Raw genomic sequence first — 279,667 nt, 5'->3', positions numbered from 1 at the left:
TTGCAGCACAAAAACTGCTTGCAGTAGCACTGCTACTAAATTCATTTGAAAATTCCACATACAGCTATCAGCTGTTCCTTCATCTTGGCTGAGCTTTCAACGTTGATACGGAAAAGGTGAGGAAGCTACATGACCTGCGGTGCGCTTGTGGCATTCTGAAAAGTTGTGGTGTGTGTGTGTGACAGACAGCCTCCGCGCCGCGCATGAGAGTTCACGCAGATCTCACGGACAAACGTCTTTATATGATCACACATTAGAAATGTTTGGTGAGATAAGATGTGCACGATAACATTATTAAGCAAAAATACATAGTACATTATTTTTTTCCTCCAGTACCGAAAGCAGAACCGATACCGTCAGATCTGATACTACGGTCTTTCATAATTTAGCCCCGGGGCCATTTTAATACCGGGTTTCGGTACCCATCCCTAGTCACAATTACGTTACAGATATCTTGAATTACAATTCCAACTATCCAAAATGTAATTACGACTAGTCAGAAAGACGTTGGTGATATCTACTTAACTTTTAAATGTTAAAATGGCTTGCGATATAAATGAAGACATGGACTCGTGCTGTTGTCTCTGCGTCAGTCTGTTTTGGCTGTGACGCACAGCACACATCGCATCAGCCACAACCTGCAACCTTAGATCTCCCCCTAGTGGACACTCCAAAAGTTCACTTAAATCATATATTGATTTTAATCTTCTCTTTTTTTTACAATCGAATCACATTGATTTCATCATTTATATGATCATTTTGATCTCTACTCTTTTTAACCTCTACACTTCTAGTTGCCATCTTTCACAGTCAGTGTCTGTTGAATTTCTAGAGTTTATTGGCTTGAAATGCCGCCTTGTTAGTGGTAAATTACAGTAGACTGACTGTGACATTACTGTTAAAATATTTTCTTTTTTCAGTTCTTTATCTTTTTCAGTCCTTGCATGGGCCCATGGAAAGAAGTATGAACATGAAGCCAATTTGTCTGGTCACAAACTTCTAAGTTTATCATTACGTCCATACATGATATAGTTGCATTGCAAGGGTTGGTGTAGTTGTTTATCCAGTGACAATTGTACACTAAATGATATAGGGATGTCTAGCAAACAAATGGTTTTCCTTCCTGCTACCTCTAGAGCCCATATGATGTACAGTAGATTACATCTGTATGTTATATAAAATGGAAGTATGGCCAGGAAGTTCTGGACATATTAGGAGCACACTTGACCAAGGATACCTTTTCTCAACTGAACAATACAGTTTGGTCAGTCTAAACTCAATAACCCTCAGGCTTATAGCCCTCTTCCTCCTCTGAACGTCATAACTCCTGAAGACATGTACATGTGTGCACATGTGTGTAGACACTGTGAGAGAGAGAGGTTAGACTACTGAGAGTAGAGAGAGAGAGAGAGAGAGAGAGAGAGAGAACACAGAAGGGAGGAGGGAGCGAGACAGAAGAATAGGAGTGCGAAGGGATTACAGAGAGGCACACTTACAGAAACATAAGGCAGAGAGCATGCGATAATCTAACAATTACTCTGATCTATCTGAACTCTAAAGAAGAAGAAAAAACAAGTCTGCAGGGTAAAAGTTGGTGTCTGACATAATATATAAACATTTTACTTCCTTTATTTACCATATGTATTATACAATTTATATAATTTATAACAAAAATAATGAGTTTTGAACATTAATCATATGAAACTATTCTAGTAGACGTCCTAAGAAAAATTATGGACCTGTACATGAACATAATATGGGAACTTTTATGTCAGTCATGTTAAATAAGACATCTGCAGAAATATTTAGAACTATAAGGTTTATTAAAAGTTATTTTATTCAGCATTCAAGCTAGTCAACTCTAAAATGAAGAATGACTGAATTAAAACAGACAAAGGAAAAACTAGTAGTCTGCTTAAAGACAATTTATTGGGGATTCTTGAAGGATTTTGTGATCAGAAAGCACAAAGTGACACACTGGTTTACATATAATTCATTCATTTTGTATTACTGAGCTTGCCTAACATTTCTCTCCATCTGAGAGTAAAGTGCAGGGATTCACAAGTGCTTGGATTTCTGCTACTTCATGATGACTATAGACGTCATTAATCAAGGTTCTGCGTATTTCATTGTTGTTGTATATTCTAGTGAGCTGGCCGGTGTACGGGACTTCAGCTGTGAAGGTATTGCTTTTAATGTCGATGCTGCACATTTGGTTGGCAGGAACCTGCACCTCCATACTCACTGAATGCAGACTTTTCTCAACTGTGGATGTAGTCTTAGAACTGAGGCGGCTAAAGTCATATTTCAAGCCAAGCTTTCCTCCTATACTTGCTAAAAATGGAACCTTACCCTTGAATGTGGTGTCTCCTGTTCCTCCAACTGTATGTGTGTGGGTCTTTAGGAAAGAAACTGTTTTATCGATGCCTTGGTCCAGCTTCACCTGATGTTTGGCTGGTTCACAGTTCCTGTTGTAAGCTGTGAAATGTTTCAGTACTTCTGTGTTTTCTGAGGTCACCTGTGCTGCAATATTATACTCAGTAATGGTTAAAAGGTGCCCTTTAATATCATGATTTAGGGTGAGAACCTCATTTTCTGTGGTGCCAAGCACCATTAGACTGTTCTCAGTCATATAGCCTAACCCCAAATCATCTCTAGCAATAAAGTAACCATTACAAGTCTCCACTGCCAAAGGTGGAATCTCTCCATATGAAGATTTCTTCCACTGAAGTAATTCAAAGTTATCCTTATTCACTAGAAATGAAACTTTTGCATTCGGGACAGCACTTCCTAATTTGAATTCCTCATGAGATGTAATATCCCAACATGTTTTTTTAGCACTGTCATAGAAGCAAGGTTTACAGTCTTGAAACTTGGCAACATGAAAAGTTTGCTTTGATTTCTTGTCAAAGACAGTGACCGCATCCTTAGGCACATCTTTAGGTAGATTCATTTCTGTCCATTCCAAGAAGCTCTGGAACTCAGTTGCACTCTGTTGCTTGTCTGTTGGATTGCGAGGAAGTAGATGATGAACACGAGAGGACTTTATTTAGGGTTATCTAATTATTTTGCCAATCAATCATCACTGCATAGACACTGTGAGATCAAATATACTGTAGTTATTAACAAGTCCAGTATGGGGTGTTAAATGACTGATCTAGGGGACTGAATTAATTATGTAACTTGACTAAAGTTTTACTACTCTTTGCCATGAAATACTTTGGTATCACATAATTGATTGGTTTGACAATGTGTTTTCAGTCAGGTGGGGAAGCAGAGGTGAGCCAGTGAGCAGGACGAGAAACTCTGCACAGAAAGTATTGTAAAAAATTATTTAGTGTTCCAGATGCCAAAACATTTGACTTTATTGGTCAAAACAATGAGGCCGAGATGCTTGCAGAACATTTAACAGTCTAAACTGAATCCATACAGTTCATTACCAATGAACTTTCTAAGGTGTGTGCATCTGGCTTCTCTTGTTTTATTTACAATATCTATACACCATATACTTCATGACTGTTATTTTACTTTAAAGAGTAAAGATAAAGAATATACTTTTTTCTTGAGCTAAAATACAAGCTGAAAAAATATACAGTCAAACAAAACATCAATCAGATACCATATGTACATTTTTTATATTTTTTACTAGCGAGTTATGTGAGTGAGGATAGCAAAATAAAGTAAACTATAACATATTATACTCAAAAAATGTCAAACAGTGGACTACCAGTAAAATTGATAGTAATTTGGTATGAAAAATTATTCAGACACTTTGACCTGACTATGTTTTGTTTAAGTGTTTTTCTTTAATTGCTAATGCGACCTTTTTTTACAGACTGAACAAAACGAAGCATTGCTTGATAATTGGTAGACATAAATTGTTGTTTTCTAATTGTGTACCTAAATATGAATGATGACAGCTATTCAGTCGAATTCATCATTACATACCTTTGTATCAAAGTTATCAAGATTAATTTATTTAGTTTTACTCTGACTTATTTTCATATTTTATAACCATTTCTAAGCTATAGTGAATAAACTGTGAAGATGTTAATAATGATGAAGGTGTCTGAATACATTTTGGTTTGAATGTATGTAGCTTTGTACAGACATAGGCAAAGTATGAACGTAGTTTGCAATAGATGCTGGCATATGTTCAGTAATTAATTAAACAGCGAGATTGCATAAACATTTAGTGTCTTAGTCCTTTTCACAGTGCTTACACAACAAATACACTATATATCTTATAAAAAGTGTACAATAAAAGCAAACAAACCAGCTCGTTCAGTCATAGAAGAGTCTTCTGCTGGAATGGCTTGGCTGGAATCTGTTCCAGCTGTCTGTAGACTGATCTGCAGCACAGCAAAGACCATCACCACACCGAGATCCATCATCCCCTGCTGCCACGGTATCTACAGCTATAAAATACCACATATTTCATAAATAATGAAAGCACCTAACCTGATGTATAGACAACCTGTGATTAGCCACATTTTACAAGAACAATTGTAGAATATATGCATACAACACAGAACTGTGACAGCAAACCTATATATTAATTATGCAAGTAGATTAGTAGACCAGTAGACCAGTGACTAATTGTTTTCTCATCACTTACAGTTGGCTTTGTCATAAAAAAAGAACTTATTTGTATTCCAGTCAACTTTAGACAAATGTAAAAACTTTTATTTGGTAACACTATATTACTAATAGCTAAAGATGTGAAACCTTGTGGCGTGTCTTACCTGTGAATGGTGACCTGCTATGAGTTTGTGTTGTTGCTGAGACTGAGATTCTTTACGAGTAACCGTCCCTGGCATCAGTCCGGCAGCCTTCCACTCAAATATATGCTTTCATTTATGCAAATGAAGTTTTGCATATCAGCATACGCGGTTACGTTAATTCTTGAAATGATCTGATTACAATTCTGATGGGTCTCAACTAACATGCAAGTAAAACCATAAATTAGACTTAGCTTCTTTTGTTCAGACATGGTGCAATGGTTGACTTTAGCTCAGAATGTCCTCTGTTTGTACAAATTATATCTATAAACATTTTTGGCAACTGGCTTTATACATCATCTGTTAATTCTTTATACTTACCTTGGGTCAGGTGGTGTGCTTTATCTCATGCTGGTTTCAATTCCACTTTGCATGTAAGTAAATCGTATGATCCCCATCCTTGTCCACACTGTTATTCAAAAGTGGACAACTGAAGAAGCTGTGTATTTAAACTTTTAAAGTAAAGTTTTATATATTATGTTCTATCAAAACCCAGTTCAGACCAAACAAATTTTGTTCATCCTGTTCTTATTATATATATATATGTGTGTGTGTGTGTGTGTGTGTGTGTGTGTATATATATATATGTGTGTGTGTGTGTGTGTGTGTGTGTGTATATATATATATATATATATATATATATATATATATATATATATATATATATATATTAGGGCCGGGACTTTAACGCGTTAATTGAGATTAATTAATTACACAAAAAATAACGCGTTAACTAAGATTAATTAATTACAGGAAAAAAATCCCCGCAAAGTTTTTAATAACTTATTTTTGCACCGTGGAAAGTTTCTCACTAGATGAGTTTCGGCGGACCAATTATACTGGAGCTCCAACTAGCGTTCGCATATCACCCATAGACACTAAAAAAAATGAACACAGCTACCCCATTGCAACTCAATTGAGACAAGTGAAGCCCAGTTTTAGCGTTTTTTAGCACTTCCGTTTCTGACGCGCAGACTCAAACTAAGCTTGACGACGTCAGCAACCTGTCTGACAGATTTAAATGTTCTAGTAGCTGTGCGTGCAAACTGCCATCGTTAATCTTGCAGAGACGGCGAGCTTGAGCGGGGAGTTCTTTGTCGTGAGTGAGCAGGAGTAAGTATTCTGATTAATTATTTTGTATAGTATTTTAAAATGTAACGCCAGTACGCCATATTAAGTTAATTGCCTGTCTGTACGGTAATGCGACAGAGAGCCTATTTTTTACAAAAACTGTTTATACGGGGCCATAATGTAACATAGAAGGTAATGGAGCCCTTTATACATTGTCGTGTATCTTTAGAAATAAATATTGGACAAACAGAGTCTTTAAACGCCTCAGATGTAAAGTTATTCGCTGTCAAAGTGACGCCAAAATGAATGGGAGTCAATGGGAATGCTAACGCAAGTGAAGTTCTGCTAAAAGATGGCAGCCCCCGCCCGACTTCAACTTCCGGTAGAGTTCTTTGCCCCTTGATATCACCGCAGAACATCGAGTCTCAAGTATCACCTACGCTAAACATATAGCAGCTAGCGTGGACTTTACACTTTATGTTGAACTATGTATTATTTTGTTGGTGCAACTGTTTATGTTGAACTCTTTATTGTTTTGGCCAAGGTTATTGAGAGTTGGACTTAGTATGTTATGGCCTCTGAAGCAACAGAGAGATGTTTTCTAATAGTCAGTGTTTCCAATGTTCTGAATGTAATTGACAGTATTGTGTTTTACTTAAAAAAAACACTTTACAGAAGGTTCCAGCACCTATAAGCTTCCTGAATTTCTGAAATGTAATATTTCTAAATTGTTTCTAAATATGCTATTGATACACTTCATGGCAAAAATTGCACTGGTCTGCTAGACTTGGTTGAACAAAAATAAACAATATTTTGTTGCTTAAGCTTATGTATTCAGTCATTATTCAATGGTATACTATAAATCCATGTGAAAAAAATTACTTCTCACTGTTCTCAGGTCAAATATTTATATGCGATTAAAATGCGATTAATTTCAATTAATTAATTACAAAGCCTCTAATTAATTAGATTATTTTTTTTAATCGAGTCCCGGCCCTAATATATATATATATATATATATATATATATATATATATATATATATATATATATTAGAGGTGGGCATATATAAAAAAATATCACTTTGATCTTGAAATTAATCTAGATTAAAATGGCACATTCGAATTCTGCCGAAGGCATTCAGAATATGTGTGTTACCCAAATAAAATTGACAAACAGTAAGTCTTTGAGAAGGGGTTTATCAAGCTAGGTGGTGCATTAGAAAAGGGGTTCATCTCCTGTTTGCAAAATGCATCACAAACTGGTTGAAAAAGCTGTAAACTAATTCCACATTACACAAGGTGCAAACAACCTTACGCCTGTTTCACACATAATCCGTCTGCAGTGCATATGCGTTGCATATTTTTTACTAACCCATGTTAACGGATTCTAGTTGCGTTCCAGGAGCGTGGCGTCTGCAGCAGTGCAGCGATCGTTTACGCACCGAGTAGCGAACTGAAAACGCGTCCTGTGTGAAAGCACATCGAGTCCGTGCTGCACCACATATGTAACGCACACGGACTGCATACGCACTGCAGACGGAGTATGTGTGAAACAGGCATGAGCAGGGCCGTAGCTGGGGTCAGCGGGGACCCGGTGAAGGTTTTACCAGTGGGCCCTGTTTGAAATTGTTTAATTTGTATGTTTGTTTATTTTTATTTATTTGTGCTATTTACACAATGTTTAAGTTTTTTTTCAAGTTTGTAGGTGTCAAGGTACAGAAACCAAATAATTAAATGTAAAATAGCACTGGATAGTCTTCAGTGTAAAAATGAAATATACAATCAAACCAAAATTTATTCAGACACCTTCAACATTTCTCACATTATTACAGTTTTGCTATATATATCAAAAATTATATCTGGTGTCTGAATAATTTTTGGTTTGACTGTTAAAACTACAAAGTAATTTTCATTTTAATTTTTTTTGGATTAACATTACAGCAGCCAGTAGATAAATTAGACGCGGTCACTTTAAGAGACTATGAACACATCCAATTTAATACACATCCCATTTTTTTTCCTCAACTGTTTACTTTCACTTAAGAAATAACGAGTTTTTTCGAGCATAATTTCCAAGGTGGATATTTTGACATATTTCGTATGTATTTGTCAGCACTAGAGCAAAAATAAGCAAATTCGATGTTCAAGTGTTGATCAAAACACTTGAAAACGCTTATTTTTAGCGCCTCGAGACGCCTTTCTCTGCGTGAGCCCTGAACACCAGAACACTGCGAGTACTGAATCGGGCTCTTTCACATCTTGTTGTTTGTTTCAAACTGCGATTTGTATTTGTTCGTTCAGGTGCAGGAGGGACTTCGAGGAGAACTTCGCAGAAGAGAGCGCGGTTCAGTGTCGCTGTCCGTGATATGCGGCTCTCGATCTCTCTCGTGACAGCGCGCGAGTAACCTGCTACTCTGTTCAGCTTTTCCGCGTCTTGTGTTTGGATGCTTTAATGTTTAAATCGACACGTGGTAAGGCGTAAAAACATGTGAAAAAGATAAGCTTTCGTGACGAAGCGCAGCAGTGGCCCGTTAACTGTCCTGAGCATCTTTTTAGGCTGGCCTCAGCCAGTCGGTTATATAAAATATCAAGGTGAAAGTCTTCATAGCTTGCTTAGTATAGACCCAGCTTTGAGAATAGATTAACGGCGATATTTTTTTTTATCGCCCGACAAGAGTCTCGCGTTAAAGCAGCACGTTAACGCCAATAACGGCCCACCACTAATATAATATATACATATATATATATATATATATATATATATATATATATATATATATATATATATATATAATTCTGTGTCAATGAACATTTATTGGAATAATAAATGTATTACTTTATAAAGTAAAAAAAAGTTTTATTTTAGTTTCCAGAATGTTCTGCTAAAAGATAATATAAGATAATATATCCTCTAAAAACATAAAACATTCATTTAGATCTTTTAAATGTAAAAAAAATTACGAAAACTTTATTTTTTGGTAAACAAAGGGGATTTACTATTAAAAATAAAACATGGAAGAAGTGTTAAGCACGAGATGCTTTAAAGCGCGTAAAAGAAGTTTCCTCTATAAACAAAGCAGCGCTGAGCTCACAAACGCTGCTTTATCAGGCATATAACATGCAAGTCTTCCTTCAGAAATACAGTGATATAAAAATACCTGTGCCACGTTTTGATATTTAAACATATAAATTTAAGGAATTATTATTATTATTAAATGTGCAATACATGCTCATGTTTATTGAGCAAAGCCTTTTGGAGAATCGTTTAGTTTTAAAATTGTGGCGAGTCTCCAAAAATGAATAAATATATGGGAAACACATCCCACAACACAACCACCTGAGCCCAACTTCAGTCTACTCATCACCTTAACTTTAACTGCGCTTGTAGATGGCACCGCAGCCAGACCGATATACACAACACAGACCGGAAGTTAACTCAGGGCCAGGCGCGTGCGCCCGATAAAACCGTCTGTAAGATGACATTTCAGCACTTGACAAACGGAGAGTGACTCTTAGGTAGTACTTGAAGCACAGCTACGTTTGATTGCTTTACGTGCAAAGTTGGGAAACGCACATCAAACAATAGCGAACGATCGTAAAATTACTCATAGAAAACGTTCTTAAGCGCTAAGATCAATCGTTATTGGGAAACCCCAGCCCAGAACTTTACACACAGGCAAACACGGCAGATGTAATGCAGGAAAGCGCGTTCCTATAGTCTAGTAAAGTAGTGTAGTTACCAATATTATTAGTGTTATGCGTTATTTTACTTCGTTACCCAAAAAAATAATAGTTACTATAATCTGTTACTTTGTAACTCATTACCCCCAACACTGTCTATATTTTTATACTGATTTTATGGTATGTGTTTAGTTTAGCGCAGTAATTATGAGCCAGTGGAACGGAATTTCGTTCATATGTGCACTCTATTTGTACAGTTGAATGAAAATAAAAGCTACTTACTTACTTTTACTTACTTACTCACTAATTTTTCAGCATCTCTCTGCCAGATACTTTCAATCTTGTAAAGAATAGGACCTCATGAAAGAAGAGCTTTAGGTTTTGAATAGCTGTGAGTGTGTATAAAATATAATATTATGGCAAAGGTGAAGATGTTTGCTTTTCAGATGTGTTTGTGATATTTTGAATGCAGTGCTTCATTTTTCAAATGATTAGAGGCATTTCGCATTTTGTGTGGGCATTTCATGTAATTGAGTGTAAAGTTTGGAAATGTAAGTAGTTCAAAAACTGTAATTAATTATTTTGTTAGTTTTAGTGCATTTTGAATGTAAACTGTAAACTGAATACTAAACTGAAATGAACTGCTTTGTCAAGTTGAAAAATGGTTAGGATAACTGAGAAGAGTTTTGAAAAAGCAACTGTAGTATTGAGATATTTGTCCCAGCTATAGCAAAAAAAAACAACCAAAAAACAACAACAACAAAAGGGTAATATAATGACTTGTGTTTGATGATATTTGTTTTTGTATTTCATTTATTTAGTAATGTGCATTTCTTAACCTGATAAATTAAAATGATTCATGTTAAAATTACACAGAGCAATAACATACTTTTACATCAATGCAAATGCATATACAATATTTGTAACTTAAGTAATAGTAAAATTAAGAGACAGTTTTTACACAGATCCCCATTCACTCCGACTGCGTCACCTGAATCACACCCAGAGACTGAGCCAATGCAGCTAGGGAGAATACACCTCTACTCTGCTGAACGCCAACGCTGCATTCGAGAGAGGTTGTGCCTGTACTGCGGGGGCATGGGACACTTCCCTTCACATGCCCGGTAAAAGAGAGAGCTCGCCAGTAGTTAGGGGAATATTTGCGAGCACTTCTCCACTATCCCAATCCTTCAATTCCCGCTCCATGATTTCAGCCGTACTCCGCTGGGGCTCCACTTCTGTTGCCTGCTCTGCTCTCATTGACTCTGGGGCTAAGGGGAATTTTGTTGATGAGAAATAGGCTATTGAACACGGTTTGCCTCTTGTCTTGTCATACCAGTTGTCTTATCTCTGCTGTCCCCTCTGTTTATTCTTTGTCTGTTTTTCAGGAGGAGTTGATTGGCACCACTCTTCCCCATGGGCGTATGTATTCGTTATCCACACTGGAACGTGAGGCGCTCGAGAAATACCTTGATACTTCGCTCATGGCCGGTTCCCTCCTCCTCCCCTGCTGGTGCAGGATTTTTCTTTGTGAAGAAGAAAGACGGCTCTTTGCGCCCTTGTATCTATTATCGTGGGCTGAATGACATCACCATTAGGAACTGGTACCCTTTACCACTGATGTCATCGGTCTTCGAGATCCTGCAGGGGGCAAAGATTTTCACGAAGTTAGATCTCCGCAACGCGTACGATTTACTGCGCATCAAGGAGGGGGATGAGTGGAAGAGGGCATTTAATACTCCCTTGGGGCACTTTGAGTATCGGGTTCTACCGTTTGGGCTGGTAAACGCCCCAGCCGTTTTTCAAGCGCTCGTAAATGATGTATTAAGAGACATGCTCAACATTTTTGTCTTTGTGTACCTGGATGATATCCTTATTTTCTCTCCATCTCTCCATGTACACACCCAACATGTGCGTCGCATATTACAGCGCTTATTAGAGAATCGCCTCTACATGCGCGTTTCATGTCCAGTCAGCTACTTTCCTTGGTTTGTTCGTGTCTGCGGAGGGCATAAGCATGGACCCCTCCAAGGTTCATGCGGTCACTGGCCTGTTCCCAATTCCCGCTCGGCTCTTCAACGTTTTTTGGGGTTTGCAAACTTTTATCACCGGTTTATTAGAAATTTGAGTCAGGTTGCTGCCCCTTTGACTGCGCTCACGTCCGTAAAGTCTCGTTTTACCTGGTCCGAGGCTGCTCAATGTGCTTTTGAGGGTCTTAAGTGATTGTTCACTTCCACTCACATTTTGATTTCGCCTGATCCTAAAAATCAGTTTATCGTCGAGGTGGATGCTTCTGATGTCGGGGTGGGAGCGGTGCTCTCACAACGCTCCGCCCTTGATCAGAAGGTGCACCCATGCGCATTTTACTCGCATCGACTTTCACCTGCCGAGCGTAACTATGATGTGGGTAACCGGAAACTTCTAGCCATTTGACTGGCCCTGGAGGAGTGGCACCATTGGTTAGAGGGGGCTTCCAGCCCGTTTATTGTATGGACCGATCATTGTAATCTAGAGTATATCTGCTCTGCCAAGAGGCTTAACTCCAGGCAAGCTCGCTGGGCTCTTTTTTTCGGGCGTTTCAAATTCACTATATCTTATTGTCCCTGTTCAAAGAACATTAAGCCTGATGCTCTTTCTCGCCAGTTCTCCTCCTCCGAGGGTCGGTCCGCCACTGAGATCGTCCTGCCAGTGGGATGTGTGGTTGGGTCCATCACCTGGGGGTGGAACAGCTGGTGCAAAAAGCTCTTCCTCACACTGTCGTTCCCCGTGGGTGCCCTGAGGGGAAGCTATTTGTCACAAAGTCTGCTCGTCCGGCTGTTCTGCGTAGGGCCATTCATCTAAATTGACCGCTCATCCGGGGGTGCTTCGTACGTTGGCAGCTATCCGCCAGCGATTCTGGTGGCCTGCCATGGAATGTGAGGTACACCGATTTGTTGTATCATGTTCTGTCTGTGCCCAGCAGAAGTCCAGTAATTTGCCTCCCGATGGTCTGCTTCGCCCTCTCTCTATTTCCTCAAGGCCTTGGTCCCATATTGCCCTGGACATCGTCACGGGGCTTCCCCTCTCCAGCAGCAATACGGTGATCCTCACGGTTGTTGATCGGTTTTCTAAGGCGATTCACTTCGTTCCACTCCCTAAGCTTCCATCGGCTAAAGAAACTGCACGGGCGGTTGTGGACCACGTTTTTAGAATTCACTGGCTCCCTTGTGATGTTGTTTCAGACAGGGGACCCCAGTTTGTCTCTAACTTTTGGAGAGAATTCTGCAGACAGATTGGTGCTACTGCCAGTCTGTCTACAGGGTTTCACCCACAGAGCAATGGGCAGGCTGAGCGTGCTTATCAGGACATCGGTCAGATGCTCCATTGTTTTGCGGCTTGTAACCCCGCCTCCTGAACAATTGACATGGGCCGAGTACGCTTATAATTCTCTGCCATCGTCGTCCACTGGCCTGTCCCCATTTTTTTGTTGTCTGGGTTACCAGCCACCTCTGTTTCCCTCTTAGGAACCAGAGGTTGCCATCCCCTCGGTCCAGGCATTTATACAGCGCTGTCGTCGCACTTGGAGGAGGGTGAGGTCAGCTCTGTGCCGGGCCAGGGAACACACTTGTCGTGTCGCCTACCGTCGTCAGTCCAAAGCTCCCAGGTATGTCTGTGGCCAAAGAGTTTGGCTTTCCACATTTAATCTACTCCTCCAAGCACCCGCTCGTAAACTGGCTCCCCGTTTCATTGGATCTTATGTCATCACTAAGGTTATCAGTCCGTTGGCTGTATGGCTCAGGCTACCTCATTCTCTCAAACGTGTCCATCCCGTTTTCCATGTCTCGTGCATTAAACCTGCACTCCATCTGTTCTTTCTCCTTCCCCTACCGCCCCCCTAGGCCTTGCTGCTAACCCCCCTTTCTTTAAGGTTAAGAGACTGCTGGACATGCGACCCAAGGGACTAGGTTATCAGTATCTTGTCGATTGGGAGGGATACGGCCCAGAGGAGAGAAGCTGGGTCCCGGGAAGGGATGTGCTGGACCGCTCGCTGATCGAGGATTTCCGCCAGGGGGTGCCCGTTAGGGAGGGGGTACTGTCAGGAGTCCAGTTTCTCTCACTCCCTCTCTCTCTCTCTCTCTCTCTCTCTCTCAAACACACACACAGCTGAACTCATTCTCAATCAGCGCTCAATCTTTTTGCTCTCTTCACACCTGTTTCCCTTTTGCCCTGATTTTCTGGCTATTTAAATCTCATGTGCTTTTCCCCTCTTGTTGGTTTATTGTTTGTTCACTCATGTCCATCACTGATGTATTAGTTAAACTGCTACTAATCCTTGTCCTATTAGTACGTGTATCAGATGACTTACTGCTCCGGTTTTCCTGTGCCAAGTCGGGTTCTCTGTGCTGCGGTTACTGCCTGGTGGAGTCTGCGCTTGTCTATACCTGCGTGTATTACCTGATCGCTCTCCTGTGTCGTGCATCCTGCTGGTTTCTGTCTGGATAGCGTTTTTCCTGCTCTGTGATCTCCAAGACGTCCTGTGATCTACAGACAACCTATGTTGCATTTACTCTTTGTGTTCAATAAACTGTTAACCAGTTTTCGCTTTTGGGTCTTTTTCGAACTGTGACACACAAGCTTTGGAATAACAATCAGTCTGCGGTGCTGTGGTTACTGGGACAATCCTTCACAAGAATGTGCTCCAGAGCATTCACACTGGATCTCTCTGAAGCCCAGACACACTGCACGATTCTCGGCTTTACCAGATGAAAGACTGGCATCCTGAAACTATCGTGGCAATTTCTTATTTCATGATGCGGATCTTTCGTCTGGGACAGCCGAAAATCGTGTAGTGTGTCTTGGACTTTTTTTCACACAAACACACACACAGAGAGAGAGAGAGAAATAGAGAAATTGACAGTGCGTGTGTATCTAACTAAATACCTAGACTTGACATTAACGTTTTAGCTCACCAGCCACTCGAGCTAGTGGTTTTCCAAATTTACTAGCCACTCAGAATTATCACTGGCCACAATTTTGTTGTTGGGAACATTTTAAATGCATGCAAAAACTTATTTACAAAAAATGTATTTAAAATTGATTTCCAGGTAATTTTTGGACTATGTGAAGGGCATTTTTTCCCTAACTGCATTAAATGCGCGCATAATCTTTCATATCAAATTCTTACATTTTATTAATGATTTCACTTAAAGACAACGAGGGCTGTTACCAATTAAATTAAATCAGTATCAACAAAACCAATGTTTCCACTGCAGCAGAAACAGAAGTGACTGTGGCATTCAGATGCATTGACCCAGACAGTTCAATGGAGCTGAACTATAGCACAAATGTTTTTTGACTACAAAATTATGACAGCATAAATAATGTTGTCAGCCTGCTGTTTTAAAAAAATGATAAAAATTAACCATGGTTTTATTGTAGTAAAACTGTAGTAACCATGTTTTTTGGCATATTGATTACCATTTGTATAACCACAGTCTTACTACAAATACCATGGTTAACAAGCTGCATGAGACTCAACTGGTGTGATTTTGTTACTATTGATTATGCATTATCAATTGCTGTTTACACCGATGTAATAAAAAAAGAAATATTCTCGCCGAAATGTTGGCGCTTCCCTAATTAGATGTTTTAATCTGATTAGTTTTCTGGTCGGATAAATAAAATTCAATTACATAAAAATTTTCCATCCATCCATTTAGATTACATAGTTTTAACATAAAACCACTTAATGTGACTCATATGCATCAGTCATATGTGAATGAAACAGGTAAGTTTTATGTAATAGTTCACTGCGAAGTCCACACTACAGAGTGTTGAAGGAGCATTGAAGCAGTGCTGGAGTTAAGAAGATAATTATGTTAGGATTGACTATTAGTGATGAACAGCTGCTGTTAACAAGAAGAATCACTGAAGAAAAGAGAAACACAACAACTACAACTGACCTTAGCCACAGACAAAGATGAAATCATCTGAAATAAAAGACATTAAATCTCTCAAGATCTGTTTAAACAACTAATAAAACAACTTTACCAGCTTCTCAGTATTAGCCAGGCTGACTTTATTTCTCTCAGACGTCTAGAGAAACTCTTTATGAGAATTAACATAGGTTTAGATGTATTGTTTCATTTTAAATCACCGTCAATGTGATAAGTGTTTGTTTTTGTTGGGCTTTTGACCATTGATGTTTTGGTGATATGTTACGCTTGTTGTTGTAACTGTGTTCATAAAAAAACACTTTTAGCTTGACCAATAATTTAATTCATGAAAGATGACAGCTGCTCTCTTTAGGTCAATGACAGCGTAAAAGTAAATGATCAAATCACACTGGTGTGATCATTGTATAAATTGATAAACAGGTTTTTTAGGTACCGGTGGTACTGAGTACTGACTCGGTCAACCTGGTTCTTGATGCACTATCCGAAAGGTGCACAGATGCGCTCTCTTCATAAAATAACTGAGAGATGTAGACATCAAAAGGAGGAAACACATCAAACTAATAAAACACTTTAGAGGCAGACACCCAGATCAAATGAAAGAGTTAAGCAGTTACGTTTTTTATTGTGTTTCATATATTGATTTATTTTGTGGCAGCTGGATATAAAAACTGACTGCCAAAAATAGATTTTCCAAAAGGCTTTGACTTCATTGAATAAACATGTTTTTATATTACTGTGTATCTGAAGGAAACTGACTCTCTTCGAAAATTATGTCAATTTAATTTCATCTTGCCTGTAATACCTGAGCACCCTCTGTAATCAAAGGCTCAACGTTTATTTGATTACAGCCAGTACCTAGAAAACCTCTCTTTCCCGCTCTACAAGTGCCTGTTGCTGGCAGAGAATGACTTTGCATATGCCGAGATAAACAGAGTCTGTTGGAAACATCGCTTCTGTAATGAATATTATTCATTATTTTAATTTGAATGTCAGATTGAAATGAACACTGTTATTAGAATAGTTAATTGTTAATTGTTAGCATAAGTGCAGCTAACGCTAATATAATGAACATTATAATTAAGTTTCTTTATTAACTATTTAATGGTCCTATAACTTTTATTAGGGTAAAAAATGATGCTATCAACTATTTTTACACACAAAAAGCATTTAAAATGAATTGTGAATCTAAAATATGCGTTTTAGAGAATGTAAATGGTTAACATTGTGTCATGACTCAAATCAGTCAGAAAAGCAGTTATGGGCTTTTTTTTTCCTTCTTAATCTTAAGATAACGAAGTTGTTAATCTTATATATTCACATATATATGTTTGTGTGTGTGTGTGTGTGTGTGTGTGTGTGTGTAGTTTTTATTATTTTATATTATTTTATCTATATTATAAAAAAAACTGAAACAAAATATGAATCTTCAGAAATCGATTATAATAACACAATGATATTAAAATAGCAATGGTTAACACTTTTTTTTAATTAAAAAAAGAGACATCATAATAGAAAATTTCATTCTTTAGAGTTAAATGGTTTTCAGGGCTTTTAGTTGCACACCATGCATATAAATTATATATTATCAAATGTATATATATATCATATTATTAAGAATATTCTAACTACAAGCAACAGCACAAATAAATACAATAGAGTAAAGATACAAATAAAATAAACTGACTTTCAGGTTTTTTTTTTAGGTAGGTATTGCATTAGCTTTTAGGTACAGAAATTAAAGTAATCAAATGTAAAAAAACAGCATTGCATTTTGGACTATAAATTAAAGATGATTCTTAATTAAAGTAAAAAAAGCTTTTTAATCAACAGCAGTGAGTGATTTCTTTGTTGTTGCTGTTCGTTTAATATAAAGACTGTCACTTTAAGAGAATGCACTGATAGAGGTTTTTTTCATTGGTGTTGTTGAAATGTCTGGGAATCCAGAACCCATCAACAGAAACATATATTAGCTGAACCCTGTTTGTTTTACGTGTTATTTATAAATAAACCAATGTGTGGGAAACCCTGATGTTATTAATGGGGTTTCATGCCAAAACAATTATACATTTTGTTTTCATGACCATTTTGATGACCCAATAAAATTAAACGTTCTTTTACATAACAAAAACTCTACAAAGTCCCACCTTGCACATGATCAAGTACAAAGCTCCACTATGTTTGCTGTTACATCTAATATAGTTTTTAACTGCACCACCGGTCAATATCACTCTCTTTATTAAACTCTATTGCACTGTTGACTCAAATTTATTTATACACAATACACATTCTATTAAAGCATCTTTCCAGAAAATCACGGTTTAAATATTTCAAATATCTTAATATCTTCATGCCTTTTAGTCACATTTGGTCTACTAGAGCTAAGCGATGCAATTTGCGATGATACAAGCAATTAAGCTTGAGATTTGTTGTTGTCTAGTATATATGGCTTTACGGGAGTATGTTATGTTGATTAAGTTAAACATAGTTCTGTCAGGTCCATTATGTCAAGAAAACACAGACAATAATAAAAATAATTTAAGAAATTTTATTGAATAGATTGCAAACAAGTTGATGTTCCTGAATTGAAATTTGGCGGTGTGGCTCTGTTCAGGGAGTCCTCTGACCTGTCATGAGCAGCATGAAAGAGCAGAGAGTCAGAGGACAGCAGCAGCAGCATTAGGGAACGCACACACAGTTTAGGACTGTGGGAGCTAAAATATCCCCCTTGTGAACAGAGCAGGCAACATGACATAAAGCAAATGCCACGTTATTCATAAGGAGGAGCTGGGGAGGTGGCGGGCAGCATAAGCGAGCAGCAGCCTGTATGAGCAAACTGTATGTGCTTAAAATAAGGCACCTTGTTTGAGCTTTGGCCATTGAACATCCAGATGAAAGATCTATGTAGTATTCGGATCACCTAGAAGGAATAGTTCACCCATCCAGGTGACAGGTAGCAATAAGAGGCTGGAAAAGTTAAATGTAGATATAAGGTACAGCTGGAGGACCAATTATCAACTTATTAGGTCAACTGGCAACATGATTGGGTATAAAAAGAGATTCTCACAGTGGCAGTGTCTCTCAGAAGTCAAGATGGGCAGAGGATTATCAATTCCTCCAATGCTGCGGCGAAAAAAAGGGGAACAATATCAGAAAGGAGTTTCTCAGAGAAAAATTTAAAAGAGTTTGAAGTTATCGTCATCTACAGTGCATAATATCATTTGTGCAAATTATTTATTTATATATATATATATATATATATATATATATATATATATATATATATATATATATATATATATATATATATATATATATATATATATATATATATATATATATATATCCAAGATTAGTATGAGTTTGTTTCTGCTTTTAGATTTGGATAAATGTAGCATTGCATCACTGGATGCTCTGCAGTGAATGGGTGCCATCAGAATGAGAATCCAGACAGCTCAATCAATCACCTTTATTTATACAGTGCTTTAAACAAAATACATTGCGTCAAAGCAACTGAACAACATTCATTAGGAAAACAGTGTGTCAATAATGCAAAATGATAGTTAAAGTCAGTTCATCATTGAATTCAGTGATGTCATCTCTGTTCAGTTAAATAGTGTCTGTGCATTTATTTGCAATCAAGTCAACGATATCACTGTAGATGAAGTGACCCCAACTAAGCAAGCCAGAGGCGACAGCGGCAAGGAACCGAAACTCCATCGGTGACAGAATGGAGAAAAAAACCTTGGGAGAAACCAGGCTCAGTTGGGGGGCCAGTTCTCCTCTGACCAGACGAAACCAGTAGTTCAATTCCAGGCTGCAGCAAAGTCAGATTGTGCAGAAGTATCATCTGTTTCCTGTGGTCTTGTCCTGGTGGTCCTCTGAGACAAGGTCTTTACAGGGGATCTGTATCTGGGGCTCTAGTTGTCCTGGTCTCCGCTGTCTTTCAGGGATGTAGAGGTCCTTTCTAGGTGCTGATCCACCATCTGGTCTGGATACGTACTGAATCCAGGTGACTGCAGTGACCCTATGATCTGGATACAGACTAGTAGTTTAGATTTCCTAGATTTAATGTATAGCAGAGGCCTTTATCCTACCATTACTAGGCCTAGCCGAATAACCTCCAGTTGTGCCACATTAATTGATAAATTTTTTGTAAATATATTGGAAAAAACAGTCAAAAGTGGTCTTTTGATATATGACACAACTGATCATTTGCCGATATTTCTAACTCACTTCTGTGAAGTTAAAATAAATAAAGAAAAGTTTAGTAAAGTTATTAGGTTGAGAACTGAGGAAAGATTAAACAGATTTAGGGATGATCTTATGAAAGAACACTGGGACAATGTTTATAGTACAAATAATGTAAATAAGGCTTATGAATTCTTTCTTGAAAAGTATCTATGGTTATATAATAAAAATTGCCCAATAGAAATATTGAATGATGAAGCAAGAAATAATAATAAGCTTTGGTTAACGAAGGGTATATTGAAATCTTGTAAAAAGAAGAATAAGCTTTATCGGGATTTTGTAAAATATCGGACCGTAAACGCAGAAAAAAAATATAAAGCTTATACAAATAAGCTGACTTCTATAATGAGATGTGCAAAAAAAGATTATTATACAAATTTGTTGATGGAAAACAAAAGCAATATCAAAAGAATGTGGAAAGTCTTAAGGGAGGTTATGGGCAGTAAAATGAATTATAGTCAGCCATTATACTTTATGAATGAACAGAACGTTGAGATAAGTGGTGAAAAAATGGCTGATGAATTTAATTCATTTTTTGTCAATGTTGGTTCAAATCTTGCCAAAACTATACCATCACATGATGAAAATAAAAGCTGGACAGGTGAAAGCAGAGTCATGCAGTCCCTTTTTTTAAATGAAGTTAGTGAGAGTGAAATTATTTCCACTGTCTCTAAATTAAAAAGCAAATTTTCATGCGATAGTGATGGCTTAGATATGTATATTGTTAAAGAAACTATACGTTGTATTATTAGACCATTAAACTATATAATTAATTTGTCTTTTGATACAGGTTTCTTCCCAGATAAAATGAAGGTGGCTAAAATTATTCCCCTTTTTAAATCTGGTGATAGACAGTCTCACAAATTATAGGCCTATATCTTTGCTTTCTCAATTTTCAAAAATTCTGGAGAAGCTTTTTGTTAAAAAATTTGATTGTTTTCTTGAAAAACATTCTTTGATACATGATAATCAGTTTGGGTTTCGAAGTACCCGCTCAACAGCTATGGCTTTGATGAAAATCACAGAAGACATTACTACTGAATTGGAGAATAAAAATCACACAGTTGGAGTTTTTATTGACCTTAAAAAGGCCTTTGACACTCTTGATCATGCTATATTGATATCTAAATTACAGACATATGGAATTAGAGGTGTAGTATTAAATTGGATTATTAGTTACTTAGAAAATAGACAACAATATGTAGAGTATATAGGCCATGAATCTAAGTTGGTAACAATACAGTGTGGAGTCCCTCAAGGCTCTGTGCTGGGGCCTAAATTATTTATTTTATATATTAATGACCTCTGTGACTATTCAAAGATTTTGCGTTTTGTTCTTTTTGCGGACGATACAAATTTTTTTGTATCGGGGAAAAATTTAAACATATTAATGAAAACTATTGAACAAGAATTGGTCCTACTTCAGAAATGGTTTAATAAAAATAAACTGTCGTTGAACTTAAGTAAAACAAAATTTATGTTGTTTACAAATCAAAAATGTCCTGATAATGTTAGTTTGACTTTAAATGGAATAATTATTGAGAGAGTGTCAGAATTTAGTTTTTTAGGAGTACTCATTGATGAAAAATTTAAATGGAAGTCACACATAGCTTATGTAAGAAATAAAATTTCTAAAAACATTGCCGTTTTGAGCAAAGTAAAGTTTATGTTAAATTATAAGGCAATGAGAATCTTATATTGTTCCTTTATTTTGCCATATTTGATGTATTGTTTGGAGGTATGGGGAAACTCTTATTTTACTAATTTAATGCCTTTATTTATTTTGCAAAAAAGGGTTATAAGAATAATTAATGGAGTTGCTCCAAGAGAACATACTACAGGACTGTTTCTGAGGTCAGGACTACTCAAATTGAAGGATTTGGTTTCTTTACAAACTTTATTAGTTGTTCATAAAGCGAAACACTGCCTGTTACCACATGGATTGCAAACCCTTTTTACTGTAAATATTGAGACAAGCAGAATAAATAATGATTTTAAACAACCTTTTGCTGGAAATACCCTCAAACAAATGTGTGTTTCAGTTTCTGGTGTGAAAAAATGGAATTTTCTAGAAAATGATTTAAAATGTTGTTCAAATATTCTTCAATTTAAATATAAGTATAAACAGAAGATATTTAATTTGTACGGAGATGAATGTGAAAATCATTAAAACTATAACAACAATGATGGTTTCGTCATTGTTTTTGTTGCTGGTCATTATTGCATCGTTGTTGTTTTTTTGTTTGTTTGTTTTTTTGTTTTTTTTGTTTTTTTATATATGTCATGTCAGTGAGGCCATCTAATTTGTAATTTGTAATTTTCTTAATATAAGAATGGGGTAGGAGTTTATAAGATTTTTTTTCTTCATCTTACTCCTGTTCTTCTTGTCATGGAATGTATTTTTGTGTGTTTGTTGGTTTGTTGTGTTGGTATTTTGTGTTGCATTACCATGAAAAGAGAATAAATAAATGAAATGAAATAGCTAAAGAGAAAGTGCATTCAATAAACAATCAAATTACTGTGGCATGTATACTGTTGAACTTCAAACATTTTGCACCACATTAAGAAATCTGAAATGCATAAACATTAACAGGAATGCTGTTTCATAGACATCTAATTATGCATTGAATACACTTTTGCCATTATCGGAACTTTCTTGTCTCCCTCCACTCCCTCCACTAACGAACTGGCAGTTTTATTAATCTGCCACTAGAGGTCATTTTAGAACCAGGAACAGAGTCAGGTGGAATTTGCTCTGCATTCATGACAGGCGCAGAATTTGTCCTTTTCCAATACCCGATCAAAGCTGATATGGCGTGGACGCAAAGTCTTCTCAAGGACAGGCAACTGCCAACTGAGGGTCAGGTTGACGTAAGATATGTTTCGCTGTCTTGACAGCACGCTCAACAGTCCCATTTGACTGTGGGAAGTGTGGGCTGCTAGTAACATGTTGGATGCCCCAGCTCTTACAAAAGTCTGCAAAGTCCATACTGTTGAACTGGGTACCATTATCTGAGTGTAACTCATGCGGAATCCCCCACCTAATGAACATCCCTTTCAACATAGTGATCACACTGCGGCTGCTGCTGCGTTTTACACAATTGACCACGACATTCTTTTGCATAGACTTGAACACTTTGTTGGCATTAATGGAAGTGCATTAGCATGGTTTAAATCATACTTATATGACCGCCATCAGTTCGTAGCAGTGAATGAAGATGTATCATATCGATCACAAGTGCAGTATGGAGTACCTCAAGGCTCAGTACTAGGGCCTCTACTTTCATGCTTTATATGTTAACCTTGGGAGATATCATCAGGAAACATGGTGTTAGCTTTCACTGTTATGCTGATGATACTCAGCTCTATATTTCTTCACAGCCCGGTGAAACACACCAATTTGAAAAACTAATATAAATATATAAAATATATAAAAAACTGGATGATGAGTAATTTCTTACTGCTAAATTCAGAAAAAAACAGAGGTGTTAATTATAGGACCTAAAAACTCTGCTTGTAATGACCTAGAACACTGTCTAAGACTTGATGACTGCTCTGTCAATTCCTGTTCATCAGTTAGGAACCTAGGTGTGCTATTTGATCGCAATCTTTACTTAGAAAGCCACGTTTCTAGCATTTGTAAAACTGCGTTTTTCCATCTCAAAAATATATCTAAATTACGGCCTATGCTCTCAATGTCAAAGGCAGAAATGTTAATCCATGCATTTATGACCTCAAGGTTAGATTATTGTCATGCTTTATTGTGTGGTTGTTCTGCTCGCTTGGTAAACAAACTGCAGCTAGTCCAAAATGCAGCAGCAAGAGTTCTTACTAGAACCAGGAAGTATGACCATATTAGCCCGGTCCTGTCAACACTGCACTGGCTCCCTATCAAACATCGTATAGATTTTAAAATATTGCTTACTACTTATAAAGCCCTGAATGGTTTAGCACCTCAGTATTTGAATGAGCTCCTTTTACATTATACTCCTCTACGTCCGCTATGTTCTCAAAACTCAGGCAATCTGATAATACCTAGAATATCAAAATCAACTGCGGGCGGCAGATCCTTTTCCTATTTGGCACCTAACTCTGGAATAACCTACCTAACATTGTTCGGGAGGCAGACACACTCTTGCAGTTTAAATCTAGATTAAAGACCAATCTCTTTAACCTGGCTTACACATAACATACTAATATGCTTTCAATATCCAAATACGTTAAAGGAGTTTTAGGCTGCATTAATTAGGTAAACCGGAACCGGAAACACTTCCCATAACACCCTATTTACTTGCTACATCATTAGAAGAATGGCATCTACGCTAATATTTGTCTGTTTCTCTCTTGTTCCGAGGTCACCGTAGCCACCAGATCCAGTCTGTATCCAGATCAGAGGGTCACTGCAGTCACCCGGATCCAGTACGTATCCAAACCAGATTGTGGATCAGCACCTAGAAAGGACCTCTACATCCCTGAAAGACAGTGGAGACCAGGAAAACTAGAGCCCCAGATACAGATCCCCTGTAAAGACCTTGTCTCAGAGGACCACCAGGACAAGACAACAGGAAACAGATGATTCTTCTGCACAATCTGACTTTGCTGCAGCCTGGAATTGAACTACTGGTTTCATCTTGTCAGAGGAGAACTGGCCCCCCAACTGAGCCTGGTTTCTCCCAAGGTTTTTTTCTCCATTCTGTCACCGATGGAGTTTCGGTTCCTTGCCGCTGTCGCCTTTGGCTTGCTTAGTTGGGGTCACTTAATTTACAGCGATATCGTTGACTTGATTGCAAATAAATGCACAGACACTATTTAACTGAACAGAGATGACATCACTGAATTCAATGATGAACTGCCTTTAACTATCATTTTACATTATTAACACACTGTTTTCCTAATGAATGTTGTTCAGTTGCTTTGACACAATGTATTTAGTTTAAAGCGCTATATAAATAAAGGTGACTTGCTAGTAAGGCTTAAATGTGCAAGTTCAATGTCTCTAGAATAGTAATCCACGACCACTAAATAGTTCTTTCCACTATATTCACACAGATCTCCTCCTATGGTGTGCCAAGGACATCGAGGAAGTGGAGTGTTAATGAGGGGCTCTGTCCTCTGAGTAGGTCTGTGCTCGTGACAGAAGGCACATTGAGATATTGTCGTCTGAAGATCTTTTCCGATGCCAGGCCACCAGACTGACATTTTGGCCCTTTCTCAGCATTTATTTAGTCCTAGGTGACCCTCATGAAATCGAACAAGAATCTCTTGCCGTTGTGCAGTAGGAATCACAATCCTGTCACCATGTAAAAGAAGACCCTCGGCCCTGGACAATGATGCCCGTTCTGCATGGTAAGCCTTAAGCTCCGACGGCACATGGTGTGGCCAGCCTTCATTGACAAAACGCATTACTTCCCTCATAGTAGGGTCCGTGGATGTGGCCTCACGAATGGCGCCCAGCTTTGTCTCTGATATTGGCTTAGTTTGAATCACAGCCTCCACATAAGCATGCACATCTCCTTCAGTATGTTCCAGTAAAGGGGTTGCGCGACAGCGCATTGGCCACAACTGGTGATTTGTCTGGGGCATGTACTGCTTTAACGTTGAAACGCATCAGGCGCATCAACAGACGTTGACAGCGCAGAGATGTTTTGTCCAGATCATAAGTGTTAATCAGGGGGACCAATGGCTTATGGTCCGTTTGCAACTCAGCAAGACCCAGCAAATAACACGCAAGCCGCTCACATGCCCAGACGTAAGCGGGGCATTCTTTTTGATTTGAGAGTATTTTAACTCAGCACTTGACAGGGTTCTGGAGCAGAAAGCCACCGAAAGTAGTTTGTCATCATGGATTTGCAGCAGAGTGGTGCCCAGTCCGAAACTGCTGGCATCTGCGGACACAGTACTGTAGGTTTTGTGATGTCATAGAAAGCTAAAACCGGAGCTGAAGACAGTATTGTCTTTATGTTGTTAAAGGCCTGCTGTTGTTGTGTGTCCCACAGCCATGCAGAATCTTTCTTTAACAGTTCATTGAGTGGGTGCAGCACAGTCGACAAGTCTGGAAGAAACTTTCCAAGGTAAGTGAAAGTGACATTCAGCCAAGTATGGTGACCCATACCCAGAATTCGTGCTCCGCATTTAACCCATCCGAAATGCACACACACACACTGTGAGCACACACCCGGAGCAGTGGGCAGCCATTTATGCTGCGGCGCCCGGGGAGCAGTTGGGGGTTCGATGCCTTGCTCAAGGGCAACTAAGTCGTGGTATTGCAGGTGGAGAGAGAGCTGTTCATGCACTACCCCCACCCACAATTCCGTCCAGCCCGTGACTAGATCTCACAACCCTTCGATTGGGAGTCCAACCCTCTAACCATTAGGCCACGACTTCCCTGACCATACCTAATACCCGTCTCAGTTGAGTGAGGTCTTTGGGGTATGGCAGGTCTGTAATTGCTTTTACCTTGTCTGGATCAGGTTTTACTCCATCGCCACTAATGATGTGTCCAAAGAAAACGAGTTCTTTCTTACTAAAATGACATTTGTCTTTGTTGAGCTTTAATCCAGACTCCTGGATTGTCTGTAAGACTGCCTCTAGATTCTTATCATGTGTCTCTTGGTCTCTGCCTTACACCAGAACATCGTCCATGACTACTACACAGCCCTCATGTCCCTCCAGTAGCTTGGTCATTTCCCTCTGGAAAATTTCTGGAGCAGATGTAATTCCAAAGGGAAGTCTCTGTAAACAAAATCTGCCTCTTGGAGTGATAAATGTTGTGAGTATTGAACTACTGTAATCCAACGGGATTTGCCAAAATCCTGAGGAAGCATCCATCATTGAGAAAACTTTAGCTCCTGTCAGTTTTACGGCAACATCCTCCAAAGTGGGCAGTATGATTTTTTTCCTCTTCACGGCTTTGTTGAGGAGCTTCAAGTCTACACATATTCTGACTTTCCCATTTTTCTTAACTACTGGGACTAGAGATGCACCGAAATGAAAATTCTTGGCCGAAACCGAAAACGGAAAAAGATAAAACCAAGGCCGAAAACCGAAACACTGAAAGACATTATGCCAATTATTAATACCATTGCATTTATTGCTATGACCATGTACTAACTTTACTAAAATTAAGACATTGCAATTGCAAACATTAATATTAAAGTTTCGAAGATAATTACAATTACATAACTTATAAAAAAAAAACATAAAAATACATAATTACAAATTATGCAAATATTGATTAAGCACATTGCAACAATGCACAGTATAAAATTCTAACTAAAAATGTATCCCACTCATGTGTATATTAAATAATAATGTACAGGCCTACTGGCCTGCAGAAAGGTTTTAAATGAACTGTTTTTCTCTGTAGGACTAGAAAGTGCATTACTTCTCCAGTAGGCAAGACTGTTGTCACTTCTGGGGATGGGGACTTTAGACAGATAACCATCTAGCTGTTTAGCAGTTGAGCTTGTCATCTGCCTGACATTTGAGAAATATTTGAGAGAGTGTATTTAAATAGGGCCAGGGCATAAATAAACATTTTTTTATCAAATTAAGGCAGAAATCTAGCAGAAAATCTAGCAGAAATATGGCTACAATCTGATATTATGTATGTATATATGTTTGTGTGTGTGTTCATATATATATATATATATATATATATATATATATATATATATATATGTCACATATAAAGTAGCCTAAGAACAAAATAGCCAACGTATTATTATTATTTGAAGGCACTTTCTTGCAGAATTTCACTGAACATATCAGACAACGATGGTGCATGCCACTCATCTGGTGCAGAGACCAGTCTTTTTTTCTGTGCTCTGATCTGTCTCCTGCGCTTGGCACTTCTCCGTCTCCATGCGGGTTCTCCGCATCCAGCGCGGCCTGGATCATTTCTCATGCACGCTGCCTTATTTCCGTTAAGTAATGGTCTTTATAACGCGGATCAAGCACATTCGCGATGAAGTGCAGAGGATCCAAAAATATCTCAGCTAACAGACTCTATAAGACTGTACTTTTCTTTGTTTTCACTTCGTGGTCCGTCTTAATCTTTTTGTTAGGAGACGCTTAAGTGCTACGAATAAATGAATAATAATAGAGAGAATTTTCTCTATTAAGACCCACTGGTGTGAAGTGAATGTCGCGGGGAGCTCGTGGTCTGCGCTATGCAGGTGCATGTGAAGGTCGCGGTTTCTGTTTGCGTCATCACAACATTTCGGCCGTGTTGTTTCGGTGATAAAAGTCTATCAGCCGAAAACCGAAAAGGCCATTTTCGGCCGAAAATTTTTGGTGGCCGAATATTCGGTGCATCCCTAACTGGGACCATTGGGGCACACCAATATAGGCTGAGTGACTTCTCGTATTATCCTCATAGACTGCATCCTCTGTAGCTCTTCATCTACTTTTTGCATTAAGGGAAAGGGCACCCTCCTTGGTGTAGCTAAGCTTTAGGGTTGTACATCTGGCTTAAGTTAAATTTTTATTGGTTTACAGTTCAGACAGCCAATTTCTCCAAAGAGTTTGGCATGAATGTGATCTTTTCTGGCTACTAATCTCATAGCACAGCCACCAGGACTGTTAAGCTGTATTTCCATTTTTCCACAGGGGGCGCTGTTGGAGCCCTTGGTACGTATCCCTAGACATAATTGTGATGTCAGCCCCCGTGTTTATTTTGAAAGATACCGTTTTACCACACACTGGAAGACTTACCAGCCAATCAGACTCTGAATCAATTTTCTCAATGCTGCCAAGAAAATATGCCTCACTGTCATCCTCTTCTTTATATTGCAAATGTACAGCTTTCACAGCCTTGCTTTGACAGGCAGCAGCAAAGTGTCCGAGTTTCCTGCATTTACGGCATTGTTTATTATAAGCGGGGCACCCGAGTGGCCTATGACATCTATTGCAACATGAACACATTTTCTCTTCTGTCTGCTTATCACTTTGCTGTCCTCTATTGTTTGTTCTCTTACCAGCATTATAGTGTTTAACTCCTCTGGGCCGCTGCTGTAACGCAGCCATTTCCGCAGACATCACTACAGCCGAGTTTTGTGTTTTTACAAGTTCTGCCTGGTGGGCCATGTGCACTGCTCTCTCCGGTGTCAATTCGCTTTCCATCTGAAGCCTTTGTGACACTCCCTATAACCAGTCTGTCTCGAATGTGTTTGTGGCGGAGTGACTGTGACGGGGCGGAACCAAAAATGAGGAAGATTAGTTCCGCCATATATCGCAAAGACCGCCACTTCCGGGAACGCCGGCGAACCCAAATCGGCGTGTTATTGGGAACGGGTGTCTTGTTGAGCGTGGCGATCACTGATTGGGCAATTCGGTGAAGAGGAGACACATAAATAGGGCATTAGAAACACAGGAAGTGGTTGGTGATTCCCAGTAGTTATTGTGGGTGCAACGGAGCGGAGGAGAGAGTTGGAGAGAGAGTGTATGGTGTACTGTGGAGCTTGGGCAAAGAGAAATACACACACAGGGCTGAGTATACTAATATCTTTATTGGAGCATTGTGTTCAGATGCATTGTGTGATGTAAAGTTAACACACATTGAAGATCTGCTAGGATTGCAGGAAGGAGACCGTGCTGCCAGTTGTGTCGGATGTCGGTTATCTGGAAGAGAAGTGGAAAGATCCAGTGTTAATGAAGGTGTGAGTACACTGAAATATTCATCGAGTCAACAGTTATTTTGCAAGTGTGGAATATCCATATACCTCTTGTGAGTTGGGACAAGTGTGATTGGCCCCACCGTAATAGGATTGGTGGGTGAGCCGGAACCAGCGAAAAAGGAGTCTGGTGCCTTGTCGTGGCTGTGACGTGTCCTCTGGCCGTCTGCTGCATCGGTGCCCCCAACGTCCAGGAACTAATCCCCGGTCCTATGTGGTTTTGACAATTCACTGTGAGTGTGTGGAGTGCAGTGGGTGAGTCCTTTTCTTTGCTGTGTGTACACTTGAAGTCTGCAGTGTCGTGCTGTGTCATTTTGTCAGTAATCACCCTCTAGGCTGGGAGAGAAAACCATGTGGAGAAGAACGTGCACCGGTGTTGTGAGATGACCGTATTTTATATACATGCCCGCTCGTGGCTTTGGACCCCTACTCCGCCGAGTGGTGACGTGTCAACAATAGCAAGTAAGGAACAGTGTGCATATTGTGGGGGACGACGACTGAGAGAAGTGTTGGATGCTATATGAACATCCAGCTGTGTAGCCCTTGTGTATGAATACTTGTTTGTGGAGTGCTTTCAGAGGTTCGCCCCTGTCTAGATCTTTGGTCCGTTGTCTGGAAGAGAGGAGAGGGAAGCGTTCGAGTCATTCCTGAGGTACATACCCGGTGGCACAAACCTACCTGAAGTCACCCAGTGTGGTGGTACCAGCTGAGGCCGTGGAAGGCCCAACGTGCAGCAACTTCAATCTGTACTTCTATCCACTCTTGGTCAATTTCGAGAGGTGGTGTGTCTTTCTCCATATATTCACTGAAGCTAAGTAAATTTGTGAAGGAACTCTGTCTGTCTGTTACCAGTCCTACAGGTCTGAGATTGTGGCTCTGAGTCGTCATTGGAGTGTTTCCACGGTTGGAGGTGACCATGTTGAGTGTTGGTCTGGGAAGTCTGCCCCGGTGAAGAAGACTACAGTTGTCGTGACACATACACCTTCTCTAGACTCCCGAGCTGAAAAGGGCTAAAGCCTGACGTCCACCTCTTCGAGGGTCTGTGAGTTGTATCCATTCAGTATTGTCATTGTATACCCACCTGCATGCCCAGAGCAAAGCTCCAGTTGCCCCTGTATGCCCATCTGTACGCCTAAAGCTAAGAGCCAGCGTATTGCCCTTTTATACTTACCTGTATGCCCGAAGTCCAACTCCAGTTGCTCTTTGTATGCCCTTCTGTACGCCCACAGCTAAGAGCCAGCATATTGCCCTTGTATACTCATCTGTACTAGTGATGGCCGATTCGTGAACGAATCGTTCAATTTAACCGGTTCTTCTTAGTGAACCGGTTGAACCAGTTCACCAAATCGAACTGAATCGTTTGAAACGGTTCACGTCTCCAATAAGCATAAATCCACAAATTACTTAAGCTGTTAACTTTTTTAACGTGACTGACACTCCCTCTGAGTTTAAACAAACCAATATCCCGGGGTAATCCATTTACTCAAACAGTACACTGAATGAAATGCTGTGAAGACCGAACTGAAGATGAACACCGAGCCGAGCCAGATAATGAACAAACACGCCCACTGCTGGAGCAGTTCTCGTTCTCGAGTCAAGAACCGGTTTTCGGATCACCAGTACACTCAACCGAGAATCGTTTCTGTCGGACGCATCCGATTTGAGAACCGATGAGCTGATTCTCGTTCTCGAGTCAAGAACCGGTTGCTTCGGTTTTCGGATCACCAGTACACTCAACCGAGAATCGTTTCTGTCGGACGCGTCCGAATTGAGAACCGATGAACTGATGATATTGCGCATGCGTGTAATTTTGTAAGTATTTTGTTAAACATCGGAAAGTGTGATAAAATAACTATATTTTATTTTGATTTTTTTTATTATTATTTTTTTAGATTAATGTTTCCAATCTGTATATTGTATATAATGTATAGGCCAAATGGGTTTTCAGGGAAGTTGGACAATAATTAAGACTCTAAAGACTCTTATGTTTAATAGGAATAAGGGATGATTTATGAGATATCTGTACTGTATTTATAGTTAATGATGACATTCACAAATAGAGTTTGTAGTAAACAGAACATGAACACGAGTAGAGCAGCTGATGACACTGAACTGCAGCACGTGCCGGTTAGAGCGATTCTCGTTCTCGAGTCAAGAACCGGTTGCATCGGTTTTCGGATCATCAGTACACTCAACCGAGAATCGTTTCTGTCGGACGCGTCCGAATTGAGATCCGATGAACTGATGATACTGCGCATGCGCGATTCAGCGTGAAGCCAACTGACTCACAGCATGTCTGAACCGAAGGGATTCTTTTGGTGACTGATTCTGATTCTGTACTAGTAATGTTATGAGCGCGGGTATTTCGAGGGCTTGGATGAAGGGCAATCTGGCGAAACGTAAGTTCATTTAATAACAAATACATCGCAATGGATTATGTTTAGTAAGTGGATCATGGTTTCTGCGCTGATGACACCTAATTTATTTACTTTATATCTTGAAGACTGAAATCCTCATATGCACATTATTGCTGTTACTGTATTTAGGTGTTGTTGCAAAACTCAAATGTAAACTTTTCATGATTATGAGGTTTTAACTGACTAAAGTTATGATTACTGACTTTATATATTTGAATGTTTGATAGACGTGACGCCATTACGTCATCGCCAATGACGTCATTACGTCGAGCGTGAAAGAACCGATGAACCGTTTTTTTCAACCGGTTTATTGAATCGAACCGTCCGAAAGAACCGGTTCGCGGAAAAGAATCGAACTTCCCATCACTAATCTGTACGCCCAAAGCTAAGAGCCAGCGTATTGTATACTTGTATGCCCAGAGTCAAGCTCTAGTTGCCCTTGTATACTCACCTGTACATCCCAAGTAAAGACCCAGTTGTCCTTCTGCATACTTACCTGTATGCCCTGAGTGAAATACCAGTGCATCGCCCTTGCATACTCACCTGCAAACTCCATCCGTAGGGTTTACCTGGACGAAAATCGAAGTTAAGGATTGTGTATCTTTCTTGCATACTTACCTATACACCGAAGGTCAAGACCCCAATATATTCACCTGCAGACTTACCTGTGGACCTTTTAGGCGTTTCCAACTGCGGTCCCAGAATCTCGTGGCGTACGGCGTCAGGTACGCACCCCACCCAATTCATCAGAATTACTTACCTTCTTTACTCTGCGTGCAGGGACTGGAAGGGCCCCACCGACGGTTCTCCTGCAGGAGAAACACAAAGGCATTACTGAGAAATCCCTGTTGAGTCCCGTGAAGGAAAGGACACAAATTACCTACAGGCTTACCTGAGAGTCCCCGTGACAGAGTCAGAAGCGACTCGGACCTATACTCTCTGGGCCCGAGAGTGGATTTTAGATTCCCTTTTCCCTTCCCTTCACACCTTTTAAATAATTCAAATACAGTTTGTTTTAATTATACTCCCTCTCTCTCGTGTGTCTGGTCATTGGGGTGTTCTTGGGACCTCCTCGAGGTGGAAACTAGGGAGGGGCGAGACTCACGACATCTGTGGTCCGCTCCGACCTGTGACATGTTCGTCTTTCTGTGCTCCAAACTTGCAATGGTCCACCAGCTCATATAATCCTCTCACAAAAGCTTCCACTGATTCACCCGTCTTTTGCATACAGTGATGAAAGCAAGCACATTCATGTATAACATTCCTGGCAGGTATGAAATGGTCGTTAAACTTTTCCACTACCTTCTTATAGTCGCTGGAATGGGAAGCCTCTGTGAACCGAAACGAGGTGAATATTGTCTCCGCCTCCATCCGCATAGCGTAAAGCAGTGAGTTAACTTGCACATCACCTTCCTCTTTGTCCGACTTAGTAGCGATCTGAAATCGTGCGAAGCATTGGATACACAGAGGCCATGCGGAGGGCTTGCTGAAGTCAAACGACTCCGGAGCTTGAAACATTGACATCGTCGTTTATTTAGTGAAGCGGGTACGATGCACTTCTGACACCATGTCACATACACACTCACACAGTGTATGGCTCTTTTCTCTTAAGGTTTATTATGAGCAACAGTTAACACATCCGACACATGTGGAAGTCAGTAAACATCTGCGACACACTCTCCACTCCAGTTGCCTCTTGCATTACGTCATACACCCAAATGTCTTATGGGTAATGTAGTACATCCCAACACAGTCCTTAAACCAGGTACTTGAAGCTTTGGCACTATGTGCAGGTGCCAAGTCCTGTTGGAAAATGAAATCTGCATCTCCATAAAGTTGGTCAGCAGCAGGAAGCATGAAGTGCTCTAAAACTTCCTGGTATACAGCTGTGTTGACCTTGTACCTCAGAAAACACAGTGGACCAACACCAGCAGATGACATGGCACCCCAAACCATCACTGACTGTGGAAACTTAACACTGGACCTCAAGCAACGTGGATTGTGTGCCTCTCCTCTCTTCCTCCAGACTCTGGGACCCTGATTTCCAAAGGAAATGCAAAATGTACTTTCATCAGAGAGCATAACTTTGGACCACTCAGCTCCAGTCCTTTTTGAAGCGAGACGCTTCCTCTCCAAGGTGCGGTTATCCCTATTGCTTGTACACTTGTTTTCTACCACATCTTTTCCTTTCCAGACGTTCATGCATCTCCTTTAAAGTTATTTTAAGTTTCTTGGCAGCCAACAACATGTTTTCATCTGGTGTCCTGTTCTTTGGAATGTGTTTGCTGCACCCTTCTGACACTTGTTTACGATGCCATTATTGCAAATACCTATGTACTTGTGTAATTTCTCAATTTCCAAAAAGAGTACCATGTCTTGTAAAAGAGAGTGCATATTCAGGCAATCAGGTATTGTTAGATTTGTATTTTTCTGTTATTTTTTATTTCCTACACAGTTTGTGTTGGTTTCAATAATTCAATAGAAAAATATCTGATTTGAATCTATGTAGCACATGATTATGCTGAAGGAACTCCTCACACTTGCGTTCTACATCTCATCTCAAAAAACCTTTCTGGACTGGAACCAATTTATTATAAATGCACTTTAGAGGTAAAGCTTAAACTATCATTTAAGCACCATAACAATGTATTTTGACCCATCCAAAGTGCACACACACAGAGCAGTGAACACACACACACACACACTGTGAACACACACCCGGAGCAGTGGGCAGCCATTTATGGTGTGGCGCCCGGGGAGCAGTTGGGGGTTCGATGCCTTGCTCAAGGGCACCTAAGTCGTGGTATTGAAGGTGGAGAGAGGACTGTACATGCACTCCCCCCACCCACAATTCCTGCCGGTCCAAGACTCGAACTCACAACCCTTCGATTGCGAGTCTGCCTCTCTAACCATTAGGCCACGACTTCCCCCATGGAATGGTGTGTATATTTATATATATAGAGTACAGACCAAAAGTTTGGACACACCTTCTCATTCAAAGAGTTTTCTTTATTTTCATGACTATGAAAATTGTAGACAATGACTATGAAAATTGTACACTGAAGGCATCAAAACTATGAATTAACACATGTGGAATTATATATGGAATTATATACATAACAAAAAAGTGTGAAACAACTGAAAATATGTCATATTCTAGGTTCTTCAAAGTAGCCACCTTTTGCTTTGATTACTGCTTTGCACACTCTTGGCATTCTCTTGATGAGCTTCAAGAGGTAGTCACCTGAAATGGTCTTCCAACAGTCTTGAAGGAGTTCCCCGAGAGATGCTTAGCACTTGTTGGCCCTTTTGTCTTCAGTCTGCGGTCCAGCTCACCCCTAAACCATCTCGATTTGGTTCAGGTCCGGTGACTGTGGAGGCCAGGTCATCTGGCGCAGCACCCCATCACTCTCCTTCTTGCTCAAATAGCTCTTGATGCCTTCAGTGTGACTCTACAATTTTCATAGTCATGAAAATAAAGAAAACTCTTTGAATGAGAAGGTGTCTCCAAACTTTTGGTCTGTACTGTATATATAGTTCTAAATGTTGCATAAAGTGAGCTATTAAGGGTGTCACATTCTTAGCCAAAATTTTATCATATCGTTCCATCAGTGCCATAAACAAATCTTTACATACTAAAATAATAATAATAACACGCACTGACAAATCAGTTATTAGCACAACAACATTCCATTTGAATAAATGTCAATTTTCAATTCATAGTAACTTACTGGATTTACATTTGTTGTGTGTCCTGCATTTTTAAAATAATATGCGTGTATAATTACACAAACGCCAGACACTGAATTATGTAGTCTGTGCTTAAGACCTTTTATTTATTACCACCCCATCCTTTCTCCCATTCAAGGCAAATTTACACTCAAAAAGAAGCTACAGATGCTTTTCCTGGGAATAAGACCACCAGCTTAATCAGGAAAAGGCTTTCCTTATTACATTAGGAGATGCACAGGATATTAGAGAAATCAGAAAAATAAAATACTAAAACAATGACTCCAGAAGACTGTTCTTGAGGAAAAACAGAAGGCTTTGGTAGTGACAGCAAAATCTCTTCAGAACAAGGAGAGAAACCAAAAGTGTAGTGCTCATCTGTAGTGATATGTAATGTAGTGTTTTTACATCATATCCTGTTGAACAGAACAGGATCCAGCCCATGGTTTCTTTCCTAAACCTTTGGGGCTAAAAAAAAGGGAGTATAGTACTAGGCTAATTTCCACTGCATAACTTATATATACAATATCTGTGTAGAAATAAAAATACACAGCACAAACATTTACAAGTTTTTTTTTTTTTTCTTGGGAATTCAGCTAAATTGACCAGCGTACACCATAATCTCCCTCATAGTTTTGGTGAAAGAAAGGGAAAACTCGAAATCCCTGTGCAGTCTAGTGCCCTGTGCCGCTCAGAATGAGAAACAAATCAACACAATCATAAATAAAGAAATAAATTCAGCAAGAAAATATTCAACTTGTTTTAGCTACCATTAAAAAAGTCTTTAAATAAATTAAAGAGGAGTAAAAATACAGAGCTCCACTGCATCATTAGATTCTCGGTTGTTTAAAAGGCACCAGACAAGTGCATCCTGAACGAAACAATAAATACAGCACAAAGTGTCCAGGCAGACTCCACCAGTCACCACCAAAGAAAGAGAGAGAACAAACACACACTCGCATCCTACACAGGTCCGTCTCCTGAAAATATGTACCGATGTTATCCATAAATCAAAAGAAAGAAATCATATTTTACATAAAAATCAAGCCCATTTAAGAGCATTTAAAATTGTTGCCATGTTCATGAGAATGAAAGAAGTTTACGTTGTGTTCAAATGTTTTACTTCTGAAGTAGTCATTTTAATTGTTTTAAATGGCCATTTGACTTACTGTAATCATTTTAATTACATTAAAATATGACTATGATGCATCAGCATAAAGATGAAAAAAATACTCCCATGATGAATAATAATGATCTATTATTATTAAAATCTATTTGTTTGCATTACAGTTATGAGAAATGGAGGTTTGAAATGAACTTATGATGACAATCACAATGCTCCTACATTACAGGCTCACGCAAAATATCATTTCTGGTTGGTTTCTTTTGATTTCTGTGTTAGTTCCCCCCCACACACATTCACACTAAACATAGACTAAATCCCGCCCCTGTTCTGGTCCAAACCCCTTCGTTGGGTTGACTGGATGGTCGTCCTCCCCGTCTGAATCCTCACACTCGATGGGCTTGGGACAGCTGTACGGGTGGCCGTTGTCGTCGAAGAAGCGGCGGAAGGTGAACTCGTAGAAGGCGTGCTCGGGGTGCTTGCCGTTCTTGAACCAGCGGTTGAGTGTGTCGTTGCGGTTGCTGTCAGCATCGTCGCTCCAGAGCTTGTCGGGGTCGACGGGGTCAAAGTTGGAGGTGTCAGTGCAGTGTGTGATTTTGGGGATGTAAGGCGCATGGTGTTGCTGCCGCAGGTCTGTGGAGAAGTCGATGTGTTTGAAGAAGGGATGGGCTTTAATCTCATCGGCTCCGTTTTTTCCAAGCCGGTCTTCAGGGCCACGGCAGAGCTTCAGGATCAGGTCGGTGGCCTCCGGACTCAGCTTGGCCTGCGGGGGGATTTGTAGGGCCGTCTGCCAGTTGATCACCTGAGACGGACACACAAACACACAGAGCTGAAAACTGCACTGACTGACGGCATCTGTTGATTTACTTGGCCAAGTGTCCACTCGGCTCATTATAATGATGCACAAAGTGGTGGCCAAAATGGTAAGAACACTTGGCATATTTGAGGTTTCAGATGTTTTTGATGAATTGACCATTACAATACCCATAAAACGAACTATCGGCGACGGAAGGAAAATGATGGACTGGGCCCCTCAAAGTCCATCATTAGTCGCATCAGTCCAAAAATACGTCATGATGAGGAAAAAAAACATAAGTCGCACTGGACTATAAGTCGCATTTATTTAGAACCAAGAGTTCACATTACCGTCTCCAGCCACGAGAGGGCGCTCTATGTCTTCAGTGTAGACTACAGGAGAACTGAGCAGCATAGAGCGCCCTCTCATGACTGGAGACGGTAATGATTTCTCTTGGTTCATGTCAAATTAATGTTGATAAATAAGTCGCACCTGACTATAAGTCGCAGGACCAGCCAAACTATGAAAAAAAGTGTGACTTATAGTCCGGAATATACGGTAGAATATAAAATATTTTGTGGAAGTGTGTTTCTTATATGCCATGGACATATGACTCCTTGAGTTTTTGATATTCTTCATGTTCTGTGTGTTGGTCAGATCACACTGACAGAAATTAATCTTTTCTAATAAGTTTCATTTTTCATTTTAAACTTATTTAAAAAGTTTATTGATTTTAAGTTTATGAGCATTCTTACCTTTATAAAGCCATTTATATTTGGTGTCAAAATCTTAAATGTAGTCAGTGAATTAGAATAATAAGACATTTGGCCTGTTACCAAGCTAATTACATCAGTATCAACAAAATTGAAAATCTGAAAGTTCAAATTTAAAATTGAAATGAAAACTTCCGGTAGGTCGGAGCACGTCACTTTTAATGAGTGAGTCATTGCGACTGAACAGAATAAATTAAAAGGTTGATTCAGGGATGAAATGCCCTCATGCTGCTCAGAGACGTAAAACAGTGCAGGGCTGTGCATGGAATTGAAAAAGAAATTTTCCAAGACAACACAAAAACAGGCAGTATGGTGTCTAAAATGCAAATCTATTAAGTAACCTGGTTTGTTGAACTGAAAAAATCTATATCACATTTGCAATCATGGTAATGGTTGGAGAAAAATGGCTCGGAGAAACCAGCTGCATGAAAATTATGAAATAAAATTATGTTTTTGAGGCAAAAAAAAGGCCAATAATAATTTTGGCCACCACTACATGTGTTACAAGATGAGACCAAACACATATCCACATATAAAGGCCAGCATATATTCTCACCTTCATCTGGGTCTCAAGAGGAGCTGTTGCCAGAAAAGGAGGCTGACCGACTACCATCTCATAGAGGATAACACCCACACTCCACCAATCACAGAGCTGGGTGTAACCTTGAATTAATAAAACAAGTAAATGAATAAAACACTCAGAAAAACAGTATGTTTGTGCCACTATTATAAATCAACACAAAAATTGACATTATTCCATTTTAAATATATAAGTGCAAATAAACCAGTTACTGTAATCTACACATATTCCATCACACAAATAACAGCATTGATGCAAAAAAAGGCGAGACCATAATGAATACTGAAAATTTTAAAGAATGGACAGACAGGAGTATAACTGTGCCTTCATTCTTCCTGCTCAAGTGTAGTAAACTGAGGAGATCATTTGGTAGTTTGATATTGTCTTTTGTTTCCTAGCAAGAGATGAACAGCCTTAAAATGTTGAAATGTTTTGATTATTTGATTTGTTTCAATGTATGCAAAAAAAAAAAAAAGATGCAATGAGCATGAATGATGTCTCAGTCACAAACATCTTCTGAAGACTGAAAGTCATGGAGGTTTTGAATGAAGTGGGTGAGTATATTTATGTGTGAACTATTTCTTACATGAAAGATGCATTTCTTTGTCAAGCAATCTTTGTAAGTATATGAAAAGTGCTTGATAAATGAAGTTTATTATGGTTTGCGATTAGGTGCTAACACACTGACGTACCTGTGCGCAGCAGAACCTCAGGGGCAATGTAATTGGGAGTGCCCACCAATGAGTGTGCCAAGCAGCGATGATGTTGTCTAGCGGCTCTGCGCTCCAGTGGTTTCAGACGTTCTCCACAGCGACAGTTAGCACTGTCTTCCCACTCCTTACTGAAGTCCATACTGTCCTGACGCACATGATCGCCTGACAAGACACCGATAGAAAAAGTTGAACACCTTACCCTAGCAGAACCAAAGTCCTCTATCAGTTCTCCAATGTGTTTCATTCAACAGTACATACAGGATCTATTAATATTAACAAAGTTACATTGATGTGATGGTGAAAAGTGACTTAAGTTTGAAGACAACTCCTCACCAAAACTCACTGTTGAGAAGGCTTTTTCACCAAGACATGGAAGTTCGAGTATCTACACATATCCAAGTTTTGACAGTTATACATTTTTTTGCTACGGTTCGTTTAATAATTAATATAATTTGCAGGCAGGGCTTATATGCTTCGAGAACGGACACAGCATTAGTGATACAAAAAACACAGGTCTGTTAAGATCAATATTTTTAATACAAGCAAATATTATTAGGCTCGGCTACTGTACATTTTTTTTAATGACTGCCACATTTAATGCCAACCCACCGAACGCATATTTAAATAATCAAATATTCTGGTCCAGCCCTAGTAGAAAGTTGCTCACGGAGACCAAGACAGCAGAAAGTGCATCCTATTTGTTTAGTTTATTTTATAAAAGCACAATGTTTTGTTCTTATTGTCAGTGTACACAAAAGTAGGCCCTTTTCAGAGTCTATTCATTTAATCTCATCGGTATCAGAGTATTTAAGGTTTCTCTGTGATTTAGAAAAAACTGAAAGTGAATGCTCAGAGTTAAAGACGCTGCATTCAGTTTTTAGACTGTAAATTCTGATTTTAAATGCAATATTGATTTTAGAATTGTTTAAATTATTTACAGTATTTAACGCAAGTACTTCATAAGTAACTAATTACATTTTCAGTACTTTACTTTTTCAGTGGAGAAGTAATTACAGTAACACGTTACACCCAACACTGATTACCGCTAATGTAATAAACAAACGATATGCTCTATGTATTAACATACTGCATTAACTATTGGCAATAAAAAGGTAGCTATTTGTCTATAATAGCACAAAATGATGTTAATTTAGCATAAATATATTTAGGTGTTTGAGTTGTATGCTAGGCTCACCGCTTTGGTAGTATTTGGAATCATGAGTCCATCGGAAACCAGTGCACAGGCCAAAGTCTGTCAGTTTAATGTGTCCATCACGATCAATTAAGATGTTGTCAGGTTTGATGTCTCGATGGATGAAACCCATTTTGTGGACACTTTCCACAGCACAGGTGAGCTCTGCGATGTAAAACTGAGCCAAGTCCTCTTGGAAAATGCCCATTCTGATCAAAAGACTCATCATGTCCCCACCAGGGATGTAGTCCATCACAAAATACAAGTTATCTTTATCCTGAAACGAGTAGTACAACCGGACGACCCACTCATTATCAGCTTCAGCGAGGATATCCCTCTCAGCTTTCACATGAGCCACCTGGTTCCTCAAGAGGACATCTTTCTTACGGAGGGTCTTCATGGCATACAGTGCTCCCGTGTCCACTTTCCGAGCCAAACACACTTCTCCAAATGCCCCGATTCCCAAAGTCTTGATCTTCTCGAACATGGATTTGTCCATTTTGGCACGCTTGAGGCGGATGTAGTTGGATTCTTTCTGGCTCAGCATCATGCGCATCTGCTCCTGAGCGTCATTTGAAAGTCCCACCTGGACACACAACACATTGTTGAGAGACCAGTCCTAACAGAACAGATACTTACACATAGGTCTAAATACAACACACAAAGAAAGATTAAATTAACTTCTGAAATTATTTGAGAAAACATACAAGCCATTCAATCATGTAATATTTACAACTTTGGCAGGCAGCAGCTTCCAGCACTGAAAAAAAATGCATGCAATGCACAGGGTTTCCTACAGTGATCAAAACTACCTCAGTACTCTTTTTTTTTTTTTTTTTTTTATTTATAATACTTTGCCACTGATCGTGCTTGCACAACTAGGAAATGCAAATGTACTTGAAAAGTCAATCAGAATTTGCAATGTTGCTAGAATTTCAACTGTAATATGTTTCCCACATGCTTCAGCATGACTGATACTCAGTGTCACTTGCTGGCCGTCTGGATTTATTTTCATGCACATTTTAACACAAGTATGCATCTTACAGGTGCATCTCAAAAAATTAGAATATCATGGAAACTTATATTCTAGATTGATTGCACAATCTGAAATATTTCAAGATTTTTTTTCTCTCTAATGCTTACGACTTACAGCTTAGGAAAATTAAGAAAAAAAAATCAGTACCTCAAAAAATTTTAATATTATATTTTGAGCTTAATTTAATTGATTAGTAATTTTTTGTATAAATACTGGGTACCTCATGGGCTAGTTTAAAACATGCAACCACAATTATGGGAAAGACTACTGACTTGACAGTTGTCCAGAAGACGATCATTAACACCCTCCACAAGAAGGGTAAGCCACAGAAGGCTTTGATGAAAGGGCTGGCTGTTCACAGAGTGCTGTATCAAAATATATTCATAGAAAGTTGACGAAGGAAAAAGTGTGGTAGGAAAAGGACAGGTGCACAAGCAACAGGGATGACCACAGCCTTGGGAATATTGTCAGGAAAAACAGATTCAAAAAACTTGGGAGAGCTTCACAAGGAGTGGACTGAAGCTGGAGTCAGCGAATCAAGAGTCACCACACTCAGACGTCTTCAGGAAAAGAGCTACATTGGTCACATTCATAGAACCAAGCGACTCCTGAACCAGAAACAACAGAAGAAGCATTTCACCTGTGGTAAGGAGAAAAGGAACTGGACTATTGCTCAGTGGTCTACAGTCCTCTTTTCAGATGAAAGTAAATTTAGCATTTTATTTGGAAATCAAGGTCTGGAGGAAGACTGGAGAGGCACAGAAATCCAAAGTCCAGTGTGAAGTTTCTGAAGTCAGAGATGATTTGGGGTGCTGTGAAGTCTGCTGGTGTTCAATGTGGGTCTATTGTGTTTTATCAAGTCAAAAGTCAATGCAGTCATCTACCAGGAGATTTTGGAGCACTTCATGCTTCCATCTGCTGACAAGCTTTATGGAGATGCTGATTTCATTGTGCAGAAGGACTTTAGTACCTGCCCACACTGCCAAAATCACTTCCAAGTGGTTTGCTGATCATTTTATTTCTGTGCTTGATTGGCCAGACATGCCTGACCTGAACCTCACAGAGAATTTATGAGGTATTGTGAAGAGGAAGATCTATGAGGTATTGTGAAGAGCTGAAGGCCACTATTAAAGCAACCTGGTCTTCAATAACGCCTCAGCAGTGCCACAGGCTGATTGCCTCCATGTCACGCCGCATTGAAGCAGTTATTCGTGCAAAGGAGCCCCAACCAAGTATTGAATGTATAATTAAACTTGCTTTGGAGATCTTGAACATTTCTGTTTTGTAAAGCTTTTTTTATTGATCTTTGTGAAAATATTCAAATTTTTTGAGATACTAAATTTTTTATTTTCCTAATCTTTGAGTCATAACCATCAGGATTAAAACAAAAAAACTCTTGAAATATTTCAGATTGTGTGCAATGAATCTAAAATAAGAACATTTGAATTTTGAATTAAATTACAAAAAAATAAAGAACTTTTCCATGATATTCAAATTTTTTCAGATGCACCCGTTTATTCTCTTATCACCTCCTAACACCTACTATACGTTTCTGTTTGAAATATTTTGTCTAAACTAATATTACTTTATCTACCAGTAAATGTTTAGTAACTGCATTCATACACATTACTACCCAACAGACAACAATCAGTGCAGAAAATGTGAAAAGAGAGGACAAACCCCACATGGGCATAGATGAGAACTTACAGAGCTGCAGGAAACCCTTGAGATCTTAGCTTTGTCCTTAAACCCAGTGAGCTGCCTCGCCGTTCATTGTCTAGATAGATAGCTTTTCTAATCATCACTGAACTGATTTTCATAACAGCCACTGCAATGCATGCATGACACCATGAAATGCTGTCTTGGTAGGCAGCTCACTAGGCTATAGAACAGAGCTCTTAAGAATATGAAGAACATATACATGCTGTCCAACTGACAGGGTCTTACGTTACCACACTTGAGTGAAGATTACTCCAGAAGAAACCTTTAAATGTGAAATATGAAAGCCAGTTGATCACACATAGAAAAGAAACTAGGCTTGCGGAGGAGATCCACAGACTGAAAGATATAGAAGACAGACAGACAAAGAAAGGAAGCATAAAAGGGAGGAAGAAAAAAATTGAAGAAAGTCAATAGAAAAGTTAAGTCAATATGAAATTAAAGGGTTAGTTCACCCAAAAAATGAAAAACCTGTCATTAATTACTCACCCTCAAATCATTCCAAACTCATAAGACCTTCGTTCCTCTTCAGAACACAAAATTGAGATATTAATGAAATCTGAGAGCTCTCCAATTCTGCATAGACAGCACCACAACTGTTGAATTAAGTCACTATTTTTGTTTTCTTAGCACACAAAAAGTATTCTTGTAGAATTGCAAAACTGAAATTGAGCCACTGATGTCACAAAGACCATTTGACCAATGTCCTCACTTCCTTTCTGGACCCGGGAACATTGCAGTTGCACTGCTGTCTATGCAGGATCAGAGAGCTCTCAGATTTCTTAATATCTAATTTGTGTTCAAAAGGTGAACAAAGGTCTTACAGGTTTTGAAAGCCATGAAGTTGAGTAATTAATTACAGGATTTTCATTTTTGCATGAACTAACCCTTTAACAGCAGAGCAGAGAAGCAAAGAACATTGTGAGAGGATGTGTCAGTGAAGAAATGCATGCTAACCCTTTGCATCTCGCTCTCCAGCTGCTTCTTCCTTCGGATCCTCTGCTGGTGGTTCTTCAGGATGTTCTCCACATGCTGCTCCATGAAGAACTTGAAAGCCTGCGGGGAGTACATAGGAACTCTGCTTTCACCCTTGCGCTCCTCGTCACGTTTACAACGCCGCACCGGCACAGGAGATGTGGTGATCTGTTTCTTCTCGCGCTCCTCAGAGACCTCAGCGCGCTCGCTGGAGCAGGTGCTGTCAGTGTCATTGTCGTTGTCCACCCCATCCTCCTCTTTGTTGCTGGGTTTTGGGCCGGGGTTGGGGTCGTACCCCGGTGGAGGCTGCTTCGGTAGCAGGTGTTTAGGGTAAGGCGGAGGAGGGCCTTGGTAGCTCGGGACTTCGGGGGCAGCCGTGGAAGCAGACGGATCTTGATAAGCAGAGGGCGGAGGATGTTGCATCCATGGTGGGTGTGTAGGGGCCACGGCCGTGTGCAGCTCTGGCTTCTGCACTCGCATACTCTTCACCGGCTGCAAAATGGGGGCCTGAGTAATGGTGGTGACGGTTGTGCCGGAGGGTTGAGAGCTGGGTACAGACGGGCACTGACGTCCATTGGTCTGGGCATTGGTGAAGGAGTCGGAGCGCCCAGGAACGTTGTGGGGCCGTGACAAAGGAACGTCCTGATTGGTGCTGTGACCAGGTGAAGCCTGAGGCTGCTGCACAGAAGGTCTGACCTGGGGAAGTACACCAAGGTTGTACATATCAAGGTTGAGGCTATTACGGTTGGGCACCAGCATGCTTGGGGGAAGGTTGGCTCCGTTCGAGGGTGAAGCAAGAGCACTGGATTGCATCTGCTGGGCCGTGGGACTCTGTCTGTTAGTCTGGTGCGTGGGATACGGAGGTGGTGGTGCGCTTTGTATGTTGCCATTCTGGGGCCAGGATGGAGGGAAGGTGAACTTGTTGCCCCCATTGATGATGGGTTGCCGACCCACAGGCACTGGGCTGATCCCTCGCTGCGCCTGGGACGGAGGGTTTATATAGCCATCGGGTCGGGGCCCCTGAGGCACAGGAGAGAGCCGAGGCACCATGTAATCCAAGTTTGCAGAATACCGCTTGGTTGAGGGATTGGAGTCCCATGAGGAGGGAGGAGGAGTGATGCTACGCACCTGCCGTGGGAGGGGAGGATTCACTCGTTGACCGCTGGCCGCAGCGGCAAGATTTTGAGGAAAGGTAGCAGGCCGTGAGAGGTCACTTTGAGGACCAGGGCTACTGGGACGGTAAATCATACCATCAGTCATTAGAGCACCATGCCGCTGTGGGGCCAGAGACTCCTTTGAACCCTTCCAGCTTTGGCGCCGCAACACTTTCGGTAGAATTTGGGACGGACCTAGAGAAGGAAACATCCTTATATCAACAACAGGGACCTGAGAAGATTTTACAAGTCATCTTAATCCTGTTCCTTTAATCCTTTACAGGGAACCCTGCCAGCTGGTACATTATTATAATATTAAAGGTTAAAATTAAGAAGTCCAAACTATTCAATTTGATTGACATTTCTTTTTAGATAACATTTATGTTCAATGGTATTATGTTATTATAATTTAAAAGTTGGTTGTCAGAAAATTTTCTTCATGACATTTATTAAACATACTTTAAAACATCAGAAACAGATTAAGTAAAAATGTTATGAATATGTAATACAGGGCATATATTTAGCCAAATTCTTTTCTCTAGAGCAAATTTCCCCCTAGCGAAATAACAAGCTATTAACACTGAATGGCTTTGAGAGGTAAATACAATGCCAATAACATTTGTTTTACTGACATTTCCCCAAGGTTAAAATACTGATGGAGTTATTACAAGATGTTTGTAAGCTGCATTCTATCTTCTAACATACCTTGTTCATTTTTGGCAATAACTAGCAGTAAAGAGGAAAATATTTTTTTCACATTCAAGCACATTTCTTTGTGTCACATAATTACTACTCATCGTACCGTTCTTTTCATGAAATATCTGCTTAAGGTAATGTTCAGAAAAGCATTTATGTTTATGTACATTTCTGTATACCTGGAATACCTAGATACCTATAGATAACCTAAATAAGTTAAAGTGACAGCACACTGACTGCTTCATTCTACAACGCCATGCACTCAACGTTTCATTACCAGTGGGATAACACATTTGTGATCAGACTGCCAAATGTTTTACAGGGTATATACAGGAATCATGGAGTTAAATGAATACCTTTAAATTAATTAAATTAATTCAATAATACCTTTTAAGACCTTTTTTAAGACTCTTCCCATACATTTTAAGACCTCATCACCACTCCATCAGTGACACTTTAACTTACATTTACTATACATTTATTGTAATATAGCACAACTAAACAGACTTACTTTGTGATAACTCCTTATCAATACAACATAATTCAGAGGGAATGACAAGCACAAGATAATTAATTGAGTGACTAACCGATGCAACCCAAGAAATAAGAATTTGACAAATAAACAAAACAACTGGCAAAACTTACTGATGAAAGAAAATAAAGCTCTCTGTGCTAACGGGGCAGTATGGTCACAGTATATTTAAAAGATAACTGTCTGCAAACCATGGCTCTTTTGTGAAACACTTCTCATGACCACCATCTGACTGATTAGGACTGCTTGATTTGATGCAGACTTGAGACCGAGTGTCAGTAATACTGCACCTGATCCTGTCTGAATGATCAGGGAAGGTCAAATAATAATCACAGCCTTCACATCATTTAAATTGTGCATCAAAAAGCCCATAAAACAGCCCAAAGTAACACAATTACCATGTCCCAATTAAATAAAAAAAAAGTCCCTAAAATACATTTTACATTCACAGTAGATATTCATGTGATGCAGATTTTTAAAATGGCATTTAAGACTTTTTAATTCTTATTAAGGGGCCTTATTTTCTCTAACTTGATTTATAAAACTTGTAATACTTCTCAAGTAAAATATCTACATGTTATGTTGCTATCGAAAGGAATGAATACATCAGATTTTGTATCTGGCTCTTGTAGTACACCTACCTGCTTGTTTTATGGCTGTGTTGACGGGCCGAGCTGCGGTGGCTGTTATCTGCTCCCTCGCAGGCTCCTGGAAGTTCATCCTGCTGATGTACTCGATGGCTGCCTCCACGCTATGACTGTTCGTCTGCTTCAGAGCGCGAACCACCATCTCCTGTACAAACACACACATTCATATTCATTTACTGCTACTGAGAATCAATAGACTATGATGGCACTCATTAGCTGGCATTTAAATGCAAAACATGCAGAGCTGCTGATCAAGATAGTCATAAGCTCCCGGAAATTTCCTTTGCTTTGGTGTGACACTGTTATACTATTTCATAGCTCCCAGTAAAACTTGTCAATGGCATTCTCTGGTGTCATATTTGTGCATTATGCACACTGTATAACTGACGGCTGTCCTAGTAAAGTGATTCCCTACTGTACACAGCTGTGCTAGATTCATGTCCACTCATATACGGTGTGCCACAAAAGGTATACAATCTGCAAATCAATATTGTATGTCCTTCCACTTTTAGTTATTTGGCAAACAACTACGTACAAATCGGGATCCTGATCACCATGTCTCTGACTATACATTATCCTTTACAAAAGTATTCTCATATAATCAAATGAAATTAACCTGTAAGGTTACAATGATGGTTTGCTTGTTTTTCTGCTTGTACAACCGAAGCAAGGGACCAAAATTTGTTTTGACAACCCTTGCGCATCAAACACCACATCAAAAAAAATGAAATATGTACATCACACCCAGTATTTAATGAGCATTTCAGTATGACATGCTGAGCTCCTTTCTTCAACCAGAGCTGGTCTAGCAACATACCATTTCTGTCATTCCTCAAATAAGTGAAATTATACAGTGACAGTAGAGGACATTCCTGGCAGAAGTGATTGTTACGACACATTTGGTGGGAAGAGCACACAAACTTCTCTCCGTACCGAACTCCACAAGGTCCATTACCTCATCGAAGCCGGCGTCCAGCAGCTCTTGCAGCATGTGTCTGTTGATATCTGCGTAGTTTCCGCTGGAGGGCGTTTCATTAGCGAATGGCAGGAGTGACCTGCGGATCTCCTGCAGAGCTCGGTGATGGTGGGGGTTCCTGGGGTTGTTGCTGCGCCCCTGTTGTCTGGCATCGTCCTGCGGCCCCTTCCCGGCACTCACCTCGGTTTTGGGAGCATCTGACGACCGGGAGAGGTTCCTCAAGCTCTCTCGAATCTCCTGCAGCATCTGTTGACTATTATCACTCGTAGGGAACGTCTTGGGTCGCATCTGTCTGTATCCCTCGGATTTCTCACCCCTCTTCATGTAAAATCATATGTTAAGGGCCAAGGTGGTGATGAAGAAACTTCTGGGAGGATGAGAGAAATGGTCTGGATCTCAATGTTTCACCTGCACATTAAAGAGTGCATCAGTAAACATGCGTAAGGGTTATACAGAAGCACTGTTATAAACATTAATATAACTTCCACTGCTTAACTAAAGCTTGTAATAACTACTCAATTAATAATAATAAAGCCTTTTTGGAAACGTGTTTCTACATTAGTTTTTAGTAATGTCGGTAGTGCAAAACTATATTAAAAAATACTTTTGTGGTGGGCCTCGATTTGTTTTCATGTCTAAAGCTGCCTACACCACTAACATTTAAGACTCGATAAAAAGCTGATTAATACCAGTGATTGTTAAGATCATAATAAGCTACCTTTGTGATAAATACGTTAGATTTATGTTATTCTCTAATGTTATGTTAAGTTCTGCCTAACTAGACAGCATCACAGGGCACGTTAAGAGACCCCTCAGGTGGCCAGAAGTGCTGTCTAGGTAGGCATCTCTACAGGGTTTGAAACACGGTCGTAGTGTACGATTAACACACGCACTGCTAACTCAGTTAACGTTAGACCTGAAACTGCTGAAATGTGCACACATAAAACCCTTAAAAACTTTAAACATTATTCCAACCGCACAATAAACATTTTAAAGCGGGTGAATACTTTTTGAATCGGTACAACAGGTGACCGAGGCCTAAAGTTGTGGCGATAGCATAGTGCTATCATACACCATTTAAAAACGAATTAACTTACCATTTAATGTTGGCGAGGCATCGTGTTTGGACATGTATGAAACTGTGAGTTTTCAAAAGGCGAATATCCCCTCTGCTCTGTCTGACAGAGACGTGTATTTGTTGATGGACCGTCTGCTTCTCTTTGGTATTTACTGTCGTCTCGAGCTTTACTACGGCTTGTCATGCGCGTCACAAAAGCCCGGATGTTGCGGAAGCCCCTCCCCCGGAGGATCCCCTCTCCAGAGAAGAGGCTGTTCTGTTCTGTATGGAAACAGTTCGTTGTATAATATTATACGTGTTAGATTTGCATAAAATAGTCATTTTAGATTAAGCTATATCTGGAGTTTACTACGAAAAATATATATTTTAGATAGTGGTGTCAAACGAATAATCGCATTCAAAATAAAAGTTTTTATTTACATAATATATCTGCGTGTAGTGTACTGTGTATATTTATTATGTATAAATAACTACACAGACACACATATTTGAAAATATGTACATGCATATATTTATATTCATATAATTAATATTATATATATATAAATAGATTTAATATATAAACGTAACATATTTGTACTTAAATATATACATGCATGGTTGTGTATTTATGTATATTTTATACATTTACACAGTAAACACACATAAGCTTTGCCACTAGCCAATTTAAACATTCAAAAACGTTTAAAGCATTCAAACACGAGACTCGGAACGAGCTCTCCTTCAGGAACCTCTCCTCTAAGCTCCTCCTGCACCTGAACGAACAAATACACATCAGAATCACAATAAAGGATGTGAAAGAGCCTGATTCAGCATCGCGGTGAGAGAGGCGGATCGAAACACTTGAACAATGAATTTGCCTGTTTTTGCTCTTGTACGACAAATACATAAAAAGATATGTCAAAATACCCGTCTTGGAAAGTATGTTAGAAAAAACTATAGGTTATGAAATTGTATTATAGTGTATTATATTGGATGCGCTCTTCGTCTCTTAAAGGGACCGTGCCTAATTTAGCTACTAACTGCAGTAATGTTAACCCAATGAAAGAAAAATGTAAAAATTAAATGAAAGAAGAAGAAAAAAATCACTCACTGCTCTTGACTGAATTACTTTGTAGTTTTAACAAAAAATAATGCATAGTCAAACCAACAATTAATCAGACACCAGATATCTTTTTCTTTTCTTTTCTTTTACTAGAACGTGCAGGACACTATAATAAATTTATGTAAGCGAGTGTAGCAAAATAAAGTGAACCGTGGCATATCATACCCCAAAAAATGTCATACAGTGGATTACTAGTAAAATTGATTAAAAAAAAAAACAAGACACTTTGACCTCACCATGTTTTGCTTACGTGTTTTCTTTTTTTTTTCGTAAATGCTAATGCAACCTTTTCACAGCGCAGACTGAACAAAATTAATCATTGCTTGATAATAGGTCAACAAATTATTGACAGTTGTATGAAGTTTTGTTTGATTGTAATCCATTTCATATTTTTCTATCGAAGTTATCTGATATTAGGATGATATTAAGATTAATTTGTTCTGAAAGTCTAACTCTTAGTTCTTGTAAAATTTTATTAAAATGTTCTACCCTAGAGCAAATGTGATAACGTGAGAAATGTTGAAGGTGTCTGAATACATTTTTGTTTGCGTGTATATTTAATTTTTACAGCGAAGACTATGTAGTGCTATTTTAAATGTAATTATTCGGTTTCTGTACCTGGACACTTACAAACTTAAAAAAAAAAAAAAAAAAACGTAAACACTGTGTAAATAGCACAAATAAATGAACAGAACGGACATACAAATTAAACACTTTCAAACAGGGCCCACTGGTACAACCTGCACCGGGGCACCGCAGACCCCAGCTAAGGCCCTTCACTTAAGTTCAAAAGGTTACAAGATGTCAGTACTTTTCTTGATTCAGGTCAAGACTATGAGGACTGTAAAGCACCTAAAATTTCCTTTTTTTTTTTTTTAGGTACTTAAATATGTATTCACAACATTGTAAAGCAGCACTATTTTTTCATCAATCATATTGTGGTAATTTTTTAGTTTCTAATACAACAGCTTTGGGACTGACTGTACTATTGCTATCAGAACAAATGGGAACAGAAAAATAAATAAATTCTAAGATGTAACAAGTAGTGTAACCATTTCAATTACTCCGCACAAAATCAGACTTTAGCACCTCTTTTTTACTTTGAGATCATTCTGAGGTTAAATACTGATTAAAAAACAAAGCAAGACGATACTGTTTTTGAAATTGAATCTTGCATAGTTATGACAGGAAACACTGAATCTAACAATAAAATAGTGATGTAACGATTCACTCGACTCAAGATTCGATTTGATTTTTTAAAACAAAATTAAATTGAAGAAATGCAGTGAATGAGAAGGTAGGTGTCGTTTTATTAGGCTACTGCTTCACGTTTATTTCTGAAACTGAAATATAACAAAACTAAACTGAAATGTAAAAACTAACAAGTTACATAAATAAAAGAAATCTCTTCATATAAAAGCTAAAGAAGGAAGTGGTTTGTACTGAAACTGTATATATTTGCTTAGCGGTTTTGGAAAATGACTAAGTTCCACTTTGTCGTCTTTTTTTTTTTTTTTTTAAGATGTACATGTGGAAAGTGCAGTTTGATGCCAACATGCCATGTTGTTTACTTGATGTGCTTACACGCCGACAGCTAAGTTAACAACACAGAGATATTTGAAGCAGTTTTACTCACCGCCTGCGGTTCCAACACACGATCTTGACCCTGCGGAAGCAGTGGACTGAGTCTGGAGTAGAAACATCCAGAGCCAACGTGCACAGGCGTGTGGACTGCACTGGACTGTTGCTCAGTGGTCCAAAGTACTTTTTTCGGATGAAAGCAAATTTTTAATGTCATGCGGAAATCAAGGTGCCAGAGTCTGGAGGAAGACTAGGGAGAAGGAAATGCCAAAATAATGCCTGAAGTCCAGTGTCAAGTACCCACAGTCAGTGATGGTCTGGGGTGCCATGTCAGCTTCTGGTGTTGGTCCACTGTGTTTTATCAAGGGCAGGGTCAATGCAGCTAGCTATCAGGAGATTTTGGAGCACTTCATGCGTCCATCTGCTGAAAAGCTTTATGGAGATGAAGATTTTGTCCTGGGCATCCTGGGCCTCCATAACACCTCAGCAGTGCCACAGGCTGATTGCCTCCATGCCACGCCGCATTGAAGCAGTCATTTCTGCAAAAGGATTCCCCACCAAGTATTGAGTGCATAACTGAACATAATTATTTGAAGGTTGACTTTTTTTGTATTAAAAACACTTTTCTTTTATTGGTCGGATGAAATATGCTAATTTTTTGAGATAGGAATTTTGGGTTTTCGTGAGCTGTATGCCAAAATCATCAGTATTAAAACAATAAAAGACCTGAAATATTTCAGTTGGTGTACAATGAATCTAAAATATATGAAAGTTTAATTTTTATCATTACATTTTGGAAAATAATGAACTTTTATCACAATATGCTAATTTTGAGAAGGACCTGTAAATGTGAAATATATCAGTCTGTGTGTAATGAATTAACATAATATAAAAGTTTCACATTTTGAATGGAATTAGTGAAATAAATAAACTTTTTGATGATATTCTAATTATATGACCAGCACCTGTAGATCTGCTCCTGATCTCCCCAAAACAAACCAGAGATGTTTTCTTCACACGTTCTTCACTTTATGACTGTGATGTAGTGTTGTGATAAGATTGCCATGCTGCTGTGTTCACATTTAATTGTACAGCATTTTCCACAATGTATATCGTTTTAAAACAGCCTTACAGAACAATGAGTAAAATTAAGCGAGTACAAGAGTCAAGTGTGTTTGAGTGTGGTAGGTTAATCAGAAGATTGTGAACAGTGTCAATGGTCCATTTGAAAGGTAATGCGTTTATAAATCTGCAATCACCCATAAATACATTTTCAAAATTAGAAAACTAATTTAAAAACTAATGTCCTCTGAAGTCGTGGCATAGTGGTCATAACCCTAGGGTTGTGGGTTTGAGCCTTGGGTCAGCAATACCACGACTGAGGTGCCCTTGAGCAAGGCACTGAACCCCCAATTGCTCCCCGGGAGCCACAGCATAAATGATGAACACTGCTCCGGGTGTGTGCTCACAGTGTGTGTGTGTGTGTTCACTGCTCTGTGTGTGTGCACTTCGGATGGGTTAAATGCAGAAAACAAATCTGAGTATGGGTCACCATACTTGGCTGAATGTCACATCACTTTTTAAGTCAGCTTTGCACGGTGCCCATTAAAATGTTTTTTTTTTTTTTTTTTTTAAAGTGAATTGTAGTAGACCTATACATTTAATAATAAAAGTACCATAATAATAATAGTAATGTAATGATTTTATTCATTAATTGGACATGCCAAATACTCTCGATATTATTATTTTATATATCTTTGGCTTCCGTCCAGTGTCATCGTCTGCGCAGTATTAGCACGTAAGCTTTGACTTCACATCGCATGCGATCTGTTCGTACAGTGTGAGCTGGGACTTTGATGAAATCGCACAGTGTCCGGTCTAATACGTCACGCTTTCTTCCTCTTGGCGGCGCACAGTACAGCGACTCTGCATAAAATCTAGAAATTTGCCTGAGAATGTGCACAGATATGATCCTATGAGAGAACGCGAGCCTCGCACCGGAGGAGCTGACCAGCGCGTCGCAGTAGTAGCACAGACTGTGGTGCAGGACATGTCTGGTGACGTCACCGCGCTGGACGTGCTGACGCTCGTCGGAAGAGCGGTGTGCACAGGCGCGGCGCTGACAGCCGCACTCTACCTGATCCGCAGAGTCTGTCTAATAATGGCCTGGAAATCCGGAGGAGCGAGCCACGCGGAGCTCGTCAACAACCTCCGCAGTGAGTTTGAGCCGTTCTGCACGTTTGAAAGAGCAGAGTCAGTCACGCGCACTGTAGAGCTTAGTGACCGGGGTTTGTTTACGTTGCTGTAGTGAAGGTAAGCGCGCGTCTGTGAATTAGCATCGCGTTACAGCCGAGGGAAAGTGCGCTGATGAGTCTGGGATAACATGACTCCATCTCAGCTGTTTCTGTTTCAGACGAGCACATGGTGGCTGCTGTTTAAAACTTACAGTGCGCTTCATTTCTGTTAGCTAGCTGCTAGCAGTCTATGTGATCGTCTCTCTCAAAACACCTGCTAATAATCTGCTCTGTTTAAACGATCGCTGTAACATATAATTTATATAAAATATTTATCATTTCGGTTCACATGTTGTGTTGCTTAGACTGAACAAACATGGTTTTGTTTACTTCCATGACACAGCACCTGTGTTAGCATTCCTTACTGTATCTAACGTTAGTCGTTCCTGCAGGTGTCAATATCTGTATACAAAAAATAATTAAGTGCATTTTCCCTAAACGCCAAATTGTTTTTAATCAGTAAAAGTGTGTAGTTGTTTAATGGTCGTATGTGCTGTTTTATGTGGAGTTGTTCAGTGGGCGTGGCACACCACATGCTGCTGATGTCATCGCGTGATGACGCCATCATGGACTTCATGCATCTGCAGTTTAGTATTTTAAATCTTGATATTATTAAAGCAATGCATGTCTAATATATATATATTCTATTATTTATCATTTTATTTAACATATTTTTGGTTTACCTGCATTAAACTGGCCAGAGAGACTAATAATACCCTTCTGGCATGTGACCCATCCTCCTGAACTCCTGGCTTTATTCTGGGGTCAAGTGGTCAGTGTGCTATATTTAGTGCTGCTCACTAAGACGAGTATAACTGTTACTGTTCCTGCTACTTAGGGTTAGAGATTTGGACAAACTGCTAGCTTAAACTTGTAACTTGTCCTACCAATGGAGTTCAGTGGTTTCTCTGTGGACATGTTTGACTCTTGGTCATACCCCACAGTTTTTATGCTTAGTCACTTTGGGCTACAGAAGAAACGAGTACTTGTCTACTTGCAGAGTACTTGTCTACTCTAGGAGACTCTAGCACTCATAGATACTGACTAATGACTAATGACTCTCTTTTAGATGGATTACTAACCAACATCCATGAGTGTTTAGTAACATGAGAGAGGTCTGTCATTGCCAGTATTGATTTACATCACTTACATGCCTGCTGGAAATCCAGGTCAGAGGTTAGGATGGAGATGCTGTGCCTGTATATAAGGATTCACTCCCATTTAACTTGCCAAATAATTAGCTAGACACAACTACATCATCTCTACGAAAGTTGGTTAAATTTTGAAAAGGTTTACTAGATATATGGGTTACATCAAGTCTGTCTGAAAGTGTAAATGTGTGGTATTTACTATGATTAAATATGCACAGACTGCTATTAATAGTGTGTAAGTCTTGAATCCCAGGATTGCTGACGTGCTTTTGCTACTCCAGTATTTCTGGTAGCATCCCATAAGCACACAGAAAGATGTACTGTAAGTGTTTAGACACAGATCTATAAATTAATGCTGTCAATCAATAAAAGAATAAATGAGTTAATCACACATTTTTCCTGAAATGAATTGTGATTCCACCTAACCTTGAAGCTTTTAAATATACATTTATATTGCAATAATTTCACAAGCAATTTTCAAATGAATGTAGAAATATATAGAAATATATAAAAAGGCAAAAACCTTTTCATGGTACTGTATATATATATATATATATATATTATGTATCTGAACAAATTAGTATTTCTTTAAATCAATGTAATTATGTTATAGTAAAAATTTCCTAAAGGTAAAAATGTTACCTCAGCTTCTGCAGGAGCTCTTTTAAATTACTGTAAGATTACAATTAACAACAGTGCCTCAAACTACTTCAATCTGTGTGCATTTAATTTATTTAATATTTAATACATGCCAAAACAGCATTTATTGTCAGAATTTCCTGAAAAATTGAACAATTTGTTTGATACAAATGCATATAGAACTGAAAGACTTGTGCCAGGAATTACATTACATATATAATATATTGTATATTACAATAGTATTAAGCCATCAGTTTGAATGTGTTTGTGTGTTTTGTCCAGAAAATGGGATTATTAAATCAGACCGTGTGTATGAAGTTATGTTGGCCACAGATCGTGTCCACTTTTCCAGATGTAACCCATACATGGACTCTCCACAGTCTATAGGTAAGCTCCAGTCCAGGGTTATTCATTTGTTGGCACAATGATGGTGTCTAATGTGGCCAAAGCTTAGTGACACGCAATTCCTGGTTTCTGTTGTTCCTGCTCTGCACGGCTACACCAGTATTGTGTTTTCTCTTTGGGAGCTTTGGGATAAACGTCTTTTTTTGTAATTTTGTGCAGGTTATCAAGCAACAATCAGTGCACCGCATATGGTAAGTTAAAATGGCTTTAGCAGGATTCGGGGTAGCAGTTACTGGCCTGTTTGAGGTAGGCGCTGATGACCGCTCATCTGTGTGCTGTAGCACGCGTATGCTCTAGAGCTCCTCCATGATCAGCTGTATGAAGGAGCGAAGGCTCTGGATGTGGGATCAGGCTCCGGGATCCTGTCCGTCTGCTTCGCCAGAATGGTGAGTCTCTTCACTGCCAGTCACAAACATGGGATTGCTTAGGATTTTCACAGTTCTGTTGGATTAAATGTAGAGCAATGGCACGCAGTTTATGACATATGAACTACTCTTAAAAGGCTTGTACCTCGCTGTCTGTCCCCTTGTCCATATTTAGTGGTATAGAATTAGCCCAATCCTCTTAGTAGCCGCTAGAACAGGTCTGTTTACATGTGGAAGCTGATGACTCTTCTCTTCTTTGGTTTGTTCTGCATGTGCATCCAACCAATCACAGACTACAGCACCTCTCAGTTTTTATATGAAAAATATGAGTAGTTCCTTTGAAGTTTCTGAAATGTAGTTCTTGTAGGGGGAACAAAATGCAAGTAAAAAAGTATTTTGTTATTTCATATGGATGTTAAATTAAGTTATTAAGAATTATGTTGGGAAGAGAGTTCACCCAAAAACTAAATTCTCTCATTAATTGCTCACCATCGTGTCGGTCCAAACCTGTAAGACCTTCATTCATCTTCAGAACACAAATTAAGATACTTTTGATGAAGTCTGAGAGCTCTCTGACCCAAGGATCTGAACACGATCAAGGTCCAGAAACGTAGTTAGGACATCGTTAAAATAATCCATGGGACATCAGGGGTTCATCAAAGCATCAAAAATAACAACTTTATTCAACAATTCGTCTCCTCCACGCCACCCTGGTGCCATTTAGGAGAGTATCACATAATGTGTAAATAACGTATGTATACAGACATGTTGTTTACGTTTTGATCTGAACGTAAACCTCATATCCGAAGATGAACAAAGGTCTTACTGGTTTGGAGCGACACGAGGGTGAGTAATTAATGACAGAATTTCATTTTTGGGTGATCTATCCCTTTAATTCAGACTAACATTGAATGAAAAATCATTAATTTAGTCTACTTCTGCCAGTTTGGTCCTCCATAGTAGTTTGATGAGTGTGTGCATTACAGTGGATGTGTTGTGGTGTTTTACAGGTTGGGCCGAAGGGGAAGGTGATTGGCATTGATCATATAAAGGAGCTTGTGGAGGCATCTATAGCTAATGTAAAGAAAGACGACCCTAGTTTGATCTCTTCAGGGAGAATCAAACTCATTGGTTGGTCTGCTTGCCTATCTTTGGTCTCTACAGTTGTGTTTTACATTTTGTGTTTTATAATGTACCCATCTTTTAGGTGTGGGCAAAATTTTGGCTGATTTTGATTGGCCAACGGTCAATGCTATTTATATGTATTATTAGGGATGCAACAATACGGTTAGTTCACGGTTCAATACATACTTTGGTTCTTAAACATGGTTTTGGGTTCGGTTTGGTTCTGATAGCTTGGCACATCAGAGTGTTTTTTGCAACAAATTAACAACAAAAAAACACTCCTGTACAATGGAAAAAGCATGTTTTTTATATGTCTGTTTATTATTTCTTTTGACAGAGGAATTATTTTTCCAATTCTTTCCCAAAATTAGGGTTGGTTATCAATTGGGTTTTTTATGATACCGGTGTCATATCGATACTTTTAAAATGGTACCAGTGCCTAAACGGTGCCTGAATCAATACTTAATAAATAAAAAATACTCAATAAAAAAAGCCACAAAAAACTATGGACAACATTAAAGAACATTAAAAATATTTATAATAAATTCATAGCTTTCACATGCTTTTTGGGTGCTCTCATTTCCCAAGTTGTGCTTCCATTACTCTGTCTAATAAATGTATTTCATGTATTTCATTGTTTAATAGAAAACCACACGTAATGTTTCTATTGTCACTCACTCTGATATTTAGTTAAAATGAGCGCTGTCGGTCACTGTCTTTAATCAGTTTTGTGAATGATGGAGGAAACAGCTGTGCTGTGATGAGCGTTGAACAGCAAAAACAGTAGATGAGAAACCGACTGCTCCCTCGTGACCTTTTGTAAACTGTATTTATGACAAACAACTGCACACATACAGATATTTTAACAATCTATCGATAAACACATACCTTGTGTCCTCGGTTTGTGTTTGAGACCGCTCGCGCTGCTCCACCGCGGTCTGCGGATTGAGCTGAAAGATGAGGGGGAGACATGTCTGCTGCCGTTTTCACATGAAATTTAAGGGGACTACAGCCCCACTTAAAAAGCCTAGTGACGCCCATGCTTCTTGTGTCCTTTTTGGAGAACCAGGACAAATATTCCATTCGATAGCTCAAGCATTTAAGAGGCACCGAAATCTGCGTTCGGTTCAGTTCATATCGGTTCCATAGGTACCGGTTTCGGTACCCTACCCAAAATAGGATGGAATGTCCATTATTGAGTGCTATAAGCACATGAAATGTGTGTTTCATTCATTCTGGACACCAGAGGGCGCCCTCGTGCAGAAAATCCACATATCCATCACAGAATTAATAGAAGTAACTGATGATGTTCCAGGAAATCCCTAACATGGATAAAGGCTTGGCTGTAGCTGTAACTGAATAAAAAGAAGAAATAACATTAAACATTTTGAATAATGAAATTTAAGGGCAATAAACACTAAACAAGTAATAATGTTCTCTTTTGCTGGTTTAGGAAGTAATTTACCAGTTCTCATTGCATGTTATTGCAAGGGAAGATGCTCGCCATGTGTTGATAGCCAATTCTGAGAGAAATGAAACACACTGATATTATTTAAATGCAAAATCGAAACAAAAAAAAAATTGTTTATGTCGTACAGAAGGGTTAGATATTATATCTAGTATTGTGAAATCCATAGTATTCATACATATTTAAAAATGACTCGCATATTTTAGCACATGTAAATTCATTCCTCAGACAGTTTTAAATTATGACATTATTATGACAAATGTACATTCATAGACAGGCCATAGGAAATCAGCAGAAGAGTGTGTTACTGTGTAATGTTGTCTGTATGTGTGCAGTTGGAGATGGAAGAATGGGCTTTACAGAAGAAGCACCTTATGATGCCATTCATGTCGGAGCCGCAGCTCCCACAGTGCCACAAGCAGTATGTTTTCTTCCAATCACAAATACACTTCCATTCCTAGCCATATTTGTACCTTAAGCGTTATCTTTGAAGGAATAATTCACCCACAAAGTAGAACTTTGTCATCATTTACTCCCCATGTATCTGGATCTTCACATGTACGTGTGTTTGTTTGTGTGGTAGTTGCTGGACCAGCTGAAGCCAGGGGGGCGTCTGATTCTGCCGGTCGGGCCAGCAGGAGGGAACCAGATGCTGGAGCAGTATGACAAATTGGAGGATGGCAGTACCAAAATGAAGCCACTGATGGGCGTGATTTACGTGCCTTTAACAGACAAAGACAAGCAGTGGTCAAGGTGGAAGTGACTTCCTGTCCTCTGTCCCTTCTCTCTTCTAGGGCACAGGTGAAACGGTGTGGTCCGGAGCAGACAGAGGCTGCATTTGCCGCTTGTCATCTTTTTTGCTGCTCCATACCATGATTGAACAGCTGCACTGTTTTTTTATTTATTTTTTTAACCGTAACCCACCAGCCTGATTTGACCAAACAAAAAAAAAAACAACAACATATAATGTTTTAAATGTGTGGTTTGCCATTAACTGCTGGAATGGGCTTGGTTTATTTTTTAGTTAAGTTTTTTTCTAAAAAGCTTTCTGAATGATGAGACATGAAAGCATGAAGACATCAAAACCTATTTAGACTTGGCACTAAGTCTTGGTTCACACTGGCAGCCCAAATTGGTTTATTAAGGCAGATCAGAGTCAATTCCAGAACTTTTTTATTCATGGCATTGCTTAAAACTCAACAAGAGAAGCTTAGAAAGTCTCTGTTCCTGAAAATACATTCTAATTAAATTGATTACAATTTGTGTTACTTTAATTAGCGAGAGCAGTAATTTCCCCCAGCACAATTGCACAGCTAACTTCCCCTTCAGATTTCCACCCTGTTAGACAGCTGCCATTGTGGCGTGTATGTAATGTCATATACAGCGAGCGTGGAGCATTAGTGTGTAGATGTGAGTGTGTAAAAGAATGTGTGCTTTGTTGCATTAAACGCATCCGAACCGACAGTTTCTACTGTCTGTTTTTGTGGAAGAAAGTATCTTGGCTTTGTGCTGATGCCTACATTGTGACTGTAGCAGCCAATGTAAAATACATCAGACATCGAGTCCACTGTCTGAATCTGGATTCATCAAGTGCAGACCAGTGCAATTTGACAAACAAATTGCATGCAGTTTGATCAGCCTTTATTGCACATTAAAGGGTTAGTTTAACACAAAATTAGCCCATGTTTTACTCCCTCGAGGCATCCTAGGTGTATATGACTTTCTAGGTGTATCTTCTTTCAGACAAATCCAGTCAGAGTTACCATATTTTTCAGACTATAAGTCACACCAGAGTATAAGTCACATCAGTCCAAAAATACGTCATGACGAGGAAAAAAACATGTATAAGTCGCACTGGACTATAAGTCACATTTATTTAGAACCAAGAACCAAGAGTTCACATTACCGTCTCCAGCCACGAGAGGGCGCTCTATGTCTTCAGTGTAGACTACAGGAGAACTGAGCAGCATAGAGCGCCCTCTCGCGGCTGGAGACGGTAATGTTTTCTCTTGGTTAATTTCTCTCGGTTCATGTCAAATTAATTTTGATAAATAAGTCGCACCTGACTATAAGTTGCAGGACCAGCCAAACTATGAAAAAAAGTGTGACTTATAGTCCGGAAAATAAGGTATATTAAAAATTATCCTTGCTCTTCCAAGTCAAAAGAAGTCAAATAAAGCACATCCATCCATATTAAAACATGCCTCACATGGCTCCGTGGGTGAATAAATACCTCCTGTATCAAATTGATGCATTTATGTAAGAAAAATATCAATATTTAAAATGTTATGAACCATTATCGCGTTCCTCATTCATCACTAATCACCAGCACGTGCGCTACGTCTACATCATCCGCCTAGAATAGCTTCCACCTACGACAGTGAGAGAATAGTGTTCATAACGATTATTGATATCTTTCTACAAGAGGCCTTTATTCACCCCTGGAGCCATGTAAGCCATGTTTTATCATGGATGGATGTGCTTTATTTGACGTCTCTTGGACTGTTGAACAGAAAAAAACCATCAACTGCCATTGTACAGCTTGGAAGAGCAAGGACAATTTTAATGTAAATCTGACTGGATTCGCCTGAAAGAACCAAGTCATTTACACCTAGGATCCCCCGAGGGTGAGTAAAACATGGGCTAATTTTCATTTATGGGTGAACTAACCCTTTAATACCTTCAAGGTTGCTGAAACAATTTTTTGCATGTGTGTTTTTTACACTATGCACGTCAGTCGTGATGATAGCATCTTGTTGTGTATCTTTGATATTTACAGTAACTTCTTTTCTCTTTTTTTTGTTGTAGGGATGAACTTTGAAAGGATGATCTTTGAAAGGATGATCTGGCAATACTCATCGCACCACACACACACACACACACTGGACTTCACTGAGGAGAGCTTGTATTAATGCTCTATTTCCATACCTGTGACAGTCTGATGGTTGTGAAAGACTGATGTATTGATCAGATTCTTTTATTTAAAAAGGAAAAAAAGTGGAATAGGGCTTTGTGCTGAGATTTTCATGCCTGCAGTTTGAGAGTTGTGTGAAAGCAGTTTCGTTTTTTTTGGACGCAGGTGCATATTTCTTGTGATGACTTCAGTATTACAGTCAATTGAATTGTTCATGCATCTCAGCATAATGTATTATAAACAGAACACGGGGGCCGGCCTATGTGCTGAATCCAGCCTGTGATTAAAACTGTTCACTGCTGCATTATGTGTAGGGATGTCTTTGCTCTACAAATCCAGGTTAATAGTAATGGCTTGTGCTTTCAGCTGAAGCATGTGATGCTCAGGCAAAATAAACCACTTAACATTTGATAATTTCAGCAGAGGATTCTAGAGTGAGCCATGTGTTACAATGATTTGACCATGGTTATGGGTTGCAAACTATGGGTCATTATAGCAAACTGAACCCCTAAAAGTAAGCAGAACTTTTATAACTGGATGCTTACCAAACAAATAAATAACATGTATTATTGAAAAGTGAAGACAAGTAAGAAAGTGCAGAATTATATAAGAAATTGTTTATCTGGGCCAATGGTCATAATTAGAAAAATCTGTACAAACCACAGAATGCTGCCATTCAGCAAACACAATCAGGTATTTCACATAACCGTGGCTAATGATTGCTTTTGGAGCAGCAGTAATGGGAATATGATAAAAGACTCTAATGCTAAAATAATAACTACCTTTATTAATAAAAAAAATAATGAGTATACCAATGTTACAATAAAACATTTCTCCAGGCAAGTAATATAGTCCATTAGCTATAACTTTAGGCTGTTTACAGTTACCAACCAATTCAGCCATGGTATAATAGACTGATGGCCACAGGTGTGTGTGTGTTTAGAGGTTTTACAATGGGTATTTTACAAGGCGTATTCAATCAGACTCTACAGTCTGAACTAGAGTTGATACACTATATTGGCAAAAGTATTGGCACCCCCTTCTAATAAACGGGTTTGACTGCTTTAGTGATCTCCATGAGTACAGATCTTAATAAATAAACATCATTATATATGCACTATAAAATTAGAAGCACGCAGCTCCCTAGAATATAATGATATGCTTAAACATTAAGATCTGTACTCATGGATAGTCAAACCTGTTTATTAGAAGGGGTGTCCCAACACTTTTGCCAATATAATGTGTCGTATAAATAGAAATTTTAGAAATCAACTCCAGAATACTAAAATAATTTTGTCATCATGTTGTTCCAACCTCATATTATTTTCTTTGTTTTGTGAAAACAAAGAATCATGCAGCTGCTTTTCTGCATGATGAAATGTGATGTTTGATATCGTCAACTTTTAAAAAGCTAGTGTCCAATAGTCGCCTTTAGATTTGATGTTGTGGAGCCCCAACAATACTGGTTCTTGTGTTCTCGGCATGTGTGATACACATGAGGTTTGAGAGCTGCTGTATGGTGGAAGGGATTTGACAGAATGCACGAGATGCATGGATGGACTACTTTTATGGTATGTTTGTTGACAGCAAAAATCATCATCCGCTTTCTTGATTTGTAAAACAGAATCTTGAACATTTCGTGTATTTCACAGGAAAAAGAAAATCATACAGGGTTGGAATGATATGAGCAGAGTTGGGTCACAAGTGTAGCAATATTACTGCTCACTTTGTAATGTGTTTCACATCACTGCACTGCTCACAGCAGGTTTGTCTATAACATCTAACACGCAGCTAGTAAAGTTCCTCTCGGATCAACCCTTCAAACACAGCTAAACCCTCAGTGGTCATTTTCAAAGCCAAACCTCTGCATGTTTGTGTGTAACCTGCACACACAAACCTGGCTTTTGGCAAATAAACTCACTGCTAAGCAATGATCTGTTCATTCACTGGTCTCTTCTTTCACACAGTCTGAACTATAGAAAAGCTGTATTTTGATAACAAAATCAACTAAATTGCTTCTCTGTCAATCTCCTAGGTAGAAGCTTGTCTGATCACATGCCAATAAATGTTTATCCTCAAAAACCTTGAGCGATAAAAGAGAAATATGCCTATTACTAGTTTCTGAGTAATTCTGGTGATGCACTTTCATTTCTGAATTTGTCCCAATAAAATCTGGGGGAAACCTAACTTTCACTAAAACTTAATTAGGCCATTGTAATGCACTATTGTCTGCCTAGATGTGTTTATTGTCTATTCGTAATCCAGTAAACCCTAAAATGGATTAAAATCTAATAATATTTTACTTTTTTTTATTATTATTATTTTGTTTATTTATGCAAAGTAACATTTTGTTACATTTATGGCATAGAACTGTACACAGAAGACCATTTATGTAGCATTACAAATTTTGAAGTCAATCTCTCAAATCTTCTAGCACCAGCAATAGCTCAAACTTTCACTTGTCAAATGCACAAAATGGATTAAATATTGTGTTAGATGAGTCGTTGGATCTTCACAGAATTTAGCTACCTCGTATGTTAAGCTGATTTGTGTTACACCATAAAAGAAATCTGAAAGAAATGTTGCTTTTCAAACATATTTGTGTGTGCAGTATGCATATGACATTAATAAAACACTCTGGATACTCATATAGCTAGTCTACATTTAATGGGGTTTTTAAATGTATTTCTCCAAGATTATTAAATTTTATATTTTACAATCATAAATGTTATAAGTTTTCAAAACATGTTTGCACAATTACACTGATTATACAGACTAGTATTTCATATCACAGTAAGCCATTAAACCACATTGGAAACATTGCCCTAACCAGATATTCTAGGATATAAGGCCATTGTCGGGGCCAATAAAAAATAAAATAAAATAAAGCCAAAATTGTAATCTAGACCTTTTAAGATGGCACCAATGATTACATGAACTAAAGCTGTATTCCCTGGACTGAGATTATTAATGAACTCCTACATATGATCATATAAAGATGCAGAAACAAAATAGTTTAAATGTTTATCCTATTAAGGCTGAGCACTTCTTTTTCTTTCAGAAATTCTCCCAAAATAAACAGAAAAATACTCTCATTAAAGGTCAAATTCCCAGGTCAAAAATATCAGGCATGCTTGTGAAATATATCATGCTTCATTAAAAAAAATAAAGCTAAATTCAAATTCAGTCACTTCAGAAACAAGTATACTCTTCAGTATGCGTTAAGCCAGTATTTAGACATATTATCAAATAATACAACTGCATCTTTATACCACAGGAACCTTTGCTGCAGTCACACACATCTGCATAATTACTACCAAAATAACTGTAACAGATGCAATTTTCTCAGAAACAGTGTCCATAAAGGTTAGAAATGTTATTTTCCGGATAGCATGAATTGAGATTCACTTAATTTGGCATCCTATATAGTGAAAGAGTTGAGAGAAAGTTTTGTCGTTTTGCACTTAAGAGGATATTAAGGGCATGAACTTACCATTAATCAATAGATCAGTAGTAGTCAACCCTGCTTTTGGAGAACTACAATACCTTCCTGCAGAGTTAAGTTTCAACCCTGCACCAACACCCGGTCTGTAGTTCTCCAGTAACTCTGAGCACACCTGGGTCCAGGTCTGTTTGATTAGCACTGGAGGATGGCAGCTCTATAGGGTACCAGCCATTTTTAAGTTCTTAAGGTGGAACATAAAGTCCACTTGGGGCGCATTAATTACTACCGGTAATTAGTTTGTAACTTTGGACTTGTTTTTGAGGCAGAATGTAGCTAATAGGTTGTAAGCTCTCTGTAAAGTAAATGTAGTCGCTGGATGTTTACCATCTATCCAACAGTAGCCTTCACATTTATGAATAGACTTGTGTTGCTGTGAATTAGCTTGTTAGGGTTGATCCTTTTACTTGAACTTATTTAACTTCATGTAACTAATGTTAAAAAGGACACGTGGAAATATGATACTAGATCATGAAAAAAAACTCAAACATAACAGGTGTTTTTATATGTAAATAACATTTATAAAAATAAATCAGCTTTATTTATTACGATTGATTCCATTTGGATTCCAACATGAGGGATTCCCACTGAGGTGCACTGTTTAGATCTGGGTTCATGTTGAAGAGCTTCAAACTTATTTATGCACATAATGTGCTCTCTTTGTAAATGCCAACATTATATGTATTAAGCATGGTCTGCTGGGTAAAACATTTAACATTAAATGAATGCAATTCAATTAATCAGCCGTTTTATTCAATGCATTATTCTTTGTTGGAGGAAATCTTGATTTTATATTTAAATGGTGTCATATTTATGTCATAAGTAGGCTGGTGCACCTGGCCCCAGGAGCAGGGTTGACTAGCTGTGCATTAGATGGTTTTGTCAGCTGTACACACACAGTCACACAGATGGTGCAGCAGACTGGACGCTTGATGGCTGTTCTGCTACAGATACATGCCATTGATGAGGTAATCAGACTCTTCTGTGGTGAGAGGCAATGCTTTCTTCAGTCTGCGACGCACAAGACAGAGCCTGCAGCCCACCATCAGTAAGAGCAGAGCGCTGATGATCAGACCCAACGCCAGGGGTAAGATCGCACCTTCACACATACACAGAGAGACACTTGAAGAATCAGAGAAAACTGACACAGACACAAAAGTACAAATGACATTTATTTAGTGCTGTATGTGACTCAGATGATAAAACAGACCTGATTCAGGGGGTGGGTGTCCTTCCAGCACACGATGTGTTTTAGACGATGGCAGTGAATTTCGAGACTCTGTTAGAGGATCGTGCAGTTTTTCCTTATGGACAAAAGCAATGGGAGCTGCACAAAAACAAACAAACAAAAAAAGGATATTTTTAATATTACATGCTGCAGGCATTACATTGAATCATTTAACACAAGGGCATTAAAGAGTCTAAAGGCCCCTTCACTGCAAGCACAAGAATAGCAGTGTCCACAGCAGAACTGTAATGTAACAGAGGAACAATACTGTGTTTTAATCTGTTGAACGACAGCCAATCAGAATCAGTTCTGCTCTAAACAGCTCAAGCACTAATGCTGCCTTCACATGCTGTAAATACAAGAATTACTGTCAATACAAGCTTCCTAATCAGAAATCAGACATCAACGGCCTCTCAAGACATATTCACCACTCAGAAACTCTAACTATTAATTAATTCGTTTTTAATTACTAATTATAATTTTGATACCAGAATTTCCGAGCCCTGAATCAGCCTCAGGCTGAAGGAAAATTTGAAGGTCAGCAGAAAAGACACTGGTTAATAAAATGGGAATAAATCCATGAAGGACATTTGTGTTGTTCAGCATTTTAGTATTACAGGTTTGCGTCATATTCTAAGTTGCATTTCGTGTTTTTTATTAATTTTGAGGAATTCTGATTCTGAATGTTTATTTAAAAAATGTTTTTTAAGTGGGATGAATTAATGCATATTTACATTTATTTTAGAACTACAGTGACATCGTACTCTCAGTTTCTCTCAACATGAGGACAGGAGGGCTGCCAATCAAGAAATGGAAAACTGGCATTACTTATTTGAAAAAAAAAAATAACTTGGATATTTTCTTGTAAATTAAAAAGTAATGCGTTACTTTACTTGTTACTTGAAAAAAAATCTGATTATGTAACTTGTAATACGTTAACCCCAAAACTGGCTGTTATTGTGTTTCTTTATTCGTTTTTTTTTTATCACAACTACAGTACATGACTTTGTCTTGCTGCTAAAGTAGTGTATTTATAGGCTATATATGAACAATCATTTGAAGCAAATTGTGTGTTTTATTAACAGTGAAATATGCATACATTTGACCAAAATACCAGAATTGTCAGAAAGCTGATTATCTATATGCTGTGATTTTTTTGTATATGATTGTCAAACAATGGGATGCTACATTAATTTTTTTCTGACAACAAAGCACTTGAATGCAACAAGCTCATAATCATGACTGCATTAGTGAGAAATTGGACGTTTCTGGTAGCATGTGAAGGCAGTATTAACATGCAGAGAGGATGCTTATACACACACACACAAACACACACACATAGATCAGGGGTGTCCAAACCTGTTCCTGGAGGAGCACTGTCCTGCAGAGTTTAGCTCCAACCCTAATGAGACGCACCTGAACCAGCTAATCAAGGAAACTTCCAGGAAAGTGTGCTGGAGCTAAACGAGAGCAGGGTTGGACACCCCTGGCATAAAGAAAACAGAATATTCTATTCTTAACTCTAAACTGATATTGTTGTACATACGTGTGTATGTTTTCACACTGGGTAACGGAGTTGCAGTGGCCTGATGTTTTGTTACTGCTGAAAGATGGCAACAGAACAACTGTCAGCATCAGAGAATTCAACTGAATAATTCATACATTCAAAAATCAGCTAAACCAATCAAGTCTCACATGGTTTCTGAATGCACTCATTTATGCAATCAGACTTCTGGAGGAAGTTGTTGTGGTTTCCTTTGCAGCCACCGTACTGGAAGTGCTGGCACTCTCCTGTTTTAGATTCGTAATACCAGCGTGGGAAAACACCTTTACACGGGCCGACCGCAGGGGGCGCTGCACAGGGATCTGCCACAAAGAGACGGAGACATTTGCTCTCACAGTATCAGATGTCTAGACACAGAGAGGCTTTGTTCATAAAAGCTGCCCGAAGAGAAAGGAAGCAGTGGAGGAATTTTGTGAACCCATGATTAAAGCAACATCTGCAGTTTTTAGTAGTCAGTGTGCTTTCTCTTCAATAGTGTCTGTATTAACATTCTTCAAAACATTTAAAGGAACAACATGAGATTGAGGAAATAAGGACACAATTAATTTTACATTTGATGAGCCATTGCTTGAATCGTATGTCGTACCTGGTGAACTGAAGTCATAATGTAGATGTTGTTCAGATTTAGGGCTCTCTTCGAGCTGTATTTCTGCGGGCGTCTGGGCTTCTGCTTCAGTTTGTGTATCTGGTCCATGTTTAGAGGCAGGGTTGTTCTTATGAGCACTATCAACTATAAAACAGACCCAACCATTTTCATTTATCTGTAAATAATTAAGATTCTCAAAAGATGGTAGAAGAGTGGCTTGGTGATGTAGGCTTACAATTTTGGCAGAAATCTTCATCTGATCGGTCGGGGCAGTGTTGCTTTCCATCGCAGGCATAACCGATGTCTATACAGCATCCATCATCACACATGAACTGATACCGAGAGCAGTGACCTGTACACACTTCAGAGGAACAACACACACATCTGTGTCACATCCAAATACCAATTAAACAGTCAGGGAGTAATCTGCACCAAACAGACTCAACTCAAGACACTTGACAGAAAACAAAGTACAGCAGTAAAGAACAGTGTTTTAGACACTGAATTATGAATAAACTACAACAGTTTTACATATAATCATATATGGACATATACATGCAGAAAGTGGGTCAAGGATGATGAATACTTGACCTGTCAGTTAGTGTGGTCACCTGAGAAGTTTCTCATCAGAGAGATCAATATAACAGCGAAACCTTCCTAAAGTTAAAAGAAATGTTTCTTTCCAACCGCTATCAGACTGCTCAATAAACATCACTGAAATAAACATCTTATGCCTCATATTTACAAGAATATCACTGTTATCTGTTACTATATTGCATCATTTTCTCTGCATACACTGCTCATTTGAACATAAAGAGATTCCAGACTGTATTCAGTATCCACACGGCCAGAGGTTTGCCATTTTGTGTGCTCTCCTTTACACACATCCTAAAAAGTCCTTCTTTCATTTTTGTATCATTTCATCAAAAAATGAAAGACTTGTGGTTTGTGTCATCATTTTCTCTTCTGCATATTGCATTTTTGAATATAAATATTCTTCTTAGCCCTTCACCAGATAAATAATCACTCAACGTCATCATTATCAAATACATTTACGGTCGTGAAATCAACTGATTATTTTCAACCATATATTGTAATACAGTCAGACTTTTATTTTATTTGTTATTTTTAAATGTTAGTCCATATATCCATGTATACAGAGATTGTGCCAGATCTCTCTTTGAATGCTGTTTAATTTGAGGTTATTAATAAAACTTCTTAGGACCCCTGTGTTCTGCTCTGTTCAGTTTAGCTTCTAAATGAACATCTCTAGAAAAACAACCAATCCATGTCCAGTCAGCATGATCCTAAACCAGCCTAAATATCCCTGACACAAGTCGTCTCTCAGACAACCAACCAGCTAGATGATATTGAAAATGTAGGTTTTCATATTCCTAACATGCAAGCTCTCTCTCTCTCTCTCTCTCTCTCTCTCTCACACACACACACACACAAAAATATACTAATCATCCATGTTTACATGTGACTGTTTAAAAAAAAAGACAAGGAAGGTTTAGAGACAAGTCATTTCTGACCTTCTGCGTTTGGAGCAGGGGCGAGCACACTGACAGACACATTGTCAGATCTCTTCTGTCCCGCCGTGTCGGTGACGGTCAGCTCAAAGGTGTAAATGCCTTCTCTAAGAGCACTGAGTTTCAGCAGGCCCGGGTGAGTCACCTGCACACATCACACAGCACCAACCATCAACACCAGTGAACTTCACATGTTACTTAGTAATGTCTCTCTGACCCAAGTCTCTGTAATTACTGGTCTTCTCAAAGCTACTCAAATATACAGTACATTTTAAATGCAAAATGATAATAGCTCATTCGCCTTTTCTGATAAGGTTTTCCTGCCATCATTTTAACTGAACAGTAACATGAGTTTCTTATCTATCTTGTCAAACTTGAGTAACATATATCATAGAAGACGGATCACAGATATTATTTATTACAATGAAGAAATCTGGTAAAGCATGCTACATATTTTGGTCATGATATTAATCAAGCCTATATTTTGCAGTCTCTGCAGAAGTGCACTGCAATGTAACTGACACAAACATAAAATGAATAAACCGCACAGCCTAATTGGATAGCTTGCGATGGCCGTCAGGTCAGCACAAATGCTTGCAATAGACAGCTGTGTTTTATTTAATGAAAGTGTTTAAGTTTTGCCACATGATGCTGTGATTGCTTAAAAGGTGATCAAAAAGCAAGCCCTTTTCAGCAATAAAGAGACTGACCAGATGCCATGATCGAAATTAAACACCAAATACAGGTGCATCTCAGTGAATCAGAATGTTGTGGAAAAGTTCATTTCAGTTATTCAACTCAAATTGTGAAACTTGTGTATTAAATAAATTCAGTGCACACAGACTGAAGTAGTCTTTTGTTCTTTTAATTGTGATGATTTTGACACATTTAACAAAAACCCACCAATTTACTTTTATTTATTTGATACACAAGTTTCACAATTTGAGTTGAATTACTGAAATATATGAACTTTTCCACAACATTCTAATTTATTGAGATGCACCTGTATTAAAAATCCCAACAGTACAGCAATCCTTGTTCAAACACTCGCCAGTCTTCTATTGGTTGAGCCAATGTGGCTTCCTCCATCTGTTCAGGTTGCTCAAACAAAGCAATGCCACAGTGTTAAACTTTGAGAGATGACTGACTATGGATGGTTTACCTTCATTTTAACGGCGGGATCTCCTTTCACAAGAGCCCACTCGTAATGAATGATGTCATGATCATCGGTGCTGTCTCTGCCGTCTAGCACGGCCCAGTCTGTCGGCAGCTGAACCACCAAGTCCTGTCCCGCATCACTGCGAGGCGGCTCATCCAGAGCTGTCAAACCCAAACACGCAGGTCAAGGTCAGCAGTTTTTGGTGACAACACAAACTTTTTGGAGTTTCTTGAACTCCAGTATAACTTAAACGTAGAAAAAAAAAATAATAGTTATAATTCTAATAATAAATAAAACGAAATATGTCATCTTGTATTCACCCTAAAGGTGTTCCAAACCAGTATGAGTTTATTTCTTCTGTTGATCACAAAATAATATGTATTAAAGAATGTTGTTTTACCAATCAGCTGCTAGTACGAAGGGGAAACAAACAACTATGCAAGTCAAAGGCTACCAGCAACTGTTTCATTCAGAAAATGATGACGCATTTGAGATTTTCAGGTGAGCTTTCACTTTTAAAGTCAAGGACTTCATGAAATCAAAAATACTATCTGCTAGATTCAAAGTCATCTAAATTCACCAACTCTGCTGTTACACTTCCAAATAATGGCAATTAAGGTGATATGTTAATATTTTTATCTACTGTTTGTAGATTAAGTTATAAATCATTAACAAGTGATTAGATGATGATGAACGAATAATTTACTATATGTTCACAAATGATAATTAAGTAATATGCTAACGATTAACAAATCTGTCATAACAAATCACTTATAAATGACTTACAACTGAACATTATTATAAAGTTTATAGACCAGCCCACTTTTGTTCATGACTGACTATATTTAAATTATGTAATTAAAACCTCATTATATAAGTCAATACATGTTCCCTGTTCTCCACAGCCTCATAATAATTCGTTGTATTTTTATAGAGCTTTCGTTATGATGTAGAAATGGAAAATATGGGACAAAAATCTTTTTTAAGGAATTAAGGGACTGAATAAGGGACACTCAAAATATTTATTCTGTACCATAATGCATGTCTCCCTGCAGTTAAAATGTCCCCAGAAAAAAAAAAAGTCACATTTGTTTTGCTTAACCTATTATGCACAATTATTCTAAACAATATAAATCATACCATTAGGCAACAGAATTGTGACTGCAATTTGTACTTCAGTAATGAGTTTTTATATTATTATTATTATTATTCTCTCTCTCACTCTCTCTCTCTCTCTATAACACAACATTAAATTACAATAGTGGAAGACGTCTTTCCTCAGCTAGATTGAATGTTGGGCTCATGATCAATAGGTTGTTTGCATTCGATACCAAACAACAACAAAACAACATTATCCGTCTCTACTGTGAAAGCCCGTGATTAATCGGATAAACCCACCCTCATCGATCCCATATGAGGGTCTCCCGGCTGAAGTGCTGGGGCTGTCAGTGGCAGCGGGGTCAAGGCCGGGCTCATGGGGTCTAGAGCTGCTGTTGTCCACCCGACTGTAGGTGCTGAATCCCGGCTGGAAGGAAAACGAGCACACATCCCTGCCCCTGTACGTGCAGTTGAAGAGATAACAGCGCAAACTGTCATCGGGCGCCTTGAGGTCCTCCTGGATGATGGCGGATGTGCAGTGCGGGTGAGAGCAGCAGGCGTGCGCGCAGTCCCTCCAGCTGAACACCCTCTGCGGCGCGGACAAGAACGCGGCGCCCTGCTCGATGGACGCGCTGGCGCGGATGATGCGCTCCTCCGCCGCCTTGAAGCCACTGATACAGCGGTCTCCATCCTCTTCATCCACCCTCGAGTCCGACTCATCCTGCTGTAGCTGCTTACGGAACTCCTCCAGCAGTTCCTCCACGCCAGATATTTTGGATTTGAGGTCTGATGTTGAAGAGGAGCGCGTCATGCCCGTCGTCGTCAAACAGAGAAGAAGAGAACAGATGAGCGCTCGCTGGATGTGATGCGACATGATGACGCTGTAAACACTCATTCGTCAAGATGGAAACAGTGGCTCTCTATTTCTCACATCACATTCGAGATTCAAGGTATTAGTTTACGATAAGAATAATCAACGTTTTGCGCATTTTGGAAGAACAGCACAAAGCACCTGCACCTGTCGTTTTCACGGCCAACTGAAGTGAAAGGAGCGCAGCGGTTAATGCAGCGTTATGCTGCGAAGCCTGTTAGTCCCTGTAGGAGGCTCTCTGTGGCTCAAAACAAACACCACTGATCTTACATAATCATATAGCTTCTCGAGTATTATGAAATATACAGTGAAATATAGCCCCAAGCAGATTATTGGGGTCCAAGCATCAGTGGCTCAGGTGACAGTCAAATATGAGTCTAAAAATGTCTCTATGTTTTTATAGAAGTATGTATTTGGATAAAAATGACAAATAAAAGACAAATAAAACTATCTCTTTGTTTTAATTGGACAACAATACAACAATAAAACATACAATAAATAAATGTTTTTAATATTTTTGATATTTTTTAATGTTTCCAATCATTAATTTAACTAAAATTATTTTGGAGATCACAGATTTGTTTGCAAACTGATATATATTGAAGTCAATGTAACTGTACGCCCGGTTGATTAGACTTGTAGCTGAAGTCTGCAGGGCTGGATGGAGCAGGAATATTTTGTGATGGAGAAACAGATTTTTGGGTGCAGGGCTGTGTTCAACATCCCTAATGATGCAGATTGTAATTTAAGAGATTTACTGTGAATTTCAACATTAGTTCTACTGTCTTTTTATAATTCCTATTGACAAAAATGTATCAAATTTGTCATGCTTCCCCAGAACGTCACTGTGTTTCAAGATTTGCATTCACAAAATATAGGCCAATTATGAGCCACAACCAAAGATGTAGCATGTATCCCCAATAGGTAATAAATAATGAGTCATAAGTAATTAAAAGTAGTGTTACTTGTAATAAGCCTATACGTATTGCTGCGAACACCATGATCTATTTCAGTGGTGACACCCATTTTTTTATTCGGAAAGTCTTTTTGCCTAAAGTTTGTGTAATTAAAAACATTTATTAATTTATTTAATCAGTACCACCAAATGAGAGAAAGCTAAACAGGAACACACTATGCATTATGTACAGCAGTTTCTGAATTTTCCATACATCTTCTATACCACTTGACTAGGATTGTGTGGATGCTGGAGCTCAGCATCTTATGCTAAAGGGAAGTGTCCAGTCTTTGCAAAGAAGGACCCAAAAGGATAAGAATGCTTAACTCTAGTTTACTGAAACACAATAAACACAGTATGCACCAGTTCTGGACTAGGACGAGAGAGAGGATAATGGTCAAACAGGCAAAGGTCAGAGTCTGGGGCAGTCCACCTGCTAACAAATCTGATTCGAAGGACAGGAATCAGGGTCTTCTGATAATCAGGGTGTTTTTGTTCCCCTGTTTTGGTACTGTGTTAAACATTTATTTTTAAATGCATTTTGTTCCCCATTGTTTCCAGGTTTGCTTTCCTATTTCCCTGGCTGTATCCTATGGGAGGATTTTCCCGGACTATTTTCAAATGGAATTGCAAATTGTATTTTCATTTGCATTTGCAATTCCATTTGAAAATATTCTGGAAATTCTTGCCATAGTATTCGAAATTGCCCCCATACCCTCAAATAGGGCACTATTTGAATAAATTGCCCCGTCTCGCCAGAAGATGGAGCCCACAGCTGGATCATCCATCTATTCAGTTTACAAAGCACTTATCCACAGTGTAATACTGTGCAAAACAAAACAGGTACAAATAGTGTATACAGTATATACCCCTGTGTTTCATTTGTATATTGTTTGGTGTAGATCACGGGTCACCAAACTTGGACCTGTGATCCGGACTTAATCTGCCATGATGACATTATAATGTGACCTAAGACATAAGCTCAACAACTTAAAATAGTGGATCTCAATTCCAGCCATTGCGCCCCTCAGCTCTGCATATTTTGCATGTCTCTCTCTGTTAACGCACCTGATTCAGATAATCAGCTCATTAGAAATGAGCTCTGTGCATGATCTGTGTTCCCATTGAGATGGTCCCTGCACAGTGTTCATTGCTCCCTACTCTCTGAGCAGGGAAATCTGTTGAAGTTTACTTCACTTCTGAACATTCATTCACAGATTTGCAGCGTCATATACCTCTTTAAATAAATGCAATTTAAATTCATATCTCGCACAATTCAATGCATTTTGAATGGAACATATATGTTCGCTTTGAACTGGAATCATGGTGTAATATCCTGTGATTTCCATTTCGCAGGGAACTTATTTTCAAATAGAACAATTATCATTGATCTCACGGGCTGATGATATGATGATCTGAAAAATGGCCATATCACCCAAAACCATTATGCACAGCATTGACTATGGCTCAGTGGAGAGACTGGCTTAAAATTGAGGTCAGTATTTGTTACCAATTGTCCACTTTTAACATGAAGGAGGGTGGTACACTGCAGAAGACCACTCTATTCTCGGTCATTACAGGTATGTGCATGTGTTTGCATGTAAACATTGCTCAGAGAGCTTATGTCTGTCGTAAAGGTGATATATAATATCATTATTTTAATGAATTAATGTCTTTTCTTTATGACATCAGTCTGTGTTAATTTAAACATATTTTCCAAATCAGTATATACTGAGACTATATATATCAGCTCTATATTACCGAGCCATATCATCAAAGAAAAATAGAAAGACACTCCGTCACAATTAATGTAATTAAAGTAAAGCATGATGTCCAAAAAGCCTTTTATCGTGCTTATTTTTTCTTCCCAACGGCAACTGAATCAGACTTGAGTAATGCCATCGGGGAGCATTTTAAACAAGCAGGAAGAGCATGGGGGGGGGGGGGGGGGGTTATATAAATAAATATAACAGTCAATCACTTCACTCTTGATAGTTTGTCTCGTGATCTGTATTGGATTTAATATTTTTCCATGTCATAAGTTGTCCGAAAATTGGTTCTCCTTTGTTACGATTTTTTTTTAAATTACAAGTTAAAATCTTACTCATCAAATTAACTTTTTTTTTATATATGGTCAATCTGACTCTGACAGGGCAACAAACTGTGTGTCTCATCTGTCCCTGTAACATCCAGTTACCTCTGTGATATTTCTGCTCAATACTACAGTTACTTTGAGCTAGTTGCTGATATATTAACTCACTTTTTACCAAACACAAATGTTCCTCAATTTATCAGTAGTCCTAATGGACAAATTGAATATATAAATTATGTTTAGTTACTTCATGTAGATTTATGTACATTACTTACATTAATCTAAAGCAGTGTTGCTACAACAGAGAATTCTACATTATAGCACACATACATCACACACTCAGATGTCTGTTCACGTTATAATATGCTCATCTGCAAATATTATTTTAAAAAAAAATCCTTTCACATATTAAATAGAAATGTAATCATCTTTAAGATGTACAAGGTTTATGTAAATGCACATTGGAGACGTACTTGTGCTTAGTGGAGTTCCGCTGTATACTGTACATAATAAAATGTGTTTTTACAGGAAAAAAATCACAAATATACTGTAACTTTACTGTCTAGCGTCTTACACCTTAAGCAAATCAACAGTTTACTATACAGTAGCTCAACAAATATGATTTTAACACAAGGAACCGCGTTTTTGGTTTGTAATACTAAAATTTGCGGATACCCTTGTCGCTGTTCTCCATCACATCCACAGGTGAGGTATCCTCTCCCATGGGCTTCCTGAACCCCAAGGATATCTTGGCTACACTTTTAGGAATACTATGGTTTTGGACATATTAATCTGTTCACGTACTGTTGTCTCCTACTATATAGCAGGTAAGTAGGCATATTAGAATGCAAATTAAGTATACGTATGTCCTAATCTCACAAGATTTAGTGCAATTTTCTCCTACTCTGTAATGAATACTGAGGATTCAAATATACTTACTCACTTGCCTTCAGAATTTTGCCTACTATATAGTAGGGAAGTATGCCATTTTGATTGCGCCTTCTGAGCAAACCCTGTTCAAATCCAGGTAATGGCAGCCTTTTGTGTTGAGAAACAGGGACGCCAGGCTCCTTTTAGTCACCTCATCCTCAACTCAATTTCGTGTCTCAATCTTGGTGGCATCCTTGCTTCCCTGCCTGCAGCCAAGAGAGCTATCTGGTTGCCACTAAACATAGTTGTGGCTGAGAGGTTATGGTGATGGATTTCAAATCCATTAGGGTATCCCCGTGCAGGTTCAAACCCTGCTGACTACAGTTCCCTCACTGCCCTTTTGTGCTGATAACTGTGCCTTCCATGGCTTTTGCTCTCTCTGTCATCATTTCTTGTAAGATTTTGCATGGCACTGTGTGGAGATACTGCGGTTATATAAAATGTGTAAAAAAATTAATTGGGGTCTCCCCGCACAGGTTTTGGTCCTGCTGACTATGTTCTTCACCTGAATCTCCCCAACAAGCATTTATGCGCCTCCTCTGCAACGGATAAATATGCAGCTAGATTCCTTGCATCTGAGGCCCAGTGGCACACTGTGATCTTACAGTGTTTAGTACTCTGCGTTGTGGCTTCAGCAAGCCCTGTTCAAATTGGGGTAATGACAGCCTTTTGTGTCGAGAAACTGGGACGCCAGGCTCCTTTTAGCCACTTCATCCTTCAGCTGGATTTTGTGACTCAATCTTTGGTGGCATCTTTGCTTCCCTGCCTCCAGCCAAGAGGGCTGTTTGACTTCCTCTAAGCGTAGTCGTGGCTGAGAAGTTAAGGTGATGGACTTGAAATCCATTGGGGTCTCCCTGTGCAGGTTCAAACCCTGCAGACTACAATTCCCTCACTGCCCTTTTGTGCTGATAACTATGCCTTCCAAGGGTTTTCTTCTCTCTGCAGTATTTTCTTGTAAGATACTGCATGGCACTGTGTGGAGATACTGCAGTTATATAAAGTCTGAAAAAATTCATTGGGGTCTTCCCGCACAGGTTTCTGTCCTGCTGACTATGTTCTTCACCTGCATCTCCCCAACAAGCATTTATGCGCCTCCTCTGCAACAGACAAATATGACACTGGACCATTTTGCAGCAGTGGCACGCTGTGATATTAAAGGGGTTATTACTCTGTGTTGTGGCTGCAGCAACCACTTTTCAAATCGGGGTCATTACATCCTTTTGTGTCGAGAATCGGAGACGCCAGGCTTCTTTTAGCCACCTCATCCTGCAGCTTGCTTTTGTTTCTGAATCTTGGTGGCATTCTTGCTTCCCTGCCTGCAGTCAAGAGAGCTGTCTGGCTCCTGTTATACGTAGTCGTGGCCGAGAGGTTAAGGCGATGTACTCGAAATCCTTTGGGGTTTCCCTGTGCAGGTTCTAACCCTGCCGACTATGGTTCCTAAACTGCACTTTTGTGCTGATAACTGTGCTTTCCAAAGCTTTTGCTCTCTCTGTTGTCATTTCTTGAAAGATTCTGCATGGCACTGTTTGGAGATACTGCGGTTATATAAAATGTGTAAAAAAATTAATTGGGTTCTTCCCGCACAGGTTTTGGTCCTGCTGACTATGTTCTTCACCTGCATCTCCCCAACAAGCATTTATGCACCTCCTCTGCAACAGACAAATATGACACTGGACCGTTTTGCAGCAGTAGCCCAGTGGCATGCTGTGATCTTAAAGGGGTTATTACTCTGTGTTGTGGCTGCAGCAACCACTTTTCAAATCGGGGTCATTACATCCTTTTGTGTTGAGAATCGGAGACGCCAGGCTTCTTTTAGCTACCTCGTCTTTCAGCTTGATTTTGTTTCTGAATCTTGGTGGAATCCCTGCTTCGCTGCCTGCAGTCAAGAGAGCTGTCTAGCCGCCATTAAATGTAGTCGTGGCAAGAGGTTAAGGAGATGGACTCGAAATCCATTGGGGTCTCCCCGCGCAGGTTCAAACCCTGCCGACTACGGTTCCTACACTGCCCTTTTGTGCTGATAACTGTGCCTTCCAAGGCTTTTGCTCTCTCTGCCCTCATTTCTTGTAAGATACTGCATGGCACTGTGTGGAGATACTGCGGTTATACAAAGTGTGAAAAAATTCATTGGGGTCTTCCCGCACAGGTTTCTGTCCTGCTGACTATGTTCTTCACCTGCATCTCCCCAACAAGCATTTATGCGCCTCCTCTGCAACAGACAAATATGACACTGGACCATTTTGCAGCAGTGACCCAGTGGCACGCTGTGATCTTAAAGGGTTTATTACTCTGTGTTGTGGCTGCAGCAACCACTTTTCAAATCGGGGTCATTACATCCTTTTGTGTCGAGAATCGGAGACGCCAGGCTTCTTTTAGCCACCTCATCCTGCAGCTTGCTTTTGTTTCTGAATCTTGGTGGCATCGTTGCTTCCCTGCCTGCAGTCAAGAGAGCTGTCTGGCTCCCGTTATACGTAGTCGTGGCCGAGAGATTAAGGTGATTTACTCGAAATCCATTGGGGTCTCCCCGTGCAGGTGCTAACCCTGCCGACTACGGTTCCTAAACTGCACTTTTGTGCTGATAACTGTGCTTTCCAAAGCTTTTGCTCTCTCTTTTGTCATTTCTTGAAAGATTCTGCATGGCACTGTTTGGAGATACTGCGGTTATATAAAATGTGTAAAAAAATTAATTGGGTTCTTCCCGCACAGGTTTTGGTCCTGCTGACTATGTTCTTCACCTGCATCTCCCCAACAAGCATTTATGCACCTCCTTTGCAACAGACAAATATGACACTGGACCGTTTTGCAGCAGTGGCCCAGTGGCACGCTGTGATCTTAAAGGGGTTATTACTCTGTGTTGTGGCTGCAGCAACCACTTTTCAAATCGGGGTCATTACATCCTTTTGTGTTGAGAATCGGAGACGCCAGGCTTCTTTTAGCCACCTCATCCTGCAGCTTGATTTTGTTTCTGAATCTTGGTGGAATCCCTGCTTCCCTGCCTGCAGTCAAGAGAGCTGTTTGGCTCCCGATATACGTAGTCGTGGCCGAGAGGTTAAGGCAATGGACTTGAAATCCATTGGGGTCTCCCCGCGCAGGTTCAAACCCTGCCGAATACGGTTCCTACACTGCCTTTTTGTGCTGATAACTGTGCCTTCCAAGGCTTTTGCTCTCTCTGCCCTCATTTCTTGTAAGATACTACATGGCACTGTGTTGAGATACTGCGGTTATATAAAGTATGAAAAAATTCATTGGGGTCTTCCCGCACAGGTTTCTGTCCTGCTGACTATGTTCTTCACCTGCATCTCCCCAACAAGCATTTATGCGCCTCCTCTGCAACAGACAAATATGACACTGGACCGTTTTGCAGCAGTGGCACGCTGTGATCTTAAAGGGTTTATTACTCTGTGTTGTGGCTGAAGCAACCACTTTTCAAATCGGGGTCATTACATCCTTTTGTGTCGAGAATCGAAGATGCCAGGCTTCTTTTAGCCACCTCGTCCTTCAGCTTGATTTTGTTTCTGAATCTTGGTGGAATCCCTGCTTCCCTCCCTGCAGTCAAGAGAGCTGTCTAGCCGCCATTAACTGTAGTCGTGGCAAGAGGTTAAGGAGATGGACTCGAAATCGATTGGGGTCTCCCCGCGTGGGTTCAAACCCTGCCGACTACGGTTCCTACACTGCCCTTTTGTGCTGATAACTGTGCCTTCCAAGGCTTTTGCTCTCTCTGCCCTCATTTCTTGTAAGATACTGCATGGCACTGTCTGGAGATACTGCGGTTATATAAAGTGTGAAAAAATTCATTGGGGTCTTCCCGCACAGGTTTCTGTCCTGCTGACTATGTTCTTCACCTGCATCTCCCCAACAAGCATTTATGCTCCTCCTCTGCAACAGACAAATATGACACTGGACCGTTTTGCAACAGTTGCCCAGTGGCACGCTGTGATCTTAAAGGGTTTATTACTCTGTGTTGTGGCTGCAGCAACCACGTTTCAAATCGGGGTCATTACATCCTTTTGTGTCGAGAATCGGAGACACCAGGCTTCTTTTAGCAACCTCATCCTGCAGCTTGCTTTTGTTTCTGAATCTTGGTGGCAACCTTGCTTCCCTGCCTGCAGTCAAGAGAGCTGTCTGGATGCCACTAACTGTAGTTGTGGCCGAGAGGTTAAGGCGATGGATTTGAAATCCATTTGGGTCTCCCCGTGCAGGTTCAAACCCTGCTGACTACAGTTCCCAAATTGAACTTTTGTGCTGATAACTGTGCTTTCCAAAGCTTTTGCTCTCTCTGTTGTCATTTCTTGAAAGATTCTGCATGGCACTGTGTGGAGATACTGCGTTTATATAAAATGTATAAAAAAAATTATTGGGGTCTCCTCGCACAGGTTTGAGTCCTGCTGACTATGTTCTTCACCTGCACGTCCCCAACAAGCATTTTTGCGCCTCCTCTGCAATGGATAAATATGCAGCTAGACTCCTTGCATCTGAGGCCCAGTGGCACACTGTGATCTTACAGTGTTTAGTACTCTGCGTTGTGGCTTCAGCAAGCCCTGTTCAAATTGGGGTAATGACAGCCTTTTGTGTCGAGAAACTGGGACGCCAGGCTCCTTTTAGCCACTTCATCCTTCAGCTGGATTTTGTGACTCAATCTTTGGTGGCATCTTTGCTTCCCTGCCTCCAGCCAAGAGGGCTGTTTGACTTCCTCTAAGCGTAGTCGTGGCTGAGAAGTTAAGGTGATGGACTTGAAATCCATTGGGGTCTCCCTGTGCAGGTTCAAACCCTGCAGACTACAATTCCCTCACTGCCCTTTTGTGCTGATAACTATGCCTTCCAAGGGTTTTCTTTCTCTCTGCAGTATTTTCTTGTAAGATACTGCATTGCACTGTGTGGAGACACTGCGGTTATATAAAATGTGTAAAAAAATTTATTGGGGTCTGCCCGCACAGGTTTCTGTCCTGCTGACTATGTTCTTCACCTGCATCTCCACAACAAGCATTTATGCTTCTCCTCTGCAACAGACAAATATGACACTGGACCGTCTTGCAGCAGTGGCACGCTGTGATCTTAAAGGGGTTATTACTCTGTGTTGTGGCTGCAGCAACTACTTTTCAAATCGGGGTTATTACATCCTTTTGTGTCGAGAATCGGAGACGGCAGGCTTCTTTTTGCAACCTCATCCTGCAGCTTGCTTTTGTTTCTGAATCTTGGTGGCCTTCTTGCTTCCCTGCCTGCAGTCAAGAGAGCTGTTAGGCTTGCACTAAAGTTAGTCGTGGCAGAGAGGTTAAGGCGATGTACTCGAAATCCATTGGAGTCTCCCTGCGCAGGTTCAAACCCTGCCGATTACGGTTCCTACACTGCCCTTTTGTGCTGATAACTGTGCCTTCCAAGGCTTTTGCTCTCTCTGCCCTCATTTCATGTAACAAACTGCATGGCACTGTGTGGAGATACTGCGGTTATATAAAGTGTGAAAAAATTCATTGGGGTCTTCCCGCACAGGTTTCTGTCCTGCTGACTATGTTCTTCACCTGCATCTCCCCAACAAACATTTATGCGCCTCCTCTGCAACAGACAAATATGACACTGGACCATTTTGCTGCAGTGGAACGCTGTGATCTTAAAGGGTTTATTACTCTGTGTTGTGGCTGCAGCAAGTACTTTTCAAATCGGGGTCATTACATCCTTTTGTGTCGAGAATCGAAGATGCCAGGCCTCTTTTAGCCACCTCGTCCTTCAGCTTGATTTTGTTTCCGAATCTTGGTGGAATCCCTGCTTCCCTGCCTGCAGTCAAGAGAGCTGTCTAGCCATCATTAAATGTAGTCGTGGCCGAGAGGTGAAGGTGATGTACTCGAAATACATTGGGGTCTCCCCGTGCAGGTTCTAACCCTGCCGACTACGTTTCCTAAACTGCACTTTTGTGCTGATAACTGTGCTTTCCAAGGCTTTTGCTCTCTCTGCCCTCATTTCTTGTAAGATACTGCATGGCACTGTGTGGAGATACTGCGGTTATATAAAGTGTGAAAAAATTCATTGGGGTCTTCCCGCACAGGTTTCTGTCCTGCTGACTATGTTCTTCACCTGCATCTCCCCAACAAGCATTTATGCTCCTCCTCTGCAACAGACAAATATGACACTGGACCATTTTGCAGCAGTGGCACACTGTGATCTTAAAGGGGTTATTACGCTGTGTTGCGGCTGCAGCAACCACTTTTCAAATCGGGGTCATTACATCCTTTTGTGTCGAGAATCGGAGACACCAGGCTTCTTTTAGCCACCTCATCCTGCAGCTTGCTTTTGTTTCTGAATCTTGGTGGCAACCTTGCTTCCCTGCCTGCAGTCAAGAGAGCTGTCTGGATGCCACTAAATGTAGTTGTGGCCGAGAGGTTAAGGCGATGGATTTGAAATCCATTAGGGTCTCCCCGTGCAGGTTCAAACCCTGCCGACTACAGTTCCCAAATTGAACTTTTGTGCTGATAACTGTGCTTTCCAAAGCTTTTGCTCTCTCTGTTGTCATTTCTTGAAAGATTCTGCATGGCACTGTGTGGAGATACTGCGTTTATATAAAATGTATAAAAAAAATTATTGGGGTCTCCTCACACAGGTTTGAGTCCTGCTGACTATGTTTTTCACCTGCACGTCCCCAACAAGCATTTTTGCGCCTCCTCTGCAATGGATAAATATGCAGCTAGACTCCTTGCATCTGAGGCCCAGTGGCACACTGTGATCTTACAGTGTTTAGTACTCTGCGTTGTGGCTTCAGCAAGCCCTGTTCAAATTGGGGTAATGACAGCCTTTTGTGTCGAGAAACTGGGACGCCAGGCTCCTTTTAGCCACTTCATCCTTCAGCTGGATTTTGTGACTCAATCTTTGGTGGCATCTTTGCTTCCCTGCCTCCAGCCAAGAGGGCTGTTTGACTTCCTCTAAGCGTAGTCGTGGCTGAGAAGTTAAGGTGATGGACTTGAAATCCATTGGGGTCTCCCTGTGCAGGTTCAAACCCTGCAGACTACAATTCCCTCACTTGCCTTTTGTGCTGATAACTATGCCTTCCAAGGGTTTTCTTCGCTCTGCAGTATTTTCTTGTAAGATACTGCATGGCACTGTGTGGAGACACTGCGGTTATATAAAATGTGTAAAAAAAATTATTGGGGTCTCCCCGCACAGGTTTCTGTCCTGCTGACTATGTTCTTCACCTGCATCTCCACAACAAGCATTTATGCTTCTCCTCTGCAACAAACAAATATGACACTGGAACTTTTTGCAGCAGTGCCCCAGTGGCACGCTGTGATCTTAAATGGGTTATTACTCTGTGTTGTGGCTGCAGCAACCACTTTTCAAATCGGGGTTATTACATCCTTTTGTGTCGAGAATCGGAGACGACAGGCTTCTTTTTGCAACCTCATCCTGCAGCTTGCTTTTGTTTCTGAATCTTGGTGGCCTTCTTGCTTACCTGCCTGCAGTCAAGAGAGCTGTTAGGCTTGCACTAAAATTAGTCGTGGCCGAGAGGTTAAGGCGATGTACTCGAAATCCATTGGAGTCTCCCCGCGCAGGTTCAAACCCTGCTGATTACGGTTCCTACACTGCCCTTTTGTGCTGATAACTGTGCCTTCCAAGGCTTTTGCTCTCTCTGCCCTCATTTCATGTAACATACTGCATGGCACTGTGTGGAGATACTGCGGTTATATAAAGTGTGAAAAAATTCATTGGGGACTTCCCGCACAGGTTTCTGTCCTGCTGACTATGTTCTTCACCTGCATCTCCCCAACAAACATTTATGCGCCTCCTCTGCAACAGACAAATATGACACTGGACCGTTTTGCTGCAGTGGCACGCTGTGATCTTAAAGGGTTTATTACTCTGTGTTGTGGCTGCAGCAAGCACTTTTTAAATCGGGGTCATTACATCCTTTTGTGTCGAGAATCGAAGATGCCAGGCCTCTTTTAGCCACCTCGTCCTTCAGCTTGATTTTGTTTCCGAATCTTGGTGGAATCCCTGCTTCCCTGCCTGCAGTCAAGAGAGCTGTCTAGCCGTCATTAAATGTAGTCGTGTCCGAGAGGTTAAGGCGATGTACTCGAAATCCATTGGGGTCTCCCCGTGCAGGTTCTAACCCTGCCGACTATGTTTCCTAAACTGCACTTTTGTGCTGATAACTGCCTTCCAAGGCTTTTGCTCTCTCTGCCCTCATTTCTTGTAAAATACTGCATGGCACTGTGTGGAGATACTGCGGTTATATAAAGTGTGAAAAAATTCATTGGGGTCTTCCCGCACAGGTTTCTGTCCTGCTGACTATGTTCTTCACCTGCATCTCCCCAACAAGCATTTATGCTCCTCCTCTGCAACAGACAAATATGACACTGGACCGTTTTGCAGCAGTGGCACACTGTGATCTTAAAGGGGTTATTACTCTGTGTTGTGGCTGCAGCAACCACTTTTCAAATCGGGGTCATTACATCCTTTTGTGTCGAGAATCGGAGACGCCAGGCTTCCTTTAGCCACCTCATCCTGCAGCTTGCTTTTGTTTCTGAATCTTGGTGGCATCCTTGCTTCCCTGCCTGCAGTCAAGAGAGCTGTCTGGCTTACGTTATATGTAGTCATGGCCGAGAGGTTAAGGTGATGTACTCGAAATCCATTGGGGTCTCCCCGTGCAGGTTCTAACCCTGCCAACTAAGGTTCCTAAACTGCACTTTTGTGCTGATAACTGTGCTTTCCAAAGCTTTTGCTCTCTCTGTTGTCATTTCTTGAAAGATTCTGCATGGCACTGTTTGGAGATACTGCGGTTATATAAAATGTGTAAAAAAATTAATTGGGTTCTTCCCGCACAGGTTTTGGTCCTGCTGACTATGTCCTTCACCTGCATCTCCCCAACAAGCATTTATGCACCTCCTCTGCAACAGACAAATATGACACTGGACCGTTTTGCAGCAGTGGCACGCTGTGATCTTAAAGGGGTTATTACGCTGTGTTGCGGCAGCAGCAACCACTTTTCAAATCGGGGTCATTACATCCTTTTGTGTCGAGAATCGGAGATGCCAGGCTTCTTTTAGCCACCTCATCCTGCAGCTTGCTTTTGTTTCTGAATCTTGGTGGCATCCTTGCTTCCCTGCCTGCAGTCAAGAGAGCTGTCTGGCTCCCGTTATACGTAGTCGTGGCCGAGAGGTTAAGGCGATGGACTCGAAATCCATTGGGGTCTCCCCGCGCAGGTTCAAACCCTGCCGACTACGGTTCCTACACTGCCCTTTTGTGCTGATAACTGTGCCTTCCAAGGCTTTTGCTCTCTCGGCCCTCATTTCTTGTAAGATACTACATGGCACTGTGTGGAGATACTGCGGTTATATAAAGTGTGAAAAAATTCATTGGGGTCTTCCCGCACAGGTTTCTGTCCTGCTGACTATGTTCTTCACCTGCATCTCCCCAACAAGCATTTATGCTCCTCCTCTGCAACAGACAAATATGACACTGGACCGTTTTGCAGCAGTGGCACACTGTGATCTTAAAGGGGTTATTACTCTGTGTTGTGGCTGCAGCAACCACTTTTCAAATCGGGGTCATTACATCCTTTTGTGTCGAGAATCGGAGACGCCAGGCTTCCTTTAGCCACCTCATCCTGCAGCTTGCTTTTGTTTCTGAATCTTGGTGGCATCCTTGCTTCCCTGCCTGCAGTCAAGAGAGCTGTCTGGCTTATGTTATATGTAGTCATGGCCGAGAGGTTAAGGTGATGTACTCGAAATCCATTGGGGTCTCCCCGTGCAGGTTCTAACCCTGCCAACTAAGGTTCCAAAACTGCACTTTTGTGCTGATAACTGTGCTTTCCAAAGCTTTTGCTCTCTCTGTTGTCATTTCTTGAAAGATTCTGCATGGCACTGTTTGGAGATACTGCGGTTATATAAAATGTGTAAAAAAATTAATTGGGTTCTTCCCGCACAGGTTTTGGTCCTGCTGACTATGTTCTTCACCTGCATCTCCCCAACAAGCATTTATGCGCCTCCTCTGCAACAGACAAATATGACACTGGACCGTTTTGCAGCAGTGGCACGCTGTGATCTTAAAGGGGTTATTACGCTGTGTTGCGGCAGCAGCAACCACTTTTCAAATCGGGGTCATTACATCCTTTTGTGTCGAGAATCGGAGACGCCAGGCTTCTTTTAGCCACCTCATCCTGCAGCTTGCTTTTGTTTCTGAATCTTGGTGGCATCCTTGCTTCCCTGCCTGCAGTCAAGAGAGCTGTCTGGCTCCCGTTATACGTAGTCGTGGCCGAGAGGTTAAGGCGATGGACTCGAAATCCATTGGGGTCTCCCCGCGCAGGTTCAAACCCTGCCGACTACGGTTCCTACACTGCCCTTTTGTGCTGATAACTGTGCCTTCCAAGGCTTTTGCTCTCTCGGCCCTCATTTCTTGTAAGATACTACATGGCACTGTGTTGAGATACTGCGGTTATATAAAGTATGAAAAAATTCCTTGGGGTCTTCCCGCACAGGTTTCTGTCCTGCTGACTATGTTCTTCACCTGCATCTCCCCAACAAGCATTTATGCGCCTCCTCTGCAACAGACAAATATGATACTGGACCGTCTTGCAGCAGTGGCACGCTGTGATCTTAAAGGGTTTATTACTCTGTGTTGTGGCTGCAGCAACTTCTTTTCAAATCGGGGTCATTACATCCTTTTGTGTCGAGAATCGGAGACGCCAGGCTTCTTTTAGCCACCTCATCCTGCAGCTTGCTTTTGTTTCTGAATCTTGGTGGCATCCTTGCTTCCCTGCCTGCAGTCAAGAGAGCTGTCTGGCTCTCGTTATACGTAGTCGTGGCCGAGAGGTTAAGGCGATGGACTTGAAATCCATTGGGGTCTCCCCGCGCAGGTTCAAACCCTGCTGACTACGGTTCCTACACTGCCCTTTTGTGCTGATAACTGTGCCTTCCAAGGCTTTTGCTCTCTCTGCCCTCATTTCTTGTAAGATACTACATGGCACTGTGTTGAGATACTGCGGTTATATAAAGTATAAAAAAATCATTGGGGTCTTCCCGCACAGGTTTCTGTCCTGCTGACTATGTTCTTCACCTGCATCTCCCCAACAAGCATTTATGCGCCTCCTCTGCAACAGACAAATATAACACTGGACCGTCTTGCAGCAGTGGCACGCTGTGATCTTAAAGGGTTTATTACTCTGTGTTGTGGCTGCAGCAACCACTTTTCAAATCGGGGTCATTACATCCTTTTGTGTCAAGAATCGGAGACGCCAGGCTTCTTTTAGCCACCTCATCCTGCAGCTTGCTTTTGTTTCTGAATCTTGGTGGCATCCTTGCTTCCCTGCCTGCAGTCAAGAGAGCTGTCTGGCTCTCGTTATACGTAGTCGTGGCCGAGAGGTTAAGGCGATGGACTCGAAATCCATTGGGGTCTCCCCGCGCAGGTTCAAACCCTGCCGACTACGGTTCCTACACTGTCCTTTTGTGCTGATAACTGTGCCTTCCAAGGCTTTTGCTCTCTCTGCCCTCATTTCTTGTAAGATACTACATGGCACTGTGTTGAGATACTGCGGTTATATAAAGTATGAAAAAAATCATTGGGGTCTTCCCGCACAGGTTTCTGTCCTGCTGACTATGTTCTTCACCTGCATCTCCCCAACAAGCATTTATGCGCCTCCTCTGCAACAGACAAATATGACACTGGACCGTTTTGCAGCAGTGGCACACTGTGATCTTAAAGGGGTTATTACTCTGTGTTGTGGCTGCAGCAACCACTTTTCAAATCGGGGTCATTACATCCTTTTGTGTCGAGAATCGGAGACGCCAGGCTTCTTTTAGCCACCTCATCCTGCAGCTTGCTTTTGTTTCTGAATCTTGGTGGCATCCTTGCTTCCCTGCCTGCAGTCAAGAGAGCTGTCTGGCTTACGTTATACGTAGTCGTGGCCGAGAGGTTAAGGCGATGGACTCGAAATCCATTGGGGTCTCCCCGCGCAGGTTCAAACCCTGCCGACTACGGTTCCTACATTCCCCTTTTGTGCTGATAACTGTGCCTTCCAAGGCTTTTGATCTCTCTGCCCTCATTTCTTGTAAGATACTGCATGGCACTGTTTGTAGATACTGCGGTTATATAAAATTTGAAAAAATTCATTGGGGTCTTCCCGTACAGGTTTCTGTCCTGCTATGTTCTTCACCTGCATCTCCCCAACAAGCATTTATGCGCCTCCTCTGCAACAGACAAATATGACACTGGACCGTTTTGCAGCAGTGGCACGCTGTGATCTTAAAGGGTTTATTACTCTGTGTTGTGGCTGCAGCAACCACTTTTCAAATCGGGGTCATTACATCCTTTTGTGTTGAGAATCGGAAACGCCAGGCTTCTTTTAGTCACCTCGTCCTTCAGCTTGATTTTGTTTCTTAATCTTGGTGGAATCCCTGCTTCCGTGCCTGCAGTCAAGAGAGCTGTCTGGCCGCCATTAAATGTAGTCGTGGCCGAGAGGTTAAGGCGATGGACTCGAAATCCTGAATCGAAATTTCTGAATCTTGGTGGCATCCTTGCTTCCCTGCCTGCAGTCAAGAGTGCTGTCTGGCTCCCGTTGTACGTAATCGTGGCCGAGAGGTTAAGGCGATGTACTTAAAAATCCATTGGGGTCCCCCTGTGCAGGTTCTAACCCTGCCGACTACGGTTCCTAAACTGCAGTTTTGTGCTGATAACTGTGCTTTCCAAAGCTTTTGCTCTCTCTGTTGTCATTTCTTGAAAGATTCTGCATGGCACTGTGTGGAGATACTGCGGTTATATAAAATGTGTGAAAAAACTTAATTGGGTTCTTCCCGCACAGGTTTGGTCCTGCTGACTATGTTCTTCTCCTGCATCTCCCCAACAAGCATTTATGCACCTCCTCTGCAACAGACAAATATGACACTGGACAGTTTTGCAGCAGTGGCCCAGTGGCACGCTGTGATCTTAAAGGGGTTATTACTCTGTGTTGTGGCTGCAGCAACCACTTTTCAAATCGGGGTCATTACATCCTTTTGTGTCGAGAATCGGAGACGCCAGGCTTCTTTTAGCCACCTCATCCTGCAGCTTGCTTTTGTTTCTGAATCTTGGTGGCATCGTTGCTTCCCTGCCTGCAGTCAAGAGAGCTGTCTGGCTCCCGTTATACGTAGTCGTGGCCGAGAGATTAAGGTGATTTACTCGAAATCCATTGGGGTCTCCCCGTGCAGGTGCTAACCCTGCCGACTACGGTTCCTAAACTGCACTTTTGTGCTGATAACTGTGCTTTCCAAAGCTTTTGCTCTCTCTTTTGTCATTTCTTGAAAGATTCTGCATGGCACTGTTTGGAGATACTGCGGTTATATAAAATGTGTAAAAAAATTAATTGGGTTCTTCCCGCACAGGTTTTGGTCCTGCTGACTATGTTCTTCACCTGCATCTCCCCAACAAGCATTTATGCACCTCCTTTGCAACAGACAAATATGACACTGGACCGTTTTGCAGCAGTGGCCCAGTGGCACGCTGTGATCTTAAAGGGGTTATTACTCTGTGTTGTGGCTGCAGCAACCACTTTTCAAATCGGGGTCATTACATCCTTTTGTGTCGAGAATCGGAGACGCCAGGCTTCTTTTAGCCACCTCATCCTGCAGCTTGATTTTGTTTCTGAATCTTGGTGGAATCCCTGCTTCCCTGCCTGCAGTCAAGAGAGCTGTTTGGCTCCCGATATACGTAGTCGTGGCCGAGAGGTTAAGGCGATGGACTTGAAATCCATTGGGGTCTCCCCGCGCAGGTTCAAACCCTGCCGAATACGGTTCCTACACTGCCCTTTTGTGCTGATAACTGTGCCTTCCAAGGCTTTTGCTCTCTCTGCCCTCATTTCTTGTAAGATACTACATGGCACTGTGTTGAGATACTGCGGTTATATAAAGTATGAAAAAATTCATTGGGGTCTTCCCGCACAGGTTTCTGTCCTGCTGACTATGTTCTTCACCTGCATCTCCCCAACAAGCATTTATGCGCCTCCTCTGCAACAGACAAATATGACACTGGACCGTTTTGCAGCAGTGGCACGCTGTGATCTTAAAGGGTTTATTACTCTGTGTTGTGGCTGAAGCAACCACTTTTCAAATCGGGGTCATTACATCCTTTTGTGTCGAGAATCGAAGATGCCAGGCTTCTTTTAGCCACCTCGTCCTTCAGCTTGATTTTGTTTCTGAATCTTGGTGGAATCCCTGCTTCCCTCCCTGCAGTCAAGAGAGCTGTCTAGCCGCCATTAACTGTAGTCGTGGCAAGAGGTTAAGGAGATGGACTCGAAATCGATTGGGGTCTCCCCGCGTGGGTTCAAACCCTGCCGACTACGGTTCCTACACTGCCCTTTTGTGCTGATAACTGTGCCTTCCAAGGCTTTTGCTCTCTCTGCCCTCATTTCTTGTAAGATACTGCATGGCACTGTCTGGAGATACTGCGGTTATATAAAGTGTGAAAAAATTCATTGGGGTCTTCCCGCACAGGTTTCTGTCCTGCTGACTATGTTCTTCACCTGCATCTCCCCAACAAGCATTTATGCTCCTCCTCTGCAACAGACAAATATGACACTGGACCGTTTTGCAACAGTTGCCCAGTGGCACGCTGTGATCTTAAAGGGTTTATTACTCTGTGTTGTGGCTGCAGCAACCACGTTTCAAATCGGGGTCATTACATCCTTTTGTGTCGAGAATCGGAGACACCAGGCTTCTTTTAGCAACCTCATCCTGCAGCTTGCTTTTGTTTCTGAATCTTGGTGGCAACCTTGCTTCCCTGCCTGCAGTCAAGAGAGCTGTCTGGATGCCACTAACTGTAGTTGTGGCTGAGAGGTTAAGGCGATGGATTTGAAATCCATTTGGGTCTCCCCGTGCAGGTTCAAACCCTGCTGACTACAGTTCCCAAATTGAACTTTTGTGCTGATAACTGTGCTTTCCAAAGCTTTTGCTCTCTCTGTTGTCATTTCTTGAAAGATTCTGCATGGCACTGTGTGGAGATACTGCGTTTATATAAAATGTATAAAAAAAATTATTGGGGTCTCCTCGCACAGGTTTGAGTCCTGCTGACTATGTTCTTCACCTGCACGTCCCCAACAAGCATTTTTGCGCCTCCTCTGCAATGGATAAATATGCAGCTAGACTCCTTGCATCTGAGGCCCAGTGGCACACTGTGATCTTACAGTGTTTAGTACTCTGCGTTGTGGCTTCAGCAAGCCCTGTTCAAATTGGGGTAATGACAGCCTTTTGTGTCGAGAAACTGGGACGCCAGGCTCCTTTTAGCCACTTCATCCTTCAGCTGGATTTTGTGACTCAATCTTTGGTGGCATCTTTGCTTCCCTGCCTCCAGCCAAGAGGGCTGTTTGACTTCCTCTAAGCGTAGTCGTGGCTGAGAAGTTAAGGTGATGGACTTGAAATCCATTGGGGTCTCCCTGTGCAGGTTCAAACCCTGCAGACTACAATTCCCTCACTGCCCTTTTGTGCTGATAACTATGCCTTCCAAGGGTTTTCTTTCTCTCTGCAGTATTTTCTTGTAAGATACTGCATTGCACTGTGTGGAGACACTGCGGTTATATAAAATGTGTAAAAAAATTTATTGGGGTCTGCCCGCACAGGTTTCTGTCCTGCTGACTATGTTCTTCACCTGCATCTCCACAACAAGCATTTATGCTTCTCCTCTGCAACAGACAAATATGACACTGGACCGTCTTGCAGCAGTGGCACGCTGTGATCTTAAAGGGGTTATTAATCTGTGTTGTGGCTGCAGCAACTACTTTTCAAATCAGGGTTATTACATCCTTTTGTGTCGAGAATCGGAGACGGCAGGCTTCTTTTTGCAACCTCATCCTGCAGCTTGCTTTTGTTTCTGAATCTTGGTGGCCTTCTTGCTTCCCTGCCTGCAGTCAAGAGAGCTGTTAGGCTTGCACTAAAGTTAGTCGTGGCAGAGAGGTTAAGGCGATGTACTCGAAATCCATTGGAGTCTCCCTGCGTAGGTTCAAACCCTGCCGATTACGGTTCCTACACTGCCCTTTTGTGCTGATAACTGTGCCTTCCAAGGCTTTTGCTCTCTCTGCCCTCATTTCATGTAACAAACTGCATGGCACTGTGTGGAGATACTGCGGTTATATAAAGTGTGAAAAAATTCATTGGGGTCTTCCCGCACAGGTTTCTGTCCTGCTGACTATGTTCTTCACCTGCATCTCCCCAACAAACATTTATGCGCCTCCTCTGCAACAGACAAATATGACACTGGACCATTTTGCTGCAGTGGAACGCTGTGATCTTAAAGGGTTTATTACTCTGTGTTGTGGCTGCAGCAAGTACTTTTCAAATCGGGGTCATTACATCCTTTTGTGTCGAGAATCGAAGATGCCAGGCCTCTTTTAGCCACCTCGTCCTTCAGCTTGATTTTGTTTCCGAATCTTGGTGGAATCCCTGCTTCCCTGCCTGCAGTCAAGAGAGCTGTCTAGCCATCATTAAATGTAGTCGTGGCCGAGAGGTGAAGGTGATGTACTCGAAATACATTGGGGTCTCCCCGTGCAGGTTCTAACCCTGCCGACTACGTTTCCTAAACTGCACTTTTGTGCTGATAACTGTGCTTTCCAAGGCTTTTGCTCTCTCTGCCCTCATTTCTTGTAAGATACTGCATGGCACTGTGTGGAGATACTGCGGTTATATAAAGTGTGAAAAAATTCATTGGGGTCTTCCCGCACAGGTTTCTGTCCTGCTGACTATGTTCTTCACCTGCATCTCCCCAACAAGCATTTATGCTCCTCCTCTGCAACAGACAAATATGACACTGGACCATTTTGCAGCAGTGGCACACTGTGATCTTAAAGGGGTTATTACGCTGTGTTGCGGCTGCAGCAACCACTTTTCAAATCGGGGTCATTACATCCTTTTGTGTCGAGAATCGGAGACACCAGGCTTCTTTTAGCCACCTCATCCTGCAGCTTGCTTTTGTTTCTGAATCTTGGTGGCAACCTTGCTTCCCTGCCTGCAGTCAAGAGAGCTGTCTGGATGCCACTAAATGTAGTTGTGGCCGAGATGTTAAGGCGATGGATTTGAAATCCATTAGGGTCTCCCCGTGCAGGTTCAAACCCTGCCGACTACAGTTCCCAAATTGAACTTTTGTGCTGATAACTGTGCTTTCCAAAGCTTTTGCTCTCTCTGTTGTCATTTCTTGAAAGATTCTGCATGGCACTGTGTGGAGATACTGCGTTTATATAAAATGTATAAAAAAAATTATTGGGGTCTCCTCGCACAGGTTTGAGTCCTGCTGACTATGTTTTTCACCTGCACGTCCCCAACAAGCATTTTTGCGCCTCCTCTGCAATGGATAAATATGCAGCTAGACTCCTTGCATCTGAGGCCCAGTGGCACACTGTGATCTTACAGTGTTTAGTACTCTGCGTTGTGGCTTCAGCAAGCCCTGTTCAAATTGGGGTAATGACAGCCTTTTGTGTCGAGAAACTGGGACGCCAGGCTCCTTTTAGCCACTTCATCCTTCAGCTGGATTTTGTGACTCAATCTTTGGTGGCATCTTTGCTTCCCTGCCTCCAGCCAAGAGGGCTGTTTGACTTCCTCTAAGCGTAGTCGTGGCTGAGAAGTTAAGGTGATGGACTTGAAATCCATTGGGGTCTCCCTGTGCAGGTTCAAACCCTGCAGACTACAATTCCCTCACTTGCCTTTTGTGCTGATAACTATGCCTTCCAAGGGTTTTCTTCGCTCTGCAGTATTTTCTTGTAAGATACTGCATGGCACTGTGTGGAGACACTGCGGTTATATAAAATGTGTAAAAAAAATTATTGGGGTCTCCCCGCACAGGTTTCTGTCCTGCTGACTATGTTCTTCACCTGCATCTCCACAACAAGCATTTATGCTTCTCCTCTGCAACAAACAAATATGACACTGGAACTTTTTGCAGCAGTGCCCCAGTGGCACGCTGTGATCTTAAATGGGTTATTACTCTGTGTTGTGGCTGCAGCAACCACTTTTCAAATCGGGGTTATTACATCCTTTTGTGTCGAGAATCGGAGACGACAGGCTTCTTTTTGCAACCTCATCCTGCAGCTTGCTTTTGTTTCTGAATCTTGGTGGCCTTCTTGCTTACCTGCCTGCAGTCAAGAGAGCTGTTAGGCTTGCACTAAAATTAGTCGTGGCCGAGAGGTTAAGGCGATGTACTCGAAATCCATTGGAGTCTCCCCGCGCAGGTTCAAACCCTGCTGATTACGGTTCCTACACTGCCCTTTTGTGCTGATAACTGTGCCTTCCAAGGCTTTTGCTCTCTCTGCCCTCATTTCATGTAACATACTGCATGGCACTGTGTGGAGATACTGCGGTTATATAAAGTGTGAAAAAATTCATTGGGGACTTCCCGCACAGGTTTCTGTCCTGCTGACTATGTTCTTCACCTGCATCTCCCCAACAAACATTTATGCGCCTCCTCTGCAACAGACAAATATGACACTGGACCGTTTTGCTGCAGTGGCACGCTGTGATCTTAAAGGGTTTATTACTCTGTGTTGTGGCTGCAGCAAGCACTTTTTAAATCGGGGTCATTACATCCTTTTGTGTCGAGAATCGAAGATGCCAGGCCTCTTTTAGCCACCTCGTCCTTCAGCTTGATTTTGTTTCCGAATCTTGGTGGAATCCCTGCTTCCCTGCCTGCAGTCAAGAGAGCTGTCTAGCCGTCATTAAATGTAGTCGTGTCCGAGAGGTTAAGGCGATGTACTCGAAATCCATTGGGGTCTCCCCGTGCAGGTTCTAACCCTGCCGACTATGTTTCCTAAACTGCACTTTTGTGCTGATAACTGCCTTCCAAGGCTTTTGCTCTCTCTGCCCTCATTTCTTGTAAAATACTGCATGGCACTGTGTGGAGATACTGCGGTTATATAAAGTGTGAAAAAATTCATTGGGGTCTTCCCGCACAGGTTTCTGTCCTGCTGACTATGTTCTTCACCTGCATCTCCCCAACAAGCATTTATGCTCCTCCTCTGCAACAGACAAATATGACACTGGACCGTTTTGCAGCAGTGGCACACTGTGATCTTAAAGGGGTTATTACTCTGTGTTGTGGCTGCAGCAACCACTTTTCAAATCGGGGTCATTACATCCTTTTGTGTCGAGAATCGGAGACGCCAGGCTTCCTTTAGCCACCTCATCCTGCAGCTTGCTTTTGTTTCTGAATCTTGGTGGCATCCTTGCTTCCCTGCCTGCAGTCAAGAGAGCTGTCTGGCTTACGTTATATGTAGTCATGGCCGAGAGGTTAAGGTGATGTACTCGAAATCCATTGGGGTCTCCCCGTGCAGGTTCTAACCCTGCCAACTAAGGTTCCTAAACTGCACTTTTGTGCTGATAACTGTGCTTTCCAAAGCTTTTGCTCTCTCTGTTGTCATTTCTTGAAAGATTCTGCATGGCACTGTTTGGAGATACTGCGGTTATATAAAATGTGTAAAAAAATTAATTGGGTTCTTCCCGCACAGGTTTTGGTCCTGCTGACTATGTCCTTCACCTGCATCTCCCCAACAAGCATTTATGCACCTCCTCTGCAACAGACAAATATGACACTGGAACGTTTTGCAGCAGTGGCACGCTGTGATCTTAAAGGGGTTATTACGCTGTGTTGCGGCAGCAGCAACCACTTTTCAAATCGGGGTCATTACATCCTTTTGTGTCGAGAATCGGAGACGCCAGGCTTCTTTTAGCCACCTCATCCTGCAGCTTGCTTTTGTTTCTGAATCTTGGTGGCATCCTTGCTTCCCTGCCTGCAGTCAAGAGAGCTGTCTGGCTCCCGTTATACGTAGTCGTGGCCGAGAGGTTAAGGCGATGGACTCGAAATCCATTGGGGTCTCCCCGCGCAGGTTCAAACCCTGCCGACTACGGTTCCTACACTGCCCTTTTGTGCTGATAACTGTGCCTTCCAAGGCTTTTGCTCTCTCGGCCCTCATTTCTTGTAAGATACTACATGGCACTGTGTTGAGATACTGCGGTTATATAAAGTGTGAAAAAATTCATTGGGGTCTTCCCGCACAGGTTTCTGTCCTGCTGACTATGTTCTTCACCTGCATCTCCCCAACAAGCATTTATGCTCCTCCTCTGCAACAGACAAATATGACACTGGACCGTTTTGCAGCAGTGGCACACTGTGATCTTAAAGGGGTTATTACTCTGTGTTGTGGCTGCAGCAACCACTTTTCAAATCGGGGTCATTACATCCTTTTGTGTCGAGAATCGGAGACGCCAGGCTTCCTTTATCCACCTCATCCTGCAGCTTGCTTTTGTTTCTGAATCTTGGTGGCATCCTTGCTTCCCTGCCTGCAGTCAAGAGAGCTGTCTGGCTTACGTTATATGTAGTCATGGCCGAGAGGTTAAGGTGATGTACTCGAAATTCATTGGGGTCTCCCCGTGCAGGTTCTAACCCTGCCAACTAAGGTTCCAAAACTGCACTTTTGTGCTGATAACTGTGCTTTCCAAAGCTTTTGCTCTCTCTGTTGTCATTTCTTGAAAGATTCTGCATGGCACTGTTTGGAGATACTGCGGTTATATAAAATGTGTAAAAAAATTAATTGGGTTCTTCCCGCACAGGTTTTGGTCCTGCTGACTATGTTCTTCACCTGCATCTCCCCAACAAGCATTTATGCGCCTCCTCTGCAACAGACAAATATGACACTGGACCGTTTTGCAGCAGTGGCACGCTGTGATCTTAAAGGGGTTATTACGCTGTGTTGCGGCAGCAGCAACCACTTTTCAAATCGGGGTCATTACATCCTTTTGTGTCGAGAATCGGAGACGCCAGGCTTCTTTTAGCCACCTCATCCTGCAGCTTGCTTTTGTTTCTGAATCTTGGTGGCATCCTTGCTTCCCTGCCTGCAGTCAAGAGAGCTGTCTGGCTCTCGTTATACGTAGTCGTGGCCGAGAGGTTAAGGCGATGGACTCGAAATCCATTGGGGTCTCCCCGCGCAGGTTCAAACCCTGCCGACTACGGTTCCTACACTGCCCTTTTGTGCTGATAACTGTGCCTTCCAAGGCTTTTGCTCTCTCGGCCCTCATTTCTTGTAAGATACTACATGGCACTGTGTTGAGATACTGCGGTTATATAAAGTATGAAAAAATTCCTTGGGGTCTTCCCGCACAGGTTTCTGTCCTGCTGACTATGTTCTTCACCTGCATCTCCCCAACAAGCATTTATGCGCCTCCTCTGCAACAGACAAATATGATACTGGACCGTCTTGCAGCAGTGGCACGCTGTGATCTTAAAGGGTTTATTACTCTGTGTTGTGGCTGCAGCAACTTCTTTTCAAATCGGGGTCATTACATCCTTTTGTGTCGAGAATCGGAGACGCCAGGCTTCTTTTAGCCACCTCATCCTGCAGCTTGCTTTTGTTTCTGAATCTTGGTGGCATCCTTGCTTCCCTGCCTGCAGTCAAGAGAGCTGTCTGGCTCTCGTTATACGTAGTCGTGGCCGAGAGGTTAAGGCGATGGACTTGAAATCCATTGGGGTCTCCCCGCGCAGGTTCAAACCCTGCTGACTACGGTTCCTACACTGCCCTTTTGTGCTGATAACTGTGCCTTCCAAGGCTTTTGCTCTCTCTGCCCTCATTTCTTGTAAGATACTACATGGCACTGTGTTGAGATACTGCGGTTATATAAAGTATAAAAAAATTCATTGGGGTCTTCCCGCACAGGTTTCTGTCCTGCTGACTATGTTCTTCACCTGCATCTCCCCAACAAGCATTTATGCGCCTCCTCTGCAACAGACAAATATGACACTGGACCGTCTTGCAGCAGTGGCACGCTGTGATCTTAAAGGGTTTATTACTCTGTGTTGTGGCTGCAGCAACCACTTTTCAAATCGGGGTCATTACATCCTTTTGTGTCAAGAATCGGAGACGCCAGGCTTCTTTTAGCCACCTCATCCTGCAGCTTGCTTTTGTTTCTGAATCTTGGTGGCATCCTTGCTTCCCTGCCTGCAGTCAAGAGAGCTGTCTGGCTCTCGTTATACGTAGTCGTGGCCGAGAGGTTAAGGCGATGGACTCGAAATCCATTGGGGTCTCCCCGCGCAGGTTCAAACCCTGCCGACTACGGTTCCTACACTGTCCTTTTGTGCTGATAACTGTGCCTTCCAAGGCTTTTGCTCTCTCTGCCCTCATTTCTTGTAAGATACTACATGGCACTGTGTTGAGATACTGCGGTTATATAAAGTATGAAAAAAATCATTGGGGTCTTCCCGCACAGGTTTCTGTCCTGCTGACTATGTTCTTCACCTGCATCTCCCCAACAAGCATTTATGCGCCTCCTCTGCAACAGACAAATATGACACTGGACCGTTTTGCAGCAGTGGCACACTGTGATCTTAAAGGGGTTATTACTCTGTGTTGTGGCTGCAGCAACCACTTTTCAAATCGGGGTCATTACATCCTTTTGTGTCGAGAATCGGAGACGCCAGGCTTCTTTTAGCCACCTCATCCTGCAGCTTGCTTTTGTTTCTGAATCTTGGTGGCATCCTTGCTTCCCTGCCTGCAGTCAAGAGAGCTGTCTGGCTTATGTTATACGTAGTCATGGCCGAGAGGTTAAGGTAATGTACTCGAAATCCATTGGAGTCTCCCCGCGCAGGTTCAAACCCTGCCGACTACGGTTCCTACATTCCCCTTTTGTGCTGATAACTGTGCCTTCCAAGGCTTTTGATCTCTCTGCCCTCATTTCTTGTAAGATACTGCATGGCACTGTTTGTAGATACTGCGGTTATATAAAATTTGAAAAAATTCATTGGGGTCTTCCCGTACAGGTTTCTGTCCTGCTATGTTCTTCACCTGCATCTCCACAACAAGCATTTATGCGCCTCCTCTGCAACAGACAAATATGACACTGGACCGTTTTGCAGCAGTGGCACGCTGTGATCTTAAAGGGTTTATTACTCTGTGTTGTGGCTGCAGCAACCACTTTTCAAATCGGGGTCATTACATCCTTTTGTGTTGAGAATCGGAAACGCCAGGCTTCTTTTAGTCACCTCGTCCTTCAGCTTGATTTTGTTTCTTAATCTTGGTGGAATCCCTGCTTCCGTGCCTGCAGTCAAGAGAGCTGTCTGGCCGCCATTAAATGTAGTCGTGGCCGAGAGGTTAAGGCGATGGACTCGAAATCCTGAATCGAAATTTCTGAATCTTGGTGGCATCCTTGCTTCCCTGCCTGCAGTCAAGAGTGCTGTCTGGCTCCCGTTGTACGTAATCGTGGCCGAGAGGTTAAGGCGATGTACTTAAAAATCCATTGGGGTCCCCCTGTGCAGGTTCTAACCCTGCCGACTACGGTTCCTAAACTGCAGTTTTGTGCTGATAACTGTGCTTTCCAAAGCTTTTGCTCTCTCTGTTGTCATTTCTTGAAAGATTCTGCATGGCACTGTGTGGAGATACTGCGGTTATATAAAATGTGTGAAAAAACTTAATTGGGTTCTTCCCGCACAGGTTTGGTCCTGCTGACTATGTTCTTCTCCTGCATCTCCCCAACAAGCATTTATGCACCTCCTCTGCAACAGACAAATATGACACTGGACAGTTTTGCAGCAGTGGCCCAGTGGCACGCTGTGATCTTAAAGGGGTTATTACTCTGTGTTGTGGCTGCAGCAACCACTTTTCAAATCGGGGTCATTACATCTTTTTGTGTCGAGAATCGGAGACGCCAGGCTTCTTTTAGCTACCTCGTCCTTCAGCTTGATTTTGTTTCCGAATCTTGGTGTAATCCCTGCTTCCCTGCGTGCAGTCAAGAGAGCTGTCTAGCCGTCATCAAATGTAGTCGTGGCCGAGAGGTTAAGGCAATGGACTCGAAATCCATTGTGGTCTCCCGGCACAGGTTCAAACCCTGCCGACTACAGTTCCTACAATGCCCTTTTGTGCTGATAACTGTGCCTTCCAAGGCTTTTGCTCTCTCTGCCCTCATTTCTTGTAAGATACTGCATGGCACTATGTGGAGATACTGCGGTTATATAAAGTGTGAAAAAATTCATTGGGGTCTTCCCGCACAGGTTTCTGTTCTGCTGACTATGTTCTTCACCTGCATCTCCCCAACAAGCATTTATGCGCCTCCTCTGCAACAGACAAATATGACACTGGACCGTTTTGCAGCAGTGGCACACTGTGATCTTAAAGGGGTTATTACTCTGTGTTGTGGCTGCAGCAACCACTTTTCAAATCGGGGTCATTGTTACGCCTGCCGGTTTGCCCCTGCTGGCTCTGCTACACAGTGCAGATGTTAATTGGGCAACAGGTGTATTAAATCCTCACTAATTCACCAGAGTATAAAGACCGGTGACTTGTAATGCGAGTAGGCTAGCTTCGCCCTCACTTCTCCCAACTTTGTCATTTGTACATTTTTATATTCTCATTGATCATCCCCTTCGCTATATTTGTTTATTTAATAACCACACGCGTGTGTCCTATTTTTCCCCTAGACGTCAGTTTCTTTTGTTGTTTATTTGGTTTGATAATAAATTGCTTTATTGTTAAAGAATTTGTTGTCTGCCTCTTTTATGTTGCGGTCTACGAGCCAGCCGTAACATAAAAATGGGGCCTCGTTCGAGATTTTTTTTGAGCTTTTTCTGAGGGAGTATTTTTATTGTCTCTTCAGGATTTCTGAAAGAGTCCGTTTTCACTCTGGTTAGTTAGAGTGTTTCAGCTGGGCTGTGTGTGAGCGGTCCTTCCATCGGAACACTGTTTGTTGTTTTGTTGATTTTGTTTTGTATTTTATTTGTAGTTTTCTGAAGGAAATCCTGGGTGGGGGTACGCTTCTCGCGCAGCTAAACTCATTTGTAGTATGGTTGTTACGAGGTTCAGCGTTTCAAGTTGCCTCGAGCCCGGCAGTCCTTTGAAGACTAGCTAGGATATAGTTTCAACAGGCAGGTATATCGGAGATGTAAAGCTGATTGAAATCCTGGTGAGTACTTTATATTTCTCCCTGATTTGTTTAATCTTATTACAAAGAGCATGTTTTCGCGTGTGGTTTAAGTTGCCCATTTATATAGGAATTAGATGATTGTGTAGACCGGTTAAAATATAAAATTTAATTAGTTTACACGACAATCTTCTGTTGGGGACAATAGAGCTGATCGATGAAGCAGATACATTTGAAACAGCTGTTGTAACCTAATGAGTATGACCGATTGTCTACTGAAGTAAATTAGCACTGCATCGAGTGGTTATACAGAGCTTATATTCCTATTAAAATTGTGCATTTATCATCCTCCTTATAACACTGAAATTGTTGCAGTGACTGTGTGATTAATTTGAAGAATAAAAACAGGATTTATGTCTTGGGCTTATTAATTCACTTGATCGTTATGAGGGTTCTTGTGTTATAGTGGATTGAGCTAGGTAATTGAATAATTATTTGTTTAGGCTGTTTTCTGACATTGGTTTTGGAAGTGTGTTATCAGAATTATTTGGTTTTATTGTGGTCAACTTATTAACTAATCTTCATTTTGTATTAAACTAGTTCAAGATGACTTCCATTCAGGGATTGAATGTAGAACTTTCTGAGAAGTTTCTAGATAGGTGCACCAAAGAACAACTTCTAGAAATCGCAGAGAGTCAAGCGATCATTTTGACTAGCAATGATAAGAAGCGCAAGGAGGATTTGTTAAAGGCTGTTAAAAGCCAGTTGATAGCCAAAGGAATTCTGGTAGCAGGAGATGAAGCTAGTTTTGGTGGGGTTGTGCATCCACTTGAGAGAGATTTAATGTCTATAGAGAAACAAACACAGTTTGAAACTGAGAGAATATCGTTTGAAGGTACTAAAACATTAGAAGATAGGGAATGGGAAAAACGTCTTCAGTTAAAAAAATTAGAGCTTGAACAGGAGCGTGAGCGTACACAATTTGAGTTGAAAAAGTTAGAGTATGCACGTGAAAGTGAACGTGAATATCGGCAGCATGAGATGAGGAAGCTTGAACTTGAACTGGAAGTAAAAAAAGCTGAAGCTTCAAAATCCGTTCAGGTTGTGCATTCTTCTTTTGACGTTGGTCGAAACATTAAGATGGTTCCTCCATTTTGTGAACGTGATGTGGACAAGTATTTTGCTCATTTTGAAAGGGTTGCTTCTTCTCTAAAGTGGCCAGAAGAGGACTGGACTCTGCTTCTGCAGTGCGTTTTGACAGGGAAGGCTCAGGAGGTGTTTTCTAGAGGAGAGTGTAGATTTTAAACGGGTCAAAATAGCCATTTTGAGAGCCTATGAGTTAGTACCGGAGGCTTATCGCCAACGATTTCGTGGTTATAAAAAACCTGAAAGACAAACCTATGTTGAATTTGCTTGGGAAAAAGAGATTACGTTTACAAGGTGGTGTCAGTCTCAGAAAGTAGAAACCTTTAACCAGTTAAGGGAGTTAATTCTTGTAGAATAATTTAAAAACTGTGTACCAGGGTCTGTGTCTACTTATTTGAATGAGCAGAAGGCTCACACATTAGCTGATGCAGCGGTGTTGGCTGATGAATTTGTTCTGACTCACAGAGTTTCTTTTTCTGATAGAGGTTTAGGTGATCCGAGTAGAAGGTTATCTCGAAATCGGTGGACGCCTCCAGTGAGTACATCAAATATGGTGTCAGGTGTGCTCCCTGTGGCAAGTCCGAATTTATCAGAGAAGAAAGGTAAAGTGATCTGCTTTTATTGTCACAAGGTAGGACATAAAATCTCTGAATGTAATGCTTTAAAGAAGTCTGCTAAGCCAGTTGGACTGGTTGGATTTGAACCGCTGGAGGTTCATGATCACCAACAGAATTTTGAGATTAGGAACGGGCTCTCTCATCAGGTAGATGTTGGAGATAATTATACGGAGTATGCTCCATTTATTACTAACGGTAGTGTGTCTTTGCTAGGACAGGAAGGAAAAGTTTCTCTGAAGATTCTGAGAGACACTGGAGCTTCTCAATCATTTCTGCTAGAGGGAGTTCTTCCACTTTCCGCTCAGACTGCGACCGGGAAGGATGTGTTAATTAGGGGGATAGAAATGACTTTCTTAAAAGTTCCCTTACACAAGGTACATCTTACCTCTGATCTTGTGACTGGTGATGTAATTGTTGGAGTACGGTCTTCCCTTCCTGTGCAAGGGGTTTCTTTTATCCTGGGGAATGATCTTGCTCGAGGAAATGTCTGGGGCACATCAAAATCTGTACCATCTGCTGTTGTTGTTTCCACACCCATGTCTGCAGACGTTCCTGATGAATGTGGGAAGAGATTTCCCCATGTGTTTCCTTCCTGTGCTGTCACCCGAGCCAGAGGAAAACAACTTAAAGCTGACCGACCTTGTGAAGGTGAACTTGATCTACATCCTGACAGTGAGGTAACCGTGGAGAAGTCGTTACTTGTTCATTCTGAGGATGCTGTAGATAGAGGTAGTTTTGTTCCATCAAATCCGATTGATGGAGGGACAGTTAAAGAACCACTTGGTATGACTTTGGAAGATACCACTGTAACAAGGTTCAACACAGTCTCAATAGGAAGGAAGAAGGCAGGGGTCGGCTTGTTGCTGGGACACTCGTTTATTCAGTAATACAAAATAAGAAAAACACGATGCCCTCTGGGCGTAGACAGCAAACGATTGCTTAAACACGGTCAATAACTTCAATAACTTTAAAGCACTGTTGTAGCTTCCCTAGTGCAGAACGAGGTCCCAGCGTGTCTCTCTCTCCTTCTCTCTGCGGTGACTCGGCTTATACACTCGGGAGAAAGAAGTATCAGCGGATCTTTTATCCTCTATTTTTTATGTCTCTAGAGAGATCCTGATCCAAGAACAGTTAGCTGATATAACACTTAAACCTTTGTTCTCAATGGTTCGTATTGAGGAAGATATTGAGACTCAGTTACCTTCTTGCTACTTCCTAAAAGATGGGATGTTGCTGAGACGTTGGGTCAGTGAATCTGAACCCATTACTAAGGTTTATGTTCAGGTGGTAGTTCCTCTTAAATTCAGACAGTCTGTGGTCGGGTTAGCTCATGATGGAGTGGCTGGACATATGGGGGTGAGGAAAACGTATGATCGATTGCAACGCAGGTTCTTTTGGCCTGGCTTAAAGAGAGACGTGGCAAAATATATTAGAACTTGTCATGTGTGCCAACTCACTGGTAAGCCAAACCGAAAATCCCAGTGGCTCTTCTCCAACCGATTCCAGCTATATCAAAACCATTTGAGTATTTGCAAATTGATTGCGTGGGTCCTTTACCTAGATCAAAATCTGGTAATTTATATCTACTCACAGTTATGTGTCTATCTACCAGGTATCCAGCTGTATATCCCGTTAGGTCCATCAATACAAAATCCATTCTCAAAGCTTTAACTGCCTTTATGTCAACATTTGGCATTCCTAGAGTCATCCAGTCTGACCAGGGCTCTAATTTTATGAGCCGTCAGTTTGCGAAGGCTTTGCGACAACTGAAAATCAGTCATAATATTTCCAGTGCATACCATCCTCAGAGTCAAGGGGCCCTCGAGAGATTTCATCAGACCCTGAAGTCCTTGTTACGGTCATACTGTGTGGAGCTTGGGTCTGATTGGGAGGAGGGGCTGCCTTGGTTGCTTATGGGAGTTAGAGAGGTTACTCAAGAGAGCATTGGATTTAGTCCAAATGACTTGGTATTTGGTCATGAAGTTCGTGGTCCTACTGCAGTTTTAGCTGACAACTGGATTCCTTCTGAACCCTCCCAAAATGTGTTGGATTTTGTGAGTGGTTTTCGATATCGGCTGTATGAGGCTCGAGCAATTGCTCAGAGAAAACTGGGGAAGTCACAGTGCAAGATGAAGAGGTTGTTTAACAAACGAGCAGTGGATCGGGAATTTAAGGTTGGAGACCAAGTGTTAGCTTTGTTGCCACTTGTAAGTAACCCTTTTCAAGCCCGTTTTGCAGGTCCTTATCTGGTCCTCAAATGCCTTTCTGGACAGAATTATCTTTTGAAAACCCCAGAACGACGCAAAGGAGTACAGGTTTGCCACATTAACCTTTTAAAACCTTATTTTTCTCCTGCATCTTCTGTGGGCTTAGTAACAACTGTGCCAGATGATTCTTCACATTCGAGTGAGGAGGGGATTTCCTCTTCAGAGAGTTCCTCCTTGAATTGTATGGGGGATGATTGTGTTCACGGTCCTTCTCGAGGGGTTATTGAAGGACGATTGAATAATTCTGAAATGTATCCAAAATTGGTTAATCATTTACCGCATCTATCTCAGTCTGAGAAAACTGACATTCTTAGGTTGGTGGAGTCTTTTCCTCACTTGTTTTCTGATGTGCCTAGTTGCACTACCGTTATTGAACACGATATTGATGTGGGGTCCGCTCTACCAGTTAAACAGCATGCGTATAGGGTAAACCCTATGAAACGGGACTTGTTGAAAAAAGAGGTGACTTACTTGTTAGACAACAACTTAGCTGAGCCCAGCTTTAGTGCCTGGAGTTCACCTTGTCTCCTTGTAAATAAGCCCGATGGATCTTACAGATTTTGCACCGACTATCGCAAGCTTAATTCCATCACTAAGCCTGATTGCTATCCTTTACCCCGCATAGATGATTGTGTGGATAGGGTGGGGTCTGCGAAATTTGTGAGTAAATTTGATCTCCTAAAAGGGTACTGGCAGGTTCCATTGACTGCCAGAGCAAGGGAACTGTCTGCTTTTGTGACACCTGATGACTTTCTCCAATATCGTGTTGTGCCGTTTGGGGTACGAAATGCTCCAGCTACTTTCCAACGCCTTATAAACAAGGTGTTGTCTGGATTGTCTAACTGTGAGGCTTATTTGGATGACGTGGTTTTGTACAGTTCATCTTGGTCAGATCACCTAGCCCAAATAAGGGTTCGTTTGACTGCGGCCTCTCTAACTTTAAATTTGTCAAAATGTGAGTTTGGGAAAGCTACAGTTACCTATTTGGGTAAAATAGTAGGAAATGGACATGTCCGCCCCATTGAAGCTAAGATTGAGTCAATTTGTGCTTTTCCAGTGCCAACAAATCGCAAGGAATTGCGTAGGTTTCTGGGAATGACCGGGTATTATCGTGGGTTTTGCCCTAACTTTGCATCCCTTGTAGCACCCTTGACTGACCTTGTAAGTACTAAGGTATCTTTTAACTGGACCAATGTTTCCCAACAGGCATTTGATGGAGCCAAAGCACTGTTGGCTAGTGCTCCTGTGCTTGTTGCACCAGATTTTTCTCAACTGTTTTGTTTAGCTGTCGATGCTAGCGACACTGGAGCCGGAGCTGTCCTCCTACAGAAACGTCCGGATGGAGTAGAACATCCAGTTTGTTATTACTCAAAAAAATTCAATGTCCATCAGCGTGTTTATTCTGTTGTCGAGAAGGAGGCGCTTGCTCTTGTTTTAGCTATCCAGCATTTCGAAGTCTATCTGGGATCATCTGCAAGTCCAATTGTGGTTTATACTGACCATAATCCTTTGGTGTTTTTACATCGGATGAAGGATCGTAATCAGAGGATAATGCGGTGGAGTCTCTTCTTACAGCCCTTCTCTCTTGACATTAAACACATTCGGGGCAGTGAAAATGTCATTGCTGATGCCCTATCCCGAGCGTGAGCTTGTAAATATGTCTTGCTTTTTTTCCTTCTCTTCTTTTTCTATCCTGTCTCCTAGGGCCCAGGAAGCAGGAATCAGGACCAAGTAGAGTGGGATTAAAGGCGAAACTCCAATTTTCTTTTTTTTTTTTTTGCATTCCTTAGAGGAATACTTTTGTGGGGGAGGTGTTACGCCTGCCGGTTTGCCCCTGCTGGCTCTGCTACACAGTGCAGATGTTAATTGGGCAACAGGTGTATTAAATCCTCACTAATTCACCAGAGTATGAAGACCGGTGACTTGTAATGCGAGTAGGCTAGCTTCGCCCTCACTTCTCCCAACTTTGTCATTTGTACATTTTTATATTCTCATTGATCATCCCCTTCGCTATATTTGTTTATTTAATAACCACACGCGTGTGTCCTATTTTTCCCCTAGACGTCAGTTTCTTTTGTTGTTTATTTGGTTTGATAATAAATTGCTTTATTGTTAAAGAATTTGTTGTCTGCCTCTTTTATGTTGCGGTCTACGAGCCAGCCGTAACAGTCATTACATCCTTTTGTGTCGAGAATCGGAGACGCCAGGCTTCTTTTAGCCACCTCATCCTGCAGCTTGCTTTTGTTTCTGAATCTTGGTGGCATCCTTGCTTCCCTGCCTGCAGTCAAGAGAGCTGTCTGGCTTACGTTATACGTAGACATGGCCGAGAGGTTAAGGTAATGTACTCGAAATCCATTGGGGTCTCCCCGTGCAGGTTCTAACCCTGCTGACTACGTTTCCTAAACTGCACTTTTGTGCTGATAACTGTGCTTTCCAAAGCTTTTGTTCTCTCTGTTGTCATTTCTTGAAAGATTCTGCATGGCACTGTTTTGAGATACTGCGGTTATATAAAATGTGTAAAAAAATTAATTGGGTTCTTCCCGCACAGGTTTTGGTCCTGCTGACTATGTTCTTCACCTGCATCTCCCCAACAAGCATTTATGCACCTCCTCTGCAACAGACAAATATGACACTGGACCGTTTTGCAGCAGTGACCCAGTGGCACGCTGTGATCTTAAAGGGTTCATTACTCTGTGTTGTGGCTGCAGCAACAACTTTTCAAATCGGGGTCATTACATCCTTTTGTGTTGAGAATCGGAGACGCCAGGCTTCTTTTAGCCACCTCGTCCTTCAGCTTGATTTTGTTTCTGAATCTTGGTGGAATCCCTGCTTCCGTGGCTGCAGTCAAGAGAGCTGTCTAGCCACCATTAAATGTAGTCGTGGCCGAGAGGTTAAGGCGATGGACTCGAAATCCATTGGGGTCTCCCCGTGCAGGTTCAAACCCTGCCGACTACGGTTCCTACACTCCCGTTTTGTGCTGATAACTGTGCCTTCCAAGGCTTTTGCTCTCTCTGCCCTCATTTCTTGTAAGATACTGCATGGCACTGTTTGGAGATACTGCGGTTATATAAAATTTGAAAAAATTCATTGGGGTCTTCCCGTACAGGTTTCTGTCCTGCTGACTATGTTCTTCACCTGCATCTCCCCAACAAGCATTTATGCGCCTCCTCTGCAACAGACAAATATGACACTGGACCGTTTTGCAGCAGTGGCACGCTGTGATCTTAAAGGGTTTATTACTCTGTGTTGTGGCTGCAGCAACCACTTTTCAAATCGGGGTCATTACATCCTTTTGTGTTGAGAATCGGAGACGCCAGGCTTCTTTTAGCAACCTCATCCTGTGGCTTTCTTTTGTTTCTGAATCTTGGTGGCATCGTTGCTTCCCTGCCTGCAGTCAAGAGAGCTGTCTGGCTCCCGTCATACGTAGTCGTGGCCGAGAGGTTAAGGCGATGTACTTGAAATCCATTGGGGTCTCCCCATGCAGGTTCTAACCCTGCCGACTACGGTTCCTAATCTGCACTTTTGTGCTGATAACTTTGCTTTCCAAAGCTTTTGCTCTCTCTGTTGTCATTTCTTGAAAGATTCTGCATGGCACTGTTTGGAGATACTGCGGTTATTTAAAATGTGTAAAAAAATTAATTGGGTTCTTCCCGCACAGGTTTTGGTCCTGCTGACTATGTTCTTCACCTGCATCTCCCCAACAAGCATTTATGCACCTCCTCTGCAACAGACAAATATGACACTGGACCGTTTTGCAGCAGTGGCACGCTGTGATCTTAAAGGGGTTATTACGCTGTGTTGCGGCTGCAGCAACCACTTTTCAAATCGGGGTCATTACATCCTTTTGTGTCGAGAATCGGAGACGCCAGGCTTCTTTTAGCCACCTCATCCTGCAGCTTGCTTTTGTTTCTGAATCTTGGTGGCATCCTTGCTTCCCTGCCTGCAGTCAAGAGAGCTGTCTGGCTCCCGTTATACGTAGTCGTGGCCGAGAGGTTAAGGCGATGGACTCGAAATCCATTGGGGTCTCCCCGCGCAGGTTCAAACCCTGCCGACTACGGTTCCTACACTGCCCTTTTGTGCTGATAACTGTGCCTTCCAAGGCTTTTGCTCTCTCTGCCCTCATTTCTTGTAAGATACTACATGGCACTGTGTTGAGATACTGCGGTTATATAAAGTATGAAAAAATTCATTGGGGTCTTCCCGCACAGGTTTCTGTCCTGCTGACTATGTTCTTCACCTGCATCTCCCCAACAAGCATTTATGCGCCTCCTCTGCAACAGACAAATATGACACTGGACCGTCTTGCAGCAGTGGCACGCTGTGATCTTAAAGGGTTTATTACTCTGTGTTGCGGCTGCAGCAACCACTTTTCAAATCGGGGTCATTACATCCTTTTGTGTCGAGAATCGGAGACGCCAGGCTTCTTTTAGCCACCTCATCCTGCAGCTTGCTTTTGTTTCTGAATCTTGGTGGCATCCTTGCTTCCCTGCCTGCAGTCAAGAGAGCTGTCTGGCTCTCGTTATACGTAGTCGTGGCCGAGAGGTTAAGGCGATGGACTCGAAATCCATTGGGGTCTCCCCGCGCAGGTTCAAACCCTGCTGACTACGGTTCCTACACTGCCCTTTTGTGCTGATAACTGTGCCTTCCAAGGCTTTGGCTCTCTCTGCCCTCATTTCTTGTAAGATACTACATGGCACTGTGTTGAGATACTGCGGTTATATAAAGTATGAAAAAATTCATTGGGGTCTTCCTGCACAGGTTTCTGTCCTGCTGACTATGTACGTCACCTGCATCTCCCCAACAAGCATTTATGCGCCTCCTCTGCAACAGACAAATATGACACTGGACCGTCTTGCAGCAGTTGCACGCTGTGATCTTAAAGGGTTTATTACTCTGTGTTGTGGCTGCAGCAACCACTTTTCAAATCGGGGTCATTACATCCTTTTGTGTCGAGAATCGGAGACGCCAGGCTTCTTTTAGCCACCTCATCCTGCAGCTTGCTTTTGTTTCTGAATCTTGGTGGCATCCTTGCTTCCCTGCCTGCAGTCAAGAGAGCTGTCTGGCTCCCGTTATACGTAGTCGTGGCCGAGAGGTTAAGGCGATGGACTCGAAATCCATTGGGGTCTCCCCGCGCAGGTTCAAACCCTGCCGACTACGGTTCCTACACTGCCCTTTTGTGCTGATAACTTTGCCTTCCAAGGCTTTTGCTCTCTCTGCCCTCATTTCTTGTAAGATACTACATGGCACTGTGTTGAGATACTGCGGTTATATAAAGTATGAAAAAATTCATTGGGGTCTTCCCGCACAGGCTTCTGTCCTGCTGACTATGTTCTTCACCTGCATCTCCCCAACAAGCATTTATGCGCCTCCTCTGCAACAGACAAATATGACACTGGACCGTCTTGCAGCAGTGGCACGCTGTGATCTTAAAGGGTTTATTACTCTGTGTTGTGGCTGCAGCAACCACTTTTCAAATCGGGGTCATTACATCCTTTTGTGTCGAGAATCGAAGATGCAAGGCTTCTTTTAGCCACCTCGTCCTTCAGCTTGATTTTGTTTCTGAATCTTGGTGGAATCCCTGCTTCCCTGCCTGCAGTCAAGAGAGCTGTCTAGCCGCCGTTAAATGTTGTCGTGGCAAGAGGTTAAGGAGATGGACTCGAAATCCATTGGGGTCTCCCCGCGTGGGTTCAAACCCTGCTGACTACGGTTCCTACACTGCCCTTTTGTGCTGATAACTGTGCCTTCCAAGGCTTTTGCTCTCTCTGCCCTCATTTCTTGTAAGATACTGCATGGCACTGTGTTGAGATATTGCGGTTATATAACGTGTGAAAAAATTCATTGGGGTCTTCCCGCACAGGTTTCTGTCCTGCTGACTATGTTCTTCACCTGCATCTCCCCAACAAGCATTTATGCTCCTCCTCTGCAACAGACAAATATGACACTGGACCGTTTTGCAACAGTTGCCCAGTGGCACGCTGTGATCTTAAAGGGTTTATTACTCTGTGTTGTGGCTGCAGCAACCACGTTTCAAATCGGGGTCATTACATCCTTTTGTGTCGAGAATCGGAGACACCAAGCTTCTTTTAGCCACCTCATCCTGCAGCTTGCTTTTGTTTCTGAATCTTGGTGGCAACCTTGCTTCTCTGCCTGCAGTCAAGAGAGCTGTCTGGATGCCACTAAATGTAGTTGTGGCCGAGAGGTTAAGGCGGTGGATTTGAAATCCATTGGGGTCTCCCCGTGCAGGTTCAAACCCTGATGACTACAGTTCCCAAATTGAACTTTTGTGCTGATAACTGTGCTTTCCAAAGCTTTTGCTCTCTCTGTTGTCATTTCTTGAAAGATTCTGCATGGCACTGTGTGGAGATACTGCGTTTATATAAAATGTATAAAAAAAATTATTGGGGTCTCCTCGCACAGGTTAGATTCCTGCTGACTATGTTCTTCACCTGCACGTCCCCAACAAGCATTTTTGCGCCTCCTCTGCAATGGATAAATATGCAGCTAGATTCCTTGCATCTGAGGTGTTTAGTACTCTGCGTTGTGGCTTCAGCAAGCCCTGTTCAAATTGGGGTAATGACAGCCTTTTGTGTCGAGAAACTGGGACGCCAGGCTCCTTTTAGCCACTTCATCCTTCAGCTGGATTTTGTGACTCAATCTTTGGTGGCATCTTTGCTTCCCTGCCTCCAGCCAAGAGGGCTGTTTGACTTCCTCTAAGCGTAGTCGTGGCTGAGAAGTTAAGGTGATGGACTTGAAATCCATTGGGGTTTCCCTGTGCAGGTTCAAACCCTGCAGACTACAATTCCCTCACTGCACTTTAGTGCTGATAACTATGCCTTCCAAGGGTTTTCTTCTCTCTGCAGTATTTTCTTGTAAGATACTGCATGGCACTGTGTGGAGACACTGCGGTTATATAAAATGTGTAAAAAAATTTATTGGGGTCTCCCCGCACAGGTTTCTGTCCTGCTGACTATGTTCTTCACCTGCATCTCCACAACAAGCATTTATGCGCCTCCTCTGCAACAGACAAATATGACACTGGACCGTTTTGCAGCAGTGGCACACTGTGATCTTAAAGGGGTTATTACTCTGTGTTGTGGCTGCAGCAACCACTTTTCAAATCGGGGTCATTACATCCTTTTGTGTCGAGAATCGGAGACGCCAGGCTTCTTTTAGCAACCTCATCCTGCGGCTTTCTTTTGTTTCTGAATCTTGGTGGCATCGTTGCTTCCCTGCCTGCAGTCAAGAGAGCTGTCTGGCTCCCGTCATACGTAGTCGTGGCCGAGAGGTTAAGGCGATGTACTTGAAATCCATTGGGGTCTCCCCATGCAGGTTCTAACCCTGCCGACTACGGTTCCTAAACTGCACTTTTGTGCTGATAACTTTGCTTTCCAAAGCTTTTGCTCTCTCTGTTGTCATTTCTTGAAAGATTCTGCATGGCACTGTTTGGAGATACTGCGGTTATTTAAAATGTGTAAAAAAATTAATTGGGTTCTTCCCGCACAGGTTTTGGTCCTGCTGACTATGTTCTTCACCTGCATCTCCCCAACAAGCATTTATGCACCTCCTCTGCAACAGACAAATATGACACTGGACCGTTTTGCAGCAGTTGCACGCTGTGATCTTAAAGGGGTTATTACGCTGTGTTGCGGCTGCAGCAACCACTTTTCAAATCGGGGTCATTACATCCTTTTGTGTCGAGAATCGGAGACGCCAGGCTTCTTTTAGCCACCTCATCCTGCAGCTTGCTTTTGTTTCTGAATCTTGGTGGCATCCTTGCTTCCCTGCCTGCAGTCAAGAGAGCTGTCTGGCTCCCGTTATACGTAGTCGTGGCCGAGAGGTTAAGGCGATGGACTCGAAATCCATTGGGGTCTCCCCGTGCAGGTTCAAACCCTGCCGACTACGGTTCCTACACTGCCCTTTTGTGCTGATAACTGTGCCTTCCAAGGCTTTTGCTCTCTCTGCCCTCATTTCTTGTAAGATACTACATGGCACTGTGTTGAGATACTGCGGTTATATAAAGTATGAAAAAATTCATTGGGGTTTTCCCGCACAGGTTTCTGTCCTGCTGACTATGTTCTTCACCTGCATCTCCCCAACAAGCATTTATGCGCCTCCTCTGCAACAGACAAATATGACACTGGACCGTTTTGAAGCAGTGGCACACTGTGATCTTAAAGGGGTTATTACTCTGTGTTGTGGCTGCAGCAACCACTTTTCAAATCGGGGTCATTACATCCTTTTGTGTCGAGAATCGGAGACGGCAGGCTTCTTTTAGCCACCTCATCCTGCAGCTTGCTTTTGTTTCTGAATCTTGGTGGCAACCTTGCTTCCCTGCCTGCAGTCAAGAGAGCTGTCTGGATGCCACTAAATGTAGTTGTGGCCGAGAGGTTAAGGCGGTGGATTTGAAATCCATTGGGGTCTCCCCGTGCAGGTTCAAACCCTGATGACTACAGTTCCCAAATTGAACTTTTGTGCTGATAACTGTGCTTTCCAAAGCTTTTGCTCTCTCTGTTGTCATTTCTTGAAAGATTCTGCATGGCACTGTTTGGAGATACTGCGTTTATATAAAATGTATAAAAAAAAAAATATTGGGGTCTCCTCGCACAGGTTTGAGTCCTGCTGACTATGTTCTTCACCTGCACGTCCCCAACAAGCATTTTTGCGCCTCCTCTGCAATGGATAAATATGCAGCTAGACTCCTTGCATCTGAGGCCCAGTGGCACACTGTGATCTTACAGTGTTTAGTACTCTGCGTTGTGGCTTCAGCAAGCCCTGTTCAAATTGGGGTAATGACAGCCTTTTGTGTCGAGAAACTGGGACGCCAGGCTCCTTTTAGCCACTTCATCCTTCAGCTGGATTTTGTGACTCAATCTTTGGTGGCATCTTTGCTTCCCTGCCTCCAGCCAAGAGGGCTGTTTGACTTCCTCTAAGCGTAGTCGTGGCTGAGAAGTTAAGGTGATGGACTTGAAATCCATTGGGGTTTCCCTGTGCAGGTTCAAACCCTGCAGACTACAATTCCCTCACTGCACTTTTGTGCTGATAACTATGCCTTCCAAGGGTTTTCTTCTCTCTGCAGTATTTTCTTGTAAGATACTGCATGGCACTGTGTGGAGACACTGCGGTTATATAAAATGTGTAAAAAAATTTATTGGGGTCTCCCCGCACAGGTTTCTGTCCTGCTGACTATGTTCTTCACCTGCATCTCCACAACAAGCATTTATGCGCCTCCTCTGCAACAGACAAATATGACACTGGACCGTTTTGCAGCAGTGGCACACTGTGATCTTAAAGGGGTTATTACTCTGTGTTGTGGCTGCAGCAACCACTTTTCAAATCGGGGTCATTACATCCTTTTGTGTCGAGAATCGGAGACGCCAGGCTTCTTTTAGCAACCTCATCCTGTGGCTTTCTTTTGTTTCTGAATCTTGGTGGCATCGTTGCTTCCCTGCCTGCAGTCAAGAGAGCTGTCTGGCTCCCGTCATACGTAGTCGTGGCCGAGAGGTTAAGGCGATGTACTTGAAATCCATTGGGGTCTCCCCATGCAGGTTCTAACCCTGCCGACTACGGTTCCTAAACTGCACTTTTGTGCTGATAACTTTGCTTTCCAAAGCTTTTGCTCTCTCTGTTGTCATTTCTTGAAAGATTCTGCATGGCACTGTTTGGAGATACTGCGGTTATTTAAAATGTGTAAAAAAATTAATTGGGTTCTTCCCGCACAGGTTTTGGTCCTGCTGACTATGTTCTTCACCTGCATCTCCCCAACAAGCATTTATGCACCTCCTCTGCAACAGACAAATATGACACTGGACCGTTTTGCAGCAGTGGCACGCTGTGATCTTAAAGGGGTTATTACGCTGTGTTGCGGCTGCAGCAACCACTTTTCAAATCGGGGTCATTACATCCTTTTGTGTCGAGAATCGGAGACGCCAGGCTTCTTTTAGCCACCTCATCCTGCAGCTTGCTTTTGTTTCTGAATCTTGGTGGCATCCTTGCTTCCCTGCCTGCAGTCAAGAGAGCTGTCTGGCTCCCGTTATACGTAGTCGTGGCCGAGAGGTTAAGGCGATGGACTCGAAATCCATTGGGGTCTCCCCGCGCAGGTTCAAACCCTGCCGACTACGGTTCCTACACTGCCCTTTTGTGCTGATAACTGTGCCTTCCAAGGCTTTTGCTCTCTCTGCCCTCATTTCTTGTAAGATACTACATGGCACTGTGTTGAGATACTGCGGTTATATAAAGTATGAAAAAATTCATTGGGGTCTTCCCGCACAGGCTTCTGTCCTGCTGACTATGTTCTTCACCTGCATCTCCCCAACAAGCATTTATGCGCCTCCTCTGCAACAGACAAATATGACACTGGACCGTCTTGCAGCAGTGGCACGCTGTGATCTTAAAGGGTTTATTACTCTGTGTTGTGGCTGCAGCAACCACTTTTCAAATCGGGGTCATTACATCCTTTTGTGTCGAGAATCGAAGATGCCAGGCTTCTTTTAGCCACCTCGTCCTTCAGCTTGATTTTGTTTCTGAATCTTGGTGGAATCCCTGCTTCCCTGCCTGCAGTCAAGAGAGCTGTCTAGCCGCCGTTAAATGTTGTCGTGGCAAGAGGTTAAGGAGATGGACTCGAAATCCATTGGGGTCTCCCCGCGTGGGTTCAAACCCTGCTGACTACGGTTCCTACACTGCCCTTTTGTGCTGATAACTGTGCCTTCCAAGGCTTTTGCTCTCTCTGCCCTCATTTCTTGTAAGATACTGCATGGCACTGTGTTGAGATATTGCGGTTATATAACGTGTGAAAAAATTCATTGGGGTCTTCCCGCACAGGTTTCTGTCCTGCTGACTATGTTCTTCACCTGCATCTCCCCAACAAGCATTTATGCTCCTCCTCTGCAACAGACAAATATGACACTGGACCGTTTTGCAACAGTTGCCCAGTGGCACGCTGTGATCTTAAAGGGTTTATTACTCTGTGTTGTGGTTGCAGCAACCACGTTTCAAATCGGGGTCATTACATCCTTTTGTGTCGAGAATCAGAGACACCAAGCTTCTTTTAGCCACCTCATCCTGCAGCTTGCTTTTGTTTCTGAATCTTGGTGGCAACCTTGCTTCCCTGCCTGCAGTCAAGAGAGCTGTCTGGATGCCACTAAATGTAGTTGTGGCCGAGAGGTTAAGGCGGTGGATTTGAAATCCATTGGGGTCTCCCCGTGCAGGTTCAAACCCTGATGACTACAGTTCCCAAATTGAACTTTTGTGCTGATAACTGTGCTTTCCAAAGCTTTTGCTCTCTCTGTTGTCATTTCTTGAAAGATTCTGCATGGCACTGTTTGGAGATACTGCGTTTATATAAAATGTATAAAAAAAAAAATATTGGGGTCTCCTCGCACAGGTTTGAGTCCTGCTGACTATGTTCTTCACCTGCACGTCCCCAACAAGCATTTTTGCGCCTCCTCTGCAATGGATAAATATGCAGCTAGACTCCTTGCATCTGAGGCCCAGTGGCACACTGTGATCTTACAGTGTTTAGTACTCTGCGTTGTGGCTTCAGCAAGCCCTGTTCAAATTGGGGTAATGACAGCCTTTTGTGTCGAGAAACTGGGACGCCAGGCTCCTTTTAGCCACTTCATCCTTCAGCTGGATTTTGTGACTCAATCTTTGGTGGCATCTTTGCTTCCCTGCCTCCAGCCAAGAGGGCTGTTTGACTTCCTCTAAGCGTAGTCGTGGCTGAGAAGTTAAGGTGATGGACTTGAAATCCATTGGGGTTTCCCTGTGCAGGTTCAAACCCTGCAGACTACAATTCCCTCACTGCACTTTTGTGCTGATAACTATGCCTTCCAAGGGTTTTCTTCTCTCTGCAGTATTTTCTTGTAAGATACTGCATGGCACTGTGTGGAGACACTGCGGTTATATAAAATGTGTAAAAAAATTTATTGGGGTCTCCCCGCACAGGTTTCTGTCCTGCTGACTATGTTCTTCACCTGCATCTCCACAACAAGCATTTATGCGCCTCCTCTGCAACAGACAAATATGACACTGGACCGTTTTGCAGCAGTGGCACACTGTGATCTTAAAGGGGTTATTACTCTGTGTTGTGGCTGCAGCAACCACTTTTCAAATCGGGGTCATTACATCCTTTTGTGTCGAGAATCGGAGACGCCAGGCTTCTTTTAGCAACCTCATCCTGTGGCTTTCTTTTGTTTCTGAATCTTGGTGGCATCGTTGCTTCCCTGCCTGCAGTCGAGAGAGCTGTCTGGCTCCCGTCATACGTAGTCGTGGCCGAGAGGTTAAGGCGATGTACTTGAAATCCATTGGGGTCTCCCCATGCAGGTTCTAACCCTGCCGACTACGGTTCCTAAACTGCACTTTTGTGCTGATAACTTTGCTTTCCAAAGCTTTTGCTCTCTCTGTTGTCATTTCTTGAAAGATTCTGCATGGCACTGTTTGGAGATACTGCGGTTATTTAAAATGTGTAAAAAAATTAATTGGGTTCTTCCCGCACAGGTTTTGGTCCTGCTGACTATGTTCTTCACCTGCATCTCCCCAACAAGCATTTATGCACCTCCTCTGCAACAGACAAATATGACACTGGACCGTTTTGCAGCAGTGGCACGCTGTGATCTTAAAGGGGTTATTACGCTGTGTTGCGGCTGCAGCAACCACTTTTCAAATCGGGGTCATTACATCCTTTTGTGTCGAGAATCGGAGACGCCAGGCTTCTTTTAGCCACCTCATCCTGCAGCTTGCTTTTGTTTCTGAATCTTGGTGGCATCCTTGCTTCCCTGCCTGCAGTCAAGAGAGCTGTCTGGCTCCCGTTATACGTAGTCGTGGCCGAGAGGTTAAGGCGATGGACTCGAAATCCATTGGGGTCTCCCCGCGCAGGTTCAAACCCTGCCGACTACGGTTCCTACACTGCCCTTTTGTGCTGATAACTGTGCCTTCCAAGGCTTTTGCTCTCTCTGCCCTCATTTCTTGTAAGATACTACATGGCACTGTGTTGAGATACTGCGGTTATATAAAGTATGAAAAAATTCATTGGGGTCTTCCCGCACAGGTTTCTGTCCTGCTGACTATGTTCTTCACCTGCATCTCCCCAACAAGCATTTATGCGCCTCCTCTGCAACAGACAAATATGACACTGGACCGTCTTGCAGCAGTGGCACGCTGTGATCTTAAAGGGTTTATTACTCTGTGTTGCGGCTGCAGCAACCACTTTTCAAATCGGGGTCATTACATCCTTTTGTGTCGAGAATCGGAGACGCCAGGCTTCTTTTAGCCACCTCATCCTGCAGCTTGCTTTTGTTTCTGAATCTTGGTGGCATCCTTGCTTCCCTGCCTGCAGTCAAGAGAGCTGTCTGGCTCTCGTTATACGTAGTCGTGGCCGAGAGGTTAAGGCGATGGACTCGAAATCCATTGGGGTCTCCCCGCGCAGGTTCAAACCCTGCCGACTACGGTTCCTACACTGCCCTTTTGTGCTGATAACTGTGCCTTCCAAGGCTTTTGCTCTCTCTGCCCTCATTTCTTGTAAGATACTACATGGCACTGTGTTGAGATACTGCGGTTATATAAAGTATGAAAAAATTCATTGGGGTCTTCCTGCACAGGTTTCTGTCCTGCTGACTATGTTCTTCACCTGCATCTCCCCAACAAGCATTTATGCGCCTCCTCTGCAACAGACAAATATGACACTGGACCGTCTTGCAGCAGTTGCACGCTGTGATCTTAAAGGGTTTATTACTCTGTGTTGTGGCTGCAGCAACCACTTTTCAAATCGGGGTCATTACATCCTTTTGTGTCGAGAATCGGAGACGCCAGGCTTCTTTTAGCCACCTCATCCTGCAGCTTGCTTTTGTTTCTGAATCTTGGTGGCATCCTTGCTTCCCTGCCTGCAGTCAAGAGAGCTGTCTGGCTCCCGTTATACGTAGTCGTGGCCGAGAGGTTAAGGCGATGGACTCGAAATCCATTGGGGTCTCCCCGCGCAGGTTCAAACCCTGCCGACTACAGTTCCTACACTGCCCTTTTGTGCTGATAACTGTGCCTTCCAAGGCTTTTGCTCTCTCTGCCCTCATTTCTTGTAAGATACTACATGGCACTGTGTTGAGATACTGCGGTTATATAAAGTATGAAAAAATTCATTGGGGTCTTCCCGCACAGGCTTCTGTCCTGCTGACTATGTTCTTCACCTGCATCTCCCCAACAAGCATTTATGCGCCTCCTCTGCAACAGACAAATATGACACTGGACCGTCTTGCAGCAGTGGCACGCTGTGATCTTAAAGGGTTTATTACTCTGTGTTGTGGCTGCAGCAACCACTTTTCAAATCGGGGTCATTACATCCTTTTGTGTCGAGAATCGAAGATGCCAGGCTTCTTTTAGCCACCTCGTCCTTCAGCTTGATTTTGTTTCTGAATCTTGGTGGAATCCCTGCTTCCCTGCCTGCAGTCAAGAGAGCTGTCTAGCCGCCGTTAAATGTTGTCGTGGCAAGAGGTTAAGGAGATGGACTCGAAATCCATTGGGGTCTCCCCGCGTGGGTTCAAACCCTGCTGACTACGGTTCCTACACTGCCCTTTTGTGCTGATAACTGTGCCTTCCAAGGCTTTTGCTCTCTCTGCCCTCATTTCTTGTAAGATACTGCATTGCACTGTGTTGAGATATTGCGGTTATATAACGTGTGAAAAAATTCATTGGGGTCTTCCCGGACAGGTTTCTGTCCTGCTGACTATGTTCTTCACCTGCATCTCCCCAACAAGCATTTATGCTCCTCCTCTGCAACAGACAAATATGACACTGGACCGTTTTGCAACAGTTGCCCAGTGGCACGCTGTGATCTTAAAGGGTTTATTACTCTGTGTTGTGGTTGCAGCAACCACGTTTCAAATCGGGGTCATTACATCCTTTTGTGTCGAGAATCAGAGACACCAAGCTTCTTTTAGCCACCTCATCCTGCAGCTTGCTTTTGTTTCTGAATCTTGGTGGCAACCTTGCTTCCCTGCCTGCAGTCAAGAGAGCTGTCTGGATGCCACTAAATGTAGTTGTGGCCGAGAGGTTAAGGCGGTGGATTTGAAATCCATTGGGGTCTCCCCGTGCAGGTTCAAACCCTGATGACTACAGTTCCCAAATTGAACTTTTGTGCTGATAACTGTGCTTTCCAAAGCTTTTGCTCTCTCTGTTGTCATTTCTTGAAAGATTCTGCATGGCACTGTTTGGAGATACTGCGTTTATATAAAATGTATAAAAAAAAAAATATTGGGGTCTCCTCGCACAGGTTTGAGTCCTGCTGACTATGTTCTTCACCTGCACGTCCCCAACAAGCATTTTTGCGCCTCCTCTGCAATGGATAAATATGCAGCTAGACTCCTTGCATCTGAGGCCCAGTGGCACACTGTGATCTTACAGTGTTTAGTACTCTGCGTTGTGGCTTCAGCAAGCCCTGTTCAAATTGGGGTAATGACAGCCTTTTGTGTCGAGAAACTGGGACGCCAGGCTCCTTTTAGCCACTTCATCCTTCAGCTGGATTTTGTGACTCAATCTTTGGTGGCATCTTTGCTTCCCTGCCTCCAGCCAAGAGGGCTGTTTGACTTCCTCTAAGCGTAGTCGTGGCTGAGAAGTTAAGGTGATGGACTTGAAATCCATTGGGGTTTCCCTGTGCAGGTTCAAACCCTGCAGACTACAATTCCCTCACTGCACTTTTGTGCTGATAACTATGCCTTCCAAGGGTTTTCTTCTCTCTGCAGTATTTTCTTGTAAGATACTGCATGGCACTGTGTGGAGACACTGCGGTTATATAAAATGTGTAAAAAAATTTATTGGGGTCTCCCCGCACAGGTTTCTGTCCTGCTGACTATGTTCTTCACCTGCATCTCCACAACAAGCATTTATGCGCCTCCTCTGCAACAGACAAATATGACACTGGACCGTTTTGCAGCAGTGGCACACTGTGATCTTAAAGGGGTTATTACTCTGTGTTGTGGCTGCAGCAACCACTTTTCAAATCGGGGTCATTACATCCTTTTGTGTCGAGAATCGGAGACGCCAGGCTTCTTTTAGCAACCTCATCCTGTGGCTTTCTTTTGTTTCTGAATCTTGGTGGCATCGTTGCTTCCCTGCCTGCAGTCAAGAGAGCTGTCTGGCTCCCGTCATACGTAGTCGTGGCCGAGAGGTTAAGGCGATGTACTTGAAATCCATTGGGGTCTCCCCATGCAGGTTCTAACCCTGCCGACTACGGTTCCTAAACTGCACTTTTGTGCTGATAACTTTGCTTTCCAAAGCTTTTGCTCTCTCTGTTGTCATTTCTTGAAAGATTCTGCATGGCACTGTTTGGAGATACTGCGGTTATTTAAAATGTGTAAAAAAATTAATTGGGTTCTTCCCGCACAGGTTTTGGTCCTGCTGACTATGTTCTTCACCTGCATCTCCCCAACAAGCATTTATGCACCTCCTCTGCAACAGACAAATATGACACTGGACCGTTTTGCAGCAGTGGCACGCTGTGATCTTAAAGGGGTTATTACGCTGTGTTGCGGCTGCAGCAACCACTTTTCAAATCGGGGTCATTACATCCTTTTGTGTCGAGAATCGGAGACGCCAGGCTTCTTTTAGCCACCTCATCCTGCAGCTTGCTTTTGTTTCTGAATCTTGGTGGCATCCTTGCTTCCCTGCCTGCAGTCAAGAGAGCTGTCTGGCTCCCGTTATACGTAGTCGTGGCCGAGAGGTTAAGGCGATGGACTCGAAATCCATTGGGGTCTCCCCGCGCAGGTTCAAACCCTGCCGACTACGGTTCCTACACTGCCCTTTTGTGCTGATAACTGTGCCTTCCAAGGCTTTTGCTCTCTCTGCCCTCATTTCTTGTAAGATACTACATGGCACTGTGTTGAGATACTGCGGTTATATAAAGTATGAAAAAATTCATTGGGGTCTTCCCGCACAGGTTTCTGTCCTGCTGACTATGTTCTTCACCTGCATCTCCCCAACAAGCATTTATGCGCCTCCTCTGCAACAGACAAATATGACACTGGACCGTCTTGCAGCAGTGGCACGCTGTGATCTTAAAGGGTTTATTACTCTGTGTTGCGGCTGCAGCAACCACTTTTCAAATCGGGGTCATTACATCCTTTTGTGTCGAGAATCGGAGACGCCAGGCTTCTTTTAGCCACCTCATCCTGCAGCTTGCTTTTGTTTCTGAATCTTGGTGGCATCCTTGCTTCCCTGCCTGCAGTCAAGAGAGCTGTCTGGCTCTCGTTATACGTAGTCGTGGCCGAGAGGTTAAGGCGATGGACTCGAAATCCATTGGGGTCTCCCCGCGCAGGTTCAAACCCTGCCGACTACGGTTCCTACACTGCCCTTTTGTGCTGATAACTGTGCCTTCCAAGGCTTTTGCTCTCTCTGCCCTCATTTCTTGTAAGATACTACATGGCACTGTGTTGAGATACTGCGGTTATATAAAGTATGAAAAAATTCATTGGGGTCTTCCTGCACAGGTTTCTGTCCTGCTGACTATGTTCTTCACCTGCATCTCCCCAACAAGCATTTATGCGCCTCCTCTGCAACAGACAAATATGACACTGGACCGTCTTGCAGCAGTTGCACGCTGTGATCTTAAAGGGTTTATTACTCTGTGTTGTGGCTGCAGCAACCACTTTTCAAATCGGGGTCATTACATCCTTTTGTGTCGAGAATCGGAGACGCCAGGCTTCTTTTAGCCACCTCATCCTGCAGCTTGCTTTTGTTTCTGAATCTTGGTGGCATCCTTGCTTCCCTGCCTGCAGTCAAGAGAGCTGTCTGGCTCCCGTTATACGTAGTCGTGGCCGAGAGGTTAAGGCGATGGACTCGAAATCCATTGGGGTCTCCCCGCGCAGGTTCAAACCCTGCCGACTACAGTTCCTACACTGCCCTTTTGTGCTGATAACTGTGCCTTCCAAGGCTTTTGCTCTCTCTGCCCTCATTTCTTGTAAGATACTACATGGCACTGTGTTGAGATACTGCGGTTATATAAAGTATGAAAAAATTCATTGGGGTCTTCCCGCACAGGCTTCTGTCCTGCTGACTATGTTCTTCACCTGCATCTCCCCAACAAGCATTTATGCGCCTCCTCTGCAACAGACAAATATGACACTGGACCGTCTTGCAGCAGTGGCACGCTGTGATCTTAAAGGGTTTATTACTCTGTGTTGTGGCTGCAGCAACCACTTTTCAAATCGGGGTCATTACATCCTTTTGTGTCGAGAATCGAAGATGCCAGGCTTCTTTTAGCCACCTCGTCCTTCAGCTTGATTTTGTTTCTGAATCTTGGTGGAATCCCTGCTTCCCTGCCTGCAGTCAAGAGAGCTGTCTAGCCGCCGTTAAATGTTGTCGTGGCAAGAGGTTAAGGAGATGGACTCGAAATCCATTGGGGTCTCCCCGCGTGGGTTCAAACCCTGCTGACTACGGTTCCTACACTGCCCTTTTGTGCTGATAACTGTGCCTTCCAAGGCTTTTGCTCTCTCTGCCCTCATTTCTTGTAAGATACTGCATGGCACTGTGTTGAGATATTGCGGTTATATAACGTGTGAAAAAATTCATTGGGGTCTTCCCGCACAGGTTTCTGTCCTGCTGACTATGTTCTTCACCTGCATCTCCCCAACAAGCATTTATGCTCCTCCTCTGCAACAGACAAATATGACACTGGACCGTTTTGCAACAGTTGCCCAGTGGCACGCTGTGATCTTAAAGGGTTTATTACTCTGTGTTGTGGTTGCAGCAACCACGTTTCAAATCGGGGTCATTACATCCTTTTGTGTCGAGAATCAGAGACACCAAGCTTCTTTTAGCCACCTCATCCTGCAGCTTGCTTTTGTTTCTGAATCTTGGTGGCAACCTTGCTTCCCTGCCTGCAGTCAAGAGAGCTGTCTGGATGCCACTAAATGTAGTTGTGGCCGAGAGGTTAAGGCGGTGGATTTGAAATCCATTGGGGTCTCCCCGTGCAGGTTCAAACCCTGATGACTACAGTTCCCAAATTGAACTTTTGTGCTGATAACTGTGCTTTCCAAAGCTTTTGCTCTCTCTGTTGTCATTTCTTGAAAGATTCTGCATGGCACTGTTTGGAGATACTGCGTTTATATAAAATGTATAAAAAAAAAAATATTGGGGTCTCCTCGCACAGGTTTGAGTCCTGCTGACTATGTTCTTCACCTGCACGTCCCCAACAAGCATTTTTGCGCCTCCTCTGCAATGGATAAATATGCAGCTAGACTCCTTGCATCTGAGGCCCAGTGGCACACTGTGATCTTACAGTGTTTAGTACTCTGCGTTGTGGCTTCAGCAAGCCCTGTTCAAATTGGGGTAATGACAGCCTTTTGTGTCGAGAAACTGGGACGCCAGGCTCCTTTTAGCCACTTCATCCTTCAGCTGGATTTTGTCACTCAATATTTGGTGGCATCTTTGCTTCCCTGCCTCCAGCCAAGAGGGCTGTTTGACTTCCTCTAAGCGTAGTCGTGGCTGAGAAGTTAAGGTGATGGACTTGAAATCCATTGGGGTTTCCCTGTGCAGGTTCAAACCCTGCAGACTACAATTCCCTCACTGCACTTTTGTGCTGATAACTATGCCTTCCAAGGGTTTTCTTCTCTCTGCAGTATTTTCTTGTAAGATACTGCATGGCACTGTGTGGAGACACTGCGGTTATATAAAATGTGTAAAAAAATTTATTGGGGTCTCCCCGCACAGGTTTCTGTCCTGCTGACTATGTTCTTCACCTGCATCTCCACAACAAGCATTTATGCGCCTCCTCTGCAACAGACAAATATGACACTGGACCGTTTTGCAGCAGTGGCACACTGTGATCTTAAAGGGGTTATTACTCTGTGTTGTGGCTGCAGCAACCACTTTTCAAATCGGGGTCATTACATCCTTTTGTGTCGAGAATCGGAGACGCCAGGCTTCTTTTAGCAACCTCATCCTGTGGCTTTCTTTTGTTTCTGAATCTTGGTGGCATCGTTGCTTCCCTGCCTGCAGTCAAGAGAGCTGTCTGGCTCCCGTCATACGTAGTCGTGGCCGAGAGGTTAAGGCGATGTACTTGAAATCCATTGGGGTCTCCCCATGCAGGTTCTAACCCTGCCGACTACGGTTCCTAAACTGCACTTTTGTGCTGATAACTTTGCTTTCCAAAGCTTTTGCTCTCTCTGTTGTCATTTCTTGAAAGATTCTGCATGGCACTGTTTGGAGATACTGCGGTTATTTAAAATGTGTAAAAAAATTAATTGGGTTCTTCCCGCACAGGTTTTGGTCCTGCTGACTATGTTCTTCACCTGCATCTCCCCAACAAGCATTTATGCACCTCCTCTGCAACAGACAAATATGACACTGGACCGTTTTGCAGCAGTGGCACGCTGTGATCTTAAAGGGGTTATTACGCTGTGTTGCGGCTGCAGCAACCACTTTTCAAATCGGGGTCATTACATCCTTTTGTGTCGAGAATCGGAGACGCCAGGCTTCTTTTAGCCACCTCATCCTGCAGCTTGCTTTTGTTTCTGAATCTTGGTGGCATCCTTGCTTCCCTGCCTGCAGTCAAGAGAGCTGTCTGGCTCCCGTTATACGTAGTCGTGGCCGAGAGGTTAAGGCGATGGACTCGAAATCCATTGGGGTCTCCCCGCGCAGGTTCAAACCCTGCCGACTACGGTTCCTACACTGCCCTTTTGTGCTGATAACTGTGCCTTCCAAGGCTTTTGCTCTCTCTGCCCTCATTTCTTGTAAGATACTACATGGCACTGTGTTGAGATACTGCGGTTATATAAAGTATGAAAAAATTCATTGGGGTCTTCCCGCACAGGTTTCTGTCCTGCTGACTATGTTCTTCACCTGCATCTCCCCAACAAGCATTTATGCGCCTCCTCTGCAACAGACAAATATGACACTGGACCGTCTTGCAGCAGTGGCACGCTGTGATCTTAAAGGGTTTATTACTCTGTGTTGCGGCTGCAGCAACCACTTTTCAAATCGGGGTCATTACATCCTTTTGTGTCGAGAATCGGAGACGCCAGGCTTCTTTTAGCCACCTCATCCTGCAGCTTGCTTTTGTTTCTGAATCTTGGTGGCATCCTTGCTTCCCTGCCTGCAGTCAAGAGAGCTGTCTGGCTCTCGTTATACGTAGTCGTGGCCGAGAGGTTAAGGCGATGGACTCGAAATCCATTGGGGTCTCCCCGCGCAGGTTCAAACCCTGCCGACTACGGTTCCTACACTGCCCTTTTGTGCTGATAACTGTGCCTTCCAAGGCTTTTGCTCTCTCTGCCCTCATTTCTTGTAAGATACTACATGGCACTGTGTTGAGATACTGCGGTTATATAAAGTATGAAAAAATTCATTGGGGTCTTCCTGCACAGGTTTCTGTCCTGCTGACTATGTTCTTCACCTGCATCTCCCCAACAAGCATTTATGCGCCTCCTCTGCAACAGACAAATATGACACTGGACCGTCTTGCAGCAGTTGCACGCTGTGATCTTAAAGGGTTTATTACTCTGTGTTGTGGCTGCAGCAACCACTTTTCAAATCGGGGTCATTACATCCTTTTGTGTCGAGAATCGGAGACGCCAGGCTTCTTTTAGCCACCTCATCCTGCAGCTTGCTTTTGTTTCTGAATCTTGGTGGCATCCTTGCTTCCCTGCCTGCAGTCAAGAGAGCTGTCTGGCTCCCGTTATACGTAGTCGTGGCCGAGAGGTTAAGGCGATGGACTCGAAATCCATTGGGGTCTCCCCGCGCAGGTTCAAACCCTGCCGACTACAGTTCCTACACTGCCCTTTTGTGCTGATAACTGTGCCTTCCAAGGCTTTTGCTCTCTCTGCCCTCATTTCTTGTAAGATACTACATGGCACTGTGTTGAGATACTGCGGTTATATAAAGTATGAAAAAATTCATTGGGGTCTTCCCGCACAGGCTTCTGTCCTGCTGACTATGTTCTTCACCTGCATCTCCCCAACAAGCATTTATGCGCCTCCTCTGCAACAGACAAATATGACACTGGACCGTCTTGCAGCAGTGGCACGCTGTGATCTTAAAGGGTTTATTACTCTGTGTTGTGGCTGCAGCAACCACTTTTCAAATCGGGGTCATTACATCCTTTTGTGTCGAGAATCGAAGATGCCAGGCTTCTTTTAGCCACCTCGTCCTTCAGCTTGATTTTGTTTCTGAATCTTGGTGGAATCCCTGCTTCCCTGCCTGCAGTCAAGAGAGCTGTCTAGCCGCCGTTAAATGTTGTCGTGGCAAGAGGTTAAGGAGATGGACTCGAAATCCATTGGGGTCTCCCCGCGTGGGTTCAAACCCTGCTGACTACGGTTCCTACACTGCCCTTTTGTGCTGATAACTGTGCCTTCCAAGGCTTTTGCTCTCTCTGCCCTCATTTCTTGTAAGATACTGCATGGCACTGTGTTGAGATATTGCGGTTATATAACGTGTGAAAAAATTCATTGGGGTCTTCCCGCACAGGTTTCTGTCCTGCTGACTATGTTCTTCACCTGCATCTCCCCAACAAGCATTTATGCTCCTCCTCTGCAACAGACAAATATGACACTGGACCGTTTTGCAACAGTTGCCCAGTGGCACGCTGTGATCTTAAAGGGTTTATTACTCTGTGTTGTGGTTGCAGCAACCACGTTTCAAATCGGGGTCATTACATCCTTTTGTGTCGAGAATCAGAGACACCAAGCTTCTTTTAGCCACCTCATCCTGCAGCTTGCTTTTGTTTCTGAATCTTGGTGGCAACCTTGCTTCCCTGCCTGCAGTCAAGAGAGCTGTCTGGATGCCACTAAATGTAGTTGTGGCCGAGAGGTTAAGGCGGTGGATTTGAAATCCATTGGGGTCTCCCCGTGCAGGTTCAAACCCTGATGACTACAGTTCCCAAATTGAACTTTTGTGCTGATAACTGTGCTTTCCAAAGCTTTTGCTCTCTCTGTTGTCATTTCTTGAAAGATTCTGCATGGCACTGTTTGGAGATACTGCGTTTATATAAAATGTATAAAAAAAAAAATATTGGGGTCTCCTCGCACAGGTTTGAGTCCTGCTGACTATGTTCTTCACCTGCACGTCCCCAACAAGCATTTTTGCGCCTCCTCTGCAATGGATAAATATGCAGCTAGACTCCTTGCATCTGAGGCCCAGTGGCACACTGTGATCTTACAGTGTTTAGTACTCTGCGTTGTGGCTTCAGCAAGCCCTGTTCAAATTGGGGTAATGACAGCCTTTTGTGTCGAGAAACTGGGACGCCAGGCTCCTTTTAGCCACTTCATCCTTCAGCTGGATTTTGTGACTCAATCTTTGGTGGCATCTTTGCTTCCCTGCCTCCAGCCAAGAGGGCTGTTTGACTTCCTCTAAGCGTAGTCGTGGCTGAGAAGTTAAGGTGATGGACTTGAAATCCATTGGGGTTTCCCTGTGCAGGTTCAAACCCTGCAGACTACAATTCCCTCACTGCACTTTTGTGCTGATAACTATGCCTTCCAAGGGTTTTCTTCTCTCTGCAGTATTTTCTTGTAAGATACTGCATGGCACTGTGTGGAGACACTGCGGTTATATAAAATGTGTAAAAAAATTTATTGGGGTCTCCCCGCACAGGTTTCTGTCCTGCTGACTATGTTCTTCACCTGCATCTCCACAACAAGCATTTATGCGCCTCCTCTGCAACAGACAAATATGACACTGGACCGTTTTGCAGCAGTGGCACACTGTGATCTTAAAGGGGTTATTACTCTGTGTTGTGGCTGCAGCAACCACTTTTCAAATCGGGGTCATTACATCCTTTTGTGTCGAGAATCGGAGACGCCAGGCTTCTTTTAGCAACCTCATCCTGTGGCTTTCTTTTGTTTCTGAATCTTGGTGGCATCGTTGCTTCCCTGCCTGCAGTCAAGAGAGCTGTCTGGCTCCCGTCATACGTAGTCGTGGCCGAGAGGTTAAGGCGATGTACTTGAAATCCATTGGGGTCTCCCCATGCAGGTTCTAACCCTGCCGACTACGGTTCCTAAACTGCACTTTTGTGCTGATAACTTTGCTTTCCAAAGCTTTTGCTCTCTCTGTTGTCATTTCTTGAAAGATTCTGCATGGCACTGTTTGGAGATACTGCGGTTATTTAAAATGTGTAAAAAAATTAATTGGGTTCTTCCCGCACAGGTTTTGGTCCTGCTGACTATGTTCTTCACCTGCATCTCCCCAACAAGCATTTATGCACCTCCTCTGCAACAGACAAATATGACACTGGACCGTTTTGCAGCAGTGGCACGCTGTGATCTTAAAGGGGTTATTACGCTGTGTTGCGGCTGCAGCAACCACTTTTCAAATCGGGGTCATTACATCCTTTTGTGTCGAGAATCGGAGACGCCAGGCTTCTTTTAGCCACCTCATCCTGCAGCTTGCTTTTGTTTCTGAATCTTGGTGGCATCCTTGCTTCCCTGCCTGCAGTCAAGAGAGCTGTCTGGCTCCCGTTATACGTAGTCGTGGCCGAGAGGTTAAGGCGATGGACTCGAAATCCATTGGGGTCTCCCCGCGCAGGTTCAAACCCTGCCGACTACGGTTCCTACACTGCCCTTTTGTGCTGATAACTGTGCCTTCCAAGGCTTTTGCTCTCTCTGCCCTCATTTCTTGTAAGATACTACATGGCACTGTGTTGAGATACTGCGGTTATATAAAGTATGAAAAAATTCATTGGGGTCTTCCCGCACAGGTTTCTGTCCTGCTGACTATGTTCTTCACCTGCATCTCCCCAACAAGCATTTATGCGCCTCCTCTGCAACAGACAAATATGACACTGGACCGTCTTGCAGCAGTGGCACGCTGTGATCTTAAAGGGTTTATTACTCTGTGTTGCGGCTGCAGCAACCACTTTTCAAATCGGGGTCATTACATCCTTTTGTGTCGAGAATCGGAGACGCCAGGCTTCTTTTAGCCACCTCATCCTGCAGCTTGCTTTTGTTTCTGAATCTTGGTGGCATCCTTGCTTCCCTGCCTGCAGTCAAGAGAGCTGTCTGGCTCTCGTTATACGTAGTCGTGGCCGAGAGGTTAAGGCGATGGACTCGAAATCCATTGGGGTCTCCCCGCGCAGGTTCAAACCCTGCCGACTACGGTTCCTACACTGCCCTTTTGTGCTGATAACTGTGCCTTCCAAGGCTTTTGCTCTCTCTGCCCTCATTTCTTGTAAGATACTACATGGCACTGTGTTGAGATACTGCGGTTATATAAAGTATGAAAAAATTCATTGGGGTCTTCCTGCACAGGTTTCTGTCCTGCTGACTATGTTCTTCACCTGCATCTCCCCAACAAGCATTTATGCGCCTCCTCTGCAACAGACAAATATGACACTGGACCGTCTTGCAGCAGTTGCACGCTGTGATCTTAAAGGGTTTATTACTCTGTGTTGTGGCTGCAGCAACCACTTTTCAAATCGGGGTCATTACATCCTTTTGTGTCGAGAATCGGAGACGCCAGGCTTCTTTTAGCCACCTCATCCTGCAGCTTGCTTTTGTTTCTGAATCTTGGTGGCATCCTTGCTTCCCTGCCTGCAGTCAAGAGAGCTGTCTGGCTCCCGTTATACGTAGTCGTGGCCGAGAGGTTAAGGCGATGGACTCGAAATCCATTGGGGTCTCCCCGCGCAGGTTCAAACCCTGCCGACTACAGTTCCTACACTGCCCTTTTGTGCTGATAACTGTGCCTTCCAAGGCTTTTGCTCTCTCTGCCCTCATTTCTTGTAAGATACTACATGGCACTGTGTTGAGATACTGCGGTTATATAAAGTATGAAAAAATTCATTGGGGTCTTCCCGCACAGGCTTCTGTCCTGCTGACTATGTTCTTCACCTGCATCTCCCCAACAAGCATTTATGCGCCTCCTCTGCAACAGACAAATATGACACTGGACCGTCTTGCAGCAGTGGCACGCTGTGATCTTAAAGGGTTTATTACTCTGTGTTGTGGCTGCAGCAACCACTTTTCAAATCGGGGTCATTACATCCTTTTGTGTCGAGAATCGAAGATGCCAGGCTTCTTTTAGCCACCTCGTCCTTCAGCTTGATTTTGTTTCTGAATCTTGGTGGAATCCCTGCTTCCCTGCCTGCAGTCAAGAGAGCTGTCTAGCCGCCGTTAAATGTTGTCGTGGCAAGAGGTTAAGGAGATGGACTCGAAATCCATTGGGGTCTCCCCGCGTGGGTTCAAACCCTGCTGACTACGGTTCCTACACTGCCCTTTTGTGCTGATAACTGTGCCTTCCAAGGCTTTTGCTCTCTCTGCCCTCATTTCTTGTAAGATACTGCATGGCACTGTGTTGAGATATTGCGGTTATATAACGTGTGAAAAAATTCATTGGGGTCTTCCCGCACAGGTTTCTGTCCTGCTGACTATGTTCTTCACCTGCATCTCCCCAACAAGCATTTATGCTCCTCCTCTGCAACAGACAAATATGACACTGGACCGTTTTGCAACAGTTGCCCAGTGGCACGCTGTGATCTTAAAGGGTTTATTACTCTGTGTTGTGGTTGCAGCAACCACGTTTCAAATCGGGGTCATTACATCCTTTTGTGTCGAGAATCAGAGACACCAAGCTTCTTTTAGCCACCTCATCCTGCAGCTTGCTTTTGTTTCTGAATCTTGGTGGCAACCTTGCTTCCCTGCCTGCAGTCAAGAGAGCTGTCTGGATGCCACTAAATGTAGTTGTGGCCGAGAGGTTAAGGCGGTGGATTTGAAATCCATTGGGGTCTCCCCGTGCAGGTTCAAACCCTGATGACTACAGTTCCCAAATTGAACTTTTGTGCTGATAACTGTGCTTTCCAAAGCTTTTGCTCTCTCTGTTGTCATTTCTTGAAAGATTCTGCATGGCACTGTTTGGAGATACTGCGTTTATATAAAATGTATAAAAAAAAAAATATTGGGGTCTCCTCGCACAGGTTTGAGTCCTGCTGACTATGTTCTTCACCTGCACGTCCCCAACAAGCATTTTTGCGCCTCCTCTGCAATGGATAAATATGCAGCTAGACTCCTTGCATCTGAGGCCCAGTGGCACACTGTGATCTTACAGTGTTTAGTACTCTGCGTTGTGGCTTCAGCAAGCCCTGTTCAAATTGGGGTAATGACAGCCTTTTGTGTCGAGAAACTGGGACGCCAGGCTCCTTTTAGCCACTTCATCCTTCAGCTGGATTTTGTCACTCAATATTTGGTGGCATCTTTGCTTCCCTGCCTCCAGCCAAGAGGGCTGTTTGACTTCCTCTAAGCGTAGTCGTGGCTGAGAAGTTAAGGTGATGGACTTGAAATCCATTGGGGTTTCCCTGTGCAGGTTCAAACCCTGCAGACTACAATTCCCTCACTGCACTTTTGTGCTGATAACTATGCCTTCCAAGGGTTTTCTTCTCTCTGCAGTATTTTCTTGTAAGATACTGCATGGCACTGTGTGGAGACACTGCGGTTATATAAAATGTGTAAAAAAATTTATTGGGGTCTCCCCGCACAGGTTTCTGTCCTGCTGACTATGTTCTTCACCTGCATCTCCACAACAAGCATTTATGCGCCTCCTCTGCAACAGACAAATATGACACTGGACCGTTTTGCAGCAGTGGCACACTGTGATCTTAAAGGGGTTATTACTCTGTGTTGTGGCTGCAGCAACCACTTTTCAAATCGGGGTCATTACATCCTTTTGTGTCGAGAATCGGAGACGCCAGGCTTCTTTTAGCAACCTCATCCTGTGGCTTTCTTTTGTTTCTGAATCTTGGTGGCATCGTTGCTTCCCTGCCTGCAGTCAAGAGAGCTGTCTGGCTCCCGTCATACGTAGTCGTGGCCGAGAGGTTAAGGCGATGTACTTGAAATCCATTGGGGTCTCCCCATGCAGGTTCTAACCCTGCCGACCACGGTTCCTAAACTGCACTTTTGTGCTGATAACTTTGCTTTCCAAAGCTTTTGCTCTCTCTGTTGTCATTTCTTGAAAGATTCTGCATGGCACTGTTTGGAGATACTGCGGTTATTTAAAATGTGTAAAAAAATTAATTGGGTTCTTCCCGCACAGGTTTTGGTCCTGCTGACTATGTTCTTCACCTGCATCTCCCCAACAAGCATTTATGCACCTCCTCTGCAACAGACAAATATGACACTGGACCGTTTTGCAGCAGTGGCACGCTGTGATCTTAAAGGGGTTATTACGCTGTGTTGCGGCTGCAGCAACCACTTTTCAAATCGGGGTCATTACATCCTTTTGTGTCGAGAATCGGAGACGCCAGGCTTCTTTTAGCCACCTCATCCTGCAGCTTGCTTTTGTTTCTGAATCTTGGTGGCATCCTTGCTTCCCTGCCTGCAGTCAAGAGAGCTGTCTGGCTCCCGTTATACGTAGTCGTGGCCGAGAGGTTAAGGCGATGGACTCGAAATCCATTGGGGTCTCCCCGCGCAGGTTCAAACCCTGCCGACTACGGTTCCTACACTGCCCTTTTGTGCTGATAACTGTGCCTTCCAAGGCTTTTGCTCTCTCTGCCCTCATTTCTTGTAAGATACTACATGGCACTGTGTTGAGATACTGCGGTTATATAAAGTATGAAAAAATTCATTGGGGTCTTCCCGCACAGGTTTCTGTCCTGCTGACTATGTTCTTCACCTGCATCTCCCCAACAAGCATTTATGCGCCTCCTCTGCAACAGACAAATATGACACTGGACCGTCTTGCAGCAGTGGCACGCTGTGATCTTAAAGGGTTTATTACTCTGTGTTGCGGCTGCAGCAACCACTTTTCAAATCGGGGTCATTACATCCTTTTGTGTCGAGAATCGGAGACGCCAGGCTTCTTTTAGCCACCTCATCCTGCAGCTTGCTTTTGTTTCTGAATCTTGGTGGCATCCTTGCTTCCCTGCCTGCAGTCAAGAGAGCTGTCTGGCTCTCGTTATACGTAGTCGTGGCCGAGAGGTTAAGGCGATGGACTCGAAATCCATTGGGGTCTCCCCGCGCAGGTTCAAACCCTGCCGACTACGGTTCCTACACTGCCCTTTTGTGCTGATAACTGTGCCTTCCAAGGCTTTTGCTCTCTCTGCCCTCATTTCTTGTAAGATACTACATGGCACTGTGTTGAGATACTGCGGTTATATAAAGTATGAAAAAATTCATTGGGGTCTTCCTGCACAGGTTTCTGTCCTGCTGACTATGTTCTTCACCTGCATCTCCCCAACAAGCATTTATGCGCCTCCTCTGCAACAGACAAATATGACACTGGACCGTCTTGCAGCAGTTGCACGCTGTGATCTTAAAGGGTTTATTACTCTGTGTTGTGGCTGCAGCAACCACTTTTCAAATCGGGGTCATTACATCCTTTTGTGTCGAGAATCGGAGACGCCAGGCTTCTTTTAGCCACCTCATCCTGCAGCTTGCTTTTGTTTCTGAATCTTGGTGGCATCCTTGCTTCCCTGCCTGCAGTCAAGAGAGCTGTCTGGCTCCCGTTATACGTAGTCGTGGCCGAGAGGTTAAGGCGATGGACTCGAAATCCATTGGGGTCTCCCCGCGCAGGTTCAAACCCTGCCGACTACAGTTCCTACACTGCCCTTTTGTGCTGATAACTGTGCCTTCCAAGGCTTTTGCTCTCTCTGCCCTCATTTCTTGTAAGATACTACATGGCACTGTGTTGAGATACTGCGGTTATATAAAGTATGAAAAAATTCATTGGGGTCTTCCCGCACAGGCTTCTGTCCTGCTGACTATGTTCTTCACCTGCATCTCCCCAACAAGCATTTATGCGCCTCCTCTGCAACAGACAAATATGACACTGGACCGTCTTGCAGCAGTGGCACGCTGTGATCTTAAAGGGTTTATTACTCTGTGTTGTGGCTGCAGCAACCACTTTTCAAATCGGGGTCATTACATCCTTTTGTGTCGAGAATCGAAGATGCCAGGCTTCTTTTAGCCACCTCGTCCTTCAGCTTGATTTTGTTTCTGAATCTTGGTGGAATCCCTGCTTCCCTGCCTGCAGTCAAGAGAGCTGTCTAGCCGCCGTTAAATGTTGTCGTGGCAAGAGGTTAAGGAGATGGACTCGAAATCCATTGGGGTCTCCCCGCGTGGGTTCAAACCCTGCTGACTACGGTTCCTACACTGCCCTTTTGTGCTGATAACTGTGCCTTCCAAGGCTTTTGCTCTCTCTGCCCTCATTTCTTGTAAGATACTGCATGGCACTGTGTTGAGATATTGCGGTTATATAACGTGTGAAAAAATTCATTGGGGTCTTCCCGCACAGGTTTCTGTCCTGCTGACTATGTTCTTCACCTGCATCTCCCCAACAAGCATTTATGCTCCTCCTCTGCAACAGACAAATATGACACTGGACCGTTTTGCAACAGTTGCCCAGTGGCACGCTGTGATCTTAAAGGGTTTATTACTCTGTGTTGTGGTTGCAGCAACCACGTTTCAAATCGGGGTCATTACATCCTTTTGTGTCGAGAATCAGAGACACCAAGCTTCTTTTAGCCACCTCATCCTGCAGCTTGCTTTTGTTTCTGAATCTTGGTGGCAACCTTGCTTCCCTGCCTGCAGTCAAGAGAGCTGTCTGGATGCCACTAAATGTAGTTGTGGCCGAGAGGTTAAGGCGGTGGATTTGAAATCCATTGGGGTCTCCCCGTGCAGGTTCAAACCCTGATGACTACAGTTCCCAAATTGAACTTTTGTGCTGATAACTGTGCTTTCCAAAGCTTTTGCTCTCTCTGTTGTCATTTCTTGAAAGATTCTGCATGGCACTGTTTGGAGATACTGCGTTTATATAAAATGTATAAAAAAAAAAATATTGGGGTCTCCTCGCACAGGTTTGAGTCCTGCTGACTATGTTCTTCACCTGCACGTCCCCAACAAGCATTTTTGCGCCTCCTCTGCAATGGATAAATATGCAGCTAGACTCCTTGCATCTGAGGCCCAGTGGCACACTGTGATCTTACAGTGTTTAGTACTCTGCGTTGTGGCTTCAGCAAGCCCTGTTCAAATTGGGGTAATGACAGCCTTTTGTGTCGAGAAACTGGGACGCCAGGCTCCTTTTAGCCACTTCATCCTTCAGCTGGATTTTGTGACTCAATCTTTGGTGGCATCTTTGCTTCCCTGCCTCCAGCCAAGAGGGCTGTTTGACTTCCTCTAAGCGTAGTCGTGGCTGAGAAGTTAAGGTGATGGACTTGAAATCCATTGGGGTTTCCCTGTGCAGGTTCAAACCCTGCAGACTACAATTCCCTCACTGCACTTTTGTGCTGATAACTATGCCTTCCAAGGGTTTTCTTCTCTCTGCAGTATTTTCTTGTAAGATACTGCATGGCACTGTGTGGAGACACTGCGGTTATATAAAATGTGTAAAAAAATTTATTGGGGTCTCCCCGCACAGGTTTCTGTCCTGCTGACTATGTTCTTCACCTGCATCTCCACAACAAGCATTTATGCGCCTCCTCTGCAACAGACAAATATGACACTGGACCGTTTTGCAGCAGTGGCACACTGTGATCTTAAAGGGGTTATTACTCTGTGTTGTGGCTGCAGCAACCACTTTTCAAATCGGGGTCATTACATCCTTTTGTGTCGAGAATCGGAGACGCCAGGCTTCTTTTAGCAACCTCATCCTGTGGCTTTCTTTTGTTTCTGAATCTTGGTGGCATCGTTGCTTCCCTGCCTGCAGTCAAGAGAGCTGTCTGGCTCCCGTCATACGTAGTCGTGGCCGAGAGGTTAAGGCGATGTACTTGAAATCCATTGGGGTCTCCCCATGCAGGTTCTAACCCTGCCGACTACGGTTCCTAAACTGCACTTTTGTGCTGATAACTTTGCTTTCCAAAGCTTTTGCTCTCTCTGTTGTCATTTCTTGAAAGATTCTGCATGGCACTGTTTGGAGATACTGCGGTTATTTAAAATGTGTAAAAAAATTAATTGGGTTCTTCCCGCACAGGTTTTGGTCCTGCTGACTATGTTCTTCACCTGCATCTCCCCAACAAGCATTTATGCACCTCCTCTGCAACAGACAAATATGACACTGGACCGTTTTGCAGCAGTGGCACGCTGTGATCTTAAAGGGGTTATTACGCTGTGTTGCGGCTGCAGCAACCACTTTTCAAATCGGGGTCATTACATCCTTTTGTGTCGAGAATCGGAGACGCCAGGCTTCTTTTAGCCACCTCATCCTGCAGCTTGCTTTTGTTTCTGAATCTTGGTGGCATCCTTGCTTCCCTGCCTGCAGTCAAGAGAGCTGTCTGGCTCCCGTTATACGTAGTCGTGGCCGAGAGGTTAAGGCGATGGACTCGAAATCCATTGGGGTCTCCCCGCGCAGGTTCAAACCCTGCCGACTACGGTTCCTACACTGCCCTTTTGTGCTGATAACTGTGCCTTCCAAGGCTTTTGCTCTCTCTGCCCTCATTTCTTGTAAGATACTACATGGCACTGTGTTGAGATACTGCGGTTATATAAAGTATGAAAAAATTCATTGGGGTCTTCCCGCACAGGTTTCTGTCCTGCTGACTATGTTCTTCACCTGCATCTCCCCAACAAGCATTTATGCGCCTCCTCTGCAACAGACAAATATGACACTGGACCGTCTTGCAGCAGTGGCACGCTGTGATCTTAAAGGGTTTATTACTCTGTGTTGCGGCTGCAGCAACCACTTTTCAAATCGGGGTCATTACATCCTTTTGTGTCGAGAATCGGAGACGCCAGGCTTCTTTTAGCCACCTCATCCTGCAGCTTGCTTTTGTTTCTGAATCTTGGTGGCATCCTTGCTTCCCTGCCTGCAGTCAAGAGAGCTGTCTGGCTCTCGTTATACGTAGTCGTGGCCGAGAGGTTAAGGCGATGGACTCGAAATCCATTGGGGTCTCCCCGCGCAGGTTCAAACCCTGCCGACTACGGTTCCTACACTGCCCTTTTGTGCTGATAACTGTGCCTTCCAAGGCTTTTGCTCTCTCTGCCCTCATTTCTTGTAAGATACTACATGGCACTGTGTTGAGATACTGCGGTTATATAAAGTATGAAAAAATTCATTGGGGTCTTCCTGCACAGGTTTCTGTCCTGCTGACTATGTTCTTCACCTGCATCTCCCCAACAAGCATTTATGCGCCTCCTCTGCAACAGACAAATATGACACTGGACCGTCTTGCAGCAGTTGCACGCTGTGATCTTAAAGGGTTTATTACTCTGTGTTGTGGCTGCAGCAACCACTTTTCAAATCGGGGTCATTACATCCTTTTGTGTCGAGAATCGGAGACGCCAGGCTTCTTTTAGCCACCTCATCCTGCAGCTTGCTTTTGTTTCTGAATCTTGGTGGCATCCTTGCTTCCCTGCCTGCAGTCAAGAGAGCTGTCTGGCTCCCGTTATACGTAGTCGTGGCCGAGAGGTTAAGGCGATGGACTCGAAATCCATTGGGGTCTCCCCGCGCAGGTTCAAACCCTGCCGACTACAGTTCCTACACTGCCCTTTTGTGCTGATAACTGTGCCTTCCAAGGCTTTTGCTCTCTCTGCCCTCATTTCTTGTAAGATACTACATGGCACTGTGTTGAGATACTGCGGTTATATAAAGTATGAAAAAATTCATTGGGGTCTTCCCGCACAGGCTTCTGTCCTGCTGACTATGTTCTTCACCTGCATCTCCCCAACAAGCATTTATGCGCCTCCTCTGCAACAGACAAATATGACACTGGACCGTCTTGCAGCAGTGGCACGCTGTGATCTTAAAGGGTTTATTACTCTGTGTTGTGGCTGCAGCAACCACTTTTCAAATCGGGGTCATTACATCCTTTTGTGTCGAGAATCGAAGATGCCAGGCTTCTTTTAGCCACCTCGTCCTTCAGCTTGATTTTGTTTCTGAATCTTGGTGGAATCCCTGCTTCCCTGCCTGCAGTCAAGAGAGCTGTCTAGCCGCCGTTAAATGTTGTCGTGGCAAGAGGTTAAGGAGATGGACTCGAAATCCATTGGGGTCTCCCCGCGTGGGTTCAAACCCTGCTGACTACGGTTCCTACACTGCCCTTTTGTGCTGATAACTGTGCCTTCCAAGGCTTTTGCTCTCTCTGCCCTCATTTCTTGTAAGATACTGCATGGCACTGTGTTGAGATATTGCGGTTATATAACGTGTGAAAAAATTCATTGGGGTCTTCCCGCACAGGTTTCTGTCCTGCTGACTATGTTCTTCACCTGCATCTCCCCAACAAGCATTTATGCTCCTCCTCTGCAACAGACAAATATGACACTGGACCGTTTTGCAACAGTTGCCCAGTGGCACGCTGTGATCTTAAAGGGTTTATTACTCTGTGTTGTGGTTGCAGCAACCACGTTTCAAATCGGGGTCATTACATCCTTTTGTGTCGAGAATCAGAGACACCAAGCTTCTTTTAGCCACCTCATCCTGCAGCTTGCTTTTGTTTCTGAATCTTGGTGGCAACCTTGCTTCCCTGCCTGCAGTCAAGAGAGCTGTCTGGATGCCACTAAATGTAGTTGTGGCCGAGAGGTTAAGGCGGTGGATTTGAAATCCATTGGGGTCTCCCCGTGCAGGTTCAAACCCTGATGACTACAGTTCCCAAATTGAACTTTTGTGCTGATAACTGTGCTTTCCAAAGCTTTTGCTCTCTCTGTTGTCATTTCTTGAAAGATTCTGCATGGCACTGTTTGGAGATACTGCGTTTATATAAAATGTATAAAAAAAAAAATATTGGGGTCTCCTCGCACAGGTTTGAGTCCTGCTGACTATGTTCTTCACCTGCACGTCCCCAACAAGCATTTTTGCGCCTCCTCTGCAATGGATAAATATGCAGCTAGACTCCTTGCATCTGAGGCCCAGTGGCACACTGTGATCTTACAGTGTTTAGTACTCTGCGTTGTGGCTTCAGCAAGCCCTGTTCAAATTGGGGTAATGACAGCCTTTTGTGTCGAGAAACTGGGACGCCAGGCTCCTTTTAGCCACTTCATCCTTCAGCTGGATTTTGTGACTCAATCTTTGGTGGCATCTTTGCTTCCCTGCCTCCAGCCAAGAGGGCTGTTTGACTTCCTCTAAGCGTAGTCGTGGCTGAGAAGTTAAGGTGATGGACTTGAAATCCATTGGGGTTTCCCTGTGCAGGTTCAAACCCTGCAGACTACAATTCCCTCACTGCACTTTTGTGCTGATAACTATGCCTTCCAAGGGTTTTCTTCTCTCTGCAGTATTTTCTTGTAAGATACTGCATGGCACTGTGTGGAGACACTGCGGTTATATAAAATGTGTAAAAAAATTTATTGGGGTCTCCCCGCACAGGTTTCTGTCCTGCTGACTATGTTCTTCACCTGCATCTCCACAACAAGCATTTATGCGCCTCCTCTGCAACAGACAAATATGACACTGGACCGTTTTGCAGCAGTGGCACACTGTGATCTTAAAGGGGTTATTACTCTGTGTTGTGGCTGCAGCAACCACTTTTCAAATCGGGGTCATTACATCCTTTTGTGTCGAGAATCGGAGACGCCAGGCTTCTTTTAGCAACCTCATCCTGTGGCTTTCTTTTGTTTCTGAATCTTGGTGGCATCGTTGCTTCCCTGCCTGCAGTCAAGAGAGCTGTCTGGCTCCCGTCATACGTAGTCGTGGCCGAGAGGTTAAGGCGATGTACTTGAAATCCATTGGGGTCTCCCCATGCAGGTTCTAACCCTGCCGACTACGGTTCCTAAACTGCACTTTTGTGCTGATAACTTTGCTTTCCAAAGCTTTTGCTCTCTCTGTTGTCATTTCTTGAAAGATTCTGCATGGCACTGTTTGGAGATACTGCGGTTATTTAAAATGTGTAAAAAAATTAATTGGGTTCTTCCCGCACAGGTTTTGGTCCTGCTGACTATGTTCTTCACCTGCATCTCCCCAACAAGCATTTATGCACCTCCTCTGCAACAGACAAATATGACACTGGACCGTTTTGCAGCAGTGGCACGCTGTGATCTTAAAGGGGTTATTACGCTGTGTTGCGGCTGCAGCAACCACTTTTCAAATCGGGGTCATTACATCCTTTTGTGTCGAGAATCGGAGACGCCAGGCTTCTTTTAGCCACCTCATCCTGCAGCTTGCTTTTGTTTCTGAATCTTGGTGGCATCCTTGCTTCCCTGCCTGCAGTCAAGAGAGCTGTCTGGCTCCCGTTATACGTAGTCGTGGCCGAGAGGTTAAGGCGATGGACTCGAAATCCATTGGGGTCTCCCCGCGCAGGTTCAAACCCTGCCGACTACGGTTCCTACACTGCCCTTTTGTGCTGATAACTGTGCCTTCCAAGGCTTTTGCTCTCTCTGCCCTCATTTCTTGTAAGATACTACATGGCACTGTGTTGAGATACTGCGGTTATATAAAGTATGAAAAAATTCATTGGGGTCTTCCCGCACAGGTTTCTGTCCTGCTGACTATGTTCTTCACCTGCATCTCCCCAACAAGCATTTATGCGCCTCCTCTGCAACAGACAAATATGACACTGGACCGTCTTGCAGCAGTGGCACGCTGTGATCTTAAAGGGTTTATTACTCTGTGTTGCGGCTGCAGCAACCACTTTTCAAATCGGGGTCATTACATCCTTTTGTGTCGAGAATCGGAGACGCCAGGCTTCTTTTAGCCACCTCATCCTGCAGCTTGCTTTTGTTTCTGAATCTTGGTGGCATCCTTGCTTCCCTGCCTGCAGTCAAGAGAGCTGTCTGGCTCTCGTTATACGTAGTCGTGGCCGAGAGGTTAAGGCGATGGACTCGAAATCCATTGGGGTCTCCCCGCGCAGGTTCAAACCCTGCCGACTACGGTTCCTACACTGCCCTTTTGTGCTGATAACTGTGCCTTCCAAGGCTTTTGCTCTCTCTGCCCTCATTTCTTGTAAGATACTACATGGCACTGTGTTGAGATACTGCGGTTATATAAAGTATGAAAAAATTCATTGGGGTCTTCCTGCACAGGTTTCTGTCCTGCTGACTATGTTCTTCACCTGCATCTCCCCAACAAGCATTTATGCGCCTCCTCTGCAACAGACAAATATGACACTGGACCGTCTTGCAGCAGTTGCACGCTGTGATCTTAAAGGGTTTATTACTCTGTGTTGTGGCTGCAGCAACCACTTTTCAAATCGGGGTCATTACATCCTTTTGTGTCGAGAATCGGAGACGCCAGGCTTCTTTTAGCCACCTCATCCTGCAGCTTGCTTTTGTTTCTGAATCTTGGTGGCATCCTTGCTTCCCTGCCTGCAGTCAAGAGAGCTGTCTGGCTCCCGTTATACGTAGTCGTGGCCGAGAGGTTAAGGCGATGGACTCGAAATCCATTGGGGTCTCCCCGCGCAGGTTCAAACCCTGCCGACTACAGTTCCTACACTGCCCTTTTGTGCTGATAACTGTGCCTTCCAAGGCTTTTGCTCTCTCTGCCCTCATTTCTTGTAAGATACTACATGGCACTGTGTTGAGATACTGCGGTTATATAAAGTATGAAAAAATTCATTGGGGTCTTCCCGCACAGGCTTCTGTCCTGCTGACTATGTTCTTCACCTGCATCTCCCCAACAAGCATTTATGCGCCTCCTCTGCAACAGACAAATATGACACTGGACCGTCTTGCAGCAGTGGCACGCTGTGATCTTAAAGGGTTTATTACTCTGTGTTGTGGCTGCAGCAACCACTTTTCAAATCGGGGTCATTACATCCTTTTGTGTCGAGAATCGAAGATGCCAGGCTTCTTTTAGCCACCTCGTCCTTCAGCTTGATTTTGTTTCTGAATCTTGGTGGAATCCCTGCTTCCCTGCCTGCAGTCAAGAGAGCTGTCTAGCCACCGTTAAATGTTGTCGTGGCAAGAGGTTAAGGAGATGGACTCGAAATCCATTGGGGTCTCCCCGCGTGGGTTCAAACCCTGCTGACTACGGTTCCTACACTGCCCTTTTGTGCTGATAACTGTGCCTTCCAAGGCTTTTGCTCTCTCTGCCCTCATTTCTTGTAAGATACTGCATGGCACTGTGTTGAGATATTGCGGTTATATAACGTGTGAAAAAATTCATTGGGGTCTTCCCGCACAGGTTTCTGTCCTGCTGACTATGTTCTTCACCTGCATCTCCCCAACAAGCATTTATGCTCCTCCTCTGCAACAGACAAATATGACACTGGACCGTTTTGCAACAGTTGCCCAGTGGCACGCTGTGATCTTAAAGGGTTTATTACTCTGTGTTGTGGTTGCAGCAACCACGTTTCAAATCGGGGTCATTACATCCTTTTGTGTCGAGAATCAGAGACACCAAGCTTCTTTTAGCCACCTCATCCTGCAGCTTGCTTTTGTTTCTGAATCTTGGTGGCAACCTTGCTTCCCTGCCTGCAGTCAAGAGAGCTGTCTGGATGCCACTAAATGTAGTTGTGGCCGAGAGGTTAAGGCGGTGGATTTGAAATCCATTGGGGTCTCCTCGTGCAGGTTCAAACCCTGATGACTACAGTTCCCAAATTGAACTTTTGTGCTGATAACTGTGCTTTCCAAAGCTTTTGCTCTCTCTGTTGTCATTTCTTGAAAGATTCTGCATGGCACTGTTTGGAGATACTGCGTTTATATAAAATGTATAAAAAAAAAAATATTGGGGTCTCCTCGCACAGGTTTGAGTCCTGCTGACTATGTTCTTCACCTGCACGTCCCCAACAAGCATTTTTGCGCCTCCTCTGCAATGGATAAATATGCAGCTAGACTCCTTGCATCTGAGGCCCAGTGGCACACTGTGATCTTACAGTGTTTAGTACTCTGCGTTGTGGCTTCAGCAAGCCCTGTTCAAATTGGGGTAATGACAGCCTTTTGTGTCTAGAAACTGGGACGCCAGGCTCCTTTTAGCCACTTCATCCTTCAGCTGGATTTTGTGACTCAATCTTTGGTGGCATCTTTGCTTCCCTGCCTCCAGCCAAGAGGGCTGTTTGACTTCCTCTAAGCGTAGTCGTGGCTGAGAAGTTAAGGTGATGGACTTGAAATCCATTGGGGTTTCCCTGTGCAGGTTCAAACCCTGCAGACTACAATTCCCTCACTGCACTTTTGTGCTGATAACTATGCCTTCCAAGGGTTTTCTTCTCTCTGCAGTATTTTCTTGTAAGATACTGCATGGCACTGTGTGGAGACACTGCGGTTATATAAAATGTGTAAAAAAATTTATTGGGGTCTCCCCGCACAGGTTTCTGTCCTGCTGACTATGTTCTTCACCTGCATCTCCACAACAAGCATTTATGCGCCTCCTCTGCAACAGACAAATATGACACTGGACCGTTTTGCAGCAGTGGCACACTGTGATCTTAAAGGGGTTATTACTCTGTGTTGTGGCTGCAGCAACCACTTTTCAAATCGGGGTCATTACATCCTTTTGTGTCGAGAATCGGAGACGCCAGGCTTCTTTTAGCAACCTCATCCTGTGGCTTTCTTTTGTTTCTGAATCTTGGTGGCATCGTTGCTTCCCTGCCTGCAGTCAAGAGAGCTGTCTGGCTCCCGTCATACGTAGTCGTGGCCGAGAGGTTAAGGCGATGTACTTGAAATCCATTGGGGTCTCCCCATGCAGGTTCTAACCCTGCCGACTACGGTTCCTAAACTGCACTTTTGTGCTGATAACTTTGCTTTCCAAAGCTTTTGCTCTCTCTGTTGTCATTTCTTGAAAGATTCTGCATGGCACTGTTTGGAGATACTGCGGTTATTTAAAATGTGTAAAAAAATTAATTGGGTTCTTCCCGCACAGGTTTTGGTCCTGCTGACTATGTTCTTCACCTGCATCTCCCCAACAAGCATTTATGCACCTCCTCTGCAACAGACAAATATGACACTGGACCGTTTTGCAGCAGTGGCACGCTGTGATCTTAAAGGGGTTATTACGCTGTGTTGCGGCTGCAGCAACCACTTTTCAAATCGGGGTCATTACATCCTTTTGTGTCGAGAATCGGAGACGCCAGGCTTCTTTTAGCCACCTCATCCTGCAGCTTGCTTTTGTTTCTGAATCTTGGTGGCATCCTTGCTTCCCTGCCTGCAGTCAAGAGAGCTGTCTGGCTCCCGTTATACGTAGTCGTGGCCGAGAGGTTAAGGCGATGGACTCGAAATCCATTGGGGTCTCCCCGCGCAGGTTCAAACCCTGCCGACTACGGTTCCTACACTGCCCTTTTGTGCTGATAACTGTGCCTTCCAAGGCTTTTGCTCTCTCTGCCCTCATTTCTTGTAAGATACTACATGGCACTGTGTTGAGATACTGCGGTTATATAAAGTATGAAAAAATTCATTGGGGTCTTCCCGCACAGGTTTCTGTCCTGCTGACTATGTTCTTCACCTGCATCTCCCCAACAAGCATTTATGCGCCTCCTCTGCAACAGACAAATATGACACTGGACCGTCTTGCAGCAGTGGCACGCTGTGATCTTAAAGGGTTTATTACTCTGTGTTGCGGCTGCAGCAACCACTTTTCAAATCGGGGTCATTACATCCTTTTGTGTCGAGAATCGGAGACGCCAGGCTTCTTTTAGCCACCTCATCCTGCAGCTTGCTTTTGTTTCTGAATCTTGGTGGCATCCTTGCTTCCCTGCCTGCAGTCAAGAGAGCTGTCTGGCTCTCGTTATACGTAGTCGTGGCCGAGAGGTTAAGGCGATGGACTCGAAATCCATTGGGGTCTCCCCGCGCAGGTTCAAACCCTGCCGACTACGGTTCCTACACTGCCCTTTTGTGCTGATAACTGTGCCTTCCAAGGCTTTTGCTCTCTCTGCCCTCATTTCTTGTAAGATACTACATGGCACTGTGTTGAGATACTGCGGTTATATAAAGTATGAAAAAATTCATTGGGGTCTTCCTGCACAGGTTTCTGTCCTGCTGACTATGTTCTTCACCTGCATCTCCCCAACAAGCATTTATGCGCCTCCTCTGCAACAGACAAATATGACACTGGACCGTCTTGCAGCAGTTGCACGCTGTGATCTTAAAGGGTTTATTACTCTGTGTTGTGGCTGCAGCAACCACTTTTCAAATCGGGGTCATTACATCCTTTTGTGTCGAGAATCGGAGACGCCAGGCTTCTTTTAGCCACCTCATCCTGCAGCTTGCTTTTGTTTCTGAATCTTGGTGGCATCCTTGCTTCCCTGCCTGCAGTCAAGAGAGCTGTCTGGCTCCCGTTATACGTAGTCGTGGCCGAGAGGTTAAGGCGATGGACTCGAAATCCATTGGGGTCTCCCCGCGCAGGTTCAAACCCTGCCGACTACAGTTCCTACACTGCCCTTTTGTGCTGATAACTGTGCCTTCCAAGGCTTTTGCTCTCTCTGCCCTCATTTCTTGTAAGATACTACATGGCACTGTGTTGAGATACTGCGGTTATATAAAGTATGAAAAAATTCATTGGGGTCTTCCCGCACAGGCTTCTGTCCTGCTGACTATGTTCTTCACCTGCATCTCCCCAACAAGCATTTATGCGCCTCCTCTGCAACAGACAAATATGACACTGGACCGTCTTGCAGCAGTGGCACGCTGTGATCTTAAAGGGTTTATTACTCTGTGTTGTGGCTGCAGCAACCACTTTTCAAATCGGGGTCATTACATCCTTTTGTGTCGAGAATCGAAGATGCCAGGCTTCTTTTAGCCACCTCGTCCTTCAGCTTGATTTTGTTTCTGAATCTTGGTGGAATCCCTGCTTCCCTGCCTGCAGTCAAGAGAGCTGTCTAGCCACCGTTAAATGTTGTCGTGGCAAGAGGTTAAGGAGATGGACTCGAAATCCATTGGGGTCTCCCCGCGTGGGTTCAAACCCTGCTGACTACGGTTCCTACACTGCCCTTTTGTGCTGATAACTGTGCCTTCCAAGGCTTTTGCTCTCTCTGCCCTCATTTCTTGTAAGATACTGCATGGCACTGTGTTGAGATATTGCGGTTATATAACGTGTGAAAAAATTCATTGGGGTCTTCCCGCACAGGTTTCTGTCCTGCTGACTATGTTCTTCACCTGCATCTCCCCAACAAGCATTTATGCTCCTCCTCTGCAACAGACAAATATGACACTGGACCGTTTTGCAACAGTTGCCCAGTGGCACGCTGTGATCTTAAAGGGTTTATTACTCTGTGTTGTGGTTGCAGCAACCACGTTTCAAATCGGGGTCATTACATCCTTTTGTGTCGAGAATCAGAGACACCAAGCTTCTTTTAGCCACCTCATCCTGCAGCTTGCTTTTGTTTCTGAATCTTGGTGGCAACCTTGCTTCCCTGCCTGCAGTCAAGAGAGCTGTCTGGATGCCACTAAATGTAGTTGTGGCCGAGAGGTTAAGGCGGTGGATTTGAAATCCATTGGGGTCTCCTCGTGCAGGTTCAAACCCTGATGACTACAGTTCCCAAATTGAACTTTTGTGCTGATAACTGTGCTTTCCAAAGCTTTTGCTCTCTCTGTTGTCATTTCTTGAAAGATTCTGCATGGCACTGTTTGGAGATACTGCGTTTATATAAAATGTATAAAAAAAAAAATATTGGGGTCTCCTCGCACAGGTTTGAGTCCTGCTGACTATGTTCTTCACCTGCACGTCCCCAACAAGCATTTTTGCGCCTCCTCTGCAATGGATAAATATGCAGCTAGACTCCTTGCATCTGAGGCCCAGTGGCACACTGTGATCTTACAGTGTTTAGTACTCTGCGTTGTGGCTTCAGCAAGCCCTGTTCAAATTGGGGTAATGACAGCCTTTTGTGTCGAGAAACTGGGACGCCAGGCTCCTTTTAGCCACTTCATCCTTCAGCTGGATTTTGTGACTCAATCTTTGGTGGCATCTTTGCTTCCCTGCCTCCAGCCAAGAGGGCTGTTTGACTTCCTCTAAGCGTAGTCGTGGCTGAGAAGTTAAGGTGATGGACTTGAAATCCATTGGGGTTTCCCTGTGCAGGTTCAAACCCTGCAGACTACAATTCCCTCACTGCACTTTTGTGCTGATAACTATGCCTTCCAAGGGTTTTCTTCTCTCTGCAGTATTTTCTTGTAAGATACTGCATGGCACTGTGTGGAGACACTGCGGTTATATAAAATGTGTAAAAAAATTTATTGGGGTCTCCCCGCACAGGTTTCTGTCCTGCTGACTATGTTCTTCACCTGCATCTCCACAACAAGCATTTATGCGCCTCCTCTGCAACAGACAAATATGACACTGGACCGTTTTGCAGCAGTGGCACACTGTGATCTTAAAGGGGTTATTACTCTGTGTTGTGGCTGCAGCAACCACTTTTCAAATCGGGGTCATTACATCCTTTTGTGTCGAGAATCGGAGACGCCAGGCTTCTTTTAGCAACCTCATCCTGTGGCTTTCTTTTGTTTCTGAATCTTGGTGGCATCGTTGCTTCCCTGCCTGCAGTCAAGAGAGCTGTCTGGCTCCCGTCATACGTAGTCGTGGCCGAGAGGTTAAGGCGATGTACTTGAAATCCATTGGGGTCTCCCCATGCAGGTTCTAACCCTGTCGACTACGGTTCCTAAACTGCACTTTTGTGCTGATAACTTTGCTTTCCAAAGCTTTTGCTCTCTCTGTTGTCATTTCTTGAAAGATTCTGCATGGCACTGTTTGGAGATACTGCGGTTATTTAAAATGTGTAAAAAAATTAATTGGGTTCTTCCCGCACAGGTTTTGGTCCTGCTGACTATGTTCTTCACCTGCATCTCCCCAACAAGCATTTATGCACCTCCTCTGCAACAGACAAATATGACACTGGACCGTTTTGCAGCAGTGGCACGCTGTGATCTTAAAGGGGTTATTACGCTGTGTTGCGGCTGCAGCAACCACTTTTCAAATCGGGGTCATTACATCCTTTTGTGTCGAGAATCGGAGACGCCAGGCTTCTTTTAGCCACCTCATCCTGCAGCTTGCTTTTGTTTCTGAATCTTGGTGGCATCCTTGCTTCCCTGCCTGCAGTCAAGAGAGCTGTCTGGCTCCCGTTATACGTAGTCGTGGCCGAGAGGTTAAGGCGATGGACTCGAAATCCATTGGGGTCTCCCCGCGCAGGTTCAAACCCTGCCGACTACGGTTCCTACACTGCCCTTTTGTGCTGATAACTGTGCCTTCCAAGGCTTTTGCTCTCTCTGCCCTCATTTCTTGTAAGATACTACATGGCACTGTGTTGAGATACTGCGGTTATATAAAGTATGAAAAAATTCATTGGGGTCTTCCCGCACAGGTTTCTGTCCTGCTGACTATGTTCTTCACCTGCATCTCCCCAACAAGCATTTATGCGCCTCCTCTGCAACAGACAAATATGACACTGGACCGTCTTGCAGCAGTGGCAAGCTGTGATCTTAAAGGGTTTATTACTCTGTGTTGCGGCTGCAGCAACCACTTTTCAAATCGGGGTCATTACATCCTTTTGTGTCGAGAATCGGAGACGCCAGGCTTCTTTTAGCCACCTCATCCTGCAGCTTGCTTTTGTTTCTGAATCTTGGTGGCATCCTTGCTTCCCTGCCTGCAGTCAAGAGAGCTGTCTGGCTCTCGTTATACGTAGTCGTGGCCGAGAGGTTAAGGCGATGGACTCGAAATCCATTGGTGTCTCCCCGCGCAGGTTCAAACCCTGCCGACTACGGTTCCTACACTGCCCTTTTGTGCTGATAACTGTGCCTTCCAAGGCTTTTGCTCTCTCTGCCCTCATTTCTTGTAAGATACTACATGGCACTGTGTTGAGATACTGCGGTTATATAAAGTATGAAAAAATTCATTGGGGTCTTCCTGCACAGGTTTCTGTCCTGCTGACTATGTTCTTCACCTGCATCTCCCCAACAAGCATTTATGCGCCTCCTCTGCAACAGACAAATATGACACTGGACCGTCTTGCAGCAGTTGCACGCTGTGATCTTAAAGGGTTTATTACTCTGTGTTGTGGCTGCAGCAACCACTTTTCAAATCGGGGTCATTACATCCTTTTGTGTCGAGAATCGGAGACGCCAGGCTTCTTTTAGCCACCTCATCCTGCAGCTTGCTTTTGTTTCTGAATCTTGGTGGCATCCTTGCTTCCCTGCCTGCAGTCAAGAGAGCTGTCTGGCTCCCGTTATACGTAGTCGTGGCCGAGAGGTTAAGGCGATGGACTCGAAATCCATTGGGGTCTCCCCGCGCAGGTTCAAACCCTGCCGACTACAGTTCCTACACTGCCCTTTTGTGCTGATAACTGTGCCTTCCAAGGCTTTTGCTCTCTCTGCCCTCATTTCTTGTAAGATACTACATGGCACTGTGTTGAGATACTGCGGTTATATAAAGTATGAAAAAATTCATTGGGGTCTTCCCGCACAGGCTTCTGTCCTGCTGACTATGTTCTTCACCTGCATCTCCCCAACAAGCATTTATGCGCCTCCTCTGCAACAGACAAATATGACACTGGACCGTCTTGCAGCAGTGGCACGCTGTGATCTTAAAGGGTTTATTACTCTGTGTTGTGGCTGCAGCAACCACTTTTCAAATCGGGGTCATTACATCCTTTTGTGTCGAGAATCGAAGATGCCAGGCTTCTTTTAGCCACCTCGTCCTTCAGCTTGATTTTGTTTCTGAATCTTGGTGGAATCCCTGCTTCCCTGCCTGCAGTCAAGAGAGCTGCCTAGCCGCCGTTAAATGTTGTCGTGGCAAGAGGTTAAGGAGATGGACTCGAAATCCATTGGGGTCTCCCCGCGTGGGTTCAAACCCTGCTGACTACGGTTCCTACACTGCCCTTTTGTGCTGATAACTGTGCCTTCCAAGGCTTTTGCTCTCTCTGCCCTCATTTCTTGTAAGATACTGCATGGCACTGTGTTGAGATATTGCGGTTATATAACGTGTGAAAAAATTCATTGGGGTCTTCCCGCACAGGTTTCTGTCCTGCTGACTATGTTCTTCACCTGCATCTCCCCAACAAGCATTTATGCTCCTCCTCTGCAACAGACAAATATGACACTGGACCGTTTTGCAACAGTTGCCCAGTGGCACGCTGTGATCTTAAAGGGTTTATTACTCTGTGTTGTGGCTGCAGCAACCACGTTTCAAATCGGGGTCATTACATCCTTTTGTGTCGAGAATCGAAGATGCCAGGCTTCTTTTAGCCACCTCATCCTGCAGCTTGCTTTTGTTTCTGAATCTTGGTGGCAACCTTGCTTCTCTGCCTGCAGTCAAGAGAGCTGTCTGGATGCCACTAAATGTAGTTGTGGCCGAGAGGTTAAGGCGGTGGATTTGAAATCCATTGGGGTCTCCCCGTGCAGGTTCAAACCCTGATGACTACAGTTCCCAAATTGAACTTTTGTGCTGATAACTGTGCTTTCCAAAGCTTTTGCTCTCTCTGTTGTCATTTCTTGAAAGATTCTGCATGGCACTGTGTGGAGATACTGCGTTTATATAAAATGTATAAAAAAAATTATTGGGGTCTCCTCGCACAGGTTTGAGTCCTGCTGACTATGTTCTTCACCTGCACGTCCCCAACAAGCATTTTTGCGCCTCCTCTGCAATGGATAAATATGCAGCTAGATTCCTTGCATCTGAGGCCCAGTGGCACACTGTGATCTTACAGTGTTTAGTACTCTGCGTTGTGGCTTCAGCAAGCCCTGTTCAAATTGGGGTAATGACAGCCTTTTGTGTCGAGAAACTGGGACGCCAGGCTCCTTTTAGCCACTTCATCCTTCAGCTGGATTTTGTGACTCAATCTTTGGTGGCATCTTTGCTTCCCTGCCTCCAGCCAAGAGGGCTGTTTGACTTCCTCTAAGCGTAGTCGTGGCTGAGAAGTTAAGGTGATGGACTTGAAATCCATTGGGGTTTCCCTGTGCAGGTTCAAACCCTGCAGACTACAATTCCCTCACTGCACTTTAGTGCTGATAACTATGCCTTCCAAGGGTTTTCTTCTCTCTGTTGTCATTTCTTGAAAGACTCTGCATGGCACTGTTTGGAGATACTGCGGTTATTTAAAATGTGTAAAAAAATTAATTGGGTTCTTCCCGCACAGGTTTTGGTCCTGCTGACTATGTTCTTCACCTGCATCTCCCCAACAAGCATTTATGCACCTCCTCTGCAACAGACAAATATGACACTGGACCGTTTTGCAGCAGTGGCACGCTGTGATCTTAAAGGGGTTATTACGCTGTGTTGCGGCTGCAGCAACCACTTTTCAAATCGGGGTCATTACATCCTTTTGTGTCGAGAATCGGAGACGCCAGGCTTCTTTTAGCCACCTCATCCTGCAGCTTGCTTTTGTTTCTGAATCTTGGTGGCATCCTTGCTTCCCTGCCTGCAGTCAAGAGAGCTGTCTGGCTCCCGTTATACGTAGTCGTGGCCGAGAGGTTAAGGCGATGGACTCGAAATCCATTGGGGTCTCCCCGCGCAGGTTCAAACCCTGCCGACTACGGTTCCTACACTGCCCTTTTGTGCTGATAACTGTGCCTTCCAAGGCTTTTGCTCTCTCTGCCCTCATTTCTTGTAAGATACTACATGGCACTGTGTTGAGATACTGCGGTTATATAAAGTATGAAAAAATTCATTGGGGTTTTCCCGCACAGGTTTCTGTCCTGCTGACTATGTTCTTCACCTGCATCTCCCCAACAAGCATTTATGCGCCTCCTCTGCAACAGACAAATATGACACTGGACCGTCTTGCAGCAGTGGCACGCTGTGATCTTAAAGGGTTTATTACTCTGTGTTGTGGCTGCAGCAACATCTTTTCAAATCGGGGTCATTACATCCTTTTGTGTCGAGAATCGGAGACGCCAGGCTTCTTTTAGCCACCTCATCCTGCAGCTTGCTTTTGTTTCTGAATCTTGGTGGCATCCTTGCTTCCCTGCCTGCAGTCAAGAGAGCTGTCTGGCTCTCGTTATACGTAGTCGTGGCCGAGAGGTTAAGGCGATGGACTCGAAATCCATTGGGGTCTCCCCGTGCAGGTTCAAACCCTGCCGACTACGGTTCCTACACTGCCCTTTTGTGCTGATAACTGTGCCTTCCAAGGCTTTTGCTCTCTCTGCCCTCATTTCTTGTAAGATACTACATGGCACTGTGTTGAGATACTGCGGTTATATAAAGTATGAAAAAATTCATTGGGGTCTTCCCGCACAAGTTTCTGTCCTGCTGACTATGTTCTTCACCTGCATCTCCCCAACAAGCATTTATGCGCCTCCTCTGCAACAGACAAATATGACACTGGACCGTTTTGCAGCAGTGGCACACTGTGATCTTAAAGGGGTTATTACTCTGTGTTGTGGCTGCAGCAACCACTTTTCAAATCGGGGTCATTACATCCTTTTGTGTCGAGAATCGGAGACGGCAGGCTTCTTTTAGCAACCTCATCCTGCGGCTTTCTTTTGTTTCTGAATCTTGGTGGCATCGTTGCTTCCCTGCCTGCAGTCAAGAGAGCTGTCTGGCTCCCGTCATACGTAGTCGTGGCCGAGAGGTTATGGCGATGTACTTGAAATCCAATGGGGTCTCCCCTTGCAGGTTCTAACCCTGCCGACTACGGTTCCTAAACTGCACTTTTGTGCTGATAACTTTGCTTTCCAAAGCTTTTGCTCTCTCTGTTGTCATTTCTTGAAAGATTCTGCATGGCACTGTTTGGAGATACTGCGGTTATTTAAAATGTGTAAAAAAATGTATTGGGTTATTCCCGCACAGGTTTTGGTCCTGCTGACTATGTTCTTCACCTGCATCTCCCCAACAAGCATTTATGCACCTCCTCTGCAACAGACAAATATGACACTGGACCGTTTTGCAGCAGTGGCACGCTGTGATCTTAAAAGGGTTATTACACTGTGTTGCGGCTGCAGCAACCACTTTTCAAATCGGGGTCATTACATCCTTTTGTGTCGAGAATCGGAGACGCCAGGCTTCTTTTAGCCACCTCATCCTGCAGCTTGCTTTTGTTTCTGAATCTTGGTGGCATCCTTGCTTCCCTGCCTGCAGTCAAGAGAGCTTTCTGGCTCCCGTTATACGTAGTCGTGGCCGAGAGGTTAAGGCGATGGACTCGAAATCCATTGGGGTCTCCCCGCGCAGGTTCAAACCCTGCCGACTACGGTTCCTACACTGCCCTTTTGTGCTGATAACTGTGCCTTCCAAGGCTTTTGCTCTCTCTGCCCTCATTTCTTGTAAGATACTACATGGCACTGTGTTGAGATACTGCGGTTATATAAAGTATGAAAAAATTCATTGGGGTCTTACCGCACAGGTTTCTGTCCTGCTGACTATGTTCTTCACCTGCATCTCCCCAACAAGCATTTATGCGCCTCCTCTGCAACAGACAAATATGACACTGGACCGTCTTGCAGCAGTTGCACGCTGTGATCTTAAAGGGTTTATTACTCTGTGTTGTGGCTGCAGCAACCACTTTTCAAATCGGGGTCATTACATCCTTTTGTGTCGAGAATCGGAGACGCCAGGCTTCTTTTAGCCACCTCATCCTGCAGCTTGCTTTTGTTTCTGAATCTTGGTGGCATCCTTGCTTCCCTGCCTGCAGTCAAGAGAGCTGTCTGGCTCCTGTTGTACGTAGTCGTGGCCGAGAGGTTAAGGCGATGGACTCGAAATCCATTGGGTTCTCCCCGCGCAGGTTCAAACCCTGCCGACTACGGTTCCTACACTGCCCTTTTGTGCTGATAACTGTGCCTTCCAAGGCTTTTGCTCTCTCTGCCCTCATTTCTTGTAAGATACTACATGGCACTGTGTTGAGATACTGCGGTTATATAAAGTATGAAAAAATTCATTGGGGTCTTCCCGCACAGGTTTCTGTCCTGCTGACTATGTTCTTCACCTGCATCTCCCCAACAAGCATTTATGCGCCTCCTCTGCAACAGACAAATATGACACTGGACCGTCTTGCAGCAGTGGCACGCTGTGATCTTAAAGGGTTTATTACTCTGTGTTGTGGCTGCAGCAACCACTTTTCAAATCGGGGTCATTACATCCTTTTGTGTCGAGAATCGAAGATGCCAGGCTTCTTTTAGCCACCTCGTCCTTCAGCTTGATTTTGTTTCTGAATCTTGGTGGAATCCCTGCTTCCCTGCCTGCAGTCAAGAGAGCTGTCTAGCCGCCGTTAAATGTAGTCGTGGCAACAGGTTAAGGAAATGGACTCGAAATCCATTGGGGTCTCCCCGCGCGGGTTCAAACCCTGCTGACTACGGTTCCTACACTGCCCTTTTGTGCTGATAACTGTGCCTTCCAAGGCTTTTGCTCTCTCTGCCCTCATTTCTTGTAAGATACTGCATGGCACTGTGTGGAGATATTGCGGTTATATAACGTGTGAAAAAATTCATTGGGGTCTTCCCGCACAGGTTTCTGTCCTGCTGACTATGTTCTTCACCTGCATCTCCCCAACAAGCATTTATGCTCCTCCTCTGCAACAGACAAATATGACACTGGACCGTTTTGCAACAGTTGCCCAGTGGCACGCTGTGATCTTAAAGGGTTTATTACTCTGTGTTGTGGCTGCAGCAACCACGTTTCAAATCGGGGTCATTACATCCTTTTGTGTCGAGAATCGGAGACACCAAGCTTCTTTTAGCCACCTCATCCTGCAGCTTGCTTTTGTTTCTGAATCTTGGTGGCAACCTTGCTTCCCTGCCTGCAGTCAAGAGAGCTGTCTGGATGCTACTAAATGTAGTTGTGGCCGAGAGGTTAAGGCGGTGGATTTGAAATCCATTGGGGTCTCCCCGTGCAGGTTCAAACCCTGATGACTACAGTTCCTAAATTGAACTTTTGAGCTGATAACTGTGCTTTCCAAAGCTTTTGCTCTCTCTGTTGTCATTTCTTGAAAGATTCTGCATGGCACTGTGTGGAGATACTGCGTTTATATAAAATGTATAAAAAAAATTATTGGGGTCTCCTCGCACAGGTTTGAGTCCTGCTGACTATGTTCTTCACCTGCACGTCCCCAACAAGCATTTTTGCGCCTCCTCTGCAATGGATAAATATGCAGCTAGACTCCTTCCATCTGAGGCGCAGTGGCACACTGTGATCTTACAGTATTTAGTACTCTGCGTTGTGGCTTCAGCAAGCCCTGTTCAAATTGGGGTAATGACAGCCTTTTGTGTCGAGAAACTGGGACGCCAGGCTCCTTTTAGCCACTTCATCCTTCAGCTGGATTTTGTGACTCAATCTTTGGTGGCATCTTTGCTTCCCTGCCTCCAGCCAAGAGGGCTGTTTGACTTCCTCTAAGCGTAGTCGTGGCTGAGAAGTTAAGGTGATGGACTTGAAATCCATTGGGGTTTCCCTGTGCAGGTTCAAACCCTGCAGACTACAATTCCCTCACTGCACTTTTGTGCTGATAACTATGCCTTCCAAGGGTTTTCTTCTCTCTGCAGTATTTTCTTGTAAGATACTGCATGGCACTGTGTGGAGACACTGCGGTTATATAAAATGTGTAAAAAAATTTATTGGGGTCTCCCCGCACAGGTTTCTGTCCTGCTGACTATGTTCTTCACCTGCATCTCCACAACAAGCATTTATGCTTCTCCTCTGCAACAGACAAATATGACACTGGAACTTTTTGCAGCAGTGCCCCAGTGGCAAGCTGTGATCTTAAATGGGTTATTACTCTGTGTTGTGGCTGCAGCAACCACTTTTCAAATCGGGGTTATTACATCCTTTTGTGTCGAGAATCGGAGACGACAGGCTTCTTTTTGCAACCTCATCCTGCAGCTTGATTTTGTTTCTGAATCTTGGTGGCATTCTTGCTTCCCTGCCTGCAGTCAAGAGAGCTGCCAGGCTTCCACTAAAATTAGTCGTGGCAGAGAGGTTAAGGCGATGTACTCGAAATCCATTGGGGTCTCCCCGCGCGGGTTCAAACCCTGCTGACTACGGTTCCTACACTGCCCTTTTGTGCTGATAACTGTGTCTTCCAAGGCTTTTGCTCTCTCTGCCCTCATTTCTTGTAAGATACTGCATGGCACTGTGTTGAGATATTGCGGTTATATAAAGTGTGAAAAAATTCATTGGGGTTTTCCCGCACAGGTTTCTGTCCTGCTGACTATGTTCTTCACCTGCATCTCCCCAACAAGCATTTATGCGCCTCCTCTGCAACAGACAAATATGACACTGGACCGTTTTGCAGCAGTGGCACGCTGTGATCTTAAAGGGTTTATTACTCTGTGTTGTGGCTGCAGCAACCACTTTTCAAATCGGGGTCATTACATCCGTTTGTGTCGAGAATCGAAGATGCCAGGCCTCTTTTAGCCACCTCGTCCTTCAGCTTGATTTTGTTTCCGAATCTTGGTGGAATCCCTGCTTCCCTGCCTGCAGTCAAGAGAGCTGTCTAACCGTCATTAAATGTAGTCGTGGCCGAGAGGTTAAGGCGATGTACTCGAAATCCATTGGGGTCTCCCCGTGCAGGTTCTAACCCTGCCGACTACGTTTCCTAAACTGCACTTTTGTGCTGATAACTGTGCTTTCCAAGGCTTTTGCTCTCTCTGCCCTCATTTCTTGTAAGATACTGTATGGCACTGTGTGGAGATACTGCGGTTATATAAAGTGTGAAAAAATTCATTGGGGTCTTCCCGCACAGGTTTCTGTCCTGCTGACTATGTTCTTCACCTGCATCTCCCCAACAAGCATTTATGCGCCTCCTCTGCAACAGACAAATATGACACTGGACCGTTTTGCAGCAGTGGCACACTGTGATCTTAAAGGGGTTATTACTCTTGTGTTGTGGCTGCAGCAACCACTTTTCAAATCGGGGTCATTACATCCTTTTGTGTCTTGTGTCGAGAATCGGAGACGCCAGGCTTCTTTTAGCCACCTCATCCTGCAGCCCTTTTGTGCTGATAACTGTGCCTTCCAAGGCTTTTGCTCTCTCTGCCCTTATTTCTTGTAAGATACTACATGGCACTGTGTTGAGATACTGCGGTTATATAAAGTATGAAAAAATTCATTGGGGTCTTCCCGCACAGGTTTCTGTCCTGCTGACTGTGTTCTTCACCTGCATCTCCCCAACAAGCATTCATGCGCCTCCTCTGCAACAGACAAATATGACACTGGACCGTTTTGCAGCAGTGGCACGCTGTGATCATAAAGGGTTTATTACTCTGTGTTGTGGCTGCAGCAACCACTTTTCAAATCGGGGTCATTACATCCTTTTGTGTCGAGAATCGAAGATGCCAGGCATCGATGGTGGCATCGTTGCTTCCCTGCCTGCAGTCAAGAGAGCTGTCTGGCCGCCATTAAATGTAGTCGTGGCCGAGAGGTTAAGGCGATGGACTCGAAATCCTGAATCGAAATTTCTGAATCTTGGTGGCATCCTTGCTTCCCTGCCTGCAGTCAAGAGTGCTGTCTGGCTCCCGTTGTACGTAATCGTGGCCGAGAGGTTAAGGCGATGTACTTAAAAATCCATTGGGGTCCCCCTGTGTGTAAAAAAATTAATTGGGTTCTTCCCGCACAGGTTTTGGTCCTGCTGACTATGTTCTTCACCTGCATCTCCCCAACAAGCATTTATGCACCTCCTCTGCAACAGACAAATATGACACTGGACCGTTTTGCAGCAGTGGCCCAGTGGCACGCTGTGATCTTAAAGGGGTTATTACTCTGTGTTGTGGCTGCAGCAACCACTTTTCAAATCGGGGTCATTACATCCTTTTGTGTCGAGAATCGGAGACGCCAGGCTTCTTTTAGCTACCTCGTCCTTCAGCTTTCTTTTGTTTCTGAATCTTGGTGGCATCGTTGCTTCCCTGCCTGCAGTCAAGTATGCTGTCTGGCTCCTGTTATACGTAGTCGTGGCCGAGAGGTTAAGGCGATGTACTCAAAATACATTGGGGTCTCCCCGTGCAGGTTCTAACCCTGCCGACTACAGTTCCTAAACTGCACTTTTGTGCTGATAACTCTGCTTTCCAAAGCTTTTGCTCTCTCTGTTGTCATTTCTTGAAAGATTCTGCATGGCACTGTTATGAGATACTGCGGTTATATAAAATGTGTAAAAAAATTAATTGGGTTCTTCCCGCACAGGTTTCTGTCCTGCTGACTATGTTCTTCACCTGCATCTCCCCAACAAGCATTTATGCACCTCCTCTGCAACAGACAAATATGACACTGGACCGCTTTGCAGCAGTGGCCCAGTGGCACGCTGTGAACTTAAAGGGGTTATTACTCTGTGTTGTGGCTGCAGCAAACTCTTTTCAAATCGGGGTCATTACATCCTTTTGTGTCGAGAATCGGAGACGCCAGGCTTCTTTTAGCCACCTCATCCTGCAGCTTGCTTTTGTTTCTGAATCTTGGTGGCATCCTTGCTTCCCTGCCTGCAGTCAAGAGAGCTGTCTGGCTCCTGTTATACGTAGTCGTGGCCGAGAGGTTAAGGCGATGGACTCGAAATCCATTGGGGTCTCCCCGCGCAGGTTCAAACCCTGCCGACTACGGTTCCTACACTGCCCTTTTGTGCTGATAACTGTGCCTTCCAAGGCTTTTGCTCTCTCTGCCCTCATTTCTTGTAAGATACTACATGGCACTGTGTTGAGATACTGCGGTTATATAAAGTATGAAAAAATTCATTGGGGTCTTCCCGCACAGGTTTCTGTCCTGCTGACTGTGTTCTTCACCTGCATCTCCCCAACAAGCATTCACGCGCCTCCTCTGCAACAGACAAATATGACACTGGACTGTTTTGCAGCAGTGGCACGCTGTGATCTTAAAGGGTTTATTACTCTGTGTTGTGGCTGCAGCAACCACTTTTCAAATCGGGGTCATTACATCCTTTTGTGTCGAGAATCGAAGATGCCAGTGTAAGGACGAAAGAACCTGAGATACTTTGAGCTCCTGAGAAACAGACAATACAAACATACACAGGCATCTTCGAGACACCCCACAGAGTGGAGGAGCAGGAGCCCTCCTCCCCTTCTGGCCATTTGTTTCATTTTAAATCCCTTCACCCATTCTTCCTTCTACTCAGTCTGCTCAAAATGATTACATGAAAATGTCAATGCAAGTGAACTAACACTCATGTCTAGTATCATTGGAAATGTCTCAGTGCAACTGGTACAATGGTCTCACTCTCACAAAAGTAGATTAGAAGATAATACAGATCTGAAGAGTCAAGAGATATCTTGATTACTGTGATGGGAGTGTCCTTTCCTGGGGCCCTCCATGTAAATTACCCCCTGTTCCCATTGAGTTGTAAAACCACCCAGGCTTGGGACCTGAGGTAATGCAAATTCCAATTGTTAGTTTCTGTCTTCATCTCGGGGGATGTTTGTCTTGGTCTGAGGTATTTAAAGGATTGCAGCAAAAGGATCAGGGCGATTTCTGTAGCCAGAAAGCCCGTAGTGTGGTGTGTCTCTTCACTTCATACTATGTATTTTCTAAGGTCAGGTATGCATATTTTACTTTTAGATTCATCTTTGAGAATTTGATGTTTTATATTGATTTGATTTGATGTGTTTCAATTGGATATGTAATTGGCAAAATACATATCTACCTGACTGTAAATAAATTGTTACATTTTGATTCTATTCTGTCTTACTCTATAATTATTGACTAGTAGATTATGTTGTATCCTTGTTAGCAACATGAGCACCCGAATGAATGAGTTAATATAAAAATAGAGTTAACTAGAATAATCAAATGTCAGAAGAATATTAATTAAAAAAGGCATACAACCAATTTGCATTTCAACCTAAATTCGAGGTCATACTAAAATGGAGTCAGATTAAATAATAAAATGGAGTCAGATTTGAGTTTAACCTAAACTGAATAACTTTACGCGCTGAAAGACAGAACACGCAGGAAACCTTCATCCAGCACCGGATACCTTCCTTGGGCCGAGTGTCTGGACCTTACAGTGGTGACCAGCCTCCGTGATCTCCCTACTTAGGCGAGTGACGTCTTTCCAGCGCGAAATTCAGATTGATTCTCACAGAGAATATGAGGTTTGAGCTCCTTCTTCCCTGTCTACAACTGCTGTGGTAAGTTCGTTCCTTTTTCCTATTAGAAGTGTTGAGGGAAAGTTTTTTGCACCTCACATATAGACACATTTTTAGAACGGGTCGACATACCCATTGTTAGACCGGAGACCGTAGAAATCCGGTGGGGGGAGAATTAACTGGGGAAACATGGCTTTTCAGGGACAATACAGCGACAGTGTAGATCAGGAGATCATGGAAATTCAAGCCCTGCAAATAAAAGACACTCTTCTTCGTTTAAACGATAAAGGATTCAACCTTAAATGGAAGAACAATGAAATAATATCCTGGTTTTTGGCCGAGGGCAAAAAATTGACGTCTAAAGCGAAATATAAAAAAATCCCGACTGCCATCATCTACCTTCTTCGCAAAAATGACCTAGAGACAATAGCTGAAAACGAACGCGCGATAACAAGCATAAAAGAAATTGAAAAGGCGCGCTCTGAAGAATTGCAAAAGTTAAGAGCACAGGTCGAGGCATTTACTTTCGAAAGACAAGGTTGGGCAAGACAGAGTGAGATGATGTCTAGAAAAATCGAAGAACTTCAAAACAAACTCCAAAACGGCAACAATTACATATCAGCTCTTGAAGACTGCTGTAATAATGCGGGCTTCCCAGTGGCTGCAGTTAAGCAAGCGGCACTGGATGAAACCTTAGATTATGATAGAAACAGCGATAGTGATGATGATGATGTTGCCGCATTAGATTCTCAGAGAAACCGAGATCCCGTTCAGAGACACAGAGAACAAAATCAGCGAAGTCCGATTAAAACCAGAGCAAAATCCAGCGAAAAACCCTCCAAATCAGTTAAAATTGCTGTACTCAAAACCATAACAAATACAAATGATGAAATAACCACGATTAGCCGCCCATTAACATGCGAAGAGTGTACAACACACAAACAGATCGTGGGAATGATGCCCAGAAGAGGGCCATTCCAACCCTATTGGGAAACACTGATGCTACAAGCCACAGTGTATAAATTGGAAACTAGGGATGTATGGCAAATCGCACTCTTAACCATTCCTGAAGAGCTCCGATCTAAATTAACCCCTCAAATGAAATCTGGAGACATAATCAAGCGAAACAATAACGAAACTGACGAAAGTATCTTTGAACGATTAAAACAGGCATTGCTAGATATAAGGGGTCCAACGAGCGCGGATTGGAGCAGGATACTACAAATTAAGCAGGAAAGCAATGAACCGTTTGAAACATTCGCTGAACGTCTGTGGACGACATACAAAGAATATTCCGGTCTAGAAAATGCAAGCCGTGATCACGAACCATTGTTACAACTCATAAAGAACAATGCTGGCACTCCAGTCCAAAATGCTTTGTTAAACGGAGCAGATTCAGCCGAAAACACATTCAGAGCGATTGTAGATTGGGGTTCAAGGATAGAAAACAGATGGAAATCAAAGCCCCACAGTATTGCATCTGCACATTGGATGACAGAAGGGAATTATTCTAAAAGCAGTGGGACTGAAAAGCATGTCCACTTCTTGGAGGAGGTGACTTGCTGTGATGAATCTAGAACTTTTAGTTCAGAGGAAGCCTGTGCCACTGCTCAAGATAGTGTGCCGATTTCAGTTCTTAAGGAGATGCAGCACCATAATAGCGCAGAGTCGTGGACCAGAGCGCAAGGTGTAAAGAAAGCATTAGAGATTCATGAAAATCCTCAAACTTCAGGAGAACACAGCAAACAAACCTGTGGCAAAGATAGCAGGTTTTGTTCTTCCTGTCAGAAAATAGGCCATACAGAGGAAAAATGCTGGTCACTGGGAAGGGGTAGACCTCCACCTTATTTTCTGAAAAGTAAGATATCACTTTCCAAAGGAAAAGATCAGGGGTTGACATGTAACAAGTCTACCTCTGGTAACACTATTAGTGAGTTGACTGCATTGATTATGCAAGGCCTTCAGCTACTGACTTCACTTACTAGTGGGTTAGCAGTTTAATAGCAATGAGTTTAATATGGAAACATCCAAATTTCAATAATCCTGCTTGCATTATCAAATTTATAATTGTGCTGAACATTGTGAGCATAGAAAACACATTATAGTTGTTGGTGCTACTAAATGTACACATAGCTTAGTTTAGTTTATTCTTAAAAAAACACATGACTGCTTTACTGTAAGTGTGTAAACACTTAGGTTTAAGGTTGTAGATGCTACATGCATTCTAGACCATGTGTCTTGTGTAAAATTGGAATAACTTTAATACTGGAATTGCATCGCAATTTCAAGTTGCATGTGTGTCTGTGTTGAATTTGTTTGTCTCCTGAGTGGTACACTCTGCTATTTTCTGTATAGCTGCAGTTAAACCATGTAGAGGAGCATAGAATAGCCATGTGGCCACAGTGTGACATGTGAGAACTTAAACCGTGTGGCAGATTGATTTGCTTCACAGTGCCAAAAGGGAGGAAGTGTGATTTCATTTCAATAGTGTGGCACAAGCGATAGCAAACCAAGTCATCCTTCACTGAGGAGCACCAACTAAAAATTTGATCTGATCAGAGAGAATGGCTAACATTATTTGGAAATGGAAACTCTGATTTTGTTACTAATCTTGCAATAATAAAAACATTTTATGGAAGTATTTTGAGCCAGATCTCACCTCACACTCGCTCTTAGAGGCTATTACCTGTTACAGCAACAGGACCAAATTTACATAACAATTGTAAAACTTCCTTTCCTTTGTTTGGAGCATGACAGCATTTACACAAAGCCACAGTCATATACAGCCACAAAACACCATTTGATCTTTTAATCTTTTAAATTGACTTGAAAAATAATGAGAGGGGGGTGTAAAATACAAGAAGTTTTTATGTGCCACAGAGATCTGCATGTGTGAACAACACCATAAAACAACAATTGTCAAACAGACAACACCAAAACAGGTGAACACATTTCTGCCCACAGATCTGACTGTAATGAGAGCAACAGCAACTAAAGCCATGGACATTGGTCCATTGGAATGCATGAAGACATTGGTGATAAAAACACCAATTAATCTAGAAAATGTCCACAGTAGAATTGGGTCTCTAATGCTCATGACACAGCAGACTGTGAGGGCTCTACTGCAAGAGCAGCATCAGGTGTTACACACTCAGACTGCACTGAAACAGTAGCAGTAATTCAGATCTGACCAACCGAACTCCGTTTGTGACATCTGGATTAAAACTGCAGTACATGAGGATGAATGTAGTTAAAATAATTCCACATGCCAGAACACTAAACTGATGAAAAGTTCAAAATTAACTGTGGTTATCTTTGTATCTGTTTCTGTCTCAGGTTGACCACTGCAATTCTTTGGAGGACAGATACCAGGAGGGTGTCTTGTCCCCTCTGCACCAAGCCAGGACAACAGAATTGTTACATAACCTGAAATGCGGGAGATGAATGTGAAGACACTTGAAGGGGCCATTCACACCTCACAGGAGAACATCACCACACAAATATCTACATGGCCTCCCGGATTAGAACCGGAACTAAATTTTTGCAACACAGATTGCTATAGATTAGACTCCATTCATCTCCCAGACATGACCATAGAACACACATTTCACCCATTGCATCATCACCTCATCTAGACTATCCAGTCTGCACACTACAATCAGAAGACAATGATGGCTTAGATCACAAACATGGTACTCCACTAAAGATCTATTGTCCATCATCACACTGACAGAACCAGATAGCCTCACACACACAGGACAATAGAATTAATTACATTCCCAAAATATATAAAATATCTACTATCTGCAACTGTCTAAAAAACTAATGGAACAACACTGTAACACATTTGTACGACAAGTCACAGATCGATGGTGCAAATTTTTTTAACACAGAGGCAGACAAGCCTTTACAATTTAAAATTTTGAATCTTTTAGATTGTCATTAGGGTGGTTGACAAGCCAGAGGGCCCCTGGTTTCCCAACACATCACTAATGACAATAAACATTATTAAAATTATAAAATATGAAGTGCCTGCACTTCATCTCTATCAGTCAATTATAAAATTAAACACTTTACCAAACCATCAACTGTGACTTAACCTTTATATCAGATACCCATTCTAACACACACACACACACACACACACATATGAACACACACACACATACACACACACACACACACACACACACACACACACACACACACCTGTTACAAGGAATTTAGGATTTACATTGTAGAAAAATGTTTTAATCGTATTCTAAGTCACTTCTTAAAAACCTTCTAAAACATCTTCTAAAGTGACTTGCAATAGAAAATTCCTGAATTAACAGTGTGATTATTGTATATACCTTCATAATTGTGATTGAATGTTATTATTGTCATTATATGACTTGTTTATTGATTGCATACCTCTAAATTAATGCTCAAATTATACTGAACTCTTGCTGCATTTCCTTTGAGTCATTCATACCAAAATTTATGTTTACATAGGACCACTTTTAACATCAGATGTACCACTTGCACTGGCTGACATGAATTTATCAGGTTTCTTTTTGGTTTATTGCTCTTATATTATCTTATGAGTTTTCTTTCTTACTCCATGGGTGATGACATTAAGCTGATCAGAATACAGTCATTGGATGGCCACTAAGATGCTTTTCAGGTGTCCCACACAAATCAGTGTGTAAGCAAGGAGAACACCTTCACCTACTGAAGTCTGCTTAAAAACTGCACCGCTGGAGGTGAGAGGATTCACGAAGATGGGTCAGACTACCGTCCTAGAAAAGGTGCCATAAGGAGCAGAGGTTTCTCCACAAAGGAATGACACGTAAACTGAACAAGTCGTAAAGGCTCAGATTGACCCACTGAACTGTGCTCACATACTGAGCTCAACCACAGGTAGAAACCCTGGAGACATTCATCCACCTGCCAAACTCAAGCGACACACACATGCTGAGACTGAGTGTTCTGCAGATGTTTACAGCCCTCAGAAGGTTTCTAAAGCTGCTTACATCACAAAGACAATTTTGAGATAACATCTCGAAGATAAACAATCATCTAACAGTGACCCCATTGGATTCATCTGAATGTGACCCATTGGGGGTCAAACGGAGGAACTGTAAGGACGAAAGAACCTGAGATACTTTGAGCTCCTGAGAAACAGACAATACAAACATACACAGGCATCTTCGAGACACCCCACAGAGTGGAGGAGCAGGAGCCCTCCTCCCCTTCTGGCCATTTGTTTCATTTTAAATCCCTTCACCCATTCTTCCTTCTACTCAGTCTGCTCAAAATGATTACATGAAAATGTCAATGCAAGTGAACTAACACTCATGTCTAGTATCATTGGAAATGTCTCAGTGCAACTGGTACAATGGTCTCACTCTCACAAAAGTAGATTAGAAGATAATACAGATCTGAAGAGTCAAGAGATATCTTGATTACTGTGATGGGAGTGTCCTTTCCTGGGGCCCTCCATGTAAATTACCCCCTGTTCCCATTGAGTTGTAAAACCACCCAGGCTTGGGACCTGAGGTAATGCAAATTCCAATTGTTAGTTTCTGTCTTCATCTCGGGGGATGTTTGTCTTGGTCTGAGGTATTTAAAGGATTGCAGCAAAAGGATCAGGGCGATTTCTGTAGCCAGAAAGCCCGTAGTGTGGTGTGTCTCTTCACTTCATACTATGTATTTTCTAAGGTCAGGTATGCATATTTTACTTTTAGATTCATCTTTGAGAATTTGATGTTTTATATTGATTTGATTTGATGTGTTTCAATTGGATATGTAATTGGCAAAATACATATCTACCTGACTGTAAATAAATTGTTACATTTTGATTCTATTCTGTCTTACTCTATAATTATTGACTAGTAGATTATGTTGTATCCTTGTTAGCAACATGAGCACCCGAATGAATGAGTTAATATAAAAATAGAGTTAACTAGAATAATCAAATGTCAGAAGAATATTAATTAAAAAAGGCATACAACCAATTTGCATTTCAACCTAAATTCGAGGTCATACTAAAATGGAGTCAGATTAAATAATAAAATGGAGTCAGATTTGAGTTTAACCTAAACTGAATAACTTTACGCGCTGAAAGACAGAACACGCAGGAAACCTTCATCCAGCACCGGATACCTTCCTTGGGCCGAGTGTCTGGACCTTACACCAGGCATCGATGGTGGCATCGTTGCTTCCCTGCCTGCAGTCAAGAGAGCTGTCTGGCTACCGTTAGACGTAGTCGTGGCCGAGAGGTTAAGGTGATGTACTTGAAATCTATTGGGGTCTCCCCGTGCAGGTTCTAACCCTGCCGACTACGGTTCCTAAACTGCACTTTTGTGCTGATAACTGTGCTTTCCAAAGCTTTTGCTCTCTCTTTTGTCATTTCTTGAAAGATTCTGCATGGCACTGTTTGGAGATACTGCGGTTATATAAAATGTGTAAAAATATTAACTGGGTTCTTCCCGCACAGGTTTCTGTCCTGCTGACTATGTTCTTCACCTGCATCTCCCCAACAAGCATTTATGCACCTCCTCTGCAACAGACAAATATGACACTGGACCGTTTTGCAGCAGTGGCCCAGTGGCACGCTGTGATCTTAAAGGGGTTATTACTCTGTGTTGTGGCTGCAGCAACCACTTTTCAAATCGGGGTCATTACATCTTTTTGTGTCGAGAATCGGAGACGCCAGGCTTCTTTTAGCTACCTCGTCCTTCAGCTTGATTTTGTTTCCAAATCTTGGTGGAATCCCTGCTTCCCTGCCTGCAGTCAAGAGAGCTGTCTAGCCATCATTAAATGTAGTCGTGGCCGAGAGGTTAGGCAATGGACTTGAAATCCATTGGGGTCTCCCGACACAGGTTCAAACCCTGCCGACTACAGTTCCTACACTGCCCTTTTGTGCTGATAACTGTGCCTTCCAAGGCTTTTGCTCTCTCTGCCCTCATTTCTTGTAAGATACTGCATGGCACTGTGTGGAGATACTGCGGTTATATAAAGTGTGAAAAAATTAATTGGGGTCTTCCCGCACAGGTTTCTGTCCTGCTGACTGTGTTCTTCACCTGCATCTCCCCAACAAGCATTCATGCGCCTCCTCTGCAACAGACAAATATGACACTGGACCGTTTTGCAGCAGTGGCACGCTGTGATCATAAAGGGTTTATTACTCTGTGTTGTGGCTGCAGCAACCACTTTTCAAATCGGGGTCATTACATCCTTTTGTGTCGAGAATCGAAGATGCCAGGCATCGATGGTGGCATCGTTGCTTCCCTGCCTGCAGTCAAGAGAGCTGTCTGGCCGCCATTAAATGTAGTCGTGGCCGAGAGGTTAAGGCGATGGACTCGAAATCCTGAATCGAAATTTCTGAATCTTGGTGGCATCCTTGCTTCCCTGCCTGCAGTCAAGAGTGCTGTCTGGCTCCTGTTGTACGTAATCGTGGCCGAGAGGTTAAGGCGATGTACTTAAAAATCCAATTGGGGTCCCCCAGTGCAGGTTCTAACCCTGCCGACTACGGTTCCTAAACTGCAGTTTTGTGCTGATAACTGTGCTTTCCAAAGCTTTTGCTCTCTCTGTTGTCATTTCTTGAAAGATTCTGCATGGCACTGTTTGGAGATACTGCGGTTATATAAAATGTGTAAAAAAACTTAATTGGGTTCTTCCCGCACAGGTTTGGTCCTGCTGACTATGTTCTTCACCTGCATCTCCCCAACAAGCATTTATGCACCTCCTCTGCAACACACAAATATGACACTGGACAGTTTTGCATCAGTGGCCCAGTGGCACGCTGTGATCTTAAAGGGTTTATTACTCTGTGTTGTGGCTGCAGCAACCACTTTTCAAATCGGGGTCATTACATCCTTTTGTGTCGAGAATCGGAGACGCCAGGCTTCTTTTAGCCACCTCGTCCTTCAGCTTGATTTTGTTTCCAAATCTTGGTGGAATCCCTGCTTCCCTGCCTGCAGTCAAGAGAGCTGTCTAGCCGCCATTGAATGTAGTCGTGGCCGAGAGGTTAAGGCGATGGACTTGAAATCCATTGGGGTCTCCCCGTGCAGGTTCAAACGTTGCCGACTATGGTTCCTACACTGCCCTTTTGTGCTGATAACTGTGCCTTCCAAGGCTTTTGCTCTCTCTGCCCTCATTTCTTGTAAGATACTGCATGGCACTGTGTTGAGATATTGCGGTTATATAAAGTGTGAAAAAATTCATTGGGGTTTTCCCGCACAGGTTTCTGTCCTGCTGACTATGTTTTTCACCTGCATCTCCCCAACAAGCATTTATGCGCCTCCTCTGCAACAGACAAATATGACACTGGACCGTTTTGCAGCAGTGGCACGCTGTGATCTTAAAGGGTTTATTACTCTGTGTTGTGGCTGCAGCAACCACTTTTCAAATCGGGGTCATTACATCCGTTTGTGTCGAGAATCGAAGATGCCAGGCCTCTTTTAGCCACCTCGTCCTTCAGCTTGATTTTGTTTCCGAATCTTGGTGGAATCCCTGCTTCCCTGCCTGCAGTCAAGAGAGCTGTCTAACCGTCATTAAATGTAGTCATGGCCGAGAGGTTAAGGCGATGTACTCGAAATCCATTGGGGTCTCCCCGTGCAGGTTCTAACCCTGCCGACTACGTTTCCTAAACTGCACTTTTGTGCTGATAACTGTGCTTTCCAAGGCTTTTGCTCTCTCTGCCCTCATTTCTTGTAAGATACTGTATGGCACTGTGTGGAGATACTGCGGTTATATAAAGTGTGAAAAAATTCATTGGGGTCTTCCCGCACAGGTTTCTGTCCTGCTGACTATGTTCTTCACCTGCATCTCCCCAAAAAGCATTTATGCGCCTCCTCTGCAACAGACAAATATGACACTGGACCGTTTTGCAGCAGTGGCACACTGTGATCTTAAAGGGGTTATTACTCTTGTGTTGTGGCTGCAGCAACCACTTTTCAAATCGGGGTCATTACATCCTTTTGTGTCTTGTGTCGAGAATCGGAGACGCCAGGCTTCTTTTAGCCACCTCATCCTGCAGCCCTTTTGTGCTGATAACTGTGCCTTCCAAGGCTTTTGCTCTCTCTGCCCTCATTTCTTGTAAGATACTACATGGCACTGTGTTGAGATACTGCGGTTATATAAAGTATGAAAAAATTCATTGGGGTCTTCCCGCACAGGTTTCTGTCCTGCTGACTGTGTTCTTCACCTGCATCTCCCCAACAAGCATTCATGAGCCTCCTCTGCAACAGACAAATATGACACTGGACCGTTTTGCAGCAGTGGCACGCTGTGATCATAAAGGGTTTATTACTCTGTGTTGTGGCTGCAGCAACCACTTTTCAAATCGGGGTCATTACATCCTTTTGTGTCGAGAATCGAAGATGCCAGGCATCGATGGTGGCATCGTTGCTTCCCTGCCTGCAGTCAAGAGAGCTGTCTGGCCGCCATTAAATGTAGTCGTGGCCGAGAGGTTAAGGCGATGGACTCGAAATCCTGAATCGAAATTTCTGAATCTTGGTGGCATCCTTGCTTCCCTGCCTGCAGTCAAGAGTGCTGTCTGGCTCCCGTTGTACGTAATCGTGGCCGAGAGGTTAAGGCGATGTACTTAAAAATCCATTGGGGTCCCCCTGTGTGTAAAAAAATTAATTGGGTTCTTCCCGCACAGGTTTTGGTCCTGCTGACTATGTTCTTCACCTGCATCTCCCCAACAAGCATTTATGCACCTCCTCTGCAACAGACAAATATGACACTGGACCGTTTTGCAGCAGTGGCCCAGTGGCACGCTGTGATCTTAAAGGGGTTATTACTCTGTGTTGTGGCTGCAGCAACCACTTTTCAAATCGGGGTCATTACATCCTTTTGTGTCGAGAATCGGAGACGCCAGGCTTCTTTTAGCTACCTCGTCCTTCAGCTTTCTTTTGTTTCTGAATCTTGGTGGCATCGTTGCTTCCCTGCCTGCAGTCAAGTATGCTGTCTGGCTCCTGTTATACGTAGTCGTGGCCGAGAGGTTAAGGCGATGTACTCAAAATACATTGGGGTCTCCCCGTGCAGGTTCTAACCCTGCCGACTACAGTTCCTAAACTGCACTTTTGTGCTGATAACTCTGCTTTCCAAAGCTTTTGCTCTCTCTGTTGTCATTTCTTGAAAGATTCTGCATGGCACTGTTATGAGATACTGCGGTTATATAAAATGTGTAAAAAAATTAATTGGGTTCTTCCCGCACAGGTTTCTGTCCTGCTGACTATGTTCTTCACCTGCATCTCCCCAACAAGCATTTATGCACCTCCTCTGCAACAGACAAATATGACACTGGACCGCTTTGCAGCAGTGGCCCAGTGGCACGCTGTGAACTTAAAGCGGTTATTACTCTGTGTTGTGGCTGCAGCAAACTCTTTTCAAATCGGGGTCATTACATCCTTTTGTGTCGAGAATCGGAGACGCCAGGCTTCTTTTAGCCACCTCATCCTGCAGCTTGCTTTTGTTTCTGAATCTTGGTGGCATCCTTGCTTCCCTGCCTGCAGTCAAGAGAGCTGTCTGGCTCCTGTTATACGTAGTCGTGGCCGAGAGGTTAAGGCGATGGACTCGAAATCCATTGGGGTCTCCCCGCGCAGGTTCAAACCCTGCCGACTACGGTTCCTACGCTGCCCTTTTGTGCTGATAACTGTGCCTTCCAAGGCTTTTGCTCTCTCTGCCCTCATTTCTTGTAAGATACTACATGGCACTGTGTTGAGATACTGCGGTTATATAAAGTATGAAAAAATTCGTTGGGGTCTTCCCGCACAGGTTTCTGTCCTGCTGACTGTGTTCTTCACCTGCATCTCCCCAACAAGCATTCACGCGCCTCCTCTGCAACAGACAAATATGACACTGGACTGTTTTGCAGCAGTGGCACGCTGTGATCTTAAAGGGTTTATTACTCTGTGTTGTGGCTGCAGCAACCACTTTTCAAATCGGGGTCATTACATCCTTTTGTGTCGAGAATCGAAGATGCCAGGCATCGATGGTGGCATCGTTGCTTCCCTGCCTGCAGTCAAGAGAGCTGTCTGGCTACCGTTAGACGTAGTCGTGGCCGAGAGGTTAAGGTGATGTACTTGAAATCTATTGGGGTCTCCCCGTGCAGGTTCTAACCCTGCCGACTACGGTTCCTAAACTGCACTTTTGTGCTGATAACTGTGCTTTCCAAAGCTTTTGCTCTCTCTTTTGTCATTTCTTGAAAGATTCTGCATGGCACTGTTTGGAGATACTGCGGTTATATAAAATGTGTAAAAATATTAACTGGGTTCTTCCCGCACAGGTTTTGGTCCTGCTGACTATGTTCTTCACCTGCATCTCCCCAACAAGCATTTATGCACCTCCTCTGCAACAGACAAATATGACACTGGACCGTTTTGCAGCAGTGGCCCAGTGGCACGCTGTGATCTTAAAGGGGTTATTACTCTGTGTTGTGGCTGCAGCAACCACTTTTCAAATCGGGGTCATTACATCTTTTTGTGTCGAGAATCGGAGACGCCAGGCTTCTTTTAGCTACCTCGTCCTTCAGCTTGATTTTGTTTCCAAATCTTGGTGGAATCCCTGCTTCCCTGCCTGCAGTCAAGAGAGCTGTCTAGCCATCATTAAATGTAGTCGTGGCCGAGAGGTTAGGCAATGGACTTGAAATCCATTGGGGTCTCCCGACACAGGTTCAAACCCTGCCGACTACAGTTCCTACACTGCCCTTTTGTGCTGATAACTGTGCCTTCCAAGGCTTTTGCTCTCTCTGCCCTCATTTCTTGTAAGATACTGCATGGCACTGTGTGGAGATACTGCGGTTATATAAAGTGTGAAAAAATTAATTGGGGTCTTCCCGCACAGGTTTCTGTCCTGCTGACTGTGTTCTTCACCTGCATCTCCCCAACAAGCATTCATGCGCCTCCTCTGCAACAGACAAATATGACACTGGACCGTTTTGCAGCAGTGGCACGCTGTGATCATAAAGGGTTTATTACTCTGTGTTGTGGCTGCAGCAACCACTTTTCAAATCGGGGTCATTACATCCTTTTGTGTCGAGAATCGAAGATGCCAGGCATCGATGGTGGCATCGTTGCTTCCCTGCCTGCAGTCAAGAGAGCTGTCTGGCCGCCATTAAATGTAGTCGTGGCCGAGAGGTTAAGGCGATGGACTCGAAATCCTGAATCGAAATTTCTGAATCTTGGTGGCATCCTTGCTTCCCTGCCTGCAGTCAAGAGTGCTGTCTGGCTCCCGTTGTACGTAATCGTGGCCGAGAGGTTAAGGCGATGTACTTAAAAATCCAATTGGGGTCCCCCTGTGCAGGTTCTAACCCTGCCGACTACGGTTCCTAAACTGCAGTTTTGTGCTGATAACTGTGCTTTCCAAAGCTTTTGCTCTCTCTGTTGTCATTTCTTGAAAGATTCTGCATGGCACTGTTTGGAGATACTGCGGTTATATAAAATGTGTAAAAAAACTTAATTGGGTTCTTCCCGCACAGGTTTGGTCCTGCTGACTATGTTCTTCACCTGCATCTCCCCAACAAGCATTTATGCACCTCCTCTGCAACACACAAATATGACACTGGACAGTTTTGCATCAGTGGCCCAGTGGCACGCTGTGATCTTAAAGGGTTTATTACTCTGTGTTGTGGCTGCAGCAACCACTTTTCAAATCGGGGTCATTACATCCTTTTGTGTCGAGAATCGGAGACGCCAGGCTTCTTTTAGCCACCTCGTCCTTCAGCTTGATTTTGTTTCCAAATCTTGGTGGAATCCCTGCTTCCCTGCCTGCAGTCAAGAGAGCTGTCTAGCCGCCATTGAATGTAGTCGTGGCCGAGAGGTTAAGGCGATGGACTTGAAATCCATTGGGGTCTCCCCGCGCAGGTTCAAACGTTGCCGACTATGGTTCCTACACTGCCCTTTTGTGCTGATAACTGTGCCTTCCAAGGCTTTTGCTCTCTCTGCCCTCATTTCTTGTAAGATACTGCATGGCACTGTGTTGAGATATTGCGGTTATATAAAGTGTGAAAAAATTCATTGGGGTTTTCCCGCACAGGTTTCTGTCCTGCTGACTATGTTCTTCACCTGCATCTCCCCAACAAGCATTTATGCGCCTCCTCTGCAACAGACAAATATGACACTGGACCGTTTTGCAGCAGTGGCACGCTGTGATCTTAAAGGGTTTATTACTCTGTGTTGTGGCTGCAGCAACCACTTTTCAAATCGGGGTCATTACATCCGTTTGTGTCGAGAATCGAAGATGCCAGGCCTCTTTTAGCCACCTCGTCCTTCAGCTTGATTTTGTTTCCGAATCTTGGTGGAATCCCTGCTTCCCTGCCTGCAGTCAAGAGAGCTGTCTAACCGTCATTAAATGTAGTCGTGGCCGAGAGGTTAAGGCGATGTACTCGAAATCCATTGGGGTCTCCCCGTGCAGGTTCTAACCCTGCCGACTACGTTTCCTAAACTGCACTTTTGTGCTGATAACTGTGCTTTCCAAGGCTTTTGCTCTCTCTGCCCTCATTTCTTGTAAGATACTGTATGGCACTGTGTGGAGATACTGCGGTTATATAAAGTGTGAAAAAATTCATTGGGGTCTTCCCGCACAGGTTTCTGTCCTGCTGACTATGTTCTTCACCTGCATCTCCCCAACAAGCATTTATGCGCCTCCTCTGCAACAGACAAATATGACACTGGACCGTTTTGCAGCAGTGGCACACTGTGATCTTAAAGGGGTTATTACTCTTGTGTTGTGGCTGCAGCAACCACTTTTCAAATCGGGGTCATTACATCCTTTTGTGTCTTGTGTCGAGAATCGGAGACGCCAGGCTTCTTTTAGCCACCTCATCCTGCAGCCCTTTTGTGCTGATAACTGTGCCTTCCAAGGCTTTTGCTCTCTCTGCCCTCATTTCTTGTAAGATACTACATGGCACTGTGTTGAGATACTGCTGTTATATAAAGTATGAAAAAATTCATTGGGGTCTTCCCGCACAGGTTTCTGTCCTGCTGACTGTGTTCTTCACCTGCATCTCCCCAACAAGCATTCATGCGCCTCCTCTGCAACAGACAAATATGACACTGGACCGTTTTGCAGCAGTGGCACGCTGTGATCATAAAGGGTTTATTACTCTGTGTTGTGGCTGCAGCAACCACTTTTCAAATCGGGGTCATTACATCCTTTTGTGTCGAGAATCGAAGATGCCAGGCATCGATGGTGGCATCGTTGCTTCCCTGCCTGCAGTCAAGAGAGCTGTCTGGCCGCCATTAAATGTAGTCGTGGCCGAGAGGTTAAGGCGATGGACTCGAAATCCTGAATCGAAATTTCTGAATCTTGGTGGCATCCTTGCTTCCCTGCCTGCAGTCAAGAGTGCTGTCTGGCTCCCGTTGTACGTAATCGTGGCCGAGAGGTTAAGGCGATGTACTTAAAAATCCATTGGGGTCCCCCTGTGTGTAAAAAAATTAATTGGGTTCTTCCCGCACAGGTTTTGGTCCTGCTGACTGTGTTCTTCACCTGCATCTCCCCAACAAGCATTTATGCACCTCCTCTGCAACAGACAAATATGACACTGGACCGTTTTGCAGCAGTGGCCCAGTGGCACGCTGTGATCTTAAAGGGGTTATTACTCTGTGTTGTGGCTGCAGCAACCACTTTTCAAATCGGGGTCATTACATCCTTTTGTGTCGAGAATCGGAGACGCCAGGCTTCTTTTAGCTACCTCGTCCTTCAGCTTTCTTTTGTTTCTGAATCTTGGTGGCATCGTTGCTTCCCTGCCTGCAGTCAAGTATGCTGTCTGGCTCCTGTTATACGTAGTCGTGGCCGAGAGGTTAAGGCGATGTACTCAAAATCCATTGGGGTCTCCCCGTGCAGGTTCTAACCCTGCCGACTACAGTTCCTAAACTGCACTTTTGTGCTGATAACTCTGCTTTCCAAAGCTTTTGCTCTCTCTGTTGTCATTTCTTGAAAGATTCTGCATGGCACTGTTATGAGATACTGCGGTTATATAAAATGTGTAAAAAAATTAATTGGGTTCTTCCCGCACAGGTTTTGGTCCTGCTGACTATGTTCTTCGCCTGCATCTCCCCAACAAGCATTTATGCACCTCCTCTGCAACAGACAAATATGACACTGGACCGCTTTGCAGCAGTGGCCCAGTGGCACGCTGTGAACTTAAAGGGGTTATTACTCTGTGTTGTGGCTGCAGCAAACTCTTTTCAAATCGGGGTCATTACATCCTTTCGTGTCGAGAATCGGAGACGCCAGGCTTCTTTTAGCCACCTCATCCTGCAGCTTGCTTTTGTTTCTGAATCTTGGTGGCATCCTTGCTTCCCTGCCTGCAGTCAAGAGAGCTGTCTGGCTCCTGTTATACGTAGTCGTGGCCGAGAGGTTAAGGCGATGGACTCGAAATCCATTGGGGTCTCCCCGTGCAGGTTCAAACCCTGCCGACTACGGTTCCTACTCTGCCCTTTTGTGCTGATAACTGTGCCTTCCAAGGCTTTTGCTCTCTCTGCCCTCATTTCTTGTAAGATACTACATGGCACTGTGTTGAGATACTGCGGTTATATAAAGTATGAAAAAATTCATTGGGGTCTTCCCGCACAGGTTTCTGTCCTGCTGACTGTGTTCTTCACCTGCATCTCCCCAACAAGCATTCACGCGCCTCCTCTGCAACAGACAAATATGACACTGGACTGTTTTGCAGCAGTGGCACGCTGTGATCTTAAAGGGTTTATTACTCTGTGTTGTGGCTGCAGCAACCACTTTTCAAATCGGGGTCATTACATCCTTTTGTGTCGAGAATCGAAGATGCCAGGCATCGATGGTGGCATCGTTGCTTCCCTGCCTGCAGTCAAGAGAGCTGTCTGGCTACCGTTAGACGTAGTCGTGGCCGAGAGGTTAAGGTGATGTACTTGAAATCTATTGGGGTCTCCCCGTGCAGGTTCTAACCCTGCCGACTACGGTTCCTAAACTGCACTTTTGTGCTGATAACTGTGCTTTCCAAAGCTTTTGCTCTCTCTTTTGTCATTTCTTGAAAGATTCTGCATGGCACTGTTTGGAGATACTGCGGTTATATAAAATGTGTAAAAATATTAACTTGGTTCTTCCCGCACAGGTTTTGGTCCTGCTGACTATGTTCTTCACCTGCATCTCCCCAACAAGCATTTATGCACCTCCTCTGCAACAGACAAATATGACACTGGACCGTTTTGCAGCAGTGGCCCAGTGGCACGCTGTGATCTTAAAGGGGTTATTACTCTGTGTTGTGGCTGCAGCAACCACTTTTCAAATCGGGGTCATTACATCTTTTTGTGTCGAGAATCGGAGACGCCAGGCTTCTTTTAGCTACCTCGTCCTTCAGCTTGATTTTGTTTCCAAATCTTGGTGGAATCCCTGCTTCCCTGCCTGCAGTCAAGAGAGCTGTCTAGCCATCATTAAATGTAGTCGTGGCCGAGAGGTTAGGCAATGGACTTGAAATCCATTGGGGTCTCCCGACACAGGTTCAAACCCTGCCGACTACAGTTCCTACACTGCCCTTTTGTGCTGATAACTGTGCCTTCCAAGGCTTTTGCTCTCTCTGCCCTCATTTCTTGTAAGATACTGCATGGCACTGTGTGGAGATACTGCGGTTATATAAAGTGTGAAAAAATTAATTGGGGTCTTCCCGCACAGGTTTCTGTCCTGCTGACTGTGTTCTTCACCTGCATCTCCCCAACAAGCATTCATGCGCCTCCTCTGCAACAGACAAATATGACACTGGACCGTTTTGCAGCAGTGGCACGCTGTGATCATAAAGGGTTTATTACTCTGTGTTGTGGCTGCAGCAACCACTTTTCAAATCGGGGTCATTACATCCGTTTGTGTCGAGAATCGAAGATGCCAGGCCTCTTTTAGCCACCTCGTCCTTCAGCTTGATTTTGTTTCCGAATCTTGGTGGAATCCCTGCTTCCCTGCCTGCAGTCAAGAGAGCTGTCTAACCGTCATTAAATGTAGTCGTGGCCGAGAGGTTAAGGCGATGTACTCGAAATCCATTGGGGTCTCCCCGTGCAGGTTCTAACCCTGCCGACTACGTTTCCTAAACTGCACTTTTGTGCTGATAACTGTGCTTTCCAAGGCTTTTGCTCTCTCTGCCCTCATTTCTTGTAAGATACTGTATGGCACTGTGTGGAGATACTGCGGTTATATAAAGTGTGAAAAAATTCATTGGGGTCTTCCCGCACAGGTTTCTGTCCTGCTGACTATGTTCTTCACCTGCATCTCCCCAACAAGCATTTATGCGCCTCCTCTGCAACAGACAAATATGACACTGGACCGTTTTGCAGCAGTGGCACACTGTGATCTTAAAGGGGTTATTACTCTTGTGTTGTGGCTGCAGCAACCACTTTTCAAATCGGGGTCATTACATCCTTTTGTGTCTTGTGTCGAGAATCGGAGACGCCAGGCTTCTTTTAGCCACCTCATCCTGCAGCCCTTTTGTGCTGATAACTGTGCCTTCCAAGGCTTTTGCTCTCTCTGCCCTCATTTCTTGTAAGATACTACATGGCACTGTGTTGAGATACTGCTGTTATATAAAGTATGAAAAAATTCATTGGGGTCTTCCCGCACAGGTTTCTGTCCTGCTGACTGTGTTCTTCACGTGCATCTCCCCAACAAGCATTCATGCGCCTCCTCTGCAACAGACAAATATGACACTGGACCGTTTTGCAGCAGTGGCACGCTGTGATCATAAAGGGTTTATTACTCTGTGTTGTGGCTGCAGCAACCACTTTTCAAATCGGGGTCATTACATCCTTTTGTGTCGAGAATCGAAGATGCCAGGCATCGATGGTGGCATCGTTGCTTCCCTGCCTGCAGTCAAGAGAGCTGTCTGGCCGCCATTAAATGTAGTCGTGGCCGAGAGGTTAAGGCGATGGACTCGAAATCCTGAATCGAAATTTCTGAATCTTGGTGGCATCCTTGCTTCCCTGCCTGCAGTCAAGAGTGCTGTCTGGCTCCCGTTGTACGTAATCGTGGCCGAGAGGTTAAGGCGATGTACTTAAAAATCCATTGGGGTCCCCCTGTGTGTAAAAAAATTAATTGGGTTCTTCCCGCACAGGTTTTGGTCCTGCTGACTGTGTTCTTCACCTGCATCTCCCCAACAAGCATTTATGCACCTCCTCTGCAACAGACAAATATGACACTGGACCGTTTTGCAGCAGTGGCCCAGTGGCACGCTGTGATCTTAAAGGGGTTATTACTCTGTGTTGTGGCTGCAGCAACCACTTTTCAAATCGGGGTCATTACATCCTTTTGTGTCGAGAATCGGAGACGCCAGGCTTCTTTTAGCTACCTCGTCCTTCAGCTTTCTTTTGTTTCTGAATCTTGGTGGCATCGTTGCTTCCCTGCCTGCAGTCAAGTATGCTGTCTGGCTCCTGTTATACGTAGTCGTGGCCGAGAGGTTAAGGCGATGTACTCAAAATCCATTGGGGTCTCCCCGTGCAGGTTCTAACCCTGCCGACTACAGTTCCTAAACTGCACTTTTGTGCTGATAACTCTGCTTTCCAAAGCTTTTGCTCTCTCTGTTGTCATTTCTTGAAAGATTCTGCATGGCACTGTTATGAGATACTGCGGTTATATAAAATGTGTAAAAAAATTAATTGGGTTCTTCCCGCACAGGTTTTGGTCCTGCTGACTATGTTCTTCGCCTGCATCTCCCCAACAAGCATTTATGCACCTCCTCTGCAACAGACAAATATGACACTGGACCGCTTTGCAGCAGTGGCCCAGTGGCACGCTGTGAACTTAAAGGGGTTATTACTCTGTGTTGTGGCTGCAGCAAACTCTTTTCAAATCGGGGTCATTACATCCTTTCGTGTCGAGAATCGGAGACGCCAGGCTTCTTTTAGCCACCTCATCCTGCAGCTTGCTTTTGTTTCTGAATCTTGGTGGCATCCTTGCTTCCCTGCCTGCAGTCAAGAGAGCTGTCTGGCTCCTGTTATACGTAGTCGTGGCCGAGAGGTTAAGGCGATGGACTCGAAATCCATTGGGGTCTCCCCGCGCAGGTTCAAACCCTGCCGACTACGGTTCCTACACTGCCCTTTTGTGCTGATAACTGTGCCTTCCAAGGCTTTTGCTCTCTCTGCCCTCATTTCTTGTAAGATACTACATGGCACTGTGTTGAGATACTGCGGTTATATAAAGTATGAAAAAATTCATTGGGGTCTTCCCGCACAGGTTTCTGTCCTGCTGACTGTGTTCTTCACCTGCATCTCCCCAACAAGCATTCACGCGCCTCCTCTGCAACAGACAAATATGACACTGGACTGTTTTGCAGCAGTGGCACGCTGTGATCTTAAAGGGTTTATTACTCTGTGTTGTGGCTGCAGCAACCACTTTTCAAATCGGGGTCATTACATCCTTTTGTGTCGAGAATCGAAGATGCCAGGCATCGATGGTGGCATCGTTGCTTCCCTGCCTGCAGTCAAGAGAGCTGTCTGGCTACCGTTAGACGTAGTCGTGGCCGAGAGGTTAAGGTGATGTACTTGAAATCTATTGGGGTCTCCCCGTGCAGGTTCTAACCCTGCCGACTACGGTTCCTAAACTGCACTTTTGTGCTGATAACTGTGCTTTCCAAAGCTTTTGCTCTCTCTTTTGTCATTTCTTGAAAGATTCTGCATGGCACTGTTTGGAGATACTGCGGTTATATAAAATGTGTAAAAATATTAACTTGGTTCTTCCCGCACAGGTTTTGGTCCTGCTGACTATGTTCTTCACCTGCATCTCCCCAACAAGCATTTATGCACCTCCTCTGCAACAGACAAATATGACACTGGACCGTTTTGCAGCAGTGGCCCAGTGGCACGCTGTGATCTTAAAGGGGTTATTACTCTGTGTTGTGGCTGCAGCAACCACTTTTCAAATCGGGGTCATTACATCTTTTTGTGTCGAGAATCGGAGACGCCAGGCTTCTTTTAGCTACCTCGTCCTTCAGCTTGATTTTGTTTCCAAATCTTGGTGGAATCCCTGCTTCCCTGCCTGCAGTCAAGAGAGCTGTCTAGCCATCATTAAATGTAGTCGTGGCCGAGAGGTTAGGCAATGGACTTGAAATCCATTGGGGTCTCCCGACACAGGTTCAAACCCTGCCGACTACAGTTCCTACACTGCCCTTTTGTGCTGATAACTGTGCCTTCCAAGGCTTTTGCTCTCTCTGCCCTCATTTCTTGTAAGATACTGCATGGCACTGTGTGGAGATACTGCGGTTATATAAAGTGTGAAAAAATTAATTGGGGTCTTCCCGCACAGGTTTCTGTCCTGCTGACTATGTTCTTCACCTGCATCTCCCCAACAAGCATTTATGCGCCTCCTCTGCAACAGACAAATATGACACTGGACCGTTTTGCAGCAGTGGCACACTGTGATCTTAAAGGGGTTATTACTCTTGTGTTGTGGCTGCAGCAACCACTTTTCAAATCGGGGTCATTACATCCTTTTGTGTCTTGTGTCGAGAATCGGAGACGCCAGGCTTCTTTTAGCCACCTCATCCTGCAGCCCTTTTGTGCTGATAACTGTGCCTTCCAAGGCTTTTGCTCTCTCTGCCCTCATTTCTTGTAAGATACTACATGGCACTGTGTTGAGATACTGCTGTTATATAAAGTATGAAAAAATTCATTGGGGTCTTCCCGCACAGGTTTCTGTCCTGCTGACTGTGTTCTTCACGTGCATCTCCCCAACAAGCATTCATGCGCCTCCTCTGCAACAGACAAATATGACACTGGACCGTTTTGCAGCAGTGGCACGCTGTGATCATAAAGGGTTTATTACTCTGTGTTGTGGCTGCAGCAACCACTTTTCAAATCGGGGTCATTACATCCTTTTGTGTCGAGAATCGAAGATGCCAGGCATCGATGGTGGCATCGTTGCTTCCCTGCCTGCAGTCAAGAGAGCTGTCTGGCCGCCATTAAATGTAGTCGTGGCCGAGAGGTTAAGGCGATGGACTCGAAATCCTGAATCGAAATTTCTGAATCTTGGTGGCATCCTTGCTTCCCTGCCTGCAGTCAAGAGTGCTGTCTGGCTCCCGTTGTACGTAATCGTGGCCGAGAGGTTAAGGCGATGTACTTAAAAATCCATTGGGGTCCCCCTGTGTGTAAAAAAATTAATTGGGTTCTTCCCGCACAGGTTTTGGTCCTGCTGACTGTGTTCTTCACCTGCATCTCCCCAACAAGCATTTATGCACCTCCTCTGCAACAGACAAATATGACACTGGACCGTTTTGCAGCAGTGGCCCAGTGGCACGCTGTGATCTTAAAGGGGTTATTACTCTGTGTTGTGGCTGCAGCAACCACTTTTCAAATCGGGGTCATTACATCCTTTTGTGTCGAGAATCGGAGACGCCAGGCTTCTTTTAGCTACCTCGTCCTTCAGCTTTCTTTTGTTTCTGAATCTTGGTGGCATCGTTGCTTCCCTGCCTGCAGTCAAGTATGCTGTCTGGCTCCTGTTATACGTAGTCGTGGCCGAGAGGTTAAGGCGATGTACTCAAAATCCATTGGGGTCTCCCCGTGCAGGTTCTAACCCTGCCGACTACAGTTCCTAAACTGCACTTTTGTGCTGATAACTCTGCTTTCCAAAGCTTTTGCTCTCTCTGTTGTCATTTCTTGAAAGATTCTGCATGGCACTGTTATGAGATACTGCGGTTATATAAAATGTGTAAAAAAATTAATTGGGTTCTTCCCGCACAGGTTTTGGTCCTGCTGACTATGTTCTTCGCCTGCATCTCCCCAACAAGCATTTATGCACCTCCTCTGCAACAGACAAATATGACACTGGACCGCTTTGCAGCAGTGGCCCAGTGGCACGCTGTGAACTTAAAGGGGTTATTACTCTGTGTTGTGGCTGCAGCAAACTCTTTTCAAATCGGGGTCATTACATCCTTTCGTGTCGAGAATCGGAGACGCCAGGCTTCTTTTAGCCACCTCATCCTGCAGCTTGCTTTTGTTTCTGAATCTTGGTGGCATCCTTGCTTCCCTGCCTGCAGTCAAGAGAGCTGTCTGGCTCCTGTTATACGTAGTCGTGGCCGAGAGGTTAAGGCGATGGACTCGAAATCCATTGGGGTCTCCCCGCGCAGGTTCAAACCCTGCCGACTACGGTTCCTACACTGCCCTTTTGTGCTGATAACTGTGCCTTCCAAGGCTTTTGCTCTCTCTGCCCTCATTTCTTGTAAGATACTACATGGCACTGTGTTGAGATACTGCGGTTATATAAAGTATGAAAAAATTCATTGGGGTCTTCCCGCACAGGTTTCTGTCCTGCTGACTGTGTTCTTCACCTGCATCTCCCCAACAAGCATTCACGCGCCTCCTCTGCAACAGACAAATATGACACTGGACTGTTTTGCAGCAGTGGCACGCTGTGATCTTAAAGGGTTTATTACTCTGTGTTGTGGCTGCAGCAACCACTTTTCAAATCGGGGTCATTACATCCTTTTGTGTCGAGAATCGAAGATGCCAGGCATCGATGGTGGCATCGTTGCTTCCCTGCCTGCAGTCAAGAGAGCTGTCTGGCTACCGTTAGACGTAGTCGTGGCCGAGAGGTTAAGGTGATGTACTTGAAATCTATTGGGGTCTCCCCGTGCAGGTTCTAACCCTGCCGACTACGGTTCCTAAACTGCACTTTTGTGCTGATAACTGTGCTTTCCAAAGCTTTTGCTCTCTCTTTTGTCATTTCTTGAAAGATTCTGCATGGCACTGTTTGGAGATACTGCGGTTATATAAAATGTGTAAAAATATTAACTTGGTTCTTCCCGCACAGGTTTTGGTCCTGCTGACTATGTTCTTCACCTGCATCTCCCCAACAAGCATTTATGCACCTCCTCTGCAACAGACAAATATGACACTGGACCGTTTTGCAGCAGTGGCCCAGTGGCACGCTGTGATCTTAAAGGGGTTATTACTCTGTGTTGTGGCTGCAGCAACCACTTTTCAAATCGGGGTCATTACATCTTTTTGTGTCGAGAATCGGAGACGCCAGGCTTCTTTTAGCTACCTCGTCCTTCAGCTTGATTTTGTTTCCAAATCTTGGTGGAATCCCTGCTTCCCTGCCTGCAGTCAAGAGAGCTGTCTAGCCATCATTAAATGTAGTCGTGGCCGAGAGGTTAGGCAATGGACTTGAAATCCATTGGGGTCTCCCGACACAGGTTCAAACCCTGCCGACTACAGTTCCTACACTGCCCTTTTGTGCTGATAACTGTGCCTTCCAAGGCTTTTGCTCTCTCTGCCCTCATTTCTTGTAAGATACTGCATGGCACTGTGTGGAGATACTGCGGTTATATAAAGTGTGAAAAAATTAATTGGGGTCTTCCCGCACAGGTTTCTGTCCTGCTGACTGTGTTCTTCACCTGCATCTCCCCAACAAGCATTCATGCGCCTCCTCTGCAACAGACAAATATGACACTGGACCGTTTTGCAGCAGTGGCACGCTGTGATCATAAAGGGTTTATTACTCTGTGTTGTGGCTGCAGCAACCACTTTTCAAATCGGGGTCATTACATCCTTTTGTGTCGAGAATCGAAGATGCCAGGCATCGATGGTGGCATCGTTGCTTCCCTGCCTGCAGTCAAGAGAGCTGTCTGGCCGCCATTAAATGTAGTCGTGGCCGAGAGGTTAAGGCGATGGACTCGAAATCCTGAATCGAAATTTCTGAATCTTGGTGGCATCCTTGCTTCCCTGCCTGCAGTCAAGAGTGCTGTCTGGCTCCCGTTGTACGTAATCGTGGCCGAGAGGTTAAGGCGATGTACTTAAAAATCCAATTGGGGTCCCCCTGTGCAGGTTCTAACCCTGCCGACTACGGTTCCTAAACTGCAGTTTTGTGCTGATAACTGTGCTTTCCAAAGCTTTTGCTCTCTCTGTTGTCATTTCTTGAAAGATTCTGCATGGCACTGTTTGGAGATACTGCGGTTATATAAAATGTGTAAAAAAACTTAATTGGGTTCTTCCCGCACAGGTTTGGTCCTGCTGACTATGTTCTTCACCTGCATCTCCCCAACAAGCATTTATGCACCTCCTCTGCAACACACAAATATGACACTGGACAGTTTTGCATCAGTGGCCCAGTGGCACGCTGTGATCTTAAAGGGTTTATTACTCTGTGTTGTGGCTGCAGCAACCACTTTTCAAATCGGGGTCATTACATCCTTTTGTGTCGAGAATCGGAGACGCCAGGCTTCTTTTAGCCACCTCGTCCTTCAGCTTGATTTTGTTTCCAAATCTTGGTGGAATCCCTGCTTCCCTGCCTGCAGTCAAGAGAGCTGTCTAGCCGCCATTGAATGTAGTCGTGGCCGAGAGGTTAAGGCGATGGACTTGAAATCCATTGGGGTCTCCCCGCGCAGGTTCAAACGTTGCCGACTATGGTTCCTACACTGCCCTTTTGTGCTGATAACTGTGCCTTCCAAGGCTTTTGCTCTCTCTGCCCTCATTTCTTGTAAGATACTGCATGGCACTGTGTTGAGATATTGCGGTTATATAAAGTGTGAAAAAATTCATTGGGGTTTTCCCGCACAGGTTTCTGTCCTGCTGACTATGTTCTTCACCTGCATCTCCCCAACAAGCATTTATGCGCCTCCTCTGCAACAGACAAATATGACACTGGACCGTTTTGCAGCAGTGGCACGCTGTGATCTTAAAGGGTTTATTACTCTGTGTTGTGGCTGCAGCAACCACTTTTCAAATCGGGGTCATTACATCCGTTTGTGTCGAGAATCGAAGATGCCAGGCCTCTTTTAGCCACCTCGTCCTTCAGCTTGATTTTGTTTCCGAATCTTGGTGGAATCCCTGCTTCCCTGCCTGCAGTCAAGAGAGCTGTCTAACCGTCATTAAATGTAGTCGTGGCCGAGAGGTTAAGGCGATGTACTCGAAATCCATTGGGGTCTCCCCGTGCAGGTTCTAACCCTGCCGACTACGTTTCCTAAACTGCACTTTTGTGCTGATAACTGTGCTTTCCAAGGCTTTTGCTCTCTCTGCCCTCATTTCTTGTAAGATACTGTATGGCACTGTGTGGAGATACTGCGGTTATATAAAGTGTGAAAAAATTCATTGGGGTCTTCCCGCACAGGTTTCTGTCCTGCTGACTATGTTCTTCACCTGCATCTCCCCAACAAGCATTTATGCGCCTCCTCTGCAACAGACAAATATGACACTGGACCGTTTTGCAGCAGTGGCACACTGTGATCTTAAAGGGGTTATTACTCTTGTGTTGTGGCTGCAGCAACCACTTTTCAAATCGGGGTCATTACATCCTTTTGTGTCTTGTGTCGAGAATCGGAGACGCCAGGCTTCTTTTAGCCACCTCATCCTGCAGCCCTTTTGTGCTGATAACTGTGCCTTCCAAGGCTTTTGCTCTCTCTGCCCTCATTTCTTGTAAGATACTACATGGCACTGTGTTGAGATACTGCTGTTATATAAAGTATGAAAAAATTCATTGGGGTCTTCCCGCACAGGTTTCTGTCCTGCTGACTGTGTTCTTCACCTGCATCTCCCCAACAAGCATTCATGCGCCTCCTCTGCAACAGACAAATATGACACTGGACCGTTTTGCAGCAGTGGCACGCTGTGATCATAAAGGGTTTATTACTCTGTGTTGTGGCTGCAGCAACCACTTTTCAAATCGGGGTCATTACATCCTTTTGTGTCGAGAATCGAAGATGCCAGGCATCGATGGTGGCATCGTTGCTTCCCTGCCTGCAGTCAAGAGAGCTGTCTGGCCGCCATTAAATGTAGTCGTGGCCGAGAGGTTAAGGCGATGGACTCGAAATCCTGAATCGAAATTTCTGAATCTTGGTGGCATCCTTGCTTCCCTGCCTGCAGTCAAGAGTGCTGTCTGGCTCCCGTTGTACGTAATCGTGGCCGAGAGGTTAAGGCGATGTACTTAAAAATCCATTGGGGTCCCCCTGTGTGTAAAAAAATTAATTGGGTTCTTCCCGCACAGGTTTTGGTCCTGCTGACTGTGTTCTTCACCTGCATCTCCCCAACAAGCATTTATGCACCTCCTCTGCAACAGACAAATATGACACTGGACCGTTTTGCAGCAGTGGCCCAGTGGCACGCTGTGATCTTAAAGGGGTTATTACTCTGTGTTGTGGCTGCAGCAACCACTTTTCAAATCGGGGTCATTACATCCTTTTGTGTCGAGAATCGGAGACGCCAGGCTTCTTTTAGCTACCTCGTCCTTCAGCTTTCTTTTGTTTCTGAATCTTGGTGGCATCGTTGCTTCCCTGCCTGCAGTCAAGTATGCTGTCTGGCTCCTGTTATACGTAGTCGTGGCCGAGAGGTTAAGGCGATGTACTCAAAATCCATTGGGGTCTCCCCGTGCAGGTTCTAACCCTGCCGACTACAGTTCCTAAACTGCACTTTTGTGCTGATAACTCTGCTTTCCAAAGCTTTTGCTCTCTCTGTTGTCATTTCTTGAAAGATTCTGCATGGCACTGTTATGAGATACTGCGGTTATATAAAATGTGTAAAAAAATTAATTGGGTTCTTCCCGCACAGGTTTTGGTCCTGCTGACTATGTTCTTCGCCTGCATCTCCCCAACAAGCATTTATGCACCTCCTCTGCAACAGACAAATATGACACTGGACCGCTTTGCAGCAGTGGCCCAGTGGCACGCTGTGAACTTAAAGGGGTTATTACTCTGTGTTGTGGCTGCAGCAAACTCTTTTCAAATCGGGGTCATTACATCCTTTCGTGTCGAGAATCGGAGACGCCAGGCTTCTTTTAGCCACCTCATCCTGCAGCTTGCTTTTGTTTCTGAATCTTGGTGGCATCCTTGCTTCCCTGCCTGCAGTCAAGAGAGCTGTCTGGCTCCTGTTATACGTAGTCGTGGCCGAGAGGTTAAGGCGATGGACTCGAAATCCATTGGGGTCTCCCCGTGCAGGTTCAAACCCTGCCGACTACGGTTCCTACTCTGCCCTTTTGTGCTGATAACTGTGCCTTCCAAGGCTTTTGCTCTCTCTGCCCTCATTTCTTGTAAGATACTACATGGCACTGTGTTGAGATACTGCGGTTATATAAAGTATGAAAAAATTCATTGGGGTCTTCCCGCACAGGTTTCTGTCCTGCTGACTGTGTTCTTCACCTGCATCTCCCCAACAAGCATTCACGCGCCTCCTCTGCAACAGACAAATATGACACTGGACTGTTTTGCAGCAGTGGCACGCTGTGATCTTAAAGGGTTTATTACTCTGTGTTGTGGCTGCAGCAACCACTTTTCAAATCGGGGTCATTACATCCTTTTGTGTCGAGAATCGAAGATGCCAGGCATCGATGGTGGCATCGTTGCTTCCCTGCCTGCAGTCAAGAGAGCTGTCTGGCTACCGTTAGACGTAGTCGTGGCCGAGAGGTTAAGGTGATGTACTTGAAATCTATTGGGGTCTCCCCGTGCAGGTTCTAACCCTGCCGACTACGGTTCCTAAACTGCACTTTTGTGCTGATAACTGTGCTTTCCAAAGCTTTTGCTCTCTCTTTTGTCATTTCTTGAAAGATTCTGCATGGCACTGTTTGGAGATACTGCGGTTATATAAAATGTGTAAAAATATTAACTTGGTTCTTCCCGCACAGGTTTTGGTCCTGCTGACTATGTTCTTCACCTGCATCTCCCCAACAAGCATTTATGCACCTCCTCTGCAACAGACAAATATGACACTGGACCGTTTTGCAGCAGTGGCCCAGTGGCACGCTGTGATCTTAAAGGGGTTATTACTCTGTGTTGTGGCTGCAGCAACCACTTTTCAAATCGGGGTCATTACATCTTTTTGTGTCGAGAATCGGAGACGCCAGGCTTCTTTTAGCTACCTCGTCCTTCAGCTTGATTTTGTTTCCAAATCTTGGTGGAATCCCTGCTTCCCTGCCTGCAGTCAAGAGAGCTGTCTAGCCATCATTAAATGTAGTCGTGGCCGAGAGGTTAGGCAATGGACTTGAAATCCATTGGGGTCTCCCGACACAGGTTCAAACCCTGCCGACTACAGTTCCTACACTGCCCTTTTGTGCTGATAACTGTGCCTTCCAAGGCTTTTGCTCTCTCTGCCCTCATTTCTTGTAAGATACTGCATGGCACTGTGTGGAGATACTGCGGTTATATAAAGTGTGAAAAAATTAATTGGGGTCTTCCCGCACAGGTTTCTGTCCTGCTGACTGTGTTCTTCACCTGCATCTCCCCAACAAGCATTCATGCGCCTCCTCTGCAACAGACAAATATGACACTGGACCGTTTTGCAGCAGTGGCACGCTGTGATCATAAAGGGTTTATTACTCTGTGTTGTGGCTGCAGCAACCACTTTTCAAATCGGGGTCATTACATCCGTTTGTGTCGAGAATCGAAGATGCCAGGCCTCTTTTAGCCACCTCGTCCTTCAGCTTGATTTTGTTTCCGAATCTTGGTGGAATCCCTGCTTCCCTGCCTGCAGTCAAGAGAGCTGTCTAACCGTCATTAAATGTAGTCGTGGCCGAGAGGTTAAGGCGATGTACTCGAAATCCATTGGGGTCTCCCCGTGCAGGTTCTAACCCTGCCGACTACGTTTCCTAAACTGCACTTTTGTGCTGATAACTGTGCTTTCCAAGGCTTTTGCTCTCTCTGCCCTCATTTCTTGTAAGATACTGTATGGCACTGTGTGGAGATACTGCGGTTATATAAAGTGTGAAAAAATTCATTGGGGTCTTCCCGCACAGGTTTCTGTCCTGCTGACTATGTTCTTCACCTGCATCTCCCCAACAAGCATTTATGCGCCTCCTCTGCAACAGACAAATATGACACTGGACCGTTTTGCAGCAGTGGCACACTGTGATCTTAAAGGGGTTATTACTCTTGTGTTGTGGCTGCAGCAACCACTTTTCAAATCGGGGTCATTACATCCTTTTGTGTCTTGTGTCGAGAATCGGAGACGCCAGGCTTCTTTTAGCCACCTCATCCTGCAGCCCTTTTGTGCTGATAACTGTGCCTTCCAAGGCTTTTGCTCTCTCTGCCCTCATTTCTTGTAAGATACTACATGGCACTGTGTTGAGATACTGCTGTTATATAAAGTATGAAAAAATTCATTGGGGTCTTCCCGCACAGGTTTCTGTCCTGCTGACTGTGTTCTTCACGTGCATCTCCCCAACAAGCATTCATGCGCCTCCTCTGCAACAGACAAATATGACACTGGACCGTTTTGCAGCAGTGGCACGCTGTGATCATAAAGGGTTTATTACTCTGTGTTGTGGCTGCAGCAACCACTTTTCAAATCGGGGTCATTACATCCTTTTGTGTCGAGAATCGAAGATGCCAGGCATCGATGGTGGCATCGTTGCTTCCCTGCCTGCAGTCAAGAGAGCTGTCTGGCCGCCATTAAATGTAGTCGTGGCCGAGAGGTTAAGGCGATGGACTCGAAATCCTGAATCGAAATTTCTGAATCTTGGTGGCATCCTTGCTTCCCTGCCTGCAGTCAAGAGTGCTGTCTGGCTCCCGTTGTACGTAATCGTGGCCGAGAGGTTAAGGCGATGTACTTAAAAATCCATTGGGGTCCCCCTGTGTGTAAAAAAATTAATTGGGTTCTTCCCGCACAGGTTTTGGTCCTGCTGACTGTGTTCTTCACCTGCATCTCCCCAACAAGCATTTATGCACCTCCTCTGCAACAGACAAATATGACACTGGACCGTTTTGCAGCAGTGGCCCAGTGGCACGCTGTGATCTTAAAGGGGTTATTACTCTGTGTTGTGGCTGCAGCAACCACTTTTCAAATCGGGGTCATTACATCCTTTTGTGTCGAGAATCGGAGACGCCAGGCTTCTTTTAGCTACCTCGTCCTTCAGCTTTCTTTTGTTTCTGAATCTTGGTGGCATCGTTGCTTCCCTGCCTGCAGTCAAGTATGCTGTCTGGCTCCTGTTATACGTAGTCGTGGCCGAGAGGTTAAGGCGATGTACTCAAAATCCATTGGGGTCTCCCCGTGCAGGTTCTAACCCTGCCGACTACAGTTCCTAAACTGCACTTTTGTGCTGATAACTCTGCTTTCCAAAGCTTTTGCTCTCTCTGTTGTCATTTCTTGAAAGATTCTGCATGGCACTGTTATGAGATACTGCGGTTATATAAAATGTGTAAAAAAATTAATTGGGTTCTTCCCGCACAGGTTTTGGTCCTGCTGACTATGTTCTTCGCCTGCATCTCCCCAACAAGCATTTATGCACCTCCTCTGCAACAGACAAATATGACACTGGACCGCTTTGCAGCAGTGGCCCAGTGGCACGCTGTGAACTTAAAGGGGTTATTACTCTGTGTTGTGGCTGCAGCAAACTCTTTTCAAATCGGGGTCATTACATCCTTTCGTGTCGAGAATCGGAGACGCCAGGCTTCTTTTAGCCACCTCATCCTGCAGCTTGCTTTTGTTTCTGAATCTTGGTGGCATCCTTGCTTCCCTGCCTGCAGTCAAGAGAGCTGTCTGGCTCCTGTTATACGTAGTCGTGGCCGAGAGGTTAAGGCAATGGACTCGAAATCCATTGGGGTCTCCCCGCGCAGGTTCAAACCCTGCCGACTACGGTTCCTACACTGCCCTTTTGTGCTGATAACTGTGCCTTCCAAGGCTTTTGCTCTCTCTGCCCTCATTTCTTGTAAGATACTACATGGCACTGTGTTGAGATACTGCGGTTATATAAAGTATGAAAAAATTCATTGGGGTCTTCCCGCACAGGTTTCTGTCCTGCTGACTGTGTTCTTCACCTGCATCTCCCCAACAAGCATTCACGCGCCTCCTCTGCAACAGACAAATATGACACTGGACTGTTTTGCAGCAGTGGCACGCTGTGATCTTAAAGGGTTTATTACTCTGTGTTGTGGCTGCAGCAACCACTTTTCAAATCGGGGTCATTACATCCTTTTGTGTCGAGAATCGAAGATGCCAGGCATCGATGGTGGCATCGTTGCTTCCCTGCCTGCAGTCAAGAGAGCTGTCTGGCTACCGTTAGACGTAGTCGTGGCCGAGAGGTTAAGGTGATGTACTTGAAATCTATTGGGGTCTCCCCGTGCAGGTTCTAACCCTGCCGACTACGGTTCCTAAACTGCACTTTTGTGCTGATAACTGTGCTTTCCAAAGCTTTTGCTCTCTCTTTTGTCATTTCTTGAAAGATTCTGCATGGCACTGTTTGGAGATACTGCGGTTATATAAAATGTGTAAAAATATTAACTTGGTTCTTCCCGCACAGGTTTTGGTCCTGCTGACTATGTTCTTCACCTGCATCTCCCCAACAAGCATTTATGCACCTCCTCTGCAACAGACAAATATGACACTGGACCGTTTTGCAGCAGTGGCCCAGTGGCACGCTGTGATCTTAAAGGGGTTATTACTCTGTGTTGTGGCTGCAGCAACCACTTTTCAAATCGGGGTCATTACATCTTTTTGTGTCGAGAATCGGAGACGCCAGGCTTCTTTTAGCTACCTCGTCCTTCAGCTTGATTTTGTTTCCAAATCTTGGTGGAATCCCTGCTTCCCTGCCTGCAGTCAAGAGAGCTGTCTAGCCATCATTAAATGTAGTCGTGGCCGAGAGGTTAGGCAATGGACTTGAAATCCATTGGGGTCTCCCGACACAGGTTCAAACCCTGCCGACTACAGTTCCTACACTGCCCTTTTGTGCTGATAACTGTGCCTTCCAAGGCTTTTGCTCTCTCTGCCCTCATTTCTTGTAAGATACTGCATGGCACTGTGTGGAGATACTGCGGTTATATAAAGTGTGAAAAAATTAATTGGGGTCTTCCCGCACAGGTTTCTGTCCTGCTGACTGTGTTCTTCACCTGCATCTCCCCAACAAGCATTCATGCGCCTCCTCTGCAACAGACAAATATGACACTGGACCGTTTTGCAGCAGTGGCACGCTGTGATCATAAAGGGTTTATTACTCTGTGTTGTGGCTGCAGCAACCACTTTTCAAATCGGGGTCATTACATCCTTTTGTGTCGAGAATCGAAGATGCCAGGCATCGATGGTGGCATCGTTGCTTCCCTGCCTGCAGTCAAGAGAGCTGTCTGGCCGCCATTAAATGTAGTCGTGGCCGAGAGGTTAAGGCGATGGACTCGAAATCCTGAATCGAAATTTCTGAATCTTGGTGGCATCCTTGCTTCCCTGCCTGCAGTCAAGAGTGCTGTCTGGCTCCCGTTGTACGTATTCGTGGCCGAGAGGTTAAGGCGATGTACTTAAAAATCCATTGGGGTCCCCCTGTGCAGGTTCTAACCCTGCCGACTACGGTTCCTAAACTGCAGTTTTGTGCTGATAACTGTGCTTTCCAAAGCTTTTGCTCTCTCTGTTGTCATTTCTTGAAAGATTCTGCATGGCACTGTTTGGAGATACTGCGATTATATAAAATGTGTAAAAAAACTTAATTGGGTTCTTCCCGCACAGGTTTGGTCCTGCTGACTATGTTCTTCACCTGCATCTCCCCAACAAGCATTTATGCACCTCCTCTGCAACACACAAATATGACACTGGACAGTTTTGCATCAGTGGCCCAGTGGCACGCTGTGATCTTAAAGGGTTTATTACTCTGTGTTGTGGCTGCAGCAACCACTTTTCAAATCGGGGTCATTACATCCTTTTGTGTCGAGAATCGGAGACGCCAGGCTTCTTTTAGCCACCTCGTCCTTCAGCTTGATTTTGTTTCCAAATCTTGGTGGAATCCCTGCTTCCCTGCCTGCAGTCAAGAGAGCTGTCTAGCCGCCATTGAATGTAGTCGTGGCCGAGAGGTTAAGGCGATGGACTTGAAATCCATTGGGGTCTCCCCGCGCAGGTTCAAACGTTGCCGACTATGGTTCCTACACTGCCCTTTTGTGCTGATAACTGTGCCTTCCAAGGCTTTTGCTCTCTCTGCCCTCATTTCTTGTAAGATACTGCATGGCACTGTGTTGAGATATTGCGGTTATATAAAGTGTGAAAAAATTCATTGGGGTTTTCCCGCACAGGTTTCTGTCCTGCTGACTATGTTCTTCACCTGCATCTCCCCAACAAGCATTTATGCGCCTCCTCTGCAACAGACAAATATGACACTGGACCGTTTTGCAGCAGTGGCACGCTGTGATCTTAAAGGGTTTATTACTCTGTGTTGTGGCTGCAGCAACCACTTTTCAAATCGGGGTCATTACATCCGTTTGTGTCGAGAATCGAAGATGCCAGGCCTCTTTTAGCCACCTCGTCCTTCAGCTTGATTTTGTTTCCGAATCTTGGTGGAATCCCTGCTTCCCTGCCTGCAGTCAAGAGAGCTGTCTAACCGTCATTAAATGTAGTCGTGGCCGAGAGGTTAAGGCGATGTACTCGAAATCCATTGGGGTCTCCCCGTGCAGGTTCTAACCCTGCCGACTACGTTTCCTAAACTGCACTTTTGTGCTGATAACTGTGCTTTCCAAGGCTTTTGCTCTCTCTGCCCTCATTTCTTGTAAGATACTGTATGGCACTGTGTGGAGATACTGCGGTTATATAAAGTGTGAAAAAATTCATTGGGGTCTTCCCGCACAGGTTTCTGTCCTGCTGACTATGTTCTTCACCTGCATCTCCCCAACAAGCATTTATGCGCCTCCTCTGCAACAGACAAATATGACACTGGACCGTTTTGCAGCAGTGGCACACTGTGATCTTAAAGGGGTTATTACTCTTGTGTTGTGGCTGCAGCAACCACTTTTCAAATCGGGGTCATTACATCCTTTTGTGTCGAGAATCGGAGACGCCAGGCTTCTTTTAGCCACCTCATCCTGCAGCTTGCTTTTGTTTCTGAATCTTGGTGGCTTCCTTGCTTCCCTGCCTGCAGTCAAGAGAGCTGTCTGGCTTATGTTATACGTAGTCATGGCTGAGAGGTCAAGGTGATGTACTCGAAATCCATTGGGGTCTCCCCGTGCAGGTTCTAACCCTGCCGACTACGGGTCCTAAACTGCACTTTTGTGCTGATAACTGTGCTTTCCAAAGCTTTTGCTCTCTCTGTTGTCATTTCTTGAAAGAATCTGCATGGCACTGTTTGGAGATACTGCGGTTATATAAAATGTGTAAAAAAATTAATTGGGTTCTTCCCGCACAGGTTTTGGTCCTGCTGACTATGTTCTTCACCTGCATCTCCCCAACAAGCATTTATGCACCTCCTCTGCAACAGACAAATATGACACTGGACCGTTTTGCAGCAGTGGCCCAGTGGCACGCTGTGATCTTAAAGGGGTTATTACTCTGTGTTGTGGCTGCAGCAACCACTTTTCAAATCGGGGTTATTACATCCTTTTGTGTCGAGAATCGGAGACGACAGGCTTCTTTTTGCAACCTCGTCCTTCAGCTTTCTTTTGTTTCTGAATCTTGGTGGCATCGTTGCTTCCCTGCCTGCAGTCAAGTATGCTGTCTGGCTCCTGTTATACGTAGTCGTGGCCGAGAGGTTAAGGCGATGTACACAAAATCCATTGGGGTCTCCTCGTGCAGGTTCTAACCCTGCCGACTACAGTTCCTAATCTGCACTTTTGTGCTGATAACTCTGCTTTCCAAAGCTTTTGCTCTCTCTGTTGTCATTTCTTGAAAGATTCTGCATGGCACTGTTATAAGATACTGCGGTTATATAAAATGTGTAAAAAAATTAATTGGGTTCTTCCCGCACAGGTTTCTGTCCTGCTGACTATGTTCTTCACCTGCATCTCCCCAACAAGCATTTATGCGCCTCCTCTGCAACAGACAAATATGACACTGGACCGTTTTTCAGCAGTGGCACACTGTGATCTTAAAGGGGTTATTACTCTTGTGTTGTGGCTGCAGCAACCACTTTTCAAATCGGGGTCATTACATCCTTTTGTGTCGAGAATCGGAGACGCCAGGCTTCTTTTAGCCACCTCATCCTGCAGCTTGCTTTTGTTTCTGAATCTTGGTGGCTTCCTTGCTTCCCTGCCTGCAGTCAAGAGAGCTGTCTGGCTTACGTTATACGTAGTCATGGCTGAGAGGTCAAGGTGATGTACTCGAAATCCATTGGGGTCTCCCCGTGCAGGTTCTAACCCTGCCGACTACGGGTCCTAAACTGCACTTTTGTGCTGATAACTGTGCTTTCCAAAGCTTTTGCTCTCTCTGTTGTCATTTCTTGAAAGAATCTGCATGGCACTGTTTGGAGATACTGCGGTTATATAAAATGTGTAAAAAAATTAATTGGGTTCTTCCCGCACAGGTTTTGGTCCTGCTGACTATGTTCTTCACCTGCATCTCCCCAACAAGCATTTATGCACCTCCTCTGCAACAGACAAATATGACACTGGACCGTTTTGCAGCAGTGGCCCAGTGGCACGCTGTGATCTTAAAGGGGTTATTACTCTGTGTTGTGGCTGCAGCAACCACTTTTCAAATCGGGGTCATTACATCCTTTTGTGTCGAGAATCGGAGACGCCAGGCTTCTTTTAGCTACCTCGTCCTTCAGCTTTCTTTTGTTTCTGAATCTTCGTGGCATCGTTGCTTCCCTGCCTGCAGTCAAGTATGCTGTCTGGCTCCTGTTATACGTAGTCGTGGCCGAGAGGTTAAGGCGATGCACTCAAAATCCATTGGGGTCTCCCCGTGCAGGTTCTAACCCTGCCGACTACAGTTCCTAAAATGCACTTTTGTGCTGATAACTCTGCTTTCCAAAGCTTTTGCTCTCTCTGTTGTCATTTCTTGAAAGATTCTGCATGGCACTGTTATGAGATACTGCGGTTATATAAAATGTGTAAAAAAATTAATTGGGTTCTTCCCGCACAGGTTTTGGTCCTGCTGACTATGTTCTTCACCTGCATCTCCCCAACAAGCATTTATGCACCTCCTCTGCAACAGACAAATATGACACTGGACCGCTTTGCAGCAGTGGCCCAGTGGCACGCTGTGAACTTAAAGGGGTTATTACTCTGTGTTGTGGCTGCAGCAAACTCTTTTCAAATCGGGATCATTACATCCTTTTGTGTCGAGAATCGGAGACGACAGGCTTCTTTTAGCCACCTCATCCTGCAGCTTGATTTTGTTTCTGAATCTTGGTGGCATTCTTGCTTCCCTGCCTGCAGTCAAGAGAGCTGTCAGGCTTCCACTAAAATTAGTCGTGGCAGAGAGGTTAAGGCGATGTACTCGAAATCCATTGGGGTCTCCCCGCGCGGGTTCTAACCCTGCCGACTACGTTTCCTAAACTGCACTTTTGTGCTGATAACTGTGCTTTCCAAGGCTTTTGCTCTCTCTGCCCTCATTTCTTGTAAGATACTGTATGGCACTGTGTGGAGATACTGCGGTTATATAAAGTGTGAAAAAATTCATTGGGGTCTTCCCGCACAGGTTTCTGTCCTGCTGACTATGTTCTTCACCTGCATCTCCCCAACAAGCATTTATGCGCCTCCTCTGCAACAGACAAATATGACACTGGACCGTTTTTCAGCAGTGGCACACTGTGATCTTAAAGGGGTTATTACTCTTGTGTTGTGGCTGCAGCAACCACTTTTCAAATCGGGGTCATTACATCCTTTTGTGTCGAGAATCGGAGACGCCAGGCTTCTTTTAGCCACCTCATCCTGCAGCTTGCTTTTGTTTCTGAATCTTGGTGGCTTCCTTGCTTCCCTGCCTGCAGTCAAGAGAGCTGTCTGGCTTACGTTATACGTAGTCATGGCTGAGAGGTCAAGGTGATGTACTCGAAATCCATTGGGGTCTCCCCGTGCAGGTTCTAACCTTGCCGACTACGGGTCCTAAACTGCACTTTTGTGCTGATAACTGTGCTTTCCAAAGCTTTTGCTCTCTCTGTTGTCATTTCTTGAAAGAATCTGCATGGCACTGTTTGGAGATACTGCGGTTATATAAAATGTGTAAAAAAATTAATTGGGTTCTTCCCGCACAGGTTTTGGTCCTGCTGACTATGTTCTTCACCTGCATCTCCCCAACAAGCATTTATGCACCTCCTCTGCAACAGACAAATATGACACTGGACCGTTTTGCAGCAGTGGCCCAGTGGCACGCTGTGATCTTAAAGGGGTTATTACTCTGTGTTGTGGCTGCAGCAACCACTTTTCAAATCGGGGTCATTACATCCTTTTGTGTCGAGAATCGGAGACGCCAGGCTTCTTTTAGCTACCTCGTCCTTCAGCTTTCTTTTGTTTCTGAATCTTGGTGGCATCGTTGCTTCCCTGCCTGCAGTCAAGTATGCTGTCTGGCTCCTGTTATACGTAGTCGTGGCCGAGAGGTTAAGGCGATGCACTCAAAATCCATTGGGGTCTCCCCGTGCAGGTTCTAACCCTGCCGGCTACAGTTCCTAAACTGCACTTTTGTGCTGATAACTCTGCTTTCCAAAGCTTTTGCTCTCTCTGTTGTCATTTCTTGAAAGATTCTGCATGGCACTGTTATGAGATACTGCGGTTATATAAAATGTGTAAAAAAATTAAATGGGTTCTTCCCGCACAGGTTTTGGTCCTGCTGACTATGTTCTTCACCTGCATCTCCCCAACAAGCATTTATGCACCTCCTCTGCAACAGACAAATATGACACTGGACCGCTTTGCAGCAGTGGCCCAGTGGCACGCTGTGAACTTAAAGGGGTTATTACTCTGTGTTGTGGCTGCAGCAAACTCTTTTCAAATCGGGATCATTACATCCTTTTGTGTCGAGAATCGGAGACGACAGGCTTCTTTTAGCCACCTCATCTTGCAGCTTGATTTTGTTTCTGAATCTTGGTGGCATTCTTGCTTCCCTGCCTGCAGTCAAGAGAGCTGTCAGGCTTCCACTAAAATTAGTCGTGGCAGAGAGGTTAAGGCGATGTACTCGAAATCCATTGGGGTCTCCCCGCGCGGGTTCTAACCCTGCCGACTACGTTTCCTAAACTGCACTTTTGTGCTGATAACTGTGCTTTCCAAGGCTTTTGCTCTCTCTGCCCTCATTTCTTGTAAGATACTGTATGGCACTGTGTGGAGATACTGCGGTTATATAAAGTGTGAAAAAATTCATTGGGGTCTTCCCGCACAGGTTTCTGTCCTGCTGACTATGTTCTTCACCTGCATCTCCCCAACAAGCATTTATGCGCCTCCTCTGCAACAGACAAATATGACACTGGACCGTTTTGCAGCAGTGGCACACTGTGATCTTAAAGGGGTTATTACTCTTGTGTTGTGGCTGCAGCAACCACTTTTCAAATCGGGGTCATTACATCCTTTTGTGTCGAGAATCGGAGACGCCAGGCTTCTTTTAGCCACCTCATCCTGCAGCTTGCTTTTGTTTCTGAATCTTGGTGGCTTCCTTGCTTCCCTGCCTGCAGTCAAGAGAGCTGTCTGGCTTATGTTATACGTAGTCATGGCTGAGAGGTCAAGGTGATGTACTCGAAATCCATTGGGGTCTCCCCGTGCAGGTTCTAACCCTGCCGACTACGGGTCCTAAACTGCACTTTTGTGCTGATAACTGTGCTTTCCAAAGCTTTTGCTCTCTCTGTTGTCATTTCTTGAAAGAATCTGCATGGCACTGTTTGGAGATACTGCGGTTATATAAAATGTGTAAAAAAATTAATTGGGTTCTTCCCGCACAGGTTTTGGTCCTGCTGACTATGTTCTTCACCTGCATCTCCCCAACAAGCATTTATGCACCTCCTCTGCAACAGACAAATATGACACTGGACCGTTTTGCAGCAGTGGCCCAGTGGCACGCTGTGATCTTAAAGGGGTTATTACTCTGTGTTGTGGCTGCAGCAACCACTTTTCAAATCGGGGTCATTACATCCTTTTGTGTCGAGAATCGGAGACGCCAGGCTTCTTTTAGCTACCTCGTCCTTCAGCTTTCTTTTGTTTCTGAATCTTGGTGGCATCGTTGCTTCCCTGCCTGCAGTCAAGTATGCTGTCTGGCTCCTGTTATACGTAGTCGTGGCCGAGAGGTTAAGGCGATGTACTCAAAATCCATTGGGGTCTCCTCGTGCAGGTTCTAACCCTGCCGACTACAGTTCCTAAACTGCACTTTTGTGCTGATAACTCTGCTTTCCAAAGCTTTTGCTCTCTCTGTTGTCATTTCTTGAAAGATTCTGCATGGCACTGTTATAAGATACTGCGGTTATATAAAGTATGAAAAAATTCATTGGGGTCTTCCCGCACAGGTTTCTGTCCTGCTGACTGTGTTCTTCACCTGCATCTCCCCAACAAGCATTCACGCGCCTCCTCTGCAACAGACAAATATGACACTGGACCGTTTTGCAGCAGTGGCACGCTGTGATCTTAAAGGGTTTATTACTCTGTGTTGTGGCTGCAGCAACCACTTTTCAAATCGGGGTCATTACATCCTTTTGTGTCGAGAATCGAAGATGCCAGGTATCGATGGTGGCATCGTTGCTTCCCTGCCTGCAGTCAAGAGAGCTGTCTGGCTACCGTTATACATAGTCGTGGCCGAGAGGTTAAGGTGATGTACTTGAAATCTATTGGGGTCTCCCCGTGCAGGTTCTAACCCTGCCGACTATGGTTCCTAAACTGCACTTTTATGCTGATAACTGTGCTTTCCAAAGCTTTTGCTCTCTCTTTTGTCATTTCTTGAAAGATTCTGCATGGCACTGTTTGGAGATACTGCGGTTATATAAAATGTGTAAAAAAATTAACTGGGTTCTTCCCGCACAGGTTTTGGTCCTGCTGACTATGTTCTTCACCTGCATCTCCCCAACAAGCATTTATGCACCTCCTCTGCAACAGACAAATATGACACTGGACCGTTTTGCAGCAGTGGCCCAGTGGCACGCTGTGATCTTAAAGGGGTTATTACTCTGTGTTGTGGCTGCAGCAACCACTTTTCAAATCGGGGTCATTACATCTTTTTGTGTCGAGAATCGGAGACGCCAGGCTTCTTTTAGCTACCTCGTCCTTCAGCTTGATTTTGTTTCCAAATCTTGGTGGAATCCCTGCTTCCCTGCCTGCAGTCAAGAGAGCTGTCTAGCCGTCATTAAATGTAGTCGTGGCCGAGAGGTTAGGCAATGGACTTGAAATCCATTGGGGTCTCCCGACACAGGTTCAAACCCTGCTGACTACAGTTCCTACACTGCCCTTTTGTGCTGATAACTGTGCCTTCCAAGGCTTTTGCTCTCTCTGCCCTCATTTCTTGTAAGATACTGCATGGCACTGTGTGGAGATACTGCGGTTATATAAAGTGTGAAAAAATTCATTGGGGTCTTCCCGCACAGGTTTCTGTCCTGCTGACTATGTTCTTCACCTGCATCTCCCCAACAAGCATTTATGCGCATCCTCTGCAACAGACAAATATGACACTGGACCGTTTTGCAGCAGTGGCACACTGTGATCTTAAAGGGGTTATTACTCTGTGTTGTGGCTGCAGCAACCACTATTCAAATCGGGGTCATTACATCCTTTTGTGTCGAGAATCGGAGACGCCAGGCTTCTTTTAGCCACCTCATCCTGCAGCTTGCTTTTGTTTCTGAATCTTGGTGGCATCCTTGCTTCCCTGCCTGCAGTCAAGAGAGCTGTCTGGCTCCCGTTATATATAGTCGTGGCCGAGAGGTTAAGGCGATGGACTCGAAGTCCATTGGGGTCTCCCTGCGCAGGTTCAAACCCTTCCGACTACGGTTCCTACACTGCCCTTTTGTGCTGATAACTGTGCCTTCCAAGGCTTTTGCTCTCTCTGCCCTCATTTCTTGTAAGATACTACATGGCACTGTGTTGAGATACTGCGGTTATATAAAGTATGAAAAAATTCATTGGGGTCTTCCCGCACAGGTTTCTGTCCTGCTGACTATGTTCTTCACCTGCATCTCCCCAAGAAGCATTTATGCGCCTCCTCTGCAACAGACAAATATGACACTGGACCGTTTTGCAGCAGTGGCACACTGTGATCTTAAAGGGGTTATTACTCTGTGTTGTGGCTGCAGCAACCACTTTTCAAATCAGGGTCATTACATCCTTTTGTGTCGAGAATCGGAGACGCCAGGCTTCTTTTAGCCACCTCATCCTGCAGCTTGCTTTTGTTTCTGAATCTTGGTGGCATCCTTGCTTCCCTGCCTGCAGTCAAGAGAGCTGTCTGGCTTACGTTATACGTAGTCATGGCCGAGAGGTTAAGGTAATGTACTCGAAATCCATTGGGGTCTCCCCGTGCAGGTTCTAACCCTGCTGACTACGTTTCCTAAACTGCACTTTTGTGCTGATAACTGTGCTTTCCAAAGCTTTTGCTCTCTCTGTTGTCATTTCTTGAAAGATTCTGCATGGCACTGTTTTGAGATACTGCGGTTATATAAAATGTGTAAAAAAATTAATTGGGTTCTTCCCGCACAGGTTTTGGTCCTGCTGACTATGTTCTTCACCTGCATCTCCCCAACAAGCATTTATGCACCTCCTCTGCAACAGACAAATATGACACTGGACCGTTTTGCAGCAGTGACCCAGTGGCACGCTGTGATCTTAAAGGGTTTATTACTCTGTGTTGTGGCTGCAGCAACCACTTTTCAAATCGGGGTCATTACATCCTTTTGTGTTGAGAATCGGAGACGCCAGGCTTCTTTTAACCACCTCGTCCTTCAGCTTGATTTTGTTTCTGAATCTTGGTGGCTTCCTTGCTTCCCTGCCTGCAGTCAAGAGAGCTGTCTGGCTTATGTTATACGTAGTCATGGCTGAGAGGTCAAGGTGATGTACTCGAAATCCATTGGGGTCTCCCCGTGCAGGTTCTAACCCTGCCGACTACGGGTCCTAAACTGCACTTTTGTGCTGATAACTGTGCTTTCCAAAGCTTTTGCTCTCTCTGTTGTCATTTCTTGAAAGAATCTGCATGGCACTGTTTGGAGATACTGCGGTTATATAAAATGTGTAAAAAAATTAATTGGGTTCTTCCCGCACAGGTTTTGGTCCTGCTGACTATGTTCTTCACCTGCATCTCCCCAACAAGCATTTATGCACCTCCTCTGCAACAGACAAATATGACACTGGACCGTTTTGCAGCAGTGGCCCAGTGGCACGCTGTGATCTTAAAGGGGTTATTACTCTGTGTTGTGGCTGCAGCAACCACTTTTCAAATCGGGGTCATTACATCCTTTTGTGTCGAGAATCGGAGACGCCAGGCTTCTTTTAGCTACCTCGTCCTTCAGCTTTCTTTTGTTTCTGAATCTTGGTGGCATCGTTGCTTCCCTGCCTGCAGTCAAGTATGCTGTCTGGCTCCTGTTATACGTAGTCGTGGCCGAGAGGTTAAGGCGATGTACTCAAAATCCATTGGGGTCTCCTCGTGCAGGTTCTAACCCTGCCGACTACAGTTCCTAAACTGCACTTTTGTGCTGATAACTCTGCTTTCCAAAGCTTTTGCTCTCTCTGTTGTCATTTCTTGAAAGATTCTGCATGGCACTGTTATAAGATACTGCGGTTATATAAAGTATGAAAAAATTCATTGGGGTCTTCCCGCACAGGTTTCTGTCCTGCTGACTGTGTTCTTCACCTGCATCTCCCCAACAAGCATTCACGCGCCTCCTCTGCAACAGACAAATATGACACTGGACCGTTTTGCAGCAGTGGCACGCTGTGATCTTAAAGGGTTTATTACTCTGTGTTGTGGCTGCAGCAACCACTTTTCAAATCGGGGTCATTACATCCTTTTGTGTCGAGAATCGAAGATGCCAGGTATCGATGGTGGCATCGTTGCTTCCCTGCCTGCAGTCAAGAGAGCTGTCTGGCTACCGTTATACATAGTCGTGGCCGAGAGGTTAAGGTGATGTACTTGAAATCTATTGGGGTCTCCCCGTGCAGGTTCTAACCCTGCCGACTATGGTTCCTAAACTGCACTTTTATGCTGATAACTGTGCTTTCCAAAGCTTTTGCTCTCTCTTTTGTCATTTCTTGAAAGATTCTGCATGGCACTGTTTGGAGATACTGCGGTTATATAAAATGTGTAAAAAAATTAACTGGGTTCTTCCCGCACAGGTTTTGGTCCTGCTGACTATGTTCTTCACCTGCATCTCCCCAACAAGCATTTATGCACCTCCTCTGCAACAGACAAATATGACACTGGACCGTTTTGCAGCAGTGGCCCAGTGGCACGCTGTGATCTTAAAGGGGTTATTACTCTGTGTTGTGGCTGCAGCAACCACTTTTCAAATCGGGGTCATTACATCTTTTTGTGTCGAGAATCGGAGACGCCAGGCTTCTTTTAGCTACCTCGTCCTTCAGCTTGATTTTGTTTCCAAATCTTGGTGGAATCCCTGCTTCCCTGCCTGCAGTCAAGAGAGCTGTCTGGCTCCCGTTATATATAGTCGTGGCCGAGAGGTTAAGGCGATGGACTCGAAGTCCATTGGGGTCTCCCTGCGCAGGTTCAAACCCTTCCGACTACGGTTCCTACACTGCCCTTTTGTGCTGATAACTGTGCCTTCCAAGGCTTTTGCTCTCTCTGCCCTCATTTCTTGTAAGATACTACATGGCACTGTGTTGAGATACTGCGGTTATATAAAGTATGAAAAAATTCATTGGGGTCTTCCCGCACAGGTTTCTGTCCTGCTGACTATGTTCTTCACCTGCATCTCCCCAAGAAGCATTTATGCGCCTCCTCTGCAACAGACAAATATGACACTGGACCGTTTTGCAGCAGTGGCACACTGTGATCTTAAAGGGGTTATTACTCTGTGTTGTGGCTGCAGCAACCACTTTTCAAATCAGGGTCATTACATCCTTTTGTGTCGAGAATCGGAGACGCCAGGCTTCTTTTAGCCACCTCATCCTGCAGCTTGCTTTTGTTTCTGAATCTTGGTGGCATCCTTGCTTCCCTGCCTGCAGTCAAGAGAGCTGTCTGGCTTACGTTATACGTAGTCATGGCCGAGAGGTTAAGGTAATGTACTCGAAATCCATTGGGGTCTCCCCGTGCAGGTTCTAACCCTGCTGACTACGTTTCCTAAACTGCACTTTTGTGCTGATAACTGTGCTTTCCAAAGCTTTTACTCTCTCTGTTGTCATTTCTTGAAAGATTCTGCATGGCACTGTTTTGAGATACTGCGGTTATATAAAATGTGTAAAAAAATTAATTGGGTTCTTCCCGCACAGGTTTTGGTCCTGCTGACTATGTTCTTCACCTGCATCTCCCCAACAAGCATTTATGCACCTCCTCTGCAACAGACAAATATGACACTGGACCGTTTTGCAGCAGTGACCCAGTGGCACGCTGTGATCTTAAAGGGTTTATTACTCTGTGTTGTGGCTGCAGCAACCACTTTTCAAATCGGGGTCATTACATCCTTTTGTGTTGAGAATCGGAGACGCCAGGCTTCTTTTAGCCACCTCGTCCTTCAGCTTGATTTTGTTTCTGAATCTTGGTGGAATCCCTGCTTCCATGCCTGCAGTCAAGAGAGCTGTCTAGCCACCATTAAATGTAGTCGTGGCCGAGAGGTTAAGGCGATGGACTCGAAATCCATTGGGGTCTCCCCGCGCAGGTTCAAACCCTGCCGACTACGGTTCCTACACTCCCCTTTTGTGCTGATAACTGTGCCTTCCAAGGCTTTTGCTCTCTCTGCCCTCATTTCTTGTAAGATACTGTATGGCACTGTGTGGAGATACTGCGGTTATATAAAATTTGAAAAAATTCATTGGGGTCTTCCCGTACAGGTTTCTGTCCTGCTGACTATGTTCTTCACCTGCATCTCCCCAACAAGCATTTATGCGCCTCCTCTGCAACAGACAAATATGACACTGGACCGTTTTGCAGCAGTGGCACGCTGTGATCTTAAAGGGTTTATTACTCTGTGTTGTGGCTGCAGCAACCACTTTTCAAATCGGGGTCATTACATCCTTTTGTGTTGAGAATCGGAAACGCCAGGCTTCTTTTAGCCACCTCGTCCTTCAGCTTGATTTTGTTTCTGAATTTTGGTGGAATCCCTGCTTCCGTGCCTGCAGTCAAGAGAGCTGTCTGGCCGCCATTAAATGTAGTCGTGGCCGAGAGGTTAAGGCGATGGACTCGAAATCCTGAATCGAAATTTCTGAATCTTGGTGGCATCCTTGCTTCCCTGCCTGCAGTCAAGAGTGCTGTCTGGCTCCCGTTGTACGTAATCGTGGCCGAGAGGTTAAGGCGATGTGCTTAAAAATCCATTGGGGTCCCCCTGTGCAGGTTCTAACCCTGCCGACTACGGTTCCTAAACTGCAGTTTTGTGCTGATAACTGTGCTTTCCAAAGCTTTTGCTCTCTCTGTTGTCATTTCTTGAAAGATTCTGCATGGCACTGTTTGGAGATACTGCGGTTATATAAAATGTGTAAAAAAAACTTAATTGGGTTCTTCCCGCACAGGTTTGGTCCTGCTGACTATGTTCTTCACCTGCATCTCCCCAACAAGCATTTATGCACCTCCTCTGCAACAGACAAATATGACACTGGACAATTTTGCAGCAGTGGCCCAGTGGCACGCTGTGATCTTAAAGGGTTTATTACTCTGTGTTGTGGCTGCAGCAACCACTTTTCAAATCGGGGTCATTACATCCTTTTGTGTCGAGAATCGGAGACGCCAGGCTTCTTTTAGCCACCTCGTCCTTCAGCTTGATTTTGTTTCCAAATCTTGGTGGAATCCCTGCTTCCCTGCCTGCAGTCAAGAGAGCTGTCTAGCCGCCATTGAACGTAGTCGTGGCCGAGAGGTTAAGGCGATGGACTTGAAATCCATTGGGGTCTCCCCGCGCAGGTTCAAACCTTGCCGACTATGGTTCCTACACTGCCCTTTTGTGCTGATAACTGTGCTTTCCAAGGCTTTTGCTCTCTCTGCCCTCATTTCTTGTAAGATACTGCATGGCACTGTTTGGAGATACTGCGGTTATATAAAATTTGAAAAAATTAATTGGGGTCTACCCGCACAGGATTCTGTCCTGCTGACTATGTTCTTCACCTGCATCTCCCCAACAAGCATTTATGCGCCTCCTCTGCAACAGACAAATATGACACTGGACCGTTTTGCAGCAGTGGCACGCTGTGATCTTAAAGGGTTTATTACTCTGTGTTGTGGCTGCAGCAACCACTTTTCAAATCGGGGTCATTACATCCTTTTGTGTTGAGAATCGGAGACGCCAGGCTTCTTTTAGCCACCTCGTCCTTCAGCTTGATTTTGTTTCTGAATCTTGGTGGAATCCCTGCTTCCGTGCCTGCAGTCAAGAGAGCTGTCTAGCCGCCATTAAATGTAGTCGTGGCCGAGAGGTTAAGGCGATGGACTCGAAATCCTGAATCGAAATTTCTGAATCTTGGTGGCATCCTTGCTTCCCTGCCTGCAGTCAAGAGTGCTGTCTAGCTCCCATTGTACGTAATCGTGGCCGAGAGGTTAAGGCGATGTACTTAAAAATCCATTGGGGTCCCCCTGTGCAGGTTCTAACCCTGCCGACTACGGTTCCTAAACTGCAGTTTTGTGCTGATAACTGTGCTTTCCAAAGCTTTTGCTCTCTCTGTTGTCATTTCTTGAAAGATTCTGCATGGCACTGTTTGGAGATACTGCGGTTATATAAAATGTGTAAAAAAATTAATTGGGTTCTTCCCGCACAGGTTTGGTCCTGCTGACTATGTTCTTCACCTGCATCTCCCCAACAAGCATTTATGCACCTCCTCTGCAAAAGACAAATATGACACTGGACAGTTTTGCAGCAGTGGCCCAGTGGCACGCTGTGATCTTAAAGGGTTTATTACTCTGTGTTGTGGCTGCAGCAACCACTTTTCAAATCGGGGTCATTACATCCTTTTGTGTCGAGAATCGGAGACGCCAGGCTTCTTTTAGCCACCTCGTCCTTCAGCTTGATTTTGTTTCCAAATCTTGGTGGAATCCCTGCTTCCCTGCCTGTAGTCAAGAGAGCTGTCTGGCTGCCATTGAATGTAGTCGTGGCCGAGAGGTTAAGGCGATGGACTCTAAATACATTGTGGTCTTCCCGCGCAGGTTCAAACCCTGCAGACTACAGTTCCCTTGCTGTCCTTTTTTGCTGATAACTGTGCCTTCCAAGGCTTTTGCTCTCTCTGCTGTCATTTCTTGTAAGATACTGCATGGCACTGTGTGGAGATACTGCGGTTATATAAAATGTGTAAAAAAATCATTGGGGTCTCCCCGCACAGGTTTGATTCTTGCTGACTATGTTCTTTATCTGCACGTCCCCAGCAAGCATTTATGCACCTCCTCTGCAATGGACAAATATGCCGCTAGACACTTTGCATCTGCGACCCAGTGGCACAATGTGATCTTACAGTGTTTAGTACTTTGCATTGTGGCTTCAGCAAGCCCTGTTCAAATCGGGGTTATGACAAAGTTTTTTTATGTGAAACTGGGACGCCAGACTCCTTTTAGCCACTTCATCTTTCAGCTGGATTTTGTTTCTCAATCTTGGTGGCATCCTTCCATCCCTGCCTGCAGCCAAGAGCTGTCTGGCTGCTGCTTAGCGTAGTTGTGGACTCGAAATCCTTTGGGGTAGACTATGTTTCCTTTATGCTGTTAATTGTGCCATCCAAGACATTTTACTATATTTGCCGTAATTTCTTGTAGGCGTCTGCTCACCAGTTTGTGGGAATACTGCTGTTATAAGAAAGGTATAAAAAAATCCATAGGGTTCTCACCGAACAGGTCTGAGTACTGCTGACTGCGCTGTTCACCTCTACATCCACAACAATCATTTATGCGCCTCTTTTGCAATGTACAAATATGCTGCTGGACCGTTTTGCAGCAGTGGCCCAGTGGCACGCTGTGATTTTATAGGGGTTATTACTCTGTGTTGTGGCTGCAGCAACTACTGTTCAAATTGGGGTCATGGCAACCTTTTGTGTCGAGCTTCAGGGATGCTAGGCTCCTTTTAGCCACCTCATCCTGCAGCTTGCTTTTGTGTCTGAATCTTGGTGGCATCCTTGCTTCCCTGCCTGCAGCCAAGAGAGCTGTCTGGCTGCCACTAAGCATTGTTGTGGTCGAGAGGTTAAGGTGATGGACTTGAAATCCATTGGGGTCTCCCCGCGCAGATTCAAAGACTGCTGACTATGTTTATTTCACTGCTGTTATTTGTGCCATCCAAGACATTTTGCTCTCTATGCCTTATTTTCTTGTAGAATTCTGCTCAGCAGTTTGTGGTAATACTGCTGTTATATGAAAGGTATAAGAAATCCATAGGGTTCTCACCACAAAGGATTGAGTCCTGCTGACTATGTTGTTCACCTGCACGCCCCCAATGAGCATTTATGCGTCTCCTCTGCAACAGACAAATATGACACTGGGCCGTTTTGCAGCAGTGGCCTAGTGACACACAGTGATCTTATAGGGGGTTTTACTCAGTGTTGTGGCTGCAGCAACCACTGTTCAAATCGGGGTCATGGCAACCTTTTGTGTCGAGCATTGGGGACGCCAGGCTCCTTTTAGCCACCTTTCGTGGCATCCGTGCTTCACTCCCTGCTGAGCGTAGTCGTGGCCGAGTGTCCACCCCGATGCAGGTTCAAACCCTGCCGACTGTGTTTCCTTCACTAACCTTTTTTGCCGATAACTGTGCCTTTCAAGGCATTTGCTCCATCTGCCGTAATTTCTGGTAGGATTCTGCATTGCACTTTGTGGAGATACTGTGGTTATATAAAAGATATAAAAAAATCCACTGGATTGAGTCCTGTTGATTACATTGTTCACCTGCACGTCCCCAACAATCATTTATGCGCCTTCTATGCAACTGACAAATATACTGTGGCCGAGTGGCAAACTGTGATCTTACAGTGTTTAGTACTTTGTGTTTTGGCAACCCCTGTTTAAATCTTGGTCATGGCAACCTTTTGCATTAAGCATCGGGAATGCCAGGCTCCTTTTAGCCACCTCATCCTTCACCTGGATTTTGTGTCGGAATCTTGGTGGCATCCTGGCTTCCCTGCCTGCAGCCAAGAGAACTGGCTGGCTGAAACTATGTGTAGTTGTGGCACTACCTTCCAGCGATCGGACGGCCGAACACTTCCTAACACTTCCTAACAACATTTGAATACTTCTGAACAAGGTCACAACACTACCTAACAAATTCTGAATGAAAGTCCGAACAATGTGCAAACACCTCCTAAATAAATCCAACAGGGGGAAAGGAGCCAATCTATTCCTACCAAGAGGAAAAGACCAATCAGCAATTGAGTTGACATGCCAGTCTTGCTAGGTAAGCATTATCAAAATACAAATCCATGACATCACTGTTAACCTATTTGTTCAAACATTCATTCATGATTTGGAATAAAGATTATTCTGATCGGTCTACGCTTGTGTAGCAAGCTAATTTAACATGTCGCTAACTGATGCTAGTTAAGCCTTTGATGCATAACAGGTCTAAAGTTTTTATTTTCTATATCTTTGAAAGAATTTTATTTCATCATTCAGTATTCCAAGTATTCGTTCCCTACGTTATTTCAGTCATGGCTGAGTGATTCTTTGCTGAATGTATTTAAATAATTTATTATTCCAGGTATTCATTAAATATCAAGTTTTTGTTTTCCACTAATCATTGTGTTATTTTTTTTAAACCGGAACCAGGAACACTTCCCATATCACCCTATACTTGCTACATCATTAGAAGAATGGCATCTATGCTAATATTACTCTGTTTCTCTCTTATTCTGAGGTCACAGTAGCCACCAGATCCAGTCTGTATCCAGATCAGAGGGTCACTGCAGTCACCCGGATCCAGTCTGTATCCAGACAAGATGGTGGATCAGCACCTAGAGATGACTTCTACATCCCTGAAAGACAGCGAAGACCAGGACAACTAGAGTCCCAGATACAGATCCCCTGTAAAGACCTTGTCTCAGAGGAGCACCAGGACAAGACCACAGGAAACAGATGATTCTTCTGCACAATCTGACTTTGCTGCAGTCTGGAATTGAACTACTGGTTTCGTCTGGTCAGAGGAGAACTGACCCCCAACTGAGAACTGGTTTCTCCCAAGGTTTTTTTCTCCATTCTGTCACCGATGAAGTTTCGGTTCCTTGCCGCTGTCGCCTCTGGCTTGCTTAGTTGGGGACACTTCATCTACAGCGATATCGTTGACTTGATTGCAAATGAATGCACAGACACTATTTAAACTGAACAGAGATGACATCACTGAATTCAATGATGAACTGACTTTAACTATCATTTTGCATTATTGACACACTGTTTTCCTAATGAATGTTGTTCAGTTGCTTTGACGCATTGTATTTTGTTTAAAGTGCTATATAAATAAAGTTGACTTGACTTGACATGACACTTCAGAAGGGTGGCAAAGTCCTAAATGTACTTACAGTTGTGGTAGGGGGTCATCATCACTGGAGAGTTTTCATTGCCACCAGAGTGCCTTCATTCCTGGTAAATTCTAGTTGTTAAATTGCAGTATGTTCTGTAGATTTTTAATTTGAAAAGATTGCTATTGTGTCAACATTATAGAAGTAGAACCCTGGGTGCTACTTGGATTCGGCTTGTTTTCTTGGAATTTACTAAATAATGGTATTAAATTTGTATGTCCTCAGTTTAAAATAATAGCTGATTGAATCTGTGAATTTTCATTCTTAGGATGGAGACACAATGCCATGTACATACAAATGTACATGTTAGAGGGGGCCTCGAGGTGGAACATGAGCCTGGCAAAAGTAAGCATTTACCCCTCCAGGAAATCCCACTGATACGATATCTCGTATCTAGTATCTAGTATTGGAGTATTCCTCTCTCTCTCCTCTCTCTCTCCTCCCTCTCTCTGTGTTTTCTCCCCCCATTAACAATGTGTTAAAAATTATTGCAGGGGAGTGCATTGCAGTGGAGTACTTGTTGGCCCAGTCCAGTAGAGGTGACCATTTGATTGCACACCACAATGACATGCCTGAAGTCCCCCCAGAGGAGCCCGAAGAGGATAGTGAAATTGACACAACTGTGTGCCATGCAGCTGACCTTAGGGCTGATGACTCTGACCCTCCAGTAGCGATCGTGGAGGCCCAGGTGACCAGTCAGGTGGGTGACACTGAACCCAAATCCCCTGATGAGGAGGTCACTGAGGAAGAGGAGGATGACACTGCATGTACTAGCACATCAAGCCAGGTAATGTTGCTATCCTGTACTATGTTTTACTTTTTTTTCAAATGCTGGTGCAGTGCAAAACACCTTTTGTCAACCATGTGTAAAGCTAAAATATATGTACAATGCAAAATAATTACTACCAACACCGTATATATTTATTGGACTGTGGTTAGCGTTTTTCCAGAGGTGTCTTGGGCTGGGAGGCAGTTGATGCCCTGGCAGCCTACCTGGTTGGCCTAAACCGAACGATCACTGCCTTGTCATCACAAGAGGAGGCCAACATAATCCAGCTGTACACGGCTCTGCATGCCATGGAAATATAGCCAGAGGGTTAAGAAGAAGGCTTTGACAAGACCTTGGAGAGCATCCAGGAAGCAGAGTGGTTCTGCTCCAGAACAGCAGGCAACAGAGAGGTAATTAGACTATTTGGATCTTCACTAGTTTATAATTTTCAGTTTACAGTTCAGATTATGTCATCCTTATTTTCCATAGATTGTTCATGACTCATGGGTCTGTGAATGTGTTTGCCTATGGCTTTTGAAAGAGTTTCAGCAACTACGGAACAGGCCCAAGGACAAAAAACACAAAAGACAAAAACTCTGCCAATTCCACAATCTATTGTGGTGGTATACCGCAACTTAAAACAGCTGATGGAGGACAGCAGAGAGGTTCTAGGACAGACTAACCTGGTTCTGGTCCTGATAAACACCACTACTGTCTCCTCGTGGCGAGTCTTCTTTTATGCAATACTTTAATACAATCACAGAAGTATATCAAGATTGTACTTATAAAACCATCCTGTACATGCTTCTTTTAAAAATTATGCTACAGTAAGAAAATGGGCTTAAGTTCACTTAAATTGATAACTTGAGAATGTTTCTCTTGCATGGTACTAAGAAGACAGAAACATGCAGACAGAGACATGCTGCTGCAGGGTACTGCACTGCCCAAACAATTATATTAGGCAAACAAGACTCATCCTGAAGTGTGCACACTTCCAGCTGTTCCTGCACAGCATGGGCATGAGCCCATGTTATTTCAGAAGCCAGCAAATCAGGAGGGAGAGGCCTTCATTCGTAAGCGTTTCTCCAACATGTGCCCACCCCTCCTCCTGGATCTTACTCGGTATGTCCAATATACCCACCAGCATTACCTCCTGGGTCCTACCCACCCTTTCCCAGCTACCCACCAGGTATACCACTGCCTCAGTCTACCCAGATCCTGAATTTTCTGTAAAAGAACAGCTACAGCACTACTATTGCTGAAATCTACAGCTAAACAGAAAGGCTGAGAAAAATCTGGTGCAACAAGCACAGGAGCACTAGCTAACGAGACTTTGGCTCCATCAAATGCCTGTTGAGAAATAGTGGTCCACTCAAAAGGCACTTTAGTACTTATAAGATCAATCTAGGGTGCCACAATGGATGCATAATTTGGGCAGACCCACGATAATACCCAGCCATTCCCAGAAACCTATGCAATTCTCTGTGATTTGTAGGTACTGGAAATGGGGTTAAATGCAGAGCATGAATTCATACTCACCATACTTGGCTGTATTTCACATCACTTTCACTTGACTTTCTGATAATTCTGTCCAGGGGAGGCATTTAAGGACAGAATAAGGGCTTGAAAAGGGTTAGTTACAAGAGGCAACAACGTGCATCTAAATAAATTATAATGTTGTGAGAAAGTTCATTTATTTCAGTATAATAGTGTATTAAATAAATTAAATGCACATAGACTGAAGTAATTTAAGTCTTTGGTTCTTTTAATTGTTATAATTTGGCTCAAATGTAAAATAAAATTTGTTATACCCATCAAATTTAAGTGTTTATTTTATATTACAGAGAGCTAGATCAAGTAAAATATACTTGGGGCAATTTGTGCGCGTGCAAATAATTGTTGTGGTGCGACCTCTTAATTTATCTGCTAAACGTTTGCAAATTACTACACGTGCCTGCTGTCCACCATCTAATGCGGATTTTAATAATTAGATTGGTCATATATTATTTACTGATAATGTATTAACAGTACCGAGTTGCATCAGTTGAGGCTCGTGCAGCCGGTCTGACTCGCGGAGAAATCGACACTATTTGCGCAACCTGAAAAATACTGCAGTAGATATTTATGTGATATTTTATGTTATAGCTATATGCAACATCACATGAACAGAAGTGGTGTTTTCCCCACTTTCAGCTCGATTCCAAATGTCATATTGATTTTATACAACTTTAGTTAAATAAACAAGTAATATTACCTGACTTACATTTTAGACACATTGTGGATCGTTTTTGCTCCATTTCAAACAAAAATAGTTATAAGCAAACACATGACAGAACAGTCGTGACTCATCTCCGAGCAAAACACAACAGTCTTTCGTAACTAAATGATTAATTTTTGAACGAGTCAATGATTCAGTGAACTATTTATAAAAACGTTTACTTGCTTCATTTATTGAACCAATTTATTAAATCAGCCATTTAAACAAATCAGTTGATTCATTCATTAAGAGTGTGACTTGCCACCACCTACTGGTGGGTTAATTTCATATTTAAAAGTATCATTGCATTTTTCCAACATTTCATATTTGCATGTCAGAAAAGTAAAACATTAATCTAATAACATTAGTTATGCATTTGGACAGATGGAGTTTGTTGATACTGATTTAATTTGAATAGTAAAAATCATATAGTGTCTTATTATTCTAACATAATGTATTGATCAAATGTAAGAATTCAACATAAATGGAGACATGTACATTTAATCAGTTTAGGAATATATTGTCCTCCATAAAGTTAAAAAGTGTAACAGCAATCAATTTAAGGCAAATATAAGCTCATGTCAAAGCTTAATGTCGAGCCCTGGGGTTTATATGACTGTGTTTTGGTTTTGCTGTATTACATGTAAAGACTTCAAGAATTGTTATTGCTAAACAGAGATATTCATGAAGTTACAAGACTTGAGTAAATGTGAGTAAATGACTGTAATAAAGCCATTACTAGAGTGGCTAACTTTGAAAAAAAAAAAAACAATGCAACTTTGACCGTATCATTATTACTACAATTACAATTGTCATCAATCAAAACTTTGCTAGCAAGACTCTGGTTTGCTTTTATCCAATACCTATAGTCCGGACTTTTGCAATGGCTTGTTAAAATTCTATTATAATAGTTGACATTTTTGGATTAGATTTTTGGATATTGATATTAATGTCATGTAATGAACATAAACGCCTAAACAGACACTTTCTCATGTGGCCGATATCTCTGTTGCCCCAGAGCTGAATTTGAGCCATGCAGATATTTTGTACATATGAGTTTCTATCATATATTAAAGGGTTAGTTCACCCAAAAATTTAAATTCAGTCATTAATTACTAATACCCTCATTTTGTTCCAAGCCCGTAAGACCTTTGTTCATCTTCAGAAAACAAATAAAGATATTTTTAATTAGATCTGAGAGCTCTCTGACCTTGCATTGATAGTAACAAACTGAAATGTTCCCAGCTCCAGGAATGTAGTAAAGACATTGATGAAACCATAATGTTGTGAAGCTATGAAAATACTTTTTATGTGCAAAGAAAAATAATGACTAACAATTCTTCTCCTCCTCATCCTGTCTGCTGCAGCACACTGTCATTGTGGAGAGTATCACGATGCATGCGCTTGCTTTTGGTTCATGTAAACAATGCACTTTTAAATCAGACAGTTGACTTCTACTTAAGACAATTAGTCCAAACGCTTACAGTCAATAGTTATTTTACTTGGTAAAACTTCATGTAAAGAATAATTATGAACTGGGTAGTTATCCACTTGCAAACATTACCATTGGGCCTATCCCGATACCAACACTTTTGGTCTTGGACACTGGGGAATGTTTTCATTCAACAGGAAGGAAGTGTGCAAGCTTTTAAGAGCCTGAAAAAATACCAAAGCTCTGTGATCCAGTGTTAGTGTGATACACTAAATCCATGCTATTTTTAACACCACTCTGGGACAGTACATTCATCATGTTCTGGTACTCATGTGGCCCAAAAATGCAAAATATTATGAAATTTTCGGTATCAGTTAAATCAATTAGATATTACATATAGCAGTAAATGTAAACGTGTATTTTCTCAGTGTATTTGGTGCAGAGATGTTTATTTTGTAATACATTCACAACTGGTTTTTATCATGTAAGGTTAGGGTTCAATTTTTTAATTAATAAATTGTGGCTTCTGTTACATAGAAACAAACTCCTACAGACATTTTTATTAAAAAATGCAATGACAATACTGCAGTTTTGTCCTATTTGGCTAATCAGAAGCTCTACACACACCTGTGGTCTTCATGCCCTTTTGTCTCAGACTGGATACTGGAAATCACATTACAGCAAATTTCTACATTTTGAGTTTGAGCTTTTTCAGTATCTTAAAGCTTCAAAAGGGTCTAAGGAACAGCAAGGCATACAAAGTATACAGCTAGTTCTGAATTTTCTGTTTATTTATTTTTATTATTATTATTATTATAAATCTGTTACAAATTACAGTGTTAACTGCTGTAATTATATGTGTTGTAATTATTTATTTTCAGTATTTGTTGTGCGAGTGGTCAGTAAATAAACGTCTTCTTTCCTGTAGTTGAGCGTTACGTTACGTATTTAATACGTTTATAATATTCATTGGCCAAGCCTTTACCATAGTAGGTTTCGTCATTTCACTTCCTGAAAGTTCGGAATGCTACTCCACCCCCTGAGCAAGTTTGTGTTGAAGATAATAATAGAAACAGGGCAGGGTCCAACAGACAAACGCGCTTCAGTCGAGTGCGATTTCGCAATTTAATGACATAAACACAGTGACGTACACAGGAACGACAAGGACTGAGGAAACGCGTTTGTTGTCTCTCTCCGGTGAAACGGCTTGACACGATACACGAGGAGTTTAGCGATCGACAGAACTGCGTTACTATGCGCTGATGTAACGTTATATGAAGTTCTTCCGAAACGCTTGTGTTGCAGGACATCGATGCATTTTCGAGAGTGTAATATCGTTTCTTCGAGTCGTGACGAGCGTGTCCGTGATCAGTCCTTGATCTATGCAGTTATTCAATTCTTGCCATTATTTCCCGTCCAGACCTTTATATGCTGCTAAGAGGATTTTTACATTTTCATCTAAAAATAAAACGATAATCGCCTTTATCGTAGGTTGTCGGTGCTAATGACATCACGTCATGTATTTGTTCGTTAGGTGCCAGTAGCATAGCTGCCAGGAATGTGAAACTATGAAGTGTGCCGGTTGAGAAGCTGTACTCTCGGGGTTGAGGCTCTTTACCAAACTGATGAAAAAATGAATTCAGATCTGGAGGCCATTTCTCTTTCCGTACCCTCTTTTGGCCAACCCCTAGACATGATGGCAGGGAGTAATGGAGAATCCAGTGGCCGTGTGAATCCTGGTGCTGGGACCTTCTGGCAGGACCCCTCCAGCTGCAAGAGCGCCAACCCTGGGGTGATCTGTTTGCCCTCGGACAGTGGCACCTTGTTGACCACGGGTAAAAGTAAGAACCGAGCCGTACAAGTGGCCTACGTGAGGAACTCTGAGACGAGCCAGCCTCTCAGCCCAGAGAACATGGCTTTACAGTGTCTGAAGGATGCTTGTGACATTATGGGGTTTAAACTAGATATAATCCCCTTTGGGAAGCTGGACTTTGGGGAAACATTGGTCCTTGATCACTTTTACAATGCAGGTAAGTCTACAGACAGACGTTTTGGGGAATGTCCTGCAAATAAATGTGAATGTAATTTGCGGTATGGGCACAAATATTGCTATGAACAGTCTGTTGACCACCCACATGCTCGGTAGACACAGTCTTTACTGTCTTTTAGGTGTGTTTGGTCGGCCTGGTTTCTTTCTGTTTGCTTTCTTAGCTTTCTACAAGAACATAGTTCTCAAAAAGAAGTGATGGCATAACTCTCCCACACGCTCACAACCCAAGGTGGAGTCTTCACAATCTCATTTCCATTAGAAACGACTCGCATTTAAACTTGAATGGAAATGAAGTTATGTGCAATAGCTTGAAAATAAACTTAGACTGAGGCACAGTCTTGTTTAAATATTTCACTTTCACAATAGTCAGAGCTTCATGCATTTCCTTGCAAAGTGCAATCCTTTGCCCAAGTCATGCGGAACTAATGAAAGTAAAACCAATAGAACTGTTTTACTTCATCCCAAAACACTTAATAACAACACAATTCCCTGACCTGAGCCTCACAACACTCTCCTCTTCTCTGTGATCACTGCATCCAGTGACCATACGCTGAATTTAAAGTCGTTTGATTTGATCGTTGAGACTATTTGCGACTAGTTAGAAACCCTAAAACTAACCAAATAACACCCATTACTGTCGAATGAGTGGAAAGATGGTGTTGAGGTGAAATAAAGTGATTTAAAAATAGATGAAATTGATTAATCATTCATTAATCAGTAGTTAGTTTTAATGAGTATGCAATCACTCAATGTTGTGAAATATCAGTATTTGCACATGCTGACAGTTTTTGCCCTATAGGCTCTGCGGTGCTTATCTACACCAGGGATGGGCAACTTTGATAGTGATGAGGGCCAGAAATGTTCTCATTCATACCAAGAGGCCAGATTACTAATCTACATCTACGCATCTTTTACATCGTCTCACTCGCTTTCCTTTTTATTGAAGGAAATCAAAGTACAATTAATGTCATTTTTTTAAAAAGTATTTTATTAACTATAAAACTTGCGCAGTTATGCTAATTAAGAAGGGAAACTTTGTTGTCAGTAGACAGAAATATTGTCTCAATGAGCCAATGTAAACATATCTATTGCAAACAAATGTGCAGAGGTCTTTTTATAAAGTGGCCTTATAAAGGATAATATAAGACCTTTAAATACTTTAAGAACTAAACTTCACATTTCAGTCTTTAAATTTTTTAAGAAAAGGAATGAGTAAAAAGTATGAATTATTATATTAATTCAAAAATTATTATCAATAAGTTACCGTATTTTCTGGACTATAAGTCACACTTTTTTTTCATAGTTTTTCATAGTCCTGCGACTTATAGTCAGGTGAGTCTTATTTATCAAAATTATTTTGACATGAAGCGAGAGAAATGAACAAAAGAGAAAAAATTACTGTCTACAGCCGTGAGAGGGCGCTCTATGCTGCTCAGTTCTCCTGTAGTCTACACTGAACACATAGAGCGCCCTCTCGTGGCTGGAGACGGTAATGTTTTCTCTTGGTTCTTGGTTCTGAATAAATGCGACTTATAGTCCAGTGCGACTTGTATGTTTTTTTCCTCGACATGACGTATTTTTGGACTGAAGCGACTTATACTCAGGTGTGACTTATAGTCCGAAAAATATGGTATGTTAAATTACATATAGTGTCTTAATTGTTAACTTTAGATTTTTATAATGCACTAGCTTCTTGTTTAGCCACAGGTTAACATGTAAAAATATGCAGCAAAAATAGCAGATGTTTTTATTGAAAAAGCAAATTCGTTCTCTGCCAGCAGGTGTCACTTTCTGAACGGTAGAAATATAAGTTTCCCTGGTAACCGCAGTACACAAAGCAGCAGAAATCACAGCCTTTCGAAGTTTAATCAACATATTAATCTATAGCAATTATTGTATTTCTGTCCCCAAATTTAAGACCATTTATAATGAAGACTTTGTGTACCACTGAACTGTTTTCATGGCCTTACATTTAAACAAACTGAATCTAGGGCTGGGCGATATGGAGCAAAAAATATATCTCGATATATTTTGCTATATCTCGATATACGATATATATCTCGATATCTTTACAGGAAAAATAACCCCCAAAAAACTACTGCAAAAACAAATAAGGCAAATATTACATTTTAAGGGGCCTATGAAACATTTTATTTTTTTCTTCACCATATGTTTTATTGTTACCTAATTCTGTGTTTTAGCATGTGCAATTATTTAAATGCATAAAAACAACTTAATTAGTTAAAAACAATTCTTAAAATAGCCTTATGTGAAATGTTTTTTTCCCTTCAGAAATTCTGTGTATTTACATTTTTCTGATTATCAAATGAAGGCATAAAACATTCATTTAATTTATCTTTTAATTATTTAAAATTAAGCAAACTTAATTTTTTGGTAAACAAAGGGGATTTACTATTAAAAATAAAACATGGGAGAAATGTTGTGTGATTATTCCTTATAAAATTATGTTCGTTTCATTTTAATAGTAGTAGTAGTGGGCTATCTACATTCTGCTGTACAATAGTAATAGATTTCTGTCAAATACTTTTATTTTGACGGGTTTACCTTTACAGTTCTATGTATGTGATACCACAGTCTATGATGTGATATGAGCTAGTTTTACTCAAATCAAACGGTCAGATGCTCATGAAGTGACTCTCAGTGCAGTTCTGGAGATGTTCCTCATGTGTTCACGTCTTTATTCAGAGAGAGGAAAGACAATGAAATCAGCGCGAGCGTTATGCGAGCTTCCGTGTTTAATGAATGAAGACGCGCTTCTGCTCCATTCGTTGACACAGACACGCAGAACATGCAGGATTCATATTTAAATAGACTTTTCCGGGTTAATATTTGCAGATATTAGTCCATTTCGCGATTTGATGTAAGTGCATGACCGACTTTTGATTAATTCATTTAAAATTTGACCAATTCCGTGACATTCCGCGTTAAACTGTAAATTCCATTTTTATGACTGGATTCCGCGATTCCGTCCGCGTTTCATTGGGCCCTACAGTAGACATCTGCCTGCCGTTCGCCCTACGCCTTAAAACTGAAGTATCTCCATATAATGGAGCCAGTTGTCTTTTTTTTTTTTGACTAGTTCTCTACACGCGAGGTGAGAGGGGACAAAAGCAAGGAGGCGGGGGGCGAGCAAGCGGGGGCGAGCACAGCACAGGGAAGGCAAACAAGCAAAGTGGCGGAATCAGAATATAAACAATATATCGATATATACGATATGTCAAAATCCATATCGTGTTTAAAAAATATCTCGATATATTTTAAATATCGAGATATCGCCCACCCCTAACTGAATCCCCTAAAAACAGGAACCCCCTAAGAACCCACAGTTCTGTGCAAACATCTCTGACATGCATTTTTCTAAAAGGTTTTGTTTCCTATGCAGTTTACCTTTGAAATTTAAGGCTAGTTGTTTGTGAGCAGTGGTGTGATGGTGATTTAAATAAAAATACTGACTTCCAAACGATCCAAACACATGGGAATCCCCTTTAACCTGGTGAAAAGATCATCTGTTTACCATCTTGACTGGAAAATACTGTTTTCATGGTCAGTTTTTCATTTTTTATTTTGCGAATGTTAGTAAATGTTTACTGACTCCTACTGTAATTAATAGGTGAGCTGCTGGAAACTATCGTAACTTCTCCTGGTTGGAGACAATATTAACGTCATAAAGTGAATGCAAACTTTACTTGACTTACTTTTTATATATTTTAAAATTGATCGTCCGAGTCTAATATAATCCTTCTAGTTTCCCGTTCCTGATGTACACTGTGTGACTATTACTTCAGCTTGTTCTTTCATGTATATGTATGTCAATTTATTAAGTATTACTTTTAAGATTAGGAATTTAACGTTCCATATCTACAAAGCAGTATTTCTTTTCTCTAATCCTTTTCTCCTAAATAGCCTATTTATTCTTGTGCTTTGGGTGATTTGTCATTTTGTGTGACCTAGTTTCTTTTGGACTTTATATCACTGACAGACTTTCAGAGGTTTTTTTTGTTACTGCCTGGAGTTTGGCTCACAGTATTGTTCTCCCTTTATCATTTGTGATGGGTTTTTGATGCGCGGTTTGATTTCGTTTCGCAATAGTTATGTCCTAGTCAGTGTAGAATGCTATTTCATTCATGTGGCCTTTAGATTAAAAAAAAAACGTGAGATGTGTTGCAATGAAAACAGTTGTTTCCTGTGTGGTTCTTACAGCATAATTTCTTCAGTTTAATGCAGAAGATAAATAAACATTCTGATTCTAAACATACAGGTGAGCTATAGGAGTAATTACACTATAGGAACTATATAACAGGTAGCTTAACAGGAACAACCCGTCAAACAGTCAAAGGGGAGTATATCAGCAAACTAGTTATTAGAGATGTGTTATCAAGATGGATAGTAGCTGTAGAGAGATTTTGTTTCAGGTGTCCTTCTCATTTCTTGTAGAGAAGTAGCACATTCCTTGTATATTAGATGAGGCCCCACTAACTCATGCTGAATGGTTTTCAGTTCATATCTGAGAGCTGTACAGTGAGCTGAAGTAGGTTTTGTTTAATGTTTGTTTAATGTTTTAATAAAATTATCAGAAATATTCAGAACCAGACCAGTGCATAGATTTTCGACTAAATAACCAATGGTATGTGAGCATTGGTTGGAAAATAGCACACCGAGAGCCAAATGCGGGTGATTTTCCAAGGATGCATATTTGGAAAAGATATTATAAAAACAAACATGGATAGTAACAGTTCACTGGTATGTGGTTTCCAGTTATTAGGCTACAGGTTTGTATCAACTTGGGTGTGTAAATGATGACTTAAATAAAAAATTTTTTTTGTTGAACTATCCCTTTAAGTCAGACAGTTTAATGTAAACAAGCTTCTCCGCAAACTGCACGTTCATCATTAGTTACTGGACTGACCCATTGATAACTTTCCCGTTCAACCCTACATCTGGGGAATCTTGTGTTCAAAGGGCAGACGTGAGCTCCAGATGTTTTAAACCGCGCAGGTTTAGCGCAGGCTGCGGTCGCGTGAAAACGAGGTGCGCGTTCTGGGGAATCTGTCGCCAGGGTAACGGATGCCAAAACGCAATCAGGGAAAAAATAACTTCTCTAATAATTTTTCTGAAAATGATTTAATTATAATTGTGTCAAGTATTATAAACAATATAACTCTAACTCTTCAAGGTTTATTCTTGAAATATTATACCATTATGATAAAAAATTTAGACAGTAATTTCTTAGTTTTTGTCAGGAGGTATGCAAAATCAAAAATGGAGGCCATGCTGTCACACAGTTCAACTATAAACACTCTCCAAACTACACACCAGCTTGTTCAAACCTCAAACCTCCAGGTCAAATATTTCAAAAACATATTCTCTTTCAGTATACAGCATAAACTGAGTGGTGCCGATATACAGTGAAATGTTCATTACACTGTACACTTACAAAATAAGAAAGGAAGAGTAAATAATGTCAACTTGATATGCAACAGGATACTGTCAGTTACATCACATTAGAAAATAAATTGCATTCAAATATTTTAAATGGCCTTATTTGCAATACCCATAGTAGTTTCTGACATAAGATTTTTCTCCTTGTTAGAAAATACAGTGCATGTAAGAATCTGGTGCTACAAATCAATTTGACCTTTAAGAGTTTGAGGGATTACAAAGTGCTACAGTATTTACTAGGGCTGCACGATGTGTCGTTTAAGCATCGATATCGCGATGTACGAATCCACGATAGTCACATCGCAGGATGAGCGATGTAGGCTGTCGTAGTTGATCCGTTATTCATTAACCGTACGGGCCAGCTGCTCCCCGGCCCTTTACGAATATGAGAGAGAGAGAGAGAGAGAGAGAGAGAGAGAGAGAGAGACCAGCGCTGTCTTGCTCTCTCTCCCTCGCGCATATCAATCAATTGACATGATGGTGTTGGTGTTTAAATCATTTAAAAAGAGAATGTAATTGTGCTCACCCCATTTTTGTTTGTGGGAAAAAATTAGATGACTTTTCATATCGCAATATATCGCAGAAAAATAAAATATCGCAATGTCATTTTTTCCCGATATTGTGCAGCCCTAACAGTACATAGAATTGAAATGCTCTCTCATATAAAGTATGGCTACTGCTGTAATTATACTGTATGTGCAAATACAGTAGTATAAAAACCTTGATGACCCTGTAGGCCAACTTCCTCCATGACCGTTCCCTGCACACAAAAATATCTTTTTTTAGTTTTGAGATCTAAATGAATGATTTGGGAAATTGGGAAAAAATTAATCAGTTATAGTGTGTTAGCATTCAAGAAAAAACTGTAATATGCATTCATTGTGGGGGAAAAAATCCCTCCTGTACACTTCTGTACACGGGAGAAGAACATGGATTATCGTATGTTTACTTGAAATTTCTGTAAAGAGAAATATAATTTTTCTTATTTTCACCCAAAATAGGATGGAATGAGCATTAAAATCACGGCTTGATTACAGCTAATTAAAAGTTTTGCAATCTTGCTAATAAATACTCAGGATCGCTGCTGTCTGTTAGCCGCCTAAATCTTATTTGCATTCGAATCAAGCTTTTTTTTAGCTTCCTGTCATTATAGAAATTTGCAAAGCTACAAATGTTCATAACCGACAGTCAGTCTTTAGAAACCTCTGTGTAAAATGGCTGCAGCTTGTCCACTAGACCCCAATCAGAGGCATTTCGTTGCAGTAAATTCCTACTAGGACCTTCAAGAGGGTAATTGGCAGATATTCAAATAATAAACAGACTGCACAAAACTGTTATAAGAAAGGGTCCAACAACATACTGTGGCACAAAAAGTTGTGTATCTCAGTTGTTTGAGAATTGTAAGCTTAACATTAAAATACTGAAGTCACTAATCATTTGTTGGATGACTTCTAGCTCATCCCAGCCTCGCATGACATTTCCCATTGATGTGATTTGTGCACTTTGTGTGTCTGAATAAATTAATGTCATTGCAGCAGCTGCACACACGTGGGAGAATTCAAAACTACATTTGCCTGTGTGAAATCTGAAGCAGATTTCCTATTGTTCATTGAAATGTTAGGTCTTGTATTCACAGCTGCAAATGAAATTATCATCGTTGTCTCTTTAACAGGTTCCAAACCTGTATGATTTTCTTTTCCCATGGAACACAACCTGAAATATTCAGTGCAGCAGATGTTAGTGAAAGCCTTTCCCTTTCATTGCACCGGTTTTCCATAAATTGCATTGGATGATGGCCTAATGTTGTCTTACCCATGTTGTGTGGCATGGAAGAAAGTCATACAGGTTCTGAATGGTATGTGGGTGAGTAAATGATGACAGAAGATTTCTTCATTTAAAATATGGAAGGATCCAAAACCAAACAAATATACAGCCCGTAGCCTGACAAAATCTTGTCAGTTTTTTTGTTATACCGGTGGCAGCATATAATTCAATACATTTGCATCACTTTTACATAACCTGTATGATTATTTAAATGTTGTGTTTAACAAATTGACTAATTTGCATCTAGGAGCCCTTGGAATATGAATGATAAGCATTACATTAGTTGACTACAAGCTCTGTACACATCACCTTATTATGAAATACAGCATTGAAAAACTGTTAGTTCAGATAAAAACATTCATGATGATTGACATTGTCTGATAACAGAAGCATAATCTTCACTTCAACCCTGTCAATGAATTGTAAACATTTCTATTAAATAAATATATTTATATTAAAGTATTTTAGTATATTTGGTTGATTTGTGATATGCTGTAATATAGTGACATTATATCAGCTTTAGGCCACCCTGCTTTCTAAGTGTAAACCTTTGCATTGGCCACTGAAAAACCCACATTGGTCAACCACTGCTTCCAGTGGTACGACTCTGGTAATGTCTTTTTGAGAATTTGTGGCTGTCCAAAAGTATTATGCATTATTTTAGAGGCGATTTTCAGATCAGGTTGTGAATATTTACCCTAATCAAAACCTTTCATCGGAGTTGTTCTATAACCTAACACCAGAATGTGTTCTCGTTTTAGGACAACTTTGAGCTTTTTTGATCCACTTCAAATGTTGACTACTGTAACTAGACTCTTGCTATTAAGACTCTTATACTTCTCGATTCTGATTTATTGCTCGGATCAGTTTTTCCCCCTACACCAATAACATTATCATTATTATTCTTTTTTATTTGGCCAGTATCAGATTCAAGTGTGCACTATACTAGTCACGGTCCTGAACTGACTCGCTTCCGCAAAAAGCACAGATGTCACTGAAGTCAGTGTTACTGATCATTTATAAGGTGTTGTGACGTGGAATCCAGTGAATTTGTGCACAGATGATAAATATAAAAAAAATCAAGTTTTGCTTGTCGTCTCAGTAAAGCGTTACAGTCTAGCAGCTGGCATGACCAAAGAGCAGGTTAAGAGATATTTTGTTTCCCCAGTAGATCCAAATTGTCTTCATGTCCTTTGTTTTGACTTGTGTATGTAAATCGTTTTTTTTCTCATGTATTTGTGTTATAACTATAATGCACGGAGAATGAAGAAGTTCCAACAAATCCTTGCACTGTCCTAATTTATTTGAACTAGAAGACACTGGCAGTTCATACATTACACACGTCCTTCTGCTAAAGAATTTATGCTGCTTTGTTTGTTTTTCTCTATCTTTCGTTTCCTTTGGGTTAACTGTGACAACAGCTCTGGCACATATGCATGCAAACAGAGGAACTGACTTCCTGCTGATATTGAAATGCGGCGTGTAGGGTGTTGAACTCAGCTGTAGGGACAGGCCTGATATAAATCAGCCCCCACACTGTCTGTCTGTCAGGTCTGGGTAAAAGTGTTTCAGAATATGTGAGCTCTCTCTGTCTCTGTTCACAGATATTGCAGTGGTTGAAATGACGGATGCATTTCGGCAGCCCTCTCTCTTCTATCACTTGGGTGTGAGAGAGAGTTTCAGCATGGCCAACAACATCATTCTTTATTGTGATCTCAACTCCGACTCGCTGCACTCTCTCCAGGTCAGAAAGTCTTTTGTCTTGGTGTCACTCGAGTCAAGAATCAAATTAGTAGGGTTGCAAAAAGGTGAACATTTTCCAGTAAATATCGGAAACATTTTGGAAAGTTTCCAGGATTTTTTTTGTGCAATATTCCATGGATTTTTGGAAAGTTTCCAGAAATTTTCCACCCCTTTGCAATCCTACAAATAAGTCAAATTTAAACTGAAAGGGTCATTTTGTTCAACATCTTACTTTTCATAATGTTCCAGTCTGAGGTTCAGAGAAAACTATTGAAAAATAATAAAACTCAGAGAAAAATATTACAGGCCAAAGATATCGCCTCTATATTTTTCCCCCCACATATTATACCATTTACCAAAAATGGTTGATATTAATCAAAGAATGTCCATTATGTGGATATGTGTAGCCAAAGATAAAAAGATTGTTGGCAGCCATTATAAACAAACATAATGCATCCAGGCTGTTAAATATTTAGAAAAAAACTAAAATCTTTGATAAGATGTTGATGAAGGTCCATATCTTTCTTCTCAAAATCAATGTAAGCATGTGCATCATGGTGTGTTGCAAACATTTATTGTAAAATACATGTACTTTGGGCTAGTTGGAGGAACGCTCTGTGTTGTAAGCAAAATGGTGCTCACAAATTTATTGGATGGACTCAAATTATTAATACAACCCACATTATTTGCAGTGCAGCACTTCCAACAGTTTCATCACAATGATATACTGGAGGTTTTTATTACCACAGTGAATTGTAGGCAGGCATTATTGTCATGGAGATCCTCCTGGCAAGGTCACACAACCATTATTACTTTACATTACTAAATGGAATCATGCCAGGTGAGTGGGGAGTAAATTGCATAATATGAGATATATTTAGATTAGCTCTTTAAGGCAGTGATTTTATTACTAGGCAGAATTCAGTGGAGGATGGTCCTTGTAAACACATGCACACAGATGTTCACAAGGAAGTGCATTGCATGGGAATTACAGTTTCAGGAAACACTCTACAATATGCATCGATAAGGTTTATACCTGTAGCATGCTACATTGTTGAAGAATCAGGATGTTATTACAGTGAATGTTTAATTCACCAATTTCAATTTCATAACGAATTAAGAATTGCAAAACAGCCATTCATTTGAACACATCAGTGTTTACACTTGTTTTTCTCTGCAAATTATACTGGTATAGGAGATTTTTTTTTGTTTTTTTTTTACATCAAACATGACACTGTGCTTTAAAAGTTCAATGAAACATCCCCACAAGGTATTGACAGTATTAGTGATCACTTTTGATTTATTGTTGTAAATGAAAGTGGATGGCCAAGTTGAGCAAAGGGCATACTCAACAGAAACAGAATCTACCTCAGACCTAGTAAAACCAGTATAGTGTTCTGAACATGGTGACACACACACACACACACACACAGAATGTTCTTTAGGATTTTTGTGATAGAATTCAGTCCTGGTCGTTTATACCACCAATTCATTTGTGTCTGCTGTTTGTCTCATACAGGAGGTGATATGTCAGAAGAATATGGTAAGTTTTAATCTTTACTTCCTCTCTGCCACATGCTCATTTGCTGTCATTTTCAAACAGAAAGAAGGAAGTCTTTGTTTGCCTCCTTTCTTAAAGGCATAGTTAACCCAAAAATGACATTTTGATGTTTATCTGCTTACCCCAGGGCATCAAAGATGACTTTGATTCTTCAGTAGAAAACAAACTGGGATATTTAGCTCAAACCATTGCAGTCTGTCAGTCTTATAATGCAAGTGGATGGGAATCACGGCTAAAGCATACAATAAACAAAAAAGAAACATACACAAATAAAACCAAATTAAACCCTGCGGCCCGTGACGATAGGCAATGCAAGTTTATTTTTATAGCACATTTCGTACACAATGGTAATTCAATGTGCTTAGCATAAAAGAAAGTAAAATATGAAGACAAAATAATAACAAAAATAAAGACAAGCAATTTGAAAACTTTGGAAATGATTTAAAATTTGACTTATTTAAAATGAATTTAAAACCGTTAAAAATAGAAAATGATTTTACATAAAATACAATGAATACGTAAAATACAATCGGTTCAGACATCGCACAGTGCTCATTCAATAAATGCACAGCTAAAAAGATTTCTAAAAGAGTCTAGATTTAAATGTGACTAGTGTTTTAGCAGATCTGATCTCTTCTGGAAGCTGATTCCAGCTGCAGGCAGCATAGTAACTAAAGGAGGACTCCCCTTGTTTTGTGTGAACCCTTGGTATTTCTAACTGACTCGATCCTAGTGATCTTAATGCTCTGTTAGGCTTATATTCAGTGAACATATCTGCAATATATTTCGGTCCTAGGTCATTTAGTGACTTATATACGAGTAAAAGTACTTTAAAATCAATCCTAAATGTAACTGGAAGCCAGTGTAAGGACTTGAGGACTGGTGTGATATCCTCAGATTTTCTGGTTCTAGTCAGAATCCTGGCAGCAGTGTTCTGGATGAGCTGCAGCTGTCTAATGGTCTTTTTGGGAAGGCCGGTGAGGAGCCCATTACAATAGTCCACCCTGCTGGTGATGAAGGCATGAACAAGTTTCTCCAAGTCTTGGCTGGAAACAAAACATCTAATTCTTGCAATGTTTTTTAAATGATAGTATGCTGATTTAGTTACTGCTTTGACATGACTACTGAAACTAAGGTCTGTCTCCAGAATAACACCAAGATTCCTGATTTTATTATTAGTTGTTTGACCCCTACAGTCAAGGTATGCATTCAACTTGAACACTTCATCTTTGTTTCCAAATGCAATGACTTAAGTTGTTTCCTTGTTAACTGAAGAAAGTTCTGGCACATCCAACTATTAATTTCACCAATACATTGGCAGAGGGAGTCAATGGGGCTGGTAAAGCTTAATTTGTAAAGTTAATTTGTTAAGCTGGGTAAGGCTAGGTAAATCTGGGTATCATCAGCATAGTGGTGATAGGCAATTTGGTTCTTTCTCATTATTTGACTTAGTGGGAGCATATACAGGCTAAACAAGAGCGGTGCAATAATTGAGCCTTGTGGGACTCCGCATGTCATGGATGTCCACTTAGACTTATGCTCTCCTAGACTCACGTAATAGCCTCTCCCTTCTAAGTATGACCTGAACCATTTGAGTACCATCCCAGAAAGCCCGACCCAGTTTTCCAGTCTCTCTAGTAGTATTTTATGATCGACAGTGTCAAATGCAGCACTGAGATCTAGCAATACCAGCATTTGTTCAGCTGATTAAAAACTACTTTTTCTATAATTTTGTCTATGAAAAGAAGATTAGAAATTGGTCTAAAAATGCTCAGAATGGTGTTATCAAGTTTGGTCTGTTTCAGGAGGGGCTTAACAACTGCAGTTTATAGATAACTGCTATAAGATAGCAGGTTGACAATTTTAGGACTGCACTATTTCTTCCCAAATTTTGCTATCAGTTGCTTCAAAAGTAGACATGGTATATTTTTGATATTGTGGCCTTATCTGTCTGACCTCTGGATTACTTGAGGATGCACTAATCGCCTTCCTGATATTGATGATCTTCTCAGAAAAGAAAGAAGCAAACTCATTGCATTTGCTGTCTGATAGCATATCACTGGGAATCTGACTTGGGGGGTTTGTCAATCTCTCAACAGTGGCAAAAAGAGTATGAGTGTTATTTAAGTTACTGTTTATAAGGTTTGAGAAGAAGTTCTGTCTAGCTGTGGCTAGTTTCACATTAAAAGCATGAAGACTGTCTTTATAGATGCTATAGTGAATTTCAAGTTTCATCTTCCTCCACATCCGCTCTGCATTTCTGCATTGTCTTTTCATCGTCTGAACTGCTCTTGACCTTCTCCAAACTGATTTCTGTCTGTTTGTTTTTTTACTGACTATTATTGGTGCAATATCATCAATAACATTCTTAACTTTTGAGTTGAAGGAATCAAGGAGAATATCAACAGAGTCGGCAGAAATGCTTGGTGTTAAAGATATAGCCTCCATAAATAGTACACTTGTGTTCTCGTTTATGCATCTCCTTCTGACAGAGACAGATCTAGATTCAGTGGTAGCAGAGATCAATATATCAAAGAAAATACAGAAGTGATCAGATAGTGCTACTTCCTTAATAACAATGGATGAAATGTTTAGACCCCTACTGATGATTAGATCCAGAGTGTGTCCACCTTTGTGTGTGGGTCCATGCACATGCTGAATCAGGTCAAAAGTGTTTAGAACCGTTATCATTTCTTTTGTAGTTTTGTTTTCTGCATTATCTACATGAATATGTAAATCCCCTGCAATAGCAAAACAGTCAAACTCTGAGGAAATCATTGATAACATTTCTGTGACCTCTTCAACAAAGGCTGGAGAGTATTTTGAGGCCTGAAAATAATGATAAACTAGATTAAATAGAGCAGCTACACCCCCACCTCTCCTAACAGTCCTGCAGACACTCATGAAAGTGAAGTTAGGAGGGACTGCATCATTTAGGATTGTTGCACTGCAGCTGTCTTCTTGCCATGTTTCGTTTAGAAACATAAAATCCAGATTGTTTGTGGTTATAAAGTCATTGATTAGAAATTATGAATTTTTTTAGTGAGCGCATGTTTAAAAGTGCTAGCTTGATGGCTGTGCTTTGTGTCTTTACATCAATCTTAGTTTGATGCATAATAGGCCGCAGATTAGATGAGTTTGCCCTTCGGCTTGAGAAGGCCTTAGACTTTCTATCACGTGATAAAACTGAAATAGAGAAAGCTACAGGCACACTGGGTTCCCGCTTGTTCAGTAAACATTTGTGAAAGTTGCTGCTATTATAGCGGGGACCCGACACATATCACTGAGTACTGCTATCAGATGTTTTTGGTTCGCCTTCAGCAGATAGAGGATTTGGGCCCTGGCGTTGAGGCAGCGGTCGGAGAGCTCTCACGGGAGCAGGAACCACAGGTTTTGGTGGTTGGGGGGCCCGCCTTTTTTTGTTGATATCTACAGGCTTGTAGTGAATGAGTGTAAGAGTTTAGTCCCAGCATTAGAGCTGTAATCGGGCCATAAAAGTCAGGCCCGACAGGTTTGGGCCCTAAGCCCGACAAGTACATTTTGATTGACAGCTTTTTTAAAAGCCCGAAACCATTTACAGCCCGACATTATTCAAATGTGTGCACACACACAGCTCTTTTGCCTTTTGTCAGGAATGAGTCATTTATACACGTTTTAACAATGTATTCATGACTAACATAGACTATAGGCCACTTGGAAGTTGGAATAAAGAAATAAAATTAGTCCTCTGTAACATCTTAGCACAGATATAGGCTTATTTAGCCTAAATAGACCAATGCACCAATAAAAATGAGTCATTTTAACAAATTAAAATAAGATACATTTTAATTTGGCTTGGTTATTTGGCAATAACGAAATTAAGATAAAGCCCGGCCCAGCCCGGCCCAGAGCACACGTAAAATGATATAAATTAAGCCAAAGATCTTCAGCTCTACCCAGCATGCACCAATTCCTCCATTTCCTGTGAGAAGCACAGAAGTGGAGATGCTGGAGAGAGGGATAATGTGTCCGGTGAGTGGGGCTGTGTCTCTGGTGTTTCCGGTGACTGTGATATGATGAGACATTGATGTCTAAAGATACAAAACGATCGGTCTGTGTGTTATTTTACCTCTAATGCACTGAAATGCCTCAACTGTCTGAACTGTATGAGCGCCTCCTCAAAACACAGCTTGCTGGTGAGGCGTCATCTTCTTGCTTTGTGGTGGATCACAGACTTATAAGTGCATTAGTGCCACCTTTCTCTCAAATGGACTATTGACAGTCTATCTACAATCTCAATTAGGAGTGTCAATGGTCTAACAAGTTTGGACATTATGTGAATCAGAGGTCTAAAAAAAAAACCTTCTCAAAAAAAATCTCAGTTTGTGTTCTACTGAAGATACCCAGCCACCTACATCTTGGATGCCCTGGGGTAAGCAGATAAACATAAAAATTTCATTTTTGGCTGAACCATCCCTTTAAGTTTGTGCAGTTTTTCTTGTAGTGTAATTGGTCTGATTGCACATCATGAAATACAATGATGTACTGTAGGTGGCCAAGAAAATGCAGCAAACTGCCAAATGACTCTAAATCTTATGTATCATTTTTTTTTTCTCTCCTGCTGTCCATAACCCATTTTTGGGGCATGATAAACCTGCTTATTATTCATTTATTCTTTAGCGTTTGCTCATCTTCTGGACATATTTCCTATTTGCTCTTTTTCCAGACATGTGCCGCTAACTACACGTTCATCCCATACATGGTGACGCCTCAGAATAAGGTGTATTGCTGTGAGGGCAGTCTGATGAAGGGTCTGAGTGAACTGATGCAGCCCAGCTTTGAGGCCCTGCTGGGGCCCATCTGTATGCCACTGCTGGACAGACTCACTCAACTGCTCACCAGCTGCAAGACCAACACCTGGTGGGAACTCACTACCTCCTTTATCTCCTCACTTCTCATTTTCATCTCACAGCTCACTGAAAGCCATTTAGAGCAGTAATACAACAGCCATAAACAGAATGACACATGATATGGTTTCAAATTTCGGTCATATCACCCACGCTTAAGTATTATTTGTATATTGTTTTTCACATTGTTTCAATTCCAGTATGTGTGTGTGTCTATATATATATATATATATATATATATATATATATATATATATATATATATATATATATGTATATGTATATATATATATATATATATATATATATATATGTATATGTATATATATGTATATATATATATATATATATATATATATATATATATATATATATATATATATATATACACACACATTCTGATTATGATATCAACAATCAACCAGTTGAAATTTGCTATATTAGTTAATGTAAGTATTATTATCAGGTAAAAGTTGCATAATAGTTTTCAAGTAAAGTTAGTCAATTATTTCTGCAGCTCTAAAAGTATAACTCGAGCTTTTCCTGGACTGTGCCCAGCTGGTGGAATGATCTCCCAATGTAATCTGAACAGCCGAGTCTTTACCCATTTTCGAAAAACATCTAAAGACTCATCTTTTTACACCAGCACTTGTCTAACTTAAACTAGCACTAACAATTGCTTGTCTATTCTAAAAAAAAACATAGCTATGGGTTCTGAACTGAGACTTGTCATGGCACTTGCGTACTGTTGTTGTTCTCTTGTTGGTCTCATTGCTTCTATTGTTCTCATTTGTGAGTCGCTTTGGATAAAAGCGTTTGGGAAATGATTAAATGATTAAATGTAAATGTATAAAAATGCCTTGGGTTTGATTTCAATGGGATGCATAAACTGATGTATAGCTTAAATGCTGTGTAAGTGGCTTTGGATAAAAGCGTCTACCAAATGCATAAATGTCAATGCAATGTAAGGTTCCGGTTTTGATTCAGAACATTTTGGTTTTGAGCCACAGTTAGGTGAGGTGAGGTGTATATCTGTCAGAATGGTTATGGTTTAAGATTTTGGTCATATCGCCCACCCTTCCTCAATAAGTTTGAAGGTCATGCCCTAATGCCATAATAATTTAGACAAGGCTATTGCAAGAGATGAGACGAACATGTAAAGTGTTAAATACCAGACTTTACAATCAAGTCTAGGTATCTAACAACTATTCAGCATCGACAAAATGACAAACCCTCAATGCAGGACAACTCAAAGATTTCATAATTGGACATGGACACCAGTCCTCAGCAGCGAATCTAATCACCATACAGGTGATAATTCCTTTAAACATAAATTATCAAAGTGGCATCAATTTATGTTTGGTGTTTGAAAAAGCAGTGCAAATGGAAAGTATGATCTGTATTATGATATGAAGCGTATATTTTATTCAAACCACATATTATTATTATAATTTTTTTGTGTGTTTCCATTCCTGCATGGTTCAGTAACTTCCTTTTGTCTGTTTTGTGTGCTTGTGTAGCCAGTACTTCCGCGAGACGGTTCTGAATGAGATTCGTAAAGCGCGTGAGCTTTACACCGGAGCCGAGCTAGCGGCTGAGCTCAGACGGATCCAGCAGCGACTCGATAACGTCGAGTGTCTTTCAGCCGATGTCGTCATCAACCTCCTTCTGTCATACAGAGATATTCAGGTAACTGCATCACATAGACTGGTGGTTGTTCTGCAAAGTGAATGCAAAATATTTAAAATATTATTCGTCATAATTCTGTTACCATTCTGTTACCAAAAAGTTTAACTTCAAAGTTAAAGTTGATGTTTGTTTTTTTTTTTTAGTCTTGCACTACTGCTCATTATTTTTCAATTATTTTTGCGATTCTGTTTTCTCACTTCGTCTGAATGCTCTTACTGTTTTATTTCTCCAAAAAGTATTGTGTCTCAGTCTTTAAAACGAACTAAAATGGTTTGTACAGTAATGCTCTTACGACGGAAGTCTACAGGGCAACTTGAACACAGTTTTGTAAATATTACACAAGTGTCTAACGGGTTCAGCGTGTCCACATTTAGTTGGGACTGTTAGTACCTTTCCTCTTGAAATTGAATAAGAGAAGAACAGGAAGTCTGCAATAACAGTTTCTTTACAAGTAAAAAGTATGATAAATGACTGTTAACTACAGTTACGTAGTTTCCTTACCTTTTGTTACATTAATTTCCTCAAATTCATTAAGCCACATTCGACACTTGTGTAGCTTTCATTCCTGATGCCTACTTTTAGTCAATGTTTCTTGCACTAAAGTAAGAAAACATTCTTAACCTGTTAACTGTCACCCGTCCGCTCTGTGGGACGCCTACATTTACTTCACTATATTACAATTAAATCTAATCTAATCTTGACAAACTATATATCGTTGGAAAGGTCTAAGACTCCCAAATCTATATTTTATCAATGTTTTTTGTCAAAAATTATGTAGGAAAAGTAATAGATTAATTTATGACAAGAGTGCACCCTCAAAAATCTACATTATAACAGGAATTTTGACCTTTTTCCTCTATCACATTTTAGAAATCATGAGAAATTATATATCAACTGAAAACTTAAAATCTCAAAATTCATCCTTTAAAACTCATTTTAAAATCAGACATTGCATTACCATGTAAATGGTACATCAATATCATGTTACAAAATGTTTTCATTCATGAATAATACAAATTTAAGTTTGGATCGTGCACTACAAAGTCAATGTTCAAAAATATGAGTGACAGTTAAGGGGTTAAAGCCTCAAAATTTAACTTTTTTTAAAGTTTGTGTATGTTAATTACCTCTTTATGTTTGCGAACCTCTTTCATGCCAGCATTGTTCAACAGAATTTAGTAGGTGTTAATGTAAAAATGTGTCTGGTCATGTATTAATAATTACCTAAAAATCATTAAGAGGTAGGACTCATTTGGGTGATTTGGTTTGTTTAAATGAATCATTCTTGTTTCAGCTTGATTCACTGATTCTTGTACATCATCACCAGACGTCACATACTTGACAGGTTTTAATAATTTGACATGAATGAAAGACTGACTCTTGATTTTTGGTCTAATTTGCTTACATAAACTAAGAACTGTTTGTTAATGAATCAGACATTATTACTTTCAATTACTTACTTTCGAGTTGAAAATCGTAGTGTAGTGCAATACATAATACATTGAACTTTTTAATCAAAGCTCAAACTAACTTTTTTTTTTTTAAGAGGATGTCATTAATATTTTAGTGCTTTTGTTTGAATGAAGTAGGAAGCAAATACATTTTAGAGTCATTGTGTTTGAACATTGTTTTTGTTTATTATTTACTAAAGGTTTAAGAAATACAGTGTACGAGGGAACTGAATGCACTTTAACGACAGAATTATTCTTTACGATTTTCCTTCGTAGTGTTTTTTCATGTGTTGTAAATGAGTGTAAGTTCATAATATTGTATAATAAATATAGATTTTCTGTGAACCGTTTCTTTTTTGTTTTGTGGTGATCTGTTTGTAGGATTATGAATCCATTGTGAAGTTAGTTGAAACACTGGAAAATCTGCCGACCTTTGACCCAGAGGCTCATCCTCACATAAAGTTCCACTACGCCTTTGCCCTCAACAGGTGACACTGAACACCTAGACACAGTTGTGCTAGAATTACAACATAAAGTCATTTTACTAACTCTACACTGAATGTTAAAATGCTGTGACTCCACACAATCCTAATCACACGTACAGAAGTTGATGTATTTCAATAATTCCTCACTAAACTCACCAAGGCTGCAGTTATTTGATCAGAAATACAGTAAGACCAGATATATTGTGAAACAGAAATTGTCACATGATCCTTGAGAAATCATTCTAATTTGCTGATTCAGTCCTCAAGAAACAATGATTATGTTGAAAAAGGTTGGTCTGTTTATGCTGCCTTTTTTCAGATTGTTTAAAGGAACAACAACTATTTTAAACTGAATACACTTTTGATCAGTAGAATGTGTCCTTGCTACATAAAAGTATTAATTTCCTTAAACTTCTCCGAACTTTTGAACGTAATGTATACAGTAATGTGAAGTGGGACATTGAGATTATCCTACAAACTGAGTTACACAGAAATAGCATGCAGTGCCTGGCTTGGACATGGAGTAGTATACGAATAAAATCTTGGAGACCATTGATGAGAGATCTTCTGAACATGGCCTTGCTCCAGACTCACAGCATTGGTGGAGTCAGTGGTACTTTAAAGCAATAAAGCAGCGCAGATTGCATTGGCATTTACAAATTAATTAAAGTAGCCTATAAAAAGACTTACATATAGTTGACCGTGCCTAACATGTAATTCCACAATATTGTTTTGGTTAATTTCTGAATTTGACCGTCTCTTTTTGGTCTGTGTCTACAGGAGAAACCTAGCAGGAGACAGACAGAAGGCTCTGGACATTATGCTGCCATTGGTGAACTCAAATGAGCAGGTGGCGTCCGATATTTATTGTTTGGTAGGCCGAATCTATAAGGATATGTTCCTGGACTCTCATTTCACCGACACGGATAGCAGAGATCAAGGCATGCACTGGTGAGGACTTCAGCTCACATTTCACACACAAAATCGAAATAATATTGTGTGATCAAAATGAGATCTGTTTGAAGGACCATTGCAGTTTTTGACAGATTCACCAATGAAGTGGCCACAGTAACAGGAGCAATGGCATTGTACTGTACTTGTCTTTTCTCCATGTACAGGTTTAGAAAAGGTTTTGAATCGGAGCCCACGCTGCACTCTGGTATAAACTATGCAGTGCTGCTATTGGCTGCAGGTCATCAGTTTGACTCCTCCTTTGAGCTGCGTAAAGCAGGTGCGTTTGATCCACCGTTTCTATAATACTGGGTTGACACTCACCTATTCCACCACTCCATTAAAAGTGCTGGGCAAACTTTGTGTATTATACATTTAAAGCACTTTATGGTGTCAGAAAGTACTTAAATAGAAATGAAAGACTTTCACAGCATGCTTTACATCAGTAATAGGATGCAACACAGCATTATTTTAGGATTATTAATTGTTTGGAAGAAGAAAAGTGGACATTCCTTTCCAGAGGGGTTCATCTGAATATAGAGAGGATGAGCATTTTATTTGTCGATAGTGAACAGTGTACTTAGTTCAGTCCTAGAATGTTTTGCAGAATCTGACCAATCAGTTTGTAGTGGTTCTCGAGCAAACATCTCTCTGATTCAGTGAGTCACACTCATATGAAAAAAACCTTTGTTATTAATATGTATTAAATCAGTTGAGCTGTGCATTATATTCAAGAGACGTTTTAGTCTTGGATTAAAACTTTAATGCATTGCTTATTGTAATTAAAAATCTGTCTGCATTGGGTTTCTTAATTGTGCACACTCATTTTAACAATATTAAACAATTAAATAGGATATTAAGGTTTTCATTTTTTTTTAACAGTACTTTGGATACTTGCTAATAAAGAGCAATAGAGAGTATGCTCTTGTCTGTTTCATATATTAGTGAGAGTAACCAGCATATCATTTGTATATATATTTATATATGTTTATATGTATGTGTAATATGCCTCTTAATAAGTGCTGTCAAACGATTATTTGCCATTAATCGCATAGTTTTTGTGTGCATAATATATCTGTGTGCTCTATATATTTTCGTTTTATATATATATATATATATATATATATATATATATATATATATATATATATATATATATATATATATAAATTATTTACATATCTATATATTCATTTAAATATATTTATAATATTAATTATAAGATAAACATAACTTTTTTCTGAAATATACATTTATGTATGTGAGTTTATATAAAAATAATAAATATACACAGCACACATACATATATTATGTAAACAAAAACTTGCGATTAATTGTTTGACTGCACTACTCTTAATATAAGATCTGCACGTAATCTGTGTGTTGTAGGAGTGAAGCTGAGCAGTCTCCTGGGGAAGAAGGGCAGTTTGGATAGATTACAGAGTTACTGGGATGTGGGTTTCTTTCTCGGGGCTAGTATTCTGGCCTGCGACAACACCCGAGTCATCCAGGCCTCTGAGAAACTCTTCAAAATTAAAGCTCCCATTTGGTATGTGCACACATTCACGTTTCACATGCATCACTGTTTAAAATAATATGCATATGTTATTATAAAATGTGTTATTTATTATTTATAGTTGTAAAAAATGCCATTCATTATTAGTGTTTGCTAAGACATTACTATCTCTATTACTATTGCTCATACTGATTCTGAAAAAAATAATAATAAGAAGAAATTTTACAACTGATTTCCAGGCCTGGGAAAGTAATGGATAATACTGAAACCTTTTATTGAAATATTTTCTTTCTTTCTTTAAGTAATGAAATAAATGATCTGTAGTAATAATATAACCTGTAATTGACTACACCAGCGTGCAGTGGGGCTAAAGTCACACCCCTCAAGGAAAATGTGCTTTTCACTCCTCCCACAGTGTGTAAAATAATAATGTTTCATTAAACATTAATGGAGCAGCTTTTGTGAGAAAATAAAAGATAAAAGTGGTTTGTTCTGTATAAAACTCTTGTATGAGTGGAGGGGGTCACTTCACCAGCAAGCAACAAAAGTATTGATACGAAATACACTATTCAAAGTATTTAATGTTCACTAATATGTAGTTAGTTAGTTAATACTTGTTCAAAACATTAATTTTTTTAGCAAAGTTTGTTCTGTTTTCTGTTTGGATTAATAATATATTCTATTTTTATTTAATAAAGATCCTGTCATTAAAATATTTAATTATAATATTACAGCAGGGAAAACAAATTAATATGTAAAGATTCTGAAATCCTTGGAGTTCCCATAATAATTATATGACTTTCATATTGTAAAATATGGTTAAATATTATCTTTAATGTGGACACCTAACTTAGTAAATGATATTAACCTTAAACATAATTTAACCATGTCACGTCAACAAATGAAAAAATCTGGCAACAATTACAATGCCTTTATCCATAGCAGCTGTGCATTTTATACCAGCCTTTTACATATTCTTTAGTTATTGAAACAAAACTGAAAATCATTTCAGTTTTCGCTACATAAATCTGTAACATTTAAATTAAACATTTAAACACTAGATCAAATTAGCACAGAATCACATGGCTTGCTGTTCACAATTGCATCAAGGAGCAGCCAGATTTCCATGGGCAGGATAGTTAGAAAAGTTCTGCAATCTAGCGGTTAAGAGGAGAATCAAATGCATTTTTGCACCTCTTAGTCCTATCATATATTCAAAGCCATATCTAGAGACAGTATACAAACTTTTGGGGTGGACTTCTTCGGCTTGGGCTGGCATTATAATAATGACTTTTAAAGAGGCACGCGAACACTTCAGAAAATGTAAGAATGTAGCTCTCTGTTAAACATGAGTCATACTTGTAGTCTTTTAGAGTATGCCATTGTTCATTCATTCAGGTGATTGATGTTGTATTTCAGGTATCTACGCTCGCTGGTTGAGACCATTCTCATCTATAAGCACTTTACAAAACCAACCACTGATCCACAGTCCCCCAAACAAGAGCTTGTGGACTTCTGGATGGACTTCATGGTGGAAGCCACCAAAAAGGATGTGACCTCTGTCCGTTTTCCTGTATGAGCCCTCCTCACACAATGACTCTTCTGCTTAGCTGCTGCATTACATTGCCACATCACAACTCTTACTGCGAGAAAGAAATTTAAGACACAAAAGTGATGTTCAAGTTTACATGCACAGAAAACCCTGGAATAAACCCTTTTCTGATGTGCATGTAAACACAGTCACTTAAACTCGATTATTATTATTGTTTTTTGTATTGACTTGAGACACTGCATTAAAGCTTTGTCTGTTGTCAGAATTAATGTAGCTTGTTTTTGGTGTGTGCAGGTTTTGATATTGGAGCCCACTAAAGTCTACCAGCCGTCTTACCTCTCAATCAACAACGATGTGGAGGAGAACACGCTGTCCATCTGGCACGTGACCCCCGACGACAAAGTAATAACTTACTCTTCTGCATTTCAGATGTTCTTCTTGGATTTGTTGGCTTATTAAACCTTTAAATCCTTACAAATGCGAACATGACACTGTTCCATGTTCGGCTGGTTTTATTTATTTTGAGCTTGTTTGAGTTTACTACAGTAGTCCTTCAGCATTTGACGTGGATCGAAACCTAAAACCCAAAATGTGTTCTTTGATCCACTTCAAATGTTGAGTACTGTATATTCGTTTTATTTGAGCTGGTCTTAAAAATAGCTCCTAAAATGTTCTGAACTTGGCAGATACTCTGTATCAAGCCTTTTTAGTGCATTAACTATTGATATATAATGATTTTAAACGGGGGCGTCTGAATTATGGGCCGGTACAGAATTTGCACTCAGTAACAGAAGTTTTGGCTGATTTTTCTACGTTCATCCAGCATCCTCCCAAATCTAGCAGTAGACCGAAAACATTTAGGTCCCAGGTTTACATTTGAAATGTAACCATAAACCTAGAACATAGTTTTAGACTTCTTAGTATCATTTAGTATTGAAGTGATAAAATATTTGCTTTATTTCACCAGCTGTGTTGTACATAATTAGACCATCGTGCTGCCTCAAAGCCTGTCTGAAATAACTTTTAAGAGGTAACTTCTTGCGCAAACGTTGCTTGCGAAGTCATTGCCTGACAGGACAGTGAGGAAACAAGTCAGTCTGAATATCATGCACATCCAACAAAGAGATCTGAGTGAAAGTCAGTTCATGGCGACTGCAAGTGTCCTGGTGTTTCCAGTGCTGTCAGTCCTGCTTCATGTCATTGGCTCATCTGGATGAATACAGTTTCTCTCTGTGTTTCAGAGTAAAGGGATCCACGAGTGGAACTTCAGTGCAACATCAGTGCGAGGTGTGAGGTAAATGCTGTCTGCTTTAATAAACTTTTATTAAACTTTATTTTTAAGAACATTCATGTCTTCCCTCTACTAGAAGGTGAGATACTCTTTATATGTATGGTATGTAAATACATAACAGGATTTTTCACCTAGGATGAAGCATTTTTTAACACCTCCTTTTTTTGGCATGCAGCATCTCCAAATTCGATGAGCGCAGCTGTTTTCTGTATGTGGTGAACAACTCGGAAGACTTTCAAATCTATTTCTGCGCAGAGATGCACTGTAAAAGGTATGCCATGTGTGTGTTTGCCATAGACTCTTTAAGGACAGAAATTGCAGGTTTGGTTGTGTATAGACTTATTCCAAAAATGAGCGATACAAAAAGCATCGGCCAGTTATTCTAAAAGCAATAGACATTTTATCAGTGAATTATTTATTTTAAGTAACGAGTGGGCAAGAGAACGAGACGGTTACAAACTCATGCACTAAAAAAAAAAATATATATACATCTTATTTACACTATGTGTATGGCACACTATAATGAGGTCTGAGAGTAATCACAGTGTGCACCTTTGTGTATTTAAAGCATGAGAACCATCATTTAATTAATGTGACTTTATTGGTTGTAGACTGTGCTCATGTCAGTGTCTGTGTTGTGTAGGTTCTGTGATCTGGTAAACACTCTCACTGAGGAGGCCTGGAAAGGCTCAGAAGAGCCTGAGTGTGAATCCGAGGCTTTAGAGGTAAATAAGGATTGTGGCATACATTTATTAAATGTATATATATATATAGTACTGAACACCAGGGAGGTGAGACCGTGAGTGATCTGTGTGTTTCTTGTGTGCCTGCAGTATGATTATGAATACGATGAGCATGCAGAGAGGGTGGTTCTGGGTAAGGGCACGTTCGGGGTAGTCTATGCAGGTCGTGACCTCAGTAACCAGGTGCGCTTAGCCATCAAAGAGATTCCTGAACGGGACAGTAGGTGAGCCACAGTTTCCTTTTTTCTAGAAGGAAATTTCATTTCACTTTGAAATCAAATCTTTGAATGTCTTTCATAGCAGTGGTTTCGTTTATTTTATACAACATTTTGACAAGGTTGACAAATGTTGCCCTTTATTGAGTACTATATTGCATTGCATTCATGAAGACTTGCCACAATGCCATATGTTTCATACCAGTGTTGTGCGGTTGGACGCTAGGTTGATTTTAAAACTTTAAAAATATATATATTAAATCGTATTTTGATTTCCAAAACCTCAATTCCACTCGTTGCATCAAATTCAGCATTGTCCTATATTCCTAAAAAAACATAAGCATCCCATATGGAATCAATACAGTATGTGATTTGATCTAGAAATGTACAGTGTTACAATGAGAATGTCATAATAGTGAATTAAAGTCAATTTCACAAGAAATAGCAGGGTTAGCACAAAATCATGCAGGTGTGAATGGATATTAATGAGAATATATTTAATATATAGTAAAAATAATAACCAGCATCACTGTACTCTATGGCAAAGCTGTCTTCATTATGGCATGCATCCAGTGTAATAAGACTCATTACTTCTTATTGTTGTCAAACATAATTTCTAGTGTTGATGCTGGAGGTGTGTGTGTGTGTGTGTTTAGTCGGCCAAGTTACAAATGCACAAGCATCAGACTTCTCATCTGAGGGTTTATACAGTGAATATAACACACAAATGAATTTAGGAGGATACGATGTCATGCAATCACACAGCAGTAGTTTATCTAGCAGCATGTGTTGATAGATATTCCCAGCCTCTGCATGAAGAAATCGCCCTGCACAAACACCTGAAGCACAAGAACATCGTGCAGTACCTCGGCTCCATCAGCGAGAACGGCTTCATCAAGATCTTCATGGAGCAGGTGCCTGGAGGTGAGACACATGGTCCGACCTTTAGAGGGGTCTTACAGGTAACACATCTTTAGGCCAAAATGCGTCCGCTTTATTCAAATGTAAAATATATTTGTGTTTTGCTGTGAATGGCAGGCAGTCTGTCAGCATTGCTCCGGTCAAAGTGGGGGCCTCTAAAAAACAATGAGCCAACTATCGGCTTCTACACCAAACAGATACTGGAGGGTCTCAAATACCTGCATGACAACCAGATCGTTCACAGAGACATAAAGGTAAGGTGTATAAAGTGAGGTGTACATGTGATTGTTTTGAGAGCCTCGGCTGTACACATGCCGTATGCATTATTAGGTCTGGGTCAGATTCTTAATGAGTGATACAGTAACTTCTTTCAATGACCTGCAGGGGGATAATGTCTTGATAAACACCTACAGTGGCGTTTTGAAAATCTCTGATTTTGGTACATCTAAACGTCTGGCCGGGATCAACCCCTCCACCGAAACCTTTACAGGTACTGAGTGTTTTATTGGTTTTGCCATGTATTTTCCCTCATCTCTTTGTCAGTAACCAGCTGATGTTGCTTCTGTAAGGACACAGCTGTTAAATGTGCTGCAGATTTGGTCTGTTGACATCTGATTCATATCTGTAGAATCGTTTCTTAGCAGTTATTTATTTGGCCCATGCTGTTTGTGTATGTCAGGTACGTTGCAGTACATGGCTCCTGAAATCATAGATAAAGGGCCGCGTGGGTACGGCAAGCCAGCGGACATCTGGTCTCTGGGCTGCACCATTATAGAGATGGCTACTGGGAAACCTCCCTTCTATGAGCTCGGGGAACCGCAGGCGGCGATGTTCAAGGTCAGGCGCGATCACTTTGTGTTCAGTCTGCTGAATATGCAATCAGTTAACCACAAATATTTTTGCACAAAATGTGCATAATATCTTGCCATGCTTTCACTGTGTACTGAATGTGTGCTTTGTTAAACATAGATGTGTTTGAATGCAACTGAGTAGATTTGAAACGTTTTCTAAACCCACCAGGGCTAAATACACTTATCCTGCGTTGGGAAATAGTGTTCGATGTGTTTTTGTGATTGTGCTGGTGTGTGTTGTCTAGGTTGGGATGTTTAAAATCCACCCGGAGATTCCTGACTCTATGTCCACTGAAGCCAAAGCATTTATCCTGCGCTGTTTCGAGCCTGATCCAGACGGCCGAGCCCCGGCCACCGATCTGCTCACCCACGAATTCCTCACTGTTACATCACGCAAAAAACGATCAAAGACCAGCAGTTTCACAGGTGTGTGTGTGTGTGTGTTATAGGCATTACTCCTCATACCAAGCAGTAATTTCAGTTCCATCAACAGGGAACAAATCTATTATATGTTAGATTAAACTCTTTCAACTGCTTTTATTTCTTATTAAATCTACTTTTAGGTTTTATTTTGGACATAACTCTCTTAGCTGTTTCCCCTGACTAAAGTAATACAGATTTTGGCATAAAGGGTTGCATTTTTAGACCATTTAATAAACAATATGTGTCAAAGATTTCACCTGTTAATCTTCTTCCATTAGAAAAAGTGATGCACTACTTTAAATTGTTAAATCCAAAAAGTGACACACAAAATCATTCGGATAACTTGCTGGGGGAACAAGTAAATAATAAACACAGAATTAATAATAATAAATAAATAAAAATAGCAAAATTACTGAGATCAATTTATCTTTCATTTATAGTAAATACATTAATATCTGGCCCGAATGACTGGCAGGTTAATTTAGGCTACTGAATACATTTTAGTTCTTTACTTGGTGCATTTTGTATTGTGTTTATTTAATTTGATCAATTTTATGTTTTTATAGTTTTGTAATGCCTATAAAGTTTATTGTTGAACTCTAAACACACTGCAGAGTTGTGAACTGTGTTCAGATTCAAAGCAGTTTAAGAACTGCTCTTTGCTGAAAGAGTGTCCATCACTGTGTTGCCTGCCTTGTTTTATTATGGAATGTGCTGATAATAAAACCAGGATTTCCCCCCCTCTCTTCTGATTATTTTGTGAATTATGTCTTCTCTTCTTTTTTGCAGCTCTTTCACCAGGAACTGGTGAGTCTTGTCTGTTTTGCATATAAGCAGTGTTAATATATTAGTTCCTTTAAATTTAGTCACATTTAGTTATGTTCATTCATTTTACTCTTTTCATATTTAAGTTCAGTCATTGTGGAAAAAGATGCAAGGGCAACTGTAGGGCTGTGCAAAAAATCTAATGCGATTTTAATGCACATCTCATCAGTAAAGACGCTCCTGTAATTAGAAGTATATCTCCAGCACGTGTGTTCAGATCAGGGTTGCCAGGATTTCACAACAAATCCTGCCCAGTTGCTTCTCAAAACTAGTCCAAAATTAATCGCGATTCCAGGAGGTTCCCCGATAAAAAAATTGCTTCCCGGGGTTAAAATATATATATATATTTTTTTTTTTTTTGGCATGGTTGTCTTGGTAAAATTCGCATTTTAGGGGCTAAATATTACGTTGCTTCAAACCGCGGACATGAAAAACAACCGCAGACTTGGTAACACTGGTTCAGGTGGAGCGGCAGTTACTACACAGAGCCGTAGTTTACCGACAACTAACACAAAATCGCTTTCAAAATCGACAAAGAATCGCCACCGATTTTAACATCGATTTTGTGTAGATTGTCAGTGAATTACGGCTCTGTGTAGTAAATGCCAACCAATGTCCGCGGGTCAAAGCGACAATACCAATAACGGGATATTTACCCCCTAAAATGCGAATTTTACCAAGGCAACCTTGCCATTAAACTTAAAATTTAACCCTGGAAAGCAATTTTTTATCTGGGAACCTCCTGGAATCGCGATTAGTTTTGGAGTAGTTTTGAGAAGCAACTGGGCAGGATTTGTTGTGAAATCCTGGCAACCCTGATCTGAACGCACGTGCTGGGGATACACTTCTAATTACAGGAGCGTCTTTACTGATGAGATGTGCATGAAAATCGCATTCAATTTTTTGCACAGCCCTAGGCAACTGTAAATGATCACTGGTCATTTTAGTTTAGCTCTTGTTTGAGCGTGTGCTGTATGAAGGGACATTGTGCTTGTCGTGTCTTGTAGAGTATCTGCGGAGCATATCTCTTCCCGTTCCTGTTGTGGTGGAGGACACCAGCAGCAGCAGTGAATATGGCTCTGTCTCACCTGACAATGAGCTCTGCACAAACCCCTTCAGCTTCAAACCCAGCACCAAGTGCTACGGCGACCGAGAGGTCAAAGGTCATCGCTCCCTCTTCCTGAGGTCAGCAGAGAGTGTGAAGATTATTGTGTTGCAGTGTAGCATTTGTTTTGCATCGGGTAGAAATTGAGATTGATGCATGCTTTTGTCTGTATTCTTTGCATCGAGTGCGTCTGTAAGTATACTCCTCCTCACACTGTTGCAGTATTCCTGTGGAGAACTTTGAAGACCACAGCGCACCGCCGTCCCCAGAAGAGAAGGACCCTGGTTTCTTCATGCTGAGGAAAGACAGTGAGAGGAGAGCCACTTTACACCGAATCCTGACTGAGGACAGAGAGAAAATAGTGCTTCACCTGCTCGAAGCGCCCACACAGGTGAACCCGACTACAACATCTGGTGTGAATCATAGCAAAACGAGCCATACGTCTTCTTTTAGCACAAGATGCTTCGAAAAAGATTTTCCAAATCACTGAGCAGCCAATTAACTTTATTTTGCATGTCCAGGATCTTCTAATAGAAGCTTGACACTTTGTTTAAATGTGGTAATAAATACATTTTCATTTTATGGTAGCCTTTTTTTTATAAAAGTGTTTGTCACTCTGCTGCACATAACGAGTCTTTTACCTAGAATTACACATTTAGTGCAACATCAGAGAAATAATTATCAAGTGCATTGTGTCCCTTTTCTGTCTCAATGCAGGGGTCTGAGGAGATGAAACTGAAGCATCAGCATATCTCCACGCTGGTTGAAAGTCTGGGTGATTTTGTGAGGATGGCAGACAGAAAAATAATCGCCAGCACCCTCTCTCAGCTCAAACTAGAGCTCGACTTTGACAGCACAGCGATCAGCCAACTCCAGGTGGCGCTCTTCGGCTTCCAGGATGCGGTGGGTGTCTAGCCAAAGCCTGATAAATTGTGCTCACAATTATTTGAGATTTGTTTATCATTACAATGACTTCTTTCCCATGAAGTTCGAATTTAAATGTGACTTTTCAATAAAACTCCCAAAGTTCATTACAGTAAACGGGAATAGTTATGGCTCAACATTTTGTGTTTCTCCAGGTAAATAAAGTCCTGCACAACCACAACATAAAGCCGCACTGGATGTTTGCTCTGGATAACATCATTCGAAAGGCTGTACAGACTGCCATCATCATATTAGTACCTGGTAAACAACAACAGTTTCTATTTAAAGCAATCCGTTCTCTTGGCTGTTGTTCATTAATGGCAGGGAGTCTCAAGGCCCCTTATTTAGCACAACTGAATCGACTCTCCTTGATCTGACCTGCGGGGTCCGGTAAATGTGCTCCCTGGGGGGCTTCAGGAGGTGTTCATCTGATGTGTTTGTCTGTGCGCTCTCAGAGTTGCGGACACATTTCACGCTGGCGTCTGAGAGCGACCCCGCTGAGCAAGAGGACATTGATGACGACACCGTTCCTCAGGGGAGCGCTGCGCTGAAGGATATAGCGCCACCTATCACTCATCATGACGACACTGTGGTCACATCTGGAGTGAGCACGCTCAGTTCAACAGTTTCCCATGAGTCTCACAGCGCTCAGCGATCGACTAGCATGGAGCTGGGTCGCATGAAGCTAGAAACCAAGAGGTAGGATGGTGTTTTGCAGCTCTATTATACAGGATTGGGTGCATTTGTAAACATGTGAATGATAGTGACAGATTCTGATCATCTGCAACACATGATGCCAGTTTTACTTTTTGTATTTAATTGAAGTGAATGGTTAATGTGTCTGTCACACCCTATGAGTGTCATTAAGTATATCCCATTGATTGTCCTGATGACTCCTGCTTTGTTCCAGGGATTCTGAAGTAATTCGAAAGCTATTTGTGAAGAACAAACCCAGACCCAAGTCATTATTCCCCTGTAGCTCTCAAATCTTGCCCTGGCTTTCACGATTTTAAACACATTGAGATAATTCTCTGATATTCAGTTCATCTGTCGATCATTTCTTATGAATCAAACCAAACGTCTAAATACGCCTGTATTTCGTTAATAGAACAGTTTAGTTTTGTCCCCCAAACAATTCTTCTGGGGTACACAGATTTACTCCAAACACAAGCCTCTTTCATAAAGAGATTCTGGGAAAGTACTGAGAGAGTTGTTCTGGGAATCTTGCTCATTCCCACAGATCCCATATAATCCCATAAAGATGAAGTGGCGTTTTCATGGTCCCCATCAAGACCATGTGAACTCTGCTGTGTTCACTGAGTAGCCCTGCTCTTTCATTTTTATGTTGCTCTCTCATAAACAACTGTGTTGTGTAAGTTATCGGTCAAATAGTGGCAGAATAAATGTTATCACTAGTAGAACAAATCCTACAGAAAGTGTTAATCCTGGGAATGTCCTGAGACTGGGAGCATTCACACAAAACGCAATTCTGAGTTTGCATTCGGTTACAATAGCCAACAAAACAACCACTGTTTGCAGAAATGGCTCTAGGAGTGCTATATAAGCATACAAACATATAAACCGACCCCAGCCCCCACTAATAGATAAGAATGCAGTACAGTTACAAAGGGGTGGACAATTTCCTAAAATTGTTGAAATATTCCCAAAAATCCTGGAGAACTTCTGGAATGTTTCCCAAATTTACTGGACATTTTCCATCTTTTTGCAACCCTAGTATGCACCGAGCACTGTTTATTTGCGTTAAGTCGTACATTTAACCACTCTAGACTAATTACCGTATTTTTCGGACTATAAGTCGCACCTGAGTATAAATCGCATCAGTCCAAAAATACGTCATGATGAGGAAAACATATATAGGTCGCACTGGACTATAAGTCGCATTTATTTAGAACCATGAGAAAACATTACCGTCTCCAGCCACGAGAGGGCGCTCTATGTGTTCAGTGTAGACTACAGGAGAACTGAGCAGCATAGAGCGCCCTCTAGTGGCTGGAGATGGTAATGTGAACTCTTGGCTCATTTCTCTCGGTTCATGTCAAATTCATTTTGATAAATAAGTCGCAGGACCAGCCAAATTATAAAAAAAGTGTGAAAATACGGTATGTGATGATCTCTGTTGTTCTAGACTTGCACATGACTGTGTTGGTTTGTGTGCTGTAGGCTGTTGGAGGAATTAATAGAGAAGGAGAGAGAGTATCAGGCCATCTTACAGCAAGTGCTGGAGGAGAGAGAACAAGAGATCAAACTACTGAAGTGTCGATCCGCGCCGGCTGGTGAGTCTAACACACACACACACACACACACACACAACTAACATAGAAGAGAGAGAAGACAAACAGTCTTGAATATAAATGAAATGCTAGTGTCACCATGAAAAACTGTTTAAAACTGGTAGTGTTAATTAGAAAAACCATCATCATAGATGACATTCATCTTTGTGATGTGCCTTTGCATTCGCAGAGAGAATTGCTTTGTTCAGATGGTTGTTTTTCATTGCAGTATTTTGTATTTCACCTCTTGCGATGTATTAAATAATTGCACTAGAATATATTTTCAGTGTTAATCTTTCAAAATGAACACTACAGTCTGAGTCTGTGCTTCACGGTTCATGGCAGATGTTCCTGCGCACTTCTTCATGAGCACCAGTAGTTCATTTGAGCGAGAGGGAGACCAGGAACTTCTGGAATGGCTCAAACAGCACGGGGCCGATGCAGATTCCATAGAGAGGGTAACATACAGAAACATCACCAGACACTGGACATAAGAGTGGTCCTGTATAAACAGATAACCGATTATTTCCTGTCCATATCACAGATAATATCTGAAGATTACAGTCTTGATGACATCCTTCATTATGTCACAAGAGACGACTTGAAGACTTTGAGATTACGGTGCGTGAATATTTACGATATTCTGTAATATTTTCTGTTTGTTTTTTTTTTTTTTAGTTTGTGTTTACAACGTCTCAAAAACTGCCAAGGACATTTATAGGTGTAACTTGTAATATTAAGTACACTACTGCTCAGAAAGTTAGGATCAATAAAATGTTTTTTAAAATAAGGTTTAACTAGGATTGAACTAGGATGCATTTATTTAAATGATTAATTGCATCCACTGTTTCCATAATAAATGTGTGTGTACTTTGTATACACTATGTATTATGCAAATATAAATATGCATGTATATATTTAAGAAAAAATATATATACACACAGACACACACGCACACATTTTATACAGAATATTTATATACTTAATGTGTGTGTGTATTCATATATACATTACAAACATACACCGTACACACATATATTATGCAAATAAGAACCTTTATTTTGGATTTTTGAGAGCACTAATCTATTAAAAAATAAAATAATATTGTTTTGTATTTTAATTATTGTATTTTAATACATTTGCCAGTCACATTAAAACAGTGTTTATTTGAAATGCACTTCAACTTTTTTTCTGCATAGTGGTGTGTAGGTTCTGTATTATTTTTGCAGTGTGGTGTCTGCTGAAACAATATGAAAACGCCAAATTATTAAATCTTTTGCAAATTAAGCTTCTATAAAAAAGCATTAGATTGTGTCATAAACTGCTTGTTCATTGTTTGGAAGAAGAAAAAAGACGTGTGTGTGTTGACGGACACACAAACACTTTCTATTGAATACATCTCATTTGTGTATTTCTTTGTAAATACAGTTTAGTTTAGATGTCATTTAGATTTGGCTCTTCTCCACACATCAATTATATTTCATGATGATAAAGTTCTTTGTAAATATTCTGAGTGGCACACTCTGAGTAAACATTAGTATAATTAAATAGTAATTTTAAAGTATTCAGTGTTGCAGTGATGCTGTGTTTTTGACATATGGCATTATTTACATTAGCTCTAGGATGATTACATCACTGTGCGCCGTCAGTAAGAAGTGTGTGTGGTGTAGTGTGTGATGCTGTGTCTTGTGTTTCCAGAGGTGGAGTCCTGTGTAAGCTCTGGACCGCCATCAGCGAGCACAGAAAGAAGCCAGGCTGAAGACGAGAGCGACACATATGTGCCCTGCTCACGCTTCAGACATAACCAAATATTTAATGGGATCAATTCAAGTCTTTGTGATGATTCATATCGCGTGTAAATACGTGTTTTAGCCTTTTTTATCCGTCTGTGAAATTGCAGTTGTACAAGTGACTGTAAATTAATTGTTGCAGATCCACACATTTGATACGTGAGCGCTGTTACGGCATCTTTATACAGGAAGCTTGTTTTATTTTTGATATTTGTTTACAGAAACGTCTTGACCTGCCTGAGAAACCTTTTGCAGCCCAAAATCCCTTCTCCTGTCAGAAAAAGACACTGAAACTAAACACACAGGTGTCTGTTTTACATATTTTTAATGTATCATTTATAAGGTGTATTGGCACATAAAATGCCTTTTTTAATCAAATCTAGTTATATTTACTTATATTCTGAATTACAGCTATGAAGAAACACAATAACCAATCAAATTGTACTGTATTTCCTCATGTTTGGGGTGACAAATGAATAAACCACCTCTGAAGGGTATTTCCTGAGATGATATGTAAATTGCACTATATTTCACCATCCAGAAGCACACAGAATTATGTCTATTTATTGTGCACAATCTCAAAGACCTTGTTAAATTTAAAAAAATTACCATTTTAATTGAACTTGATGGCACTGCGAGTTTCTAGTGAAATCATTAAACATAAATACACATCTAATGACGTAATATGGTAATTTCATTTCAGTGATTATTTATTTTTTAATCAGTGCTAGTTCATTGGAGGGGAAAAAGCTTTGTTTATATATTTATATATGCATATACAGGGCTGTGTAATGTGACAATCATGTAATAAGTTGGAAATCTGTGGTAAATGTTTGCATGATCAGTGTTTTCATTTTAACTCCTTTTGTGCAAATTTGAATTTCACTTTTGAGGCAAATAAAAACTTTGAAAAAAAAAAAAAAGTCTTCATAATTCCAAATAATTCTGTCAATTCAAGAATATATATATATATATATATATATATATATATATATATATATATATAAGTAATAACTATCTGCATCCATTGAAATATAATGCCTTTACATGTGATTTAACAATCATTTTATGTAATTAAAACAGCAATAAGAAGACAAAGCGTGACCAACACAACCTCATGATCACCAGAGCAGTCATGTGGTGATTATTTCAGCTTGTGTGCTGCTACTCTCACCAGCTTTATGGTGTAATCAAAAGATCCTTGCAAAATGATCTTCCAGGATCACTGAAGAGGATTTATTATTGTCTGAAGGGACATGCATGCATCCTTGTTCTAGATATTACATCAGAAATGGGTGATTTGACAGCTTTTCTGCAAGGAATATTAAAATAAAAAAGAAGCTTGGATACTTTTTTACCAATTGATTTTGATTTTTGTGACTGAATCAGGTGTTTTTCTCAGTCATGGCTCAAATCCCTCAGCAGGTGCTCTTCTGTTAAACAAACCTAAAGAGGACGGGTGGATACTATTTGTTCACAACAATCTAAGATCGATTATAATACTGTAGTTTTAGGACTGGATAACTCTAATAATTCACAATGTTTATGTTAGACAAGATAAAGAAAAAAGGTGTTTTTTGCAGTGGTCAAGCTATTCCTGCTGCTCTAATTAATATAATGCACAGACATCTGATCTATTGAAAAGACAACAGTAAAGACCTTCCTTGCAAAGGGAAAGGATATATTTGACCGAAGATGCATGTTATTATGAATGTTATCATCAATCTATACTAAATAATATGGTAAAAGACTTGGATGTTGCTATGCAAATGTCGAATTTTATATGATATAAGAGAAAAAAGAAATCATGATAACAAGAAAAAGACAAATGTTCTATACAGCGCTGACCATTTTACTGGGACAGTGCCAGCTTTTCTTGCTCCTGACCCTGGACCACAGAACCAGTTATAAGGGGAGATTTTTCAAAATGGAGATTTATACATCCTCTGAAATAAGTAATCTTTCCACTGATGTATGGTTTGTTAGGAGGACATTATTTGGCTGAGATACAACTATTTGAAAATCTGGAATCTGAGGGAGCAAAAAAAAATTAATATAGAGATGATCATCTTTAAAGTTGTTCAAATTCTTACGCATATGCTTTTGCCATGCATATCACTAATCAAAAATTAAGTTTTTATATATTTACAGTAGGAAATTTACAAAATATCTTTATGGAACATAATCTTTACTTAATGTCCTAAAGATTTTTGGCATAAAAGAAAAATCAAAAAATTTGAGCCATAAGATTACATTGTTGGCTATTGCTACAAATATAACCCAGCGATTTAAGACTGCTTTTGTGTATAAGTATATATACATACATGTACAATAATTGTTTATGGTTCAATTGTTCAACCTATCTGCTTTTACTAAACCCTCAGCTGGCATCCTGGTTTGTGACAAATTGTAATTAATCACAATTAATTGTAATTATTTATATACATTTCCCTTTTAAGCTAATTTACTGCAACTGTTATATACTCGGGGCACATACATCATCTGAACGAGTACAAAACCTCCCAAACAAAAACACACATTAACAGGACAGAGAAACAAGCCATCTCTTATGTAAACAGATGCATGTTAAAAATAATGCGATCATCAGCAATAGACAGCATATAAATTAAAACTTCATAATGTTAGAGTAAAATGTTGATCCAGGAAGTGGCAAGCTACAACATTGAGCTGCACTGATGCAGACATGTAAAATATATATATATATATATATATATATATATATATATATATATATATATATATATATATATATATATATATATATATATAAATTACGGCCTATGCTCTCAATGTCAAATGCAGAAATGTTAATCCATGCATTTATGACTTCAAGGTTAGATTATTGTAATGCTTTATTGGGTGGTTGTTCTGCACGCTTAGTAAACAAACTACAGCTAGTCCAAAATGCAGCAGCAAGAGTTCTTACTAGAACCAGGAAGTATGACCATATTAGCCCGGTCCTGTCAACACTGCACTGGCTCCCTATCAAACATCGTATAGATTTTAAAATATTGCTTATTACTTATAAAGCCCTGAATGGTTTAGCACCTCAGTATTTGAATGAGCTCCTTTTACATTATAATCCTCTACGTCCGCTACGTTCTCAAAACTCAGGCAATTTGATAATACCTAGAATATCAAAATCAACTGCGGGCGGCAGATCCTTTTCGTATTTGGCGCCTAAACTGTGGAGTAACCTACCTAACATTGTTCGGGAGGCAGACACACTCTTGCAGTTTAAATCTAGATTAAAGACCCATCTCTTTAACCTGGCATACACATAACATACTAATATGCTTTTAATATCCAAATCCGTTAAAGGATTTTTAGGCTGCATTAATTAGGTAAACCAGAACCGGGAACACTTCCCATAACACCCGATGTGCTTGTTACATCATTAGAAGAATGGCATCTACGCTAATATTAGTCTGTTTCTCTCTTATTCCGAGGTCACCGTAGCCACCAGATCCAGTCTGTATCCAGATCAGAGGGTCACTGCAGTCACCCGGATCCAGTACGTATCCAGACCAGATGGTGGATCAGCACCTAGAAAGGACCTCTACATCCCTGAAAGACAGCGGAGACCAGGACAACTAGAGCCCCAGATACAGATCCCCTGTAAAGACCTTGTCTCAGAGGAGCACCAGGACAAGACCACAGGAAACAGATGATTCTTCTGCACAATCTGACTTTGCTGCAGCCTGGAATTGAACTACTGGTTTCATCTGGTCAGAGGAGAACTGGCCCCCAACTGAGCCTGGTTTCTCCCAAGGTTTTTTTCTCCATTCTGTCACCGATGGAGTTTTGGTTCCTTGCCGCTGTCGCCTCTGGCTTGCTTAGTTGGGGTCACTTCATCTACAGTGATATCATTGACTTGATTTGATTTTTCTCATAAATGTTTATTTTGCTCAGATAGCTTTATAAAAAGTGTATTTTTCCGGTTAGATCAGCCAGTGTGCATGCGCAGTCTCAGAGCGCTGACTGTTTCCAGGACATCTGCAGCTGCAAAGACACGCTGACTTCACCAATTAGTGACTGGCTCTTTCATTCAGAAGGCAGGGCTTCCTGCGATTGAGCGGCTACCCAGCTAGGAATGTTATTGTTCTGAGAATGTCCCAGGAACATTATATGTTATGGGAATATTTTCAACGCCAAGTTTTATTTTAGTTCCCAGAAAGTCTCCCTAAAAGGTAGGACAACATTCTCTAAAAACATTCTCAAAATGTTTATTAATAACATTATTAGAACATTATTATCATTATTATGCCCTAACATTCTAATTAAGATTGAATCAGGAATCTTTCCATTGGACAATGCACGTGGACTTGAATGTTGCTCAGATGTCAGATTTTGGTTGAAAGTAAAAACCCAACCTTTGCCAACTTCATTAAATACTCCAAAGACAGGATCAACTTCACTTATTATAAACCAGATAGAATTTATTTCTGTCATACATTTATACAATTCTTATTGGGATTAAAAGAGGTTTAGATGTTGATTTCTGTTTAGAAGTTATAGTTTGGTTTATCAGTGATCAGTGTTAGCTTTAGTTGGGGCAATTTGACACTTGACTCATCAATGTTTTTTTCTAGCTGCTGTAGCTATGTTTGATATGGCAAACACAGCAAGAGAGCATGTGGTTAGATGATGCTGGTTGCTTGCTGATGATTAAAGATATCCTCACATAGTGGTCTGATTGTTTGACTTCATACCATCTAATCTTTGGTATTAGATGCACTTTTTTTTTTTATAGGAACTCAATGTATCAACAGACTGAGACCCAGCAGAGTTTCAGTGTGATTGTTCCAAGGATTAAAAATAAAAACTTGTTGGTTACACTTTGAGCTACTGAATGCTTAGACACACACAGACATCAATAATCAATGTATGAATCTCAATAATAGTGACATGCTTCATCCTGCAAAGTAGTCTGGGTGCATCATGCAAAAATTAATAACATACATTAAACTCTAGATGAGAGCAATTGATCAGATCATTACATGATGAAATCTTTAACATTTTTCTCTCACTGTTTTTGCTATAGCAAACATAGTTACAGAGCCAGATAAAAACTAACACTGGAAATCACACTGCCTAACTACTGATCACCATAATGGTGATGTCAAACCAAATTATTATTTCCAATAAACCAACAACATCTAAACCTATTGTTAAATGTATGACAGAAAAAAAAGTAAATCATGTTTTTAATAAGTGAATCTGGTAATGCTGTTTTTTTTAAAGTTATTTACACTGGAGCTTGACATCAAAGAAAGTTTGGGTTTCTCATTTTCAACCCAAATTTGACTTCTGAGCAATGTGTCCACATCTAGTGTGATGGGAAGCTTTATTAGGATGTTAGAGGATAACTTTCTAACAATGTTATCAATAAACCTTTTACACTGTTTTTAGCAAATGTTATCATACCTTTTAGGAGAACATTCTGGGAACTTATATAAAACTTGCCGCTGAAAACATTCCAAGAACATGAAATATTCCTAGGAGGGTATATTGAGCGTTGCATTTTTCTCCCTTCAAAACTAGTCACATGTCTTGGGTACTCTACAGTCTTTCGCTATTCGTAAGCCGTCCGCCATATTGTAACAGTCAACTTGACATCATTCACCATAGTTATCACTGAATATTCGAAAGATGCCACAATCCTGTACAGAACGACTCAATGGCTTTGTGAGAACCTACAGTATAGTGAATGATGTAAAGCTGACCGTTCCAAGATGGCGGCCGCATCTACGTGCCTGGAGCAGTCAGATGGGGCACCTATATATATATCTAAGGTTCAAACGGCTGATTCATTCAGGAATTAAGTAAATGGCTCTCTCTATGGATGGGCTTTAAATCATTGGTTCACACGATTCATTCATGCAGATTCTTTCAGAGACTAAACACAACAGTTCTGCTGTGCCTTTATAGGTAATTTTTAATTGGCAATATTGAACAAAAGCACACAATATTGTGTTTATAATATATCACAATATAAACTTCTTGTTTAATGAACTATTGTATAAAATCAGATTTGCACCTTATGTCTATGATTTGCATTCTTCGCAACAAAAACTGCACTCATGTGATATTACTCTTTCTGCTGGTGCACTATAAAAAAATCTAATAAAACAAATGTTGGAAGGGCAAAAATATTTAAGTTGTGCTAATTTTATTGCTTGGGCTTAGTAGAAAGTACGTATAGTAAGTCTATACAAATATATTTGAAAAACATTGAATGAGTGGTTATTTACAAATCCAGTCAACAATTAGCAATGCTAATGCACAAACCTGAGTGACTTCGCGGGAAAAACAACGCCATCTTTTCAAGTTCACGAGTCAGGTGAGTACCACTGAATTTATCTACAAACATAAACAGCATATCCAATGTTTTTGAGTGGATATTTACAAGATTTTTATAAGTTGTTTGTCTGATGAAATATAAATATTTAGGCTATGTTAAATGTTTGTCAAGTTCACACGTTAGGTAACATTAAGTTGGACTGAATTTGTACTTCGATTGAATTGATCAATACTTTGTATATTAAAAAAGGTGTAAACATATTACTTAAAACTTAAGTATTTAAACACAAATGTACAACAATTAAAAATATTGAGTAAGTGTTGTATGGATATGTCTGAGGTAAAGGAGCTGTTTAAGTGAAGGGAACATGGTCTTTCTTTTCGTTTAATCCATAAAACACTTAATGTCGAAAGCTGTGTTAATATAATGTATTTTAGGTTTAATTTTGCCGTGTTGTATCATGATATTTTTGTGCTTCCGTGACGTTAAAATGTATTGTAATGAATTCAAGTGTGATACGTCGTGATGCAAGAGTGTAACTTAAAAAGGCACGTGACAAGTAAGAACAAGGAGATAGATAAAGCATTCTAGAGCCAGAGCTTGTCGTCTAATTAAATGGTTTAAAACAACAATACATGGTGTCAGAAGTTGTAAGTGCATCGAAAGAAGAATGGCACAGTTACAGCCACCATTGAACCTGTGTTTACAAGGAAATCTTGCCGAAAACTGGAAGATTTGGATACAAAAATTCGACATGTTCTTGACGGCTAGCGGTATTGCAGAGAAATCATTGCAGGTTAGGATGCAATAAAAGTTTGCAATACTTTTTAATTTCATGAAGATGAGAGAGACAAGATCGACATTCTCAAACAGAAATTCCTAAACTATTGTGAACCGAGTAACAACCTACATTACATACATCACATGTTATTCATGAGGCTCAAGGACCGTCTGAGAATAATTGATGCCTATTGAAGGAAATAAAGAACAAGGCAAAAGACTGTGAGTTTTGAGAATTGCATGATTCACTAATCAGAGACACAATTGTTTGTGGCATAGGAGATGCAGATCTCACACTAGCAAAAGCTGTGGACATTTGTTGGGCTAACGAAATAACGTCTAGCCAAGTAAAAGCATTAAATGAAGAAGTAGACATGCACAAGCAAATAATCAACAAGAGTATGCCAATGAGAAGTGATTCTAGTGATGACATAAAGTGCAGCAGATGTGGTTATAAACATGAGCAGAGAAAATGTCCTGCCTTTGGAAAAACATGCCGACAGTGTAGTAAAAAGAACCACTTTGCAAAAATTAGTAAAAATGAGTGGAAACACCCTAGAAAGATGCACACGCTTGAACAGACAGAGGAAGGTGACAAAAATATGTTCCTGGGCACACTAGAAAAAAAAAACATACAGTCTGTCACTACTGAGATCCAGAAAGTAAAAGAAGAGTGGTCAGAAGTGCTCAAGATAAGAGGAAAACAAGTGAAATTCAATTTGGACACTGCTGCAGAATGTAACGTTCTCTCATTAAAGATTTTCAACTCACTGAACATAATGGACAAGCTGCTAAAATCCACCTGCAAGTTACTTACAGTACATACTCTGGACACCAGATGTTGTCATTGGGACAGAAACAGCTAACCCGTGAGTACAAAGGTAAAAAACACAAGATTCAGTTCCAGATTGTGGAAAAAGATGCTCCTGCAATATTAGGAAGAGCCACATGTCAAACATTAGGCATGATTACAGTTTTTCTCAGTCACTTTGGTGCATTTTTCAAAACAGAAATGAAATTCTCAAAACTACTTGTACAACCTCCACATCATCTAGTTATTTATACACATCATAAAACCAGTTTCTCATTCTTTTGAACAAGTTGCGATTGCTTTTGTACATTCATGCAATTGATTATGCATGTTTATCGGCAGTTTCCTACATTATCAGTTGCTCATGTCATGTTGCTCAAAACGTATTGCATAGTTTTCTGTGCAACAGTCTTACCACTCAAAACATCTAGTCTTTAGTTCATCATATAAGTCATTACAGTTTTTCTCAATTGCTAAAACACAATTTCTGAAACCTTGCTACATTTTCTGAAAACATTGAACACAAAACCTCATCTTCAAGCACTATTTACAAAACCTCTGACTCCTCTTGCAAAATGAAACTTTCGCCTCAAAACAGTTTTACCTGTGTTCAAAATCAAACACTGCTCTCAAATCATAAACAAAGTGATCAAAATGATGTACACTATCAAGCAGTCAGTAAACAATACACCAACAAATAGAAAATACATTGTTCAAAACAGTTCTCAGGGAGAAGTAAATTTTTAATCTCAAAACAAAGTTCATATTATTCCGTCATTTGTCTTTTGATGAACGAAAACATGTTCTATCATAGTAGCTCAAAATTGATCAGAAATTACTACTCTGCTTTGCTCTTTGCAGGTTTTTTTTTTGGTTCTTCCTCCTTCTACCCCTATTTTTACAGTACTGTACCCTGCATCTCATAAACTTGTGCTTGGTCTCTGTGATAGTGTAATTATTGTTATTTGTTGATTTGTTGATTTGTTGACCTCGTTGACCAGGGACTTCAACAATGGCCCGCTGTCCAATCATGTTTCGGCCTCTCCTTCTCCTCCTCCTCCTCCTCCTCCTCCTCTTTCTTGCCCTCCTCCTCGTCGCCCACCTCGCATACGCACTCGTCCTCTCACATTGTTTCTTCTATCCATTTTCAGACTTTCATCTTCCCACCTTCAACAACCTGTTTGCTCTCTGAACTGGCTTATATTGGTTGTGTCACATCATTTGAAACAGGTTAAATCAATTTTGAGTGGTTGTGTTCAATCAATGACACATGTTCTCTATTTGTATTTGATTGTTGCCACTTGTGTTTACCAGTATGAATGACATGTGCATTAGAGTGCAGAATGTGTTTTGAGAATGAGAATGTGTTTAGCGTTTTGCTGAAGAGTCTAAGTGAGATCTGCAAATTGTGTTTTACCATGTGAAATGGTTTAAGGTATTGACAACAGACTGCACAATTAGCTAAATAAGTTCAGGCAACTGAGAACTTTGTTCAGCCAATGGGTTTTAGTGTTTTAGCAATTGAGAAAAACTGTAAATGCAAAATGGTTAATCTAGTTGTCAAAAACTGCCTAGCACACTTTTTATATTTATTTTTACACATTATTATTAGACTTTTTGTACATTTGGCATGAATTGTCCAAGTGAATCTTGACTTATGAAGAGAATGTAGATGATAAACCAATGATAAACCCTTTCTCTGAAATAGCTCAAAGGTTCATCTCATGAATCTTCAGTTGAAAAGCTTACTGTAGACAGAGGACAACACAAAAGTTACAAATTCTGAAAATGGACTTATTTTCATATTTGTGTCCATATTTGTTTTTCCTTTTCTATATCACAATGACATTGTAAAGGTTTTTTTTTTTTGGTCAGACTTTGTAAAAGTGTAACTGGGAATTCTATCCAGTCTCTTTCAGTCAATATCCCACATACGGTAATGTGTGTACGTTTGAAATGGATATATGGCATACATAAGCATATGGCATATTGTTCAATACAGTAGTTTACATCAGATCATCCCTCCAGAGTAAACTGTTATATTGACAACATGACTAAGCAATTTGACTGTCTTATCCGTAAACTATGACACAAGGACTTGTCATTCTGATGGCAGTGATATGTTCATTGACACAGATATTTATTTTTGAGAGATGAACTAAGGATTTTGAGCAGGAGACTGGCTTTTGCAGGTAATTCATGGTGATTTGCTATTTGTACGAGTTGTTTTGAGAAATGCACTTTATGTTTTGCAAATTGTGAGTTTGATTCGAGAAATGTACCAAAGCGACTGAGAAAAACTGTAAAAGGATACATGATGTGTCTGCTAATGATAATGACACCCTAAAAGAGTTTAAAGATCTGTTCAGTGGCCTAGGATGCATGCCAGGATATCATCATATTCAACTGGATCCATCAGTAAAGCCTGTTGTACATGCTCCAAAAAATGTTCTAGTCGCACTGAAAGAAAGAATAATTGAATAATTGCACCGGATGGAAGACATGAATGTAATAGAAAGACAAACAGAGCCAACTGATTGGGTGAGCAGCATGGTAACGATTGTCAAACCTGACAAAATTCGCATATGCCTTGACCCACAAGATTTGAATAAGGCAATCAAATGTGAACACTTTCCTCTACTTACGGTAGAGGAAGTTGTGTCAAATATGCCAAATGCCAAATGCCAAAGTTTTCTCAGTACTTGATGCCAACCAAGGGTTCTGGCAGATCAAATTGAACAATGAAAGTTGTGTACATTCAATACGCCTATAGCAAGATTCAGATTCCTGCATTTACCTTTTGGAATATCGTCAGCATCAGAAGTATTTCAAAGAGCTGTAGCACAGATGATTGACAATATGGTTGGGGTGATAAACATTGTGGATGATTTACTGGTTTGGGATGAAACAGTACAAGAGCATGATGCCAGACTGAGAAAATTGCTCCAAAGGGCAAGAGAATACAACCTCAAGCTGAAAAAAAAGAAATGTCAGATCACAAAACATCACAAATCAAGTATATCGGTCATGTACTTACAGCAGAAGGACTGAAACCAGATGAAGAGAAAGTAAGAAGTGTAATTCAGTTACCTCCACCAGAAGACAAGCAAGGGCTGCAAAGATTTCTGGGTATGCTGCAGTATTTAGCCAAGTTCATTCACAACTTGTCAGATGTAAGTGCTCCACTAGAGAATGATGTGGAAAAGTTCTGGGGAAGTGAACAAGAGAAAAGTTTTCTGTGGCTTAAAGCTCTAGCAATGAATGCTTCAACCTTGAAATTCTACGATGTCAAATAGCCATTAACATTGTCAGTAGACACCAGCTCTGAGGGCATGGGTGCAGTTTTGTAACAAGATGACAGACCTATAGCATATGGATCAAGAGCGCTCACAGATTGCCAGCATCAGTATGCTCAAATTGAGAAGGGACTACTTGCAATTGTTTATGGATTTTAAAAGTTTCACCAATATGAATGTGGCAGAGACATTCAAGTAGAAAGCGATCACAAGCCACTCGAGAGCATCTTCAAAAACCTCTACATCATCCACCATTGAGGCTGCAAAGAGATGCACATAGCAGATGCATTGAGTCATACCTTGATGAACACAACGAAGACCTGCTTGAAGAGGAGTTAGAGGTAAACTATGTCACACTGAAAGAGTTCAGAAAACCAACAGCTAAAGATCCTGAAACGCAGAGACTAAAAGAATACACCATGAAAGGATGTCCTGCAGAAAAAAGTTCAGTGCACAAAGACGTTCAGAAAGATTGGACATATAAAGAGGAACTCAGCTACTAATCAGGACTGGTGTTCAAAGCTGCAAAACTCAATTCCAGTTAAAATGAGGAGTGCAATGCTGGACAGAATTATGTCCCTTATGCATCACTCATTGAAATAGTCACACAAATGAACCACTCATACCTCATGCACAGCAGACCATGGGCAAAGGTTGGTACTGACTTGTTTCATCACAATGGTTCTTAGTATTTACTGTGTGTAAATTACTACTTCAAGTTTCCAGAGATTGCAAAGCTGAATGACACTACGAGCAGAAGTGTAATCATTGCATTGGAATCACTGTTTGCAAGACATGGCATACCTGATGTGGTAATATCAGATAATGGTCCACAATATGCAAGTCAAGAATTCAAGTCTTTTGCATAAAACTGGGAGTTTGAGCACAAAATGTCTAGTCCAGGATATGCTCAGTCAAACGGACAAGCAGAAAGAATGCTTCAGACAATCAAGAGAATGCTTACGAAGGAACAAAGTGAGAATGGAGATCCATATATTGTGTTGCTGGAATATCGCAATATTCCCATAGATGGCATCGGAATGTCACAAGCACGAAATCTAATGGGCAGAATGTCGAAAACACCAAGCAAATGCCAGACATATCACCAGGAGACAAAGTAAGGATTCAGCAAGGACAAATTTCGAATCCTGCAACAGTTCTTAAGAAACATGATTCTCCAAGGTCATACATTCTTCGCGCAATTGATGGAAGGATTTATAAAAGAAACAGAAAGCATCTGTTCAATACAAAAAAATTCCGTCAAGAGGTGATCAAGATGACTTTGACAGTGAGTCAAACACTAATGCAAACCTAGAAAGCTAAATGAGTCCAGACTTACCTGTTGTGGTGGAGCAAACACATCAAGAAAAATCCCCTGAGAACAAGCAGATCATCATAAGATCTAGAAGAGAAGTTAAAGCTCCTACAAGATTCAGAGACTTTAAAATGCACTAAAATAGTTACTGAAATAAATGCATCAGAGTAGATGTTTAATTATATAGTTAAGGAATAATGCTTTTGTTGATTGATGCATTATTAAATGTTGAGATAACTGTTTAAAAAAGGGTGATTTAATGTATTCAATTGTGGTACGTCATGATGTAAGAGTGTAAAAAAGATCACCCGGTCTCTCTCTTTTTTTAAGCCATTGATGCTTAAGTTGAAGCTTATGAATTGAATCGTAATTCTCACTCCAATTTGAACTCAAAAGTTGGCAGTCCTGCATAATCTATTTTGCCCTTGTACCCATATCATAACATAATGCATTTCCTGTTATACAGCCTGTATCAAGTGATGTGGCCTGTCAATGTCATGCACCATCTTTGAAAAATGTGTCAGTTCAAACGGAAACCCACAAGCAGAAAAGACGGAGTAAAGGTAAAGTTATAGGCTACTAGCTTTGTTTATCTTCATTGTATTAACTGGTAATAGTCTTCTTGTGCTGTTTCATGTGTTTGATTGTCATATGTGTGTGTTGAAATTTTCAGCTGTTCAGGTGAAGCCTTTAGGCCACTCTGTTGGTGTGAGTGTTGGTACAGGTATTGGAGCGCCGTGTCTCACTTCAACACCAATTAAAAGGCCACGCATGGAAGACACTGTGTTCGAGGAGAGCTCAACATACACGTCAAACCAGTGTTCAGATGTCACCTATGAGCCTGATGTCACTCAAGAGAGCATTGAAAAGTAAGTCTAAATGTGGTTATCACTAAAACTTCAGACATGTTAAAAAATGTCATGGTATATAGGTTAGGTTTGAGATGATCAATCAAGATGCCTTGTTAGAAAGTATGATTTGATTTGCTGAGTTATGATTGTCCAGGGTTTGCCAACCACTATACAAAGCCAGGAAATACATGGTGTATGAAGAGAATTTGCTACAGCTGTTTCGGAAGTGTCAAGCATGCTGCCATACCTGCACAGTTGAGAAATTTGTAAATGGGACATTTGTATCCATCACACAGGTGATCATAAATGTAGCACTGACAAATTGTTAATATAATTTTATAATTATAACAAAATTATAACAAATATAATTTTATTTATTGTATTATTGGCATTTTGTATATTGTTCATATACATTTTATGCTTCAAAATCGCATAGATCTGTTCACACTGCCTCCAAAAAACAAAGTGGAACAGCCAGCCACACATCCAGAGTACACCGGCTGGGAATTTGCATTTGTCGGCAGCAGTAGCCTTCAGTGGGGCTTCATACATACAGATCCACAAGGTTTGTCATTTGTGTAAACAAAATAAATTGTATAAATTGGTCATTGTTAAACATTTTTTATACTTATGTAATGTGATATCTTCCAGCTACTGACAGCACTCTGTCTGGAATGTATATGTCCCAGGACGTTTTTTAATCATCAGAAGACCTTTCTCCAGCCAACAATTTTATCGCACTGGAGGACTGAACAAAACACAATGCTGGAGATGGCAAGGCATTATGGAAAGGCCGTTGTCTTGGGTGGTGACATGAGAGCTGATTCCCCAGGTTTGTTAATTTTGAGAGAAAAATAACAACATTCAGTTTCCTCTTGTCATTCCAACCACAGTATAAGCATTACGAAATGTCTGAAGCATTGAAGAATTTTGCATTTTGGAATACACTGTAGATAAATTGGATTAAAATGTTGTTCAATGTGACAATTTTGGTCAATAAACCAGTAATGTCCTAAACTATTTTCTGTTCTACTCTGATTCCCCCTGAAGGACTGTGCCAAGTATGGAAGCTACACAATGATGAACCTGGAAGACAACATGGTGGTGGACATCCAGTTAATCCAGGTAAAATGCAATTTACTATGGCACTGCAATTATCTGTAATGGCATTGTTGTGTATGGCTTTCTCGCAATGAGTGTGTATAAAAACACAACACTTTGATAATTATCAAAACTTAAAATTATTGTGCATGTAAACATACTCATTGTCTTGGTTTATGGTATCTATTAACTGTCAGGATAAAAGTCTAAATGTAATTTTTTTTTACATCTCAAAACATGTCTTTTGTCTGCTAAATTGATATTTTTTTCATCTCTCAGAGTAATGAAGTGGGTGCAAGTCCACGAATGGAACGCGAAGGTTTTTTGAGAAGCCTCCAGTTCCTGGAATCAGCAGGGTTAAGGGTTGGTGCTATCGTCACAGATCGGCATCCTTCGATACAAAAGTATCTGAGGGAGCAGCGACCTGATATCAAGCATTACTTCGATACTTGGCATGTCTCAAAGGGTAACTGTTTGGCAGCATTTAAGATTAATCAGATGTATACACAACAGCAACATAGTATCAAAACTTGTGACTCCAATGACACAAGCACAAATGAACTTGAACTATGATTTAAGAACTGATAAAAGTTTAATATTTTAATTCATTTTATTTTCTGTAATTGCTACTTAAGGTCTTGCCAAGAAGATCGATGCACTAGGGAAAGAGCGTAGTTGTGGAGAGGTTCTGGCCTGGAGGAGAAGTATCATCAACCACCTTTACTGGTGTGCATCCTCTTCCAAGACAGGAGAAGAAGCCGTGGAAAAATGGAAGTCTGTCACCAACCACGTCCAAAATGTGCACCACCATGACAGCGACTTGTTCCCAGTCTGCGCCCACCCACCTCTTGAGATGCGAGCTTGGCTGACACCAAGTAAGGATTTTGTTGATTCCTAATGCTACATGATTAGCCTAGTTTGGTAATAAACATGAAGATAACTATAAACTAAAAACTATAATACTGAAATCTAAAACTAGAAAACTAGAATACTGATTCTGCTAAGAGTGAAACAATTAATTTTTTTTATAAGCCATGATTGTAATATTAAAGGTTAAAATTGACAACAGTCTGTTGAATTCAAGTGCCATAGTGATATACAGATGCAATGGGATTTAATAATCTATATTGATATTTCCAGCCATAAAAATTACATTACAGTTATATGTTGATAAGGACTCACTGTCTTTATTAGGCACTAAAGCTTGTGAACGGTTTTGCGACCTGATGATAAACCAGCGCCTCCTGAAAGATGTGGCAAAACTGAGCCCTCACCATCAGACCTCCTCAGTTGAAGGTTTCCATAGCCTGATATTGAAATTTGCTCCGAAAAATGTGGCTTTCTCATTTGTGGGAATGTTGAACAGGTGTGACAGTTTAAATGTCTTTTAAGTTCATAAATAATGCTGTATGTGCATCTGTCACATTGTCCTATATTTGTAAATACATAATTTATCCACATAATTAATCACTTTTTAAACAACCCCCCCCCCCAACCAATTTTATCCTTTTCATTTCTTAATTTAACTATGTAGGTTGCACATTGCTGCTCTTCACTATAATGAAAATTCCAATCGCGAGTATGCATGCAGCCAGAGTGGTGAACCGTCCATCAGAGTGAAATGGCCAAAATACAAAAAGGGGGAACATTCCCTTCACTACAGAAAAACAGCACCAACCTACAGTAAGTATAAAAGGATAATGTTACCATACAATAAATATGGAAAATATGTAGATCTTCTGCAAAATTAGATCAATTAACTAATTGTTATAATAGAACAATTAACACGTACATTACATTATACATGTTGTTTATGGTAAATGCTGTTTGACTGACCACAATGTTGTTTGATCCCAATTGTAGAAAAATGTCTACTTAAAAAATGCCAGGTTCCTTGTATTTTTTGCATTATAGAGTATGTGGAGAGTCTGCTAAGACTGTTTTTTGAGGAGGTGGTCATCAATCCTTGCCCATACCAAGAGCAGATTAATCAACTGGAGGTTCCAGACCACTTATGTGCTGCCTTTGACAAGCCTGACCTACAGGAATCTGAAGTCAGACCCTGGTCCCGTTTTACACAGATGGAGTAGGAGCAGGTTTAGATCGAGTGTGTATGTGTGTGTGTGAGTGAGAGAGTGTGTGTGAGTGTGTCTGTGGTAGAGAGAGTGTGTGTGTGTGTGAGAGAGAGAGTGTGTGTGTGTAATTTTTTGTGTTAAAATTAATCTTTAAGATGTAATAAATGAAACATCAAATGTAATTAAAGTCCTTTGTCATTATTTATTACATACAGTTGTACATGCATATCACTTGCTATTGTGGATGTAGTGAAGGTAGCTTGAAGCCGGTGTATCTCTCTGATGTGAATGTGGATCTTATTTTAACAACAACACATGATGGGAGGACAACACGTATTTTTCTTCCCAAGTAGCCCCAACACCATCTGACAAAGGTCCTGTAGGCAGTGTGACGGTATCGCCTAAAGACAAAAAAAGGAAACTAGATAATAATGCATTGTTTGCAGAACAGAAACTGACTGTTGCAGATATGATTATTCTCTTACTCTTCGATAGTAAACACATCTTGGTCATAGTCGCCATAATACTGGACCAAGGATGCGTATTCAACTTGAAGAACCCATGGGTTCAAGCAGACCGCTTCAAAACCTGGGTGTTGAGTCATGCATCCAGGTTGCAGTTCTGCTTCTGCACATTTATCAACAATCTATATAAAAAATAATGTAACAATTTTGTAGTTTTAGTATTTTACTATTAGTAATTTATTCTAGACTGTAGTATATTTTATGTAATGTATTAACACATAGGCACTGTATTACAAATGTTAAGGTTTTTTGAAGTCAGAGTTGGCTATCTTCAGTTCTACTCTGCTGCTGTGTCATTTATAGGCTGATTAATAACATGATACCCATTCTCTGCACTTCTTTTACAAACCTGCCTAACCTCCCTACAACATAGTCTTTCAGGACCAGTGGCCATGTGCTCGCAGTAGCCACAGGAGCACCTGAATGAAAAGCATAGTACAGTTTAAGTTGACAAATTAAAGTTGTGGTTTAATCGTGGTAAGCTTTATTATCTGTCAATTATAGATGTAGGCAACTATTCTAGACAAGGTACAACATTCAAAAACATTGGTTGCAGCAGTAATGGCAAATAAAAATAGTTTTATAATTACAATTAGTGTTACCATTGGGACACATCGAGATGCTCGCGAGTGTGAACTTGCTCCTGAGCCGCCACGTCCAGGTGACCGTTTGAACTCTCCGCATATAACGGCTCAAACATGTAAGGTCTGATTCCCGTGACGAAATGATCCTCCGTGTGTTCCTGTTCTTCATCTTCCTCCTCCTCCTGCTGCAAACTAAATTGCGGTGATTCCGGTGGCGAGTAATCCTCAACAACCGATTGTAAACTTGCGTTTAGATCTGCCTCCATTTTTTTAATGAAACACCTACTTATCTAGATCCAATCAGGTGCTAGTTGGAAAATAAGCCACGCCCACTATTTTCCTCATTTATTATTCCGTTTCTCTCGGAAATACGTCACAACACTGGAGAAAAGTCGTTTACAACTTCCGTTTCACGGGGACTTTAAAGGTGCACAATTGCACCTTAAAGATACATTTTTGTACTTTTAAGGGTACATATGCAAAGTTTGTACCTTAGGGAACAAAAATGGACCTGTATTGTACCTCTTTTTCTAACAGTGAACTATTCCTTTACGCCTGTATTTAGTCTGTATGACAAATGTTTTAAATGCAGATTGTAATTAAAGGCTATTATGTGTTGTAATGCGTGTGTTTTAGTGATTGACAGACACCAGGCAATAATTTTCTTAAACTTAATATAAAATATAATAACTAGTTCCACAGAAATGTCTTATGATGGCCAAATAATAAATCTTAGTTGAGGTAACAAATGAAACACATGGAGTAAATGGTTAAATTTTAATTGACACAATTTGCTGTAGTTTTCTTAATGTTCGACCAATTAAATAATTATAGACTATAAAATGTCTTCAGTAAATGTTGAGCCAACTAAAAAATAATTCAGGCAACACATTTCTGTGGTATTTGTTACTAAATAATAATTAGTTGAAAGGGCTTGAATTTTTTACATTGTGTGGTATTGCTTATCATTATGTAAATAAGAGACAAAAACTCATAAATCCTTGAATCACTATCTTGAATCTATCTTTGTTTATGGGGTTGTTGCCCAGCATAATTTTTGTCGGCAGTCAACTGTATGAAATGTACAATGAAGTATACAGGTCCGGGGCAGGGCCAGTGCATTCACTGCGTTAAAATATTTTAATTGCGTTATTTTTTAATAACTATTTAATTTTGTTAACACGTTCAACTTGACATCTCTATTGAAGAGCAATACAAAACAATAAAAAACATATTTTGGCTATTAAATTTATGCAATGGTGAAAAAAACTACATGGTAAAATCCATGAAAATTTTGAAAGAATAAATGTATTTGACCTTCAGCCATTTTGTTTGACTTTGGCCAAGAATTTTAATTTCAGTGCATCCCTAATTTTCCCCAACAATTTGCTATAATCTACTTCCACATAACAAAAAAAATAAATAAAAAATAAATAAAAAAAATAAAAAAATATACATATGGACATAGTCAGCAACAATACAATACCCAAAGTTTGCCAAGAAAATATCCCCCACAGCATTCCACCAGCAGCAGCAGCCTGAACTGAGACAAGGCAGGATTGAATCATGCTCTTTACACCAAATAACTTTTGTCTGGTGTAAAAACAGAAGATGGCAACATTGTGTTTATAAAGTACCCTCCCCAATATTAACACATTGTCTTTATTCTCTTCTCTGTTCAAAAGTAAAACATATGTGTCATGACACAAACCAACTGCTGAATCAACGTTTGGAGTCTACCACTGAAAGATGAATGATTCACAGAAGCATATATATAAACATATATATATATATATATATATTTTTTTTTTTTCTTCATTGTACATTTCATACAGTTGACATATATATATATATATAATTTTTTTTTGTCAGAGAGCTGTTTCTAAGTATGTTGTTCTTGGACAGAATAAAATTACTAATACAGTTCGTAAACAATTTTGTAAATTTTGCAATATTGTGTATATCAACGTTGCCCTTAGACTAGTTTTGCAAGTGTATGATCATTAAGATCCCTGATTTAAACTTCTGCTTCTGTGAATCATTCATCTTTCAGTAGTAGACTCCAAACGTTGATTCAGCAGTTGGTTTGTGTCATGACACATATGTTTTACTTTTGAACAGAGAAGAGAATAGAGACAATGTGTTAATATTGGGGAGGGTACTTTATAAACACAATGTTGCCATCTTCTGTTTTTGCACCAAACAAAGTTACACCAGAATCACCTCTTGATCATCATGTCATTTGACTATACCATCATTTTGAGGTTTTGGTGTTTCACATTCATAGATCAGTGTCATAAGGGCTAAAGGCTAAAGGCTTCAGAATTAATCACACAGTGATTCTGGATGACCTGTTTGATGATCCTGTAGGTCTCCCGGTTCCAGACAGATCGCCTAGTCTCCACTGAGTGCATAATTCAAACTTTCTGACAGCTTTGAGGTGGAGATTGTAACAGTTTCAATGATTAACATGGAGGAGTTCCAAACATCAACATTCCAACATTCCAAATGTTTTTGGTCATTATTACATTATGTTACTTGTTGCTCTTCATTCGTGAATAATAAATACATGCTACAGTAAGTGTATAGTTTGGGTATGAGTGAAAGGTGGGTGATCTGCCAGATGCAGATATTAAACCTCCTGAGAACTTGCTCTTTTTATGTAAACTGAACCCGGTGAACACAGATGAAGATCTGGAGATCATCTTCTCACAATGATCTTCTCTTCACTTCTTCATCTGCAGTTGTCAGATCGTCAGAGACTGGAAAACAGGACAATCTTTGTCATTTGTATTTATAGAGTTTTTAAAGGCCTGTCTGTTCTGTAAATATGCCATCTTTGGAAAAAAGTTTCTGAGCAAGCTGTTAAAATCCATGGCATATTTTCAAAAGTAGATAAAAATAGTTACACATCCAAATTCACATAGCTACATAAAATTTTTATACTAAATACAGATGTTTTGTAGTTACAGTCACCCTTGATAAATCCTGATAAAACCTAGCTATATAAACAACTACAAATGATAGTGATTAGTTTTAAGCAAGCCCTGTGTATAACATGCTGCATCAGGTTCACGCATCCCTTCAAATATTGATAACTTGTAGACTATAAATATTGTGAGTGTGAAACATCTAGTTCACCAAACATAAAAAAAAAAAAAAAAAAAAAAGTTTAAAGGGGTCCTGAAATCTATTTTAAAATGTGTCCTGAGGTGCTTTTAAAATCTTAAGTGTTTTTTTCCATCAAGCCAGTCAAAATGGAGAAATAAATGGTCAATTTCTTGGCTGAATTTGAAAAGCTCAGTTGGAAAGGACATATCTGCTGTGAGACTCACTGAAACGCTGCTGCTTTGATATTTGCATATGAAATTAGCATTTTACTATAACGGCTGCTAAGATTAACTAATGGTGAAAAATGTTGATTGCAGCATTATATTTAGGACTACTCCTGTTGCATCAGAGGTTGCCAAACACAGTCATGTCTACTGAGCGCACAATGCAATTCGTTTTCTGCAATCCCACAAACGCTTGCCCCATAACAAACACAGTGAAAACATGATGTGAATAAGAGGTTCGTTGAACAGTGCAAACTCTGTGGTTGGATATAACAGGAGGAGTTTTGGCAGAAATCAAATCGCTGATATACTCAAAAAGAAAAAGAACAATCTTTGATCTCTTTCTGTACACTGGCCACTTTATTAGGTACACCTTGCTAGTACTGGGTTGGACCCCCTATTGCCTTCAGAACCTCTGGGGACGGATTAGGCGGTACCGCCCAAAATGGCATACTTTTACAAATGTGTAGTTATCTCAAAAACTATTAATGCTAGAGAGATGCGGTTTTTTTTGCCGTCTTCCTCAGATTCCGCTGAAAACAGCGGTGTATATTAATTATTGTATATTGTATATTGTATATTAAACACTTCCCTTATTGCGCAATACCACTGCGTAAACAGGCCAATGAAAAAGATTGTGCTAGGCAGATTCAACACGCAACAGCCAATGGAAAAATTGCCGCTGGGAGGAGTCTTTTTCTAACCCAATCAGAGGAAGGTTATGTCTTCTAGCGATTCAGAGGACTCTGTAGCTCTGCTGTAGCCTTGTAAAAGCTGGCTGGACTAAAGTAAAAGACATGTAATCAATAAGCGTTCAGAGAATCAGCATCAGGGTGGAGAAAGCAGAACGCGATCGGAGTATTACAGAGAGCGATCGGAGTATTAGCGAGCACAAAGAGCTAAATTCGAGCGATCGGAGAATCAGCATCACGTGGAGATAGCAGAAAGTGTGTTAGCGAGCACAAAGAGATCAATTCGAGAGAGATACAGCATTATTACACAATTGTTTTATCAAAATGGCAAGCAGTAAAAGATTTACGGCAGAACAAGCTCTGGAACAATTACTGGAAAGGCCTGGAGAGGCCTTGCTTTGCTCACTGGCATGCCTAGGACTGTTTTTTAAAAAAGTTAATTATTGAATTGTTCTTTACACATTTGATTAAACAATAACACATTTCTGTCAAGCAAAGAGTTTGAAAAAATATATTTTCTTTGTTCAAAAACTTCTGTTCTATATTGTGTGTTTTTCAGTAATAAATGACAAAAATCTAATTTTCGTTTTTGAAATGCTCTAGTTTATTGTAAAATTTTTCACTCATACTTCCTTTATATAAACATATTGCATGCATGCTTATGGTAGCTTAGGGTCTTCTGAATCCATAGATACCAAACACAGGGTGTTTCATCTCCTTTACATATGATTTATAAGCCCAAATATAAAAATAGAGAAAACAGACCAAAAAGGGCTTAGTCCCAAAAATAAAAAAAAACGCCTAGGACTGTTTGTAAATAAAGTTAATTATTTAATTGATCTTTACACATTTGATTGAACATTAACCCATTTCTGTCAAGCAAAGAGTTTGAAAAATATATTTTTGGGTCAAAAACTTTTAACTATTGTTGTGTGAGGTAGGATTTTCAGTAATAAATGACAAAAATCTCATTTTCGTCTTTGAAATTCTCTAGTTTATTGTACAATTTTTCACTCATACTTCCTTTATAGACATATTGCATGCATGCTTATGGTAGCTTAGGGTCTTCTGAATCCATTGATACCAAATACATGGTGGTCCATCCTCATTACATATGGTTTATAAGCCGAAATGTAAAAATAGAGAAAACGGACCAAAAAGGGCTTAGTCCCCTAAGGGTTAATTCTTCATGGCATAGATTCATCAAGTGGTTGGATACATTCCTCAGAGATTTTGGTCCATATTGACATGATAGCATCATGCAGTTATGCAAATCTCCCATTACAGCACATCACAAATCTGCTCTATTGGATTGAGATCTGGTGACTGTGGAAGCCATTTGAGTAAAGTGAACTCATGGTCATGTTCAAGAAAGCAGTCTGAGCTGATTTGAGCTTTGTGACATGGTGCATTATCCTGCTGGAAGTAGCCATCAGAGGATGGGTTCATTGTAGTCATAAAGGGATGGACATGGTCAGCAACAACAATACCCAAAGTTTGCCAAGAAAATATCCCCCACAGCATTCCAGCAGCAGCAGCAGCCTGAACCGAGACAAGGCAGGATTGAATCATGCTTTCATGTTCTTTAAGCCAAATTCTGACTCTACCATCTGAATGTCGCATGAGAAATCGAGACTTATCAGATCAGGCAAATTGTCCAGTTTTGGTGAGCCTGTGTGATTTGTAGTCTCTGTTTCCTGTTCTTATCTGACAGAAGCAGCACCTGGTGTGGTCTTCTGCTGCTGTAGCTCATCTGTTTCAGGGTTTGATGTGTTGTGTGTTCAGAGATGGTATTCTGCATGCCTTGGTTGTAACAAGTGGTTATTTGAGTTACTGTTGGCTTTCTATCTAACCAGTCCGCCCATTCTCCTCTGACCTCTGACATCAACGAGACATTTCTGTCCACACAACTGCCTACGGCTGGATATTTTCTCTTTTTCGGACCAACTCTATGATGGTTGTTCATGAAAATCCCAGTAGATCAGCAATTTTTGAAATACTTAGGTCAGCCCCGCACCAACAACCATTCAATGTTCAAAGTCACATAAATCCCCTTTCTTCCCCATACAGACAGACAGACAGACATAAACTGTCTCCATTTAACTGCACAACTAGGAAGTGCATAAAGTGGTTGGACTAATCAATGTGGAAGAGTCTTATTTCACCCTGAAATGGGTTGTTTTGCAATTAATGGCCTGCTTTTAAAATGCATTTAAAAGTGTCTTAGTGAAGTCCTTGTACTGTACATTCAGAGAAAAAGCAAGGTCAGTCTTTTTGTAATAATGAAGATGGAGGACTGTGGAAAAGTGTACTTCAAAATGTTCAGTGTCCTGATAGATGACCATCACATTCATGTGGAAAGGCAGAGGTGAGTCCGTGCCATTTATTAAAAGGATAACCTGTAATATTATCAATTTCTGTAGAATTTTACAGCATTTTAAATGTTTACATTAGTAAATCAAAACTAAAGGTAATGTGTACAGTAGTTAAAATATTGGTTAAAAAGTGGTTTTACTGTCAGTTTATTTCATTTCTGGGAAATACACTAAAGATGATTTTAAGGCCTGTGAGAAAGACCTGGAAAACAAATCCAAATTGGCTTTGAAAGACAATGTCAAAACCATCTAATAATATCTTTACATTTCAATCATACTTGGACAATTGCATTTCACTTTATAGCATTTGCACTTTAGATTTTACATTTAATTTAGTGGTTTACAGTAGATACTTTGCAGAGATGGTTTGTCTTGAATCACAGGTTTAGTTCTTAGTTATTTGATGTTATTGTTGTGAGCATTACCCATTAACGTGGCATTTTAACAAAAATTCGGCAGGTTGTGTACTGCGTTTTGGAGAAATGCACAAATCGTTTTTCTCTGAAGTAACATGCACTTGATGCCAATGGTCCACACCTGCCCACCAGAGAGTTGAAATGAATAGGATCATATGACATCTTCCAATGGTGATTTGAGAAAAATGTCTTTTTCTAAGTGTCCTACTGGACCATTTTTCTGTACAAGAATATTAGACTCACTGACCCAGCCTCTGTAATGTTAAATTTTTATATAACAGTCAGAGAAGCAGGAAAAGAGCAGGAGATAGTTAGGTAAAATAAGCTTATTGTTTATTGAATAATCCTTGTTGTGTCTTCCTCAGCAATCGGTCTGACTTCAACCAAAAGCAGTGGAAAGTTACTGCTTCACAACATCATGCTGTGATGTTAAACAACCTTGAAATGGAGACATTCACTTATCTCCAGCTGACTCGTGAGGGCAACATAACACACAACATTAGATTATATACGAAATCTTTCTATTTCAGATAGACTGCTGTTATTTTGAACTTTCTATTTGTCAAAGCGATCACAAACGCAACAGATGAGATATTACAGCTGACTGTTACTCTGGGTTTCCTAAGATTTCAGCTGTGAACAGTGAAAAAATACAAAGTTATTCAGTTTTGTACATGAAAAAAAAAAAAAAAATCAGTCAATTTATTGGTATTTAGGCTTTGCAAAAGTTTAAGTTCTTAATGCATATATATGGACTGATTTGATTGACATCAGCCCTCTGGTCTTTTAACTGATAATCTTTCAGTTCAGCGCAAAAACCTCTACTCTGGCACTTCATTGTATTTAGCAAGTCAAAAGGAAAAATATAGAAACACTTTTTTTGTTGTTGTTAAATCAAGGTGATAATAGAATTAAATCAGTGATAGGGTTGTGGTAAGCTTGGGCAATTAAGTCGTTACAAGTGGACTAATTTCATGTTGGTTTCACTTTCAACAGAACTATTTCAGCATGTATAACCGCACTTCAGTGATGAGCTGCCTCCCGCTTTACAAAATCTGCTGTGGTGAAAGATTAGCTCATGAATATTCATTTGAAGTGGGCCACTTTTTGTTAAATATCTAATTTATGGATTTATTTTATATTTTTCTATCATTTTTTATAAAATTAAGGTCCAGCTGTAATATTTGCATTTGTATTCAGTTCACATGTTATTTGGAAGGTATAAACCAATACATTTTTTAAGAAGCACCACAGACAAATGTATTTTTAGTGAAAGTGGGCGGTCTCAGATTTTCTCAAATGATCCTGTATTCTTATTGAAATTAAGAATTATTATTATTTTGTTTAACAACATTAAAAAACAAAGATAAAAAAAATATTTAACACACCCCAAAACATGTAACCTAGGGAGGTTTGTTGAATTAAATACAACACCATTCAGAATGTGTTGTGTTAGTG

At 42.1% G+C, this 279,667-nt stretch overlaps 8 protein-coding genes and 80 non-coding genes across 90 annotated transcripts; 85 read left to right on the top strand and 3 right to left on the bottom strand.

Annotated features, from left to right (window-relative positions):
• Positions 1-1,929: 1,929 nt before the first annotated feature.
• Positions 1,930-3,039, bottom strand: LOC127984372 (natterin-3). The gene has a single exon (XM_052587018.1). The coding sequence runs from the start codon at positions 2,951-2,953 to the stop codon at positions 2,021-2,023; it is 933 nt and encodes a 310-aa protein (XP_052442978.1). The 5' UTR covers positions 2,954-3,039; the 3' UTR covers positions 1,930-2,020.
• Positions 3,040-35,617: 32,578 nt separating this feature from the next.
• Positions 35,618-49,744, bottom strand: LOC127984352 (serine/threonine-protein kinase LATS1). Its single transcript, XM_052586975.1, has 8 exons — positions 49,549-49,744; positions 48,431-48,859; positions 47,470-47,620; positions 44,429-45,795; positions 40,720-41,302; positions 39,504-39,686; positions 38,788-38,894; positions 35,618-37,464 (listed from the first exon to the last, which is right to left on the bottom strand). Exons 2-8 carry the CDS (start codon positions 48,773-48,775, stop codon positions 36,964-36,966), a joined length of 3,237 nt encoding a protein of 1,078 aa, XP_052442935.1. The 5' UTR covers positions 48,776-48,859; positions 49,549-49,744; the 3' UTR covers positions 35,618-36,963.
• A 4,353-nt stretch (positions 49,745-54,097) lies between these two features.
• On the top strand, positions 54,098-64,510 carry LOC127984373 (protein-L-isoaspartate(D-aspartate) O-methyltransferase). Of its 2 annotated transcripts, none has more exons than XM_052587020.1 (8): positions 54,098-54,431; positions 56,582-56,686; positions 56,864-56,895; positions 56,986-57,090; positions 58,080-58,200; positions 59,998-60,083; positions 60,246-60,463; positions 62,471-64,510. In XM_052587020.1, exons 1-7 carry the CDS (start codon positions 54,191-54,193, stop codon positions 60,423-60,425), a joined length of 870 nt encoding a protein of 289 aa, XP_052442980.1. In that variant the 5' UTR covers positions 54,098-54,190; the 3' UTR covers positions 60,426-60,463; positions 62,471-64,510. The 2 variants fall into 2 exon arrangements, with proteins under 2 accessions (XP_052442980.1, XP_052442979.1); XM_052587019.1 differs by having other exon boundaries at positions 54,100-54,431; positions 60,246-60,415.
• A 716-nt stretch (positions 64,511-65,226) lies between these two features.
• Positions 65,227-74,307, bottom strand: lrp11 (low density lipoprotein receptor-related protein 11). 2 transcript variants are annotated; one of them, XM_052587007.1, is made up of 9 exons: positions 73,546-74,307; positions 72,151-72,308; positions 70,992-71,133; positions 69,692-69,817; positions 69,457-69,600; positions 69,002-69,172; positions 68,853-68,909; positions 67,289-67,405; positions 65,227-67,177 (listed from the first exon to the last, which is right to left on the bottom strand). In XM_052587007.1, the coding sequence occupies exons 1-9, from the start codon at positions 74,138-74,140 to the stop codon at positions 67,023-67,025; spliced, it is 1,665 nt and encodes a 554-aa protein (XP_052442967.1). In that variant the 5' UTR covers positions 74,141-74,307; the 3' UTR covers positions 65,227-67,022. The 2 variants fall into 2 exon arrangements, with proteins under 2 accessions (XP_052442967.1, XP_052442968.1); XM_052587008.1 differs by having other exon boundaries at positions 69,002-69,175; positions 69,463-69,600.
• A 9,584-nt stretch (positions 74,308-83,891) lies between these two features.
• trnas-cga (transfer RNA serine (anticodon CGA)) lies at positions 83,892-83,973 on the top strand. The gene has a single exon. It is a non-coding gene; the product is annotated as a tRNA-Ser (tRNA).
• Positions 83,974-87,211: 3,238 nt separating this feature from the next.
• On the top strand, positions 87,212-87,293 carry trnas-cga (transfer RNA serine (anticodon CGA)). The gene has a single exon. It is a non-coding gene; the product is annotated as a tRNA-Ser (tRNA).
• Positions 87,294-88,313: 1,020 nt separating this feature from the next.
• trnas-cga (transfer RNA serine (anticodon CGA)) lies at positions 88,314-88,395 on the top strand. Its single transcript has one exon. It is a non-coding gene; the product is annotated as a tRNA-Ser (tRNA).
• A 468-nt stretch (positions 88,396-88,863) lies between these two features.
• Positions 88,864-88,945, top strand: trnas-uga (transfer RNA serine (anticodon UGA)). Its single transcript has one exon. It is a non-coding gene; the product is annotated as a tRNA-Ser (tRNA).
• Positions 88,946-89,412: 467 nt separating this feature from the next.
• Positions 89,413-89,494, top strand: trnas-cga (transfer RNA serine (anticodon CGA)). Its single transcript has one exon. It is a non-coding gene; the product is annotated as a tRNA-Ser (tRNA).
• Positions 89,495-89,962: 468 nt separating this feature from the next.
• On the top strand, positions 89,963-90,044 carry trnas-cga (transfer RNA serine (anticodon CGA)). Its single transcript has one exon. It is a non-coding gene; the product is annotated as a tRNA-Ser (tRNA).
• Positions 90,045-91,749: 1,705 nt separating this feature from the next.
• Positions 91,750-91,831, top strand: trnas-uga (transfer RNA serine (anticodon UGA)). Its single transcript has one exon. It is a non-coding gene; the product is annotated as a tRNA-Ser (tRNA).
• Positions 91,832-94,519: 2,688 nt separating this feature from the next.
• On the top strand, positions 94,520-94,601 carry trnas-cga (transfer RNA serine (anticodon CGA)). Its single transcript has one exon. It is a non-coding gene; the product is annotated as a tRNA-Ser (tRNA).
• A 3,238-nt stretch (positions 94,602-97,839) lies between these two features.
• Positions 97,840-97,921, top strand: trnas-cga (transfer RNA serine (anticodon CGA)). Its single transcript has one exon. It is a non-coding gene; the product is annotated as a tRNA-Ser (tRNA).
• A 1,020-nt stretch (positions 97,922-98,941) lies between these two features.
• Positions 98,942-99,023, top strand: trnas-cga (transfer RNA serine (anticodon CGA)). Its single transcript has one exon. It is a non-coding gene; the product is annotated as a tRNA-Ser (tRNA).
• Positions 99,024-99,491: 468 nt separating this feature from the next.
• trnas-uga (transfer RNA serine (anticodon UGA)) lies at positions 99,492-99,573 on the top strand. The gene has a single exon. It is a non-coding gene; the product is annotated as a tRNA-Ser (tRNA).
• Positions 99,574-100,041: 468 nt separating this feature from the next.
• trnas-cga (transfer RNA serine (anticodon CGA)) lies at positions 100,042-100,123 on the top strand. The gene has a single exon. It is a non-coding gene; the product is annotated as a tRNA-Ser (tRNA).
• A 1,695-nt stretch (positions 100,124-101,818) lies between these two features.
• Positions 101,819-101,900, top strand: trnas-cga (transfer RNA serine (anticodon CGA)). The gene has a single exon. It is a non-coding gene; the product is annotated as a tRNA-Ser (tRNA).
• A 7,920-nt stretch (positions 101,901-109,820) lies between these two features.
• Positions 109,821-109,902, top strand: trnas-cga (transfer RNA serine (anticodon CGA)). The gene has a single exon. It is a non-coding gene; the product is annotated as a tRNA-Ser (tRNA).
• A 1,020-nt stretch (positions 109,903-110,922) lies between these two features.
• trnas-cga (transfer RNA serine (anticodon CGA)) lies at positions 110,923-111,004 on the top strand. Its single transcript has one exon. It is a non-coding gene; the product is annotated as a tRNA-Ser (tRNA).
• A 468-nt stretch (positions 111,005-111,472) lies between these two features.
• trnas-cga (transfer RNA serine (anticodon CGA)) lies at positions 111,473-111,554 on the top strand. Its single transcript has one exon. It is a non-coding gene; the product is annotated as a tRNA-Ser (tRNA).
• A 468-nt stretch (positions 111,555-112,022) lies between these two features.
• On the top strand, positions 112,023-112,104 carry trnas-cga (transfer RNA serine (anticodon CGA)). The gene has a single exon. It is a non-coding gene; the product is annotated as a tRNA-Ser (tRNA).
• Positions 112,105-114,767: 2,663 nt separating this feature from the next.
• On the top strand, positions 114,768-114,849 carry trnas-cga (transfer RNA serine (anticodon CGA)). Its single transcript has one exon. It is a non-coding gene; the product is annotated as a tRNA-Ser (tRNA).
• A 2,134-nt stretch (positions 114,850-116,983) lies between these two features.
• Positions 116,984-117,065, top strand: trnas-cga (transfer RNA serine (anticodon CGA)). Its single transcript has one exon. It is a non-coding gene; the product is annotated as a tRNA-Ser (tRNA).
• A 2,691-nt stretch (positions 117,066-119,756) lies between these two features.
• trnas-cga (transfer RNA serine (anticodon CGA)) lies at positions 119,757-119,838 on the top strand. Its single transcript has one exon. It is a non-coding gene; the product is annotated as a tRNA-Ser (tRNA).
• Positions 119,839-120,306: 468 nt separating this feature from the next.
• trnas-cga (transfer RNA serine (anticodon CGA)) lies at positions 120,307-120,388 on the top strand. The gene has a single exon. It is a non-coding gene; the product is annotated as a tRNA-Ser (tRNA).
• Positions 120,389-120,856: 468 nt separating this feature from the next.
• On the top strand, positions 120,857-120,938 carry trnas-cga (transfer RNA serine (anticodon CGA)). Its single transcript has one exon. It is a non-coding gene; the product is annotated as a tRNA-Ser (tRNA).
• Positions 120,939-123,629: 2,691 nt separating this feature from the next.
• On the top strand, positions 123,630-123,711 carry trnas-cga (transfer RNA serine (anticodon CGA)). The gene has a single exon. It is a non-coding gene; the product is annotated as a tRNA-Ser (tRNA).
• Positions 123,712-124,179: 468 nt separating this feature from the next.
• Positions 124,180-124,261, top strand: trnas-cga (transfer RNA serine (anticodon CGA)). The gene has a single exon. It is a non-coding gene; the product is annotated as a tRNA-Ser (tRNA).
• A 468-nt stretch (positions 124,262-124,729) lies between these two features.
• trnas-cga (transfer RNA serine (anticodon CGA)) lies at positions 124,730-124,811 on the top strand. The gene has a single exon. It is a non-coding gene; the product is annotated as a tRNA-Ser (tRNA).
• Positions 124,812-127,502: 2,691 nt separating this feature from the next.
• Positions 127,503-127,584, top strand: trnas-cga (transfer RNA serine (anticodon CGA)). Its single transcript has one exon. It is a non-coding gene; the product is annotated as a tRNA-Ser (tRNA).
• Positions 127,585-128,052: 468 nt separating this feature from the next.
• trnas-cga (transfer RNA serine (anticodon CGA)) lies at positions 128,053-128,134 on the top strand. The gene has a single exon. It is a non-coding gene; the product is annotated as a tRNA-Ser (tRNA).
• Positions 128,135-128,602: 468 nt separating this feature from the next.
• Positions 128,603-128,684, top strand: trnas-cga (transfer RNA serine (anticodon CGA)). The gene has a single exon. It is a non-coding gene; the product is annotated as a tRNA-Ser (tRNA).
• A 2,691-nt stretch (positions 128,685-131,375) lies between these two features.
• trnas-cga (transfer RNA serine (anticodon CGA)) lies at positions 131,376-131,457 on the top strand. Its single transcript has one exon. It is a non-coding gene; the product is annotated as a tRNA-Ser (tRNA).
• A 468-nt stretch (positions 131,458-131,925) lies between these two features.
• On the top strand, positions 131,926-132,007 carry trnas-cga (transfer RNA serine (anticodon CGA)). Its single transcript has one exon. It is a non-coding gene; the product is annotated as a tRNA-Ser (tRNA).
• A 468-nt stretch (positions 132,008-132,475) lies between these two features.
• Positions 132,476-132,557, top strand: trnas-cga (transfer RNA serine (anticodon CGA)). Its single transcript has one exon. It is a non-coding gene; the product is annotated as a tRNA-Ser (tRNA).
• A 2,691-nt stretch (positions 132,558-135,248) lies between these two features.
• On the top strand, positions 135,249-135,330 carry trnas-cga (transfer RNA serine (anticodon CGA)). The gene has a single exon. It is a non-coding gene; the product is annotated as a tRNA-Ser (tRNA).
• A 468-nt stretch (positions 135,331-135,798) lies between these two features.
• trnas-cga (transfer RNA serine (anticodon CGA)) lies at positions 135,799-135,880 on the top strand. Its single transcript has one exon. It is a non-coding gene; the product is annotated as a tRNA-Ser (tRNA).
• Positions 135,881-136,348: 468 nt separating this feature from the next.
• Positions 136,349-136,430, top strand: trnas-cga (transfer RNA serine (anticodon CGA)). The gene has a single exon. It is a non-coding gene; the product is annotated as a tRNA-Ser (tRNA).
• Positions 136,431-139,121: 2,691 nt separating this feature from the next.
• Positions 139,122-139,203, top strand: trnas-cga (transfer RNA serine (anticodon CGA)). The gene has a single exon. It is a non-coding gene; the product is annotated as a tRNA-Ser (tRNA).
• Positions 139,204-139,671: 468 nt separating this feature from the next.
• On the top strand, positions 139,672-139,753 carry trnas-cga (transfer RNA serine (anticodon CGA)). The gene has a single exon. It is a non-coding gene; the product is annotated as a tRNA-Ser (tRNA).
• A 468-nt stretch (positions 139,754-140,221) lies between these two features.
• trnas-cga (transfer RNA serine (anticodon CGA)) lies at positions 140,222-140,303 on the top strand. The gene has a single exon. It is a non-coding gene; the product is annotated as a tRNA-Ser (tRNA).
• Positions 140,304-142,994: 2,691 nt separating this feature from the next.
• trnas-cga (transfer RNA serine (anticodon CGA)) lies at positions 142,995-143,076 on the top strand. The gene has a single exon. It is a non-coding gene; the product is annotated as a tRNA-Ser (tRNA).
• A 468-nt stretch (positions 143,077-143,544) lies between these two features.
• trnas-cga (transfer RNA serine (anticodon CGA)) lies at positions 143,545-143,626 on the top strand. Its single transcript has one exon. It is a non-coding gene; the product is annotated as a tRNA-Ser (tRNA).
• Positions 143,627-144,094: 468 nt separating this feature from the next.
• Positions 144,095-144,176, top strand: trnas-cga (transfer RNA serine (anticodon CGA)). The gene has a single exon. It is a non-coding gene; the product is annotated as a tRNA-Ser (tRNA).
• Positions 144,177-146,867: 2,691 nt separating this feature from the next.
• trnas-cga (transfer RNA serine (anticodon CGA)) lies at positions 146,868-146,949 on the top strand. The gene has a single exon. It is a non-coding gene; the product is annotated as a tRNA-Ser (tRNA).
• A 468-nt stretch (positions 146,950-147,417) lies between these two features.
• trnas-cga (transfer RNA serine (anticodon CGA)) lies at positions 147,418-147,499 on the top strand. Its single transcript has one exon. It is a non-coding gene; the product is annotated as a tRNA-Ser (tRNA).
• A 468-nt stretch (positions 147,500-147,967) lies between these two features.
• On the top strand, positions 147,968-148,049 carry trnas-cga (transfer RNA serine (anticodon CGA)). Its single transcript has one exon. It is a non-coding gene; the product is annotated as a tRNA-Ser (tRNA).
• Positions 148,050-150,740: 2,691 nt separating this feature from the next.
• trnas-cga (transfer RNA serine (anticodon CGA)) lies at positions 150,741-150,822 on the top strand. The gene has a single exon. It is a non-coding gene; the product is annotated as a tRNA-Ser (tRNA).
• A 468-nt stretch (positions 150,823-151,290) lies between these two features.
• trnas-cga (transfer RNA serine (anticodon CGA)) lies at positions 151,291-151,372 on the top strand. The gene has a single exon. It is a non-coding gene; the product is annotated as a tRNA-Ser (tRNA).
• A 468-nt stretch (positions 151,373-151,840) lies between these two features.
• On the top strand, positions 151,841-151,922 carry trnas-cga (transfer RNA serine (anticodon CGA)). The gene has a single exon. It is a non-coding gene; the product is annotated as a tRNA-Ser (tRNA).
• Positions 151,923-154,059: 2,137 nt separating this feature from the next.
• trnas-cga (transfer RNA serine (anticodon CGA)) lies at positions 154,060-154,141 on the top strand. Its single transcript has one exon. It is a non-coding gene; the product is annotated as a tRNA-Ser (tRNA).
• A 468-nt stretch (positions 154,142-154,609) lies between these two features.
• trnas-cga (transfer RNA serine (anticodon CGA)) lies at positions 154,610-154,691 on the top strand. The gene has a single exon. It is a non-coding gene; the product is annotated as a tRNA-Ser (tRNA).
• A 1,020-nt stretch (positions 154,692-155,711) lies between these two features.
• On the top strand, positions 155,712-155,793 carry trnas-cga (transfer RNA serine (anticodon CGA)). Its single transcript has one exon. It is a non-coding gene; the product is annotated as a tRNA-Ser (tRNA).
• Positions 155,794-156,261: 468 nt separating this feature from the next.
• Positions 156,262-156,343, top strand: trnas-cga (transfer RNA serine (anticodon CGA)). Its single transcript has one exon. It is a non-coding gene; the product is annotated as a tRNA-Ser (tRNA).
• Positions 156,344-159,038: 2,695 nt separating this feature from the next.
• On the top strand, positions 159,039-159,120 carry trnas-cga (transfer RNA serine (anticodon CGA)). The gene has a single exon. It is a non-coding gene; the product is annotated as a tRNA-Ser (tRNA).
• A 1,349-nt stretch (positions 159,121-160,469) lies between these two features.
• Positions 160,470-160,551, top strand: trnal-caa (transfer RNA leucine (anticodon CAA)). The gene has a single exon. It is a non-coding gene; the product is annotated as a tRNA-Leu (tRNA).
• A 478-nt stretch (positions 160,552-161,029) lies between these two features.
• On the top strand, positions 161,030-161,111 carry trnas-cga (transfer RNA serine (anticodon CGA)). The gene has a single exon. It is a non-coding gene; the product is annotated as a tRNA-Ser (tRNA).
• A 1,519-nt stretch (positions 161,112-162,630) lies between these two features.
• LOC127984361 (uncharacterized) lies at positions 162,631-168,438 on the top strand. Its single transcript, XM_052587006.1, has 2 exons — positions 162,631-164,469; positions 165,948-168,438. Exons 1-2 carry the CDS (start codon positions 162,801-162,803, stop codon positions 165,950-165,952), a joined length of 1,674 nt encoding a protein of 557 aa, XP_052442966.1. The 5' UTR covers positions 162,631-162,800; the 3' UTR covers positions 165,953-168,438.
• Positions 168,439-171,157: 2,719 nt separating this feature from the next.
• trnas-cga (transfer RNA serine (anticodon CGA)) lies at positions 171,158-171,239 on the top strand. The gene has a single exon. It is a non-coding gene; the product is annotated as a tRNA-Ser (tRNA).
• A 1,349-nt stretch (positions 171,240-172,588) lies between these two features.
• On the top strand, positions 172,589-172,670 carry trnal-caa (transfer RNA leucine (anticodon CAA)). Its single transcript has one exon. It is a non-coding gene; the product is annotated as a tRNA-Leu (tRNA).
• Positions 172,671-173,148: 478 nt separating this feature from the next.
• On the top strand, positions 173,149-173,230 carry trnas-cga (transfer RNA serine (anticodon CGA)). Its single transcript has one exon. It is a non-coding gene; the product is annotated as a tRNA-Ser (tRNA).
• Positions 173,231-175,957: 2,727 nt separating this feature from the next.
• Positions 175,958-176,039, top strand: trnas-cga (transfer RNA serine (anticodon CGA)). Its single transcript has one exon. It is a non-coding gene; the product is annotated as a tRNA-Ser (tRNA).
• Positions 176,040-177,388: 1,349 nt separating this feature from the next.
• On the top strand, positions 177,389-177,470 carry trnal-caa (transfer RNA leucine (anticodon CAA)). The gene has a single exon. It is a non-coding gene; the product is annotated as a tRNA-Leu (tRNA).
• A 478-nt stretch (positions 177,471-177,948) lies between these two features.
• Positions 177,949-178,030, top strand: trnas-cga (transfer RNA serine (anticodon CGA)). Its single transcript has one exon. It is a non-coding gene; the product is annotated as a tRNA-Ser (tRNA).
• A 1,536-nt stretch (positions 178,031-179,566) lies between these two features.
• trnas-cga (transfer RNA serine (anticodon CGA)) lies at positions 179,567-179,648 on the top strand. The gene has a single exon. It is a non-coding gene; the product is annotated as a tRNA-Ser (tRNA).
• A 1,349-nt stretch (positions 179,649-180,997) lies between these two features.
• Positions 180,998-181,079, top strand: trnal-caa (transfer RNA leucine (anticodon CAA)). The gene has a single exon. It is a non-coding gene; the product is annotated as a tRNA-Leu (tRNA).
• A 478-nt stretch (positions 181,080-181,557) lies between these two features.
• On the top strand, positions 181,558-181,639 carry trnas-cga (transfer RNA serine (anticodon CGA)). Its single transcript has one exon. It is a non-coding gene; the product is annotated as a tRNA-Ser (tRNA).
• Positions 181,640-184,056: 2,417 nt separating this feature from the next.
• trnal-caa (transfer RNA leucine (anticodon CAA)) lies at positions 184,057-184,138 on the top strand. The gene has a single exon. It is a non-coding gene; the product is annotated as a tRNA-Leu (tRNA).
• Positions 184,139-184,616: 478 nt separating this feature from the next.
• On the top strand, positions 184,617-184,698 carry trnas-cga (transfer RNA serine (anticodon CGA)). Its single transcript has one exon. It is a non-coding gene; the product is annotated as a tRNA-Ser (tRNA).
• A 2,727-nt stretch (positions 184,699-187,425) lies between these two features.
• On the top strand, positions 187,426-187,507 carry trnas-cga (transfer RNA serine (anticodon CGA)). The gene has a single exon. It is a non-coding gene; the product is annotated as a tRNA-Ser (tRNA).
• A 1,349-nt stretch (positions 187,508-188,856) lies between these two features.
• On the top strand, positions 188,857-188,938 carry trnal-caa (transfer RNA leucine (anticodon CAA)). The gene has a single exon. It is a non-coding gene; the product is annotated as a tRNA-Leu (tRNA).
• A 478-nt stretch (positions 188,939-189,416) lies between these two features.
• trnas-cga (transfer RNA serine (anticodon CGA)) lies at positions 189,417-189,498 on the top strand. The gene has a single exon. It is a non-coding gene; the product is annotated as a tRNA-Ser (tRNA).
• Positions 189,499-191,034: 1,536 nt separating this feature from the next.
• Positions 191,035-191,116, top strand: trnas-cga (transfer RNA serine (anticodon CGA)). Its single transcript has one exon. It is a non-coding gene; the product is annotated as a tRNA-Ser (tRNA).
• Positions 191,117-192,465: 1,349 nt separating this feature from the next.
• trnal-caa (transfer RNA leucine (anticodon CAA)) lies at positions 192,466-192,547 on the top strand. Its single transcript has one exon. It is a non-coding gene; the product is annotated as a tRNA-Leu (tRNA).
• Positions 192,548-193,025: 478 nt separating this feature from the next.
• trnas-cga (transfer RNA serine (anticodon CGA)) lies at positions 193,026-193,107 on the top strand. The gene has a single exon. It is a non-coding gene; the product is annotated as a tRNA-Ser (tRNA).
• Positions 193,108-195,833: 2,726 nt separating this feature from the next.
• On the top strand, positions 195,834-195,915 carry trnas-cga (transfer RNA serine (anticodon CGA)). The gene has a single exon. It is a non-coding gene; the product is annotated as a tRNA-Ser (tRNA).
• A 2,142-nt stretch (positions 195,916-198,057) lies between these two features.
• On the top strand, positions 198,058-198,139 carry trnal-caa (transfer RNA leucine (anticodon CAA)). The gene has a single exon. It is a non-coding gene; the product is annotated as a tRNA-Leu (tRNA).
• Positions 198,140-199,728: 1,589 nt separating this feature from the next.
• Positions 199,729-199,810, top strand: trnal-caa (transfer RNA leucine (anticodon CAA)). Its single transcript has one exon. It is a non-coding gene; the product is annotated as a tRNA-Leu (tRNA).
• Positions 199,811-201,399: 1,589 nt separating this feature from the next.
• On the top strand, positions 201,400-201,481 carry trnal-caa (transfer RNA leucine (anticodon CAA)). Its single transcript has one exon. It is a non-coding gene; the product is annotated as a tRNA-Leu (tRNA).
• A 1,536-nt stretch (positions 201,482-203,017) lies between these two features.
• Positions 203,018-203,099, top strand: trnas-cga (transfer RNA serine (anticodon CGA)). The gene has a single exon. It is a non-coding gene; the product is annotated as a tRNA-Ser (tRNA).
• A 468-nt stretch (positions 203,100-203,567) lies between these two features.
• On the top strand, positions 203,568-203,649 carry trnas-cga (transfer RNA serine (anticodon CGA)). Its single transcript has one exon. It is a non-coding gene; the product is annotated as a tRNA-Ser (tRNA).
• A 1,038-nt stretch (positions 203,650-204,687) lies between these two features.
• On the top strand, positions 204,688-204,769 carry trnal-caa (transfer RNA leucine (anticodon CAA)). The gene has a single exon. It is a non-coding gene; the product is annotated as a tRNA-Leu (tRNA).
• A 987-nt stretch (positions 204,770-205,756) lies between these two features.
• On the top strand, positions 205,757-205,838 carry trnas-cga (transfer RNA serine (anticodon CGA)). The gene has a single exon. It is a non-coding gene; the product is annotated as a tRNA-Ser (tRNA).
• A 468-nt stretch (positions 205,839-206,306) lies between these two features.
• trnas-cga (transfer RNA serine (anticodon CGA)) lies at positions 206,307-206,388 on the top strand. The gene has a single exon. It is a non-coding gene; the product is annotated as a tRNA-Ser (tRNA).
• Positions 206,389-206,866: 478 nt separating this feature from the next.
• trnas-cga (transfer RNA serine (anticodon CGA)) lies at positions 206,867-206,948 on the top strand. Its single transcript has one exon. It is a non-coding gene; the product is annotated as a tRNA-Ser (tRNA).
• Positions 206,949-218,168: 11,220 nt separating this feature from the next.
• On the top strand, positions 218,169-254,573 carry LOC127984350 (mitogen-activated protein kinase kinase kinase 5-like). Its single transcript, XM_052586974.1, has 30 exons — positions 218,169-219,212; positions 228,121-228,260; positions 229,779-229,802; positions 234,526-234,719; positions 236,227-236,395; positions 238,228-238,334; positions 239,112-239,282; positions 239,450-239,562; positions 240,672-240,831; positions 242,218-242,371; positions 242,645-242,752; positions 243,592-243,644; positions 243,817-243,912; positions 244,285-244,366; positions 244,475-244,608; positions 245,396-245,523; positions 245,638-245,774; positions 245,905-246,010; positions 246,200-246,357; positions 246,617-246,797; positions 247,584-247,601; positions 248,627-248,804; positions 248,947-249,115; positions 249,442-249,627; positions 249,804-249,909; positions 250,104-250,347; positions 251,830-251,942; positions 252,285-252,397; positions 252,484-252,560; positions 253,638-254,573. Exons 1-30 carry the CDS (start codon positions 218,816-218,818, stop codon positions 253,696-253,698), a joined length of 4,077 nt encoding a protein of 1,358 aa, XP_052442934.1. The 5' UTR covers positions 218,169-218,815; the 3' UTR covers positions 253,699-254,573.
• Positions 254,574-265,831: 11,258 nt separating this feature from the next.
• LOC127983550 (uncharacterized) lies at positions 265,832-268,005 on the top strand. Its single transcript, XM_052585740.1, has 6 exons — positions 265,832-265,916; positions 266,930-267,125; positions 267,262-267,403; positions 267,544-267,672; positions 267,759-267,939; positions 268,001-268,005. Exons 1-6 carry the CDS (start codon positions 265,832-265,834, stop codon positions 268,003-268,005), a joined length of 738 nt encoding a protein of 245 aa, XP_052441700.1.
• A 156-nt stretch (positions 268,006-268,161) lies between these two features.
• On the top strand, positions 268,162-270,317 carry LOC127984371 (uncharacterized). The gene is made up of 6 exons (XM_052587017.1): positions 268,162-268,232; positions 268,488-268,674; positions 268,844-269,083; positions 269,403-269,574; positions 269,743-269,891; positions 270,123-270,317. The coding sequence occupies exons 1-6, from the start codon at positions 268,185-268,187 to the stop codon at positions 270,296-270,298; spliced, it is 972 nt and encodes a 323-aa protein (XP_052442977.1). The 5' UTR covers positions 268,162-268,184; the 3' UTR covers positions 270,299-270,317.
• The last annotated feature ends 9,350 nt before the right edge of the window (positions 270,318-279,667 follow it).

This window comes from Carassius gibelio, chromosome B20, assembly GCF_023724105.1.
Source record: "Carassius gibelio isolate Cgi1373 ecotype wild population from Czech Republic chromosome B20, carGib1.2-hapl.c, whole genome shotgun sequence".
NCBI classification, from domain to species: Eukaryota; Metazoa; Chordata; class Actinopteri; order Cypriniformes; family Cyprinidae; genus Carassius; species Carassius gibelio.
This window is presented reverse-complemented; position numbering and strand designations above follow the sequence as displayed.

Excerpts from the sequence above, each read along its gene's own strand:
- LOC127984372 (XM_052587018.1), bottom strand. The coding sequence starts at position 2,953 with ATGAATCTACCTAAAGATGTGCCTAAGGATGCGGTCACTGTCTTTGAC.
- LOC127984352 (XM_052586975.1), bottom strand. The coding sequence starts at position 48,775 with ATGAAGAGGGGTGAGAAATCCGAGGGATACAGACAGATGCGACCCAAG. Across the intron at positions 47,621-48,430 it reads TGGACGCCGGCTTCGATGAG|GAGATGGTGGTTCGCGCTCT; the intron begins GTAATGGACCTT and ends GTGTTTGTACAG. Across the intron at positions 45,796-47,469 it reads CACAGCCATAAAACAAGCAG|GTCCGTCCCAAATTCTACCG; the intron begins GTAGGTGTACTA and ends TTCCTTCTCTAG.
- LOC127984373 (XM_052587019.1), top strand. The coding sequence starts at position 54,191 with ATGAGAGAACGCGAGCCTCGCACCGGAGGAGCTGACCAGCGCGTCGCA. Across the intron at positions 58,201-59,997 it reads AGGGAGAATCAAACTCATTG|TTGGAGATGGAAGAATGGGC; the intron begins GTTGGTCTGCTT and ends GTATGTGTGCAG. Across the intron at positions 60,084-60,245 it reads CTCCCACAGTGCCACAAGCA|TTGCTGGACCAGCTGAAGCC; the intron begins GTATGTTTTCTT and ends TTTGTGTGGTAG.
- lrp11 (XM_052587007.1), bottom strand. The coding sequence starts at position 74,140 with ATGAGTGTTTACAGCGTCATCATGTCGCATCACATCCAGCGAGCGCTC. Across the intron at positions 69,601-69,691 it reads TGAAGATTTCTGCCAAAATT|TTGATAGTGCTCATAAGAAC; the intron begins GTAAGCCTACAT and ends TCTGTTTTATAG. Across the intron at positions 67,406-68,852 it reads CAGTGTGAAAACATACACAC|CTCCCATTGCTTTTGTCCAT; the intron begins GTATGTACAACA and ends GTTTTTGTGCAG.
- LOC127984361 (XM_052587006.1), top strand. The coding sequence starts at position 162,801 with ATGGCTTTTCAGGGACAATACAGCGACAGTGTAGATCAGGAGATCATG.
- LOC127984350 (XM_052586974.1), top strand. The coding sequence starts at position 218,816 with ATGAATTCAGATCTGGAGGCCATTTCTCTTTCCGTACCCTCTTTTGGC. Across the intron at positions 245,775-245,904 it reads TCGTTCACAGAGACATAAAG|GGGGATAATGTCTTGATAAA; the intron begins GTAAGGTGTATA and ends AATGACCTGCAG. Across the intron at positions 252,561-253,637 it reads TTGAAGACTTTGAGATTACG|AGGTGGAGTCCTGTGTAAGC; the intron begins GTGCGTGAATAT and ends TTGTGTTTCCAG.
- LOC127983550 (XM_052585740.1), top strand. The coding sequence starts at position 265,832 with ATGTCTAGTCCAGGATATGCTCAGTCAAACGGACAAGCAGAAAGAATG. Across the intron at positions 267,126-267,261 it reads ACTCAAGAGAGCATTGAAAA|GGTTTGCCAACCACTATACA; the intron begins GTAAGTCTAAAT and ends ATGATTGTCCAG. Across the intron at positions 267,673-267,758 it reads CATACATACAGATCCACAAG|CTACTGACAGCACTCTGTCT; the intron begins GTTTGTCATTTG and ends GATATCTTCCAG.
- LOC127984371 (XM_052587017.1), top strand. The coding sequence starts at position 268,185 with ATGATGAACCTGGAAGACAACATGGTGGTGGACATCCAGTTAATCCAG. Across the intron at positions 268,675-268,843 it reads TACTTGGCATGTCTCAAAGG|GTCTTGCCAAGAAGATCGAT; the intron begins GTAACTGTTTGG and ends TTGCTACTTAAG. Across the intron at positions 269,892-270,122 it reads AAAAACAGCACCAACCTACA|AGTATGTGGAGAGTCTGCTA; the intron begins GTAAGTATAAAA and ends TTTGCATTATAG.